At 42.0% G+C, this 288,358-nt stretch overlaps 1 protein-coding gene and 2 long non-coding RNA genes across 5 annotated transcripts; 1 reads left to right on the top strand and 2 right to left on the bottom strand.

Annotated features, from left to right (window-relative positions):
- Positions 1-91,013: 91,013 nt before the first annotated feature.
- On the bottom strand, positions 91,014-92,890 carry LOC132376912 (uncharacterized). The gene is made up of 3 exons (XR_009506463.1): positions 92,820-92,890; positions 91,849-92,063; positions 91,014-91,195 (listed from the first exon to the last, which is right to left on the bottom strand). It is a non-coding gene; the product is annotated as an uncharacterized LOC132376912 (long non-coding RNA).
- SLC5A7 (solute carrier family 5 member 7) lies at positions 91,132-109,405 on the top strand. The gene is made up of 8 exons (XM_059942831.1): positions 91,132-91,300; positions 95,544-95,657; positions 96,415-96,570; positions 100,369-100,517; positions 101,432-101,575; positions 104,707-104,860; positions 107,557-107,774; positions 108,776-109,405. The coding sequence occupies exons 1-8, from the start codon at positions 91,294-91,296 to the stop codon at positions 109,403-109,405; spliced, it is 1,572 nt and encodes a 523-aa protein (XP_059798814.1). The 5' UTR covers positions 91,132-91,293.
- Positions 95,360-287,550, bottom strand: LOC132376911 (uncharacterized). Of its 3 annotated transcripts, XR_009506462.1 has the most exons (8): positions 287,038-287,550; positions 286,777-286,935; positions 286,283-286,346; positions 277,443-277,671; positions 276,911-277,138; positions 275,365-275,626; positions 255,459-255,585; positions 95,360-95,547 (listed from the first exon to the last, which is right to left on the bottom strand). It is a non-coding gene; the product is annotated as an uncharacterized LOC132376911 (long non-coding RNA). The 3 variants fall into 3 exon arrangements; XR_009506460.1 differs by lacking the exons at positions 95,360-95,547; positions 255,459-255,585; positions 275,365-275,626 and adding an exon at positions 276,335-276,629 and having other exon boundaries at positions 287,038-287,547; XR_009506461.1 differs by lacking the exons at positions 95,360-95,547; positions 255,459-255,585; positions 275,365-275,626; positions 286,283-286,346 and adding an exon at positions 276,335-276,629 and having other exon boundaries at positions 287,038-287,547.
- Between the last annotated feature and the right edge of the window lie 808 nt (positions 287,551-288,358).

Below are 288,358 nucleotides of genomic sequence, written 5' to 3'. Positions count from 1 at the left end.
CAGGTCGCTTGTATCCATAAAGCCAAGAAATGCTGCGCTTAGAATTTCTTTGTATATGACCTTGAGCTTAGCTGGAAAACGGAGTGAGGACCCTTACAGCCGCCTCGCTTCAGCTGTCGAGGTCTGGGGGGCACTTCTAGTTATTGGTGGTCCCTGCACTGCCCTCATAGTGCATGACTCCGCAGAAACGGCCTTTGCTAAAATGGAACATGAAAACTTACTTCTCCACTTGCTCAACTTCAGCACACCCATCAGCAGCGATTATAGTCACTTATGTGTGATGACACAGACGTTGCATAGCTGTTCTTTGTAAATGAAAGCACATGACCAGGAAAGAGGGCCATTACACAAGAATTATACTCTGAGCTGCATGTTAAATCCAAAATCAAATTACAGTTTAATCAACAATTTCATAGTAATTGCAGCATTTTTAAAAAGGAGTGACACAATTATTTAGGCAGAGTGATGGAGAGGATTAATAAATCCAGTATGTAATTTGGGGGAAGAAAGAAAAGAAGAAAAATTGCCTCTCTTTCCTTCTAACTCAGAAGTGGTCAAAGCAGCAGTAATATTTGAGTATGACCCTCCCATCCCCCTGGTTGCCTCTCATGGTAGGAGAAACAATTAGTCATTTGACATGGAATTTTAAAACAAGTTTACACCTTATTATACACAAATGAAAATGGTGTAGTGCTTAGTGCAAAGTGAAGGACAATGGGATTTGCCTTTGGGGAAGCCCAGACCTCTTCCGTCCAGTGGTCTTTCCCCCAACGTGGCAGCTGAGCACGTGAAGGGTGGCCAGTCCAAAAGGAGATCTACTGTGAATACAAAATGCACACTAGATTTTGAAGACGTGGTATGAAAAAAACCCAGTAAAATAACTCATTAATTCTTTTTTGTATTATTACCCTTGGAATTATAATATTTGGGATGTATTGGGTTACATAAAACATATTTTTTAAATTAATTTTACCTATTTCTTCTTGCTGTCTTAATGTAGCTCACGTTATATTTCTGCTGGCCTGGACCACATGCTGTTCGTTGAAACTATCCTCAACAGGCAATTCTTGGTCTTACGGAATTATGAATTCATGAAGTGCCTCAAAAACCCACTGGAATGGCCAAAAATGAACATCATGAAATGAGAAGTAGAAATCAGATTCGTGAGCTGTTTGTGTATTTTGGAAATTAAGCCCTTGTCGGTTGCATCATTTGCAAATATTTTCTCCCATTCTGTAAGTTGTCTTTTCATTTTGTTTATGGTTTCCTTTGCTGTGCAACCAAACCATGATAGAAAAGAATATATATATATATATATACACACACACACACATATATATGTATATATACATATATATTTATGTATATATACATATATTTATGTATATATGCATATATTTATGTATATATACACATATATTTATGTATATATATATAGAATATATATATATACACACATATATATGTATATATACATATATATATATTCTCTTCCATCATGGTTTGGTTGCACAGCAAAGGAAACCATAAACAAAATGAAAAGACAACTTACGGAATGGGAGAAAATATATATACATATACATATATATAATATATATATTATATATATATATATATATATATATATATAACTGAGTCACTTTGCTATACAGAAGAATTTAACACAACAATGTAAATCAACTGTACTTCAATACAATTTTTTAAAAAAGAAGTCAGATTACAGTCAAGTAAAACCGACCATGTCTCCGAGCTTGATTACATCCTTGAAGAACGTTTCCCAGATTCTGTAGCACATCCTCCCACTTGACCCTCACAGACTCACTAGCTGGTGATCTCACCCCAAAACACAGGTGAGATCGCTGAGGCTTACCAAGGAGGACTGGCTGAGGGCCACATCGTCAGGGGCAAAGCTGGTCTCCAAACCCAAACCTCTGTCTCTGAGTTCTTTGTAACTGGGACTAAAATTTCATCACATGCTCTTTTCATCAAGATTCTCCATTAAAACAGAACCAATGGGATCAGAGAAGAGCAAGCACAGAGGTCTTTAAGGATGCGGCGGCTCCCCAAACAGAATGCATTTCTCACAAAATGCATATATATGTATGTGTGTGTGTATATATGTGCATTGCTGCTGGCCTGGACCATGTGCTCTTCGTTTAAACCATCCCCAACATACAATTCCTGGTCTCGCTGAATTATGAATATATACACATATACATACATACACATATACATATACAGTGTGTGTGTATGTAATGGTAAACTGTTAAGATGTTGGTTACGGTGATATATATATTAAATCTCTGGAGTGGAAAAACAAAATCTTAAACGATAACAGGGAATTCCCTGGCGGTCCAGCGGTTAGGACTCGGCCCTTTCACTGCCATGGGCCCAGGTTCAATCCCTGGTCCAGGAACTAAGATCCCCGCAAGCTGCACAGCATGGCCAAAAAAAACAAAAAAAATTCTTTTAAAGATAACAACAAAAGCAAAACAAAACAAAAGCCCCAGTGCAACAAGAGCTAGAAGGTGTAATTTTTTCTTTGACAAGAAGAGATGCTTTCAAAAAGTAAAACTCACTAATATCCATTCTTGAATTTTCTTTTAGTGGTTAGAGAGCAAAAAGTGAAAAGAAGAAAGCGCTAGCGAAGACAATTGGTTTCTGTAAGTCTTAATGAGTTGCTTTCTACTGCAACCCTAACCAGGTCATCATTCCAACAGAGTTTAGAAACTATCACTCAACTGGATTGAGTTATTTGGCTGGTGGCAAATACGTTAAACCATCTAAGACAGAGCCTTTAATGTCATTCTGATTCCAGAATTCTGTTCTACCATTTGTCATTCACTGTTGCCAGTCTAGAGGCGTAAACTAGGAGTCTTCTTCTCCATCTAGCAGTGAGTTCACTCAGCCGAGAGGTGACATTTTTTCAGCATCCCAACAGAGGCAGACATATCTGGCAACTGCTGAGAGGGGATATTCAGATATGCCAAAACAGAGCTGTGCTAGTGCCTCAGGTTTTTTTTGCAAGTCTGCCTAGGGATCAGGTGTGTTTGTAATAACTTGTTATATAGGAGACTCTGCAATCTCTTCACAAATTATCAAGAGACAACTTTCAGCCTCTGCTATAAGCAGGGCAGGTTACTCTACTGAGAGCCATAGGATTTCAAAGTCTTCCCATTTCTCTGCCTGGAAAATGTAGTCACCAGCCTGGATCCTACTCAAATGTGCCAGAAAAGAACTGCTTTCTTCCCAGCCTTTTCCACGCACAGTCCTTTGCACATACCTTACACAGAGCACCACCATTCTGCAGCGTGATATCACTTACAGGGAAAGTCTTATCTTAGTTATGTCGGTATTCCCAGATCTTGGAGTTTCTGGTTTTCTCAATATTTAGATACAGTAGAATTCTATGAGTTTTTTTTTTTTTTAATTAATTGGAGAATAAAAAAAAGTAAAAATGGGTAGGGAGATCAGAATATGTAAAGGAAATTTTCACATCATATAGCATCTAGAAAAACTGTTATTTCTTTTCTTTAGGAATATTAATGTCTAGCAGAGAAATAGGAGAACCTGCTCTCCTTCCTTCAGAAATTATAGTCACTAACAAAACAATGATAAATTAGCAGCTAAAACTTATAGAATAGTTGCTACAAGTTTACAATGTGGCTTATTTTAGGGCAATTCCTTGTAACCACCTTATGAAGCAGGTGTAATTATCCCTATTTAACAGATAATAAGCAAAGGCTCAAAACTCTAATGGCAAGTGTGGAGTCACTGGGCTTTGAACACAAGCCACCACATGGCTTAAGCCCTACATGTGGGAAAGGCTCAATCCACGTTTTGGATGAATTGCGGAATGAGAGCGTGGGAAATCTTGAGCTGCGTGGGGAACTAAATGTTTGTGATTCATTCTCTCCTGTTGACGTGGAAGCAACACCAGCAGGAAGGAAAGAAGGTAACCTCATCAAATTTCCTGGGACAAGGCTAATGACGGATCTTCCAACAAATGAATTAGCTGTTTGCTAGCTGGAGAGTCCTTGTCTATTGGGTGCTTTCATCAGGCTGTGTAGGATCACTCATGGTAAGGAACTCTGAGTTTAGGAAACATAGCTCCCTTTAAAATGTAACTCTCTGAATATCCCTGAATATAACTAGCTATGCAGCTGTCTGAAAAGACTTCAGCATAACATAAACATGTATTATGTGTGAGTGACGTGAATTCACACATCCCTTGGAGACCTCATATGTCAGTCTGAGTCAGAGCAGGATATAACTCTGCAAAAACAAAACAGTAATAGAAGGTGCTCTGAAAGTCCCAGACTCTCCATACTTCATCTGTGCTTTGCATTAACTTGAGTTCTTAATATTATTAGTGCAGCTTGACACTGGGTAAGAGCTCTGATTCGTGTGCGTCTGATTGACATGAGCTATGAGCTTCACGTCATCTAAGTTACTCAGCATTTACAAAGTATTCACTCGCTATGCAGCATCGGGTATGCTACTAACATTGCCATATGGGTGTGTCACCTTGGTCCCTTCATGCACTGTGCCTCATCTAAGCAATCTTTTCTTAGGCTGACCAGTACCTGGACATAGACGTCTAGCCTTGATCATGCAGGTGATTAAAGAAGCTTCCGTCCGAAACAGTAACTCCTAGCCACATGCGGCTATCTAAATGTAAATGAACTAAATTAAAATTAAAGATTAAATCAAATTAACCATTTGGCTCTTCTGTCACACTAGCCATAGTTCAAGCACTAAGGTGAGTGGCCACCATAATTGGAGAACATGAATACAGAATCTTTCCACCTCTGTAGAAAGTTCTCTGAGCAGCATTGCTCGAGGAGGTGGATTAGCCGCGTGATAAAGAGCCTGGATCCATGGATCTCCATGTGCAGTGACCCCCCACCCAGGCTGATCTAGACCTTTGAGCTGCCATATGAATGAAATAAACTTTATTAAGCCACAAAATTGGGGGCCTATTGGTTACAGCACTTTCGCCCACCTTAATGTTTAAACCTGTATAATCTAATTTTCTAGGGACAATGTCTATATTTCAATATCAAAAAGATACAAGCAGGATGAATCTAATGTACAGTTGAGATTGAGCACTGCAGATGTATTCTTTATCTTTTCCTGCTCTTTATCACCAGCACCTAACACAGGGCTCTACAAGAGAGGTGGTGCATATTTAGGGGTGTGATGATGATGGTAGTTACCGCGAGTAATGCAGGACTTACCTGCCTGTGTCATAGGGCTACCTGCATCCCTTCAGGAGACACTGCACATCTGGAGATCAGTTTCCTCTGCATCTTTCTCTGTTATTCCCACCGGTGTCAGCAGAGCCCTCTCTCTTAGGCTGCATCACGCTGCAGTTTATTTTGATTTACCTGACATTTCCTCACACATAAAAACTCCTTTGAAGTTTTTATAACCACAAAATGCAATTTTAATAAATTCTCTTTTTATGGCAAACTTGCCCTGCAAACATCAATGGCTTTCTTCACTGTATGTGAGAGAAGTGATTCAGCAAATTAGCAAAGTGGCTGCTCCAAGCTCTTATCCCCAGGAAGCATCAAAAGACAAAAAGAAATTGTCAGAAACAACTTTTCAGAACTCCAGGAAACAGCACCGTTTGCAGCAACCAAGAAAAATACAAAAATGGTAGGAAAGCTTAGTGCCATTTTTACCTACCTTCGCCCCAGTCCCTACAGTGGGTCCCTATTACTCCCCAGTGCAAGGATCTACATGTGCGTCCTGGGGGGAGGTGCCTAATACAGCTCCTAACATATAACATGTTCTCAGTAAGTAACTGTTGGATCAAATAACACATAAATGCAAAAGTATTGACTAAGCTACAGATACACCCATTTTGAGTCTCTAAGGAGCAGCGAATACAAGTCAAGTCAGCTCATGCTGTCATCTGGTTCCCTCCCTCCTCCTTCCCTCCCTTTCCTCTCTCTGTCTCTCTCTCTCTCCTCTCTCTCTCTTTGTCTCTCTCTGACTCTCTGTCTCTCTGTTTCTCTCTCTCTGTCTCTCTCTCTCTCTCTCTCACACACACACACACACACATTTTGTTCCTTGCCTAATTCTTCCAATTCCATTCCAAGTACGACAGCAGTAGAATCATAGGAAAAATTAGAAAAGCATAGTTGGACATGGAATAAAATTCTGAAAGAGTAGCCTTGTCAAAAAAGGAGCGTTTTAGAAACTCAAGACAGAAGATGATTAATGTCCAAAGACCAAAAGTCATATTCCAGTGGAGATGAGAGCACCTGAAACCTCACCTGTGGCCAGAAAACACAAGAGAAAACGGGAACGGTATAAGAGCAGTGACTGCAAACGTAGAAAGGAAAACCAGGAAGATTTAGAAGCTATGAAACTTAAGGTTGAGGGGAAAGTCTATTCCACTGCATTTAGTACTTGACCCGTGAAATGTAGGCACTTATAATATCAGACAAAAATAACAAGTAGCACCCAGAGATATAAAATGAATAGAAGGGGTAAGATGAAATACTATTATATCCTTATAAAATTCCAGCAAGGTGCTGAGCTCATAATAAAATTCAATGAATATTTGATGATTGATTGATATTTCAGTTCACAAATCCTGAAAAAGTGATGAAGGCATTTATTCAGGCCTCAAGGAAAGGACAATAAAAGCTCTTGGGCAGAAACCATGATTTATGCTGTCACTGGGTGCAATAATACACTGAGTGTGGAAATTGAGAAAGGAAAATTGTGGAGGGGAAGGAAGAGGACAGAAAGCCACCCCGGGAGTCCCGGGACGGGACAGGGAAAGTGTTAGCATCCTGGAGAATGGGGCGAGAACTTGATGATTCTGTCAAAGGAAAAATACTGAATAGAGTTAAGGCTGGTGTTGTTGAAACAATGAAACATAGCCACAATTATAACACATGTAAGCATAATTGCCAGTGAACTACATTTCAGGAAGTTTAGGAAGGAGACTGATGGACTACGGCAAAGGATGTTATCATATATCCTGCTTTATTTCTGAAGACTTTGAAACATATGAGTTCATATTCTAAAAAGCAAAGAATAAGCAGATTGAGAGCAAAATAGGCTTATCTTTCAGCTTTTTAAAATAATAACTAATTCATCTTTGCAATAAAAATATCTTTCCTTCCACAGATTCAGAAACACTGCTGAATATAGATTATAATGAATTGGGAGAAAATACAAATGTATCAGCATAATTAATAGCAGTAACAAAAATATTAAATTAGAGCCTTTTCTAAAGAACGTAGAAGACAGATTAATATTGGAATTCTAAGGATTCCTATTTCTTCCTTCCTTTTTTTTTTTTTTTTGCAGAGTTTGGGTTCTTTGTTTAAGAAGTATTACTGCTTATGGCAAAAAGAAAGAATGTTAAACCCTTGGGGATAACATGCTTCTGTAACATGATGCATGCCTGATGCGAAGCAGAATCAGGATATCCTGAAATTGTATCCAAACAATAATCTTTCTTATAAAAATATATTTTGTATATTTTTTTTGAAAAACTATCAATATAAGTACAAAGTCATCCTGCAGTTATTAATATATCACTACCATAGTTTTGCTTTTGTTCTTGTTCTTTAGGAAGCTGTGTTGTCAAAATCGGTTAAGAAGTCACGTGCTCCAGTTTCACTTACAAATGCAGGAAACCTGAGCTGACCTGAGGTCTGGGGTTAACAATGAGATTAATTTACTTGCATCAGAGCCTCGTAGAAGGTCTTAATCATCCAGCAAGCTCTGAAAGATGTCAGTTTAGTAAGCCAGACCAAAATGCTAGGGATGTTGCATGTGTGTGCTTTAATAATTTAGGGGACAGACAGGAAAATCACAAATGAAGCAAAATCCAAGGAATCCAAAATCCATCTCTGTGGCTGTCAGACAGTTGTTCTGGGGATGTTAAGTAAAAATTATTTTGGAGAAGCACAAAGAGTAAATATCAATAAAGTGCCTGATAGTAAAACTGAGGGTGTCAGGGAACCTTATTACAGGTAACTTCTTCATCCGTACTCCACTTTTACACACTCAACTCTTTCTTTTTTTTTTTTTGAAGTATACTTGATTTACAATGTTGTGCTAGTTTCAGGTATACAGCCCAGTGATTCGGTTATTATTTTTTTTCATATTCTTTTCCATTATAGGTTATTACAAGATATTGAATATAGTTCCCTGTGCTATACAGTAAATCCTTGTTGTCTATCTGTTTTATATATAATAGTGTGTATCTCTTAATCCCATACTCCTAATTTATCCCTCCCTTCCTCTTTCCCCCTTGGTAACCATAAGTTTGTTTTCTATGTCTGTGAGTCTGTTTCTGTTTCGTAAATAAATTCATTTGTATTATTTTTTTAGATTCCACATATAAGTGATATCACATAATAGTCGTCTTTCTCCATCTGACTTACTTCACTTAGTATGATATTCTCTAGGTCCATCCATGTTGCTGCAAATGGCAATATTTCATTCTTTTTTTAAATTTTTTTACTTTATTTATTTATTTTTTAATAGATCTTTGTTGGAGTATAATTGCTTCATAATACCCTGTTAGTTTCTGTTGCACAACAAAGTGAATCAGCCATATGCATACACATGTCCCCATATCCCCTCCCTCTTGCGTCTCCCTCACACCCTCCCTATCACATCCCCTCTAGGTGGTCACAAAGCACCAAGCTGATCTCCCTGTGCTATGCAGCTGCTTCCCACTAGCTATTTAGTTTACATTTGATAGTGTATATATGTCGATGCTACTCTCACTTACCCTTCCCCCACCCCGTGTCCTCAAGTCCATTCTCTACGTCTACCTCTTTATTCCTGTCCTGCAACTAGGTTCATCAGCACCATTTTTTTTTTTTTTAGATTCCATATATATGCATTGGCAAACGGTATTTGTTTTTCTCTTTCTGACTTACTTCACTCTGTATGACAGACTCTAGGTTCATCCACCTCACTGCAAATAACTCAATTTCGTTTCTTTTTATGGCTGAGCAACATTCCATTGTATATATGTGCCACATCTTCTTTATCCATTCATCTGTCAATGGACATTTAGGTTGGTTCCATGTCCTGGCTATTGTAAATAGTGCTGCAATGAACACTGGGGTACGTGTCTTTTTGAATTATGGTTTTCTCAACTCTTTCTTAAATAAACCCGTCAAAAAGGCTGTGAGGCATCTAGGGGAATGGAAACAATCTCACTGAACCAGACTGCTCTTTTATGAAACATTTTGTATCTTGTTTCATGATTTATCCTCTTTGCCTCGTGTCTCTATGTCTCTTCCAAACCCCTGTTTATAGCTTTTTGTCTTAAACCACTTAAAATTACATCTCTACTTTGTCAAAAAGCAGTATCAAACGTTGGTGAGGGTTTAAGACTGTATTTTCTGGAGAGATAAGATAGTAGCCATTCAAGGTCAGGCCTCAAAATTCCTGGTACTTCTACCCATGACCTAGGGGACATCTCTCCTGAAGGTTCTGGATTCATTAAGAAACAGTTTCCATTTTCCAAGTTATGAACAAAGAGCTAAAATCGCCTCTTTTCTAACAAATCCCAAGTAAATTTTCATTTTTCATGCTTTAGCTGTTGCATTTACTCATAAAATTGCAGGATATGTCAAAGAACCGACTCTGCACATTTCATACCATAATAAAACAAACCTGTTCACTATTATAGGCCATTTTTATGAATCCAGGATGTAGCCAAAAGAACAGAAAAGTGCAGCAAAACAAAGAAGGTCACTGGAGGTTCAATGATATCTCCAGGACATGGGAACAATCTTGCCTACCATCTCTGTAAAAAGACGTGCTGATCGCAGACACATCGCTACAAAGAGTCTAAAAAATTGTCAAAAATGATTTGGAAAATATCTTCTTTGAAAAAGCCTTTGCTATATGGGTTGAAACCCATTTTTTCACAGTGGTTAAGACTTTCAGGTTCTTAGACCTGGTGCCACGCCCCACGTGGTGCCTTCCTAGTTTAGCTCCCAAGACTCTGACTGACCACACGTGGAACCTGTCTATTCGGAGGGATACAGGACAGGAAGCCCAGCCCACCAGGTACCCTCCTCTGTGGGGCAGTCGTCACAGCAGTCCACTTAACCCTCTGGAATCGGCTCTCCCCAGCTCTCCAGGTGATGGCTCACCTGTCAGAAAGCGGGACTGACCTCACATTGACCGAGCACAGGGCATTCCAGCCTAGAAGACTCAAGCTGCACAGGAGCCAACATTTTTGTAACAATTCCATAGGCATAACCTCCAGGGTCTCTGCAAGAAATGTGCCCAGTTACGAGCGTACAGTGAGGGAAGCCCAACACTGATTTCCCATAAGGTATTTATAGTCCAAGTGCAATTTGCCAGTCGGGGGTCATTTGGACCACAAGAAATGTTGCTTGTAATGCATGATCCAATTGCATCTGGTTGCTGGGAGAACAAGATAGGGAGTTAACTGGTGGTCAAATTCTCATCCAAAAGAGCAAAAGATTTGCCTAAACTTTTATGCAAGTTGGCATTTCCCAAAAGAAAGTTCTGTGAAGCGGTTGCTTCCCTTGTGAGGTATGCATCATGGAAGGAAGGAAGGAAAGAAGGGGAGAAAGAGAGAGAGAAAGACAAAGATTTGTTGGCAAACACCGTCTAAGATTCATATATTAACGTGAGTTTTGCACTTAGAGGAATTTCCCTGCATGTGTGATTTCCCCTACATATTATATGCACATCGCATGCCGCTAATCTCCAGGATGCCTCACATTGTTTATTTAGCAAAAAAAAAAAGTAAGCGTCCTCCCCTGCCCAGTGCCATTTTACTAAAACTAATGAGTGATGCTATTGCAAATGAACTTAGGGGATCATAGAGGATTTTTAAATAAGAAAGACTTTCTTGATTCTTCTGCGTTAGCACAGGTTATATCACTGATCCTCACTCGCTCTTGAAATTTTCTTGGATTCAAGGCTCTATCTTGATTTGAATTCTGCACAGAAAAGTGGAGAATCCAAATGAACCAATCGGGGAGAGGCAACAGAACAGAAAGAAACTGAAATAAACCATTTTGGTTTGTGTTTTGGCTTTACCACATGAGATTGCACTGAAATAGAACTTAATATGCATTAGAGTGACTGGCTGGGACCCAGAGCAGTTTCAGACTCTATAAGACAGAAAATCTAAAGTAGACGAAATGAACAAATATGCACGTTCAGAATATAAAATGGTGACAATAAATGCAACTCTTTTAGGCACAAGTTCCAAAGCCAACATCTCTACAAAAGTGTATATAGTATTTTCTCAGTGATTGTATACATACTGCTCTCAGTATAGATTTTTTAACTGTTGGTTATTTGGTTGTTAAACCAGATAAGCCCATAAAAATATATGTATGAGGACATGAATTTGTGAAGAAAATGAATTTCTGTGCATAAATGACGCCAAGGCATTAAAGATGTCTTCAACTTCTTCACAAATGCCCCTTTTATTTTTTCAATAGGAATTCAATGAACAAATAAGCTAAACAGAGACGATGTCTCCTTGTAGTATATTAAATTGAATGACTGATTCCAGGAAGGTTAGTGTTGATACTTTTTAGATGTGATCACCAGCAGCCAGCTGTGAATAAGAACTCCATAAAGAGCAGAGCTGGGGACAACAGGACACATATCTTCCATCTGATGGACCAATACAAAAGTAGAGTTTACGACTGCATATTTCAAACCTTGATCAGTGAGAAATCCTGAGTCTTGGCACAAATATAAACATGGGCCATAAATTAGCCATAAAAAGGGCACTACACTTTCAGGATCTGGGGCCCTGTCTAAATTTACAAGCTGTTTGCAGAGCCTCTCAGACTAATGGATGAATAAAATATTCCAGCCAACTAGTAAAGTAAGTATTATGCATGATTGAAAAGTACTGTAGCTGACTGCTCTGATTAATCAAGGGTGAATTACTGTTAATGTACGTAATAAATGTCACGGGCTGTTTTTCACTGAGAGGAAGCCAGGCACTCTATGGGCTCCACTGTTTTGAGAGCTGTGGATGAAACAATGATTAATTAACCATCGGGAAGTTTTATAATTCCGTAATACTTTCTGGCTAAAACAGAACAGCCTTTTAACCCACTGCCTAGGAAGGGAGCCGCTCTGCCCCACCCAAATCCTCATGGGCCAGGGGAAGAGTTTTCATCAACTTCTCAGCTCTGGTTCTGTTCTGAGGTCACTTATAATATGATCATGATTAAAGAAGGAGAAAACCGAGTAGCAGGTTGTCCTATTCACAGCAAGTTCAGAAGTCATCGTGACACCCACTGCCTGGGGAAGCAGAACAACTCTGCGTGATGAAGCCTGAGTCATGTACCTCCTGGGTGTGGCCGGGCCTCTGAGCAGGTGAGCTCAGCGTAAGCGAAGGACGCGTATGCGGAACGCCAGGTAGTCAGGGCCCAGGAGCCAGACGGAGGCATGGCCAGGTGTGGGGAGAGCCCAGGAGAGCCAGGCTGGCTTAGGAGAGGTCAGAGACGGGCGGGGTCAGTGCAGACGGCTGGCCGGGCAGAGACCTGCCCAACAAGCAAACATCAGGGCCAGGTCGCGGGTCAGTCCAGACACAGGTGCATTTATAGGAGAGTCTTAATATACAGTTTTCGGAGACTCTTAACCCTAAATTAGGGTCCAGGTGTATTCAAGTCTGCCCTCTGAAGTGTGATGGAAGGCAACACAGGGGCTACAGTCACTGGGTTGCCAAGGGTCCCTCTGAGGACAAGACCTGTGAGCTGAGACCTGAAAGATGAGATGGATCTACGGGTAAGCGGGAGCAGCAAGGACGAGGTGGATTGGAGTTCCAAGGAAGAGCGACTGCAAAAGTATCTACAGAACAATAGGGTCAGTGAGTTCAAGGTAAGTTTGGTACCGAACAAACCTTGGGTCCGCTCACCCGACAGGCAGCAAAGCCAGTCTACTGATGCCAGTTGTGGTGGAGGAAAGGACAGCATATATTTGCAGGGCACCAAGTAAGGAGAATGGGCAACTAATGCTCAAAAGACCCGAACCCACAGTGGCTATCATCAGGCAAAGGATTTTTAAAGGCAACTTTAGGGATGAGGGTCGCAGGGTGTGTGATCAGCTCATGAACGTTCTTATGATTGGTTGGTGGTGACATAACTGGGAGATATTATGGGAATCTCAACGCTCAACCTTCTCGTTCCAAGCAATCTGGGGTCTTCGTGCTTGCGGTCAGCAGTTTCTATCTGGTGGAGTCCTGGTTTCTATAAAACCGAAGGATATGCATCAGATTGTTATCTGTATCCCTTCAGGAGGATCTAGGAGTCTTGTGACTGTTTTATCGACGAACTATTGCGCAAGCGGTTATTAATTTTCTTTCTTGGCTGCTTTTCTTTTGTTTCTGCATCTTCTCACTTCTTTAATTATTCACTGTTTGAGTCTGCTCTTTGGAACTCGGGCAAGGTCTAGGAGACGAAGCTTTTTCTACAAACAAGAAGGAGGGGACCCAGAGGGGCTTGTATCTGGGAAGACCCTGCCCGTTCCTGCTCGGTTTCGAGGATGAATAGGAATTGGAAAGAAAACAGATTCAGTGAGGATCAGTAAGACCTAGAGCAGAGGACAAGAAGGCAGGAGAGAATTTATTTCCTTTCTTCTCATCCTTCCTGAGACCTCCCACATGGGAGATGTGATGGATGGGGGAGTGGTATTCAGCACCTTTTGACTTCAGTCACAAATCTGTGGCAAATTAAGAAATGCCATGTTCGTTTTTATATCATTTCTCTTATAAATAATTAACAGTAATTTGATATAATTTGAGATCACATCATGCCACCAAGCTAAACACCACCAAGCCCCAGAGAGAGAATATAATGACACTGGCTTCTGGAATGTCATCACTCCTTTTCCCCCTGTCTCCCTTCCTCTGATCTCTTTAGAGGAACGTGACATGCACATTTTTCAAACACCTGCACTGGCGTCTTTTGCCAAATATTCCAACTAGCATTTTCCAGAGTCCCTAGAAAAATACTTTGGTTCACTGATCAAGTGAATTCCTTTTCCTTCAAATTTGTCCTGGATACATTTTAAGCTGTCTATCTGAAATTACTCTATATGCCAAAGTGGAAATAAAAATGGTGTTGCTAGAAAACATGTTTTCAGACTTTGCCTTCCAGAGAGGGTATTCTTTCCTGTATCTATATTGTTAGTTTCCATTCTGTTTGTAAATCTGCTAAATGCCCACTAAGTCAGTTCTCTGTCCTTATGTTTAGTAAGCTCAGTTTTTCCCTTTGCCTACATGAGAGTCCCAGCTGTTTGCTCGTGTTTGCAGAAGTGTCTAAGGCTACAGTGTCATTAGCCAGAGAGAGGAAATCACAGAAAGTTCGGCATGTAAGAGGTTCTTATATGTTCATCCCAACCCATCCTCTAATTTTACTAAAGAGAAAAGTAGACTCTGAAGAAGCAAGTGGTTCCCTCAAGGCTTTACTCTGAGGTGGTGGCAGAACAAGGTCTGAGCCGTCGCAGACTCCAGATCCAACCCTCTCTCCTCTTCACCCCGAGAGAATGACAGGTGGTTACACAGCAGACGGTCTGCAGGCTGGGAGTGTTGGGGGAGGCAGAGGGACGAGATGGAAGGGGTCTGTGCACACTCTGAAGACAGGTCTTCACTTCTGAGCACCCTTGGCAAAGCCATCAGATACAGGGGGAGGTCGAGAGGTCAGCTTCGTAGAAACGCAGAGTCATCTCCTGGACTTTACAAACGAGCTCGGTCCTTACATTGGTCTGCTCTCCATGCTCTTTTCTGCTTATTACTCTGGGGTAAGCATCTGCCCATAGGGTACCACAGGAGAAACCTGACATTTTTAAGATCCCAATTTTATTTGATGACAAGTAATTTAAAACATTACTACTAAAACAGACACGGGGTATTTTAGGGAAAAGAATACTACATTCAACTGAATTTTTAAGATGAAAAATGAGACTGCCAAATAATCTCTGACTTGAAGAGGGTCTCTTTGAGCTACTTCTCTTATCCCCCCAGAGGGTATGCATTCATCCTCCTGTGTAAGAGTTTGAAGACTGAGGGGAAATATTCTGACCGAACAAATAGTATTCTAAATCACATTTTATGATGAACCATTTTGGATCTCAAAATTATAAAACCGTATGAATGCAAGAGTCCACACGTTTTTTAAGCCCTACTGAAAAACAGGTTTTTTTGCATTTGCTTCAGATTTTCCTCTGGAGATGTGTCAATTCTGACATTTTATAACAGCCGAGAGGGAGACCTTCCAGCCTCCAGTCTGGCAGCAGATCTGTCACCCCACCATCAGCCTTGACCACAGAAATGTCACACATGTGAGGAGTCAGGGAACAAGAAACAGGACTCTTGTTACTGAGGGGTCTTTTTTTTTTTTCCAATTTTTTAAGACGCATTTATTCCTACAGAAAATAAACAACAAAATTTTGAGAGAGCTGTTTTGATTCAAGTTAAGTGATTGTGTCTTTAATTTATCCATATGATTCTAAAATAATATTAAATTCCTACTAGGTACCAGGCAGTGGCTAGAAACTGCATTACTGTTCGCGCAAGTTCACGTGCCAGACGCACAGTGAAGCCAAACAAACCAAAACTTTGGAGTGTGGAGCAGAGAAGGGTTTATTGCAGGGCCACGCAAGGAGACGAGGTGGCTCTTGCCCTGAAAAAGCCTCGAGCTCCCCGAAGGTTTTCAGCAAGGCCTTTTTAAAGGCCAGGAGTTGGGGGGGTGGGGGGCGGTGTCGCAGGGTACGTGAACCGCTTGTGCACGATCCTCTGATTGGCTGATGGTGAGGCAGCAGGGTGATGTCACAGGGGTCACAGTATCAGCCCTGAGGCTCCAGGAGGCCTGGGGCTGCGCGCTCATGATCATCAAGTAGTTCCTCCATTTGTCTGGGGCGGGGGCAGTTCCCATCTGCAAAACAACTCAGGAGCGTGCATCGACTACTGTTATCCAGGTACTTCAGAGAGGAGCTAACGCAGAGGATATGGGGAGGGCCTGTCCCGGGAAGGCCCCAGAGGGTCCTGCTCAGTTACAAGTCCACATTTTTTCCCTGAGGCTTTGAATTCTTGTAGCCAGGCAGAGGTTTTCTTATGAATGACTTTGAACCCAGGTAGCAATCCAACTTATTGGAATGAGCTCCATTTTACTATCCTGCTGTCTCTTGAGAAGAAGACTCAAATAATTTGACCAAGGAAGGGAAGAAGGAGAAAGCCCATCCTCACAAGACACTGTCATTAAGAAAATATGACAAAAGTCTTCTATTCTGGGGTCCTCTTGGAAAAACAATAGGTGACCTATATATATAGTAAAAAAAAAAAAAAAAAAAAAAAATGCATGGACAACATACCACTGAGGGAAAAGACATAGAGTGGAACTTTTTCTGCTAGGTCAACATGCTTTTGGCTTGGTTTCAATGGACATGTGTCCAGAGCTTAGCTCAGCTGCTCCATGGTGTTGCTGCCTCAGCATCCGTTCTGCATGGCCAAGCAGGGGCCTGGGGGGGGGGGGCCTTAGACGGACACCAGCCCCTGGTGCCAGCACGTGCCCTAGATGACAGCCCACAGGGTCACGAGCAGGTGTATGTTCCTGACATGACTCCCAGCCGCCCTTTGATGAGTGGTCTCCCTGCCTCTCAGGGTCTTCCCCTTACGTGCCCCTTAGATGAGACCCCTATGGGTCTTACCAAAATCCTGCCCTTTTGGCTTGAATTGACCCATCTGGCCTTAGCCCAGGAACCACAAAACTCTCCGCCACTGTCCCTAATAAAGGCAGCTACCCTGGTCCTGCTCCTCTCTCCCTCTCTCTCCCTCTCTCTCTCTCTCTCTCTGCTCCCTCTGGACCTTCCTTTGGGCCCCCTGAGATGTTCCCTGTGCTTCACCCAGGACCTGTGAGTCATAAGCTTCTCTGTTTCAACTTCTCTTGTGCTGTTGAACCAGGCTCCCCGTCCAGCACCCTGTACTCCTCTTCACAAATGCTAACAAAGTCAAAATAACATGGATTTCAGGTAGTTCCCTGAATGTAAAGCTGTTAAAGGGAAATGCCAAAAACAGGAAAAATACAGGTATGAAATGTATTTTTCACTCCATCAAAGGGGTGGTTCAGAGCAGGTGGACGCCATCAGAACAAGGAGTGAGGTGTATGCATGAGCAAATCTAAGGATTGGGTGACACTAAATGAAAGATCTTCTACGGACCATGGACACACCAAGAGTGAAGCTTATATAATTTTTTTAAACTCTGACCACTAGCAGTGAGACAAAAGCAGAAGAATATCCAATCCTGTCACCTCCCCCCATTCCCTGCATTTAATAAATTGTCTCATTATCATCAGAGATAATGAGGAAAATATTATTAACAAAGGGATATTGGAGAAGATGTGAATTACTTTTTTGGTACATGGACTAAGTCAAACAATCTCATCTTTATAAACACACCCATGTGACTTACCTAATAATGCAATGATCTATCCAAGGCACAATGCAGTCAGTTTTCTTTATGAATGAGGACTTGACTTGCTAGCTACAGTAAATCCAGCTTCAGTCAGCCAAAGGATCGAATTCGTTACCTGAAATTCCTTTTTTAACATCGTTATTGGCGTATAATTGCTTTACAATGCTGTGTTAGTTGCTGCTGTATAACAAAGTGAATCAGCTATACGTACACATACATCCCCATATCCCCTCCCTCTTGAGTCTCCCTCCTACCTTCCCTATCCCACCCCTCTAGGTGGACACAAAGCACCGAGCTGATCTCCCTGTGCGATGCCACTGCTTCCCACTAGCTCTCTGTTTCACATTTGGCATTACCTGAAATTTTTACAGAAAAAAAAAAAAATATACGGACATTTGTTCCTCTTTGATAATTTTTCAACAAACATTTATTGAGCACCCACTATGTTCCTGGCTGCTGTACTAGGTGCTGGAGCTACAAAAATAATCAGATCCAGTCTCTACCCACAAGGAGAAAACATATGAAGAATAAATTCTACCATAATATGATGTGTTATGATTAATGAACAGAGGGCATGAAGGGACACCTAACTCTAAATGAGGAAAGGAATGGTCACAGGAACATCACTGAAGGACAGCCCTTGACCTGAGACTTATGGTATAACTTGAACTTTCCAGAAAAAGAAAAAAGTATGTGCAAAGATATATAGATGTGAAAGCACATGCTTTATTCCCAGGACCAGCAAATAAGATAGTCCAACCAAAATATAGTGGACTTATAGAGGAAAGTGCCAAAGGATGATGATGAAGATTAGGATAATAATAATAAGTTGGATAAGCAGTCGGTAATGAAAACCTTTGGGTGCGATGCATAAGCACGTTTCTGTGGCTGATGGGAAGCTGATGAATTATATGGTCAAATTTTCATTTTTATAATGGTCACCACGGCAACTGCATGGATGATGAAGAGGAAGGGAAGAAACTGGAGGAGGGTAGACTTTAAAAGACCCGTGAGATCCTCCAGAGAAAGAGACAGTGCCGGCGGGAAGGAAAGCAGCGACCGGAAGGTGGAGTGACGATGCAGACGCGAGATGCCTGGAGGAGACGGAGCCAGCCAGGCTGGCTTCTCAGCTGACTTGTGCAAGAAAAGAGGAGAAAGAATGAGGGCGACGTGAGGAAACGATACAGATAGTACAGACTTTTTAGACCTAAAAAACAATATGACCACAATGCGTTAACACTGGCTACATGGCAAAGAGGTAACTCTGAGGAAAATATCGAGCCTTATATTGATTTATTAGGAAATAAGTGAGGTTGAATTAGAATTGAACAAAAGTTTAAACTTAAAAATTTAGGAGAAAACAACTCTAAATCAAGTAGAAAAAATAATTTTAAAAAATAAGAGTAGGTACTTATAGAAATAGCAATTTTCTTAAAAGCAGATATAGGTATTCAAAGCAAAAGTTGATCCTTTGAAATAAATAACAATTGTTACCATTTATACAGGGCTTTCCCAGGCACTATTCTCAGCATTATACTTATTAACAGAATTAATCTTTTAACAGCCCTACAAAATAAATGCCATTTTTATAACTTTCTTAAAAATGAGGAGACCAAGGCATATGGAGTTAAAATGAGTTGCCCAAGATCACAGAGCTAGTAAAAAAATTAATAAAGTAGAAACTTTGGCAAGTGTGATCAGGAAAATAAAAAATAAAAAGATATAAATAAAGAAAATATCAGGAAGTGGGGCACAACTTCAAATATAATAGGGGTTTAAGAATTAACAAGAGAAGTCTACGTACAACTTAACCATAAATTTTAAATATTAAGTTAATTTGAAAAACTTTAGGCAATAAGGACCCAAATAGATTAATAAAAGTAGAGGAAATTAAAGTGTTAATCAAAGATTTACCATTACCATCCAAAAGGCACTGTTCTAGGGACTTCCCTGGCTGTCCAGTGGTTAAGGCTCCTCACTTCCACTGCAGGGGGCGTGCAGCCCTCCTTCTGCAGGGCAGTGTCGGCCAGACCCAGAGAAAGCCAAACACACACGCCCACTGCACCTGAGCAGGGGGGGCGCCAGCTGAAAAAGAGTATCACAGAGGATCAGGATTCTCTTAATGTAACATCCAGTGTGTTCAAATTACTTGTGTGACAAGGACTAGTATCTAGAATACATAAAGAACTCTCAAAAGCCAACAATCAAAGAATGCGAACACATTGAAAATCCGCTCATCTTACCAAAAACCAGGAAAATTACATGAATGAGAAAAGATGATCAACTGATGTGATGATGAATCAGAGGATGAGAAGGATTTTAAAGCAACCATAACAAAAACGCTTCAACAAGAAGCCATGTTGCGTATGCTTCCAAAGTTAAGTGGGTATGGATTCAGGCTACATTATTAGAAATTTAGAATGTGTGTTATAATCTCCAGGATAGGTACCAAGAAAATAAATTTTAAATATACAGGGAAGGAAATGAGAAGGGGATCAAAATGGCACACTAGAAAAAAAAAATCGATTTAACACAAAAGAGGACAGTGATGAAGAAATTGAGGAACAAAAAGATGTAAGACAAATAGGAAACAAATAACAAGATGGCAGAAGTCAGTCTTGTGTTAGTCAGGCTTCTCCAGAGAAACAGAACCAGCAAGATACATATATATCTAAAGAGATTCATTATAAGGAATTGGCTCACGCGATTATACAATTACACCCAGGAGAGCCCTTGGTGTAAGTTCCAGTCTGAAGGGCCTTAGGATCAAGACTCAAGAAGAACTGATGTTTCAGCTGGAGTCCCAAGGCAGGAAAGGGCTGATGTCTTTATTGCAAGGATTATTTTTTCGAGACTTACTTTCTTGTCTGGGTCATTGTAAGACAGGCTGAAGGCTACATAAAATCCAAAATTGAGGGACAGATAACTGGGATTTTTTTTTTTAAGTCATGCAGCTTCTTTTAATTTTCTTTATATTGGAGTAGAGTTGATTAACTATGTTGTGTTAGTGTCAGGTGTACAGCAAAGTGATTCAGGTCTACATATACATGTGTCTATTCTTTTTCAAATTCTTTTCCCATATAGGTCATTACAGGGCATTGAGCAGAGTTCCCTGTGCTGTACAGTAGGTCCTTGTTGGTTATCTATTTTAAATATAGCAGTGTGTACATGTCAACCCCAGACTCCCCATCTATCCCTCTCCCTCCCCACCCTTCCCCCCCTGGTAACCATAAATTCGTTCTCTAAATCTGTGAGCCTGTTTCTGTTTTGTAATTAAGTTCATTTGTATCATTTTTTTTAGATTCCACATATAGATGCAGCATCTTAAAAAAAATAGCGACACTCTTCCAAAGGGCGTCCACTGACATCCATACGAAGGAAGAAGATGACATTTTCCCCGCCTTATCCACTATGTCCTCTCATCACACACTTTTATTTGGAACTCAGCTAATGCAAATCAGCAATTCACTGTTGAAAAGCCCAAAACAAACACACTTCATAAAATACTGCATTGATTTCATCTGAACCCTCTACGCTCCATCTTCTTCCATCACGGCGGAGCCTGTTCAAAGTTGCTCAGGCTGACCTCTTACAGACAGCAATTACTCGGGAAGTAACTCCCTGTGACAATTCATGTCTTTACACATTTCTGAGAAGTGTCATTTTCTCAGGCGAGAAAAAGGTATCCTGTCATCCAACACGAACTTCCTATCTGAGATGTGATTTCACAGCCTTTCTTTTGAAATCTGCTAATAGTGGCTGGTCCCCAAGCACGGGACTAAGTGGTTTAATTACAGACAGGTGGTGAAAGGACATGATTTTCTTGTTTCCTTTTCCCAGAATGATTGGTACAATAAGATGTCCTGAAAGAAGTGTACGTCTGCAGGGTCACTGCTGGTTAATTTCCACCCATATGGAAGTTACTTGGATTTGCTTTGATTTCCAATAACTTCCTTCAGGTAAACGCCCGTAGGGAAGAACCTGCAGACACAGGCATCATCCATAGGGCTGTAGGTGTAGTCAGTGATCAGTCTGCCAGCAGACTCTGCCTGCCACCACTACTGGCCCCCACTCTGACCCTAATCTGCACCGAAATCATGCTTTATGATAAACAGATTTCAATCCCATAATTGTGCAAATTTTTAATCCTATATTTAGCAAAGAACTTTGATCTGTACAAATGAAATGCACATGCTGAAAGTGGAAATATCTGTACAAAAGAGGATAATAAACTAGGAAGCTGATGTGGGTCCTTTTGTTGTTGGGATGCACATGAGAATGCCCGGTGGCCCATTAGTCTACAGGCTGATGATGATCAAAGACAAGGATGTAGCCAGTTGGCTCCAAATTCCCCCAGCTGTCACAGCTGCCTTCTTGGTCAGTTATCTATCCAAGAGAGGTGGGTACCAAGAGCCAAAGCATCATTGATCTCTCAAACTAATAAGAAGGGAGCCTAGTCTCTATCTAGCCGGGAAAATCAAGAAGACGTCTTACAGATCAGTCGGTTTAGACCAAAAATAGATTAATTGACTTAGTCAAAGACACCAAGGTACGGTGGAAGAATTTCAGAATCAATTTGCCGGCCTCAACATTCTTTTCTTCTCAACTGTGTCTCATCTTGGATGATAGTAACTTGTTATTTATTTCTCATGTTGTTATTTATTTTATATTTGTTATTTTTAAACATATGTATTTTGTAGTTTCTGTCTATATGACTTTTGAAACTCTGGGGGCACTGTCTTTTTTTTTTAAAAGATTTTTTTTTTTTGATGTGGACCATTTTTTTAAAGGCTTTATTAAATTTGTTGCAATATTGATTCTGTTTTATGTTTTGGTTTTTTGGCCCCGAGGCATGTGGGATCTTAGCTCCCCGACCAGGGATCAAATCCATGTCACCTGCATTGGAAGGCAGAGCCTTAACAACTAGACCACCAGGGAAGTCCCAGTGTCTCGATATTTGTTGTTTGTGTTGATTCTTGCCCATTCTCTCTGTGTCCTCCTATGCTTTGTAATTTTAGATTGTGAATACATTTTCAGTAGGATTACATGTGCGGAAATAGTATGCCACCTGCATTAAGAAGGTATTACTCCAAATAAATTATACATTTGACTTTGTAGGCACCTCAGCGATGTTTCCGGTCTCTGTTATTTTTCATTTGGGAGATTTGGGATTATAAATTAATAGAAATTCAAACTTTAAACCCACCTCTATGGGGCACTAGTGATTACAAACTCTCAGGGAGATTATGGATTTTTTCACACCAAACTCTAATCATGATAAACAAGCTTCCACACTTCCTCCCTCATCAATGAGCAATTCATCTGTATTTACGGCTCCCACTAGAGGCTTTCCCTTTCAAGGCCTGGACCAAATGCAGGATCTTTATCATCTTTATCATCTTTATCAGGTACATGATTTACTTTTTGTGGCCATAAAATGCATGCTTCCTGGTTATTGAGATTGGTGAAATCCCCAAGGCAACTTGGTTCAGTACCCACCGACCACTGTTAGTTGTAGTTTTCTCCTTGCTTTCAGCCTGGGGCAATTTCTCTTACTTTCTTACAAATTCACCTCTGCACTTAAAAGTATACTTGCTAAACTTTATCCAGCATTTCTAGGTGTCTTGGTAGCAGGAACGTTTCAGATAACCTAATGGGCCAACTTGCTATATACAGTAGTCCTACCATTCAGACAGACAAACACACACAACTGGCCCATACTGTTGCATTTTGACTCTGTGTTTTCTGATGGCAAGCTATCCCAGAAATAATCTCCATTTATCCAGGGACCAATCATCCATCTCATGCTTTGTTTGGACAGTTCCCTCTTCTGTGTATATTCCTACTTTATAGCTCGCTGACGTCTCCTCCAGAGGAACAGCGGGGAAGGGAATTAGACAAGCATTGGCAAGTCCCATTTTAACAGCATCAGTAAAAAGATTTCATGTTAGCAGAACTCTAACAGGAGTTTTGTGAACAATCTGAGGATCGAGTCATCTGGTTTCCCTATTTTTAGCTATGACTTACTTAGAAATCACTAAGTCCCTTTCACGTAGATAAGTCTCTCATTGTGTGTGTCTCTCTAAGGATGTTTTGTTCACTGCACCTGTCCAAGAAGAAAAAGTGTCTCATCATTGGATCCATTGGAATAGCAAGCAGATTATCTTTGCTTTGGGGGCATAAAGGGAAGGAAGAGCAGCTGTTGGCCCCGGATTGCAGAGACATGCCTGGCATTTAGGAGATGTGCAGAAACAAGAAGATTCCTTTGTATGCTCTTTCTAAAGTGACCGAAGGAAAAAAAAAAGTGGCAGGCAGGGCACACGGCAGGTGGTTGCTCTTAGAACACACCATTAAAAGATTAATATTTCCCTCAGGAGTGGAGAGCTCTGGCCCTACGGGGCCCTGCTCTACCCAGAGAGAATTAGAGGGATTGGGGTTTGTGCTGCAGGAGAGACAACACTCACCACGGCTCAATCAAGAGCTGAACGGACGTGGTTCCGTCACCCAGTCAACAAAAGGCCACCTGTGCCACCCCCGCAGGGACGGGTCCAGGTGTCTGAGATGCTCTGATGTGCTTCCATCCTGACTCCCCCTGGTCCTCACGTCCCTTCCTGTCTCTCTCCTGATCTGAGGTCTTCTTCATCGTGACCCCTCTAAGTCTCTTAAACTCCTCTTGACGCTTTAGAGGTTTTTTATTTTGATTCATTTCCTACTATCCTGTTATTTCTGAAAACAGTGGTTCTCAAAATTCAATGTCCAGGACTGAGGTTTTAATTCGGGTTTTGTTGTGTAATTATTTTCACCGTAAGCTCCCCAGGCAATTTTGATGCACGTACATCTCTGGAATAGTCTTTAAGAAACATTGCATTTCTACGTGCAGAAAATTAAACTGAAATATCTTTTTATTAAAAAAAATCAATAAATTAAGCAGAGCACATCTTGCCCTAAAATAATCATGAGATGCCACAAAGAAAATCATTAAGTGGTGATGAAACCATCGAACAACCATCAGTAGTTTGATGGTCTCCATCTAGAACAACCAGTTGAACTTTGAGGAGGAACAAATTGCTGTTTTCTCCTCAGTGTTAGCTTGAGGTCAGCCCCCGGCAGGGAGGGGGGCGTTTCTAATACAATCACCAATTTCTAATAGATTGTGGACACGCCCTTGGCTTGGTGAAGAGTCAGGAATGGGACAGTCTGTCCTTCTGAGGAAATTCCAAGCAGCTCAATTATAATTTCCACTTGCTCTTCAGGAAAATAATTGTGGTATTTGCTCCATGCCTAAATGAGTTGAAGTTGTAGGTAATAAAAACAACGATCATCAAGGATCATTGTCATTTGCGTCAAGAATTATGTGATGTACTTTACCTGCTCTCGGCGCCACCCCGGGACAAGCAGCAGTGTTCTTGTTTTATCCATGATGATGACAAACGTTTGGAAAAGCCCTCAAAGTTTCACGTCCAGTGCAAAATGCTTTATGTGTGGTAACTCATTTATCCCTCTCGACATCCCTGTGGGGGAATTCTATCACCATCTCCACCTTTATAGATGAGAAACCAAGGCCCAGAGAGGTTAAGCAACCTCCCCAGGGTTACAGAGATAATCTACGGTGTGATGGGATTTCAAACCAGGCGACCCAACCCGAGCTCTACCTCTAACTGCTGGAGCGTTGTCCTCATGATTACGAGTGGATCAGAGACACCAGCAGGGCTTCTCAAAGCAGAACGCTGGGCCCCTCCAGAGCCTCTGACCAGCAGGCCTGGATGGCGCCCAAGATTCTGGTTTCTACCAGCTTCCCGAGGATCCCGACATGCTTCTCAGGAACCACACTTTGAGAACCACTGTGCGACTAGACGACACTGATGATGGGATTCCCGCCGTGTGTCTTGGATTCTAGAGTGAGGAAGCTCCCAGCTGAAATGTCTTCTGACACTAAGCACTGCACAGGGTTGGGTCACAGTCGCCACAAGATGCCCCTACTTCAGGCTCCAGCCTCAACTCAGGGTTCCCAAGGCCAACCTGGGATACAAATCCGGGGGTCTCATTACCCCTTTATGTTCAGTAAGGCTCTAGGCTGGCCCATGGATCTCAGGAAAGTGCAGTCCTCATGATCACGGTTTTATTAGAGGGAGAAGGATATAAACCAGGACCATCCACAAAAGGAGGTGCTTAGAGTGTGGTCTGGAGGGTCCTCATCCCGTGGAATCAGGACACGCCATCTCCCAGCACAACCATGTGTCACAACGTGCAGAGGGCTGTTACCCAGGAAGCTCACCAAGCTTCAAGTCCCAGGGGTTTCCGGGGCTCATTGCATCGGCGTGATTGACTGAACCCCTTCCCTTCCCCTGAGGCTGGGCTGCTATCAGCCCCACCCTCTGCTCACCTGTCCTCCCAGCACACGTGGCCTGTCCTGAGTCTGCTCCTCATCTCGTAAACCTTCAGGCCCATTATGAATAACAAAGATGCTCCTGTCACTCAAGAAATGTCAAGGACTTAGGGGCCCAGGAACAGAGGACAAAGGCCAGCCAGAGCCTTTAGTACACAGGACAAACCGAAGTCAAACGTTCACAATAAGCTGGTAAGTGTCAGACCAAGTTGCCCAAAGTTAAGATGTGGTAAGTGGTACGTTCGTGACTGAAACCTACCTCTTTCTATGCAATGGTTTTGACTCATAATTGTTACATTTTCTAATTCTTGTTATCTTTTTACAGTGGTGAAAAATTCTTCATAAGTTATTAGCAAAGTAGGTGATGTTGGAGAGCTGGGTGGGAGGGATGATACAGAGCAGGACCCTGTGGGCTCCTGGGCACGAAAGCCTTTCCGTGTCCCCCACTTCTTGATTACAGGAAATGGGCTTCATTCAGCCTCCAGGACCTTCCCTGAGTTCCAATGCGCAGGTTCAAACAGTTACTAATCAGGGAAAGGAGGGAATGCAGGGACCAGGGAGGAGCAGTCAGGAAACAATAGCGCAGCCTTGGGACAGGGTCCTGGTCCCCCTCAAGGGATGCACACAACAATATCTTTGAGCTGTTTGCAGACACTGAAACCACCTCCAGGTGGGAGAAGTTAACTGTCTGCTGCTCACAAGCACGGAGACCCCAGACCTTTTGGAACCAGAAGGTTGTTGATGCCGACTCCCGATTACCTCACCACCAGCCAATCAGAAGAGCGTCCACGAGCCGACCACGCCCTCTTTGAACCATTACTATAAAACTCCTCACGACCCCCTCCCGGTGGGGACACACAGTTTTGAGAGCATCAGCCTGCTGTGGCCCCCTTTGCCTGGCAAAGCAATAAGGCTGTTCTTTTCTACTTCACCCAAAACTCTGTCTCCGAGATTTAATTCGGTGTCAGGGTACACAGGCCGGATTCAGCTTCGGGGGAAAGGGCAAGCCTTGGGAATTTGCCCTTGACAAGTCTCCACTGCCAAGACTTAAACTGAATTTTCTTTTTTTCAGTATTTCTTCTCTGTTTACTGCAAAGCATCCGTCTTCCTCCCTGTCTTTTTTCTCTGTCTGGGCAGCTCTAACAAATACTGCACTGGTTAGTACATCACTGCAATTTTAATTGCCATCATTATCACCAGCAAATATTCTTCCTGCTCTATTTCACGCACTGTTATATATAAGTGCAGGCCATCTGTGATCTGTGCTAAGTGGGCCTCCAAATGTTGGTGCCATATTCAAGAGCTAATTACAAGTGGCCATATCTCACCATGGCAGCACGCTTTCTCCAGCACAATTATTTTCCCATTCAGGCCATGATAAAACACAGATTAAAATATAAGGAGGTAATAAAGGCTTATGTTTATTGAGCACTTACTATGTTCCAAGCACTGTGCTTTATATATCTTACCTCTGCCAAAGATCACAACCACCTTAGAGGGAAGTACTATTACCGTCCTCACTTTCCAAATAAGGAAACAAGAGCACAGAGAGGTAAGAAAATCATCAGTTTCACATCTTATAAATAGCAGAACCAGGACTTGAATCCACGTGGCTCTGAAACCCTCCCCCTTAACCATTGGCCCACTGTCTCAGTTAATAATATCAAGACCCTTAAGGAAACCCTCAGGCTTCCTTTGCCACCTACAAGCTAATTCTCTTCATATTTAAGTTGCTTTATTTCACTGATTATATTCTCTGTGATGGGCAGGCGTCCATAATGAAAAAAAAAAACAGTGGAAGGTGAACCCACACAGGGAATCTGTCCATTGATATTCTAGCAGCCAGGACAGGGACAGATGGGGATTCAAGGTCAACTCCCTGAAGTCAGTCCACGAGGACAAAGGCTGAGCTCTGTCCATCTGGCTAGTGCTACTTCCAAAGGGCCACACGCTGCCTGTGAAGACAGACTTGGTTTTCATTACAAACAACATCACAGACCATGATATTCTGCACAAAGCATGGCTGTCAGTCTGCTCGGGCTGCTGTCAGAAAACTCCACAGACCTGGGGGCTCAAACAACAGACACTTATTTCTCACAGTTCTGGAGGCTGGAGTCCAAGATCCAGGTGCCTGTTGACTTGGTCCCTGGTGAGACCCTTTTCACGGCTTGGAGATGGTTGTCTTCTTTCTGTGGCCACATGTAGTGAAAGGAGAGAGACAGAGGGGGAGAGAGAGAGAGACAGAGGAAGAGAGAGAGACAGAATGAACTCCCTGGTGTCTGTTCTTACAAGGGCACTAATCCCATCATGGGCACCACCCCCAGGACCTCATCTCACCCTCATCACCTCCCAAAGCCCCTCACCTCTCCAAACACCATCACACTGGAGGTTAGGGTTTCAACATATGGATTTGTTGGGGGACACATTTTGTCCGTAACAAGGTACTTTTATGTAACACTTGTTCAGAGATTTCACTTTCCCGATGAGCTGTGTACACCAGGGATACAGCATGTCTGTCACTAAAGATATTAAATTTGGGGTGTTCTCAGCAGCTGCCCTGACAGACCCTGCAACCGAAAGCTGCAGACACCATCTCCACCAGGAGCCAGATGTCAGCAGATCCCCTCCGTTGCACAAGGACGGCCAGACATTCATTTAAAAGTTTAGTGCATCTTCATCGAGGAGTTCGATTTGAGGTTTGCTCTGGGAAGTTACTGGAACATATTCTTCTGTTTTCGTGAATATTCTGAAACCTCTGAGAAGTCTGATAAGGATGAACATAAATCATAACTCCCTGACACTCTCTGGAGAAAACCCTAATGAGTTTACGTCTCATAAAGAAGCTGGACACGACCATGGAGGAATTTCATCAGCAGTCGTGCCTGCCGGGTAATTTTTTTTAACAATCCATCTAAATTTGTGTTTATATCATCAAGTCATGATTTCTCTTCTAGCAGCAGTGCTTTATTAACTGTTTGCTTTCGTCCTCACCACTAAGAATTCACTCTGGCCTGACCGCCCATGCCAGTCCTGAGTTTGCCTTATCAAAACGGAAGGAGATCAAAAACATGAAATACTGGTCCCATGATAATTAATGTAAAGCTCACATGGAAAGCATTTGCTAATGTGGAAATTCGGCAAATACAGCATGTGTTTTCTTTAAATACAGAAATCTATAGTCAAGGGCTCTATTCACTTGGTATTAACAGCCTCCAAGTGAGTTTAAGATAATAGAGAGGATTCCATTACACACCAACTTGGCCATAGAACGGAATCGGATCCATTCATTCGCTGCAGCTCAGCAGAAAATCTGCATAGGCTTCAGGACTGGGACCACGGATCCATCGCGTGGTCCCACCCAATGCAGCCACAGCCCGTCAGACCCCGCTGCTGGGTCACAGACCAGCCACACAGCTGAAGATGGATGTGGTATTCAAACCTAGCTGTGTGCTGACTTATGGACACTCCTTTCTAGTGTGTTAATTACAGGTCACTTGTTTCAGCCGCTGTCATAGGCAGCATGTCATTCACTTTAGTCAGCAGGAGCCTGCCTTACGTTCCAATGCGTAGTTCCAAGTTCACTACTGAGACGGGTCCTTGTGAAGAAAGTGGGTCACAGGCTGGCTGAGTTAGTCATTCAGAGCCATTTCCCTTCTTAATGTTGTATCATTGTATCAAATGATACAAATGTCAGTCGTATCATTTCCCAGATACAGACGACACAGTCCTCGCCCACATTCTTGATAAAGCCAGGCAAGTCTGGGATGGGGATCATTCATCCTGACGGCCATTAACCCCTTCCAAGAGGCACATGTGAGGATGTAGTTTGTTAGTATGTGCTACTTAAAAAAAAATTTTCCAGCTTGCAGCTTCCTATAATAATAAGCCTTTGGTTTACACATAACACATAAATAATTGTGTGTTCACCAGGGTTCCTGGCACTTAGACTCCAATATGAAACATCAGTACTTGACACAGAGACATGCAGAGTGAGCTGGGCATTTTGCTGGCTTCTAGGAGAAGCCTCCAAAGCCTTAGCTCAGGGACAGACTCCTTGGGCTCACAGCAAAGCCCCTGCACAGAGACAGCTGTCCTGTGGAAATGATGTTGATGGTGTGAGCACAGCTGAGGGCAACAGCAGGAGGGAGGTCTGCGTGAGGGAAGGCGCACCAGCAGCCATCTGGGATGCTGCGGCTGTTGCCCGTGCTCTGGGATCAGGGCTGCTTCTGGGTCTGAGCCGTCACCGGGGCCATGCAACTGGCATCTGGAGGCTTCCCATGCAAACTGGAAGGCCAAGCAGAGTGGTTGGGCCATGTCGTCACCATGGCAGCTACATCCCCTCCCCCAGGAATGCTGCCTTCACATGCAGCCCGATCACAGGAAACGTTTTCTTCCTCTGTGAAGTTTAGGTCAGAAAGGAGGAGCCCCCAAAGCTCTGAGTAGCTCGCACACATCGGGACTCCTAGTGTCCCAGGACACCAGTAGAACGCTGGTGTCTCTCACTATGGTTCTTGTCTGTCTGTAAGGATGCCGAGCGGCTTCCTTCTTGAAGCAGACTGTGAGCGTGGGAAGAAGGGAGAAGGAAGAAGGAAGGCTTGTGGTCCGATGCTGTTCTGAGATGGAAAGGTGGAAGGAAGAGATGATTCCTGCTGGAAGTTTTGTCTCCTATGGAGGAGACTAATCCTTACGGAGCCTCACTGGGGGAAGCTTTAAAGATAAGGATTTGTTTAATCAGCTACAGGTAAAACCATACCTTACACAGCCAGCTTTAGATACAGATCCAGAAGGAGAGCAAACGAACAAAAAAATCATGTCCCCTGGATGTCCATTCTAAATAATGGGGAAGTCTTGTATTCTGCTTGCAGGAGTGGGGTTAGAACAGTTTGGTGCTGGCTGTGTGTAAGAATGAAAAAATTGTAACTTCAAAACCTCCATTTTTTTATATTGCTACAAGTAGACAACTCCTTATTTAGCAGAAGACTTATATTTTTAAAGTGCAAAGTAAGCCCAGAACCTGCCTGGGGCTGGAGGGGAGAGAGTTAAGCCTCTTTGCATGAGAAGGTAACAGGTACGTGCATGTGATGCAGAGACAGGAGTGGCAAGGAGATGGTTCGGTAACTCGGGGAACCAAGGACCGAGGGGAGAGTGGAAACCTTTCCAGGACAGGAGTCACGGCTTTCCATGACCATGTCAGACTCTATTTCGCATTTTCCAATGATCTTGAAAGAATCCATTAGCGTGACAGCCTTGGGGTAGAGGTGCTGAGGGAGAAGGAGGAGGGGGCGCGTCAGCCCCCAGGGAGCAGGGCAGAATCCGCCACTCCCGTAACTTCGTCTCTGTCCCCCACTCCTCACCAGGGGCCTCGGCTGGTCCTGGCCTTTATCAGGTTTTCTCCCTACATCTCCTGTCCCAGCTTCCCTGAGCCACCATGTGACCCAGTAATCCTGCTGGTGGACATATATCCAGAGAAAAACATGGTTCAAAAGGATACATGCACCCCAATGTTCATTGCAGCACTATTTACAATAGCCAGGGCATGGAAGCAACCTAAATGTCCATCAACAGAGGAATGGTTAAAGAGATGTGGTGCATATATACAATGGAATATTACTCAGCCATTAAAAAAGAATGAAATAATGCCATTTGCAGCAACATGGATGGACCTAGAGATTATCATACCAAGTGAAGTAAGTCAGACAGAGAAAAACAAATATTATATAATATCACTTATATGCAGAATCTAAAAAAATGATACAAATGGACTCATTTACAAAACAGAAACCGACTCACAGACTGGTAACTTACGGTTACCAGGAGGGAAAGGGTGGCGGAGGATAGATTGGGAGTTTGGGATTGACATGTACACACTGCTATATCTAAAATGGATAACCAACAAGGACCTACTGTATAGCACAGGGAACTCTGCTCAATATTCTATAATAACCTAACTGGGAAAAGAATTTGAAAAAGAATAGATACATGTATATGTAGAACTGAATCACTTTGCTGTACACCTGAAACTAACACAACATTGTTAATCAACTGTGCTCCAATATAAAATAAATATTTTAAAAATAAATAAATTAAATAAAATAATAATAATAATAAAAGAAAGAAACAGGTTAGCGAAAAGCCAAAACTAGAATAAGAGCACAGGGAGGTTGCCGGCTAGACAATACAAGTGATAATTCAACATAGCTTAAACGCCCTGAATCTGTACCTGTTGTGTATGGGTAAAAACACAGTGGAATCCAGCTGAACATTGAAGGAAAGGTTTATCTCGGCAGTTCAGGCGATTAGGGACCTGTGAGATGCGTGTCTTTTTCTTTCTGTCCTAGACCGAGAGCTTTATCTATCCAAGTCTCATACAATCTCATCTAATTCTTAACAAGAATGGCTATTTGCTTTTTCATGTTTTACATATGTATGGTTTTCTATAGTCACGTTTATTTACTAACACTGACACAGCACTTCTTACATGCCAGGCACTGCTTTGAGCACTTAATAGACGCTACTGTGTGCATTCTTTCCCATAACCCTCAGGTAATTACTGCTATCGTCCCTGCTTTACAGATGAGAGGACAGATATGAATAACATCTTGGCCAAGAACCCGGGGTAGTAAGTGGCAGAACAGTGTCCCCTCAGGAAGGGAGGCTCCAGACTGCATGCCCTTAAGCGTGACACAAGGACGCCTCTCCTGTCCAATCACCCGAACGGCTTCCAACGTCAAAATGTGCCCGGCTTTGAATGCACCCTGCCTTCCAGGGTGTCCTCGGAAGACCAGGGCCTCACACGGCGGCACTGCTTGTGCACGAGGCGCACAGCCCTGACCAGACTTGGGGTTTCGGGTGAGTTGAAGATCCTAACGATAAAGTGCGGACTGAGTGTGGTCTCAGGTCTGCGTTTGTCAGCCAGAAGCCATGGACTGCTTCTTGACTTAATATGTGATGGAAAGTATGGAGTAAGTGTGATGTCAGTGGATCTGAGAAGGGAACGCCCCTGCCCGCCCGAGCTCTCGCTAGCACGATGTCTGGAGGGCTAACACCAAGGAAACCCCTACAGGACACCCTGAAAAGTAGCATCTTTACCGTCAGTAAAGGGAGCACATCTATTAAGTTAATGGCAGAGCTTAATTTAATGCTCCCTAACTCTGAAAAGACTATCAAGTCTCTTAACAAACTGTGTTTTCTCCTGCCGTCAAGTTGTTATAATTACTCAGTATTTGACCAGATGGCAAATAATTTCTGAAGTCAGACCAGGTGTTCAAGAAGCAGATCTAATCTCAAAGCTGATGATGGTGGTGAAACTAATTTAAAAGCAGTAACAGTGGCACAGTGCTGCTTCAATGAAGACTGACCACAAAAGAAAAGGAAAGAAAAAATGGATATTTCCTGGAGAGGAGGCCAAATGAAGGCCGGTATGAGAAGGGAGGGTTCCGATGCTGAGTTTTAGGTCCATCAACACTTGCTTTCACAGGTGTACTGTCTACTTGAGGCTTGAAAGGAGAAGCAGCAATGAACACTCAGAAAGTCTCAAAATTAGCACCGGTGGCAGACAGTGTCAACTCAAATAAATATCAAACTCGGACGCAACCTGATTTTTCTCACATTCCTGTTTCAGGCACAGAAGCCCGGATTTCATGGCCGCAGCTGGAAGTCACAGAGTTTTAATTCATTTTCAAATGAAGAGTTCCCATTAGGCAATCTTCCCAGTTTCCTATCCCAAGTCCCCGAAGGGGGGAACCTAACCCATATGTGTATTCCAGAAGAGGCTGGTGTTTTGGAGGCTTTTCTGGAGTGACAGAGGGTCTCAGGAAATATCTCTTCATATTGGCAAACTATGAAGCACTTCACATCTTTGGTAAAGGATCAGTTTAACAAGGCCCATCTCCGTCGCTGGTTCTGTCTCATCTCTGCAGCCTCCAAATATTGTCGGACTTCAAGCCTCATCCTGGCACATTTTCTATCTTCTATCTAAACCCATCCTGCATGGTCTCGTCCAGTCTCGTGTTTAAACACCACATATGCTAATGTCACGGGCTGAACTGTGTCCTCCCAGACTTCATGTGTTGAAGTTCTCACCCTTAGTACCTCAGAATGCAGACAGGAGGTCTTTAAAGAGGTCATTTAGCTAAAATGAGGTCCCAAGTGTACAGGCATAGAGGAGGACCATGTGAAGACACAGGGACAAGACAGCCATCTGCACGACAAGAAGAGAGACCCTAGAAGAACCCACCTCTGCCGACATCTTGATATTAGGCTTCTAGCCTCCAGAATTACGAGAACCTCGATCCCCGTTGTTTAAACTGCATGCACTGAATCACTTTGCTGTACACCTGAAACTAACACAACACTGTAAATCAGCTATACTCCAATTAAAATAATATCCTCATGGCCCTCCGTTCCTTCCTTTTAGGTATTTACATGAAAATCAGCTTCAAGGGAGGCCCTCTTGAACGCGAGCACCAACCTAGGCTTCGGCCACTCTCTCTCAAAGATACGTCCGACCTGCCATCTCTAGTTTATATTTTCTCCTCTGCACTCACTGCTTTCCTACATACCCTTATTTCACTTGTTTCATGCATCGTCTTTCTCCCCCACCACAAGTCTAAGTTCCTTTCAGAAGGCACTTCTGTTTGCTTGGTTTACTGCCTTTCCCACAGCATCTAGTACAGCATATTGCACATAGTAGGTTGTCAACAGATACTTGCTGAAGTGCATGAAAACTGGAAAAGGCACCTCCTTTCTTCTTCGTTTACACTTACACCAAATTGGAAGTATAGTCAGATGTGGGTACTGACACTATGCCTACCTGGTACCACTGGCAACACACCATCTGTCTTCTGGGCGTGGCCATTTTATTTTTGATGAAATTCTGTTGGCTTTTAAAATCTAGGCTCTCTTCTCCAAAGAAAACTATGAATACTGCGTGTGATGGGAATTACTCTGACCTTGGAATTTCTGTACCTTTTATTAACCATGCACATAGACTTGGCATGTTCCGTAGAAGCATGTACCAAAGTATTGTACAATTTAAATTTCTATCATCTAATCGCACCAGGAGAGAGTTTGTTCTGCACCAGCATAACGTGGGTCCCCTTTTTTCTAGTCTTCAAAAACAATTAAATTGCCTGGATCTTCCCCTGAGGCTCCTCCACAGCCAGCTCAGTCCTGTCTCGTGGCATCTACCTTCCGTGAAGACGACGAGAAGGACAGGACCTCTGGAGGCTTCAGCTTAGAAGTCTCACAGACCCTCCTCTGCTCATTCTGTGGGTCCCAGCAAGACACAGGCTCAGCTCAGATCCAAGGAGGTGGAGAAACAGACTCTCTCTTGAATGGGACGTGGTGCGCAGAGATCAGAGGAAGTTCTGGTCACACTTGGCAATCTATGACTGTCTGCCATCTGTCCTGAAGTATTTCTGTTACTTCTGTCTGCACAATATTCACATCAGCCCAGAGACCCAGTAAGTCCCGTCCCAACTGCAGCATTCAGCTAAGGTGGGGATGTCTGTCCTGCCTCAGGTTCACACGTGGATGAAGCTCCCCAGGGCAGCTCCTTGGATACATCCCATAGTGATCCAGAGACCGTGAACCGAAAGGACACGTCGTCGGCTCTCCACACATGTACAAGGGGGAGTCGGGGAGAGGGAAACTCGAGCACACACTCCCACTCAAAGTGGGGAGGAAAGCGGCCCAGAGCTGTCGCTAGCCTGTGGAAGTCCTGAAATGCAGCCCAGACAGGTGCCCAGGGCCCACTTTTCTGGGGCAGGGAGTGCTCCTTGAACGTACCTGGTTCTGCTCCCTGGGAGGGATTCCCTAATCCACTGTTCTCCTGTGTTCTTGGGCTTCAGCCTCTGAGATGTCCTCCTTGCCTAAAAAATAATAATAATAATAATAATCTATGTTTGCATCTGCAGTGTTTTCTCAGTCACTTCCTGCCCACAGAAATTCCAGTCTCTGGAGACCTCTTTTCATTTGTAAGTGCTCTGTCCATTTAGTTCAAGCAATTAGAACTTTCACCAATACATTTCTCTTTATTTTTTCTGAGTTTCTTTTGAATCTTATTGGGGTTGACTCTATGCCCCAAAGACCACATCCATAATTCTTTTCAAGACTAATATCTCCTATTTGGGGCAGGCCAAATAGCCCTATTTGGGGCTATTGCAGGATGGCACCTTTAAGATTCTTAGAAGCCGTTTGTCTAGCTTAGCAGGCCTGACTGTCACAGACTTAAATCTGTGTAGGACAATGCTTCACAAAGTAGGGTCTCCTGACCAGCCGCATCACTTAGAACTTGCTGGAAATGCAATGTTTGGACCCCACCTTTAAACGACTAATTCAGAATCCTCAAGAGAGAGGAGGGACCCTGTATTTTCACAAGCCCTCCAGACAATTTTGATGCATGGTAAAGTTCAAGACCCACTGTTGTACATAAGGGTCTTACAGCCATTCCTTTGCCTTGATCCTTATCCAGAGACCACTTCTTACAATGAGAATCATTTGCAGACTAGAGAAACTGGGGATGAAAAACAGTTTTCATCATTTTCCAATTCAGCAAGTAATAGAGACACTGTATTTCCTCTAAATCTTCTTTGCAAGCTGAAAAATTTCCTCTTAGTGTGTCTCTTTCATGCAGTTAACATATCACATGCAACTAGAAGAACTTAACCGATCTTTCCAACATTCTGCCTGGAGACCTCTGTAGCCAGATCCACCCGTTTTATTAGGGACATTTTCTACCATCCAAGTTCTCTCAGGACACAACTGTGCTACAATTAAATGACATGCACTGGAGCTGGGATCCCGATGGCAGAGCAGGAAGACCCTGAGCTCACTCCCTCCCACGGGCATGCCAAAATTGTAACTACGTACAGAGCAACTATCTCTGAGAACGACCTGAACACTAGCAGAAAACATTTTCCACGACTAAAGATACAAAGAAGGAGTCACAACGAGGTGGGTAGGAGGAGTGGAAATGCAGTGGAGTCAGGACCCACACCCCCAGCACGGCAACTCACAAGCAGGAGGTATATCACAACCACAGAGATTTTCCCCAAGGAACGAGGGGTCTAAACCCCACATCAGGCTCCCCTGCACCAGGAAGGTGAACCCCCAGAATGTCAGGATTTGAAAATAGCAGAATTTATGTGCAGGAGATCTGTGGGGCTGTAGGAAATGAAGACTCCACTCTTAAAGGCGGTGCACAAAATCTCACACACTCTGCGTGCCAGCCCAGAGGCAGCAGTTTGAAAGGTGCCTGTGTCAGACCCACTTACTGATCTTGGGGAACCACCTGGAGAGGCAAGAGGGGGCTGGGACTCCCCCTCAAGGTCATAGGCACCCACTGTAGCCATTTTCAGGATCTCAATCTACAGTGTTGACACAGGGGCTGGCCCCGCCCACCAGCATTCCCATAGCAACCAGACGAGGGAGGGCTTCTGAGACAGCCAAGCCAGGATCCACCCCCACCAGTGTGCCTGCAGCAGTGACCCCACCACAACAGAAGGGAGGATGCAGCCCCGGTAGGAACACCCTGGAGCATCCAGCTCTGGTGGCCAAAGGGAGGCATGCTGCTGGACCCCAGAGAACATCTCCTACGTAAGGTAACTTCTCCAAGATCAGGAGACATACAGACCTACCAAATAAACAGAAATAAACACAGAGAATTAGGCAAGATGAGAACACATGGGAATATGTTCCAAATGGAAGAACAACCAAACATCAGAAAAAGAACTAGATGAAAAGGAGATTAGCAATCTACCCAATAAATAGTTTAAGATAATAATCATAAAGGTGCTTACTTGCTTCAGGAAAAGAATGGATGAACACATGAAACATTCTCCAGGATAGAGTACATGCTAGGTAACAAAACAAGTCTCAGTAAATGTAAGAAAATTGAAATCATATCAACCATCTTTTCTTTTTTTTTTTTTTAATTTATTTATTTATTTATTTTTTGGCTGTGTTGGGTCTTTGTTTCTGTGCGAGGGCTTTCTCTAATTGTAGCAAGCGGGGGCCACTCTTCATCGCGGTGCACGGGCCTTTCACTATCGCAGCCTCTCTTGTTGAGGAGCACAGGCTCCAGACACGCAGGCTCAGTAGTTGTGGCTCATGGGCCCAGTTGCTCCGCGGCATGTGGGATCTTCCCAGACCAGGGCTCAAACCCGTGTCCCCTGCATTGGCAGGCAGATTCTCAACCACTGCGCCACCAGGGAAGCCCAACCATCTTTTCTAACCACAACTGTATGAAACTAGAAGTCATACAAGAAGAAAATTTAAGATAATACAAACACAGGATGTCTAAACAATATGCTACTAAATAACCAGTTGATCACTGAAGAAATCAAAAGGAAAATCAAAAAATACCTTGAGACAAGTGAAAATGGAAACACAACATTCCAAAATCTACAGACTTCAGCAAAAGCAGTTCTAAGAAGGAAGTTTATATTGATACAAGCTTACCTCAGGAAACAAGAAAAATTTCAAATAAGCTATCTAACCTTACACCTAAAGGAACTAGAAAAAAAGCCCAAACTTAGTAGAAGGTAGGAAATTATGAAGATAAGAGCAAAAATAAATGAAATACAGATCTAAAAAGCAATAGAAAAAATCAATGAAACTAAGAGCTGGTTCTTTAAAAAGATAAATAAAATTCATAAGTCTTTAGCCAGATTCATTAAGAAAAAAGGAGACAGCGCTCAAATAAATATAATCAGAAATGAAAGAGGAGAAGTTACAAGCAACACCACAGAAATACAAAGGATCATAAGAGATCACTGATAACAATTATACACCCATAAATTGGACAACCTAGAAGAAATGGATAAATTTCTAGAAGTGTACAATCTCCCAAGTCTGAATCAGGAAGAAACAAAATCAGAACAGACCAATTACTAGTATTGAAATTGAATCAGGAATCAAAAAACCCCCAGCAAAAAAAAAAGTCCAGGACCAGACAGCTTCACAGGTGAATCTATCAAATCTTCAAAGAAGAGCTAATACCTGGTCTCCTCAAATTATTTCAAAAAATCGAAGAGGAATGATCATTCAGATTTGGTCTATGAGGCCAGTATTATCTTGATACCAAAACCAGATAAAGACACTACGAAAAAGAAAATTAGAGATCAATATCCTCAGTAAACATAAATTCAAAAATTAAAAAAAAAAAACTGAAATCAACAATACATTAAAAGAATCATATACCATGATCAAGTGAGATTTATCCCAGGTTCAAGAATGGTTCAGTATCTGCAAAGCAATCAATATATGTCACCACATTAACAAAATGAAAGATAAAAATTATATGCTCATCTCAAAAAGCATTTGAAAAAACCCAACATCCACTTATGATAAAAACTCTCAACAAAGGAGGTACAATATATAGAGGGAACATACTTCAACACTATAAAGGCCACATATGACAAACCTACAGCCGACGTTACACTCAAAGGTGAAAAATTAATATACAGAAATCTTGCATTTCTCTACACTAACAACAAACTACGGTAAAAGAGAAATGAAGGAAACAATCCCATTTACAATTGCATCCAAAAGAATAAAATACCTAGGAATAAATTTAACTAAGGAAGTAAAAGTTTTAGAGGTTTTCAATTAAAAAGATATAACAAATAATATATAAAATATAATATAATATGACAAAATTATATATTTCAGTAATATGTAAAAAATCTCTATCTGATTTGGACATTTGATAATATGAAACATTAAAGGAAAAGAATATTAACATAAAATGAATGTTAATAAAAATCATTTAAAATTAAAAGATAATACCACAAATATTCACTATTTTAAAGTTATTCTTAAAACAGACAAAAAAAAAAAACTAATTGTTCTGTAGCTTTGACCTTGTTGCATGACAAATATTCCAGAAGAAAAAAAAGCTTTTCTTTTGTTTTATTTATTTCTTTTTAAAGATGAAGATATTTTTGTCTACTTGCCCTCATTTGGGTTTGCCATTGGAATTGACATTGCGCTGCTAATTCAGATCTTAGATCAGTTTCTGTTGTCACATTGCGGTATTCCTCATCAGTCCCACCTTCTCTTTGCATTTCTTCTGTTAAAGAACAAAAGCCTTTCCAGATAGTCTAGCGCTGGAAAATACCAGCAAACTTGGGTTGCATTTGAATAATACAACATCTGGTCCCCTGGCAAAGTTAGCAGTACAGATTCAGGAGCTGAAAATGCCAATTTAAGGACTCATTTTGCTTTCGATACTCAATTTTTGGAATATCACTCATAGTATAAAACATACTCTGCATATAAACTTATTACTACTTGTTTTGTTTGTAAGAACGAGTTGCCACTAGCGGCAGACCGGGCTTTGCACGTGTCAACACCCACAAGCAATCCGCACAGATCAGAGTGTGTTTGCCCCTGTTCCTGAAATATGGACCTTAACCTTCAACCCCACCTCAGCTGCTGACTTTGTGTCAGTGGATTCTTTAGACCAACTAATTAATTAGCCCCTGTATTGATGGTTAACTTTTAATTCTCATAGAAGAGTTATACTACTCTTTCCCACTTCCCCAATTTCTTGATTTTTTTTTTCCTAGAACTTGGGATTCTGAAAAAAACATGAATTTCCTGAGAAATACTAGGAGGAAATTTCCTCTTAGAAACACTACATTCACTTTACCATATGTCGTTCTATAAAAAACTTGACTTTGTGCTTTAAAACAATTATCTGGATGAGAGGTTTCTTTTTCTTTGTAATGAATATCCATAGGAGACTATTCGGGAGTAATGTGAAAACCTATGTTCTTTTGGATGAGATTAAATACCTGTTATGTCTGGTATTCTATTTTCTCTCCAAGCTGTACCTTGCTTTGCTGCGATGAAGTCAATTTTAGGCCTCAATCTTAAATTACTCAGATATCTGCAAAGGTTCAGTCCAATATTTTATGTTCACATTTTGTTAGCTCTCATGTTCTGAAAATAGATATTTGCCAGCTGGGAAATCTAGCTTCAGTGTCACAAATGGGTAAATGCTAGAGCTGAATATATCTAATCTCTTTTATCAACACTTAAACAAAGAGTCTCAAACACTCCATTTAAGTCATCATGGAAACATGATTTTTGTACCTGTCCAAGGAGAGAATCTTGCAGTGTTTGTTTGTTTGTTTTGACTTAAAATAATCCTTTGATATTTATTCCTTTTCTTTCCTTTTTGTGCTCTTTCACTCCATGTTGTTAGTGACTATCTTACCAAGATATCTTCAGGGATTCTTAGAGTTTGTGTCACTGGGAATTCTCCCAAATCTGATCAGTGTGGGCTATATTTCCCTACATTATACAATGTGACACTTTGAGTTATGTAGACACCTACTTGCCCGGGAGCTTGTTCTGACAACCTTCCGGTTTTTAGATCCCAGGAAATTTAGATGCTTCTCCTGATTCTCGTTGCCAAGAGCAGCCAAAGGCCAGGAGCAGTGTCTCTTTTCTGAGTTGTTCTTGGAGAAAGCACAAAGGAGCAACCCTCTGGATACAAGAAAGGTCAAAACTCAAAGCATCCTTAGATCTCTGCTTGTTCAAAAGAGCCTTTGAATAGCTTGGTGCAAATGATTATTAAGTCTCTTTGTTCGTGGTGATGTTGGCAATGTTGGAGGGTGGGAGTGGGGTCCCTACAGCTCCAGAATGGATGCAGAATAGCTGGCACTACCAAGGACCACAAATTCTACAATACTTTAAGTCTCTCTAAATATCCACACAGCCCCAATCCACAAAGCTACCCACACCCTCACTGACCACAAGTGTCTGCACTTACTCTGCAGTTGTCTGTATCCGGAATCTGGGCCAGTGGTTACCTCTGCATGTGGGGATAAGTATGCGGACTTGCCCTGTAGTGTCTGCAGGAAGAGTCAAGCTCTGTCCCTGACACTCCAGCCTACTCGGATACCCTAACATTACATCCTGCCCTGCCCAATGCGAGCAGCCTCTGAAGAGGTCATTGGGTTGCTACATTAGTTTTATCATCTTCCTGGTTATTGATTTCCACTTCTCCCTGGAGTGCTATCGGTTGGAGCATTCTCAGCTTCAGTCTCAGAAGTCCTGTCACCGTCTGATCTCAGGCAGCAGGAGCTACTCAGTGACGGGGCCACAGGCTCCGTCACTCCCTGTGGGCAAGCCCTACCCTGCGTCTCTAGCCTCAATTCAACAGGTCCAATTTCCATTTAAAACAAACATGGCAACCTAGGGGCAGGACAGAAATAAAGATGCAGATGTAGAGAATGGACTTGAGGACACGGGGAGGGGGAAGGGTAAGCTGGGACGAAGTGAGAGAGTGGCATGGACATATATACACTACCAAATGTGAAATAGCTAGCTAGTGGGAAGCAGCCGCATAGCACAGGGAGATCAGTTAGGTGCTTTGTGACCACCTAGAGGGGTGGGATAGGGAGGGTGGGAGGGAGGGAGATGCAAGAGGGAGGAGATATGGGGATATATGTATACATATAGCTGATTCACTGTGTTATACAGCAGAAACTAACACAGCATTGTAAAGCAATTATACCTCAATAAAGATGTTATAAAGTAAATAAAAATAAATAAAATAAAATAAAACAAACATGGTAAATTCCAATTAAAGGTCCTAATTTGAACTGTGGGTAGAATACATATGCTATTAGCATAATGAAAAAAACAAATGTAGCATAAGCAAAGTATAACCCCATATGATGCAACTAATCAGTGATTCTATGATATTCCTATGATTCTATAACTCATATGATCATATGATATTCCTATTATTCTATGATAACAAACTCTGTGAATAGGATTCAGGGCAGAAGTCTCACTAAAATAATTACAAGATGTATTTTATAAAAATAACATAGAATAAGTGCTGTTACATATAGAGAAGATATATAATTTTTAAAATCAAATTCCTAAATGCATTTTCATTTGCATTTTCTTCTCCAAACCGTTCTCAAAGATTAAAAGTTTAATATCAACACCACCATTTTCTGAAAGTTGGAAAGGTAATAGCCACTACTAATACCAATCTGTACTCTTCTTTAAATTTATTTAAATTTGGAATTAAGCCTGAATTACACACTCCAAGTCCTCAGGTATCATAGCTGCTTCCAGGCCAGCGGGAAGTCTCTACAGCCTGAAGTCTGCCACTGTGCCATCTCACGACCCACTTTTTGACTAGAAAATGTAGGTGACCAGATGCCAATGGGTACATTCCCCAATGACTATTGGGAAGGAACATAATATCTTCATCTTATATGCTGTTCACATCCAACGTAACATCTACTTCACTATCCATGCTCGGTTTTAGATAAGAGACCTTAAAAATAATCATAATAGGGCTTCCCTGGTGGCGCAGTGGTTAAGAATCCACCTGCCAATGAAGGGGACACAGGCTCGATCCCTGGACACAGGTTTGATCCCTGGTCCGGGAAGATCCCACAGGCCGCAGAGCAACTAAGCCGGTGCACCACAACTACTGAGCCCGCACTCTAGAGCCTGTGAGCCACAACTACTGAGCCCACGTGCCACAACTACTGAGCCCACACACCTAGAGCCCGTGCTCCACCACAAGAGAAGCCACCGCAGTGAGAAGCCCGTGCACCACAACAAAGAGTAGCCCCTGCTCGCCACAACTAGAGAAAACCCGCACACAGCAACAAAGACCCAACACAGCCAAAAATAAATAAATAAAAATAATCATAATAAAAACCTTAACCTACCCTAAGGACTGATAAATGTAAGAACTTTTAGGACAAAGTAGCACAAGGCATACAACTTGAAAATCAGCTTATTTTATTTCTTGCCTTGTTGATAAAATGAAGTGGCTCTCTTATTATGCATTTTTTTTTATCATTCATCTTGTTTTGGTGTTCTGTGGAGTCAATATTCAAAGAACCAGGATTCTCTTTTCTCTCCTGTGGGGGAAGCATAAAAATCGGGGTGATGTGCTTTAAATAAACGGGAGCTTGGGAATAACCATGACACTGGCCCACACTTGCAAAAGTAAGTTGTCTGCCTAAGTCAGGAAATGGGATGAGTATTTTTAAATGTGTCATTAAAAGCCAATATGTAAATAATTTCAGCAATTATATGGCACCTGTGCCTGGGCTGATTGAAGAAAATAGCAGACACTTTTCACTCAGTCATGCACCAGAATAATAAGTAACCTTCACCACCCCCCGTAGAAAACACACACAAACACACACACGTGCACACACAGGCACGCACGAATGGCCGGTTAGTCAAGACGGGACATTCACGCCTCCCGCCTCCCTGTTAGCAGTTTTGTTCCTCTGTGTCTGCCTTATTTGCACTTGACTCAGAGCAGCAGGGGTCTGCAAACAGCATGTCCAGCCTCTTTGCCCCGATGGACCGCACTGAAGTACAGAGAGGTTCCTTGTTGCACGGCTAGGATAAAACTAGGTTCTTTTTAAAAAGCTAACCTATACAGATGTAGAAAACAAACCTAGGTTACCAGGGGGTTAGGGGGTGGGAGGGATAAATTGGGAGATTGGGAGTGACATATACACACTACTGTATATAAAATCGGTAACTAATAAGGACCTACCGCATAGCACAGGGAACTCTACTCAGTACTCTCTAATGACCTATAGGGGAAAAGAATCTAAAAAAGAGGGGATATATGTACATGTATAACTCATTCACTTTGCTGAACACCTGAAACTAACACAACATTGTAAGTCAACTATGCTCCAATAAAATTTTTAAAATAAATAAATTTAATTTAATTTATTTTTAAAAAATAAAATAAAAAAATAAAAATCTAACCTAATCGTGTTTAACGCTAACCTTGCTTAAAATCCTTCAGTGGTTACCTGTTAATCTGCTAAAATTCCAAATCCATGGCCAACCTCTCCAACCTCATTTTACTCAACACCTTCCTGAATTCTCTATGTCTGGCCATAAGGAGTATTTATTTTCTATGCCTCAAATGCACTCTCATTCCAAAACGCCTTTCATGTGTTGTTTTCTCGGCCTGGATTACTCTCCTTACATCTTTGACCACATAATATTTACTCACCTGTAGGTCTCTACCTAAATGTTATTCCCTTAATAGAGCCTTCCCTGTGCCCTTGGTGAGAGTTACGTTCCCCTGCTATAAGCTCTTTTACCCACACTCTCCCCCTATTTTGTTAAGACTCATCACACTTGTAATTATTTGTCCCACGTGTGTCCTTCCTGCTGGACCGCTAACAATTGGAAGGCAGGGATGACTTCTGTCTCAAGAAAACTGTATCTTCAGTTTCGTGGGGCAGTACATAGACATACTACATTTTCAATTAAAATTGGATTATTTATTCTTTATTGGTTAATCAAGGTGTCTTGCTTGCAATGATTATTTCTGAATTATATCGTACTGCTTCTTCAATATAAAATACATTTTACAAGTAGCCAACTCTGTAAATGTTTACTGCTTGTTGCAACTAAAGATGCTTTGAGATGTTTCCTTCAGTAACGACAGTTACCGTACCTAGTGGGAGAAGCCAGGGATCTGAAAGGCAAGCATTAACGCAGGGTCTCACTGTGTCAGCGTAAGCGTTTTCCCTTTGCACTCTCCCATTCATGGTAGGGATCAAGGCAAATTTTGATGATGTCTTACTGGCCTCTGTCTCCTCATTTCTAAGTCAAATCCTACAAAAAGGCAAAATCTGCCCAGTTACATTGTTTAATTACTATTTAGAAAAGGTTTTCTAGTCTCCTGAGCTCATTAGCTCTCAATTAAAGTAAATTTCTCATTTGTTTCTATTATTTTTCGTAGTATTTTCCTTGCAGATTAGTAGCCTACATTATTCCCAACAAAGCGTCTACCTGCCCTTTACTCTGCTGCTTAAGTCGTGAAGCAGAAGGCAGCTCCCAATCAGCTCCCTCGTACCTCTGAGCCACCTCACACACTGGTTCAAACACCATTAGCCGTGGCTGCTAAGTTATCAGCAATTCTGAATGCCCAGCTGAAGCGTAAAAGGTGCTCAGCGTCCAGAAAAAGATTTAGATCATATCTACTCTCATCGGCATTTCTCTGGCTTTTAAACGCTTAAGTATTCATGTTCAAATGACCTGATGCTCTGATACATCTAAGTTTTTTACTCTCATAACCAGCTGGGGAAAAATACACTCCCAAGTAACTTATATTTGCAAAAAGCCTTAAAAAGGTTGACATTATCCGAAAAGTTTGGCTGATTCATTTAGGGTCGCTGGACAGGGAAGCAGTCCACTGAAGCACACAGGACGGCTCGTGGTAGGAACAAAAGTGATGAAGGGATGACTTGGGATGTGACGAGTGAAGAGAAAATTCAACAGGAACGATCGTCACTACTGTCATCACCACTACTGTTATCCCCACGTCAGGACATCCAAGGCTGAAAGCTGCCACAGCCAGACCCACACTAGGGACTGTCTACACACCCTGCCCCTGACATTGTCATAAAGGCCCAAGACTCCATATGGCCAAGGGACATTTTAATTGTTTTTAATTACACAATATTCCACATATTAATTGAACTGTTTTATATTTTAATTAATTTATATTTTTCTGAATTCATATATTATATTTTTCTTAATTTATAGTATGTGTGTGTATATATATATATATATATATATATATATATATATATATATACTCAGTTGTTTACAAGTGATTGTACCTGATTTTTCTGGGCACTGAGTTCCATTTGGCTTAATTTTTTTTTACATAAAGATGTGCATTTTATTTTATTTATTTTTTTGGCCATGCTGCGTGGCTTGCGGGATCTTACTTTCCCGACCAGGGATCGAGCCCAGGCCCTCGTCAGTGAAAGCGCAGAGCCCTAACCACTGACCTGCCAGGGAATTCCCCCTTTGGCTTAATTTTTATTGATTCACAAATATCATGTCCCAGATTGTTTTGAAATGGGTGCTTGTTAATTAGCGTTATCATATGCAGTGTAGTTAAAACTGAACAGAGAGACAGAGAGAAATAGAGTTCCGTCAGCAACAGGAATGATGCGGCATGAAGTAAGAATCAGGTAGAACCACGCTGGGAATCAGGACAAGCCTGTCCTTACTTTCCCGTCACACCAGGGAGACAACCCTCAAGCTGCATTATTCAGACATGAAAAGGAAGATCATTAGGTTCTTAAAGGACTAACTTCATTTTAAAATCAGATTCGGATTGTAGCTCAGCCCAATCAAGAAAAACCCAGTAGGCCTAATTCTTACACATCCCTGGGCACCCCCATTTACACTTCTGTGCCTGAAACGCTCGGTGATTTCAAAAGCCCTGAGCCTCCCTGGGCACGTGCACAGGGAAGATGGAATCTGGGCCACATGACTTTTTCTAGGAAATATTAGAAAATTCTGGTGGTTTTCAGCCAGAAGACAAAGTTTCCAGGGGACCAAAATCTCTTTGATTAAAAGTGTGAAAAGTGGGCTTCCTTGGTGGCGCAGTGGTTGAGAATCTGCCTGCCAGTGCAGGGGACACGGGTTCGAGCCCTGGTCTGGGAGGATCCCACATGCCGCGGAGCAACTAGGCCCGTGAGCCACAATTGCTGAGCCTGCGCGTCTGGAGCCTGTGCTCCGCAACGAGAGGCCGCGATAGTGAGAGGCCCGCGCACCGTGATGAAGAGTGGCCCCCACTTGCTGCAACTAGAGAAAGCCCTCACGCAGAACCGAAGACCCAACACAGCCATAAATTAAAAAAAAAAAAAAAAGTGTGAAAAGTAAAACTCACACCAACAGACATCAGGACATTATCCTCTGAGATTGTCAAAACTAGATAAATACCAGAGTTGATAGCTCTGTAATATTTTGAACTGGTCCATTCATATCTTTTCTCATTGGTTAACCCCACACGCTTATACCTGACAGAGGGCTCAGAATTCAGGCTAAGATGGCTCATTTATTGGTGCACAATGTCAATGCTGACCCCGACTGGACGAAGTGAACACGGTTGCCAGGCTTGTGTTGACTCAGCCAGCGTCTGTTCTGCACCCAAGCAAGTGCCGAATAAAGGGAAGAGCTCTGAAGTGGAGGGGATCCTCACTGTTTCCTGAAAATAATGCTGGAAGCCAATTTTTGACATGGTATTTCTAGAGGTTTCCCTAGCTTATTTCATCTTTCTTGTCATAGAGTATCAAGGGGAGAGACACTTCTGATCAAAGGTGCCTTTACCCATTTTTCTGCCTGAGTTGATTGAAAATTGCATCACTCTCTTACTGCTGTGCGAGAGAGAAGACCTGGATTAACTGAGAGAGAAAATTTGCTTACATTACCTTTGTTTTCTCAGTTAAGGTATATTTGGGGGATATTACAGAGATATAATGACTCACCACAAACTGAAGTATTGCATTTAATGAGAATGAATGAGCACCTTGATTTCTATACAATTGAAGGAGAAAAACAGCTCCAATACAATAAAACATTCTCCAAAATGAATTTTTATGATTCTTTTCAGAGATTTATGACCACAGGGACACAACTTCTAAGATAAACTCCATATCAAAGATATGAATAAAAACAAATAAAAAATCCTATAAAAATTTACCAGGGTCATTTTGGTTGCAAATGACTGAAGACCACAGCCCAGTTTTCTCAGGCATAAAGGCAGGATCAGCTCGTGCACGTAACCGCAAAGTCCGGAGGGGACGTCAGGGCAAAGTCCAACTCTCCCCTCTTCTCTGGGGTCGGCTCAGTTTCTCCTCTGGTTGCTGCAGATTCTGAGATAGAAGCTCTAGACCCTACATCCTCCCAAGTTCACGTCCAAGGCAGGAAAGAGTCCTTTTCAGAAATCTCTAGGTCTTACTTACGTCTGGCTCACGTACCTCTCCCCACACGAGTCCCTGTGGTCAGGGGACTGCAGCGTCCAGGGTCCTGCGCTCCACCCTTAGATCTTGGCTAAGACACTTCGCTAAAGCCACACGGTCTGTGAGTGGAGGACCAGGTACCTTTCCATGGGAAAAGGAAGGCTCGGTTAACAGAAAGAGCAAATGCCTTCTTGTGGGAAATAAAACAGATGCTCACAAAAAAAAACATTTTTTTCCCTTCTTTGGAGAATTTGGAACACAAATTAAGAGGAAATCTAACAGTAGCCACTGCTCCAGTACCCAGAAGCATATTCCATTAATATTTTGAAGTATTTTTTTACAGATACGTATTTTTTTCCTCCACATAACCTCATCTGTTCTATTTTTAACCAACGGACTTTTTTTTTTTTTTTTACAAACTTATGATCAAAGTCCATACGTTCTTGGAAAATGTACATTTTCTTTTTTTTAAATTTATTATTATTATTTTATTTATTTTATTTTTTTTGCCTGTGTTGGGTCTTCGTTTCTGTGCGTAGGGCTTTCTCTAGTTGCGGCAAGCAGGAGCCACTCTTCATCGCGGTGCGCGGGCCTTTCACTGTCGCGGCCTCTCTTGTTGCAGAGCACAGGCTCCAGACGCGCAGGCTCAGTAGTTGTGGCGCACGGGCCCAGCTGCTCCCCGGCATGTGGGATCTTCCCAGACCAGGGCTCGAACCCGTGTCCCCTGCATTGGCAGGCAGATTCTCAACCACTGCGCCACCAGGGAAGCCCCTGTACGTTTTCTTTATTTAACATTATTCTGTGAAGGCCTTTGGGAGAATCAACATAGTGTTTATGTTAATTCTTCCTGAGCAAAATTTATATCAGATAATCTGATCGTTAAGCCCATTCTGCCCTTAGGACAAAAGGACAAAGTAAGTTGGGTGTGAAAAGGTGCAGAGGTGCCCCTTTGATAATAGTATATATTTAACAAAATTGGGAGCACACTCTTGAAATACGCGCCCCCCCCCCCGGACATGTATCATTATATTATGTTCATTTTTGTATGTGTCTCTGGATAATATTTAACAGCATCAATTTTACTCGAACCTTGTATTCCTTTGTCTGGATGTTCCATATTTCATTTGGCAGATTTCTACTCTGGTACTTCAAATATTACAATTTTAACAATTCTGTATAAAAAATAACTTCAATTAATATTCTTGCATATAAATCTATCTTTGCATCTCTAATTATTTCCTTAGGGTAAATACTTCAAAGCAGAATTACTGGGTAGGACGATCTGAAATGTTGTACGGCTTTTGATACATATTTGCCAAAATGCCCTCCAGAAAGATGGTTCCTTTTATATTCACAATCCCACTCTTGCTAACGCTTGGTTTTAAAATTGTGTTATTTTAAATTTAGAAACAGTGTGTTCACATCGTTAAGAAATTCAAACAGTCCCAGTATTTCAATAAATTCTGCGTTCAGCACATCTGCTGATGAACACTATACAGCCGTGGAACACGTTTCTGTTTCCTGATACATCAAATTTGAATTAACACCTGTGCTATAGATTAAGTAGCTCAGCTCACCTCGACCACCTCCCTCCCCACACCTTCTCACGATTTTTATAGTATTTATATATTATTCCATTACTGTAAAAATATTATATTATTTTATATTCTATTTTTCTGATCTCCATATAATTTGATCTTCTAAAACTACGAGTTTTAGTTTTAGCCATTGGAGTTTTCTTAAATTGGGGCAGAATCCTTCACTTCTCCACACAGTAAGATAGAAATGTGTTCACAGTACTTCTGCCCCCCTCCCCCCCCCCCCCATCCAGTCCTTTCACCTCCGGCCCATCGGTCAGTACAGGGCACCAAGCCAGTGTGACATTGATGACTGATATTTAAGGTCTCGCTTCGTCCACAGCAGGGCTTCTCCACCTCAGCCCGACTGACACGCGGACCACAGCATCCTTGTTGTAGGGTCTGTGTGGTCCCTGGAGGGCACCCCTGGCCTCTGTCCACCAGACGCTGCCACTCACCCTCTCCGTGTGACGATCCAGCGTGTCTCCCGACTTGGCTCAGTGTCTCCCGTGGGGGGCTTCACCCCGGGGTGGGGGGAGAACTGGGGTCTCCCAGGCAACACCCAGTAGGGCTGTCCACGCTGCTGTTTTGATTTCCTGGGAGGAGCAGAGTGATTCCAAGCAGGGCTGCAGCAGTTGGGTGCGGGGGCAGGTACAGGTGACAGAGGTGCAGCCAGGGCTGAGCGGGGGCCCCTCTGCTCGGCCCTTTTCCTTCCTGAGAACAACTGACCACTTTTTCCCCCAGGCCTGTGTGGATACTTACCGTCTCCCTTCTCTCAAGGGACACCCCACCCTCAGAGCCAGAAAGGGGGTCCTCACATATTTAAGTTCCCTTCTGAATCTAGCTGCAACATTTCTTTCCTAATGTTTCGTAGTTTCTTTGCGGATTCAAGTCCTACCTTGTGCATTTTGAATAATTGAAGCACACTTCTTGTAAATTGTTTTCAGATTACTCTGAACTTATAGCTCATCGTCTGTGAATTCTCTGTGTCTAATTTTTGCTCTTACTTTGGACTCCGAACTTATGCCCAAGGCGCCTCATTTTCCACAGGAGTTTTGCTAGGGGCTGGTGATGGAGCCATCAGTGTGGGGCAGTTTTGCCTCTCGCCAGGCACTGTGAGTGGCACCAGTTTCACAAATCAAGTACTTATGGTTGAATTCTTAGCTCATGATTTTCTCACCATGTAAAAAATTCAAGATTGGATCCCAAACTTAGGCAGAGCACACATTTGGGTAGCTTGCGTTCTTGCTGCTGGAGACTCTTTCCACACCCGTGGTCCAAGGCAGATGGCGTGCTGTACGGGACATCTCTGGGGTGGAGAACACAATCTTATTTTCGTTTCCATTCATTTATAAATACCTCTTTTCAGCTCCCTTATTCAAGGACCCTGGTTCTACTTCACACGGAGCACAGCGAATGCAGCCCTAATGCCTCTGTAGAACGGACATGAAAACCCTTCCTGGAGATGTAGACCAAATTCCAGTCCTTTGGGGTTAATGGACGGCCCACTCCTTCTCAGGCACCTAGAGGTTTCCCTTTCTTACCTTTAAGCTCAGCTATGCATTTTCTTTTATTTTGTATTATTTTTGCTATGGCTGTGACTTAGTTGCTGTCTGTGTTTAGAACGAAGGTAAGAGGCAGCGTCGCACATCGGTCTCATCTGCCATCTGGACCCAGTGCTCTGCTTGCATGTGGGGAAGAGCACACCCCCGGCACATAGAGACCAGCTGCGCAAGGCAGGGCTGCACAGGCCTGAAGCAGGGAGGCAGACAAGGAACAGGTAGGTGCCAAGGGCGTCACGTGGCACAAAAATAAACCCACGCCTTTTCTTCCCTCATAGGGCCAGAGGTCCGTGGAAATTTTTAAGCGTTGGCAGTGCATGACCAGACACTTTTTTAGAAGCAAACTCTGACAGCGTGTAAGCTAATTGATGGCACGGAGTATAAACGTCTAGTGAGGTGAGCCATTTAGAAGGTGGAGGTTGGGGTGAGAAGCTGAGATAACGTGATAAGGAAGAGCATCGATGCAGTGCTAGTCACGATGGGTAGGAGACCGAATTTAGGGAAACTTCCTGAGGTTGCTTACCATGTTTGGTGATCATAACGGATGAGAAGGGATGGGGCTGGGAGGACACATGGGGCTGCGTCATGGGAGGGAGCTTGTGGACACATGAAGGACCAGCAGGGGTGGGTGTGCACCACACCCAGAAATCCATGTCTTGTGCTCCCGGGAGCACAGAAGAGTCACGGCTGGAAACATAGATCTGGGGACACAAGGCAGAACCAAGATGCAAGACGTGGGAATTCCAACAAGTACGGGGCAGGTAGAGAAGGAAGAGTGGGGAGCACCGACGAAAGTTAACAGACGCAGTGTTAGGGAGAGTATCCAGACAGGACCAGTACCGGCAGGAAGACATTAGAAAGAAAGGATTGTCCACAGGGTCAATTCTGCAGAAAAGTGGACAGAGAAGTACTGAAAAGATGAGGTGAGTATTTAAATGTACTGAACTATTTTATTTCTTAAAGGGGGACTATTGAAGAACATATGAGAAAGTATTAACATAAGACAAAATCTACGTAGTACTTTGGCGGAGGTGTTATATTATTTTTGTGTACTTCCTATACTTTCTATGTGTATAGAAATATGTAAAATGTCATTATTAAAATTTAATAGAAATGTAAGGTAAAAAATCAAACTGCTGATTAGATTGGGTGATTCAAAGACATTAGCTACCTTATTAAAATTCTTTCCACATGAGCGGGAGGCAAGCACGTCAGGATGAAGGGATTTGGCTGTGGAGTAAGTAACCAAGAAGAATAGTTATTCCTACAGAAAGTTTAGAGTGTAGAAATGGTGGAATCAGAACAGTTGCTTGAGGTGGCAATAGGACTGAGAGAAGAGTTTTTAGAACGGGCCACAGATTTGTGGACTCGTAGCAGAAAAACAGAGATTAGAGATTTAGGAGACAGAAGAAATAGTTGATGAAAACTACTGGAGAAGACAGCCGTTTTTCAGGTTAATAATTATAGAAAACATTTTACATGAAGTGTTCAAATCATCAATTACTGCTATGTAACAATTCAAACCTAGATACCAGTTTTCTTGGACACAGAATACATTTTAAATTGAGATCTCCTATCCAAGCTTTGCAAAGGTAACCTCCAGAGAGTTCACTCTCAGAAAATGCCTTGAGGTGCGCTGAGCGTGGGCTCTGATGTCATCAGCAGGTGTGTTGGTTAGTAAGCATTGCTTAGCAGAACCTCAGGGAAACACAGACATCCCAAATTCTAATGATCCCAGGGGAAAAGATAAGCAAAACAGATCTTCAAAACTGTCTTCAGCTGTAATTTCATCAGCATATAAATTGTATAATAAATGTGAGATACAGTAAAAGGAATCTATGTTCCATGATATAGTTTCATTAATTTCAAATTTCTTGTATATTTGCTATAAAATTTTAGACGCACTGAGATAGAATTTAGCATCCAGGGAAGATGATCTTTACCTTCGCCCTTTAAGCATTATCATTGAGCAACATTTTTTGAACGTCAACTATATACGAAGCCCCTAGGCTAAGCCTGGGAAAGGTTGTGACAGCAAAGAGTGTCTCCAAAGGAGTTTATCTTCTAGTGAAGGAGCCCAGTGAGCACACAGCGACATCAGTGAGCGCTAAAAGCCACCGGAGCTGAGTGTGGGCCAGGCATGGACGTAGCTGGTTAAGATTTCAAAATGGAAATATTGTACTAATTCTATATTTCACCTCAATAGCAAGTAGGTAATTTTATCTAGATGTAGAAGTAGGAAAAAAGTAAGAATGCATGGGCTTCCTGTAAATTTGCCAATAGTCCTTGAGCCAAAGGGCAGACGCCAAGGTCACCACGTGGTGCTCCTGACAGGAAGGGTCTAAATGTCAGCTGACACTTGGGGCGGTTAAGACTTGAAACCAGGGACTTGAATTTGCGATTCGTGTCCCACGTTGCCCCTTACTCCACGCGAGTTTGGGGAAGAGATGTAATCTCTCCAAGTTACTGCGCCCCCATCTGTAAAACAGGGTTATGACTCCTACTTCTAACGTTATTATGAAGATTAAATAGATCATGTATTTTGAAACTGTCTTGTAAATGCAAAGCTTTATGTTAATGTTAATTACACATAAACATTAAAGGAAGTTATAAAGAGAAGAATGTCTCTAAATATGAATGAGCTAAATACATCTGTAGAGAATATGTACCCTACATGAAAGCGAACTCCCTCTGTATGCTATTCAGGAATAAAAAATTCATTTGTTTAATAAAAGCCATAAAAATTATGCCCTAGGATCCCTTTCAGTCGGTGCCCCAAGAAATGATGCACGACTTTTGATTTGGTACAATTCCATATAGCAGATGGTGTTTTTAATCTTCAGCAGCATTTTACATTTTACTTTTAGTGTATCAAGAGGTGGGGAAAGTGGGCTCTTTCCAATATGTTTTACATTTTGATAAACCTAGACATAGCCAGTAAAACTAGAAACCTTCTAGCAAAGGAAACACATTTTCTCCTATGAGAGCAAAAAAATAACATACTGATTACATTGACTAGTTTTTAAAATTAACTCACAGTGCTAGATTTAACAACAGTTTATGACGATATGAATTATCATTTATTATCTCTTTGCATGCCTTTTTTTCCTCACTGAAAGCCATACGTTTTCAAGTTTCCAGGTATCATTTCTGCACAGAACCAATTAGTTTACTTGTATTTTAAACACACCCCAGCTCATTTGTTTAGGAAAGGTAACAATATATCAAGCCATCCAACCTTCAACAAGCCACAGTGCCTGAGAGAACAGGATTCAAACCAGGAGGAGAAGACAACATTGAATAAATGATGGGCAGTTGTGCGATTGGGCCACAGGCTCTTACCTGAATTAACGGCTAACTCATTTCTGCAGTGTAACGGGCTTGCTTTTTTTTCAGCGATGACATGTAAGGATTTGTTCCATATTACAATGGAATAATTTAAAGCATCTTAGCAAGAGTCTTTGGAATGCATACATTTGCTTTCCAGGTCATAAAACCAACACGAATAATTTAGGTCAGATTGGAAAGTCTGCAACTCACTGATCACCAGCAAAGCCCAGGCTAATCCATATTTTATGGAACATACATATTTAATGAAATAGGAACAGTATTCCATTCAGAATGAAGTGCAGTTGCTCTGTAATTAACAGGAGGAGGGTGGTGACACCACCGCTGCAATTTGTGTTTAATACTCAGCTTCCTGGCAGGGACCCTCACCCCAGGGAGAGGCCACAATTCTTTCCTTCTCCTTTTAAAGCTGCGGGTCAGGGGGCAGGCACTTTCCCACAATTGTCTTTAAACCTACCTGTCGGAGGCTATTTAAAGTTCACCCCCAGGTATGTTTGCCTCACACCCCAGGGAGCGCATACAAGAAGCCCACGTAACTTCTCTCTCCAAGGGCCAATTTTGGTTTCTTCTGTAGACAGTTTTGGCCAAGCTAGTAAGGGTTTGCCAGTGCCTGGGGGTGGGAAGAAAAGAAGAGATCATTTCACCAAGAACGACTCACGTCTGTGATCCCACAGTGAGACACGCTAAAATAATGAACCTCACCTGAGTTTGGATACAGAGCGAATAGACACACAGGAGCAGTCTCAGAAAATTGACTCAGAGAACCTTCCTCCGTGGTTTTGCCCCAGCACCCAAAATGTCATCAGCAAAGTTTTAGCCCTCTGGGTAAAAACACATGTGTTATCCAGAAAGATCCCACCACATGCAAAACCTCTAAAACAATCGAGTCCCCAGAAGGGATAACAGGAGACGTGTAACCGGCAGGTTGCCATATCATTAGACATAGTGAGTGCCCCGAAACTGTATTTATGTTTTGATTCCTAACAATCTTCATGGCCGAGTACCAACATCAAAACTTTTAAAATGCCATCATCTACAAGCAAGAGAAATTTGGAGGACTAGTAGGGAAATGATTTCATTAGGCTGTTTCCAGTGAAAATCAAGGGAAGAGAGAGCAGAAGAAAAATATATGTTATTTGTGAATGCTTTTAATTGACATAGAAACAGAAGACATCAAATCCAATCAGTAATCAACTCCTAGCCAAAGAATGCACTGACTGAATTATCCATCATAAGTTTATCCTCAAGGTGAGGGCACGATGCCTTAATTTGCTTCCCCATTGGATCTGACATTTGGACCCGAGTTGTTTTTAGAGAGCTGCAGAACGCTAACCTAAATGGGTACTGGGTTTTCTGTGGGATTTCTGGCCCAGCTTCTTTGAAACCTTTTCCTCTACTCCCCTCTAGTGAATCAACAGCAACAAAACAGAAGGAACACAAGCAACTCCTTCTGTTAAAACTTTAAATTGGGGGAAAAAGTGAAAACAATGAGCCCCCAGGGTTTGTATGCCAAAGGTCAAAGTATCTTGCAATTTAAGCTCATATCTGTTTCAGTTTGGGCATTAATTCTATTTTGGTGGAGACTGTTTCCAAATACAAATAATCAGATCTCTAAAAGTAATGTAGAAGAAATTAGAAATTTTACCAAGTCCGTCTGTGCTGGTAGAACATATCTGATCCAGGATATCGGGACTCGGGAAGCTTTATGAGGCAAGAACTAGGCAGTACACACACAGATAACACGTGTTTCAAGAACCCAGGTGGATGTGTCAGAACAGAGGTGGGCTGTTGTCTACACCATCTAGATGACCAGCTACATAATCACGTCCCCTCCTTTCTACCAAGCTCCTCGGAACCCAAGGGAACCTATGAAAACAAAGCCACGGGAGGAGAGGAAGCTGAACTACGTGCCAATTAAACTCAACGAGTGGCAGTGAATTTTTGGATCTGACAGGCAAAGCAAAGGCAAAAATAAACATGTGGAACTACATCAAAAGAAAAATCTTCTGCACAGCAAAAGAAGCAATCAACAAATGAAAAAGTAATCTGTGGAATGGAGAAAATATTTGCAAACCACATATCTGATAAGGGGTTAATATCCAAAAAATAAGGAACCCCTACTACCCAATAGCAAAAAATCAAACAATCCAATTAAAAAATGGGCAAAGGACCTGAACAGAGATTTTTCCAAAGAGGACATACAAATGGTCAACAGGTACATGAAAAAGTGCTCAACATCACTAATCATCACGGAAATGCAAGTCAAAACCACAGTGAGACGTCACCTCATACCTGTTAGAATGTCTTTTATCAAAGAGGTAAGAGATAAATGCTGTTGAGAACGTGGAGAAAGAGAACCCTTGGGCACTATTGGTGGGAACGTAAACTGCACAGCCTCTATGGAAAGCAGTATGGTGGTTCCTCAAGAAATTAAAAATAGAGCTACCATATGATCCAGCAACCCCACTTCTGGATTTATATGCAAAGGAAATGAAATCATTATCTCAAAGAGATATCTGTATTACCATGTTCATTTCAGCATTATTCACAATATCCAAGGTACGTAAACAACCTAAGTATCCACTGACAGATGAATGGATAAGGAAAATGTGATATATACATACAATGGAACACTATTCAGCCTTAAAAAGGAAAAAAAAAATCCTGTCAACCTTTGTGATAACGGGGATGCAACTGGAGGACATTATGCTAAGTGAAATAAGCCAGGCAGAAAATGTTTGATACTGTACAGTATCACTTCCATGTGGAATCTTAAAAAAAAAAAAAAAAAAGTTGAACTCATAGAAACAGAGTAAAATGGTGGTTGCCAGGGACTTGGGGGTGAGGGAAATAGGAAGAGGCTAGTGAAAGGGCACAAACTTTCAGTTATAAGATGAATAAGGTCTGAGGATCTAACGTATAACACGGTGACTATAGTTGATAACACCATATTGTATAACTGAAACTTGCTGAGAGTAGAACTTAAATGTTCTCACCAATACATTAAAAAGGTAAGTATATGAGGTGATGGAGATATGGTAATAACTTGCTGGTGGAAATCCATTCACAGTGTATAAGTATATTAAATAATCACGTTGTATACTTTAAACCCATTACAATATTGTCTATTATACCTCAATAAAGCTGAAAAACAACCCAGATATCAACCTCACTGTATTTAACAGCTGCGTTCTCCCACCCAGTTCTGTGTTCTACCCTTCAGACCCAAAGTGCAGGCCCTCATGTCTCTGAGTCCCGATCCTGTAATGCTTTAACAGGACTGGGTGGGGAGGGTGGAGAGCCCCCCAAGTATGTCATTTTATTCTTCCAAAATCTTGACTCGTTTTTATTTCTTATGTGAGCTCACCAGCAGAGGGCGCCCTGATACCATTTTTCTTCTCCCCCTGCAAACAAAACAATTTGAACAAGTGGCCAGAAAAATCAGAATCCACTCGATTACATAATATAGCTCATTTATCATCTTTAAAAGCAATCAGATGTGCTTGTAAGGTCACAGAACATATGCGTGTATCCTTCTAGATTCGAAGACAGGCTGTGTGTCACGCAGGACATGCTAAGGGATGGAAGGTAGTTTGTAGCTATTCCAAGGAACACCTAGCCTGACTTGACAAACATTATTTAATATGAAATTCTTGCAAATGATGTTTCAAGATTAACATCAAAATGCTTGCTTTTGTAAAGGGTCTGATTTCTTCGCAGTCTAAGTTAGCTGAGAATTTAGTCTTCAGTCAAGTTGGAGAACCCAAGGCTATTACTTTGCTTGATTTCTAGTCTAGGTTAATCAGTTAAATCATGTTATTTGCTTCCAGACTACTTTTAATTAGTCAGTTTGAACTTTATAAATGCAGAGTGTTTTCACCATGTCTCTTTTGGGGGTAAACTATTCTAAATCCATAAACTACCTTATTTCCTATACTGGTTTTTGTTTCTCAAGGCATTTAATGATGAATAAGGACTTTACTTACCTAACTCATTTTCCCTAGGAAAACCCTGTGGTCTGTAAATGTTAATTTACTTAAAATTAAGTTTTGTGTTCTGTCTGATACTGTGTAGAAGGATACATGACAAAACCCACAGAACCGTACAACAGAAAGAGTGAGCCCCCGTGTGAATTTTGGACTTCAGTTAATAATAGCACATAAATGTTGGTTTATTGGTTCTAACAAATATACCACAATAAAGGAAGATAATAATAGGGAAAACTGAGTGATGGGAAGAGGGGTAGTTTTTCTACAGAGCTATTCTGCTCTAAAAAATAAAGTCTATTGACAGTCTTAAAGAAGAGAGAGAGGAGGGAGTAGAATAAGGCTCTAATCTCCCTTCCCGCTCCAGGGGGAGGAGAAACTCTTTGGTAACGCCCGGCCCTGCTCCATCCTGGACAGAGCCTTGGAGAGTGGAAGTCCGGAGAATTTGCAGTCTGCTGACTCTTTTAGTCAGAGTTTCTGACTTCGGAGGTTACTCGGGGACAGGGGGATGCAGCTAGAATTTGCGTTTCTAACAAGTTCTAAGGTGATGTTTCAAATGTGTCCAGGCAGAAGGGCCGCCTCACAGAGATTCCTGCCACACTGAAGCAAGGAAGCTACAGGCATCCTGACCCTCAAGCCAGGCAGTCACCATGATTAGAGGGGCCAGGCCTGTCAGCTCCAAAACCAAAAGACTGAAAACCAAACCCCAGAGTGGCCAAACAGCATCTCAGAATCCGTGTGGGGACCAGGGATGCGAGGACCTCACCTCTCCCGCTTCTCCTCATCCCCGGCACTTCACAAATTCCCTAACCAGACACAGTCCTGAGAAGGGGGCCGGCCTCCGCTGATAAGATTATTGTCACTGTAGCTGAGTGGGGGCTTAAAGTAGAAATAAAGCTCAGTTACAGGAAAAATTCCATTTGTTACACATACACACAAGATATTGAAGTTTTGGTAAACTCTTTGTTTACCAAAATTAAGATAAAAGGAAAAAATATCCTGAAAGATCAAGAGAGAAATTCATTCTTCATCATTTGTGGTATAACATGTATTAAAATAAATACTTTCAATGATTTCATACTTCTCATGTTTAAAGAAACATTCTTGTTCAAGCATAAAGACTGATACAAGTTGATAATTATTTATAAATTTCAGTATGCTTATCAATCTGGAACAATATCATAAAATTCAGGATATAAACCAAAAGACCTTGGAAATTTTTTGATGTTCTCACCATTTATAAATTTTTTGATGGTCTCACCATTTATAGGAATAACCATTGATTACATCTTTACAATTAATTGTAAACAATTAATTGTTATTCCTCAAGCAAGAATTCTAGTCTCTTCCATTCTGATAATGATGGATAACATAATTCATTAGCCAGGATTGTTCAATTTTATCACTACAGCAGAGCGGGAAAAATGGCTACAATATGAAGCCAATATTGAAAGAAAAATTTTATTCAAAATTGCTGAGGAAGTTTCTGGCACCTTTCACCAGCCAAACTCATAATCCTGGCAAAACTGTAAAGGTGGGATATAGGAAAAAACTAGAGCTTTAAGGTTTATTTCAATATTTGCAGATGGATTTTATACAGTTGCTTCATTCGAATGGATATTCTTCATTCAGTATCTTCTTACTACTGTCTATTTTCTGAATGGCTAGATGCTTTTCTCTGTCAAAAGTCAACTGTCTTGTCTAGACTTTGTATTTCTCACATGGGGATTATCCTCCTGTTTGTATATTGGCATATTCGACAGAGGAAGTAATGAGAGGGCTTTGAAAGACCCTGCCCATCACCCAGGAACTCCACTGCTCTCATCCTCGGTCGTCAGAGGAAATTGAATGAACAAATGGCACCACAAATAAACTGCAAAGCTATCCTGAGACTTGCCATACTGTTTTCTGCAGGACACCCACGTTTATAACCAGCAGGTACAGGCAGCTTCTCCCGTAGATAAATGACAGGAACCCTTGCATGAACTTCAGCTCAGAGACCCGGGAACAACACCACTGCAGACTGCTCTTGAACCCACGGAAAGAGATCCGACCAGGTACTGTTCAAGGGGGAAACAAATCTGCAGGAAAACTCCAAGGAATCAACCTTTGAGTTCATATTTCTCAGTTAAAAAGACATGACACAGCCATTTTCTGGACTCCATGCCTGTGGGGTACGTAAACTGTGGATCTCTTGGGATTCTCCAGGAGCTTGTTTCAACAAGGAGAAAAACCTTTCCCAAGACTTCCCCAGACTGTTCAATGGGAAAGTCTTCTCCTGAAATGAAACTGCTAGGTGGTGTTTCGGGGGCTCCAAGGAGCTCCGGTTCTTTACGTCTCAGCGCAGAAAGAATTCAGTGAGAGGCGGTGATAGATAAGAAGTGATTTATCAGAATAGGACGCTTGTGAGGCTTACAAGGGGCAGGTGAGAAGGTGTCGCACCCCAAGAACTTAGCCGGCTACAGTTTTATAATCAAAGGAAAAGCAGGGAAGGGGTGAAGATGACTTTCTTCCTCATTCTTGAGTAGACGTCATGCTTCCATCATCAGCTCCTCCTCCAGGTTGGGTGGGAGAATTTTCTTGTCCCTCCGTGGTCAAGCCGTGAATGTCATGGCCCAATGGAAATAGCAAAAAGGTGGTAACATATACTAAAAATGGTAAATCATCTCAGGTTCAGTATAATGTCATCCTTGCCTTATACTTTTGTTTTTAATGTGCCCAGAGGAGCATGTCCTAGGGGTCATTAACTTACTGAGCTCACTGGGCAGGGCGTGGGTCTCCTGCCACCATTGTTTTATTGTTTGGGGGGCATGTTTCATGCTTCTGTTGCATGGTTTTGTTGCCAAGCCAGCCTGCTTGGTTTTGTGGTTAAGCAAACCTGCTTTCTTGAGTGATCATTAACTTACAGGGGTCTCCCATGCATTTTTCTTTACTTACAATCCCCTAGTGGGATTAACTATCTAATCACCTCCTTTGTCCCTTTACTCTGTCCCTATCAAAAACATTTGGGTCAGGACCTGTGGGTACCAGGAGCCCGTGACTGCATGCCCTGCTTTTTCTCGCTCTCCTCCTTCTTTTCCCCTCCCTGTCAGTTTAATATTCTAGATTGTTAATTATCAAGAGTGGAAACTTTAACATCCCTTCCTCTGATTCTAACACTGTGGTCTCCAGGGCTAATCCCTGCCGTTCTAACAACACCTGACTGATGGGCAGGAAGTACGTAAGCTCGGAGACCTGGAAACTGAGCTGCTTTCTGGGCGGATCCAGAACTCAGATGGAGGATGGGTTTGCTTTCCCAGGAGGGGGAGTGTTTCATGGTGACTGAATTCCATCATTTCTCATCTTTCTCAGCATCACAGTTAACACACATACTCCCATTCTTCTCCATTTTTATTGAGTCTGGAAAATTGAAAACCAAAACACTATATCGATTTCCTCTGATAATATTTCCAGACTTCACTGAAATCAGACCTCTTCTCAGGAAAGATGATTTCTGCCTTGTGCTCAGGTTAATTTTGAAAAAAAAAATCCAATAATCATTATCTGTTTGTGCTTTTATTGTGTTATTGTGTTATTGTGTGTACATAGCTGTGTTCCAGCTGTTTACTCAGTTGAGGTTTTAGGAGATGTAGATTTTGTTGACTTCCAACTGTAAGCTTTTCTTCCCAAAAAATGGGTTGTAAGAAAACAGCTTTAAAGAGATACATAGGGAGGTCTCTAAAGCTCTGTGGTTTCTATAATAATAAACTTTATTTACTGAGCTCCCATTATGTACCAAGCTCTATACTAAGGGCTATACATTTATTACCTCATTGAATCCTGAAAACATTATTTGACGCAAGGTGAAGGAAATGGGGTTCAAGGAAGTCACATAATTTATCAAGGAATTAGTATGGACCTGTGAATGAGCTCTTATGTATGTAAGGACCTATGTATGAGGTTCTAGGTATGAATAGGGTCTTTGCATGAGATATTAAATATCATTGTTGCTGAAAAACATACTTAAGATCTGTCTTTTTACTAGAACGATGCTCATCTGCAATCCAGGCATTATTTTGTCTATTACACTATTAGACTGTGAATACGGAAATGTTTTGCTGCAGCTCAGGAGACAACCAAAGCCTCAGGAACAGGTGCAAACACACAGCTTTCATGAAGTTTCCCACTTAATGCAAAACTGGGTAGACCACAGACCGCGAGATATTGCTGTAGTCTGACAGGTACCTTAGCTGCTCTCCCTGAGCAGTCTTTGAGGGCTGCTGCTAATTATGCCTGTTTTGGGTACAGTTACACCCTTGCTATGTTGTAAATGAATCTCCTTCCTTAAGCGAATATCCTCCGTGACCTCTCCCCTTCTCTCTAGCCTATGTGTCCCCTCTCAAGTTACGCTAGGGGCTGGCAAACGTTTAAAATAAAAGGCCCAATAGCAAATATCTGAGGCCTCGGGGACTACGCGATCTCTCTAGCAGGTTCTCACTATTCCCATCTGCATACGAAAGCAGCTATAGATGGTACATAAATAGATGAGCACGAGTGTTTGTGATTAAACTGTGTTTACCAACGTGGATACTGAGTTGGATGTGGCTTGCAGGTTGTTAATTTGCCAACCCTAATTCTAATCATCATTAAAGGACCTTAAATGAATTAAAACGTATAAAACTCTTAGAACAGGGCCTGGCATACACTAAGTTCTATATGAATTAATAAAATAAAATCAAAACTTGAATACGTGCAATTTCCTAAATATATCATGCCCTGCGTGCCCCATGCGTTTGCTCCTGCATCTTCTTCCTGAAATTTTCTGTCCCCTTCCGTCGCCGGATTCCTCTGTGACCTTCAGGACTCGATCCTCCAGCTCCAGGACACTGTCTTTGCTGCACATTCCCAGTAGGCATAGACGTGCCTGCCCCTTTACCTTGTGCCTCGCGCCTGCCCCATCACGGGGGCACACAGCAGCCCCTGCCCGGCCCGCGCTCCCGCAGACTGCAAGCTCGCTCACGCAGGGACTCCGTCCTCCACTTGAGTGCCTCAGTTTCTAACAGGAGAGGCTCGCAACATTTTTAATCACGGAACAATGAAAATCTACAAATGAATAAGCTACAAGTTGTCCATAGGGCCCCAGTAACCAAATTCACAATCTAAACAAAAGATTATAAATCTCTTCTCCCAATTTTTTCTCATTCATCACAGACATCAGGAAAAGGAGGAGGAGACGCGTCCGCTAGGGAAGGACTCAGCTCCTCCTTTAACCTCGAGTAAGTTCTACAGAAGGAAATGTTTTGAGAACAGACAGTAAAGTACCCAGGAACTACAAAGTATGAATATAATAAAGGTAAAGATTTTAAAAAGAAGAAGGAAGTACCCTAAGAAGGGAGTAATATGAATGTACATGAAGGTGAGGAACTCATTTAACACTTACTATGTACGTTGTTTAAGACACTCTTTTAGTTTTTGTCTCAAAATAAGAAGTCTTATCTATGTATGTTTATATTTATTGAACAAATATAAGTGTGTGTGTGTGTGTGTGTGTGTGTGTGTGTGTGAGTGATATGTGGTGGGTGTGAAGAGGATCCAAAAATTAATAAAATGCTGAAGGTAAGACTTACCAAGATATCTATAATAAGAGGTCAAAAGTAATCGAGTACAAAAGTGTAGTGACTATCTTCTGTTTCCTACAATCCAGCATTCCTTCCCCTTTGTTTTGTTAACCACACACCCTGCTTTCCTCATTCCCATTGCTTTGGTGGGACCCCTACTCACGCTGAGCCACCCACCACGAGACCCGCCCTTGACACCCAAGGTGAGGGGTTGGCTCTCAGCCAGTTCAATCACACACTCTCTCCAGAGGTTTTAAATTTTAATGAATGGACACAAGTTCAGAAAACGATTGGCCCTGAGTATCCCCAAGGAGCGCCCTGCAGACGCTCACATTTTATTCTTATTCGCTAGCTATCCAGTCCGGCTCTTCCTTTCCACTGATTCTATGACCTACCTTAAATCTTTTTTTTTTTTGACCTAAGTTAGAAGCAGAGTCTGTTGCCCATAACCAAAACATCCTAACTGACACAATCAGAGAAGTGAGATAAGTTTAAGAGAGGGCTTCCCTGGTGGCGCAGTGGTTGAGAGTCTGCCTGCCAATACAGGGGACACGGGTTCGAGCCCTGGTCCGGAAGATCCCACATGCCGCGGAGCAACTAGGCCCGTGCGCCACAACTACTGAGCCTGCGCGTCTGGAGCCTGTGCTCCGCAACAAGAGAGGCCACGACAGTGAGAGGCCCGCGCACCACAATGAAGAGTGGCCCCCGCTTGCCACAACTAGAGAAAGCCCTCGCACAGAAGCGAAGACCCAACACAGCCAAAAACAAATAAAAAGAAAGTCTTTCTTCTTGTTTAAAAAAATATATATATCGAGTACAGTTCCCTGTGCTATACAGTAGGTCCCTGTTGGTTATCTATTTTATGTATAGTAGGTGTATATGTTAATCGCAAACTCCTAATCACTAATGAACTTATATACAAAACAGAAATAGACCCACAGACATAGGAAACAAATGTAATGGTTACCAAAGCGGAAGGGGGGAGGGATAAATTACAAACAGGAATAGTTTTAAGAGAAGAAAGGAAACAAGAATACAGCTGTGTTGTAGGGAAGGCAAATTTCTGATGGCTTCCCTGAGAATTTGCCTAACTTCCACCATCGTTACCTAGCAGCTAGTCTCAGAACCAAGCTGTGGGATTTCTCTTGATCCCCACTATGTTTCTTCATCTTGGAGCATCTCTAGCCTCACCTTCAACCCCCTCAACCTCAGTGTCGAGATGACCGTGCTCTCAACAGAGCAATCACTTAGGGCTTTAATTGTAAGAGCATCGGCTGAATCCACTGCCACTGTGTCTTACGAACTGATTTCTCTCCTGTGAGCTCTTCCAGGTGGAAGGATTAAGAAATAGAAACCCATCATTCTGTGAATCCCCAGGGTGTATAATGAAAGTGTTGAAAGTTAGTGACGGTAAAACCTGCCTGGAATTATAGATGTTTACAGTTTTTTCACTTTCTTTCCCAAACAATATGATAAATCCATTCATGGATTTGACTGATGTTCAAGTAATGACAGATGAATTGATCAATTTTTTCTCTGATGGAGCTTTTCCTTTTCTCTGGGTATTATCTTATAATTCTTGCCAGGAATTACTTTTTACTCAATAGTAATAATCTTAACCTCCTCAATAAATCAGTTACCGGTTTTTTTTCACATACACTATCAATAAGTTTTGGAAAATTTATTTGCAGACTTAAATGAAGAGTACCTTTGAATAAGTGAGTTTAGATTTTAGCCATCATCTAAAGATTAGTATATATTTGGACTAACAATTAATGACACGGGGAATTCAGCACTAGTTCAGGGGATTATCATGCAACACACAACAAAAAGAGGTACATTTTAAAGGATGAAAAATGAATGAGGAAACAATTATTAAGGATTTCCACTGTCGTTGCCTGGACCACGAACTCCTTTATAAAAATATCACGTCTCATTCATTTCTGTGTCCTCCGGTCTTAACGGAGTGCATGAGCTCTCATTAATTCAATGTCCACTGCACTGAATTTAGCTAATGAAACCCACAGCACACATACATACACAAGTGCATATTTATTCAAAATAATGTTCAGGTACAGTGGAGGTCACCACTGAAATATGCAGACAGTACAATTAGTGAGAGGGAAAGAGCGAAACAATTGACCCTCTCTGTCCATCTTTTATTTTCCTACTTTTGGTAGATATTAATTCAATAAACAGTGCGTTTTTCTCCAAACCCTCACTCTTACTCTAAAATGCAAAGTAAAGATGTAGAATTAAATGCAAAGTGACACTTGCCCTTGGTCTCAGGAAAGCAAGAGCAGTCAGTGAGTCCCGTAGCTCCACACTAAAAGGGAGCAACAACCATTCTACCTGGCCCATCATGTCATTCCCTGCGGAAACCCACAGAGCCAGGCCAGCTTGTCAGCTCTCAGGAGAAATCTGAATTTTGGGGGAAATCTGGTTTTAAGGCGTTCATATATGTCAGAATTCTGTGACTAAAACACAGCAGACCTGCAGACTGAACCCAGCTCATGCAACATCTCCCTGCTCCTGGGAGAGCCAGAGAGCTAAGTAAGAGCTGAAAGCTCAGTGAAAACACATCACCAATCCCAGTAACGATCGTAACAATAAACCATTATGTTTCTACTAGTAATACAGGTTTAGGTGCACATGACTAGTATAAATTATTGGGATGGAAAGAGAAAAAGATCCCATCCACCTGCCCAAGATTTTATTCCCCAGATATAATGACCTACTTTGGCGAGGTGGAGAAAAGAAAAGAACAGACAAATGGGCCGAAATTCAGGCTCTCACCTCCTTAGCCACAGCCCAACAGCATTTAATAAGCAAAAGAATCAAGTTAATGATCGAGGGAGAAGATGGCGGAAGAGTAAGACGCGGAGATCACCTTCCTTCCCACAGGTACAGTAGAAATACATCTACACGTGGAACTGCTCCTACAGAACACCCACTGAACGCTGGCAGAAGACGTCAGACCTCCCAAAAGGCAAGAAACTCCCCACGTACTTGGGTGGGGCAAAAGAAAATAACAGAGACAAAAGAATAGGGACGGGACCTGCACCAGTGGGAGGGAGCCGTGAAGGAGGAAAGGTTTCCACACACTAGGAGCCCCTTCGCGGGCGGAGACTGCGGGTGGCGGAGGGGGGAGCTTCGGAGCCGCGGAGGAGAGCGCAGCCACAGGGGTGCGGAGGGCAAAGCGGAGAGATTCCCGCACAGAGGATCGGCGCCGAGCAGCGCTCACCAGCCCGAGAGGCTTGTCTGCTCCCCCGCCGGGGCGGGCGGGGCTGGGAGCTGAGGCTCGGGCTGCGCTCGGATCGCAGGGAGAGGACTGGGGTTGGCGGCATGAACACGGCCTGAAGGGGCTAGTGCGCCACAGCTGGCCGGGAGGGAGTCGGGAAAAAGCCTGCAGCTGCCGAAGAGGCAAGAGACTATTTCTTACCTCTTTGTTTCGCGGCGCACAAGGAGAGGGGATTCAGAGCGCCGCTTAAACGAGCTCCAGAGACGGGTGCGAGCCGCGGCCATCAGCGCGGACCCCAGAGACGGGCGTGAGACGCTAAGGCTGCTGCTGCCGCCACCAAGAAGCCTGTGTGCGAGCACAGGTCACTCTCCACACCGCCCTCCCGGGAGCCGGTGCAGCCCGCCACCGCCAGGGTCCCGTGATCCGGGGACAACTTCCCCGGGAGAACGCAGGGTGCACCTCAGGCTGGTGCAACGTCACGACGCCTCTGACGCCGCAGGCTCGCCCCGCCTCCTCCGTACCCCTCCCTCCCCCCGGCCTGAGTGAGCCAGAGCCCCCGAAGCAGCTGCGCCTTTAACCCCGTCCTGTCTGGGCGGGGAACAGACGCCCTCAGGCGACCTACACGCAGAGGCGGGTCCAAATCCAAAGCTGAACCCTGGGAGCTGTGCGAACATAGAAGAGAAGGGGAAATCCCTCCCAGCAGCCTCAGAAGCAGCGGATTAAAGCTCCACAAACAACTTGATGTGCCTGCATCTGTTGAATACCTGAATAGACAACGAATCATCCCAAATTGAGGAGGTGGACTTTGGGAGCAGGATATATTAATTTTCCCCCTTTTCCTTTTTTTGTGAGTGTATATGTATATGCTTCTGGGTGAGATTTTGTCTGTATAACTTTGCTTTATAATAGCTTTATTTTACTTCACTATATTATAGCCTCTTTCTTTCTTTCCTTCTTTCTATTTTTTCTCCCTTTTACTCTGAGCCGTGTGGATGAAAGGCTCCTGGTGCTCCAGCCAGGCATCAGGGCTGTGCCTCTGAGGTGGGAGAGCCAACTTCAGGACACTGGTCCACAAGAGACCTCCCAGCTCCACGTAATACCAAACGGAGAAAATCTCTCAGAGATCTCCATCTCAACATCAAGACCCAGCTTCACTCAACGACCAGCAAGCTACAGTGCTGGACACCCTATGCCAAACAACTAGCAAGACAGGAACACAGCCCCATCCATTAGCAGAGAGGCTGCCTAAAATCATAATAAGGCCACAGACACCCCAAAATACACCACCAGACGTGGATGTGCCCACCAGAAAGACAAGATCCAGCCTCATCCACCAGAACTCAGGCACTAGTTCCCTTCACCAGGAAGCCTACACAACCCAGTGAACCAACCTTAGCCACTGAGGACAGATACCAAAAACAATGGGAACTACGAACCTGCAGCCTGTGAAAAGGAGACCCCAAACACAGTAAGATAAGCAAAATGAGATGACAGAAAAACACACAGCAGATGAAGGAGCAGGGTCAAAACACACCAGACCTAACAAATGAAGAGGAAATAGGTAGTCTACCCGAAAAAGAATTCAGAATAATGATAGTAAAGATGATCCAAAATCTTGGAAACAGAATAGACAAAAATGCAGGAAACATTTAACAAGGACGTAGAGGAACCAAGCAACGATGAAAAACACAATAAATGAAATTAAAAATACTCTAGATGGGATCAATAGCAGAATAACTGAGGCAGAAGAATGGATAAGTGACCTGGAAGATAAAATGGTGGAAATAACTAATGCAGAGCAGGATAAAGAAAAAAGAATGAAAAGAACTGAGAACAGTCTCAGAGACCTCTGGGACAACATTAAACGCACCAACATTGGAATTATAGGGGTCCCAGAAGAAGAGAAAAAGAAAGGGACTGAGAAAATATTTGAAGAGATTATAGTTGAAAACTTCCCTAATATGGGAAAGGAAATAGTTAATCAAGTCCTGGAAGCACAGAGAGTCCCATACAGGATAAACCCAAGGAGAAACACGCCAAGACACATATTAATCAAAGTGTCAAAAATTAAATATAAAGAAAACATATTAAAAGCAGCAAGGGAAAAACAACAAATAACACACAAGGGAATCCCCATAAGGTTAACATCTGATCTTTCAGCAGAAACTCTGCAAGCCAGAAGGGAGTGGCAGGATATACTTAAAGTGATGAAGGAGAAAAACCTACAGCCAAGATTACTCTACCCAGCAAGGATCTCATTCAGATTTGATGGAGAAATTAAAATCTTTACAGACAAGCAAAAGCTGAGAGAGTTCAGCACCACCAAACCAGCTTTACAACAAATGCTAAAGGAACTTCTCTAGGCAAGAAACACAAGAGAAGGAAAACACCTACAATAACAAACCCAAAACATTTAAGAAAATGGGAATAGGAACATACATATCGATAATTACCTTGAATGTAAATGGATTAAATGCTCCCACCAAAAGACACAGACTGGCTGAATGGATACAAAAACAAGACCCATATATATGCTGTCTACAAGAGACCCACTTCAGACCTAGGGACACATACAGACTGAAAGTGAGGGGATGGAAAAAGATATTCCATGCAAATGGAAATCAAAAGAAAGCTGGAGTAGCAATTCTCATATCAGACAAAATAGACTTTAAAATAAAGACTATTACAAGAGACAAAGAAGGACACTATATAATGATCAAGGGATCGATCCAAGAGGAAGGTATAACAATTGTAAATATTTATGCACCCAACATAGGAGCACCTCAATACATAAGGCAAATACTAACAGCCATAAAAGGGGAAATCGACAGCAACACAATCATAGTAGGGGACTTTAACACCCCACTTTCACCAATGGACAGATCATCCAAAATGAAAATAAATAAGGAAACACAAGCTTTAAATGGTACATTAAACAAGATGGACTTAATGGATATTTATAGGACATTCCACCCCAAAACAACAGAATACACATTTTTCTCAAGTGCTCATGGAACATTCTCCAGGATAGATCATATCTTGGGTCACAAATCAAGCCTTGGTAAATTTAAGAAAATTGAAATCGTATCAAGTATCTTTTCCGACCACAACGCTATGAGACTAGATATCAATTACAGGAAAAGATCTGTAAAAAATACAAACACATGGAGGCTACACAATACACTACTTAATAACGAAGTGATCACTGAAGAAATCAAAGGGGAAATCAAAAAATACCTAGAAACAAATGACAATGGAGATACGACGACCCAAAACCTATGGGACGCAGCAAAAGCAGTGCTAAGAGGGAAGTTTCTAGCAATACAAGCCTACCTCAAGAAACAGGAAACATCTCGAATAAACAACCTAACCTTACACCTGAAGCAATTAGAGAAAGAAGCACAAAAAAACCCCAAAGCTAGCAGAAGGAAAGAAATCATAAAGATCAGGTCAGAAATAAATGAAAAAGAAAGGAAGGAAACAATAGCAAAAATCAATGAAACTAAAAGCTGGTTCTTTGAGAAGATAAAAAAATTGATAAACCATTAGCCAGACTCATCAAGAGAAAAAGGGAGAAGACTCAAATCAATAGAATTAGAAATGAAAAAGGAGAAGTAACCACTGACACTGCAGAAATACAAAAGATCATGAGAGATTACTACAAGCAACTCTATGCCAATAAAATGGACAACCTGGAAGAAATGGACAGATTCTTAGAAATGCACAAACTGCCGAGACTGAACCAGGAAGAAATAGAAAATATGAACAGACCAATCACAAGCACTGAAATTGAAACTGTGATTAAAAACCTTCCAACAAACAAAAGCCCAGGACCAGATGGCTTCACAGGTGAATTCTATCAAACATTTAGAGAAGAGCTAACACCTATCCTTCTCAAACTCTTCCAAAATATTGCAGAGGGAGGAACACTCCCAAACTCATTCTACGAGGCCACCATCACCCTGATACCAAAACCAGACAAAGATGTCACAAAGAAAGAAAACTACAGGCCAATATCACTGATGAACATAGATGCAAAAATCCTCAACAAAATACTAGCAAACAGAATCCAACAGCACATTAAAAGGATCGTACACCATGATCAAGTGGGGTTTATCCCAGGAATGCAAGGATTCTTCAATATACGCAAATCAATCAATGTGATACACCATATTAACAAATTGAAGGAGAAAAACCTTATGATCATCTCAATAGATGCAGAGAAAGCTTTTGACAAAATTCAACACCCATTTATGATAAAAGCCCTGCAGAAATTAGGCATAGAGGGAACTTTCCTCAACATAATAAAGGCCATATATGACAAACCCACAGCCAACATTGTCCTCAATGGTGAAAAACTGAAACCATTTCCACTAAGATCAGGAACAAGACAAGGTTGCCCACTCTCACCACTATTATTCAACATAGTTTTGGAAGTGTTAGCCACAGCAATCAGAGAAGACAAAGAAATAAAAGGAATCCAAATCGGAAAAGAAGAAGTAAAGCTGTCACTGTTTGCAGATGACATGATACTATACATAGAGAATCCTAAAGATGCTACCAGAAAACTCCTAGAGCTAATCAATGAATTTGGTAAAGTAGCAGGATACAAAATTAATGCACAGAAATCTCTTGCATTTCTATACACTAATGATGAAAAATCTGAAAGTGAAATTAAGAAAACACTCCCGTTTACCATTGCAACAAAAAGAATAAAATATCTAGGAATAAACCTACCTAAGGAGACAAAAGACCTGTATGCAGAAAATTATAAGACACTGATGAAAGAAATTAAAGATGATACAAATAGATGGAGAGATATACCATGTTCCTGGATTGGAAGAATCAACATTGTGAAAATGACTCTACTACCCAAAGCAATCTACAGATTCAATGCAATCCCTATCAAACTACCACTGTCATTTTTCACAGAACTAGAACAAAAAATTTCACAATTTGTATGGAAACACAAAAGACCCCGAATAGCCAAAGCAATCTTGAGAACGAAAAATGGAGCTGGGGGAATCAGGCTCCCTGACTTCAGACCATATTACAAAGCTACCGTAATCAAGACAGTTTGGTACTGGCACAAAAACAGAAATATAGATCAATGGAACAGGATAGAAAGCCCAGAGATAAACCCACGCACATATGGTCACCTTATCTTTGATAAAGGAGGCAAGCATATACAGTGGAGAAAAGACAGCCTCTTCAATAAGTGGTGCTGGGAAAATTGGACAGATACATGTAAAAGTATGAAATTAGAACACTCCCTGACACCATGCACAAAAATAAACTCAAAATGGATTAAAGACCTAAGTGTAAGGCCAGACACTATCAAACTCTTAGAGGAAAACATAGGCAGAACACTCTATGACATACATCACAGCAAGATTCTTTTTGACCCAGCTCGCAGAGAAGTGGAAATAAGAACACAAATAAACAAATGGGACCTAATGAAACTTAAAAGCTTTTGCACAGCAAAGGAAACCATAAACAAGACCAAAAGACAACCATCAGAATGGGAGAAAATATTTGTAAATGAAGCAACTGACAAAGGATTAATCTCCAAGATTTACAAGCAGCTCATGCAGCTCAATAACAAAAAAACGAACAACCCAATCCAAAAATGGGCAGAAGACCTAAATAGACATTTCTCCAAAGAAGATATACAGATTGCCAACAGACACATGAAAGAATGCTCAACATCATTAATCATTAGAGAAATGCAAATCAAAACTACAATGAGATATCATCTCACACCGGTCAGAATGGCCATCATCAAAAAGTCTAGAAACAATAAATGCTGGAGAGGGTGTGGAGGAAAGGGAACACTCTTGCACTGTTGGTGGGAATGTAAATTGATACAGCCACTATGGAGAACAGTATGGAGGTTCCTTAAAAAACTACAAATAGAACTACCATACGACCCAGCAATCCCACTACTGGGCATATACCCTGAGAAAACCATAGTTCAAAAAGAGTCATGTACCAAAATGTTCATTGCAGCTCTATTTACAATAGCCAGGACATGGAAGCAACCTAAATGTCCATCGACAGATGAATGGATAAAGAAGATGTGGCACATATATACAATGGAATATTACTCAGCCATAAAAAGAAATGAAATGGAGGTATTTGTAATGAGGTGGATGGAGTTAGAGTCTGTCATACAGAGTGAAGTAAGTCAGAAAGAGAAAAACAAATACAGTATGCTAACACATATATACCGAATCTAAGGAAAAAAAAAAAAAAAAAGGCCATGAAGAACCTAGTGGCAAGATGGGAATAAAGACACAGACCTACTAGAGAATGGACTTGAGGATATGGGGAGGGGGTGGGGTGAGATGTGACAGGGTGAGAGAGTGTCATGGACATATATACACTACCAAATATAAAATAGATAGCTAGTGGGAAGCAGCCGCATAGCACAGGGAGATCAGCACGGTGCTTTGTGACCACCTAGAGGGGTGGGATGGGGAGGGTGGGAGGGAGGGAGATGCAAGAGGGAAGAGATATGGGAACATATTGTACATGTTTAACTGATTCACTTTGTTATAAAGCAGAAGCTAACACACCATTGTAAGGCAATTATACTTCAATAAAGATGTTTAAAAAAAAAAGAATCAAGTTACTGAATTGTTTACTTTTTTAAATAAAATACTATTCTTTCTATAATAATGCCACATTTATTTTTATTTGAAATACTTAAGTAGAAAAATAAAAGGAAGAGTGCAATTACAAGGATTAGGCCAAGGATTAGGAAAGCATGGTTAACAGGACTTTCTGTAGTCTATGCGTTACAGTACCTAAAAGAGTACGTAGGGAGCTCTGGGTCAGCAAGGAAAGAGAGAGATGAACAATAATACATATCTTGTCTTGCTTACTCACAATACCAGCACAGTGTGAACCAGTGCTTATTCCGAGAGGATCACAAGTGCATAATTACATGTATCTTTAAATAAAATTTGACTTTTATGACTCAACTTTCATGGCATGCAAAAAAAAAAAAAAAAAAAGATTAAAAGCTATTATGGGGACTGCCCTGGTGGCACAGTGGTTAAGACTCTGTGCTCCCAATGCAGGGGGCCCATGTTCGATCCCTGGTCAAGGAACTAGATCCCACATGCATACTACAACTAAGAGCTCACAAGCCACAGCTAATGAGCCAGCAAGCCGCAACTAATGTCCAGCACAACCAAATGAATAAATAAACAAATATTTAAAAAATAAAAATATAAAAATAAAATATTCTTAAAAAAATGTTACTCTTTAAAAAAAGTTATTATGCACATAAGCCTGGCATATAGTTGGTGATCAATATATATTTGTTGAAAGAATGGATTGTTTTCTTACCATGTTCAGCACAAGAGCATATATGGGTCTTAGACATTTATAACTAAAATTAACAGGAACATACCACTGGGTCTGCTTATGTAACAATCTAAAAGCCATTAATTATAGACTTATTGCAGTTAATAAAATTCAATCTGAATATAAACATAAAAATATATACAATAAAGAAATACATAGAAATTATAGGTTAAATTGCTTTACTATTATTTGGACCAAAGGTGAACTCTTTGCATACGGAATAAATCTTCTTTTAATAATCCAGGGTGTCTCTAAAACTATTTTACATTACGAGTATAGGTAAAATGTTTATCCTTAATAAAATTTGGAAATCTATTTGTTTATTTATTTTAAGGAGTTAATCAGTAATATAAATAATTACTGTGTTAATTTCTGTTCATTTTTATATCAAATACTTTCTGAACATCCACATCTATTAAGTTGTTGAATCATGGGTTGGATAGTGGTAAAGATAACGTTCATTTCTGTTTTCTTCCTTACTGAGCAGTAATGTCAGAAGCGCTTACTTACAGAATGTGTTTACATTCAACATGAACAGAGTAAATGATCAAAATCATCAGTTACAATGTGCAGAACATGACACCCAATCCAGACGATTCTCACTGTGACTAAGGAATGATTAATGTCTCACTGCTATGAATCAGAGAAGATGCACCAAATGGCCCATTACACTCACATTCACAGACTCACTGTAAAATTGAATTAAATGCTTACAGAGTTATTCATCTCTAAAATAGCAAGATAATTATTAGAAAAAAACTAGCAAACAGACCTATCTTTAGTTTCTAGTTTTTATGATATTTATCCCCTAAAAATCTAGGATTCCACAATTTTAAACATAATAGTCTCCAAAAGATAGCATATGTATCTTAGATGACATCAGGCCTGCTTGGTGATACTGGGAATAAAAGAAATTGTCTTATACAACATTGTAAATCAACAGTATTTCAATAAAATTTTTTTTAAAAAAGAAACTGTCTTCCATGGTTAAGGAGTAGGTCTTCATGTCTGCTGGATTAAAACTGGGCTCTTCACTGCAATATCAAATTTCTCCTAACAGGAGAGCATGATTTCTCTCTGGCAACAAGAGTGATGGCTGAAGAATTGGCTTATCTATTTTCCTCTTCACTTCTAAGTAATACTAATAATACTAATAATATTAGTACTAATAATAATTCAGGTGAATAGCAGGTGGAAAACTAAAGTCCATTCTCAATTATTCATCTTAACTGGGTTTTAATTTCCTTAAATGCATAAAATATTTCTTGTGAGTACTTAATACAGAATCCTTTATGTTACGAAAGAAAAATATACAGAGTTCAAGAATCTCCTGGGCTAACACAATTTTGTTTTGTCATTAAAATATGATGTTGAAATTCTGAAACCTTTATACACATGTACTGGAAGTGAACAACTAAGCAAGTGATGGAAGATGATGGAAATCAGGTATCTCACTGTTGGAGTTGGAGGCTGCAGAAAAGTGAGGGGAAGAGGCTCAAATGACCCCTCAGGAGCTGGACTAGATTGGGGGACATCAGTATGAACTGGTGCTTCAAAACACATACAGATGGATGTACCGATACAGATGGACCTATGTAGACTATTTATAGATATGTTCATACACAGTGGTTAGTATTCATACATATTTCCAAACTCTTTTATCTGAAAGGAGCTAGAAGAAATGATATTCCAGAAACAATGAGCTCACCCACGACCATTGTCCATAAAACAAACTAGAGTTCTTTGGCAAAAGGGCTCATTCTACAGCAGGGGTGGGAGATAGACAAAATGAGCTTGGAACATCTTGTCGTTGTAGAAGGTAAAGAAATGCTAACAGACACACACACACAATGGGGGACATCAAAGGGGCACAGTAGACAACTGTAAAACTCCTAATTCTAAAGCTGGAACAATTTAAGCAACAAAATAAATAATTCAGTTGAGATAATACTAATATATTTATATATAGGGTAAAATAGACAAATCTTCCATGCAGAAGAATTCCAAGTAATGTATGCAGCTATTCCCCCCCAAAAGAGGTAGAGTATAACTCCTCACCCCTTAAACGTAGGTTCCTATAGCAAATTTTCCAAAGAATATAGTGTGGAAAGGGGGAGAGGAGGGGAGGGGAGAGAAACTTTTCAGTGGAGATAACGTGACAACACGACCTCAGCCGCGTAATTAAGGTCAACATCAGCAGTGGGTTGACAGCATGTATTCTTGATACGATACGAGAAGAATGGTATTTTACCTCTGTGATCTTCCTCCCCCAAACCTGTAATCACAATCTGATCATGAGAAAAACCTCAAACAAACGCAACTGAAGCACATCGTATAAGCTACCTGATCAGTACCCTTTCAGATGGTTGAGGTCATCAAAAACAGGAAAAAGCCTGAGACACTGTCACAGCCTAGAGGAATCTAAGGAAATGTGGGGGACTCGATGTCATACGGTATCCTGGACAGAAAGGGTAAAGACTAAGGGTATCTGAATAAAGTATGGGTTTTAGTTAGCAAGAATGTATTTTAGTTCAGAGTGACAACCGTACCACACTAATGTAAAATATCAACAATAGGGGAAACAATGTGGGATATACGGGAACTCTTTTATCTATTCACAAGTTTCCTGTCATTTAAAAATATTCTAAAATAAAAATTCATCGAAAAAATATATGACGTTGATTTTTCCCGTATTGGAATAATGGTAACTGTAGATTTTTTTGTTTGGTGTTCTCCTACATGAGAACGTGCTTCCTCTCCATGTTGTTGACATCTACAACCTCTTACTGACTGCAGTGCTGAAAACTGGCCCATGCTGCCAGCCATTTCCCAAATCCTTACTGACGATACCTAGGATATAGACAGTGAATCTCTATTACGCTTTTAATTATATTTACAACAATAAGAAATGTGTTAGTTATCAATGTCAAAATCCAGTACCAGCACATCTCAGAGATACTGCAGGTTTGGGTCCAGACCACCTCAATAAAGCGAATATTGCAGTAAAGCCAGTCACACAATTTTTGGGGTTTCCCAGGGCATATAAAAGTTATGTTTACTCCATACTGTAATCTATTAGGTGTGCAAAAAACCAACTAAGCATCTAAAAAACAATATAGATACCTTATGAAAAGTACTTTATTGCTAAAACATGCTAACCATCATCTGAGGCTTCAGCAAGTTGAGGTAGTAACATCAAAGGTCACTGATCACAGACCTCCATAGCACATGTAATAATAATTTTAAAGTTTGAAATACTGTAAGAATTACCAAAATGTGACTCAGAGACATGAAGTGAGCAAATGCTAAAATTGGCCCAATAGACTTGTTTGATACAGACTTGCCACAAACATGTAATTTGTTTTTTTAAAAAAATTGGAATATCTGCAAAGCCCAATAAAACAAGGTGTGCCTGTGTTACTACTGCTATCACAAACCTGTCCAGGCTGGATGTTCTCAGGGAGCCCATCCATTATGTATCATATTCCTATGTTCTCTGCAAGAAGCTTTTGCAATCAGTACAAATGCACATGTAAAACTATTTTCTCAAAAGAGCATAATTTAAAGTTAATGGAGAAAGTTCTCAAAAGGATGCAAGAAAAATGTTACTCTAGTTTTGAAAAATAAAGTCTTTCTACCTTTAAAGTAACATATAGTACAGTCATATAGTTTCACTTGTACCCAGAGAAAAAGAAATCAATATTATTTTTAAGTATAACAGAAGTCTTTATTTTCTAACTGTTTAATAGTTTAACTGACAAAGAAAAAAGCACACTCATATATCAAAAGATCAAGCAAATATAAAGGGGAGAAATGGAATGTAATTATAACTTGCTAACAGTAAGCAGCATTGAAACTTATTAAAATTAAATTTCTGGAAAGAAGACTAGAAAAGGTCTATGAAAGAAAGCATCAGGTGTTTACACATTATGAAATGCAAGCATACAATTTTGGCTAACTCACTTGTTTTTCTTTATATTACAGCCAATTACCTTAATAAATCTTTTTGTACTGGGCTATGATTTTTAAAGAAAATTAAGGCATTAAATAATTGTCCCAAAAATGTTTATTCCAGATATCCCATTTGTCTTCAATTCAGTTCTATAAACCAGGGTCCCTGAAGCAGAAAACTAGGATCAGTGAGAAGATTTTGAAATTTTACCTGGTAGACCTCCGGCCGTTTGCTGGTACCACAGCCATCTTTGTTTCCATGGTTTATCTGAAACCCCAGCTAGAAATAGAGATGTGGAGTAGCAATACTAACTCTGCTTCTGAAGACTGAAACAAGAGCACTGTGCAGAACTCAGGGTGCTATCAAGGACTGCGTAGAAATTAAAAGTGGCTCTTTCTCAATAAAAAGGGGAAGATTCCTACGTTGACCAAATATATCAAGGAATAAGTTGGTCTCAAATATAATTGGCTTAAAAACTTTACCAAATAGTATTATTGGAAGCGATACCTGTTGGGTTCTTTTCCCCCAACATTTTATTATAAGAATGTTCAAATTTACTGATAAATTGAAAAAACTGTATAGAGTTTTTTGTCTTTGTTTCTGTTGTCTATAGCTGGCCAGTGGTTTCAGCAACGTCCATTGAAAAGGCTATTCTTCCTCCATTGAATTGCTTCTGCAACTTTATTAAAAATCAGTTGAGCTTTTTTGTGTGGGTCTATTTCTGGGTTCTCTATTCTGAGCCATTGATCTGTGTCTATCCAGCTGCAATACCACATACTCTTGATCACAGTAGCTATACAGTTAAGTCTTAATATCAAGTAAAGTAATTTAGCCCACCTTATTTTTATAAAGATTGTTTTAAATATTCTAAGGCTTGTGTTTTCCATATAAATTTTAGAATAAGCTTGTATACGTTTATTTTTAAAAAGTTTTTCTGTGATTTTGAAAAGAATTGCACTAGAACTTTGGGGAGAATTTACATATTTAGTCTGTTGAGTCTTCTAGTCTATAAACATGGCACATCTCTCCATCAGGTCTTTGATTTTTTCCATTGGTATTTTGTGATTTTCAGCATGTAAATTCTGCACATGTTTTGTTAAGTTATACTTCAGTACTGATGTTATCTGGGATAATAGTAAATGATACTGCTTGTTAAATTTTAGTTTCCCCACATTTATTGTACATATGTAGAAATATAATTGATTTCTGAGTATTTATCTTGTATTCTGTGACCTTGCTGAACTCATTTATTGGTTCTTAGAGTGTTTTGGTAGAATCCTCGGAATTTTCTACTTAGAAAATTATGTCATCTGAAAATAGGGACAGTTTTATTCTTTCCAATATGTATGCTTTTATTTTATTTTATTTTGTTTTATTTTTTGCTTTATTGCAGTGGCTAGAACTTTTAGAACTATGTTCAAAAATAAATGATGAATCAGACATTTTTGTCCGATTTTTGTGTTTGTCTTGTTCTTTATCTTAGCAGGAGATTATAGTTTTTCTCTATTAAGTTTCATGTCAGCTGCAGTTTTTTTGGTAGAAGTTCTTTATCAAGTTGCTATTCTTTTTATTGTTTCCGAAAATAGAAAGTTAGATTATTGATTTGAGCCACTAAAATTAATTCTCTACATTTGTTGTATCCCATAAGTTTTGGTAGGTTGCGTTTTTGTTTTCATGCTCTCAAAGTATTTGCTAATTTATCTTGTGATTTCCTCTTTGACTGATTGTGTTTAATTTCCACATATTTGTTAATCTCCAAAATTTCCTTTTGTCGTTAATTTCTAATTTCATCTATTGCATTTACAGAACATACTTCATATGATTTCAATTTTCTTTGAATTTATTGAGACTTCTTTTATGTCCAGCATGTTGTGTATTATGAAAATTGTTCCATGTATACTAGAGAAGAATGTTTATTCTGCTGCTACTAGGAGTGTTCTATAAACATCTGTTAACTCTAGTTGGTTTATAGTGTTTTTCCAGTTTTCTATTTCCTTTCTGATTTTCTGTCTAGTTGTTCCTCCCATTATTGAAAAACAAATATTGAAGTCTGCAATTACTATAGTTGAACTGTCAGTCAATTTCTCTCTTAAATTGTGTCAGTTTTTGCTTCATGTACTTTGGGGCTCTGTTACTAGGTATGCAACAATTATATGTTTATAATTGTTATATATCCTTGATGGATTGACACTTTTATAGTCACAAAATTTCTATCTCATATCTAGTAAAATTCTTGATTTTAAAATCTTTTTTGCCTGAAATTACTATATTCATTCAAGCTCTCTTTTGGTTACTATTTACTTGATATATCCTTTACCTTCAACCTACTGGTTGCTTTGGGTTTAATGTGTGTTTCTTGTAGATCCAGAATATAGCTGGATCATGGTTTTTATAATCCATTCTGCCAATCTCTGCATTTGTTTGAAGTGTTAACCCTTTACAACTCCAGTCATCATTGATAACATAAAATTTACAGCTTTCATTTAGCTATTTGTTTTCTATAGGCTACACCCTTATGATCTCATTTAACGTTAATTATCTCTGTAAACACTCCATCTCCAAATACAGACGTTAAGGCTTCAATATGTGAACTTTAGAGAGACACAATTTAATGAATAACAGGAGGGAATCAAACATGTCACTACAAAAATGCACTAAACAAAAAAAAAAGGCAATAATGGAGGAAATAAGGGACAAAAGCTATAAGACATACACAAAGCAAATAGCAAAATAGACAGTTCTAAAATAGTAGTTGGAGACTTTAGTACTACACTCTCAATAACTGATAGAATAACCAGACAGAAGATCAATAAGGAAACAGAGGACTTGAACAACACTAAAAACCAGTTGAACCTAACAGACATATGCTGAGCACTTCCCTCAACAACAACAGAATATACATTTTTCTCAAGTGCACATGGAATATTCTCCAGGATAGGACATATTTTAGGCCACAAAACATGTCTTAATAAGGTTAAAAAGACTTAAATCATACAAAGTATTTTTTTGCAATCACCAAAGAATGAAATTAAAAATGCATATCAGAAGAAGAATAGAAATATGTGGAAATTGAGCAATGCCCTAATAAAAATACTACAGGTTCCAGAATTTAAAAAAAAAAGAAAGAAAGGAATTAGAAATAATTTGAGATGAGTGAAAATGAAAGAAAACATACCAAAATTTGTGAGATACAGTAAAAGTAGTGCTCAGAGGGAAATATAGCTACAAATGTTTACATTAAAAAGGAAGAAATATTTCACATCAATATCCTGAAGGAAAACTAAGAAAAAAAGGCTGAAAATATAAATAGAACCTTAATAATCTGTGGAACAAATTCAAAAGGCTATATATATATATATATATATATATATATATATATATATATATATTTGGAGACACAGAGGAGGAGAAAAGAGAGAATGGGGCAGAAAAAAATTTTTAAAGGATGATGTAAAATCTCCTTATACATTACACAAAAATGAATTTGAGGTAGCTCACAAAACTAAATGTAAAAGGTAAAATTATAAAGCTTTTCAAAGGAAACGTTAGAGAATATCTTTTGACTTGGGATAAGAAAAGCCAGAGTGGACTCTGAAACTAAAACTAAAAAAAAAAAAAATTAGATTTGGTCAAAATTGAAAACTTCTGATCCTCATTTTAAAAATTAGATATAGAAAGAATGTCTACAACTCAATAATATAAAGTAACCCATCACAAATGGGAAGAAACATTGGATACACACTTCACAAAAGAAGCCATGATATTAATCATTAAGCACATGAGAAAGTGCGCAACACAATTAGCCATTAGGAAAATGCGAATTAAACCTGCAATGACATATCTCTACATAACAACCAGAACAGTCAAAATTAAAGTGAAAATACACTAGAATTATTTTAAAACAGGACTGATAACACCGAATGCTGGCAAGGATATGAAGCAAAATCTTACACATTGTTGGCAGGAGTATAAAAATGGTACCACCACTCTGGGAAAAGATTGGCATTTTAAAAAATCTAAACATATACTTTTTCTGTGACCCGGAAATATCACTTTTAGGTATTTACCCAAGAGAAATAAAAACCTGTGTCCGCAAAAGTACTTGTTCATAGCATCTGTATCCATAATAGTCAAAATTGGCCACAGTCTAGGTGCCTATCAATAAAAGCAGAGATAACTGTAGGATTTTCACACAATGGAAAATGATAGTGAAAAAGGGACACATCCCTTATCCATGCAGCAACATGGATGAATCTCAAAAATATGCTGAGTATTGATACATACTGTATGATTCCATTTATTTGAAGTTCTAAAGTAGGCAAAATTAATCTACGGTAGAAGAAAAATCAGAACATCACTTACCTTTTAGGACAATGACAAGCATTGACTCAGAAGGGGGTATAAGGGACTTTCTGAGGGCAAAAGGAATATTTTACATCTTGATCAGCGTTTGGGTTACAGTGGTACTTACATTTATCAAAACTCAGCTAATACACTCTCAAGATTCATGCGTTTCATTGCGTGTAAATTTTAACGCAAGAGAAAAAAAATACCTGCAAACAATTACTGAACTCTAGTTAATGGTATGCTTACTCAGGGGGAGTTGTACTTATGCCATTTTCTTTGAAATACATTAAATAAATAAGGTGAATTGATGAATAGATAGAAGATGGACAAACATATATACGAGATTTAAACAATGTAACTCCATCTAAATGGTGGCTATACAAGTGTTAACTTTGATACATGTTTCAACTTTGATACATGCTTCAACTTTGATATTTACTTGAATATTTTCATAATAAAATGTTAGAAAAATAACCAGAAGGAAAAATGTCTTCTGCTGCTCCCAAGAACTCTAGCAGTGGTTACACAGAATGATTCTGATACCACCCACAGAGCAAAATCTTTGACCCTAAAATACATTATTCATCACTGTTATACTTTTTTTAACCAGGATTAGGGAATACAGTTGCAGAACCCCCATATATCTTCTTATCTGAAAAGTATGAAGATTTAGTCATCATGTGCCATTTATCAAAAGGACAGAAGAAAAGAACTTGGCATTTGCTGGGCAATTGCCTTTGAGTCTAATTGATCTGTATCCAAGTGATTAATTCCAGTATTATTGTTACTGTCAGGACATGGAGGTCTATTCCAATGTGCTCAGCCCTTCATTCATTTTGAGTCTTAATTCTTTCCTTATGTAAAATAATAAGGCAGTTCAGTTCAGCTAAGTTTTTGACGAGAAGTACTCCAGGCATAGTGCTGGGTGCTGAGAATATAAAGAATGGGGTGTGACCTTCCCCTTCCCAGAGTCCACAGGCTGATAAAGAAATCGACGTGTGACCTGTAGACGGTTGACATGCAGTAGCAGGGACCTTTATCCACCACACTAGTCGTGTAATTACCTGTCACTGGAGGCTGCAACATCCCCGTATGTAAGCATATGAAAGGATGCTATACATCATGTCATCAAGGAAATGCAAATGAAAATTAAAGTGTGATGCCACTGCACACCTATTAGAATGGCCAAATTTCAGAGCACTGCCAACACCAAGTGCTGGTAAGGATGTGGAGCAATGGGAATTCTCATTTACAGCTGGTGGGAATGAAAAGTAGTGCAGACACCACTGGAAGATAGTTTGAAAGATAGTTTGACAGTTTCCTAACAAACTAAACATACTCTTACCATACCATCCTGCAATCATGCTCCTTGGCATTTACCCCAAAGAGTTGAAAACTTACATCCACACAGAAATATCTACATGGATTTTATAGCAATTTTATTCGTGATCCCCCAAACTTGAAAGCAACCAAGAAACCAGGATGTCCTTCCATAGGTGAATAGATAAATGAACTGATACATCTGCACAACGGAATATCATTCAGCACTGAAAAGAAATGAGCTATCAAGCCATGAACAGTCATGAAAGAGCCTTAAATGCATATGAATAAAGGAACAAAGCCAATCTGAAAAGTCTGCATACTTGTTGATTCCAATTACAGTGGCTCCCCGTTACCTGAAGGGGATAAGTTCAAGACCCCTAGTGGATGCCTGAAACTGAGGATAGTACAGAATCCTAAGTATACTATGTTCTATCCTATACATACATACATATGATAAAGTTTAATTTATAAATTAGGGCACAGTAGGAGATTAACAATAACATAATAAAATAGAACAATTATAACAATATACTGTAATTGAAGTTATATGAATGTAGTTCCTCTCTCTATCTCTCAATATCTTATTGTACAAATTCAATGCCTTTTCCATCTTAACTAAGCACTTGTCATGCACTGTGGCTGTAACTCTTGCAGTTTGAGATGCAACAGCAAAACCAGAACAAATATCTTCTCCTTTCTTCACAGTTTCATAGATAGAAAATTAATTCTTACCATAGATCTTAGCAACCTCAGCAAACTATTTTTTTCTTTCCTTAGTAAGTCGAGAACTTTCACCTCACTTAAAGGAAGCACTTTACAGCTTCTCTCTGGGGTATCCGAATTGCCATCATCGCTACTCTTATGCTTTGAGGCCATTATTAAGGAAAATAAGGGTCACTTGAGCCCAAGCCCCTCAATACCTTGACAGTCAATCTGATAACACAGATGGCTACTAAGTGGTTAATGGGCGGATCTGCTGGACACAGGGATGATTCACATCCAGAGTGGGATGAAGCAAGCTCTCATCACGCTAATCAGAACAGCACACAATCCGAAACTTATAAATTGTTTATTTCTGGCATTTTCCATCTCATATTTTCAGATTGGGGTTACTGAAACCATGGGAAATGAAACCGTGGATAAGGGGAGACTACTGTACATTCTGGAAAAGGCAATATGGAGACAGTAAAAAGATCATCGGCGGCCACAGGTTAGTGGGGAAGCAGGGGTGAATCAGTGCAGCACAGAGGATTTTTAGGACAGTGAAACCACTCTGTACGACACAATAATAGTGGACACATGTCCTTATACCTGTGTCCAAACCCACAGATTGTACAACACCAAGAGTGAACCCTGAGGTGAACAATGGGCTCTGGCTGACGCTGTGCCCATATAGGTTCATCCTCTGCAACAAGTGTACCATCTGCTGGGGTGTTGATGATGGCGGGGGCTGTGCCTGCGTCGGGGCAGAGGGAGTATTTCAGAAATACTTTCTTCTTCAATTTTGCTGTGAAACGAAAACTACTTCTAAAAAAAGAGAAGAAAAGAAAAAGAGAGAGAAAGCCTATTAAAAAAAGATTTCAACTCTTACCCAAGATTTCCTGAACCAGAATTCTTGTGGTGGGGTCCTAGGGTCTGAAATTTTTAAAGCTCTGTGATTCTGATCATCACCCTGGTTTGGAAATGACAGGCCAAAATTGCAATTGAAGCTGAATGAAATCAACTAAAAACTGTGAAAGGTTCAAGTAGAAATTGTATGAGGAAAGTAAGACATGATGAAGGACAATGACTTAAGGAAAATGGATGCCCAAAAATCTCACTGTGCATTTTCATTCCTATCTGAGTCAGGTTCAGTATGTATAAGCCAAGTGATGTCTTTCTCAAATTACCAATGTTATTAAAAAAGAAAAGGTGATGCTGGTGACATTGCTTTGAGGACCACACTTTGAGTAGCAAGGCCGCAGACTGTAAGCCCGTTGAGGACAGGGCTCTCTTCCTTCAAGTCACTTGACTATATACCTACCAGGGATCAGAATCCCTGGTGCATAGTGGGTGCTCACCATGTGTTTGTGGAATGAATGCTCCCCTCCTCCAGGGAGAATACCCTATTCTGTTTAAGGCCTTTTGTTTGTGTTTTCCCTGAAATCCGTGTGTATAGATGATACGTCTTTCCCAGTGTTTATGAGAATATACTGGAGGACAGCTTTTGCTTGTTTCCTTCTTTCCTTTCACTAATGATAAATTGCCTAAGAGCAGAGGCTATATAACAGTCTGCATGTTTCTCTGTACTCAGGACAGGGCTTGGAACATAAAAGACACTTAGGAAATGTCTATGAAGTAAATGAATGATTTGGAAAGGCAATCCCTGCTTTTCTATCCACCAGAGCTGCAACTGATCTTCCACTGACATGAATTTCTCTAACCGCATGCGTGATCACGCATTCTCTGGAGCATGGACAGAGAGATGCATATTGAAGACAAAAGAGGAATGGGTGTCAGGGAGAGCACGTCCTGCAGCAGAAATTCACAAGCAGCGTCATCCTGAGATCCGGCGGAGGAGCCCAAAGGACACAGCAAATGAGCAAATGTCTCCCCAGAAGTAGACTCAGTACGTCAGCTGTAGTTATTTTCAACGGGTGCTCTTTGTCATAAAGGACAGCCCCTCTGCCAGGTCAGAATTTGTTTGGCCGCCTTCAAGGTCACTGTACCTCCCAGATCTGGCACTGAATCTGGACTCTGGCCAGTCCAGCTTCTTAAAGTGGATTAGGTGGGCCCCACGGACAGCCCACATCCTGGCTGCATTCCGACGCTTATACCTTAAAGCCCTGGTGCTATTTCTCTGAGGACAGCCTCTTATTTCGTCCCTCCCTGGATTTGAGTCTACCTCCTGACCTTAGCAGTGGACACTACTTCACACACCGCCATTGCCCATGCCAGGCCTGCTACAGTCACACGCTTTCTGCCGTCATCACCTGAAGTATATTCTAGTAGGAAAGACCGAAGTTAACCTGTGGCCAATGTCCAGAAGCAGAAACTGAGTTATAACTGTCAAAAACAAAATGAATGAATGAGTGAATGAATGAATCGCTGCTAAAAGCACTTGAGTAATTATATGAAATTCCACCTCTGTCTTCCCTCTATCCGTTTCTTAAAATTGCTTAAATTAATGTAAATGTAAAAATGTAAAAATGGAGTTATATTGACAGGCTATGCAACTGTTTTCCAGAAAAGCTGTGAACTAATCATACAAACCAGACAAAATAATCACACACAGGCCCTTTTCCTCTGTCTGAATTGTTTGGCCTCCGTAGGCTTTATCTCAGCCAAGGTGGTTGGATGCTGTCATTGTATATACAGAGAACAAAGAAAATGAGATAAGTGTGAAGGTTCATTTCCAAATCCAGTGTAAGAAAATGGGGGATGATCTGAAATCTTCCACAGAGAGAGGTGGACAGTAGTTAAGGAACACTCTTATTTATTCGATCTTTTACTAGATTTTCATATATCACTGTTTAATTCACTGACACAGCTGGTGGAATATGGGACCGAGTGAGAGAGCGGCCAGAGGGGCTGTGGCTCTATGGCATGCTCACGCTCTCGCTCGCTCGCTCTCTCTCTCTCTCTCTCTCTCTCCATCCCCTACACTCACACACTTACAGAAATACACACAGATACCTGTATCTATCTATATAGATACACAAATATAGCTAGATGTAAATATAGCTACAGATATGCAACTGTACCCATGGATATATAAGGTAGGTGTCAGATATAGATGTCTAGGTGTAGATAGATATTTAAAACGTATATAGCAAAATTTTGCAGCACTGGTATAGCGTACTTTGGTGGGCAAGCAACCTTGTTGGCTCAACCTTGTCTGGCTTACCTGCTACCTTCATTGCTGTTTTGGACGACTCCTACAGTCTTTCATTTTGATCCCATTTTTAAGAGGAAAGGGTATGAATTTAAAAATGACTCTCGAAACCTTCCCAAAATATCTCCTCCAGAGAACACCTTGCAGGGAAGCCAGAATCAGCCTCCACCAGAGGCCCGGGAGGGAGGCAGCCCCTGAGCACCAGTGAGAGGCCCCTCAAGAAACCATTCCCGCAAAAGTCTGGGGAAACAAAACCCCTCGGCCCCTCCTCTCTGCTGCACCTCCAGCGGCTGCACCTGAAAACAACTTCCTGAGACCCTCCCCGTCTCCCCATTCCCTGCTTCCAACCAGAGTCGTGGGAAGTAGGCATTGGAAGTGACCCCGGGGAATCACGCCCTGCTTCCAGGAGGAGGGGAGCGGGAGTGGCAGCGCCGCGCCCGTGGCGTCAGGCCGGGACCCCGCCGGGCCGCTGGCCGGGAGCCCAGAGCCCAGCCCGGCCTGGTGGCTCCGGCGCGTCCCCTGCGCCCCACGCCCGCCGGCTCGCGGGGCACTTTCCTCTGACGTCCGCCTCCCCGGCTCTGACGATCGCCCGCCTGCCGCCCTTATAAAGGGGTCTGTGGCCAATACTGGATCGATCGCCACTTCGCCGCGCCCACACCTGTCAGCTCCGCGCGCGCCGCGTTCCGGGAGACCCGGGGTGCGGAGTCCCCGGGGCCTGACCCTCCTGGCCCTGCCGCCCTGCGCCCCTGACCACCCCTCCCGTGTCCCGCGCAGCCTCGGCCTCCACGGTTCCCGAGAGGAGCCCGGACCCGCGGAGCGCTTCCCTGCGCGGCGACCTCTCCAGGTAGGAGCGCGTCGGGCGAGCCCTCCGACGCGGCGCTGGGCCTCCCGCGGGCACGCCCGGCGGGGCGGGTCCCGCAGTCGGGGTCCTCGGGTGCGGGTGCGAGCGGCTGTGAAGTCGGGGCGCAGTAGGGGCGCCGGAGACGCGGGGACACCGGGGGCGCAGGAGGGACACTGGGGCGCAGGAGGGGCAGCGGGGCGCAGGAGGGACACCGGGGGCGCAGGAGGGACACCGGGGGCGCAGGAGGGGCAGCGGGACGCAGGAGGGACACCGGGGGCGCAGGAGGGGCAGCGGGGGCGCGGGAGGGACACCGGGGGCGCAGAAGGGGCAGCGGGGCGCAGGAGGGACACCGGGGGCGCGGGAGGGGCAGCGGGGCACAGGAGGGACATCGGGGGCGCAGGAGGGGCAGCGGGGCGCAGGAGGGACACCGGGGGCGCAGGAGGGACACCGGGGGCGCGGGAGGGGCAGCGGCCCTTCCCTGCTCTGGCTACAAAGGCAAAACCCACCCCACCTCCCCACCCGCCGCCGGGGCTCCCTTCGCCTCCCCAGAACCCCAGGGGGGCTGGTTCTTTCGCCCAAGGTCTGTCACTCACCTGCATGCACAGATATCTGAGTTTTCCCCCAGAAACTTGTTTGTGTAAATTGGGGAGCATGAATAGACGCGGTCACGCGGGGGAAATAAGAGAGAACAAGAGAATTCCAGAAAGTAAAGGCGTTAGAACTTGGCATGTCTCTTCCAAGCGTCTTGGTTTTAGTGCCTCTGACGCTCCATTATGTTTTAGGCATTTCTGTACTTTAAATCGTTTTCTTGTATGTGCCATTAAGGGGGTGGAGGACAGATCGAAGGAACAGAAGACAGTGGATGGGGACAGTTGATCGGGAGGAGACCCTTTAAACAACGCAACTCTTCAGTGGCTGCAGTAACTTAAACCTCAGGCACTTCACTTGTTGAAATTTGGAGGCCGTGTGGTTTTGAAATGGATTTCCCTAAAGTTGTTTTTTTCCCCCAGATATTTGCATGTCACATTACTTCTGGAACAACTCCCTGAAGTTGTTTGAAAGGAGGGGTAGGATAATGAATGAATGAATATGGGTCAATTCTCAGAGTAATCTTTTATGATACACTTACACTACTGAGAAATTCTAGATTGAATAAGTACATAGTTCCAAAAAGCAAATACAGACACACTGTTTGTAAGTGATTTCTTGACTGTTACTGAGTTAAAACACAAGACAAGGTTAATTTTACATTGCAAGAATTTATTTAACACAAAATGATTATTCCTTAAACAGCATCTCCAATTTCTTCTGTTTCTTGAAAACCCAAAACAAGGTTCAGTTGTTGAATAGAAATAGAGTGATGGAAAGGACGCTTGTTGGCAACCACAGGTGAACTCGCGATTTCAATGTACTTCTTCTTTAAGTGGCGCAGGATGTCAGGAGCCAGCACTTTCCAGGTGGAAGGGCTGATAGCCATCGTGGCGTTCTACCTCCTCATATTGCTGGTTGGAATATGGGCTGCGTGGAGAACCAAGCACAGCGGCAGATCAGGGGAGCGCAGCGAGGCCATCATTGTGGGTGGCCGCGACATCGGGCTGCTGGTGGGCGGATTCACCATGACAGGTGGGTTCCGACGCGCCCACTCCTGCAGCCATCCCACCCTAGCTGCTCCAGGGACAAAGCAAATCTTGTTCTTTGTCCTTGGGGGATTCTCTGTGTTCACTACTTATATATTTAAAAAAATAATTTTTTACATTTATTTAGAACAAAATTAAAATGGTTTCAACTCAGTAGCGCTGGAACTAATGATTTTATAATCAATTACTGGACAGAATATCAGTGAAACAAACCTGGGCTATCTGGGCTGTTGAGCGGGTGGAAGCGGTAAAAACAAAGAGGTGGAGGAATGTGCAGAAGTGCCTTAGCCTTACAAGTTGTGTTTCTGTTCATTCATGTGATACAAGCAGCATCCCCTCCTGTTCACGAACACAGGCATGAAGTTGTGACTTCGAGTTGTCTTAATGAATACTAACTAGTCAATGGACACTGACTAGTGATTTTAACTAACTAGTTAAAACTGAATAAATCAACATGGGGGCAACCCAATTCCAAATTGATGGATGTCCTGTTTTGAAACCTTATTCTCCCATGTAATGAAATAATTTACTCACAGGAAGACGATCACATGTTATGAATCCACGGCTCTGAGAAAAACATTCCCAGGAACATTGATATGAAACGAAAAAAGCCAGGGTGTGTCCTCGTAGGAATCCCTCGGTTACCAGCTGCAGCTCTTGCCCATTCAAGCCTCTCTGCTAGGAGCAGGCTTTCCTCCTTTGCCCAGAGGTGGTTCTGATTAAGTGGTGGCTTGTTTTTCTTTTGTGTTCTTCTCGGTTGTTGAAAATAATATTGAAAAACAACAATTTAAAATTATATCTGTAATATCACCTGATACGTATCCACTAACAACACACATTTCATTTTAGACTCTTAGTAAGTTCTTCAATGTTAGCGACATAATCCATACTAACAGGAATTCTCAGTGGATTAATATGAGTGGAGTACTCAGTGGAAAAATATCCCATTGCAAATCATATCGAAATGATGTCAAATTTCATTCCCGAAGTGCTAGTTAAAATTGATTCACCCTGTTTATCACAAAGTTTTCCAAATCAGTCTGGGAAGACTGCATCCCTGTTTGGCCATCTGAAACCTATAATGTTGTAGAATAACTGATGCACAGTCGATTCTACCTTTCAGATATTCACATTTTGTTTGTTTAACTCTTCGCCAGCTGTACATGGTTTCATTCAATCTTCATGATATCACTATGGAAGGGCTCTGGTTACGTCAGGACCCAGACTCCCGTGGTTAGTAAGGACCAGAGCCAGGTCCACACCCAGGTCTGGCAGCCATGCCAGGGCCCCTGCAGTGACCACACCCAGCCCTCCACAGGTCTCTCCCCACTTCTTCGTGAAGGTACCCAGGGTGAAAAGAGCTCTTTTTTACCCTCTGTTTCTGATTTTTTCTACATACACACATATGCAGGAAAAAAATGTGTTTTGCAAAATAGTTGCTGTGATGCACAACATACAAAGTTAGAAAAATACAGAAACATGAAGAATAAAAATCACCCGCTTACCTACCACCTGCAGATGTTTACTGAAACGTTCATGTAGATTTTCCTGTTTTTTCTCTTAGTATCCAACTGCTGATCAATACACACATTCATACCTTCATTTTCAGTTTTCATTAGAGCACAAACATTTCTTCTTTCCTCTAAAGATCCACATATGATACCGTATCTGAACTGCATTAAAGCATTGTAATTATATTTCCTTCAGATTTCTCCTATGACAAAGAAAATAAGAAGAAAAGCAAAATAGAAGGACAGAAGTTTTTGATTTCACTCAAACTGTTGAAAAGAATAAATGAGCTGTTGTATACCAAAGTATTTTGTTCATTGTAAATTATGATAATGTTCTATTACTATAATTTAGTAGTACATTTATTATGTCCATAAAGATAATATTTCAGAATTTATCTTTTATCATTTAGAGTGATTTTTAATCTAATAGGCTATTAAAATGTATAGAAAAAATTTGAATTATGATATTTCTTATAAAGTGTCATGCTCGAGCTCAGCTTTTAAAGACTTTTTTTTATCTCTCAGAACTGAAAAGAGCCTTGTTCAATATCATAATTCAATTAAAATCTGAACCATATTATCTAAACCTTGTCAGATTCATTGATTGTATTATTCGATAAAGAATAAAGATTGAAAATAAAAATGTATATAATTTAAAAGAATTCTTGTTCTCACTCATGAATCTGACATGAAATATACAAACATGCAAAGGACCAGATGGATAAAAATGGAGGGGCTTTAGTCATAATAAGTAACCAAGTCTGCCCTTCTATATTATAATATTTGCAATCATTCAGGCGCCAGTTTTCTTTCTGGAAATGGAGAGGAGACCTACACAATGAAAAATGATCACTAATAAGTGTTGTGCTTGTAAGACCATCAGATATTTACTTAATGCAGCAAAACATTGCTGGTGTGGAGTCAAGGGTCCCAGGTGCCAGGCGGAAGGTGAGGTCTCAGGGGCTGTGCCTGTAAGAATCCGTTGCTCCAGGTCCTGGTTACTCGCCCAGTGAGAGGCGGGGTGGGGGAGTCTTTAAAATTTCAGCAGGGTTTAGGATGAGAAAAGCACATCATAGCATTTGTTATTTATCAACACCATGGAAAAGCTACCGTGAAGATGGGACGGCTGCTAAACACGCATTTGTCCACTTGAGGATTTTGTATATAAACTCTCCATTTAAATATACTTAAAATTCCTTTGCAGGAAGGTCTTTTCACGTTGACTTTTAAAAATAGGATTAACCCTTGAACGTTCTCTCTTCTTTGCTTTGGATTTGGATTAAACGCCAGATAAATTTTGGCAAGAAACACAATAGAAACACTTGTCTTTGGCAGTTTCATATACATATTATTTATTCTACTTACATTCTAACCGTGAAATTTCAGGGAATTTTTCAGAGTCAAATTTTATTCCCCATTGCATGATACAGCCCAGAATTCAGTCTCATATTTGATAAGCTTCATGCCAGCCTATGTTCCTCATAATTTTACACAAATTCTACCTAGGGATTATTTTAAATATTTTGACTATACTCTTAAAAGGATATAAACTGCAAAGATCTGAGTGTTCCATTAACTTTGGCTTTTCAGCAAGAATCAACTAGTCTAGTGTCTTCTCAGAGAAAATGATAGTTTATAGAGCATTCTTGGCCCAAACTTGTTTAATCAAAATGTCTTTTCTTTGGTTCCATAGCCCTTCTTCACCTATTATGCTACAGAAATGTTATTAAGTAACATCTGAAGAAGACATATTTCTTATTATTCTTTATGAAATATCAAGCATCTCACTGAAAGGCCCGGAGCAGAACAAAGAATTGCAAATGGGCATGCAGCCAACGTTGTAAATTCTCCTGAAGGCTGATCTAGCCCTAAGTGTAGGTCGGGTGCTTGGGAAGACAGAGAAGGAAAAGGTAATTTAAGCTCACTTTAGGGCACCTGGCACCCACCTCCCTCCATTCCCTAAACAGTGTAAGGGAGTGAGTACAACTTCCTTATAATTCAGAATAGACTTGCCAAAATCCTATGCACCCAGCATGCTTACAGAGTGACTCTATTGGTGAAAAGCACACACACAACCACAAATGCACACGCACACACACACACACCCCTCCCACTCCTTGAAGAAAACAGTCATGATCAATGAGAAAAGATCAATACAATTAAAACAAAAGGCCTTTGAAATGAAGACCCTTGACCCCATGTTATGGAGGCTGGGGGAAAAGTCGTAGTATTATTGAGAAGTAGTCATATAGTATTACATATTGTATATGATCTCAGACTTTATGATATAATAATATCATTTTAAAATGTTGATGACAATGGATTTAGAAAATACCTGGGGCAACACTGTTCAATGGCAATATGATGTAAGCCACAAATATAATCTGAAATCTTCTACATATCACTTTAAAAAAACATTAAAAAGTAGGTGAATTAATGTAAATAATAGAATTGCTTAACGCAGTACATTGAAAATGTTTTACTTTTGCCATGTAAACATTACAAAAAAAAAAAAATGAGAACGCTTACGTTTATTTTTCCATGCTACGTCTTTGAAATCCGATGTGCCTTTTGCACTCTTCCAACACTTCAGACAAGCCACGTCTCCGGTGGCTGCTTCACCAGCCACTTGATGCTCAGGGTCGCCGTGTGGGGCGGAGCAGGTCTCAGGGATGACAGGTATGACACGTCTTCCCCTCGCTTCTCATTCTGTTTCAGCCACCTGGGTCGGAGGAGGTTACATCAATGGGACAGCCGAAGCCGTGTATGTTCCAGATTACGGTCTAGCGTGGGCTCAGGCACCAATTGGATATTCCCTTAGTCTGGTTTTAGGTAAGCAAAAGTTTACACCTGAGTGACTCAGTCAGTAAAACATAAAGATCAGGAATATAAATAACAAGTGAAATAAGTCAAACGATGTGAATAACTATTGCGGGAAATGCTACCAGAAATCCCTAAGTAGCTGTTATCAGAAAGTGGTAACACTAATGTCTAGGTGATTGGATCTCTTGATTATGGAATATGTTTTTAAAAATTCCCTTGATTGTTTTGCTATGAAAACAGTGAATTTCTTAACATAATGATGTTTTTTCCTTTCCAAAATAGTGCGGAGATATCCTTAAAAATGAATCAACTTGAATTGTACCTGCATTTCATTTTGTAAATCAAACTAATAAAAGGTCAAGAATATTATATAATAGAGAGTTCCTAAATTTCTTTTGCACTTAGAATACTTTTGTTGGATCTTGTGCTTAATCAAATATCTGAATGCCCTGCTGGGTGACACAAATACATGAAGACATTTTACGGAGTGCATCACTCATCCATGTTTTTCAATCCACACGCCTCTTCCACGCCATGTATGGCCTTGGATGCAAGCAACGACAATTGTATTAAGAAATTTCCACTTTGTTGCTAAATATTTCTTGGTCCTGTACTCACTGGATTTTGCAGACAGGTTCCTCAACACATATAAGTGTTCTAAAAAATTCATTTCCCTTCAGAAATTATATACAGTAAAGGGTTGGCAAAGACTATTGTATTAGGGATTTTCCATTTTCTCATTAACGCTTGCTTTAATGTCTTTTAGGTGGTCTGTTCTTTGCCAAACCCATGCGTTCCAAGGGATACGTGACCATGTTAGACCCCTTTCAGCAGATCTATGGAAAGCGCATGGGAGGACTCCTGTTCATTCCCGCACTGATGGGGGAAATGTTCTGGGCTGCAGCCATTTTCTCTGCCTTAGGTAAGGACCAAAGAACGTCGTTCTGTGCGCATCTCTGGTTGAATGAGCATCAGGTACACGGCTTTACTTTCTTCAGCCACAGGCCAGGCCACCCCCAACCTCCAGCACCTGGATTAATGCCACCACCCCCCTGCTTTTCTCCCATAAGATCGAATCTGATCACGTCCCTTTCCTGCTTAAAACCGGACCTTTGAACCAGGCTAGGAAGGCTTCTTATGACTTGGGCTCTTCCTTCTCCCTTCCTCCAGAATGGCAGTTCTGACACTTTGCAAGCACACTGCCCTCTGCTTAGGACTCACGCCCCTCTTTCCTTTCTAGCCAACCAGGTAGTGTCTTCAGATCTGCTAGAGATGTCACTTCCTCAGGGCCGTCATCTTGAACCTGCTGGATGCCTTTCCTATGGGCTTCCTGAGGCGCCAGGAATTCTGCTTCCATTGGATTTATCACTTTGTATGATTATGTGCCTATTTATCTATTTCCCAATTTCCAGCCTCACAAAAGGAACTATCAATTTCTTGAAGGCAGGACCTGTGTCTTATTAACACTTACAGTCCTATCACAAGTAAATGAATGAATGAATCACCTATAGCTACACGTTCTTCAAAAGAGAAAAAGGAAAACAACACTCCTTCCTTTCTCAGTGTAATCCCATTGCATCCTAGACTGTTGGGTTGTAGACATATTCAGGGATTTGGAAAATGGACTTAGACTCTTTGGGGTCTAACTTACTATCAAGATCCATCAGTGCTGAGGACAGCCTGTCTTTGGTGCTTGGATTCTCAGCCCACTGATATGACCTAGAAATTGAGAGATTTCAGTGGGAGACCTTCAGGCTCAGTACCCTCCCTGCTCATCAAGGAGAAATCTACACCATCCTACTGAGTGTTGAGTTCTTTCCTGAAGACCAGCAGAGCTGGACGTTCCTTGTCCTTCCTCAGTGAGCCGTGTGCATGTGTGACACCCAGGACACGCTGTGTTACTCTCCATCTCCTCTTACAAACGGAAACAATGGGCTTATGTCTACAGTCAGGCTTTAAGTGGACAAAACAAAAGTCAGATAAGATGAATTTCCTTCTCTGTTGCATATTAGACTACAAGCTAGTCTTCTGGTCTCAGTATTATCATCAGATCTGTAATATCAGATATTAGTTTACACCACTCTTCATTCCTGTCTCTCTAGACTCTTGTATAATCCTATCTTATTTTCCTGGTCTCCAACTGTAAAATGAAGGAATGACTTGGTGTAGAAAAGAAGAGAACTTGATAGTTTTAAAAAAGCTGTAATAACTCAGTGAAAATGTTGCACTTTCCTGGCACTAAGTAATCATACTGCACAACCACCACTGCCATATCCTAATGAAATTTTATATAAAAGCACAGCTCCCTTCCCACCTTGCTCTCATTAGCTAAGAAGCAACGGTAGTTTATTTGTCACTGGTTTCAACGCCAGAAAATGTTGGCTTTGAGAACAAACTGCCTGCTGAGATATCAAAAAAGGAGTGGGCTGAATATCTAACAGAATACAAAATGTTCACTCTCACTGAACAAAGATCAATTTATATAACAGACCCCTGAAGGGAGAACAGAATGAATAATCTTTTATTTCTAAAGTATTTTGGAAATTTAATAGCTAAACTCAACTTGGCTGCAATTAGTTATTTTTGTAAATATATGTGTCTACATCTGTGGGTGCATGTCAACATATATGTAAAATATATTAATGTCTCTCTACACACACACATATCAAACAACATTTATGAAGATATTACTGCTGTTCTTGAAATATATGCTCTGGTAAAAAGAATGTGTGTGAATTTTAAATTAACACCTCTATTTTCTTCAAAAATAATAGTTGGACATAATTCAAAGTTAGTGTTTATTAGAAATAACTTGGGACAAGATCTTTTACCACCTTACAATGAATATGTATGAATGAGCAGAGCTCACCACTAAAGCTTAGGAGTATCTTAAACTATCTTCTTGGTATAAACAGACAACACCCTTACAGCTTCTTAAAGAAATGTATATTTACACTTCTAACGGCTCAATTCAGATAACTTTTATAACTTTATTTGCAGTATATTTAGTTTTACGGCTGCATGAGTAAATTAATATTTCACAACAGATCTGGAAGTATAACTTTGATTTTACTCACTACAAATGATGGGGTGATTTAGAAAATATTTAGAGAAAAAATTTATCCCAACCTTAATAGTGGTACAAAAGTAGGTGACTTCTTTAAAACCACTGAGTTACATCCAAATGGCAGCATTTACTAGGACCCTAAATCTTTAGGTTCCCCGTCTAGTGATCTTTCTTCTATAACATACAGCCTCCCTACCTTTTGGATGTGTAGGGTTAATAGAAATTTCACAAAAGGGTGGGAAATTAAACAGTATTCAAAAGAGGTTGGGTAATAATTGGACTTTTCATAATTCATGGGGTATGACTCTAAAATGTTGTTCTTAAAGTAGAGAACTAGACCAAAGATGAATGACAAAGAATTGCGACTAAAGTTTCAGCATGAAGTAAATAATCTCAGGAGAAAAAAAATAAGAACTTGTTAAATATCCATACAACAATAATTCAGTCAGTTATCCAAAGTCACTTGTAAATAATTGACCTCCTTCCCTTCTCCTAATTCCTTACTAGGCATTTCCTTTTCTCAACTGGTTTTTACGCAAGAAAGTAATTCAATTTTGATACCAAAGCCATAGCACTAAGGAAAAATTTCTTGAAAAATATTTTGCATTGTTATCTTAGATCAAAATATACTGCTCTTTAGATAATGGATTTTTCATCTCGAGTGGGTGGCCTATGCTATTAGCACGCCATTGAGAAGCGATAGTAGAATGTAAGACTGCAAGTAATGATTCAAAGAAATCACAGATTTGTTGCATGTATGTTAACGTGGCAGGAATATCATTGCTGCGTTTAACAATACGAAATATAAACTATACCACTTTTGAGAAGAACAGGGAAAGGGTGTGTAGAGCAGCAAGTGAATTCTGAACTGGTAGTCCAAGAACTGTAGTGGTCCGGCTGTCCATACCATAACATTCTATTGGAAATACAGACACCAACACAGTAAACGAAGTCAGAAAGTCAGAAAAGCATAGATCGACTTCTAAGGCAGGTTTACAATTTTGATGATGAAAATTACTGTAAAACATGATGCTAAAATCTACGGCTCTTCTGTGCACTTGTGTCCTAGGGTCAAGACTGCAATGCTCCAGCAAACAAATAAAATAAAAGTAATCTTTCACAAAGCTGAAAAAGTTGGAAGGAACAAGTTATCAATTTTATTCTTTTCTCCTACGAATTTGTTTCAAACCTTGGTACCTTATACCATGTGTCATCTAATAAAAGCTGGCTGAGGTCAGAGTTAATGCAAAAGAGCAAATGAATGCTGATTGTAAAATGTGGAGATGGGTGGTTATGCTTATCATAAAGGCTTAGTTTTCTCATGGATGTGAGTAAATATACTGCATATGTTCAACAAAGTCAGAGTTTCAGGTAGCTGGTGGCATTACTGCAAGATCTTATAGTAGTATTCAGTGTAGTATATGCCATGGATCTGTAAACAAATCGTGAATTTCAGGTGTCCCCACATAAATAAGTGAGCAAAGCACTAATTTCAGAAAGAAAGATTTTAAAACATATGTGTGTATATATATATACATATATATATATATGTATATATATGTATATAAATGCAGATATGCATGTGCATATTCAGTTTACTGAGATGGAAGAATGTGAGACTTCACCTGGGCTGTTCTCATCCAATCCTTCCAGGAGCCACTATCAGCGTGATCATTAGCACCGATGTGCGCGTGTCCGTCATCGTCTCCGCCCTTATCGCCACGCTGTACACCCTGGTGGGCGGGCTCTACTCCGTGGCCTACACAGATGTCGTTCAGCTCTTCTGCATTTTCGTGGGACTGGTAAGTGGGGCCATTCACAGACTTTCTTCCTTCCTTCCTTCCCTTCTCTCTTCCATCCTTCCTTCTTTTCTTCCTTCCTTCTTTCCTTGCTTCCTTCCTTCCTCCCTCCCTCCCTTCCTTCCCTTCTTCCTTTCCTTCTCTCTCCCTTCTTTTCTTCCTTCTTTCCTTCCTTTCTCCTTTTGTGAAAGATAATGTGGTATTTTATACTAACTCAGCAAAAATTAACAGAAATGCTATTTTCCCATCATGAGTAATACACAGTAAGTCGTATACTATTGGAAATTTTTCATCTCTCTGTGGATTAATTGAATGAAAAACCTCTAGTCACGTTGTGAGATTCTGACAGAAAAGTGCCCTCAGTTAAGTCTTAGTAAGGTCTAGGGCTTCCTCTCCTTCATGCCTCCATTTGATGGAAACACATGTGGGATCGTCCTTGAATAACTTCCCTCCGAGTTAAAATTGAAATCTTGACACTTATCTGTGTCTCTTAACCCTTCCTTCTATTAGTTTTGGTTAATCCATGAAACTGCTCATGGGACATAGAAATTATTTGCAATCAAATCTTCTCGGTCACTTTAAGGAATGGATATCTTCTTCTAATTCTAAGAAAACACAAAAAGTTTACATATAAACATATGTAAAGTTCTCAAATTCAACGTTTTCTTCCCCAAGGTCTTTGCTGGCTGCTGTGTAGTTAATGTGAAATGGCATCATTCGCACAAAAGCTGACTATGTGCTGCTCTAACTCTCCTAAGTCAGTGTTTCACGGTGTCCCACAGAGAATATGCTTCCAGGCCCTTCCCTGAACAAGAGGAACACTGAGCTGTGCCGTCTATGAGAAAAAAATAATAAACTAAATCCTGCATGTCCCAGACAGTCGCACGGCCTAACGCTCTCCCGCGCTCTGGTTGCAGTGGGTCAGCGTCCCCTTCGCGCTGTCACATTCTGCGGTTGCTGACATTGGGTTCACGGCCGTGCACACCAAGTACCAGAAGCCCTGGCTGGGGACCATTGAGCCGTTTGAAGTCTACACGTGGCTCGATAGCTTTCTGTTGTTGGTAAGTGATGCTCTTACCCGAGGAAGGCACTCTCACTTGTCCTAAAATCAGACGCACTTCCAAGATTTTAGTGTTTATATGTAACACTAAAATGCACACTCCTGTCCATTTCTGGGTTGACTGCTTCCTACTGGAAGAAGGATGGGGCCACTGACAAGTGTCAAAGCGATCACTTCCCTGGGGTTACGTGTGGTGTGTCCACACTTGTGCTGAACACCATGCCCTACTGCCGGATACCTCCTCCAATCTGAGAGCCACACCATCTAAAAATTCTATTTTGTATCTTGGATTAAGGCATTAAAATCCAACTTCTTCTGAAATAAGTAACTCATTCAGTCTCTAATTAAATTTGTGGTGTCATAAGGCCTTAAGTGCATGAGATACGTAGGGAAGGGAGGTGTCACCCAGGACAGATGCCAAGAAAGAAGGCTGGGAGATCAGGCAGCTGGGAATGTGCAGAACCTGTGGGTGAAGGTGGTGGCCTTGAGGGGTGGGCGTGGAAGAAATCAAGGCAGATCACAGACTGAGCGAGAGGGAGTACCAGAGAACCTCTCCCTCAGAGATTCTGTGATTTTGTGATTTTGCTAGAGGGGTTATGTATTTTAAAAAAACAATGTATTTGATTTCAAAGTAAGCAATAGATTAATTGTTATCAAAATTAAGGGGAAATTGTTTATGTTTGTTCCCTTTTTAGAAGATTCACAATATTTTGTGATTTCATTATGTGTCTGTGGCACTTTGTTAAATTTTAACACAAAGTAGATGTGTCTGTCCCCGCGAAGAACTTACTGGTAAGAAGACAGGAAAACATGTAAACTAATGTTTCCAGTGGTGGGGAGGAGGGCTTTTTCCCCAACGAATGTTAAGAAATGCATTGGCTGAAATTTTTCTGGCATGGTTTACAATTATGAATTGAATGGAGAAGGCGATTAAATATTATATGTATGTGTAATTTTACCTTCATGGCTGGTGTATTTATGGTTATATGGGAGAGATGATGAGACTTAGAAAAACTAGGCAATTTTTTGATTATCAGTCACACCATTGTCTGAGTGACAGATTGAAACAGAGAACCAAGACCCCAAAGTCCTTTCTCCTACACCACACTTTAGTCCTCGGATTTACTCATCTTCAAGATAAGGCATTATATCCAATGATTGCTACAATTTCTCCCATCTCAAAAAATTGTATGACTAAGTCATGTTCATCCTTCAAATTGTAAGATAAGTTGAAATGAAATAATAGATGCAGAATGACTGACTGAATAAATAAACTGTAGATGCGAGCCTTGAAACATTTCACCAATGGTCTCTGATCTTCCAGTTGCCATGGAAATGACTTGTCAAGTCCTGCTCATGGTACCCTAGAGGCATCTCCCCGTCCCACCCTAAACGTCCCCCGTCCCTATATTAGCACTAGATCAAGCTCCTGGATCACCTGGCCCTATTGTGACAGCCCCTCACTGGTCTCCCCGCTGGCAGCCCACCCACGTCCCACTCCTCCAAGCCCATTTCTACCTTCCCATCAGAGCTCCTGTTTGTCAGTGGAGGCCAGATTTTACCTGACTTACAAACCTGGATGACCTAAATGTCCATAGACACAGGTATGTAAATTATGATATATCAATTCACATAGTCATTGAAATTATTGACAAAATATTCATTGACATGGAAGATGTCAATGATATACTGATTTACAGGTTGCAAAACAAAAGGAAAAGTTTTGGAAGCATACAGATTTGAGGCATGGGATTATGAATTTTAGAATTTCTTCTTTTGCCTTTGTTTTGTTTTGTTTGTTTGTTTTGCTTTTGAGCTTGTATGGCTTTTATAAGAAGGAAATTGTTCTGCAGCCAATATGTGATTGGCACAGATGTGACAATAATAAACAAGACAGATGTCCCAGAACTCGGAGCCAGTGAGAGAGACAGACAATCAAAGAAGCAACTTCAGTACTTTGTGATGTGGGAAGTTCCCTCCTCAATTCACTCACTCACATGATAAATCACTCACATGATTTACTGAACACTGACTCTATGCCAGTGAGAGGATTCTCCAGCCTCCTCTCTCACCACCCACACACACCCTGACCTCTACCCATACCAAACACACGGTGGTCTAATGGCTGCCTCTTTGTTTTTTTCTTCTTCTTTTTCATACTGGGTTCTTTCCCAAGAACTCTCCTCCCTCTCCATCTCCACCTAGTGACACCCTCTTGATGCTTAAGGGGACTCAAATGCTGTTTCTGTAGGTTACCATGCCTCTGTCTTCCTCCCACCTTTCCCCTCCCTCTGTTACCCCCAGATGACTGATTGGTTCTCATTATTGTTCCTATACGTACCTCTTTATAGCATCAACAAATTACATGCTAGTTCAGTGTCTCCAAACTTTTTTATTGTATATCCTCCATAAGAATGTTAAGCACACCCCCAAGGTAGGGATAGGAATTATAAACTGCTTATATGTACTGTACTAGCACGTTGCGTAAATCGTTTAATAAAACAACAATATAACATTTAGGTACGAGGTAGAAATGAATATAAAGAGAAATTCTAGCATCTTCTTGATGCCCTATATTGTCTAGAGCCTCTGCACAGCCCAGTCTAGAAAACACCATAATGCACTGACTCTCCCAGCGGACAGTGACCTCAAGAGCAGAAACCACTTTTCACTCATCTTTGGGCTCTGACAACCGTTACGTTGCCTGGCACATGATTGGAATCCAGAAATATCCATTGGGTGTTTTGAATCAAATTAAACTTCATGGTTTCAGAATCTTAATTTTTTGAGATAATTTTGTGGTTGTTAGAACTTCCAGATAAGAACAAACTGAAGGTTTCTGGGTAGTTGTATATAATGCAGCTTAAAGTAGGTAAATTAAGCAAAAGAAAATATTGTGCTATATAATTATGAGAGAAAAGAACTTGAGAAATTCTGCACAACTGAACCTATGACAATGACTTAGTGACAGCAGTGGAGACAAGCGGCATGTAGGACCATTTTCTACCCTTCAGAGCCATACATGTGACTATTCTGAATGTGATTGTTAAAAAAAAAAAATCTCATTTTAAAAATACCTAATAGATGCTATTTGCCTCCAATTCATTTTGAGTCCCCGTGGTTCCCACGCAGATGCTGGGTGGAATCCCGTGGCAAGCCTACTTCCAGAGGGTCCTGTCTTCATCCTCAGCCACCTACGCTCAAGTGCTGTCCTTCCTGGCAGCTTTCGGGTGCATGGTGATGGCTCTGCCAGCCATACTCATTGGAGCCATTGGCGCATCAACAGGTAAATCTCTTACAGCTTCACTAATTGACTCACTCAGGCTTCATCCAAGTCACCAGTTACCACTCAGCTGCCCTCCCTCCCCCACTTTCCCTCTTCCCCGCACACAATTGGTTTCTCATCATGTTCATATATCTACCTTTGTAATATGTCAACAAATCGTCTTATAGTTCAGACATTGTTTGATTGCACAGCTCACCAATAAGACATTTTTGAGCACCGCCCCCCCGTAGTGTTGGTATATTTCTCAACTGTGTATTTGTGATCCTGTCAGCAGTGGTTCTCAGCCAAGGTGCACACTGTCGTCATCTGGGGAGGCGGAGGGACTCATTTCTATCCTACCCCACGGGGATTTTATTTTAATAAGCTAAGATAGAGCCAGAGACTGGTGTTTTTAAAAGTCCTCTTGGCAGGGACTTCCTGGTGGTCCAGTGGTTAAGAATCCACCTTCCAATGTAGGGGACGCGGGTTCGATCCCTGGTTGGGGAACTAAGAGTCCCACATGCCGCGGGGCAACTAAGCCCACGCACCACAACTATGGAGCCCATGTGCCACAGCTAGAGAGAAGCCCACGCACCACAACGAAAGATCCCATGTGCTGCAACTAAGACCTGACGCAGCCAAAAATAATTAATTAAATTAATAAATAATAAATAAATAAATAATAAACGTCCCCTTGGTGAGTCAAATTTGAGAACCACTGACTCAGAAGTTGACCTGCCATCACCATGACCACCTAAGGACCACTTTGAACTTGAGGCTTCTGTTTACGTTTTCAATAGTTTGTTAATTAAAGGTTTCCTTTCTTGGAGAAACCAATCAGTAAGTTTGTAGGTAAAGATAAACTAAGGCACTAAGGCGCTTAGAGAATATCTTGCTCAAAATTGGTAAAAAAAAAAAGACCTTTATGAGATAACTTATCTCCCAGTTAGCCTCTATCCAGAACATTTTCTTTCTGTTTTTGTTTTTTTGGTTTTTTTCTTTGTTTTTGTTGTTTTTTTAAACAGGTGAATCAGCTATATGTATACATATATCCCCATATCCCCTCCCTCTTGCGTCTCCCTCCACCCTCCCTATTCCACCCCTCTAGGTGGTCACAAAGCACCAAGCTGATCTCGCCATGCGATGCAGCTGCTTCCCACTAGCTATCTATCTTACATTTTATCCAGAACACTTTTTAAATCACATCCTTAATTTGATTCCACTTATTAATTACTCCTGACCCTTATGTTCCCGTGATATACAACTTTCAAGAGCATTTCATGAAAGTATATCACATTAACCGAAAATCAAAGGCACCCTCTAGGTAGAGGTAATTAAAAGAGATTAAGGAAGTTTACCTTTCGCTCTGTTGTGTTTTGTAAAGATGACCCAGGATGAAGCTCAGTGGCTACTTTGACTTTCAATTAATAGAGATGTTGATTGCACTATTTAATTTTGAAGAGAACCACACCGCGGTTCATAGTGTACATGCTCTATTCCAGTTGTTCATCAATGATGTGATGAACACTCAAAAAGGTGGCTGACAAAGGTGACTGTGTGCCTTAGAATAAAAGATGGCATTTACGTCACAATCAGAAAACAGGTCTGGCCATTTAGTGTGTGTGTGTTGTTGGAAAACAGACTAAAAAAAAAAATTATAAAGCCTATTTTTTTCTTGGATGAGATACAAATTCTTGGTTGTTATTTCTGGTACCATAACATCTCAGTTAATGCTATAAAATTGGCCACATCAAAGCACGGCTTTGAACAATTGTAATAGAAAATGGAGGAAGGAAAAATGGTAGGATCCAAGGGAAACCACTCCTATTTGGTCCTGAAATCATGACATTAAAGTTCAAGGAATAAAAAAGGAACTATATACTAAAGGACATTTAAAGCTTCTGTTGTATTCTTCAGCACATGCTAGTAAAACTAAACAGTAAAGAAGATATATATGCAAAGATAAAGTTATGTTTCAAGTCCTTTTACTACAGAGTCTAAAAACTGCCTGAAAATTTCAGCCCCATACTTGCACTTTTTATTCAATAAAAGGGGACTGTCCTTGGTCCATCATGCCTATTTCTAGTAAGTGGAATTCGATGCAAGAAAGAATTGAGAGAAGAATAATGCTGAGGAAGCTCCAATAACAAGACTATCCAGGAAGAGGATGGGTGAGAATAGCCCCACTGTCGTCTTTATCCACTTAATGTGTGTACCTGAGGAATGAAACAGTATGAGTTCTCTCACATCTCTGCATGGCTGGAGGAACGCTCTATGCTTCAGCTTAAGAACACTTATTTTCTATGAGTGTGCACAATGTAACACCATTGTAACACTGAAGATGAGAAATATATATTAAATATATATTTAATTTTATATATATATATATATATATATATATATATATATATATATATATATATATATATATATATTTCACACCACCATATTCTGTTCAGGTCTTGTGCATAAGACTAACTGTAACCCATTAGAAGCTGGAATATATGAGACAATTTCACTGGACCAGTACATGGACTTCCCACCTAATTAAACTAACATGCCCTGTTAGACTAATTAGATTTCCCACTGATTAGACTAGTTTATAGGTTCCAACTTTATTTCGAAAGCTACCTAGTAAATAGGATGACCCCAGATGGATGGATGGATGGATGGATGGATGGCTCTTTGGTTGTTGTGTTTGTTGTTTCTATCCACAGACTGGAGCCAGACTGGATACGGGCCTCTCGATCCCAAGGACAACCAACAGGCAGACATGATCTTGCCGATTGTCCTGAAGTATCTCTGCCCTGTGTACGTTTCTTACTTTGGTCTTGGAGCTGTTTCTGCTGCTGTCATGTCATCAGCAGATTCTTCCATCTTGTCAGCAAGTTCGATGTTTGCTCGCAACATCTACCAGCTTTCCTTCAGACAAAATGTAAGAACAGTTTTTTCAACATAACGTTATTGCTCTTTTTCTCCTCCTTGCACTTACTGTGTAGGTGTTTCTCTATGCTTATTAATAGTCTGCATGAAAACCTGACCCTACTTTGATTCAGCACTTTATTTATGCTGTATATGAGGTTTTTAATGCATGTTGTCATTCACGCTAATACTGAAGGGCACTAATCAATATAACTATTTACCAAGAGGTACAGTCATATTGCAATAATTTAAACGTCTTCTCTTTCTAATGAAAAAGCAATGAAACCTCAAATAACTTCGAAAAACTTTGAGTTTAACTAAATACGATAAGAAATTCAGGAACCCTGGCAGAGGCAGAAGATAATGAGTAATTATTTCATGGGTTTTGGTCTCCCACCTGTCCTGCTCTTCACTTGAACCCCAAGTCCTTCTTTGTCAGAAAACAGCCTCTCAATTTGATTTTCCTCATTGAATGCAAGGGCGCAGAGCAGCACGATCGTGCTCACTGAGGGGCCCAGAGCCCCCCTCCACCTTCTTCCTTGACTCAGGCTTGCCTTTCTCTAGGTTTTCTAGGTCATAGTTAACAAAATGGTCCCACTTGTTTTCTAAGGCGGTTACCCTCCAGGAAGAGAGGAAGACAGGCCACAACCTCTCACTGCCACATGAAAAACTATTCCTTAACGTGGAAAGTAAAGCAATCCTCCCTTGCATTATCATTCCCCTACAAGGACCCAGCGCGCATCTCACGTCTTCCTCTAACATTCAGCGAAGAGCGCGAGTGGGCTCTGCTTCCTGCATACGGGTCACTGAAGCCTCTCCCAAGGTCGCCCAGGGAGGCTGCCTAGATTGCTCCCTTCACATGCTGTGGTTTCGGCTGGTTTTACCCATAGACTGAGCTTTTTGAACCAGGGGGATTCTTTAGAGCAGCTTTAAAACACAGGAAGGCATCTCATTCTCCTCCTAGAGGAGCCAGCACGTCCTGAGAAAAACTGACTCGATGGCGATTTCTTGCAGGCTTCCGACAAGGAGCTCGTCTGGGTCATGCGCATCACCGTGTTCGTGTTCGGAGCTTCTGCAATGACCATGGCCTTGCTGACGAAGACGGTGTACGGGCTCTGGTACCTCAGCTCCGACCTCGTATACATCATCATTTTCCCGCAGCTGCTCTGCGTGCTCTTCATCAAGGGGACCAACACGTATGGGGCCGTGGCAGGTTACATTTCTGGCCTTTTCCTGAGAGTGACCGGCGGGGAGCCGTACCTGAACCTGCAGCCCTTGATCTTTTACCCTGGTTATTACATTGATAAAAGTGGCATATATAATCAGAGATTCCCATTTAAAACCCTTGCCATGGTGACCTCATTCTTATCCAACATTTGCATCTCTTACTTAGCCAAATACCTATTTGAAAGTGGAACCTTGCCACCAAAATTAGATGTATTTGATGCTGTCGTTGCAAGGCACAGTGAAGAAAACATGGATAGGACAATTCTGGTCAGAAATGAAAATATTAAGCTAGATGAACTTGCACCTGTGAAGCCTCGGCAGAGCATAACTCTCAGCTCGACTTTCACCAATCAGGAGGCCCTCCTCAACGTGGATTCCAGTCCAGAGGGGTCTGGGACTGAAGATAATTTACAATAAACACATCCTCACTGCTTTCCTAGACGGAGCGCTATAGCAGGCTAGTCCCGGAAGGGTGGTTTGCGTCATATAAAATATATTTTAAAAATAACGTTCAGGAGGACAAAAATCCATATAATAGTGCAATTGCACACATCCAAGACAAGCCAGAAGGAAGCGCCCCTGAAGCAGCATCCCTCTCTCCCTCGTGGACGCATCTCATCCTCATTTGACTTCGACTCTCAGTAGTTGTGTTAAGTATTCAAACATGAATAAAACCCCACTCAAAGAATGGAGAGCCAAAAAGAGTGTTCACCTTTATTATGGAAAAAGGAAGTAGATGTGAGAAAGCCAAGGAGACTGGGTAGCCTTGATCCCGACCTTGTTTGCGAATGCCCTGTGAGTCTAGTTTAACTCTCACACTGAAGTTGTGAGAATAAATCCCCATCACTCCAGGGAATGGTGCAGTGAATTAATCAGCTGATTTCCCTGATGTGATGAATAATTCCTTCTTTCATGTTCTTAATTATAACATTCGCTGAATATGCAATTTGTTTTTCTTTTAGTAGTGGTATGTATTATTCTGAGTGCAGGCAAAGCAGACACACACAAAAATATTGTGTAGTGGCATTTCTTGACAGGCGAGATGATAGGAAAGTAGATTCTGTCCTGATAGAGGATCCCTGGTTCCTTTGGGTGTGTCTAAAACTACCATACAACTACCATATGCGTTGGGGAAAGTACCTACGGCGAGAAAGGCGTGATTATTAGGCAAACTTATAGCAATAAATCAAGAAGGCCACTAAGTAGAAAGTGACAGGAACAACAGTGAACTTTTACCTTCATCTGAAGTTTAGAAAATTTTGCTTCATGAGAAAAGAAGTAATCTGTTGACTTGCTATGTATTAGTATTGGAAGTGAAATTGAGCCATTTGTAAGGTGAGCTAGTTACACACCAATTAAGCTTAGTGAGAGGCAAACCATACCTCCTGATAGTAGTAAAATTAGAAAAACGAAACCACTCGATTTTGAATGTTAGTTAAAGAGGATGATTTAGTGTCAGGAGAGCTACTCTGTGGCCCTTTTTTGCAAAAACCAGTCTTAGGTACTGGACAGATTACCACTACAAATCGTATATAGTGAATTTTAAAATGCAGAAGAAAGGAGAAAGTAAAATTAATCCTAAAGGGAAGAAGGACTTAATTTTAACATTTGGTGTCTACATAACTTTCATGAGGTTGGTCATTAAATATTATTTTGCTCCTTTTCTGGAGTTAAAAAAAATATGTGTATATTTATATGTAATGGTTTGTATCCATTTTTGAATTTTAAATGCTTTCCCATCAGTCACATCATAGAAATAACTGGAGCTGCGTCTACAAAAGCAGAGTGAGCTGATCAGCGGAAAAATTATCTAAGCATTTGATCCAGTTAAAGAAAGGCAGCCTGAATTATTCAAACTAAAGCACTTTTTCCAAAAAATATTTCTTTTTTTGTGATTCATAGACAAAGTGAGAATTCAGTGTTCAACATTAAGTATAAAAGTTGTGTTTGGGAAGCTAGAATTCCTTTTTTTACTGCAATTGTCCAAAAGCATCAAATAATACTCTCCTTTGTTATTAAACATGAATTAAATTTACAGGGTAATTTTTAAAACGTGAAATTAAATAATTTTATATGTTGTCATTCCCATATTTTTAATGCTTTATCCAAGCTTGGTGGTGAATGTGACATTGCATTCAGAATCTTTACAAAACATCGTCTGTAACCTAAATGAAAAGGGAATTTTTTTGTACCCATCTCTTTGCTCAGAATGGAGTGCTTGGAAAGGAGCACAGTTTTGGAACGAGCAAGTGTGGGAGTCCCAAGTTTCTCGGACATGGGTTGAGAGAAGAAACAGGGGCAGGAAACACATTTTTTAAAAACTACAAAGGTGGAAATTTTTGACAGGTAAAGGTAATTAATTGATGGGGACTGCAGCTCCTGGCAAATGTGATACTTCATATGTGCCTCTTTCCAGCACTCTACTTGAATAATTATTTTCACCCACTCCATCATCATACATTTTTGTTTCAACCCCTTTAGGCACATGCTTCCATAGAAACACATCACCCATGTTATAGTAGAGTGAAACAGGGAAGTATGGTCTCTACCGATACTATATTTTACAATTCTGTTGGGCAACAGTTGTCCAAATGACCGTATTTAAATCCAGTGAAAAAGAATTAATACTAATAGTGAAAATTTCTTCCATTCCATTCATTTTGTAATAGTAGAAAGATAAAGGGGAAAAAGCATTTACCTTGTCCAAGATATTAAAAACTAGAAAACGTAAATAATTTAAGCTAATAAATAATGTTCTGTGTTTATTTAACCTATTCTTTCTTTCCTACTCTCAAACTAGATATACAAAAAAAAACTAGGTTAGGGTAAAATGCACCAGTAAATGGCTAAATATTAGCAAGATGATTCTTTTAAAAGGACAAAAAAAAAGTTGAGGATCAAAAGGAATGAAACAACAGTCATAGGGTGTTTATTCAGGATCATTTACACACAAATCCCCCAGTTTCTAAGGAAGGAACAAAATTGTGAAACATGGTAGACAATGCTTTATGCCCATCATTTGCTCTGTCTCGACATCATGGGTAATGAGCACGGCTTTGTAGGCTTCTGTCTTTCCTCCGTGGGCCTAATTTTCAAAAACCCGTTCTCAATGAAAATAAAAGAGTAACATCTCAGACACTGGGTGTATTAACCTTTGGAGGCAATACCTGTGGATAAAGCGTTAGAATAAAATACATATTTTATTTTCATACTTTTACAATAAGTGTAACATGTTCCTTGTGTCATTTTAGTGTTTCTTTTTACACATGCTTTTCAAAACTATCAAGCTTGTAGCCGGACTGAAGTGTTAGGAACAAACTTTCAAACACTCCATGTTAACATCCAACTTCATTGCTACATTTGTAAGTAATGAATTTGATGTGACTATCAAATGACTGTAAGCTTGAAATAAGTGAATCTAATGTAATGGCTGTTAGCTTTTTTTATTTGGAAATAATGAACTAGCACTGTATTTTAAACATAAATGTCACTTTTTCTTTTTAGTCTTTAAGAAAATTTACTCTGGTATAATGTATAATTTATTGTAAGTTTGCTACTGAACAGACAGATACATATAATAGTTCTAAACATATATTTTTGTCTGTCAAAGTATTATATAAATTGTGCTTAAAATAAGTAGATTTGCAACTGTCTGTGTAAATGCTTTAAATGTAATGGTACTGTATTAAATTGTGCTGGTGCAATTCAGGATATTATTGTCTAGGTTTGGCTTTTTGTGGCCCTCTCTTATAAGGAATATAAATAGTGCTGCAAGACAGTAATGCACCGGAATTGAAGTAAACCATCTCATTACCGGAACATATGAAAATGCTAAATTGAAATGCTGCACCTCACATAAATCTTGGGGCAATATATGATATCATAGCTCCAAAAAATGTGAATTATTTTGCTTGGAAAAGAAGTTCTATCACTGTACCCAGGCCTCTCTTTAAATCAAAGAAATCAACAGACATTATATCTATACCGTTAATATCAAGAAGATCTGCTTTTTAAAAACCATAGTAACTGATAATTGTTGATTTAGGATATGCAACCAATCGTTAGGCGATGAACTGGTTCTTTTTGTGCTCCAAGTATATACTTCATATCTCTTATCTAACTCCCTCAGGGGTCTTTAAAAGTATAATTATATAAACTCACAGAAGAATCTTTGCCCCTTACAACTTAGTCATAAGCATTTGTGCCTACAGATGTATACAGGGAGTAGGGGCCTCGAGTAACCTAAAAGATGAATGAAGAAAGAATAAATAGTTTTGGCAGGAAACTGTTAACCAACTGAGATAACATCAGTTTGGTCTGCCATATGGACACATTTCTGGAGAGCATGTATATTTGCTTTATCACAAATCTATACTATAGGGGAAATTATTAAGAGCTAGAAAAGAGAATTTAGAATATGATATTGGAGGCTGTAACTGCCTTCTTCATTTTGACCATTGTATTAAGAGAGTTTAATTTGACCATCAGCATTCTCCTAAGACAGACATTGTGAGAGAAATCCAGGGAGCTACAGGGTAATGAAAAATGATTATTTCTTCCTTTTTTATACAATCATCTAAAGAAAAACTCCAAAATAGTGATAACAGTCATGTCATATTACTCATATTCCCTAAAGTCAAAGAGCGTATGGAAATTTTATGTTGATTTTTAGTTGGAAAACTATGGTTACCTATTTAAAAGAAGTACTGCATTATGTATTTTGAAGCCAAAATACTCTGTTGGTTTAGTAATTTTTCATCTAGAAGTAGTTAAAAACTAGTTAGGACTAAAGGCCTAGTGACAGAGTAGTGGGTTTTAATGAAAGGAGTAATTGGAAATATCCCCCTAAAAGTGCTGTGAATGCAGCTGAAGTGAGCCAGAGCACAAGAAGGGCTCCAGGAATCAGACTCCTGGCTTCTGGCCTGAACATGGATGCAGCTGGGAGAAGTACTGAACTCTCTCGGGCTCTGTTTTGTCCTTTTAAGGCTTCTGATTCAGATCATCTTTAAGGTCTCTTAAATCTCTAAATTTTGACGACACCCTAATTTGGAAACCCGGGTAGGGACCACAGCATAACTTGGGGTCAGCAGACAGGAGGGAGACCACAGAGTAGGACACATGTGGCTTTGACAGCAGCTCTGCCTCAGACTGAAGGTCTCAACAGCTGTGCAATCAGGCCGAATCTCTGAACCTCTGGGGCCTCAGTTTCCCAAATGAGGGTCACAGTTACCTGTCATTAGGCTGAAATTATAGGATACATAAGAGACTACATGGTAGAACACACCTTAAAAATGCAAAGATATAGAACTATAAACAGAGGTCTCCAACTGAGAAAATTGTGACAAAGCATATCTAGCTACTTGGGAAACCATTCTGACTTTGAATCTTGTCATAGTCAACTAGTTTTAAGCATGGATTCTAAGTTAGGGATGAAGAAAGGAGAGTCATGTTTTAAAGTATATTGAGCTAGAGATCATATTTGCTCTATTGGGCTTTTCAAGGACCTAGTTTAACAGAATTTTAGTGCTGCTCTGAATGCACCAAATTGTGGATCGCGTATGAATATGGCTGAACTAGGAGCACTGAAGTCTATGGAAAGCTGACCTCTATTCATACTGGGATTTTCAGGCAATACCACCTCCCAAGAGTACTTTGTACTGAGAATAAGGAATAGAAAGTCTACGGGAGGTGTGCAGGTTTGGAAAAGTCCTTTTAAAATTCTTTAATTTAGTTGCTCTGTATATTTCTGATCATTCCATTAAAAAGCATCATGATTCAAACAATTCTTTACAAGGTAATAAAAATTATAGATTGAAAAAGCAAATTTTGTTCTTCAAATACCACCCAAAGCTGAACTTTAAAGTCCATAAATGTATATGCCTGGGTGTGAGTGGGAAAGGATGCTGATGGAAACCAATAAAAATTAACATGAAATTTAAAGACATCAAGGTCAAGAAAGTATTGCAAACCATATTACTCTATGTAGGTTAAAATGTCCCAGGCCTAGATGGCCAAGGGCATAAAATATAAGCTCTAACTTAAGTGCAGGGAACAATCTGGGTTGAATTTCATGCAAGGCAATCACAGTTGCACCACATTTGCTTGTGTTCTCGGAGCTTGAAGAGATACAATGGACGCTGCAGCCTCTATTTTCTGCTAATCGACAGTAAGTTGAAATTTAGCCTTCGGAAAAAATCTGACCTACATAGGCTTCCATTTTACAACAACTTTGTTTTCATATACTTCAGTTTTTAGAGTAAAATTTCTATTAAGTGATGCTATGTTTGGTATTTCCCACATTTCATTTTTCAGAAAGAACTAGAGATTTTAAAACATAGTATAAAATAAAAACATCTATGTGTGTGTCTGCTTCACGCACATTTGATTCAGTCTTCTATTCCTTTTACACCTAGTATCTACAAAACAATTCTGAGATCACAGTTACTTAGAAAGATGGCTAAAAAAAACTTTAAAATTCACTTTAGTTTACTCTATCTTCTAATTTACGAAAAAAATTAGAGACTTTTAAACAATGATGTCTGAAGTAAAAGCAAGTTTTCAACATTCGTTGAAAACGAATTAGGGCTTGTACTTTCTAGCCTTTACCACCTCCTGAACCAAGGAGTTAGGAGACACAGCCCTTCACTCCTGGTTTTGCTCCTGTTTGATCTTCAATGAGTTAATTGACCTGTCTTGGCCCCAAGTCACTTTCTATAAATGATGATCTTCAGGGCATCTCTCTGGCATGGAATTTAACAACTACATGAGTCTACAGCTCCCCTGCATATCAGTCCAGACATACTTCATTACTCATCCTAGAACTACTCAAATTTGCTTTCCAATATCTCAAATTCAGTGTTTTCTGGGAACTGAAGAATTATGGAAATGGAAGAGTACTTGTGGTGATGGATCTGTTCTGTATCTTGATTTGGGTGAAGGGGATTTAGAACGGCTGGCAGAGAAGGGGGACCATGAGCATTAGCTGTGACCCTGAAACCACGTGCGGTGGTGCGGCTGTAGTTGATACCATTTGCTTTCCTCTCTCAAGTTTCCCCCAGGAAAAGAGATCCACTGGAATCCTGAAAGACTCACTTAAAACTTCTGGACCCCTTAGAAATGCTTGCCTACTCCCTCCTTCCAAGTGGTCCTTCAGAGTGCATTGAAAGATACCAGTGAAGGATCCTCACCAACACCTGAGTCTGCCTACTCAAATATTAGAAATTCCCTACTATTCAACAAACATTCATCTTGTTGGGCAAAATCTGCATTTCCCTTAAACTTGATCTCTGTAACAAACTGCAAAGTTAAGCTTCCTTTCCCCCAGTTTTGATTGAAAACAAAACCGTAATTAGAAAAGATACATGCACCCCAACATTTATAGCAGCACTATTTACAACAGCCAAGACATGGAAGCAACCTAAGTGTCCATTGACAGAGGAATGGATAAAGAAGAGGTGGTACATTATCCAATGGAATATTACTCAGCCATAAAAAGAATGAAATAATGCCATTTGCAGCAACATGGATGGACCTAGAGATTATTATACTTAGTGAAGTAAGTCAGACAGAGAAAGACAAATATCACATGATATCACTTATATGTGGAATCTAAAAAAAAATGATACAAATGAACTTATTTACAAAACAGAAATAGACTCACAGACTTAGAAAACAAACTTAGGGTTACCAAAGGAAAAAGGCAGGGAAGCATAGTTAGGATTTTAGGATTAGCAGATACACACTACTAAATATAAAATAGATAAATAACAAGGACCCAATGTCTAGCACAGGGAACTATATTCAATACCTTGTAATAACCTATAATGGAAAATGATCTGAAAAATTATATATAGATATAGATATAGGTAAAGATATATAACTGAATCACTTTGTTGTATACCTGAAACTAACACAACATTGTAAATCAACCATATTTCAATTAAAAAAATAAATAAAAGAAAAAAATAAAATAATTATGAGAAAAAAAATTACATAGTCAATTACCATTTGACAAATAGAAGTTGCAAGTTTCTTTTAATTCCGTCAGCCACTTTGGTTGTGACTAGTCTTAATTTTTAGTCCTCTATTAATTTTCTACTATATTAAAATCCCACTCTTTTGTTAAATGTAATTTGCTGTAAGAATCATACACAAAAGCCTTTACTACTGTAATCTCAGCTAGAAACCATAGAAATATATAATTTATAACTATAAATATATGAATACTTCAATATGTACAATGAACCTGTTGTATTTTCTTATTTTCTAAGTAATGCAAAAAGATCAAGTTATAAGAATAAAACTATAAAGATAAAGCCTATAGTTATTTGTAAGTCTTAGACTATCATCTTATTGACAGTAAACGAAAACGTGGATGGCGACACTATGTTTTCTTCCACAAGGGTAATTTACTGAAAAATTGAAACATTAATCTAAAAGGAGAGAATATTAGGGATTTAGCTGCTTCTGTGGCCAGTTTTGCCATTATGATGAGACTGGATGTATTTTTTGACACTTGACTCATTTCAAAAAATGTGAAGCAATATTTCTGCTGGAACTCATATGCTTATGGCTTCGTGAGGTTCTCACAACAATATACCCACTGTGACTGCTAGAAATCTACCACAGCACTAAGCAGTGACACTGGAGGAGACGGGATATTAACCAAAAATCCCCAACGAGCCCCAAACTCTAACTCGAGTTGGTAAGGTCAATGTCTCTACTTCTAAGCATTTCACCGAACTGCATTGCTTTACAGTTTCTTGAAGTTGATTTTCTTCTGCTCACCCTGAAGTCAGCCAGTCCCGGGAAGAAGGACCTGCCTGAATAGATGCAGCAGTAGAATAGAACAGAATAGGCGCAGCAGCCTCCATCCCTAAGACTTCACCCAGCAGACCTGGTGTGTAGGCAGAAACAAAGGACACGCTGAGCACAACCAGAAACTTGGCCCATCAGGGGCTGCTTGACTGTTACATTCTGAGCACAGAAGCCAGAGAGACAGAGAGCTGTCCCTGGGGGGGCCTCTGAAAGAGCCAACCCTTAATAAGTTCATCACCTGCCTGGGGACAGACACTTAAATGGCAGCGCCGTCACATGGACTTCTTTGTCCTCCTCTGGAACTTCCCAGGACGGAGGCCAAAACCCCTGGGTGAGAGCTGCCCACAGGAGGGCAGTGGAGCAGGACGGAGAGAAACTAGGGCTGCATTAGCCCAGAGCAGCATCTTAGCTCCAGCATCTTCGCTCCAGGGAGCCCAGAGCAGAGAAGCCAAGCTGCTCGGGGAAGGAGCCCCCTGCTTCACTGGGATACATTTTGAACTCTGCTCTTCCAGAGCAGCAAAAAAAAGGACTCTCTTCAAAAGGGGGTTTCTTCTGCAGGGTGTGTTTTTTAAAGACAGTCTACAGACACACTCTCCAGAGGAAAGCTTTTGGTGAGCATGAATACCTATGCTGTGCAAACTGCTTCAAGTCGCTTTCAAAATTTGCAGGTGCAGACGATCACCTTTCAGCCTGTATTAATTATCTTTGATACCTGCCGATCCCAAATGTAATAGGCAGACTGAGAGGAAAGGTATTTGGTTGTGTTGCTGTTCTTGTTTTCATTTTCTACTCTACAGATGATAAAACTAGTAGAAAAAACAGGAAGCGATACTATGACACCTAAGTGTTAGCACCAGGCTGTAGGGATGGGTTTCTCTGGGAGCTACCTGTAAAAATAAGCCTATTTTGCTTATGAGAAAAGATTATGTACATCTCCAGATATAATACGGAAGTTTATTTTGGAGATGTGATTTTAGTTCATTTAAGTTTGCACAGTGTTTGCAGTCTCCAAGTAGAAGAATGGTGTCCAGACAGACGGCAGGAAAGGCTGACGTTTGGAAAAACAACTGGGCCGTGCACTGTTTCAATGTAAATGCCAAGGCTAAAAAGTCATGCCAAAGTTCTGGGCTGTTAAACATCTGGAACATGGCTCTGGAAGCGGGAGGCCTGAGGTGGGGCAGCAGAGGAAGGCTGGGAGTCCCTGGGCTATGTCCTCAGGGAGTGAGGGCGCTGCAGAAAGTTCTGTCCACTATTGATTATCCAACAAGAAGAGGGATTATGACAGGAAGGTTTTGGCTTCAAATAAAAAGTCTGCAAGAGGGAGAACAAGGTTTTCAAAGAAGCCGGGCTCTGCGGGTTCATAGCGAAGTTCCAATCCAGAAAACCACAAAGAAAGTCTTAAAGGAGAACCAGGGACCAACAGAGGAAGCATTTTCAGAAGATGTAAAGGTTTCAGTGGATTACGATAGAAAATAAAAGGACTTTAAGATGCCTAGAAACTAATCGAAGGATCCTGGCGGAGGAAGCATGAAGTCCTAGGGGAAGGAGAATTTCCCTTAAGGGGGAATTCTCTTAATTTCCCCTCTGTTACTCTTCTGGTGAAAAGGTTTTCATAGGTTATACCGTCTCTGCTAAAGGAATCGGGAACTTCTGCATCCACTCCTGGCGCAAGTGTTAAAGGTACAAGCGATATCCCTTAATCTGCTCCTGCCGGGGGGCCAAGTGGTGCTGGAGGTGAGCTCAGGGGACACGAAAAGTGGGCTTCACTTAACTGTCCCTTCCTCCAGGGAGTCTCCTTCCTCCGGCAAGCTCGGAGGTTTACGGTTTTACTTCATGAAGCAAGATAATAATCCACTGACCACAATAGCCAATAGTAGCTAGTATTTATTCCTTGTAAAAAATAACAAAAACACCAATTTAAAAAGTAACTACTATTTATTAAGCCATCACCCTATGCCAGATTCTGGGCTACACCCTTCACATATTTTTAATTTATTAAATACTCCCCAGACGTTCCTGTTAGAGATCATGAGAATCTGAGGGCCAGAGAGGTTAAAGAAAGGCCCCAGGACCACACCGCCAAACCTAAGGAAGATGTTTCAGAAAGAGCAACGTGACGCTGTCCCGCAGGCTGGACTGGGGGGGCGAGGTTGCTGAGTACCTGCTCAGCTGGGGGGTCAGGGGGAGGTGGAGTCCAGCTCCCTCCTCGCCTCCGCCTCCGCTCTGAAGCCCCAAAGGCTCGCACAGCCCTGGCTCTGCTTCTCTAACTCTCCGCCCTGGATCTGTTAGAATCTCATTTTTGCCCCAACACGCCATGCGAACGCCTCTCGCTGGGGTCACCAGCAGCCTCCTTTCAACCAAATCTAATCATACTTTTCAGGCTTTGCCTTCCTGGGGACTTCGCCTCCTCAGGGACTGCATTTTGTTGCCCACCCGCGCCCGCCCCAGTTCCCGCGGCCCCTTGCCCCTTCGCGCTCCCTGACAGCACCGTTTCCTGGCTCTCTTGCTAGTTTTGTGTCCATCCTACACCCCGTGCTGTGGGGCCTCCTTTGAAAGCCCCTTCCCCGCCCAGAGCTTCCTAAATACCGGATTCTGCCTTTGCCCTTTTTCCTTGTAAATATCCTCACTAGGTCACTGCATCCATCTTTTGGGTTTTAACAACCACCTACACCACAATATTCCTCAAATCCTGATTTTTAATCCAGATTTCTCAGTTCTATTCCTACTGAAAACTTCCGCAGACATCTCAGATACTTCCTGTTCAAAGCAGAGCTCACTGAGTTACTTCTCCCTGGACAGTCTTTCCTAATGTATGGCAGCCACACCCACCCAAGCCCCCAGTCAGAGCCTTGGGTCACCACTCAACGTGCAGTCACCAAGCCCCTTCGGTCTTTCTGCCCTGGGTTCCTCCCCTGTCCCTGCTTCTCCATCCCCGCCACTGACTTACTTCCACTTCACATCATCACGCACCTGGGACATTCTCGCCAGCCTCAGCTTTCTCAGATCTATACCCTGGGCTCTTACCAGAGACAGCTTTCAGAAATTCGGATCTGATTATGTCACTCACTCATCAGATCAAACCGTCCAAAAGCTCCAAATCTTGAGAATAAGTACCCTTCAGGACCTGTGAGTAATAAAATTTAATCCTCAACATTCCCTAATGATTTTTGCTGAATTGTGTTGTGCATTCATAATAAGAACACCAAGGGCTGGTCCAGGCACAAAATTGGCCCTGATGGGGAGAATGCCTGTAGAGGCTCGCTTGGAGAATTACTGCCCTGGTGAGTATACCACGCATTGTTAGCCAAAAGTATCCCTATCAGTAGACTAGGACAAACACAAAGGTCAACCCAGAACTCTATACCCTATGAAAATATTCGTCATGAATGTATGCAAAATAAAGGTATTCTCAATAAAATAAAACTAAAAGGAACTGTTGTCAGTCACATGCAGCAAAACAACTGGTAAAAGAAGCTCTTTAGGCAAAATGGAAATGATATCAGAGGAATCTAATACTTTAGGAACAAAGGAAGAGCAAAAGAAGTGGCATATATCTGGGTAAATACAACAAAAGGAGATGATTTTTCACCTAAGTTCTGTAAAATATGTATGTCAGTTGAAACCAGAAGTTATACGATTGTCTGATAGAATTTTCGATGCGTGTGGATACAATAAATGTGTAAATTATAACATAAGGGAGGAGGAGGAATGGACGCATATGGGTGCAAGTTTTCTGCTTGCACTTGAAGCAGTAAATAGTAGTTCTAAGTAGACTGTTGAAAGTTAAGTTGCATATTGTAATCCCTCGCTCAACCACTAAACATATTGTTCAAAAAGATACAAATGGCCAATAGATAAATGCAAATGGAATACTAAGTAATATTCAAATAATAGAAAAGATACCATGACAAAGAAGATAAAGAAAAACAAAGGGTTCAAACAAGATAAATAATGAAATTGTAGAACTATATTCAACCATGCTCATAATTACACTAAGTGTAAATGTTCTAAAAATATCAATCATACTGAATTTAAAAAACCAAGGGCTTCCCTGGTGGCGCAGTGGTTGAGAATCTGCCTGCTAATGCAGGGGACACGGGTTCGAGCCCTGGTCTGGGAGGATCCCACATGCTGCGGAGCGACTAGGCCCGTGAGCCACAACTACTGAGCCTGCGCGTCTGGAGCCTGTGCTCTGCAACAAGAGAGGCCGCGATAGTGAGAGGCCCGCGCACCGCGATGAAGAGTGGCCCCCGCTTGCCGCAACTAGAGAAAGCCCTCGCACAGAAACGAAGACCCAACACAGCCAAAAATAAAAATAAATAAATAAATTTTAAAAACCAAGAAAACATGCAACCATATGCCAGAAACACTATTAGAAATCCACTTGGAATGTCATTGATATAGATATGTTGAAATAAAAGAAAAACTAAAAAAAAAAAAAAAAAAGCAATGAAAATACTAATTAAAAAAAAACTAGAATAGCAATATTAAAATAAAAAAACATAGACTTCAGAACTAGGAAAAGTGCTAGGGAAAACAAGTGACATAATGTTAAAAGGGTCAATTCACTAAGAAAATAAATCTATGTTACCTGCCATAATAACAGACTGAAAAGAAAAAGCACATGATCATCTCAATTGTCGCAGAAAAAATTTTTTGAGAAAATTAAATATTCTTTCACAATAAAAATTCCCCAGCAGACCAGGAATAGAAGGAAACTGCTTTAATCTGATAAAGAAAATCTACAAAGATCCTACAGTTTAAAACATACTTATGCTTTTCCCCTAAGTTCAGGAAAGAGGCAAGACTGTGCACTTTTGTTGCTTCTATTCAACATAGTTATTTCTGGCGAAGGAAGGAAGGAAGGAAGGGAGGGAGGGAGGGTGGGAGGGAGAGAGAAAAAAGAGAGAGGAAAGAAAGAAAGAATGAATGAAAGAAAGAAAGAAAGGAAGGAAGGAAGGAAGAAAAAGGAAAGAAAAGAAGAAAGGACATACAGAATGAAAAAAAAGAAATACAACTGTTCATATTCACAGAAACATAACTGTTTATGTAGAAATTCTCAAGGAATCTACAAAAATCTCCAAGAACTAATAAATGAATTTAGCATGGCTGCAGGATACAAAGCCAACATACAATACTTAACCATATTTCTATACACTTGAACAATTATAAATTGAGCAACAGTAAACTAAAATTAGTAAAACAGTACCATTTACAATAACGCCAAAAGGAAATACTTAGGAATAAATAAAACAACATATGTACAAGATTTACATGCTAAAAACTATGAAATACTGATAACAGAAATCAAAGAAGACCTAAATAATTGGGGAGATATGCTGTGTTAATGGGTTAGAAAAATTATGATAATATAGATGATATATCGATTCTCCCCAAAGTTATACATAGGTTAGCTCAGATACAATCAAAATCCAAGCAGCGTTTTTTAAATATACATAAGCTGACTCTAAAATGATATGGAAAAGAAAAGGAAATAGAATAGCCAAAAAAATTTTTCAAAGAAGAATAAAGTTGGAGGGCTTACAGCACCAGCAATCAGCACGTGATATGGGTGGGGCCGCATCTGGGCGTGGGATGCGCCTGGACTGGATGTGTCCTCCAGGCAGGCAGCTGGAGCTCTGTACTCGCTCGCTCGCTCGCTCGCTCATATTCAGTCGCGCTCTCTCCCCGTTTCTTCCACCCCTGTGCTCCCGCCCTCCCACCTGGCTCACGTACCACGCGCTTCTGTCACACGCCCCGCCCAATTCCCTCACAACCCTCCCCCTCCTCCCACCCCTTTCCCATTCTAGTACCAGAGTGTGGTATTAGCAAAAATATAGACACAGAACAGAGTCCAAAGATAGATTCATGGTAAGATGATCAATTGTTTTCTGACAAATTTGAAAAGGCAATTTAATGGAGAAAGATAATTTTTTTAAGAAATGAACAATGGTGGACAGATTGACGACGAAGAAATATAAGAGAATTTGGGGAAATGATGGAAATTTTCTTATCCTTATTGCGGTGGAAGTCACATGGTTCTATGCATGTATTAAAACTCATGTAACTGTACACCAAGAGGAAGTAAATTTTACTGTACATAAGTTTTTAAAAAGCATTTGCACTGTTGTCTGTGAAACCGTAATTGCATAATGGAAAGGATCCAGAAGAAAAATATTCAACCCCAGCTCTGCTTCTTCAAGTTTGTGAGTGTGGCTATTTTGATAGTTCTACCCTCCTTTTTTTAATCTAAGAAGTAGTAACATTAATACCTTTCTCAAAATGTTGGTGTGAGTGTTACACATGAGGTAATATGCATAAAATATTTTGTGTAGTAAAAAAGCACTATATAAGTACTGAATATAATTATGATAAAACATGCATCAGAAAAACATTTTTAAAGAATCTTGAATTATTTATTTAAAGGGTATATTAATTAAAATCCAAGCAGGAAAGATGCAACACACTCCAACTGGGTAATTTTAGGAGAGCACAGGTAAGCGAATATTTAGAGGATGTGGGTGGGGTGCAGGGAAACCCTGGGGAACAGCGAAGTCCCTGGGGGTAGCTAGCAACGCTGACAGGGGTTCTCGAGGTAGTGTTGATTCTGTCATACTTACATTTGAAATCTAGAAGTCACTACTAGTAGCAGGGGGACAGAGGGGGGAAATTAATTGACAGGAAACAAAGCTCTGGGAGCCCCAATTCTACAGCTGCTCATGAAGCATAAGTTGGTGCATAGCTCCATATTCTCACACCCAGTCTTTGCTCCCTGTCTTTTCCTGCACTGTAGCTGTGTGGGACTGTTTGCCCAGCAGGATGCATCAAACCTTTATTCTTTTGTTATTTGAATCCTTGCAGGTCTGATTTTTGGGTTGGCTGCAGGTTTTCACAGACCAGCACTTTTCGACGAGACAGTAATAAGAGGCTCCCCAGTAAAGCTCTGACCCAGGCGTGGTCCTCCTCGTGTAAACTGTGTAACAGAAACCTAAATGTCCTTCAGTAACTGAGATCGACCCCTCAGTCATCACAGCCACATCCCCTTCTCTCTCTGTTGGTTCAATAGCCGAAGAAGCCAAAACAGCCAGGAGATGGTCTCAGCTTCCAGCTCAAGGAAAGGATGGTCATATCCCTGGGTGGATGGATTCCTCCCTAGGGATCAGATCCTACATACACACACACACACACTCACACACACACACACAAGTCCAAGGTGTGGGAAGGAATTGAACATTCTTCCAGTGGGGTAACAGCTAGGATAGTGAGAGGGACCATTCCCACCTCTGGGTCCATGGTGGAAATAACACCATGTGTTTTCCACTCGTACAGAGCATTTACCACACGGGTAAGTGTGCAAACTCACCCCCAACTCTCCCATAACTGAACCCGCTGTGGGCCATGCAGGATTCTACCAGGCCAGGTGCTTCTGGGGTGTGGGAGCCCATAGTCGGCTAGGGCTGCTACAACAAATGCTGTAGGACAGATCCGGAGGCTGCAAGTTCAAGATCCAGGTGCTAGTCGACTGGGTTCCAGGGGAGAACTCTCTCCCCGGCTTGCACACAGCCCTCTTCTCTCTGTGCCCTCACATGGCAGAGACCAGAGAGGCAGAAAACCAGCTCTCTCCTCCTTGCAAGGGCACTGATCCCAACAGGAGAGCTCCTCCCTCGTGACCTAGTCGCCTCTCAAAGGCCACAGCTCCCAGCACCACCACACTGGCCATTATAGTCTCAACATATGAGTCTGGGGACCTTGGTAAGAACCAGAGAACCACGGTTGAGACCCACCGTCACACGTCCGTTGCTGCCCACTGCGTCCCCTGTAGTATGTCGATGAATAGAGATGCTTACAGGTCAGGGAGTCAAATCCACAACTGAAGTGTGAGTCCATCCACAAAGGGCAGTGGGTTGGGGTCTAACACGCCCAGGAGCCCTGAGCCCAGCGGCTCACCCCACCCCTTTTCTGTTCCACGCCCTCCAGAGCTCCAGCATCAGACTACTTTTTTTCACTCTTTACATCTTTTTTTGATAAACACAACCAGGAGTCATTATTATTTTCATAATATGATGGATGAGAATAAAAGGTTATCTTTGATTTATGACATTTGATTTTATCTTGATTTTATCTTTTTAATTTAATTTTATCTTGACCTTGATTATTGAGATATTCTCTTTCGATGGCCATATACTTGATGTGTATTTCTACCTGTCATATCCCGCCTGTCTGCCTCTCACTGTGATGACCCTTGGGAAGATATGAAGTTATCAGTCGCCAGTTCTGTGAAGTTTAGTGATGGCTGAAAACCTAAACCCCTGTAAAAATCAACATAGAAACACCAGCCAGTAAATAAAACGTATTTTCTCATTATCTGTGTCTAGTCCTCTCACTTTATTTTCGAGAACAAAGCTGCCCGTTAAATCACAGGGAGCTGGAATTCGACTGGCATTCCATTACACAGGGCCTCCCCCCGGAAATCAGGCCGCAGGCACAATAATAAAACAGAGCCAACTCTACAGGAACGAGAGAGCAGGGTGTATGAAGCCATCACCGCTGCTGCCTGGTGGTATTTTCTGTTTTATTTGTACGGAAACTATTCACACAATAGAAAACATTCGTGAGAAAGCAACTTCCCTTCTGTTGCTTCAACAGAAGACAAGATAAAATTCAAACTCACAAATTAGGTCATTACCTTCCTGATGGAGCTTCATCACTGAGGAAATGAATATCAAGGTTATTAATGATTTGTAAGAAATGCAAAAAAAAAAAAAAAAAAGTAGACATCAGTGTTTTGATTGCAATAAACCTGTGATTAACCTTTCAAGACAGGGAACCAACAGCTTGTGCTAAAGAAAGGGGCTCCAGATAGAAACCATACTTCTCACCCAGCAGGATGCTTTCCATTAAAATAAAATGTTCAATATTTCTGCACACTTTAGCTTTACTAATTGAGACTAATCTAATGGAGAAACACAGATATTTGCAGGCTTTCACTGGCTGATTAGCAGCGTGTTTCTGTAAACAGGTGGCACGGTGGTTGGCCCACCTGGAGACAAACCATCAGACCTTGATGAACAGTGTTCAGTCTCATTTGCGTTAATGGCCTCTGACATCAGTGTTTCACACTCTACTGCCGGCCTTCTCCGTGGGTACGGATACCAGCCGCCCTTGGGATGGCTTGCCATTTGCATTAAGTATTCATCACAGAGACAAATAGTCAGGGCCTGGCACAACAACACACTGTGGATTTGGAGAAATCCCAGCAAGTCCCTGGGGGTAGAGTGGAAAGGAATGTAAGGCTTTTGCTTTCAGGAGATGCAGCCGGTCTTTGCAAAGCCGCCGGCGCCCTCATTTCAGTTGGCGCGAGTGCAGACAGGCCGCATCTGTTTACATCAAGTTGTGAAACGTACCCTGTCTACCTACACAGACGTCCGGTGTCTATTCATTTACTCCACAAATCCTCTTCAGTTTCTACACGTATTAGGCGCAGCTCAAGAAAGTGCTCCCGCGTAGCTTCTAATGCCAGTGGGAAGAACCGACGATAAACAAATAGCTCCATCTCGGCCTAACGTCAGGGAGGACATCCCTGCCCCTTCACGGGAAGTGGGTGTCTCACACAGGCTCAAACCAAAGCACAGCGGAGAGTCCCCCTCACGGCTGAGCTCTGTGCGGGTTTACAGAAGAGGGGGGCAAACAGGGAATTCCAGACCAGACCTGAAAGGAAAAAGAAAGGGAAACAGAATAGAAAAAAGGAGAAAGAACAATTAAAGTGAAAGGAAGAGAGGGAACATGAAAATGAGAAGCAAAGAGAGAAAAATAAGTGAAAGGAGAGGGGAAGTGACCCTTGTAAATGGGGCAGGAACACAGTACCCGTGACTGGGGCCCAAGATGACGCTGTTCACCAAGACCTTTGTGGGGTGGACGACCGGCACATGTACGCACACACATGCACGCACACGTACACACACACACGCACGCACACTCAATGATGAATACGAAGTGGACCTTTCATGTCACACAATGAATGTGCTTTTTCCTCCGCCTTCAGGTACTGTTGTGCAAACACCCCTTGTAGGGAAAAGTGTGTGTGTGTGACATCGGACTTGATGCCTGCTAGCAGCCTGGGAACTGTGTCAATGGATCTGCTTACGTATACAGGGCAGAGAGACTCCCATTGTGTTTAGAATCTTTAGAATCATTTAGAATCTCTCCAGAGATCCTGATCTTCAGCTTTGTAATTTTCTTGTGTTTAACACGAATGAATAACCTTACTTGTGCCGCGAACCGAAGGAGTCAAGTCAGGGTGAATGAAAGCCATTTAGGCAAAACTCAAGTAAATAAATCTGTGGTCAGAGGTCTCCGTCAGCCTTTAGGAGAAAGAGGGCATTCATTCAAAATTGCAACAAATATTAACTCTGGGCCGCCCTTATGTCAGGATCAGGGTTCAGCTCTTGGGATAGGAGAGCTGAACAAGACTGGCCAGGTCTCTGCCCCACGAGCCCCGACCCTCGAGCTGTCACCCTCCCCGACCTCTTAGCAAGAATCCAGCCACAGGAAGAGGAAGCGTGGCCTGCGAGGGTCAGTTGTGAATCGGGCTTAACCTTGAAAACGTTAAGTGGTGAGGCCTCTTCTTCTTCTCCTTCTCTTTCTCCCCCTTATACTTTTATTCCGGCAGGATGGACGGGGCGGCTGAAGCTCCTCCCTGGGGGCCCCTCCGAGCACTGGTGGGAAAGGTCCGTCCCGCTCTCGGCCGCTCTCCCTTCCTCTTCTCGGATGCGGACTCTCCTCCATGGTAGGCGTTACGGCTGGGATGGTCATCGGGGAGGTGCGGTGATGGCATCTCGATGGGGAGACCCAGGGATGCCTGGATCCTGCTGCGACCTGACCGCCCCTCCCTCCCTGCCCTGCACGCACCTGTGCAGGTGCAGAGAAGAAGCCAGGGCATGCACATCTCAGCTTCCAATCCCAGACACTCAGGGGCCCTTCGTAATCTCCACATTTTTCACAGACTCACACGTGATCGCAGCAGTGGCATTTTCATCGTCTGCTGATTGAAAGAAAACCTTAATGGTGAAAGTTTTTGAGATGCATTCAATAATTCTTTTTAAAATGTTTAAATTATTAAGCATAACAATCTCTGCACATTTAGAGATCGCTCCGCATACGGGAAGAAAAGCTGTGCGTTCAGTCTCCAGGTTGTGCAAGGTGCACACTTCGGGGGCAGACGCCCAGCTTCACGTCGTCCACGGCCCCAGGGTTCCCGCCCCCAGGTCTCCAGCTCCCCGGGTCTATGTGGTTAGACTGGACTAATTTCCCACTGGTACAGGAGACTCCTGCTTTATCCCCAGATGCTCGGCATCACGAAGACACCTCAGTGCTCTCCCCTCCTTTGCAGACAAAGGAAGACTGTGGCTTTGCAAGAGGCTCGTGGGGCCAGCTGAGGGTCCATGTCCCTGGTGAGGCCATCCCGGAGGGAACAGGACAGCCACTTCCACCCCCAGAGCAGAGTCGAGACAGTGCACTCTGGGCGGGGCGCATGGGTGCTTCTTTAATGTTGATTTGGTCACAATTGCTGTGGAATAACTGACCCCCCCCCCAAAGGGGAGAAAAACAATTGGATCATCTTTCAAGTGAACTGTGTTTTCTTTCCTTTGATTATCCAAACAATGACCTGTTCTGTTAAGTGGGGGGGTGGGGGTGGGGGGGGTGAGCCTTTCTTCTCCCCAAGGAATTGCAAAACCTCCATTTATAAAATAGAAACCATATTATCACATTTCCCCTTTATCCTTAAGGGAAAGAAGGAAGGAAGGGAAAATCTTATCTACTCCTTTGGTGAGGCATTTCCTTAACCCTTAGGGGAAACTGTTGCACACATCAATTTATACTCTGAGCAAGTCTGTGAGTCAAAAGAATCATGATTTGTCAAAGACAAATCTTCTAACGCAATACATTTTAAAGATAGGAAAAGCTTCCAAAGATATATACATCCACTTCTAAGAAAGGGAGACAGATTAAACCTTCAATCTCTCTTCTGAAGCTCGTGAATAAAATCCACTCGATGAGTAAGTTCTATGAATATGACTTGCCCAGAGTCTAAATATACTGCTGTTTATTCGTTTTGTTTTCTTGCCAAGGAAGCATTCTTCTCAACAGAGAAATAAGTCTAGTTAATGCCAGGAATGATCCTACCCCAAGTTCAGGTAATAATGGCATTGAACAATATGCACCTTAATTCTCTCCTGACTTGAAAGAGATGCATCCACACGATATTTATTAAGCATCAGCTGTGCACCAGGTTTCAACAGCCGTGGAAATAGGAAGGTAAATAAAACATAATCCCTGTAGGTTTAGGAAAAGCACAGCCTGCCAGGGAAGCACACAGGAGAGGAACAAGGCCAGTCTTGGGGACACTGAGGAAGGCTTCTGGGGCAGGGACATCTCAACTGAGACCTAAAGGAAGAGAAGAAGCTGCGGAGAAGTTAAGCCAGTGCCCCTCAAGACAAGGACCACCCCCCATGCCAATCGCTGTAGTTATCATGGTGAGAAAAGTACAGAGAGTAGGCATTCAGAAGCTTTTCTAGCAATTCGAACTACCCTGACATCCAAGCATGAGATCAGTAGGCTTATATTTTATGGCTTTTTGTTTGTTCTTTTCTAATAGTTCTTTTTATTGTATTTTACAAAAAGTATTAGTCTGCAATGCCTTGGAAATTTGGTCCCTCCCCAGCTTTCATTTGAGAACTGTTTCTCCCTCAAACAATTTCGTTGGCTCAACACGACTTAGAAAAATGTCTACAACCCTGCAGTTGTTTCCTTTCCCTGCACATGAACAAAGCTTTCAACTTGTTTCCCGTGGCGATCTGCGCGAAAGATGACCGTGGCTTGTACTACCCAAAAGCACGCCTGTCATTTTGATTTCTGACCCCTTCGCCCCCAATACCGCCTGCTAGGATAATTCTCAGTCCCCAGATTTTGGAAAACTTTCATGAGGATTCTTTTCTTTCCCCTTTCTGCTCATTTCAAACTAAATCAGGGAAGACGATGACTGCAATAAAACTCCGCCGTGGTGACTGGAGCTCCCTGCAAGCCGGCTGCCCTGGGAGTTCATGCCGCAGCCGGTTTCCTTCCTACTTCATCCCCCACCTGGAGCTCCAGGTGGCCGGGAGGCTACCAGCTGACGCAGCAAACACACAGCCGTGTACTCTGACTGTAAAACTTTCTAAAATGCGAACATCTCCTGCAAGTGCCCAGATGGGAAGCTTTTTTGGTTTTGTTTTTTCAAATGTATTCCAGTCATCCGAGAAGCAAACTCCCCATGAGTTTGCCTGTGGTGATAAAAGGGTTTGAGTCTGTTGCATGAGGGGAAGACCATAGGGACAGCTTCTCTGAAAGAGGCAACAAATAGTTACATTTCAGGGAATTTCAAAGAATGTTCCTGCAGGAAAAGGTACTAGGGATTGTCTAAGATAATCTGAGTTATTTTATAAACTAATTTGAAAATAAATCTTCCGCTCTGCTCCCTTCCTAAACATACTATGAAATCAGCATATTCCGCCTGGAATCCATAGTTTTATCGCCAATTCTTTATTGTCGGGATTACATTGCCAGTACGAGAGGGGTGCCAGGAGAAAAATTAGCACTGGGAGATGGAAACCTTTTGACCTACTGCCGAAGTAGATGGGTGCCACCAACTCCATTTAATAAGATGACTTTCTTCCAGGTCAGTTTTGACCTTAACTTGCTTCGTCTCACCCTTGATGTCATACGTCATACTCACTGCTTCAGCCAGTTTATGGGATTTCTTTCTGCTTCTGAATATCTCATTTCAAAGATATTTAAATCTAGGACTGCTGCCTTCATATCTGAGATAAAAAGTTAGCTAATTCAAATAAATTAGCATTAATTTTGCCTGATTTTCCAGATTTTTGCTTTTAACATTTTCCTTTTTTCTTTGGCTTCAAAAATCTCGTATACTTGGGTTTCTTAGTTGTATTGACTAAAAAATTAAATGCACAACCTAAAAGTTGAGAGTTATGCTTTATGCGGCGGGAGTTTTTAGGACTTCAAGCCCGGGGAAGCAACATCTCAAGTAACCCTTAGAGAACTGCTCCGAGGAAGAGAGGGGGGGAGCCAGGTTATATAGAAGTTTTGCAACAAAGGGCAGGTAGTCAGAACATCAAAAGATTATTGTTAATTAAAGAAAACCAGGTATCTCAAGTTAAGGAATGTAGCGCTTTTCTTTGTGTGGGAAGATGCAAGAGTCTGGGCTCACTGAAATCATTCCTTTGATGTGCACCTCAGCCATCTGGGTGGGGCCAGTATCCTGTGCTTTCACATCCTGAGTTCCCTCAGGGTTTTCACATCCTGAGTTTCCCCAGGGCTCACCTTAGGGAGTGGCTGCAGTGTGACGGCTGCTAGGTGGCAGGTATTCTTTTCCTTCCTGAGTCCCCTCAGGGCGCACCAGCTCACCATCGGAGGTGGCTGCAACCTCCAGTGACTGTGACATCCTTTGTTTACTGATATGGCAGGAAATATTCCATTCCTCAGTTGATTTGATCATTAGCTGATTAGAATAATTATCTTTCATGTCTGAAATATAACAAATTTTTAAGGGTAAAAGATGCATTTTTCAGGTCATTCATTGCAATATCTTCATTCTAAGTTGAAGCTGGAAGGTTTAGAGGACGCAGCGAAAGCTGACTGACCCGGCTTCCCCGGAACCAGATCTCCCTCCTCCTTGTTTCCCCCCTCCAAGATTCAAACATGCTGCTCCCCAAGCACTGCGTTCCTTTCCTAAAAAACAATAGTTAATGTCGACTGAAAAACAATGCACAAGGTGAGAGTCGTGAGTTAAGTTTTATTGGGGGCAAAATGAGGACTGTAGCCCGGGAGACAGCATTGCAGATAGCTCTGAGAAACTGCTCCAAAGAGGTCGGGGGAAGGTCAGGATACATGTGATTTTGTGAAGGGGGGATACACGCACATATTTTTTTGCAGAAGGCTGCTGCTAGTCTCTTGAAAGTTGCTGCTAGTCACAAGGAACAGACGTCACCATGAAGGATCTTAGCGCTTTTCTAGATATGAGGAGATACAAGAACTGGGCTCATAAAATTGTCTCCTGAAAATATTTAACTATCTGAGGACCTGTTCTGCCAGTTTTTCCCAGAGCACAGAGGGCCTCATTCCTGATCTCCACCCTGAACTCCTTTCAGGGCGTGTTGAAGGTCAGCCGCTGCAGCGGCTCATGATTTAATCCTTGTAGAGGTAGATGGCAAGTGCCAATTTGCAGGTGACATTAATAACAGGATTGAGACAAATCAGTGAATGTCGTGGAAAAATGAACTTACTTTCATTAATATTTTGTGATTTATGAAATTAACAATTATTGTAGAGTGTCCTGTAGTTCACAACGTCCCTTCGTGCCTGTTATTTCATTTATCTTCAGAATAACTGCATGAACCTGTTTTATAATCCATGTGTATGCTCCAGTTTTGTCCAGAAACCAAACACAGAATTTCCCCTTCATGATGCAGATTCTGAGCATGTGTCTTCCACGTGACGTGCTTCCGCGGAGGCTTAAAGCCAGAGTGGCTCCACCTTTGCTCTCTGTCACCTGCGACACAGCAGGTGAGTTCTGGGGTTACCTGGGGGCTCCAGTTACATATCTGATGGTCTGGACACAAGGACAGAAGTGTTCCGATAGTTTGCCGCCAGCCCATTTTCAAATTGCTAAACATCGTTTCCTTTTGAAAATTTCACCCGCTTATGGTGTTAAATGATACTATTCGTTCCGAAGCAGCAGTGGGAGAGGGCGGTGGACCTGCACCAGATGCACAGCAGAACCACTTGGATGGGAGGCGTTTTGTTAAAATGACAGTGTCCTGGCCCCACTCCAAGCCAAATAAATCAAAATTGCTGAGGGTGGAGCCTGGCGCTGGTCACCTTTCTAGAGGCTCCTCCCACCCTGGTATTTCCAACGTGAAGCCAGGTTGAGAACCACTGTGCAGTGGAAAGCTCTCCCAGTTTGGGTTCAAAACACCTGGGTTTCAAATCTGTGTCTGCTCTTACCTGTGCTATGATTTGGGGTAATTTAATCATTTCTCCAAACCTCAATTTTCTTGTCTCTAAAAACTGGAAGAGTAGTTTGTGAAGGAGCCCAGCACGATAATGGGCAGATAGCAAGTTTTCAATAAATAATAGATTCCCTCTCCTGTCCTGTCAGAGTCACAATACTAGAAACATGATTCCTTCTGTCACGTCATCAAAAACATACATATCTGCTTATGTTTTCCAAATAACAAGCTGTGGAGTTTCCTAGAAGAGAAGGTGGGTACTTTTTGCACATATTACATTCATATACGATGGGCTACTAGAAACGTGCCCTCAAACAACCAAGTTAGAGTATGATTTGCCCAATGAACGACAGCTGACCTAGTGCTTAAGCACTAATGCTTAAGAGCTTTTGAAGCTGCCTTTATCAATGGCATACTTAAATTCAAGGCTAAGTAGCATTTTGGACAAGTTCCAAAAATGTACAGTAAGTCCTCACTTGGTGAGAACGCATCACAAAGCACGTAAGCCTTAGTAACCAGACTGAAACTAAAAAGAGCTTCTGGGCCAAAGTCAAATTTTGAATTATACTCTGACCAACTACCAAGAAGCCCTTATGTGTCTAACTGGAGAGACCACAGAATGTTTGTCATCCACTAACTCATTCTTATTTTGTTATTTGATATTTATAATCTATAGCATGAGGGCAAGTTAAATGTCACAGAAGAGGGAATACACTCAGAAAGTAGAAATACAGGATAGTGATGAAATATACTTATTCTGATTCCATGGTTAGGAAGTAGGTGATGGTTGTATCCAGGAATGACTACAGTGACTGAACAGATCGATAACATAGTTGAGATGCATGAAAAACGTCTCACCTGTTTAATAAGACAGGGTGACTCCAAGGCCATGGAATACACAGAGACCTGCCTCACTCCAGCTGGTGTTTCCTGATGGGCGTAACGCTGGCTATTGCATGTTAAACTGCATTCCTTAAAGTTTCTAGAACTTGGACTTTACGCTGACTCAGGCTGGCTGTTTTCCCCACCTCGTCCAAGTGCATGAGCCTTTGATGCTGTGATAATTCAGATCACTCAGCTAGTGCCGTGGACTGAATGTTTCTGCCCCCAGAATCCATATGCTGAAGCCCTCGCCCACAATGTGATGGTCTTTGGGTAAGGGTGATTAGGCCATGATGATGAGACCCTCACGATGGGATTAGTGCCTTTATAAGAAAAGACTCCCAAGAGCTTGCTCTCTCTCTGTCTCTCCCGTGTGGGCACCCAGGGAAGGGTGGCCACTTACACGCCAAGGAGAGTGGCCACAGAATGAAACCTGCCTTGCCACATCGTGATCCTGGACCTCCCAGCCTCCAGAACTGTGATAACTTTCTGTTGTTTAAGCCACCCAGTCTGTGGTACTTTGTTGTGGTCGTCAGAGCAGACCGGTACAGAAGGGTGAATAGTGACAGGGAAGCAAACAGACTGGAGGGGACCCAGGGGGCTATTTGTGACCAGTTCCCCTACCCTAGCTGATGCCACTCAGTGGAATTAATAGAGGTAATTACTTGTGCTTGGATGCACTGCTGCCCGTCCTAAATTACAAACATAACTTTAATTAACATTGGTCATATATTACTTGTGATTACTCCTATCTAGAAGAGACTGTCATAAATGCAGGCAGCCAGGAGTGGGGAAGGCTTTTGCTAATAGCACTGCGTGTTTCAGAGAGTTGACAATTAATCATCCACCCCTGTTGTTTACGAAAGGGCCAGCCATCTATCTAAGGTGGGACAACAATTACATACCTTAATCATCAGAACTTAATAATAAAATGCATAACTTTATAACAGAGGAAGTCCAAGAAGCTACCTCTTTCTTTCTTTCTTCCTTCCCTCCTTCCTTTCTTTCTTTCTATATTGAAGTATAGTTGATTTATAATGTTATGTTAGTTTCAGGTGGATAACATAGTGATTCAATATTTTTATATTTATACTCCATTTAAAGTTATTATAAAATAATGGCTGTATTTCCCTGTGCCGTACAATATATCCTTGTTGTTTATATATTTTATACCTAGTAGTTTGTACCTCTTAATTCTCCACCCCTATCTTGTGTCTCCCCCCTTCTCTCTCCCCGCCTGGTAACCACTAGTCTATTCTCTATGTCTGTGAGTCTGTTTCAGTTTTGTTTTATTCATTTGTTTGTTTTATTTTTTAGATTCCACATATAAGTGGTAACACAGTATTGTCTTTCTCTGTCTGACTTATTTCACTAAGCATAATACCCTCCAGATCCATCCATGTTATTGCAAATGGCAATTTTTCATTCTTTTTTATGACTAATATTCCATTGTATGTATACATATTGTTCTCTATATATATACACACAATATATATTGTTTTATTTATATATATATATATATAATTTCTTCTTTGTTCAGTCATCTGTTGACGGACACTTACGTTGCTGCCGTAGCTTGGATATTGTAAATAATGCTGCTATGAACACCAGGGTGTGTGTATCTTTTCAAATTAGTGTTTTCATATTTTCTTGATATATACTCAGGAGTGGAATTGCTGGATCATATGGTAGTTCTATTTTTAGTTTTTTTGAGGACCATCCATACTGTTTTACACAGTGACTTCACCAATTTATATTCCCACCAACAGTGTACTAGGGTTCACTTTTCTCTACATCCTCACCAACATTTGATATTTGTGGTCTTTTTGACAATAACCATTCTGACAGGTGTGAGGTGTTGGTCATCCGTATTTCTTCTTTGGAAAAATGTCTCTTCAGGTCTTCTGCCCATTTTCAATCAGATTTTTTTGATATCGTTGTCTGAGATGTATTTTGGATATTAAGCCCTAATCAGTTGTATCATTTGCAAATATCTTCTCCCATTCCATGGTTGTCTTTTTGTTTTGTCAATTGTTTCCTCTGCAATGGAAAGCTTTTAAGTTTAATTAGGTCTCATTTGTTTATTTTTACTTTTATTTCTTTTACTTAGGATACATACCCAAAAAATATTGCTATGATTTATGTCAGAGTGTTCTGCCTATGTTCTTTTCTAGGAGTTTTATGGTTTCCAGTCTTACATTTAGGTCTTTAATCCACTTTGAGTTTATGTTTGTATATGGTGTGAGAAAATGTGCTAATTTTATTCTGTTATATGTAGCCGTCCAGTTTTCCTGCCACAACTTATCAAACAGACTGTCTTTTCTCCATTGTACATTCTTGCCTGCTTTGTCATAGATTAATTGACCATATGTGTGTGGCTATATTTCTGGGCTCTCTCTTCTGTTTCATTGATCTAAGTGTCTGTTTTTGTGCCAGTACCATGCTGCTTTGATTACTGTAGCTTTCTAGTAGTATAGTCTGAAGTCAGGGAGCATGATACCTGTAGCTTTGTCCTTTTTCCTCCATTGCTTTGGCAATTTGGGGTATTTTGTGGTTTCATATAAACTTAGCATAATTTGTTCTAGTTCTGTGAAAAATATCACACATATTTTGATAGGGACTGCATTAAATCTGTAGATTCCTATGGATGGTATGTGTATTTTAACAATATTAATTCTTCCAATCCATGAACATGGAATATCTTTCCATTTCTTTGTATCATCTTCAATTTCCTTCATGGTTTTCCTTTATGGTTTTCAGAGAATAGGTCTTTCACCTATTTAGTTAAGTTTATTCCTAGGTATTTTATTCCTCTGATGTAATTTTAAATGGGATTGTTTTCTTGCTTTCTCTTTTTGATAGTTTATTATTAAAGAAAAGCAATAGATTTCTGTGTATTAATCTTGTATCCTGCAACTTTACTGAATTCATTTATTAGTTCTAATAGTTTTTGGGTGGAGACTTTAGGGTTTTCTATATATAGTATCATGTAATCTGCAAATAATGACAGTATTGCTTCTTCCCTTCCAATCTGGATGCATTTTATTTCTTTTTCTTGTGTGATTGCTGTGACTAAGACTTCCAATACTGTGTTAAATAGAAGTGGCAAGAGTTGGCATACTTGATTTGTTCCTGATTTTAAAGGAAAAGCTTTTAGCTTTTCACCATCGTGCATAAAGTTAGCCGTTGGTTTGTCCTAAATAGACTTTATTATGTTGAGATATGTTCCCTCTATACAAACTTTTATGAGAGTTAAATTTTGTAAAATAATTTTTCTGCATATACTGAAATGATCATGTCATTTTTATCCTTCCTTTTGTTAATGTAGTGTATCACATTAATTGACTTGTTGATGTTGAAACATTCTTGCATCCCTAGAATAAATCCCATTTGATCATGGTGTATGCTAAATTTTTTTAGCATATTGCTAAATTCGGTTTGCTAATATTTTGTTGAGGAATTTTGCATTGATATTCATCAGAGATGTTGGCCTATAAATGTCTTCTTTGTAGTGTCTTTGTCTAGTTCTGGTATCAGGGTAATGATATCCTTATAGAATGAATTTGGGAGTGCTCACTCCCCTGCAATTTTTTTGAAATAGTTTGAGAAGAATAGGTATTAGCTCTTCTTTATATGTTGGGTAGAATTCCTATGTGAAGCCATCCAGTCCTGGACTTTTGTTTGCTGAGAATTTTTTGATTACTAATTCAGTTTCACTACTAATGAGTAATCTGTTTAGATTACCTGTTTCTTCCAGATTCAGTCTTGGAAGATTGTTAGTTTCTAGAAATTTATCCATTTGTTCCAGGTTGTTTAATTTGTTGACATATAACTGTTCATAGTATTCTCTTATGATTTTTTATATCTCTGTGATATCAGTTGTAATTTCTCCTCTTTAATTTCATATTTGATTCATTTGAGTCTCTCTTTTTTTCTTAATGAGCATGACTAAAGCCTTATCAATTTTACCTTTTAAAAAAAAACAGCTCTTAGGTTCACTGACCTTTTCTAATTTTTTTTTTTTTTTTGGTCTCTATTTTATTTCCTCTGTAATCCTTATTATTTCCTTCCTTCTGCTGACTTTGGGCTTTGTTTGTTCTTCTTTTTATAATTCCTTTAGATGGTATGGTAGGTTGTTTATTTGAGATTTTTCTTGTTTCTAGAGGAAGGCCTGTATTGCTATAAACTTTCATCTTAGAACTGCTTTTGCTGCATTCCATAGGTTTTGGGAAGTTGTATTTCCATTTTGATTTGTCTCGAGGTATTTTCTGATTCCCTCTTTGATTTCTTCATTGACTCATTGGTTTTTTAAAAGCATGTTGTTTAGTCTCCACATGTTTGTATTTTCCCACTTTTCTTCCTGTAATTGATTTCAAGTTTCATACAACTGTGGTCAGAAAAAAAAAATGCTGGATATAATTTCTAGCCTCTTAAATTTGTTGAGACTTGTTTTGTGGCCTGGCATGTGATCTATCCAGGAGAACACTCCATGTGGTCTTGAAAAGAATGTGTATTCTGCTGTTTTGGGGGTGCAATGTCCTGTAGATATCTATTAATTCCAACTGATCTAATGCACCATTTAAGGCCACTGTTTCTTTACTGATTTTCTGTCTGGATGATCTATCCATTGATGGAAGTGGGGTGTTAAAGTCCCCTACTATTATTGTATCATTGTTCATTTCTCCCTATATATCTGCTTTATATATTTAGGTGTTCCTATATTAGGTACATATATGTTAATTAATGTTATATCCTCTTCTCGTATTGATCCCTTTATCATTATACCATGTCCCCTTTGTCTTTTGTTATAGACTTTGTTTTAAAGCCTACTTTGTCTGTTTTGAATATTGCTACCCCAATTTTTTTTCACTTCAGTTTGCATAAAATATCTTTTTCTATCCCCTCATTTTCAGTATGTGTGTGTCTTTAGCTCTGAAGTGAGTCTTTTGTAGGCATCATATAGATGGGTCTTGTTTTGTTTTGGTTTTTTAATCTAATCAACCACCTTATGTCTTCTGATTGAAGCATTTAGTCCATTGATATTTAAAGTGATTATTGGTAGGTATGTACTTATTGCCATTTTATTATGTGTTTTCCAGTTGTTTTTGTCATTATTCCCTGTTCCTTTTTCTTCTTTTAGTTTCTTCCCCTGTGATTTGATGATTTTTTTAGTGGTATGTTTGTGCTCCTTTCTTTCTTGTTTTTGTGTTTCTATTGTAGGTTTTTGATTTATGTTACCGTGAGGTTCATATATGTTGACCTGTAACTATATCTATTTGTTTCAAGTAGCTAGTCCTTTAAGGTCAAACATATTCTAGAAGATCTACTTTTTTTTACTCCCTTCCCCTACACTTTGTGTTTTTGATGTCATATTATACATCTTCATGTATATCCCTTACTGCAGTTATACTTGATTTTACAATTTTTTGTCTTTAAATCTTTGTACCACCTTATTTAAGTTGATCCTCAGCCTTTACTATATATTTGCCTTTACTAGTGGGATTTTTCCTTTCCTATAGGTACTTATTTCTTGCTATAGCCTTTTCTTTTCCACTTAGAGAAGACCCTTTAACACTTGTGGGGTCGGTGTAATATTGATGAATTCTTTTAGTTTTTGCTTGTCTGAGAAGTTCTTTACCTCTCCTTCAATTCTGAATGATAAACTTGCTGGTAGTGTATCCTAGGTTGCAGGTTTTTTCCTTTCAGCACTTTAAATATATCCTGCCACTCCCTTTTGCCTGCAGAGCTTCTGCAGAAAATCAGGTGACAACCTTATGGGGCTTCCCTTGTATACAACTCTTTTTTTCTCTTCTGTCTTTAAAATTCTCTAATTTTTGCCATTTTATTTATGAAATGTCTTGGTGTGAGTCTCTTTGGGCTCATCTTGTTTGGGAGTCTCTTTGCTTCATGTACCTGGAAATCTGTTTCTTTCTTCAGCTTCAGGAAGTTTCCATTCATAATTTCATCAAATGTATTTTCAGTCCTGTACTCTCTCTTTTCTCCTTCTAGGATTCCTATGATGCAAATATTGGTATACTTGATGTATACTAATACATCTAATACATGTCTAAGAGATCCCTTAAACTATTCTCATTTTTTAGAATTTGTCTTTCTTTTTGCTGTTTTGATTCATGATTTCCATTATTCTATCTTCCAGATTGCTTAAGCATTCTTCTATATCACCCAGTCTGATGTTAATTCCTTCTAGTGTGTTTTTCATTTCAGTCGTATTTTTCAGCTCTGACTGGGTTTTTTTTTTATTTTTATTTTTTTAGTCCCTTGTGAAAACTCTGAGCTTATCTATTCTTTTCCCAAGTTCAATTAGCATTTTTATTACTAATACTTTAAACTCTTTATCTGGTGATTTATTTATCTCCATTTCATTAGTTGTTTTTTCAGGTTTTTTTTTCTTGTTTTTCATTTGAAACATATTCCTCTGTTCTCATTTTAATTTTCTCTGTCTCTATGAAATTAGGTGAAACACTTACCTATCCCTGTCTTGAAGGGGTGCCCATTTGTGGGAACATCTCTATAGAGTTGGCATGTGCCCAGGGGCTTTGGTGGGAGAGCTAGATTTGACGTGAACTCCCCAAGGCCTGTCCTGTTCAGACTTGATTTGCTCTCCTCCTCAGCCTGCCCCTAATGCTGGCATTTCAAAGCATCTTGTGCCCAAGCCTATCTTTGTCCAAATATATCTCCCTTGCAAGTCACACCTGGCCGTCTGAGATTTTCACATTGCTAACTACTTTGTTTGGAGATAATGAATCTCCCTGTTAACCTGAAAATGTTATCAAGGAATATAACCTATTAAGCCATTTTCAGCCTATAAAATTTTTTGCCTGTTTGTGTTTTTGCTTTGTTTAATTTTATCGAGACTAAATAGAGGCACCATTCTTTACCTGAAATACCATCCCACTCATTTCTACCATTTCTGAATCAACAGATATTTCTAGAACAAACCATTTAAAATTAGCTCCAAATAAAATTAAAACCAGCATTATTAGAAACTCAATTTCAAAAAACTGTATTTCTCTAAGAATATAATTATTAAATTATATGTCTTCCTCTCATGATTTATGTGTATTCCTATATTTTTCTGTATCCAACTTAATTACCTCTCAATCTCTGTGAATTCACTGAGCAATTTCTCTGCTGTTGTGGGTCACTGTGTGTGGGAAAGGCAGCCACTAAAATCTTAACTCAAGTGAAATTATTGTGTAACAGGCCAGGTATTACCTAGAGAGAATGGAACTTTAGACAATATTTTCTCTGGAAGCCGTCCCAGAACTAGAATTTGAAAATGCAGGGTGACACAAAGTCTAAAAGGGGGCTGGGGAGAATCTTCAGATTAGCCGTCCCCCAGGGCCACTAAGAAATCAAAAGTTCCCAAGAGTCATATGTGTGATTTTAAAAGTCATAAGGGGAAACACAGGGCTCAGCATCAGATAAACCTTGCAGCATGACTGTGGGCAGTTTGATTTCTTTGAGCCTTGGTTTCCTCATCTGTAAAAGTGTGTATCATAATATCAGTTGTTCAGGGTGTATGTCCAGAGCAAAGGAAAGGAAATATAAGAAAATGTTGAACTGTGCCTGGAAGAATAAAAGAAAAAGAAAACTGCTTCTTTCAACCAGCACCTCTGCTGCCCGTCACCTTTCCATCTTCTGCAGGCTGTACCTGCGGGCACCTAAGGCCTTGTGATAGAACAGGTTCATTAGACAATGAATCAGGAAAGTAAGGGAAGGACAAAGAGCCCGGCCACTGAGATTTTGCACAAGCAAATCAGCACCTTGAAAATAACTTGCAAAGTCATTTTAGGCATCACAGAGCCTCCCATGGAACAGGACCTAAGGAGTCATCTGGCTAGAATTAGAAACTCCGGTGAGATCTCCCTCCCCACATTCTCTGGCTCTGACTAGCAGTGTCAAAGAAGGGCCACACCAGGACTGCCCATGGCTTTCCTGCTGAAATAGATGCTTCAGCAGAGTTAACTCCAAAATAATGAAAGTTAAGGAAGAAACGCACATTGCAATGCCTGAGATGGGTTCAATCTACATTCATAACGTCTCCCTCCTATGCCTTAGCTTTATGACTTGGCAGTGGAAGTCATTTTGACACAGGTCCCTAATAACATCGGTATTCATCCCAGACTACTCGATACACCCAATTAATATGTTCTGCAGATGATCTGTCACCCTGCAAAGCTGCTAAATGAATCAAACTCACTAAGTGCTCTTCTTTTATTAATAGCACAAGTCGCGTCTCTGCAGAAAAGCTGTTAGCAGAGCTGGTTTCTGGCTCTTGTTGGAGCACGTCATACAGAAAGGATATGAATCAAGATAAGTGCAGCCTGTCCATAAGCCTGGAACAAACGACTCCGCCTGGCCTGGGGGCAGCCGATGCACTGCCTCACCGGCTCCCGGGAAACAGGTGTCCAAGGCGAGTTCCCGTGGAGCAGAGCCCACCCACACATAAGTCAGCCAAAAAACCATTATTTAAGAACTTCTCTCTAACAAAAGAAAGCAAAGAGTCATAGATTATTAGATTAGGAAGGCCCCCAAAGATCATCTAGCCCAGTGGTCCTCAACTGTTACCGTAAATAAGAATCATCTGGGGCTTCCCTGGTGGCGCAGTGGTTGAGAATCTGCCTGCCAATGCAGGGGACACGGGTTCGAGCCCTGGTCTGGGAAGATCCCACATGCCGCGGAGCAACTAGGCCCGTGAGCCACAACTACTGAGCCTGTGCGTCTGGAGCTTGTGCTCCGCAACAAGAGAGGCTGCGACAGTGAGAGGCCCGCGCACCGCGATGAAGAGTGGCCCCCGCTCGCGCAACTAGAGAAAGCCCTCGCACAGGAACTAAGACCCAACACAGCCAAAAATAAATACATAAATAAAATTAAAAAAAAAAAAGAATCATCTGGAATCTTTTAAAAAGTATCAATAGTTACTAAACTGGTACCAGTAAATCCGAAAAGATTAAAATAGTATAGAGTCCGTTCTCTGACCACGGCTGAATTAAAATAAAAAGAGGTATCAGAAAAGTCCCCTTTAGAAATTGTGCAACAGATTTTCAAGTAATCCATGGGTCAAAGAACAAATTATAAGTAAATTAGAAACTGTTTTTAACTGAATGATAATGGATATACAACATATTAACATTTGTGGGATGCAACAAAAAATAGTGTTTAAATATAACTTAATGGCTTTAAATGGATATAATAAAAAAGAAAAATTTAAATCAGTAATCTGTGATTCTACCTTAATAAATTAGGGAAAGAAGAGAAATTAAGCCCAAAACAAGCAAAAGACAGGGAATACTAAAAATGAGTGGAAATAAAGAGAATAGAGACAAACAATACAGAAAATAAATGAAATCTAAAGTTGGTTGTTTCAGTTCTTCAAAAAATCAACAAAGTTAATAAACCTCTAGAAAAACTGACCAAGAAAAAGAGACGCAAATTATTACCATCATAATAAAAAAGGAGACATCACAAAAATTCTATATATATTAAACGGAAAACAAGAAAATATTATGAAAACTTTATGCAAATAAATGTTAAAAGTTAGATGAGATTTATAAATTCTTTGAAAGACACAATTAACAAAAATTGACAGAAAAAGAAATAGAAAACCTTAACAGCACTATCTGTTACAGAAATCTAATGAGTAAACAACATTCCGGCAAAGAAACGTCAGGCCGAAGAGTGTTTCACTGGTAGGTTTTAACAAATATTTCAGGGAAAAATACTACCAATGTGATACGAAAACCAGACAAGGTCATTATAAAAAGAGAAATGTATTGTTAATATCCCTCACAAAAATACAGACATAAGAATATTCAACAAAACATTGGGAAATCAAATCCATCAAAACATAATCATGATAATGTACACATGGCCAAGTGTACCATGTCAACATGATCTCGGAGAGGCAGCAGTGAGTGGTGGCGTGAAGCGAGATCTTGATTCCCTGCCCAGGAATTGAACCTGGGGAGCCTGGATGAAAACCAGGAATCCCAGCCACCACACCCCCTGGCTCTTGCCCGCCGTGAAAAATGCATTTCTCACAGAGGCAAAACTCTAAAAACAGGTACAAAGTTTATTATTAGAGACATAGCACAACAACAAGTGGGCGAGCACACAGAGAAACAGTCTGTTTATTAAGACAGAAGCAAGGCAGAGATGCACAGCCGGAGGGGAAGGGAGTGGGCGTCCCCCCAATGAGGAGGAGCGCAGTAAAGGGGCGGTTACGTCATTCATATAGGGCAGCTCTTCCAGGTCTCTGTTTACCTCTGGCCAATTCTCTGGTTTCTTTCTCCGCACCTGCCCTGCCCTAGCACCCTCCCCAACATGCGTGTGCAACTTTTTTCCAAGGTGGATTACAGCCCAGAGGCCTATGGGACGGCCTTAGCATCACCTATTATGGGGTGGTGCCCCCTCCTTTTTGACCCCCAAGGAGCCTTTCTGTGCATGTGCAATGTCTCCCTTGCCCCAAGGATGGGAAATATGTGACCTCTTGATCTTTTAACAGGGTTTAGCCCCTCTCTGTCCCTGCCATGACTGTCATCTTAGGTGTCCTCAAGAGACAAAGCCTGGCTACTTGCCCCGTTTCTGTTGTCACTTCCATTTCGGAGAACAAACAGGAGGCTGATTGTAAATGTCTAACCTGGAGCCCATCTATCTCCTAGTGCAAACAGGAGTGCGTTTTGTAAGTGCTAGTTGTAAGTGTCTGGCCTGAAGCCCACTTTTTCCTGCCCCATGAAATGTAAACGGGAGGCCAGTTGTAAATGCCTAGCTTGGGGCCCATCTATGTCTTGCCTCAAACAGAATAGAGTTGAAAAAAAACTCTTATGACCTCAGATCATATAGACACAGAAAAAGTATCTGACAACATTCAATACCTTTCATGATAAAACTTCTCAGCAGGGCTTCCCTGGTGGCGCAGTGGTTGAGAATCTGCCTGCCAATGCAGGGGACACGGGTTCGAGCCCTGGTCTGGGAAGATCCCACATGCCACGGAGCAACTGGGCCCGTGAGCCACAATTACTGAGCCTGCGCATCTGGAGCCTGTGCTCCGCAACAAGAGAGGCCGCGATGGTGAGAGGCCCGCGCATGCGATGAAGAGTGGTCCCCACTCGCCGCAACTAGAGAAAGCCCTCGCACAGAAACGAAGACTCAACACAGTCATAAATAAATAAATAAAAGAACGTGAATTTCTTAAAAAAAAAAAAAAACTTCTCAGCAAACTAGGAATAGAAGAAAAGTTCCTCAATTTGACAAAAGTAAGTTTCAAAAAAAAAACCTTACATCAGACTTAATGATGAAAATTAAATGTTTTCTCAATAAATTTGGGAATCCAAATAGAATTTAATCAGATAAGTGGGAAATGACTTCTCCAAAGCCTGAGACACTATTTAAATAGACTCTCAGGCCCACACAGGGTAGACCAGCCTCCTGTGATAAACGGTCATTGGAGCTGAGAGGGGAGGCGGGACCCGTCCAGACACAGTCTGTGCACCCGCAGCCATGGCAACACGCTAAGTGTTCCCATCACTCCTCACACAGGCCAAGCGTCAGGAGGGGCCACCAAAGTGCCCCCATACCTCACACACGCGGGAAAAGCCGAAGTCGGGCCAGCGGTCCCCAGCTGGTGGGAGGGAACCAGGGTGATCCCAAGAGGAAAACTCCATAAATAAAACCAAAAGTCAGGCCTCAGTCCAGCCAGAGATTAGTCCAAAGTGGGCGAGTGGCACCAGGAGGGGACATCAGGTTTCTAGATGAGCCAGGGTGGGTCCCACCATGAAACATCCTATAAAGGCAGATAAGCAGGGGAGGCTTGTGTCCGGTCCCAGGGAGACTGAGTCCCACTCTCGGTCGCTTCTCCACCTTTGACGGCCCTGAAACTGAAGAGAAGGGATGTCCCAGGAGGTGGCTGGGCCAGGTGATGGGGGTTGTCCCTCCCTGTGTTTTCCTGCCCCTTGGACATAGCAGGTGGCAGGTACTGCAGAAAGAAGCTGCCCAGTGGCCCCTGGGATGCTCTAGAAGCCTGGGGGTGGGGTGGGGAAGGAGAGGCTGAGGGGTCGGCTGGTCCCCCTCTGGACAGAAGGTCGAGGGCAGGCAGTGGGAGGAAAGGGGAAGCTCTGGATTCGTGCTGGCTGGAATTTTCTACGGCCTTTTAAGCCATCAAAATATCCTTCCTGGAGCGCCAAGTGAGGAAACACCCAGGAAGTCTCCACTAATCATACTGTGGGTCGGCCCTAAGCAGAACTGTGGTTCAGCTGAGTCTACACCTAGTCTCACCCCACAACTTTGTGAAAAGGCCTCCAAATGTCTGAGGCTCCTGATGCCTGGAAACACCCGCAGACTTGAGGCAGATCCTCCGCTAAACTTTCAGACTTAAATCCTCACATCTTAAATCCTCGGGGCAACGTGTATGGCTTCCAGCAAGGTTAATAGAAGAGTATCAGAAAGGAAGCATCCTTCCGGCCTTGCCAGAGTGAAGGTGCTCTGAAGCACCCCTCCTCCCCCACCACCTCTGCTGGAGACTCTGTGCTCACCCAGCGTTCCAGGGTGGTTTTGATACCGAGCAGGGCCCTGTGGGGCTCCTGGGCACAAAGTCTTTCTGTGTCCCCCATTTCTTTGATTACAAGAAATAGCCTTCATTCAGACTCCAGGACCTTCCCTGAGTTCCAATGGGCAGATTCAAGCAGTTGGTAAATAGGGAAGGGAGGGGATGCAAGACCAGGGAGAAACAAACAGTCAAGAGAAACAATAGTGCAGCCTTGGGCCAGGGTCCTGGTTCCCCCTCAAGGAATACACACAACAATATCCTTGAGCTGTTTTGCAGATACTGAAACCCCCTCCAGGTGGGAGAAGTTAACTGTCTGCTGCCCACAAGCACGGAGACCCCAGACCGGTTGGAACCAGAAGGTTGATGATGCCAACTCCCGATTACCTCACCACCAACCAATCAGAAGAGTGTCCATGAGCTGACCACGCCCTCTCTGAACCGTTCCTATAAGACTCCTCACGACCCCCTCCAAATTGGGACACACAGTTTTGAGGGGCACTAGCCTGCTGTGGCCCCCTTTGCCTGGCAAAGTAATAAAGCTATTCTTTTCTACTTTACCCAAAACTCTGTCTGTGAGATTCAATTTGGCACCGGTGCACAGAGCAGCTGAGCTTTTGGCATCAATTTGGGCAGAATATTTGGGGTAGGATCACGGGGGGGGGGGGGGGGCATGAGGTAAGATCTCCAACAAGGAGATCCGGGTACTTCTACTTTTGTCCTGACCCTTCTCTGCGCGCCAGGACAGGGCTGCTCTGTCCAAACCCTTACAGAGGAACCTAAGCCAGGTGAGATGCCAGCAGAAGAGGGAGAAGGAGAGAAGAAGGAGAGGAGGAGGTGTGATGAGAGACGTGAGAGCCCGGGAGGAGCATCGGAGAAAGAAGCCGCCGTCCACCACAGCAGATGTGTTCCAAGGTCAAAGGACATTTACGAACGCATATTTGGGGGGGCAGGCGGAGCCGTGCTGTGCAAGCCTGACTTGAGGGGAGCTGCAGGCTCACATCAGAAGCGAGAAGGTCCTGGGGGCCGTGACTGCAGGGCGAGGGCTCGGCCGAGTCACACCAAACTGTCTGTGCTTCGTGGTGGCTCTTTCTGTCTTAATGCATTTTTGTGATATTAAAAAATCCTTTCAAAAATCAAATTGAACACAACTTAGCAGTTCACAGATTTTCCCCCAAATGTCATGTGCTTTTCATGGTTCTGTCTTGTCTTCTCCGGCTCCTTCGTAACCACTGGGACGTGAGAACAGGTGCCGTCCTAGCCCCCAACCCCCCTACCCCAGGCTGACTTAGCGATGCCAATGCCTGTATCTTCTCCCGGACCTGGACGAGCCCACCCAGCTGTGGTCAGTGCCTGGAGGAGTTGTTTCTTGCTGACTCTGAGCGCAGCCAACCAGAGAAGAGGCTGCGAAGGGTACTTGCTATTTCAGTCCTTTTACACCCGGTGCCCGTGTAAATCCTTAGAGTCTGGTCTCAACTACATCAGGACCTAGGCTCCCAGCCTCCCGCTGTTCCCCTTTCTCTCTCTGTTTGTTGTCTAACTCTAGAGCCTCAGGGGCAGCCGCATCCCAGGCAACAACGAGGAGGGAGAAGGACCAGGGCTGTGCTGGATTCAGGACAGGGGGGCACAGGGGAGCTTGGGAGGGTGGAGGCGGGGTTCCACTGCTGCAGACTCGGAGGCCATTCCGAGTGTGGTGTTAGCAAGGGCTGCACAGGCCAAGGTCGGGGAGGGGGAGGGCCATGCATCACTGGTCCAGGACTAGCACGGGCCCAGAAAATGCGGGGATCTGCCCCACGAGACCTGTGAGCCTGAATCTGTAAGGAACAGGACGGGCAACGGGCAGCGTTCCAGAGAAAACATCTGCATTAGGTGGTCCGCCATCAGCGAATCCAGTAAGCCAGGCTCGGGGGGATGGGGGGTGAGGGGTGAGGGGGGTGTAGATTCAGCTGCTTCACCCAGAAGCTGTCTCCAGATGCTGCATTCCCGGCTCAAAACCCACAGCGCTCTCAGACACGCCGATCACATTTGCTCCCAATTAAGGTGGCCTCAGAATTTAGAGCATGTGATTATAATGGGTAAATGTAATTCCAGAGCTGCATAAGTAGTTTTTCCAGAAACTTGGCAAAGCCTCTCCATCGGCAGCGAGGCTGGTCTGAGGCTGAGGACCATCTATTGCCCAGCCGTCCCCTCCGCAGCTCAGCAATCCCGAAAGAAAGGAGGTCGAGTTTGCAGGACTGATCTGTTTCCCAACAGGGTTCTCAGCATAACATCTTTGGGAATTTTTTATTGTTTTGTTCTAATTTCTTGTGTGATCTAACATTTTTCGAGGCAAATTGGATTAAGAGGGTAGTTCAGTTGGTTTATGAAAGCACAGGGATTGTCAGAGCCCATTAAGTAGGTAAAATTATGATCTAAACAGATGAAGCTCTTCTTGTTTACGCTGATTTCCCTGGGGCTTCCTACAGAGGCCGCCCGCAGCTTCATTAACATCAGTCTGCAGAAGAGGCCCCCGGGGCTGTGCCTGCAGCTTTGGGGTCAGGTTGGAGACCTTTCTGGAATCACGCAGTTTAGGGATGGAAAGCTTCCCTAACACACTGAAGGTCTGAGGTACCTCAGGATACCATGCGTGTGGTCTTTCTTCACAGCAGTATGCTTTGTGAATTCAGCTAGAGGGTAACTCTGGGATTTGACTGCTTAATATTAATTGGAATTACTTGAAGTCTGGCTTTATTCATTGGTCAGTTTGTTTAGATTACACCAGATCTCAGAGTTCTAGTAAAATCCCACCAGTAATTGTTCTATATTTAGATCTCCACAAAAAGAGGAACTGTTAAATTTTGGGGCCCTGATCCAGCATCTATTTCACAACAGTTTGTTTTGACTGTATAATAGTATACATAAAATAATGCATGAATCGGAAATGAGAACAGAATAAATTCTTGTTTTTGTTAGAACAGAGAGCAGGCTTGTGAGATGCAGCTTAAACCAGACCCCAGTACAAGAGCCAGGCTGGGGGGCTCGCCCGTGCCCACCTGGGAGGCTGCACATCACCCGCTCTCTCCACTAACAAAGACTAGTCTAGCCACAGGAGCTCCCAGAAAGGAGACTGAGGCCGCAGTGCTGTGACTCACGGGGTGAACAACAGTCCCAGCTGGCCTGCTGCTGAAGGGTTTCCTGGGACGTGGGGCTTTCCGTGCTGAAGTCTTGTTCTGCGGCAGGACAAGAGCCCTCACGCCGCTCCTGCCTGAGCCCCCTCACGTCAGGTGCCATGCATGCTCCTTTCCAGTTGCCCACTCCAGACTACTGTCGCTCTTGTTCTCTCCACTGACAGACTACTTGGGGGAAAATACAACAGTTTCACTGCACTGTGTTTTCTTCTTGATTATACAGAGACAAATATATTCTTATCTTAAGTAAGTGTTCCTGACACTTTGTTGAGACGTCTCCTTGCAAATAAAGCGAAGAACTCGGCGGCAGCATCGGATGTTCCGGCCCCTCGCAGGTTTACCAGGGGCCTGATTAGACCTGGGCCAGGCTTCAGGGTCCTGCAGGCTCAGGAGTGTTAGGAAAAACAGTCACAGCTGAGATGCCGCGACCACTTGCTGGGGCAGCATTAAGTGCTCCACGTGCTAAGGCATCGGACCTGCTACTATTCACGTTTTCCACGTGAAGAAACTGAATCTGAGAAAAGGTAAGTAACTTGCCAAGGGCCACACGATTACCACGTGATGGACGTTGCCCCATACCCAGGATGCCCTGTTCACGCAAGTCCGTGCCCCGGGCGCACAGAGAGGCCAAACGCACTGAAAAGTCGGAGTGTGGAGCAGAGAAGGGTTTATTGCAGGGCCACGCAAGGAGATGGGTGGCTCTTGCCCTGAAAAGCCTCGAGCTCCCCAAAGGGTTTCAGCAAAGCCTTTTTAAAGGTCAGGAGTTGGGGAGGGGGGGCGGTGTCGCAGGGTACGTGATCCGCTCGCGCACGATCCTCTGATTGGCTGATGGTGAGGCAGCAGGGTGATGTCACAGGGGTCACAGTATCAGCCCTGAGGCTCCAGGAGGCCTGGGGCTGCGCGCTCATGATCATCAAGTAGTTCTTCCATTTGGGGGGGGGGGGGCAGTTCATATCTGCAAAACAACTCAGGAGTGTGCATCGACTACTGTTATCCAGGTACTTCAGAGAGGAGCTAACGCAGAGGATATGGGGAGGGCCTGTCCCGGGAGGGCCCCAGAGGGTCCTGCTCGGTTACAGCCTGGCCCTAGAACCTGCGCTCTTAGGGGCTGTGTTCTCCTGTCTCCTCTCGAAGACCCCCTTGGATGGGGCCCCTGAGGAGCTGCAATGAGACCCTCTTGGCAACCCCATGGAGGACAAGCTCTTGTCACCAGGTAGAGTCAGATGACGGTCATGTCACAGGAAGACTGAGGGGGGAGCTGCCTGGGGGCTCACCAGCAATACCAGGAATTCTAGAAATTCTCCAGTTGACCAGAGGAAACGTAATGACATTTCAAATAATAAATTCACTAACAATTATTTCATATGTCTGCTGGGAAAAGCCAAAATTTTGATGAGTGGCATTTTATTATTTTTCTCAGCTTTCGCTCTCCCGTGGGATACCAACCCCTCCAGATGGAGACGTGGCCCTCGCTTCTTTCTGAACCGCTCATTTCTCAGCAGAGCTCAGGGTACAACGTTCGGCATGTTCTCAGTGTTTAGGAGTGGATTATACATCCCGACCTCGTCTTTTCTACTTTCCTTTGCAGGCACGTGAAGGGGAGACAGAAGTTCACAAGTACTGACAGTGAATGAATGATTTCTCCAAAAGCAGCTTGCAAACCCAGCTACCCCAAGCCTGTTGAACCAAGTGGAAGCTTTATTATTCAGATTCACACTCCAAACTCTTAAAGTGTGAGTGGGCATAAAAAATAAACCACTTCTTTTTTTTTTTTTTAAGATTTTTTTGATGTGGACCATTTTTTTTTAAAGTCTTTATTGAATTTGGTACAATACTGCCTCTCTGTTTTATGTTTTAGTTTTTTGGCCGCAAGGCATGTGGGATCCCAGCTCCCTGACCAGGGATCGAACCCACACTCCCTGCACTGGACGGCGAACTCTCAACCACTGGACCACCAAAGAAGTCCCTAAACCACTTCTTAATCCATAGAAAACAGACACCCAGGGCAGTCTCTTCAGATTTCAGCCAACAGTGACTACGGGGACAAAAGGGGCTTCGCTGACAGATGCCGGGGCATCACGCGGCAGGTCAGAAGGGCAGCTGCCTGCACAGGCTCACGTTTTTCCAGACAGTGGCTTTCGATATATGTATGGGCTCTCGGAGCAGAGTAGTCTGTAATGCAATTTCAGCTCATCTAATTGAGAAAGAAAAATGGGCAGTGTTTCCCAGACATGTCTGCCTAAGCCTTCGCTGGATCCACGGCATTTGTATCAATACAGGAAGTCAAGGAGGTAATTGAATTCATAGACTTGTGAAGAATAAATCAATTTCCCGTGGAAAAACCCTAAGACCAGAGCTTATCCATAAGCTTCTTCCTTGGCTATTTTTACTTGTACTTGCTTAGACCGTTGTACAAAACAAAGATTTGTGACAAGTCTAAAATGAGTCATTTTTGGAATGAAACCTTTGAGAGATTTTTCTCTAATAGTGGAACTTTCCTCTTTCCACATTTGTCTTGATTACCCGGCAAAGCTATGGAATTCAAAAACACTGAGGTTTTTAAAAAATCACTCTTAGGATATTAAAACAGAAGGGAAGAAAGGAGAGTATATTCAATCATTTGTCTAACAGCCATTCAAATTCTTTCTTATATTCTCCTCTTTAGAGCGTAAGTTTGAACATACTGAGAAAATGTGACGTTTTAGAGACGCCCATACAGATCTAAATGCCTAAAACGAGCACCATTTAGATCTTAAACAAATTACATATCTTTCCATGTTGCACCAGGCAGGGTTGCAGCAGGAAGCAGATGGTCCCCTCAAGGGGCTGACGGAAGAAAGGTCAATGTCAGGACAGCTCACAAAAGTGTGGGCTCGGTCAGGCCTAAGGAGCGGGAGGTGAAGCCCCCTCGCAGGGGTGAGGGAGAGGGGCTGCCCGGGAACAGGCTTTGCTGCAGGATGCTGCAGGATGCTGCAAGATGGGGCTGCAGGGAAGGGGCGTGGCCTGGCCGCAGTCAGGATGGGGGGCGGCGGTGGAAGCGGCGCCCCCTCCCCTCTACCTGTCCTCTCTCCAGTCTCTTGCTGGTGCCCCTCATTGCCCAAACGCAACCAGAAGTTGACAGGGAAGAGGTAGATTGATCCCTGCAGGCTGATCTTCAAGAAAAAGAGCCGACCTCCTCCAAAGCTCCATGGAAACCAGCTACAGCCCTGTTCTTAAGGCCACGGACCCTGAATGACCTCCAGGCTTGGCCCCCAAAGCTGGCCCTCCCCACACACCCTCGCTCAGCCCTAATCGCAGCTGGAGGGATCCTCGCTTCCCTAATCACACAGCTCTGAGGCCACAGCTGCGGCCTTCCTAACCGCAGCCACACCCACTAGACCTCCGTGCGCTGCTCTAGAATGAAAGCGGAACAAGGAACCCACACTGGTCCTAATGATCCCACCCCTGAGTTTTCCCAGCGAGTGCCCCGTACGCGTGCTCCCTGGTCACCACTTTTGTTTGCGCTGAGCAAGGAAGCCAGGTTGACGTAATGCACTGAGGTCAGCCTCCACGCAGGGCGGGATGCAAACGTCTGTGGACTTGATCTGGAGGGTCAGGCTGTGCCAGACCCCGTGCTGGGCTCTCTCTCTCTTTCTCTCTCTCTCTCTCCCTCCCCCTCCCTCCCTCCCTCTCTCCAAGTAAGCCCTATGATCCTCTCCTGTCCTCATCTTCACATTAGGAAGCTCAGGTCACCTGCCCAGGAGATGCTCTCCTTCCCCAGTGGCCGACTCCTCCAGGCTCCCAGCAGAGGATGGTCCACCCAAACGGCCACCAGCCCAGCCCACATTCACTCCACCTCTGACTGACTTCATTTGCTGGTGACACTGATCAGGGCTGAGAGAGAAAGCTGATGATGAATTGATTTCTGTCCACCTCTGTTAGGGAGGATGAACTTGGCACTTTCCATCAGCTTTCTGTTTACTGTCCAGCGAGGTTTCGGGAATTTCAGCCATGGGCCCCCTCTTCTGCTGAGTATAAACCAGGAATAGCAGTACCAGCAATTGCATTAATAGCTACCACGGCCAACATTTATCATTTTTCTGTGTGTACACACCACTCTTCACATTTCTCATTTAATTCTCTCAACAACCTTATTTAGAATTTTAAGTATGAAAAAATGGAAACAGAGAAGATAAGTTACTTGCCTCTACTTACACAGCTGGTATGTGGCAGAGCTTGCTTCGAACCTAGATTCAATCTCAATTATTATTATTATCATTATTCTTCAATCTCAATTATTATTATTAGACTCCAGCACACGGACTGTAGGATTTTGAAACAGCACAGTCCCTGAAGCCGAAAGACCTGGTTCTTCTTCCTGGTGTCCAGCAGGTGAGCCAGGTGTCTGAGGCCAGGAGCCAAAGGAAAAAGAGTATCAAGGGGTCACAAGATGGAAGCTGAAGAAATCTTTAGAGATATAAAGGCCAGTCGCTTGTTTGGAAAATCAGTCTTAAGTTTCCTGACATCACACTGGAGAACCTAGAACCCTGACCCCAGGTTCCCAAGCTGAGCTGGGACAGATGCCGGGACAGAGTCACTGGTGAGGCTGCCGTCCCCAGAGACACTCATGTCTCTGAGAAAAAAAGAAAATATGAACCAGCATAGATGGTCTTTCTCAGTTTCTGCCAATAACCAAACAATTTTACCTGCTAACTCCTACGCCGTAAATACAAAGGAAGACCCCAACTGCTTCCCTTTTTGACTGGTTCATGATGGTAACGCAGATCACCATCCCTGTACGAAGCCCTAGGCCTTGGCTCAGACACTTAAACCCTCGGCATTTACACGTGTGAGGACACAGCAGCGTCGTTACCAAGATGGAATGAGGGAATCCATGTAAACCCTGAAGCACGCTGAGGTGTAGCCTGGGATCCAGTAGTCCACGGCCAGCAGAATGTTACAGGCCGTTGAGATCCTTGAAGGAAGAAACGGTCCTGCTCTGCGAGAACATTCGCTTCGCATAAACCACCCTCCCACCCTGAATGGGGCAGACCCATCGCCCGGCCCCTCGCCTGCTCCTGCACAGCCGCCGGGGTGTGGACCGATTTCAACAGAGTGGGAGAGATCAGAGGCCTGTGATGTGGGATGTCCTGGGATCAACCTGCTCCCTCACACTTTCAAAGGGATGCCCCAGACTTCAAATTGGACTTTACAAAGCTGAACTATGATCACAAGCATGGATGTCAACAGGGATGTAGGTAGAGGATGCTCTCAGAATACAAGGACCAGAGACCCAGGCTGGCTGTGCGGCTACGAGACCCAAGGAGAGTCACTGCTGTGTGCTCAGGAGGGAGATCGCCCCTCTCACTCCTCTGATGAAAACCCGCTGGTGATTAAAGAGATAAATGATTAAAAATCACTTTGCGGTTCCAAGCCATTAACGGCAGAATGATAAACACACGTATTTCCACTAAGTGTATTTTTAATCAACCTTCCATTTTAAAAGTCACTTAGCCCTGATTTTTGTTCTTAAAAATGGACACCATCGACCATGTTGCTTTTCCAGACTACAAATTCACATACATTAGGGGAGATTCCTGAATGAGTGCATTCAAGATTGGGTCCCAGTCAAGTAGAAACCAGGGGTTTTCATTATCTGCAAATAACCCACAGACCGTCAGCGAGTCGCATAAGCCCCTGGAGGCCTGAGTTCCATCATGGGGGCGGGGGGGAAGGGGAGCAGACGATTCTCAGCTCCCTGGCAGCTCGCACGCCATCAGGTCCTAGGATTCTCCCAACATGGGCTGCTGTCTGTCAGTCACAGCGCCGGAAAGGGCAGGCTGTGCTCCGTCCACCGCGCACCGCGCACCGCGCTCCCGGGAGACGCTCCGCGGAGCTGCGCTCTGTGCGTGCGCGCAGCTTCCTTGCATCTTCAGCAGCTCCTCTCCCTCTTTGCCCCGTTAGCTCAGCTGGGCCTTGGGACCCGACCCCCACCCCCCAGGCAGCCCACCCTCTCCAGCTGAAGCCCCTGAAGCACAACTGCCAACAGAGAAGAGGACAGAAAGGGAGGCTGACCCGCTGGCACCGCCCCTCTGCGCAGGGATGCGAGGTTCCGCCCAGCGGCAGGTGGTAAATCACCGTGTCTCTCATTCAGCGGAGAAATTGCTACTGGTGTCTTAGTGCCAAAACTCCAGCACAATTTCCCTAGAATGTTTTTTTTCCTTTGGCATTAAAAAAATTTTTTTTTAATTGCAGTATAGTTGATTTACAATTTTGTGTTAGCTTCAGGTGAACAGCAAAGTGAATCAGTTATGTATATACATATATCCACTCTTTTCTAGATTCTCTTCCCATGTAGGTCATTACAGAATATTGAGCAGAGTTCCCTGTGCTACACACACAGTAGGTCCTTATTAGTTATCTATTTTATATATATAGTATTATGTATATGTTAATTCCAATCTCCTAATTTATCCCTCCCCCCCTTTCGCCTTTGGTAACCATAAGTTTGTTTTCTATATCCGTGACTCTATTTCTGTTTTGTAAATAAAATCTGGAGAAAACCGTAATTCAAAAAGATACATACACCCCAATGTTCATAGAAGCACTATTCACAATAGCCAGGACATGGAAGCAACCTGTATGTCCATGGACAGATGAATGGATAAAGAAGATGTGGTACACATATATGATGGAATACTACACAGCCACAAAAAAGAATGAAATAATGCCATTTACAGCAACATGCATGGACCTAGAGCTTATCATACTAAGTGAGTCAGGCAGAAAGAAAAATATCATATGCTATTGCTTATATGTGCAATCTAAAAAAAATGGTATAAATGATTTTTTTAAATTATGATGAAAATAACAACCCAAATTCTCTACCCTCTCTCCTTAGTAGATGCTTGTTGTCTTCCCTAATTGTGTAATTACTGCCTTAAGACTCCTTGTGGGCTTATGTATTGTCCATGGAAAAGGTGAGTTTCCAGAGATGCGGGACAGAAATGACAAGAACCCTTCCGAGGCTGTGGTTGGGGAACAGGAGCCTGACTCCTTGGCCCACGGTGGGGTTTTGCTTTGTAGTTGGAATTACACAGGCCAGGGGAGGATACTGAGTTGTCCTGGACAACAAAGGAGTATTTGAGAGGCCACCGCCAGCAGCAGGAGGGGTGCAAAGGGACACCTAGAGGAGCAGGGAGCCGTCTCTCGGAATCACCCACGGGGTCCCTGCTTCCTGGTTTGCAGGTGCCTCTGCTCCTCCGCCCATCTCCATGGCATCAGGGTAAAGATGGGGGCTGCCTGAGGGGCACCGGACCCTGAGGGTGCAGACAATTTGTGCCCCCAGTTTCCCTTGAACGTAACCCTCGGGAGATCGGACTGTATCATCCAGCCAGTTCCATCTGCTGAAAGATGATCTTACTGCCAACAAAGGGAAGGCACTTGCAACATGATTTGATTAAATACGTAAGTTACAGAAAATAGGGCCACCTGAATATTTTGCTGTGGAAATATTTTGACCATGGAAATAGATATTATAAAGAGGCTGATAAAAGAACAAGTGTTCACTCACACTGGCTCTGTGGCAGGCGCCGTCCTATGCTTTGGAAGGCCCTTGAGAACTCTCAGGGGGTCCTGCCCTCCTGGGCTCACATCCCAGGAAGAGAAAGACATTAAATAACATAACTACTGTTCCTGTAAGTGCTAAAAGGAGTGCGGAATAATAAGAAAGAATATTCAGGGAGACCTGCCCTGGTCTGGGGAGTTGGGGAATTTCTCTGAGGAAATGATATTTAGCTAAAATCTGATGGGTGGGAAGAGACAGTTTCAAAGAGAAAGCAGAGCAGCAGAAGGAGCACAAACAAAGGCCCTGGGGCAGGAAGTGGAAGGACATGCTTATGGAGCGGAAAGGACGCCATGTGGCTGGAGCTTGGAGAACGAAGGAAAGAGGAGCAGGGCATTCAGGGACTTCAGCAAATCTGTCCTAAAACTCGAGCGACCAACTCACCCCAGTTTGCCTTAGATTTTCCTGGTTTCAGCACTGAGAGTTCTGCATCCCAGAAAACACCTCTGTCCCAAGCAAACAGGGACAATTCCCCCAAGACTGTCCCAATTTTAAAACTGAAAGAGTCACCTGTAGGAATCCCCTTCTTCTTGGGCACACCAGGCCCGCTGGTTCCCCATACTTCGGAGTAATGGAAACGGCATGGTCAGATTTGTTTTAGGTGATTTTTTTTAATTGCGTAGCCGCTTGTGGAGGAAAGGATTAAAGAAGCTTAAGATGTGAGCCTGGGATGTAAGCTAGGAGGATAATATGGTCGTGGTGTAGACTCGGCTGAAAATAAAGTGAAGCTGAGAGCAGTTGATAGAAGGGGGCTGTAGGCCTGGGCCTTGACTCTCTGTGCGGGGTGGTCCCCAAGTCTGTGACCAATGGCGCGTCCCACTGAGTCAGAATCAGAAAGAGGACATGGGTTTGGAACACGAAGTCAGGAGTTAGGTTCAGAAGGGCCTGTGTGTCTTCCTGAGAGCAGCATCTACTAAGCAGTTGAAGCTTCAGAAAAGCTTCTAAGTATCTGGATGTGAGAGGGAAAAACCTAGAGAGGAGATATTTATCTGGCAGTTATCAAATAGAAGTTGAAGTCTCTGGAAGTTACTGAAATAAACTAAGGAGAATGTGTAGTGAGAAAGGGGTCTAATGACTGAGCCTTCAACATTTGGAAATTTAGTAAAAGCAGATAATCCAAGAAAGAAGGCTGAGAATGGATTGCCAGAGAAGTCGGAGAAATACAGGAGGACAGGTCATCATGGAATCCAAGGAACAAATGGCTTTCAGGAAAGACGAGAAATCGGTGTTAAGGGATCCCCAAAACCACCACCGAATTTCACAAGATGCAAGTCATTGGTGAAACTATTTTTACTTTCGTAGATGAAATTACTATTTTTTCTTTCAAGTATTAGTTAACATTGTCAACTCTTGGCACACATGAACCATTTGGATCCTCAAAAATAGTAGGTTACATCTATAAGGGGACAAAAATATACACACTCATTTCAGTAAATCCAGCATAGAATTCAGGAGTTTCTTTGAAAGTTTTATTTGTATGGAAGCAAAGCGCTTATTTCCCTGGAATTATAAGTGAGGTTGGTGCTACACGGGCCAGATCTTGGTGGAGGTAACATCCAAAGGTGAGGAAATAAGGTTTCTACTCAACGTATTTTGATTGTGCAAAAGATATTAACTGCAAATACTGCAAACAGTACAGTGATTTTTTTTCACAAATATACAGAAAATGCTTCATCTTAAAAGACGTATTACACTAGGGATTGGCAAACTGTTTCAATAAAGGGCTGGAAGTAAATGTTTTAGACTTTGAAAGCCAAAAGACAAAATTAAGGCTGTATGTAGAGTTTATTTTGTAACAAGAGAGAAAACAAATTTCCACAAATATATATAAATAGAGCAGTTTTTTTGTCTACCAATGAAAAGAATGTTTTGGGGGGTGGGGAGATAGCCAATTTAATTGGTGTTCAAAGTTAATTTTCTATATTATCATATTGATTGCAAATGTGCTTCTGTAAAATCCATTCTTATTTTGTGGATTGTACAAAAACAGGCAGCAGGCTGGATTTGACCCATAGTTCCTATTACACAACGTACACACACACACGCATAAATATGTATAATATTTATATAAATTTTTTGCTGAGATAACTGAATAGTTTTTATCTAGGACCGCAATATCTCCACCAAAATGAAGATTTTCTTTAAATTACTGAATTCACTGAAAAGGGATTCCAGTGTTCCATAACAGATAAGATATAGCTGAGACAATTGCAGAAAATTATCATTTATTTTGGGAACATTTATTTGGGAAAAATAACAGAATCTTTTGGTTTGATCTATCTTGTTTTAAAAGACCCTGACTTAAATATATATATATATATATACACACACACATATATACATATATATCTCCATATAATACATAATTTATAATTTGTCTTTTAGTCTCAAAATTTATATAAGTTAATAACATTTGTATCATTCTACGTTTTTTTAATTACAATATTTTATCTTTTACTTAAAAATCTAGGAGAACATGACAAAATAGAAATATTTGTTAATTTTGGTTGAGTACGAACAGCATTTAGCCTTTCTTTTCCACAGTGGAATTTGTTTGCTTCTTACCTATAGGGACATTCAAGCTTCACAATCTGAAAAGAAGGCGTAGCAAGACCTCAGAAAGGTCTCCATTCCAATCTCCAGTTAGTTTATGACTAAGACAGTGACCATCACTTAATTGCATTAAAAGATGGAAAATCAAGCAAAGGAATTTGAATGGAAGATATTTTATCCATTCAGATAACAAAAGAAAGAAACTGCTGGGCTTCCCTGGTGGCGCAGTGGTTGAGAATCTGCCTGCCAACGCAGGGGACACGGGTTCGAGCCGTGGTCTGGGAAGATCCCACATGCCGCGGAGCAACTGGGCCCGTGGGCCACAATTACTGAGCCTGCGCGTCTGGAGCCTCTGCTCCGCAACAAGAGAGGCCGTGATAGTGAGAGACCCGCGCACCGCGATGAAGAGTGGCCCCCACTCGCCGCAACTGGAGAAAGCCCTCACACAGAAACGAAGACCCAACACAGCCAAAAATAAAAATAATAAATAAATAATAAATAAAAAATTAAAAAAAAAAAAAAGAAACTACTAAATCAGCAAGTTCATGAACATGGGAATAAAGATGATACAGGAGAACTGAAGGGGGAAGGGCACTCTTTTCTGCAATTTGAAAATATTGTTTCTGGAACCTTTTCAGATCTTCCAGTGACCAATCATGCTGTTCGCCCCAATGGAGAAAACTGCAAAAGTAAATGTGGGTTAACTCCAAGCGCTGCCTCAGTCCTGTCTCCGCGTCTCACGAGCTGTTTCTATTTTCCATTTGAGGTGACCCTTCAGCACCCCACCCACCTCCCTGCATCACCAAGGCCTGCCCCACCCCAGGACCACCACAAAATGCCACTGTCTCAGTTGACTACGGGTTTCACTTTTTGTCATTATCCAGGCCAAAGTAAAAATAAAAATTCTAGATCGACAGCGAGAATACTTGGACAAATGTGCCTGGGTCACTGACAGTTTAGATTTTTAATAACACTGAGGTTTGTCTCAGCTGATTTCCCACACAGGCAGAGGCCAAGAGGAAGGCTTTTGTAAATGTAAGTTATTCAGGAAAGTGATTCACAGGGAGCAGGAATAAAGAACAGGGGATTGAAATATGAATGGGGCAAAGCTACTAATACTGGGACGCACAAAGGAGTTGGCTCCTGCTATGGGCTGCTCCGTCCCGCGGGACTGTTTGAAACATGCGTCGGGTTGCCTTCCTGGGGTAAGAAAGGGGAAACTTGTCCATCAGTATGTGCCACCCGTTAGTCAGGGAGTCCATGGTGACCCCACAGCTGCACACGCATAAAAGCCGAAGGGCACCCAGGGCCGCAGGGTCGGAGACGCTCCAGAGCACGCAAGCAACTGCCCTGAAGTTGCACAGCAGCTGTGCAAAGCTGGGAAGCCTGCCCAGCCCCAGGCGTCTAATGGTGGGTCTTCCCATAGGAGGGGACGAACCTGAGGTTCCTCCCAACGCAGCTCTGAGACCGGGTACAGTTAGGCTCCTGAGACACGGCCACATGTACTGGAATGTGACCTGAGACTTACACACATTGAACAATTCTCATCCCAGGCTGGAGAAACTCCCACAACGCCAAAACCGAAGTCAGAGTTTCAAGGTTTGCAAAATACCCTCCTCCCTCCTTCTGAATTTTTTTCAGGGGTAGAGAAAAAGACTACATCCTTTATGTTTGTTAGAAAGAAAATCTAAACACTGCCTGGATAGGAACATAATTGGAAATGTATTCCCTCACTTTTAAGGTGTTAAATCCAACTTATGAGTAAACAGAGGAAACTTCCCTGACATCCCAGGCCTCCCACCATCACCTAATGAGACTGTTTTGTCTGTTGTCAGATAGAGCCGAGCTTTAATTATTAATTTACAAGTCAAATGATCTCTTCCATTGAATCATTCCCGCACAGACTGAAGGAGTGCTTAAACATTGTCTAGACCAACGACTTGCTTTGCAGATGAAGGAAGTGAGGATGAAAAAGAGGAAGCAACCCGTCTCAAGTCAGCCAAGGAGTCAAGCTCAGGTCTTCAGACTCCGGGTCTAACGTTTTCTCTATGTGACTCCAGTGGGATTGCTTTGTCTTCTTGATATTTCATTTCATGCAGCTGTACTTTCTATTTCCATCTGAAGTGCTGCCACCGTCATTTTTCTGTAGGACCGCACCGCAGTTTACGGCTCATTTATAGTGTTCGGGTAGCCGGGCGCATCCTCTCCCAGATGGAATTTTCATGATGAATCGTGAGGGTCAGGGCCACCCCAAGAGGCACTGCTTATACTTCCCACTAAATGCCTCTGGGGTTGAACTCTTGCGCCCTTGTGATGAAGGGGCATGTAATCGAGGCCAAGCACGTGAGGACCCCGGGGCTCTGAGGTCCTGGTGGTGCACCCTCACCTCTGGCCCCCGCCACCCCGCACCCGCACGGAAGAGTAGAAATGCAAGGGTGTCAGCCTCGAATGTAAAGACCCCACGTTTAAACGAGCGGGGTCAGGACTGTTTCATGAGCAGATGAAAGGTCTACCAACAAACATGGCTGGAGAAGCCCGGACGCCTCTGCTCACAGGTATCTTCCTCCGGGACCTCTGCTCCAGAAGTTTCCCCATGTAATAGCACTGGCACTTAACTGAGTTTCATATTTTAAACATTCACTGGTCAAATACAAATTAGGTCCCTCACCTCTGGGTCTAGCAAGGATAACTCACCTCATAAATATCTCATCGCTGCCTCTCACGCAGCAGGGACTAGGGCACTAATGTTGCAAAACCAGTGGGGCAGAAAGAGACCACACAACCAGAATAATAATGTAATATCATGCAGAACTGGGAGCCGGGAGCCTGAAACTGGTCCAGCCCCCAGGGCATTTCCTCACCCGCAAACGTCTTGTTAGATTTCTCGTAGTGGAGGCTCCCAAAGACAAATGATCTCAGCTTTTGTTTATCTGAAATGTTCTTATTTTTGCCTTCATTTTTGAACGTTATTTTCACCACATAGTGAATTCTAGGTTCATAATTCCTTTTCTCTTTCAGCTTTTTAAAGGTATCTTTCTGCTTTCTTTTGGATTGCTTCATTTCTGATGAACGTTCAGCACTGAGTTTTTTATCATTGTTCTTCTTTTCCTCTGACTGCTTTTAAGATTTTCTCTTTCTCTTTGGTTTGCATCAATCAAAAATGATGCAGTTTGCTCTGTGTTTGTCCTGCTTTTTAAATCTGTAGGTTGATATTTTTCATGAAATCTGAACATTTTCAGCCATTATACATATTTCAGCCATCCTCAAATATGTAGTTCTAGCCCAATTTCCCTCTCTTCCTTTTCTGGCACTTCAATCACATGTGCATTAGACCACATGCCCAGAGGCTCTGTTATCTTTTTCAGTCATTTTTCTCTCTGCATTTCCGTTCCCATCACCCTATCTTAAAACCCACTAAACTTTCTTCTCTTAACCTGCTGTTGAGCCTATCAGATAAAATTTCCAATTCAGATACTGTGTTTGGCAGATGCAGAATGTTCATTTGGTTCTTTTTCTAAAGAATTAATTTCTGTATGGAGTCCCCATCTTGTCATCCTTTTTGTGCCCTTTCCCCTTAAGTCCTTGAACATAATTATCACTGCTGTATTCAAGCCCTTATCTTACAAGTCCAGCATCCCTTGGGGTTTTCATTTTTTATGGATTTCTGAAAATTGTAGATGTTGCAGAGTCTGATTTATGCTAACTTCCTTAGAAGAATATTGAGCTTTATTTTATTCATTTACTGGCCAATTAGCTTTATTCTGTTTGTGCTTATTTTTAGGCTTTGTTAGGCAGCTTTAAGCTCCCATACTCGAGGGCTAGCGCACCCCGTGCTCTGACCTTGCTGGGGTCTCAGTCGGATGCCTGCGGTACCCACGATGGCTTCTCAGATCACCAGCATCTCTCAACATTGTGTGACCCCGACAGCCCCTAGTAGCTGCTCTTTGCCGGCCTTCAGGGAGTTTCATCCTGTGTCTGTAGAACTTAGTATTTGGCCAAACACTCCGGGGAACTCCTATACAGGGCTCCTCCTCTGTGGGCCTTCTTCTCTTACACCCTATTCCTCACATTCCCGCAGCCTGAGTGGCCCTGAACTTTATTCTGTGTTTCTCCCACCCAGCGTTGCCACTGGACCTGGGCTCCATTACCCTATGGCACGGCTGGAATGTACCCCCAGCAAGAAAACCAGGGCGCGTGTGAAGCTCATCTCATGAGAGTCCCGTCCCCCAGGACCACAGCGTTATTATGCTCTATCTCATCCGATCCCTAAACACAGTGGTTTCAAAGCTGTCCGCAGTGGGAAGATACATCTGCTATCCATCACTGAAGCATGGTGCAAACCAGAAGCACCAGCATTACTTTTAACATCATGAAAATAAGCTTCTTATAAGTACACGTTGAATTCATTGAGAGATGCCATGGCAGCAACACGTTATAATTGAATAAGGTCTCTTATGGGTTTTAGAAATTTGGGCTTAAGTTCCCAGCTCCGTGACGTCAGTTAATCATGAATCAGTCTAAGCTTCAACCTTCTCAGTTGTAAATTAAAGAAGGAGTATTAGATTATCTGTAAAGTTCTTCCTAGTTCTAACATCTTTTTATTCCGTGGCACAAAGATAAAATTCATGAAATTTTCAGTTTCGAAGTAGTCCAAATAAGCAACCCCTTTATTTTAGCGCTGATAATAGTTCATAAGGGCTTTGATAAGAGAAGATGTGGAGAGAAAACGGAGCGCTTAATGTACTATCAAATTGTCTTCTATATGCTATGTCTAATGCTCAGCATATTATAGGCATTTAAATTTCCCATAAGAGTAACTGTAACATACCTAATAACTCAGTGAATAATACCAAGAACTCATTACTCCCTCTTCGCCCAAATGGAATGGATAATGTGTTTTATATTAATTCTAAGAATGACTTGAATAATACAGGCCAACTTACTTGTCTAGACTTCCTCTTTCATTGTAGACTGTTCTGGTTTACTGACCAGATTTAAACAAAATTGGAGTAGTTGGTGTAATCTGAGGACTGAAGGGTCACAACTGTTACCTTCATTTATTTATTTACTCTGCAAATATCTATTGAGAACTTACTACGTACCAAGCACTGTACCAGCTTCTAGAGACAAAATTATGAGCAAAATAAACTGGCTTTCTGCTGTCACAGAGTCTTGTAGAGGAGATAGGTACTAATAAAATAATAATTTATAAATCAATGTAAAGTTGCAACTCTGAAATGCCCTGTCAAAGAAGAGACTGTTATAAGAGGCTAGAGTGTGGATTTCAGCTTGGGAATACAACAGCTTCCCAGGAAGAAGAACAGGCTGTGGTGAGAGGGAGGTGGTGGGCTTCCTTGTCTTGATCCTTATTTTAGACGAAATGCTTTCAACTTTTCACTGTTGTGGATGATGTTAGATGTGTGCTTTTCATATATGGCCATTTTCATATACGGCTCTTATTATGTTGAGGTAGGATCCCTCTATACCCACTTTGTTGAGAGTTTTTATCATAAATAGATGTTGAGTTTTGTCAAAATCTTTTTTGCCATCTATTGATGATCATATGATTTTTATTCTTCAATTTATTAATGAGGAGTATGACACTGACTGTTCTGCAGGTATTGAACCATCCATGCATCCTTGGGATGAATCCCATTATTTTTTCTAGTTTTAGCAATATTAATCCTATCTTCCATAAAACATAATAAAATTACCTACATATTACCAACAATTCCTCGACACAGTGTTCATTCATCACTCTGCACATTTACACACACTACTCAAAGTATTGTTTAAAGTGACAAAAAATGCAGATGACCCTATGATCTGACAGAATGATGTACACAGCCATCAAACATTGTAGTATCAATCCTATTAGTTACTGACATAGAAAATATCCATACTAAATTATTAAGTTTAAAAAATAGGTTGACTTTCCCAAAGAGTATGTTAACTAATCACCTAATTTGGAAATATATGCATATGTTAGTGTATACATAGAAAAACATCTAAAAATGTATATACTACAGCTTTAGCAATGGACCTTTTTGTTATAAATTTTTATGCTTTTTAATTTTGTACATGTTTTTAATAGCTTGGGTTAATTTTACAATCCAAAATTTTTTTATTTTATTTTTTAACGGAAATATATTAACAGATTATTTTAAACATAAAAGTGAGGTGATAAGATTTTCATATTGAAAAATTCACTCTAGCATATGTGTATATGCAAAGTAGATGCACATACACAAGTTAAAAGACTTCCACAGAGGTCCAGGCGGATGATCATTTGAACTAGGGGTTTGGTGTTGTGACAATGGAGGAGATGAATTCTAGAAATAGTAGAAAAACTTGACACGAATTGATGATGTTTAGTTACCCTCTGCTCTCAAAATGCTACACATTTGGGATAAGGACATGAACACTGAATCTCACTGTCCATTTTCTTGTTGAAATTATAATCACCTGTGACTGTTTTTTTTCTTATTTAAGTCTTTTTAAGCATTTAAAAAATCAAATCCATGTAATTATTTTCCAGTTTCATAGCAATCCTTAACTGTCAGAATGGTATTCATGAATAAAATATGTATATTAAACCCAAATAATTTCTGTGATATCGCCAATGGTTGCTAAGAAAATTACTTTAATAAAATAATGGTCTAAGTTGAATAAAACAGTGATAACTGGCAATGGAGTTGTTTATTAAATAATTTCTTTGGCAAAAACTGACTGAATACCTACTATCCAACTTTGTGCAGGACTGCATGTTGTAGAAGATTATGATCAATTGAATAAGAAATGGTCCCTTGTGGGATGAATAGGAAGGTTTGAGGCACCACTAAGAATCGGAAAGAAATGGTCCCCTTCCCAAAGAATTCATAATCTGGGGAGGATACTGAAGAAACGCATCATTAACCATATTCCAACGTAATAATAACAACGACAGCCAGCACATACCAAATATATATACTGTGTCAAGAGCTGGAATAAGCAATCTGCATACGTTATCTCATTTAAGCCTCATGACAACCCTATAAAACATTAGATATAAAATCATTATCTCCATGTCACATCTGAGGAAACAAAGACTTAGAAAGGTTTTGCAATTGGACCAGTATCAAAGAGCTAGTGAGGGATAACACAGAGATTCATGGGCATGATTCCAGAGCACATGTGCTACACTGTTAGGCCAACAGGATGAACAGCTTCTGCACAGAACACAAGCAGCTCATTCCTTGGGGGGAAACTAAGGAAGGCCGTGCAGAGAAAGTGACTTTTGTTCCAGATTTGAAATTTTCCACGTGCTTGAAAATGCGTAGGAATTCAAGACAGAGACATCAGAAGAGGCATACAGAAATAAAAATGAATGATATATAGTCATGTATGGCTGGAAAACAGAATGTAGAAAGCTATTCACAGATGATGAGACTTCAAAGGAAGGAAAAGTACTTCCTGAATTTAAACGAAGGTCCTTAAATGTCAAAGAGCCAAGAATAACATGCCTTTTATCTAGTCAGAATCTCATTAAGTTTTAATGAATATCAGCAATTTCGATGTGTACATAAAGTTATAAAATGGCCACAGGGAATATACCATCAGATAGTTTGCATTCTTTAGTTAAATATTGTTAGGAATTTAAAGGTTTGAATTTACTGTCGCATAAATACATACATCTTTGTCAGCCGTGTTGGATGTGGTTGACCAATAGTTTGAGTTTAATAACATGCAAAAGAAACAGAGTATATATCCCCTGTGATTTGAAAGTCACCACAAAGCCCTGTGTGCCAAAAGTTCTTCAGGCTAGCCCATCACTGAGAGAGAAATTCTTATACTCAGTCACCCTTTAAGACAAACTTCTCTTAAGTGAAACAGAGAAAGACAAACACAGTATGAGCTCACTTATATGTGGAATATTTTTTAAAAAGCCAAATGCATAGAAACAGAGACTAGAATGGTGGTTTCCAGGGGCAGGAAAGTGAGGAAAATGGGAAGATGCTGGTCAAAGGGTACAAACTTCATTATAAGATGAGTAAGTTCTGGTATCTAATGTACAGTATGGTGACCATAATTAACAATACTGTATGTATCACATACTTGAAAGTTGCTAAGACAGTAGATCTTAAACGTTCTCACCACAAAATATTGTAATTTTGTGAGGTGATGGACGTGTTAACTAATACATGATTGATAATCATTTCACAATATATATGTATATTAAATCATCACACTGTGCACTTTGTTATATGTCAACTGCATCTCAGCAAAGCTGGAACGAAATAAAAATAAATAAGACAAAATTCTCCACAATAGCACAACTAGGGGCAGAAAAGAATGCCCACTACTAACATAAATTCCTTCTTGGTTTCATGATTAACCTTAAGATTTAATATGAATTGAAGCTGATGCTCTATACCATAGCCATAAATATACAATAAATCTATAAAAATGTAATGTCATTTTAAAAATTACTCATCACAAAGTAATCTTAGCACTTCATGAAGAAGGACTATATTTATCCCATGACTTACCCTGCATTAAGTGGCCAGATTCCAGTTTAAGAAGTACTGGATTAAGATGCTATCTTTAAACACTGTTTTTATTTTTATTATTTTTCACACACACACACACACACACACACACACACACACACACACTGTATTTTATTTTTACAAGACATAAATAAACTGACGACTGACGAGGATGATTATAATTTTTGTGACTTTGTGTTTGAATAATAAAAAAAAAAAATCCCACAAGGACTCCGAGGCAAAGAATATACAAATCAATTTTCACTGCAAAGTAAAGGAGCTGTTACAGTGGAGGATTACTGGACTGAATGCCAATATTAAACACTGTTTTTAGAGTCATAACTTTGTCCTCTGACAGATTGGCTTGGAAATTAGAATACAGGACCAGAAAGGAGCAGTACACAGAAGTTGTACATTTCAACAGGACTGGAATTAGACACTTGAGTAAGGTTCTATTGATCGGGCATTGCCGGGAGAGACAGCCAGTGCCGAAGGGGGGCTTGGAAGAATTTGTGTGAGGAGGGTGGAGAAGAGGCAGGAAAAGAGAAGAAATGAGGTTTTGAGTTAATATCAATATTGATTTTAGTATGAAACCCATAGACTATACATGCAAAGGAAGAAGACAATGGTTTCAATGGAGATATTAACATAGAGGTAAACATTGGAATGAAAATACAAACTACTTCAAATAGCAAAACAAAATAGTAAACATATTAATTAATTGCAATCTATAGACCTTATTTAGATCTTAAGATGAACTTTCAGTATTAATGGGACTTTCAATAGCGAGTAATGGGTATTTGATGATAAAAAGGAATTATTGTTTGTCTTTTGTGCTGTGAATGGTATTGCAGTCATTTTTTTATAAAAATTATTTAAAGAAACATACTGAAATTTTTACTAATAAAATGATATGATGTCTTGACTTTGCTCAAACTAAGCAGGGAAGTAACTGTGGTTGTAAATTAAACAAGACTGGCCATGAATAGTAACTGTTGACACTGGAAGATGCTTACATGGATTTCCTTGCAGTATTCTCTCTACTTTTGTATATACTGAATATTTTCCATTAGAAATAGGCAAGTGTAAGGGGCTTCCCTGGTGGCACAGTGGTTGAGAATCTGCCTGCCAATGCAGGGGACACGGGTTCAAGCCCTGGTCTGGGAAGATCCCACATGCCGCGGAGCAACTAGGCCCGTGAGCCACAACTACTGAGCCTGCGCGTCTGAAGCCTGTGCTCCGCAACAAGAGAGGCCGCGATAGTGAGAGGCCCGCGCACCGCGATGAAGAGTGGCCCCCGCCTGCCGCAACTAGAGAAAACCCTCGCACAGAAACGAAGACCCAACACAGCCATAAATTAATTAATTAAGTAATTAAAAAAACAAAAAACAAAAAACTGACACTAGCTGTTTTAAAGAAAAAAAAGAAATAGGCAAGTGTTGAGAGGCAAAAGTAACATTCAGAAGCTAGAAGACAGAGCTCTGAGTGGGAAAGATCGGAATGAGAAAGGTCGGAAAGCGGGGGGAATGGCAGGGAGTCGGGAGGGAAAGCACATCAGGGGAGGGATGTTCTGTTTAATAAGCAACTGATGATATTTACACCCCCCAATTTCACCTGTAAAATCTTCAGATTGTTTTATTACATTCTATACTTCTCATTAGGGCTGAGTACACTCTTTCTAGAAAATGCAAATGGCTCTGAATCCCTGCAGCAAGGTGGCTGGCAGGCAGGCAGGCGGGCAGCGGTGGAGACAGAACAGTGCTCCAGGCAAGGGCACAACGAGAGGCACAGAGGGCAGAGACGCTCCTGTTGGGAGGAGACACTAAGAAAGAGGATCCGAGTTGGTAGAAACCTCATCCCGTGGAAGCCTGTCTCACTGGTCCTTCTGCAAGTAACAGCTCAGCCTCTAAGCAGAATACAGAAAAGCAACTACCTGAGGACTCTGGACTTCGATTTTTTAAAAAGGCAGATTTGGAGGCTGTCTAAATTTGGAGCAAGCCCCTGATTTTTTTGCAGCTGTGCCCTTAGGGCAACACGGTCACCGTGGTGGCAGCATAATGATGTCTGACAATACAGAAGCCACTGTCTTACATGGCAACCTCAGAACAGAGAGAAGCGGGGGAAAGTCAAGCCCAAATGTGTTTTAAACTCAGCCCAAACCTCCAAGATTGCTAACTGTGCATGTGTAGGAAAACTGAAAGTGATGTGCAGCTAAGGCAGGAAGACTGAACTGAGAGCTGAGGGGCAGCCCAGAACAGCTGTGCAAGGTGCAGTTTGCATCTGAGTTAGGCCCCTTGCGTAACAAAACGGCAAAATTCTGCAGAGCAGTGAGAAAATACAGAATTTCCATAGCATAATATTTACACCATCAAGAATACAATCTGGAAGGACTTGGTATGTGAATATAGTTTTATAATGGAAAATTATAAACCAACTTTATAAGAAAAGCCAGCTAATTAATATCAACTCTAGATCAACCGGCTGTTTTAATTATGAGACAAAGACTTTATTTTTGAATTTTTAACCTTTTTAAATTAATTTTTATTGGAGTACTGTTGCTTTACAATGTTGTGTTAGTTTCTGCTGTACAGCAAAGTGAACCAGCTCTACGTATCCATGTATCCCCTCTTTTCTGGATTTCCTTCCCGTTTAGGTCACCACAGAGCAATGAGTAGGGTTCCCTGTACTATACAGTAGGTTCTCGTTAGTTGTTTGTTTTATACATAGTAGTGTATATATGTCAATCCCAATCTCCCAGTTTATCCCACCCCCCCTTCCCCCCCACCCCGGTATCCATACGTCCGTTCTCTACATCTGTGTATGAGACAAAGACTTTAAAGCAGCTATTATATCTATGCTTGATGAGGTAAAAACTACACATAGCTATGTACACACACATACACACACATACACATACACGTATATATGCGTGTATAGCACATATATATTTTATAGCATGTATATACTGTATATGTTTTCAAAAGGGAAATAAAACCATTTTTAAAAGAGCCAGAGGGAGTTTTAGAACATAAGACTACAATAGCTGAAAAAAGTTCACTGAATGTGTTTAGTAGAAGAACAGAGGGAAAATCAATAAACGTGAAGATAGATCAATAAAAACTATCCAATCTAAATAAGAGAGAGAGAAAAAAAATGATGTTAAAAAAACCTCAGAGCCTCAGGTACCTCTGGAAGAAAGTAATTAATAAGAGTAAGAGCTGAAATCAAGTAAAAAGAAAATCAAACAGCAAAGAAAATTAACAGAGCCAAAATCTGATTCTCTGAGAAGACTGACAAAATTGACAACCTATCTAGATTGATGAAGAAAATAAGACAGGGAGAAAACACCAATTGCCAATATTAGAAATGAAAGATCAGTGATCACTACAGTTACTAGAGACATTAAAAGAACAGGAAAAAAATGATCAACAATTTTAAGCAAACAAATGTTACAATTTAAAGGGACAAAACTAGAGATTAATACTCTTCATGAACATATCATAAAAATTCTTAACAAACATATCAAAATAAATCCATAAATATTTATAAAGGATAAAATATCATGATGAAGTAGGGTTTATACTTGGAATGCAAGATTGAGTATTCAAATGTTAATAAATTCAGCATATTAACAGGAATAAAGGAGAAAAATACACAATAATCTACATACAGAGAAAGTGTGACCAAATTCAATCATCCATTCACATGTAAATAAGAATTTTCCTCCCCTCAGAAAAACAGGAATAGAAGGGAACTTAATCTGCTAAAGAGCATATACAAAAAAAACAATGTCTTTAGTCTCATCATATGTAATGTTGAAATATTGAACATTTGCCCCTTATGACTGGGAACAAGTTAGGAATGGCCACTGTCCACATTTTTATTCAGCATTGCACTAAACTCCAAGCCAGTACAATAAGACAAGAAAAAAAATCATCAAGACTGCGAAATAAGATATAATGCTGTATCTCTCTGTAAATCACGTTTGTTTACATAGAAAATTTTCAGAAATCAATACAATACTTAAAGAAACTAGTAGTAAATTTAGCAGGACACAGAATACGAAGTTAATAAAGAGAAACTAATTATAATATATTCTATTAGCAACAACCAATTCTATTTTCAAATTCCATTGTAATGGTGTCTAGAAAAACACCGAATGAAAGGCTTAAAAACCTCCACTCTGAAAACTACAGACACTGCTGAGAATTCCTTTGTTCAGTTAATTAACTCCAGTTCACCACATTTGCTGGACTTATAAATACCTGATAATTCACTATGTCTAATTCAGTACCACTGATGAAATGACTTTTATAGTCTCTCATTACACAGCTCACAAACTGAGAAAAGGCAAATGAAACAAGTTTTAAGTATTTTCTCCATCACTTTGTTCCACTGTTACTTATAGCAGCTTTCTAGAGTAAAATGGTTCAAATTTAGAGAGAGAAAGCAGTCTCGGGAGTATTCAGAGAGCAGTGAGTTTAGTTACAGCCATTTCATCATGGTTAGAAAGACACCAACAGTGGTACCTTAAAGTTGTCATTACTCATTCTGAAAAAAATAATGAATAATAGTGTTTTGGAAAGACTCAAGTCAGAAGCATGAGAGAAAATGGACTTGCTTCAGTATGAAAATGTATATGGGGCTTCCCTGGTGGCGCAGTGGTTAAGAGTCTGCCTGCCAATGCAGGGGACACGGGTTCAAGCCCTGGTCTGGGAAGATCCCACATGCCGCAGAGCAACTGGACCCGTGAGCCACAATTACTGAGCCTGCGCGTCTGGAGCCTGTGCTCCGCAACAAGAGAGGCCGCAACAGTGAGAGGCCCGCGCACCACGATGAAGAGTGGTCCCCGCTCGCCACAACTGGAGAAAGCCCTCGCACATAAACGAAGACCCAACACAACCAAAAATAAATAAATAAATAAATTAATTAATTAATTATTTTAAAAAGTATACGGATGCAGGGGATCATATCTCAAACACAGTAACGAAGGTGGAGTCCAGGACACAGCAGCTTTCCAACAATCAGACGACTGTGACCACTCATCTCTGCCAGCTTTTCCCTGTGAAGGGCTGAGGATGCTTCCAGTCAAGGAGAGCTTCCTGGATGAGACATGGTGGCTCTGGGTGTGGTCAAGGTGTCCAGAGACAGATCACAGACCACCTGAGTAAAGTGCAGCACTGATATAGAGAACGATCAGATGGGCTGTTTTGATTATAACACCAAGGGAAATCCTCACAGATGTACATGATTTTGACAGATGTTTCTGGCACACACTCTATTTTCTTGAGCACACTCTACATTTAAGATATTGGGCTAGATGCTGGAAAGAATACAAATATAATTTAAACACAACTTCCACCTTGAAGTGACTGACAATTCATAAGGGTTAAATGATTTTCTACGAAGATGCCACTGAAATTCAATGTGGAAAGTCTTTTCAGCAAACTCTGGCGGGGAGCTACTGGATACCTTTGTGGGGTAAAAAATAACATTAATCCTTAACTCAAGACAAACATGAAAATTTGCTCAACACGGATCATGGGACTAAATGTAAATATTTATAGAAAATAAAAGAAATAAGATTCACACACAAATAACTACAAATTGAGGCATAAAGGAAAATCTTCACAGAAACAATGCAAGGCATAGTAAACAACTCAAAAGAGAGTGACATTGCCTCTAGATGAAAAGAAACTATAAGCCTTCATGAGGAGTGACTCTCTTGGGTTGCTCTTATGCTGCCCTTTAAAGCGATGGGAGAATTACCATTTATCTTTGTAAAACATGGGCAAGTAGTAGAGAGAATCTGGGCTGGTCACTAAATACTAGGATGGGAGAGAGACAGGAGATATGGCCAGTTGCAGGGCATCTGGGTAAGAGAAGGACAGTGTCCCTCTGTAGGGAACCTGCTGACCTTTGCAACGACTTCAGACAAAGTGAGCAAGCCCTGGACATCCAGGGCAGGGTAGAAGACAATGGCCAGGTGTTTGCGCAGGAGGGACAGGCACAGTCAGGTGAAAGAGTGAGTACCATCCTGAAAACACACCCCCAGGTGTCGGAGGAGTGAGTCTAGAATTCAGCAGAGAGAGGAAATCGGCGTTAGTAGCACAGGGCACCAGAGCCTCCCATGGACGGTGCTTCAGAGAAGCTGTTATGAACTGAATGTCTGTATCCCCCCAAGATTCTTATGTTGAAATCTAGTTGTCAGTGGGATGGTGTTTGGAGGTAGAGCCTTCGGGTAAAGTCGTGACAGTGGAGCCCTGGTGAATGGAATTAGTGCCCTTAGAAGAGGCCAGAGATCAGTATCTTTCTACCGCATGAGGAGACAGCGAGAGGTCAGCAGTCTGCAACTCAGAAGAGAGTCCTCACCAGAGCCCAACCACACTGGCACCCTGATCTCAGACTCTCAGCCTCCAGAACTGTGAGAAATAAACTTTTGTTGTCGATAAGCCACTCAGGTTATGTACTTTGTTATAGCAGCGCAAACAGACAGACAGAAGAACTCCAGTCTCAGAGAAGAGGGGACCGCTCGTCAGGGCAACTGTGTAGCTGAAGGAGGGCAGGAAGCAGTTCTAGAGCCTGGGATGAAGCCCGGTGAGGTAGGAGGGTTTGGAACTTGGGCTGAAGACGGGTGAGCTTGGCAACACAGAAATTCAGAGAATAAGGCAGAATTCGGTGACGTGCTGGACCATCACCAGCTCCTATTAACATGTACACTCCTCCATCAGCGCAGGGAGCACTGGACCTGACAGTCAAAAGCTGGGGCAGGAAGAGGCACAGTGATGGCCTCAGGCTGGGTTCCCTTAGTAACACACGTTGAGGCAAGAATTTGAGTGTAAGTCGTTGTTTGAAACATGATCCCCAAAAGCACTAATAGGGCAATATGAAAGGAAATGGGGAAAGAAATACAGGAATCATTACTGAGCAGGTTACTGTATCTAGAGGTAAGTCCCATGGAAAACTTCTGGAACACAGCATAGAACACTCCAAGAGATGGCCTTTTGAAAATGCAGACACCCAGAGCATTCTTACACCTACTCCTTTTTGTCATTGATTAAAGGATGCATCTGAGAATATTAACTCCTTTAATTCTGACCTGCCTTGTGTATAGGTCAAATACGTTCCCTTCACCAAAGAATATCTGTCAGGGAATTTGATGTGCTTGCAGGAAGAAAGCTTCCATGGGAATGGAAATGCTGAAGGGATTCTGGCGGGGCACCAAACCTATCCACACTGTATACCTCCATACTGCCCAGGTCCACCCATGTTCCATGTTAAGGTCATTCCGTCCTGTCCCTGACTCTTCAATATAGTGGGCAGTTACAGTTTCTGATAACAAAGAAAGTTTTGCATGACTTACCACGAAGGGGTAATTGCCCTGAATTCTCGTCCCTGCTACTACAATTGCTCCCTGGACGATAATTTATATTCCTTATTCCCCTGTTTCACCATCCATCTTGCCATGTCTTTGTCAGGCTAGGATTGGGGCAAGTGCCCATTTGTGGTTTTTCCTGGGAAGGGAAGCACCAAGAAGTGCCCCACAGAATCACCCACGTTCCTTCATATTCCGCCCACGTTAAGTAGCAGCAAGCTTGTATGATCATGATTATACAGGCTCATTTCCCCTGACAGTATGAGTTCTTTCCTTGCCTGCTGGTCCACTGGTGTAAGAAGCCCAGAATGATGACCCACAGCCTTGGGTTCAGTGGAACCCTTACTATCGTCCCTGGTAGAAGCAGCCCCACTCAAACCTGGAACAAGGGTTTCTAAATACCACACAGATTAAAGCAACAGCTACAGGAAACATAAATTCCCCATCGTCGACTTCGAGTGACGGTTAAGAGGAATACTCCTTCCATTCCTCTGTCCCTGAATACAGGTTCTCCACCCACCACGGACATGATGCTGTATAACGGTTATTGGTTCAAAGTGTAGACTATGTCTAAAGGACAGGGCCCAAAGCAAAACAGCACCATCTCCAAAGTGACACCTTAGCCCTAAGGAGGCAATCCTAATGCTCTATCAGGCCAGCAGCTCCAGGTAATGCAATACATGGTACAACCTGTACCAATAAATGGTCCTGTAACCATGCACCTGGGGTTCTGTGGGACCTCATGCTGATAAATCATAAAGCCTATGACCCCTCAAATAGTATAAGCTGAGGCACTGTGGGAGAGGAGGGAAACCCAGATCTAGTACATACATCAGTCCCAGCATGAACAAATAACCACTTTCTCCAAAACAGAAATCAACCTGCCGCCAAGTAGCTCGTTGATTTCCTTCAAGGATGGAGGGATGGTACCATCTTGAGGTCTCAGTTTTAATCTCTGCTGACAGCTCATAAATTCAACGGTGGGAACAGCTAGACTGACCTGGGGAAGGCGGAGCCCATGCGGCCGCCATGTCTGCCCTGGTGGCAGAGTTGCACGCACAGCTCCATTGGGCCAGTAGGGAGGTGCCCAATTCCAGAGGCTGGAGTTCATCCTTTGGACAAGGCATCCGTCTCCTCAGGTGCTTAGCGCCCCTCTGAGGTGGATGCTCTCCAGCAGGTACTGGTTGACAGGAAACCCAAACAGGCGCACACTTTGAACCACCCCCAGGGACTCCTTCACCGGCGTCTCCCCAGTTTCCCTGATCTGCACCCCTCCAGTACTGTCTCTTCCGGTCACCAGAGCAACAAGTCACGTCATTAGCTGCACCCGGAAGGCCTTGTTAAGTCCTTACGTCAGACGGATCTCTCTCCATGTCAAGTTTCTGACCGGGTTTATCGCTCCGAGTTCTGCCCATTGCGAGGAGGTACCCCATCCACGGTCTCTCAGAGCTGCTCTAGTATGTGGAATGGAATGTAGCAACAATCCAGTTTTGCTCGCATCAATTTATCAGACTAATTTATTCATGAACTAAACATGAAATTGTTAATCCTCTATCAGCTGGTCATAGGGAATCTTCCACGGGACCACAGGTGTGCGCTGACGGAGACACAGGTGGAGCGGGTCTATTCCTATAACGCACTGGCGCCCCTGGACCTGCTTACACGTGATCGATCACACGCCATTTCCAACACGTGACGGATTGCTGCTGTGCTCACCCAACCTCATGACAGGTGAGTAGCATCACCCGGTGACCTTGTCACTTGATGCCCAGTGTCAGGCACTTAGTCTCTACCGAGGTCTAGCTGCATCCCAGGACTACTTTCCTATGGTGAATTCCGAGTGAACACGAGCAGGGGATTAGAATCACGTCAGAGAGAGAATCCAAGGACAACACTGAGTCCGGCCAACACCTGAACGTCCATCGTTCCAGCTTCTTCATGGTGACCTTCCCTCGGGGTCCTCGTGACCACATTCCCAGCCTCAAACGTGCAGTCACATCCCCCAGCATGAACAGAAAATAAGCAAAAACCCCACAGTCAAGAAATCAGACAAACAGTAGGGAAAAGAGTCACTCTGAGTCCCCAAACCCGCCATTTTTGTGCATTTTACCGAATTGAAGCAGTAATTAAAATTGTCCAGATGCTGTCGGTTCAGGGGAGCACTAAAGTAGAAAACACAAAACTGCTTTAATTGCCTTGAGGTGATTACATTGGAAGCAACGGCTCTCCATCAATCTGGCCTCCTTTTTTAGCAGAGAAAACACTGAGCAGGTTGCATTTCAAGAATATTGATCTGTCTGCGCTGTGTGTGTATTTTTAAATAACTGTAGGCAGGTCATAAACCTGCTTTCCGATTCTTAGTGGTGCCTCAAACCTTCCTATTCATCCCACAAAGACGTGTCTACTTCCCAGTTCTGCCTCACTAGCTCAGAAACTTCTCACCTGGGTGCACACACAATAGGAAAACTATAAAGGTAAGCTCTCTGGGGTAGAAATTCTTATAGTGTCTCTAACATTAAAAATAGACTAGATTGATGAGGTCACTTAAAGTGCTGCCTCTAATGAGTTGAAGACTCCCATCTGTGCTATTTTCTCATGTGGAGGAAGCCAGGGAGAACGAAAATCAATGAGATGTGATGATCTCTTCATCAACATTCAAGTAACAGTGGGATACTCAGAGGGGGGGTCCTGAAGGCACTGAGGTTTTAGCCTAATAACTGAAGGCAAACAAACAAAATTAAAGTGTTAATTCAAATCCTGAGTGACAAATGTAGCTGTAAGAAATGCAGTCCTCTGAATCTACAGACATTAACCAAACAAACAAATCCTCCCTCCCCGAAGGAAAGTATAGATCAACTGGCAAGTTAACGTTTCCTTGGAAAATAAGACACACCATGGACCCTTGCCTGGCTGAGTGTCACAAGCGTTCCGTGATCCATCACTGTTCTCCAGATGCCAGGAGACTTGGCTTCCGAGTCTTCAGTTTGCTAATGCGGTGAAAGGCAAGGCTGAGAGAAAGCCAAGCAAAATTGGACTCAGAAAGTGCAGTAGAAAGTGAATGATCATAGTGAAATGTTTGTGTTTTCAGGTAAATCATGTTTATAAAATACACTGGAGTAATATTCATACACCTGTGGAAAGTTACCCGCAGAAGTTCGCAGGAAAATATCTTGTTGCACTTACCACTACTTTAATACTTTAAGGCAGATACCTCACTTTGCTGGCTAATATTCAGGATTTATTTATTCCACTCCAGTTGACAAGACTGAAAGAATGATGCTCAGAGACGGAAGGAAATGGCTTTCCTGAATTTTCTGCATTTTCTCCCTCGGACGTTCAACTAGCCTAGTCTGACTTCACTCTCCAACCCTATCTAATGAAATATTCCAGTGGGTGTTAACACCTGCTGCAAACTGGGGTCCTTCAAAGTGGAGTGCCCTGCATAACAGTTCATTCAAAGGAAATGCAACTGTCAGGGCAGAAACAAAATGTTCCTTTGTGAATCTGCCTCAGGACCTCGCAGCTTCAATAGCAACTGTCCTTGGGATGGAATAAAGGCGGAGCGGAGGGAAGAAAATTATTTAATAAGAATTCCATACTTATAGGAAGCATCACGCCTGCAGAGAAGGGCACACTTCAGCACCCTCTGAGATTAATGACATTTAAATTCAATATTAAGTTTCATGATAAAAATATGTTACTATTCATCACAATTAAACCTATACAAAAGTGAACTTTTATAATTGAACTACAACATATTAATGTTTATTTTAATTAGCAGGAAATCACAAGGTAGGAAAATATTTTGAGGCATCTGTTTTCCAATCATATGACACAGACTGCACTTTTTTCCCTGAGACTGTAATCATTAAAGGCCTTTGTCCCATCCTACTTGATAAATGGAAATATTTCCTTCTACTCAAGGTCACAGCAAGACAAAAAAACCTGTGGAAGGCAGTGAAGATGAAATTTGCCCAGTGTTAAAAACACTGTTTATAGTTTTCTGGTTTGGCTCAATCAAGTAAAGCGTCAGAGAAAAAGAACAGTGAATACCAGTAAACAAAGAGGGCAAAAGACCAAACTCAATGTCTGTCAAATGACCTACATTCATAAATATTTATTATGCTGTCTCCAAATATAAGGTTTTTAAAAAAGCATCTGTGCTGATGTATTTGGCAAACATCTTCTTGGGGGATTAAATCTAGTGACCTGAGACTAAGAGATAATGATAATTGTTTTAAAGGAAAGAATTCCAAAACCATCCTAGTCTGGTCTTTTGTTTCTTCAACTCCATTGTAACATTTAACTTGTTGAAGGGAAATACTTATGGAATAAATACTGCCCTTCTCCTTATACACCCCATCTGCCTTTCAGAGCAGCAGAATGTATGGTAATCATGGGTTTACACATAAAGAATTTCTTTAAATACCTTAAGGTGTTCAGTAGAAATCTGTTATAAGCTATAGGAGGAAATATGGAGTAGTTTTAAAAAGCCACAGTACCTGGAGTAAGATATATCTGCATCTGAAACATGGACTCTTGTAAGATCACAACTAAGAGGTCTCATCTGGAGGCTTGACTGGGGAAGGATCTGTCTCCAAGAGCATGTGGTTCTTAGCAGAATCCAGTTCTCCAAGAGCTGTTAGCTGAGGGTCTCCACCCCTAGCTGACTTCTGACCAGAGACCACCCTCACTTCCTCAACACATGGCCTTCTTCAGTGTGGCAGTTTGCTCACCAAAGATGCAAGCCATGAGGGCAATAGACAGAGTCAACTAGCAAAACAGAAGTCACAGTCTTTGTACCTTAATCACAGAAATGACATCCTGTTACTTTTGCCATATTCTTTTGGTTAGAAGCAAGTCAAGGGTCCCACCCAAACTCAAGGACAGGATTACACAAGGGTGTAAATACCAGTTGGTGGGAATGTCTTCCTCCTGTGTGGGATTACTGTGAACACTAAGTCATCTATCTCATGGTGAGCACGTGGTAAAGATCAGTTCCCACCCGCTGTCAGGAAGCCTTCTCTTCCTTAGTTGTTATTGTGCTCAGTTACTTCTGTTCATGTTCTGCACCTACACTGTCTCAACCATGTGGGTTTCCATGAATTATGTTTCAGAGATTGTTCCAATCAATTGTTGAGACTACTTCCTATTGATGACATTTGCCCTGATGTCTTCCTAGTGGATTAATGGGAAGGGAAGCTTTTCAATGGAATGGAGAGGAGGAAATGGGCAGATTATGAACGGAACTTACAGTATTTGGGGGGACAGCAGTCTTGCACTGGAGGAGAATGCCTCCAGAAGGTAGAAGTTGTAAGTAAGGCAGAATTCAAATAAATAAATAAATAAATACACTTTAAAGCCATATCTGGATGCATATATAAATCCACCACTTAATAACTGTATTCTTGAGCAAACTGTTATTTAATGTATCTAAGCCTCAACTGCCTCATCTGTAAAATAGATATAATAGAACTTCCCTAATTTATAGGTGTGTTGTGGAGCTCAGACGAGATAATCTTTGTATAGGGTTTCAATAGTCCCTGGAACATGGAAAATACTCAGTAGATTTTATTATCATCATCATTATTAGTGTAAAAAGACAAGTTGGGATTAGATTATAGGGAACCTAAAATGCTGGACCAGGGAAAATTTCTTACTCTGAAGATAACAGGAAGCCACTCGAGGTTTTCCTGGGCACCCGTTGTCACTGTGCCTCAAAACTCACTATCTAAAAAGAAGTGTATGGACTTCCCTGGCAGTCCAGTGGTTATGATTCTGTGCTTCCACTGAAGGGGGCACAGGTTCAACCCCTGGTTAGGGAACTAAGATCCCGTGTGCCGAGTGGTGCAGAAAAAAAAAAAGATTAAAATAATAATAACAATAAAAAGAAGTGCAACAATATTTTTAAATATGTATATAGCAAAAACTCAATTTGACGGAGAAACAAAATTTTTGTTAAAAGGCAGAGGAGGGGTGGCTGTAGGAGAATCCAGTTATAAGATCTGAATCAGTAAACAATTGCCATTGGCATTCTATTATCTGGTTTTTTAATCTATCCTTCTTGCCTTGCTTGTACATCTTTGTGGAAACTGCAGGCTTACCTAGATAATGCCATGAAGTAGATCAAACCATCCATTCAGTCGTACAGAAGAACAGATGAGTAAACGTTACCTTTGCTTAACCTGAGTCTAGAAAGAACCTTTGTACAAAAACAAAACAGAACACCATGCCCAGGTGTCTCCAGGTTGCCAAAGGTAGTAGAGGTGAGATGACAGAACCAGAAGAAGTGACAACCCAAGTGGTCTGTCTTACAGAGCTGCTCTAGAAAATAACTGTCTTCAAGCAGGTACGGACGGTCAGAGCTTGCGCACCTTCTCTCTAGTGCTTTGTCGCTGTGTTTCTTTAATACCTTGTAACACATCAGAAAATATTGAGAAAACTATTATCTACTCATGCACAGAAATGAGGGGTGGTTCTATTCCTTTTGGCTTTACATGCACATGGTCTGGACCAGCAAGACATCACAAAGGCTGCTTTTCATCCACGATGAGGGACGACAGAGCCATGTGTGGCACTCCCGAGAAGTAACGTCAGAGGACTTATCTCAATAAAACCTCTGAAGAGAACTTGAGGTAAGATTCTGCCATTTGCCCGAAATCCCTTTGCAAAATCACCAGCAAGTGGAAAGCCAGGTTCTACTTCAACACACCTAGAGGTAACGAATTCATTTGCTTCCTAGACAGCCAACTCCATTTCCAGGAGTTAAGCTGATCAGAAGAACGGCCAGGTACTGAACTGAAGTCGGCCGCCTGCAGCTTCCATCTTATTGGTTCTAGTTACATACTTCAGAGTCAAACAGGCTCTGTGTCATTTCTTTGTCACAATGCAGGTTCTCTGTGTTCATTTTTCACTGACATCCTTTCTAGTATATCATCTACATTCCCCTTAACTATTCCTTACATCATGCTTGTGAGACCACTTTCCTCTGAGAACAAGAAAGAAAGTAGAAAACCTCCCTGGAAGCTGATCGTTAGGAGCTAGGCTGTAGTCTTCCATGATGAACACAAACAATCCAATAATAAACAGACCAGGTCACTGTTACCATGACGAAGAAAGACAAAAACAAGACCTCTCTGTATTCATGTCTGAACATAAAACAAACACAAGGATGCTCTAGCACCACAAGTAATCAGACACTCCTCTCTCCCTGCTAACCTGAGTGGCTATTGCTTCTTTATCAGTGACTGCTCTAGCCTCACTTCATTCAACCTGGATCCTAAATAAAAATTAAGATACCCTGATCTTTGCAACAGCAGTATCCGTACAGCCAAGAGGTATAAACCACCCAAATGTCTATTTAAGGACAAATGGGTAAACAAAACGTGGTTTATCCACACAATGAAATCGTATTCAGCCACAAAAAGGAGTGAGGTACTGATACACGCTACCATGTGGATGAAACTTGAAAACATTATACGTGGAAGAAACCAGACACAAAAGACCACATACTATATGATTCCAATGGTAAGAAAGTCCAGAATTGGGAGACTTATAGATACAGAGAGTAGATTAGTGGTTGCTAAGGTCCTGGGAAGAGATTGGGGTCTGGGGGTGATAGCCAAGGGCACAGGGATTCTTTTGGGGATAATGATAATTCTAAAATCGACTGTGGTGATGGATGCTCACATCTGTTGGGGAAGTTAATGAAGACCAACTGAATGAAAACAGACCAAGTCTATTCACTCAGAGCTTGATGCAGCAAAGGGGTCAGCCACTGTCACTTCTGTTTGGCAGAGACTCAAAAGTAGTCAAAGGAGTGAGTAAGCTTTTCAACAGAAAAAAGGGAAGGGTTTAGGTGTGCCCTGATTGAAGGCTATTGGGGTGAGGAAGCTGTAGGTAAGCTAAGTAGAAGAAAGCGTCCTGTGTGATTGGTTAGGGATGCATTTTTGGCTTTGTCTGCTTGGTCCTAGGTTGGAAGCAAGGACAAAATTCAGGGAAGCTGTCAGTTATTAATCAAGTCCCTGGCCATTTGGGGTGGATTTTTTATAGGTTTTATAGGTTTCTGGCCATTGTCTATTTGCATATTCAGTCTCTCACTGTGAGTATACTAAAATCCATTTAATTGTGTACTTCCCATGGGTGAATTGTGCGTTATGTGAGTTATATCTCAGTACAACTTTTTAAAAAATTCAAGGGGGAGGGAGATACCCCAATTATTCAATTGCATCTGCTTCCTGCATCACCTAATCCAGAATCGACGCTTGTTTCTTTAAGCCCTCTCCATAACCACCCAGCACAAGCCCAGCCCCTGCAGTATACCCGTCCTTCCTTCCTCTGGCTGACGTGCCCCTGGTGTGTGAGCCGTCTTGCTGCAGCAGTTGGTAACTGAACTTGCTACCACACGCGTGTTCCCGGCAGTCCTGGAGACAGAGCACTGGGCTTTGTCTCCCGTCCGGTTACTCTCCTCTGACACGTCAAGTCTATCCACACCCTCTTTGCATCACTTACTACAGGAATCCTTGTGTGTGCTCAGATCAGCACAGAAACGAGCAACATTCTCACGTCGCCCATTCATGTCACTGAGTTTCCATCATAAGAATCTAGTGTGATTATTCTTCTGGCTCAAAAAAGTGCAAACATCTACCCTCATATATGACAAGCATCTCGACGCAGGGAAAGCCAGATGATTGTCCTCCCATAATCAGACCTTTCTTTGAGGAGACATTAGAGAAAAATAAATATAAATATATCTAACACACATGTTTTAGCATACATATACATACATATGCACATGCATACACACATACATGCATACACACATGTATGTGCCCACATGCGTGCACCTGTGTGTACGAAAAGCTATATTTCAGAATTGGCTATGGGCCCATATTAACTCTCCTGAAACAAGCATTCATATGGAAATGGTCAAACATCCGGAAACTGAGAATCAATACTGAATAATTTAAGTCAGTTATTAACTTTATTACTTAAGCAGTAACACGTTCATTTCAATTATTGATCTAGCCGACATAATTAGAGGGGGCAAAGCTTTCTGTATTGACAACAAGCCAAATGGGAATGGGGAGAGGCAGAGAAAGGAAGATATTCTTCACATCAACCTGGCCCCTTCGGGTTTCCAACAGGAGAATTTCATTCCTTGGAACCATCAGAAGCTCCATCATCTTTGCTCACTCAAGCTATCAGCAGCGTTTCCCCCACAGAGAAAGTAGTAACCCTTTGTCCCTGTGCTTCCTGTATTTAGAATATTCTTAAGAAGGACGTTATGGTACCCAGGCTATAAGTGCTGATACCAACGAATTAAAGGGAATCTTACAGGAAAGAAGCGGTGAGACACTGGCAGTGTGCGACCTGCTCACATTCTACACAAAGCATCTGAGGGGCCTGCACACCCCTGTTCCCTCCCCACCCCAGACCCAGCTGCTGTCCTCACAGGGCACCTTCTACAGCAGAGAACCATCCACGTTGCCCCATTGTTGGCCCTGGACTAGAGCAAAGCTGCTGAGGCAAAGGCGGACCTGAGTAGGAAGGAGACAACGGAACACAGCGCATGCACGCACGCACACACATATGCATACATACACGTGCACACACGCGTGCACACACATGCACCACACGCACCACACACATATGCATACATACACATGCACACACGTGCACACATATGCATACATACACCTGCACACACATGCACCACACACACATGCACACACACACATGCACAAATACACACGCACACACATGCATCAGACATATATACACATATGCACATACACACACATCAGGTGATACCTGACAAATCCTTAGACATGAATAGCGTTAAGTTATGTTGAATACTTTAATCTCGGGAGAAAAGAAATTCAAAACCAAGCTATAGAGTTCCGTGTCTTACTTGGAGAAGAAAGCACACAAACCAATCCTCCAACAAAAAACAGCAATAGACGCTGGGCAGAATATAAAACACAGCTACCTGAGAGCTCTGGAGATTGAACAAAAGCAGACAAATTGTGGAAGGGAGTCAAAACCTGGACTAAGTAACCGGCACGGAGGTTCCCTGAGGGCAGCCACTGCTGGAGCAGGGTCGGTGTGAAGCAGCTCAAGCCCAACAGGAAGTTCACCATGTTTCAGACCAGAAGGACCAGGACAAAGAGCCAGGACAACCAGGTCCACCGAAGAGCAAAAGGAAAACCTCAAAACAGAGGGGAAGGGGTACCCTTAATTCTGTGTGTGAGCTCAGACTAAGTCTCTAGCTGAGACACAGACGTGTGTGATAAACTGAAAGTAACTTGCAACTAAGGCTTAAAGAACTGGTCTAAGATAGGCAGCTCCCACCTCCTTCCAATCCCTGCATTTTTATAACTTCTCTACGTGAAGAACCAAAGAACATCTCAGAGATATTGAAGATCTAAACAAGTGGTGTGATAGACCACGTTCACTGGTCAGAATGCAGCGAGCCAGTTATCCCCTCAATGTGGTCCAGTTGTGCTGGTGTAAAAGCTGAACCTGTCTGAAAGTTTATTGTGTGGTCTGATGACAAAATGCAGGTTAAGTGCTTAGCATCGTATCTGATAAAATGTAGGCACACAGTAGGCACGTAACAAAACTTAACTATTATCATTATTTATCTGCAGCTTTCTCCATATGTTCTTTTACAGCTTTCTCCATCTGTTCTTTTTTATCCATCTGTTTCTTCCAGTATATTCTCTTATCAAGCTGATAGAAACTTCTAGATCACCAGATTAGTTGAGGCTCCTCTTGAGTCTGAATAGATAGACTCATCTTGCCTTTTCATGTACCAAGTTGGACACAGAACTTTAGAGCTAGTCATATACAGCACACTGATTAATTGGCATGGCTAAGTAGATGCATTGCTCTGACTTTCTTTATAGGTAGAAATGAATATCATAACAAAAATCAACTGTCATCCTCTGTCACATTTCTTGTCTATCTTCACCTTCCAAGAAAAACAAAATTGAACTCAAAATGTGGCTCTCGTAAACCAGAAGTACCATAAAGTCTTAAGAAACAAAAAATCTTAAAACCATTTTTGAGCTATGATAGTTCAACCTAAATACACTGTTATATGCACAAGTAAATTTAGACAATGAACAAAATGTATGTAGATAAAATACCTGCAGATACGAACGTACAGCCCACTAATTCATCTTTATACACAGCTTTCTCTGAAAAGAGACCCAGGTTAGACAATATATTGCCCCCACTTCTTTATAGAGCATATACTTTTGTGGAGTGTGGGCTTACAATAACTAATTTCACTCCCTTGGGACTTTCTACATGTGTGCTGAAGTAGTGTTATAAACCAAGGTTTAATATAGAAAAGTTTTAAAAATTGATAGTTTTAATGAAATAAGTTATAACCTGGAAGATGATCAAGAATTCAGTCTTGCTCAGCCATTATTGGGACCCTCTTTTGACCTTGCTCAAGGAAACAAAAAGAACAAGCCGTGATGGGTAACTTCTTTTGGAACCAAGGGATGGAGTCATCATGCAATGATAAATCAAGGGAAGAGTCTTTTCCAGTAATGTGATTAGTAATTCCAGGGTCAGAGGCAGAGTGCTGAGAAGAAAATCTGATGACGTAAGCTTATAACCTTCACAGCCTAACCGTGTCTGTTACTAGAGTAGCTCAAATGGCGTCATTTTTTATTATACTAGCAACCAACCAGCTGGGTCAAAAGGGGGGAAAAACAAACACGTTCAGCCTCAAAGCACCTTATTTGGTTTCCTAGCAATCGAATAACGACATCTCTGGTGAGCTGCTAATGAAATTCTCTCCTCTTAGCATCTAATCAAAATTCACAGCCAGAAGCAACATGGAGTGAGTAGCCCAGCTAAGACATTAATTATTCTGGTGATAAAACTGCCTCAACAGTGGGCTTCAAGCAGACATATTCTTTGTGACCAGAAATGCTCAAAGCATCTTGTTCACCCTTTGATGTTTGAACATTTCAGATTAGGTAGGAGGGAGGGCACAGAAGCTATCCACTCCCCCACAGGTCCTAGTGGGCAACTTGAGAATCAGAGGAGAAAACCTGTCAATTTGTAGTTCTTGTCCTTCAAATCCCGAGAAAAATGACGCTTCGTCTCTGAAAGCCACGAGCATAGGAGCCATGCTAAATTAAAGCGACTGACTGCTTCAGCCCCATTTAGTTAACAATAAGAAGACCACTGTTGTTCTAGTGCTACAGAATTCATCTGACAGGATACCACTATTTGTTAAAATTAGAACAACCTTGGACCTACTCATCCACTGTAAGGTTTTCTCTAAATGCAGAAGTGCCTTGGCAAGGCTATGCACATTAAGTATCACAGGCACCATTATCCTCAGAAAGAAAACAGCTCTCTACACTTAGTGCTTGCAGCACTCTGGGCATGTAGGTGATCTGGAGAGAAATCCAATATAACCTGCCAACCATATGGCCTAATAATTTCAACTTCTTTTCTTATGGCAAATATGCGTGGCCTTCAACTGTCATTCCAGAAGCAACCAGATGGTAAAATTTAAGGCTAAAAATCAATAAGAAGTGATCAGAGGCTGGGTGGGAAATAATTAGTGAGAAATGACTCTCTGACAGACACCTTTGTAAACACTTTACATGGAGCATATCATTTAATCCTCATATTAACTCTGTGATATAGACAGTATTATTATGCTTATTTTGTAGATGAAGAAACTTGATGCTTAGAGAAGTTGGTGAGTTACCCCAGATCACGCAGCCAGTTAAGCTGAGGAGCAGGGTTACTAGCCCATGGCCGTATGAGCCCAGACCATTCAACCTCTACCATCTTGGCAAAGAAACAGCGGCACAGACACATCTGACAGGCATTGACATAAATGACCAGACACTTTTCAGGGCTTGAAGTCACTGAGTCCTCACAACCCTATGAGGTAAGTATTGCTTTTATTACTGTTGTCGTTATTGTTATTATTTTTTTCCATTTTACTGAGCAGGAGAAACAGAGATACAGAGAAGCTGCTAGGACACCAAGGTCACATAACTATCTAGTGATGGTTCTGGAATTTGAAAGCTTAATGGCTCTGGAGTCCACACTCAACTACATAAATGCCCAAGGCCATTATTCTTTACTTCCTCTGGAAACTTCCCTTGGCTTTCTAGGCAATTGGAAAATGTAACAACCTTTTACTGTGATATGAATTGAATGGTCGTCTACAATTGGATTTTATGGGGAAAAAAAAAAAAAAACCCTGGAAATCAGAAAATAAAAACCCTGATTCTGATTTAGGTAAAATTAGTATATGTGACCTTGAAATAGTCTTTTAATACATCATGGGCTTGACTTCCTTGACGACTATCAGTCTTTGCCATTCTCCTGAGTGTGTATGAGCCCTTGACCTGCTGTGGATCTTCTATCATTGTGTCCAAAGCCAAGGCATGATTTCCCAACTTCTTCTTCAGCTCTTTTTACCCGTGCTTGGAGACTAACCTGACGGTGTGCTTCTGAACAGGTAAAGCTTTAATGCCTCCAAGGAAAGTCCTAGTAGAAAAACACAAATCACCTTTCCTGGGAATTGGTTTGAGCATCTTTGTAATAAAAGGGAAGTGAACAAACCATTCCCTCCACAAATTGTGGGTGCAACCATTCACATTCATTATCCTTGGGAAAAGGCCTTTGCAATATGAATTTTCCAAAAACACGTGAGTCCATAAAATGCAGTTTCTCAAGCATGAACCCACTGAGTAGACGTCTTTAAATCTTCTAAAAGCCAATTCTTACCAGGAGGCTCAGGAGGTATTTTCCCAGAATGGGTACAAAAAGCAAGACATAATTACCAAGTTTGGGGGGATTATGCAAAAAAATGAATCTCAGGAAAGAAAGAATGGGAATGTGTTAGGGACAATGAGGTTATAAGAAGAGCTGCCCTCTGAGAGGGAGTTTAAAACCCTTTAAGTAAAGTGTCACCATTGTTTAATGAAGAGAGCTACTAAAGTCATCCATGGCAACTAATTCTTTAAAAAGCGTGTTTTGATCATAAAATCATTCCTGGAATGAAATAAATGTTTGCATTTTCAAAAGCTGTCCAAGAAAATAACTGAACTATATAAAAATAGGGGATTGGTGGAGTAAATGTTCACATCCATAAAACAGAATGTTGCATAGTCATTAAAAATGATACCCTAGAAAGACTCAGACATAGAGAACAGACTTGCGGTTGCCAAGGGGGAGGGGGGTGGGGGAGGGAAGGATTGGGAGTTTGGGATTAGCAGATGCAAACTATTTATACATAGGCTGGATAAACAACAAGATCCTACTGTAGAGCACAGGGAACTATATTCAATATCCTGGGATAAACCATATTCTTTTCCATTCATAATGGAAAAGAATATAAAAAAGAATGTATATACGTGTATAACTGAGTCACTTCGCTGTACAGCCGAAATTAACACAATATTGTATATCAACTATGCTTCAATAAAAAATAAATTAAAAAAAAAGATACCCTGGAAACATTTATTGAGTGGAAAAGTGTCAATTATGTATTTTGGATTTAAAAAGAATGTTCCAAAACAATCCAGTTATGGTGCCAATTTGAAATGTCTAAGTGTAAGTGTGTGCATATCTATGCGTGTACACCAACGTGCTGCTGATTACTTCTGAATGGTAGAGCATCTTATTATCTTATTAGTTTATGTGTATTTTCTTGTTTTCCATAATGAACATGTATTAATTCTATAATGAAATCAAACAGAGTTTTAAAGTAACCTAAGCGAGCAGACCCTGTGTGCAATCAACAAGACACGATACACATCAAATGCAGAATTGCTTAAACTAAGGAGCTGTTGGTGTAGATTAGACCTTCCTGGGGAAGCTGTTCTGAGCAACAAACCACTACTGCTAAGCTGTCAATAAATAACCCTGGCCTGGCAGGCTTAGTATGATCTTCCTGTGGACCTCCGCACACAAGCTGAGAGGGACCAGGTATTCATCTACGCAGAGGGCCTTACACCAACTCCAGCTGACCCTGCAGCAGCTCTGGGAATGAAGAACTGTGAGGCATGAGCTTTTCAAAACGGTAAAATACAACTTGAACCCACCCATGAAATGTAACCCCATCACCGGCAAGATCAAATTTACAGCTGGGGTCAAAGAGCCTGCTGTTTCTCTCCTAGATTCACTCTTTAAAAGGAGAAAGGGCATTAAACAGATCAAGATGAGCAATTCTAGGAAATACATCTACTGAATATTTCATCCTGTGAGTGGCAGAAGTAGTAGAAACCATAAAAATAAAAGAAGCCAGGCTTCCCTGGTGGCGCAGTGGTTAAGAATCTGCCTGCCAATGCAGGGGACACGGGTTCGAGCCCTGGTCTGGGAAGATCCCACATGCCGCGGAGCAACTAAGCCCATGTGCCACAACTACTGAGCCCACGTGCCACAACTACTGAGCCCGTGTGCTGCAACTACTGAAGCCCGCGCACCTAGAGCCCGTACTCCACAAGAGAAGCCACCGCAATGAGAACCCTGCGCACCGCAACGAAGAGTAGCCCCCGCTCGCCGCAACTAGAGAAAGCCCGCGCGCAGCAACGAAGACCCAACGCAGCCAAAAATAAATAAATAAAATAAATAAATTTTTTTAAAATAATAAAAAATAAATAAAAGAAGCTGAGGCAGGAGCCACCAAACTATGTCCTAAAACAGCTTTGAATCCTTTAGGATAAGCTCCCAGGATGGAGGGGGGCAGGGAACGTTGGCCTGAAAAACTCTTCACGTTTGTCCTTTTAAAAAATTATTTTTCCGAAGTGCCCTCAAAGTTTCTAAATGAAAATAGAGTAAATAAGTTTTACTTATGACTAAATCTATAGCTACGCTCAAGTGAAGCCTCGTATACAACTTAACAGTGGTCACGCTGGCTGCGGTGCCCAAGAGCAGGTGTGCGTTAGCGGAAGCCTCAGGAGATGCCAACCCCCGGAACCGGACCACGTGGCAGGACTGGTGACATCTTGCGTTCAGACCGCACATCACAGAGCAACTTCCCCCACTACGCATCTCGTCTGACCTTTAAAACTACTCAGGGAAGTACATAGAGCAGGTATGATTGTTATTATCTCCATCTTTCAGGTAGGGATACTGAAGCTAATCAATTATGTACAACCAGAAACAGTACTTAGAAATGAGATTTCTCACCCCAAAGTGACAATGTTTAGCTCTCAAAAACAGAAACACTAGTTTAGTAAATCATTGCTCTATTTCCCACTCTGTAGGATGAAAAAATTCTTAGGATTTAAAAAAATTAAGTTCTAGAATATGTCTTCTTTTTCCAAATATCCATCTACCTCTTTCTGGATGGCAGTTTCTTTATTTTTTAAATTGAGGTGAAATGCACGTAACATAAAACTATACATTTTAACGGGAACAATTCAGTGGCGTTTCGTGCATTTATAGCATTGTGACACCACCACCTCTGTATTGTTCCAAATGTTTTCCTCACCCCAAGATAAAGCCCATCCCCTTGGAGCAGTTGCTCCCCTCCCCTTCCTTCCCTCCCCTGGCAACCGTCCATCTGTGTCATCTCTAGCTGACGACTTTGTACGTGTCACATAACCGATGCATATATGATGTGACCTTATTGTGGCTGGCTTCTTTCAAATGGCCTAGTGTTTTGGAAGTTCGTCATGTTGCAGTTTGTATCAGTACCTCATTCCTTTTTATGGTTGAACAATATTCAAGATTTTTCTCCTTTGTCTTTAGCCAGGGAGACTCCACCCTACAAGAAAACTAGGTCAAGGGGATCAGAGCCGTAGTATTCTTGGTTTGCCACACCTGAGGAAGGGTGACTGTTCTATAAGCAGGGGCTAGGTGGAAAACAGGTGCCCTGACCTCTGAGAGGCACTTGTCTAGAATTTAGGCTCTGCAACACACAGCTGGTGGGCGGAGTTCGTGCAATGAGACATTCAGGTGGCCTTCCCCTCCTAGGGGGATCGCATGGCCTCAGCTGGGAGCTGAGGAGCGAGAAACCCACGTGTGCTTGGCCGTACACACCTAGGGTGCAATTTCCATCACGTTGAGTGATGAGGACGGAGAGAGGAAGTGGGTCATGGGTCAAATGCCAGATTCTCATTGTTTTTACCAAGTTTTAATAGATTTTCTTAAAACAAAAGCTTCTTCATTTGCTGTATGCTCTTGGAACAATTTCCGGAGATTTAAATGATTGTTTTCTTAAACGTAATTTTTGGCAGTTATGCTTATTTTACTGGGCAGCCGGACCATGAAGCTCTTCACACTGCTGTAGCGGAAGTGGATCTCCACTCTGATATTTTAATGCTGGAGATAAACCTGGTTCCTAAGCAGATCCAGATGAGAAAAAATACACAAAATGTTTAGAATTGGTAAGAATCCCGATGGCCGGCTAATACGGTAAGTCAACCCCCTTACTTAGCATTTTACAGATTTTTTTCAAATGGAGACTTAGAAACAGAAGCATCCTGGCCGCACAGCTACCTAACATCAGATAGAGGGGTCAAGAGGGTGTCATATATGGGGATATTTGTAGGTTTCACCTTAGAATAGTGTTAAATTTGTCATGCAAGAAGTCTGTTTCTTGTCTGCCTGGACTGTCTAGTCTCATCTTTCCTAAGTGGCCTTGATTAGCTTCTCTGTGGTACCTAATGTTTCTCCATTTGTTTTTAGCTGCAATGCGTGAGACGCAGTGGAAATAAAACTCATCCAACATTTCACAAGAAAATGTGCTGCGATGCTTCAGAACTGTGTCTTTTTTCATCAGTACTCACACCAACCATTCATATAACTTGCTTATGCATTTTAAATCAATCATATTATAAGCATAGATAGGTATAGATATGTAAAAATAATAGGGTATTTTTCATTTCTTGTAGGTCCAGAAAAAAAATAAATAAATAACACATTTGAGAAACGCTTAAATTCAATAGAGAAAATTTACCTTAGAAAGCTGTTTTCTTACAGGACAAATTAAGAATTTAATATTAGATGATGAACCCTATCTTAATATTGTAATACTCTTTTTTAGTATAGTCCCTAAAATATTTGTTACACAATATCAAATATTTAGGTCAAAACAGAAGGTATCAGTGTATCAACCCTTTAAAAAGGAGCACTCAAGGCCACCATGATGTTTGTGAAATGGGATAGAAAAAAATGAAATTCTGAAAAATATGTAACAAAATGGACTCTGCCTAATAAAAATACAAGGGGGAAAAAAATCCCAGATCCCACAGATTGACATGCACTTTTGGTAAATGCTTCCAATCAGTGGGATTTAAAAGCCAAGGAAGATAATCAAAGGATTTGAGGTTTCTCTGCTGGCTACCTATCTAGTGAGCCTTGAGATTCCTCCTCTGCCATCTCTGTAGAACTATGGTAAAATTAGGACTTTTGCATCCTTCCGTTGAAGATTTATGTATTGGGCTTCTGACCACATCAGATACAATTCAATAAAACCAAAACATATTTGCACTGGCTTGCATTCACATTATCACATTATCAAGCTTTTAAAAATACCTATTGAGATTTCACTTGAAAAGGAAGAAATTTCTCAAATGTTACAGTAAAGATTCTTGTAACAAAAGAAGCACAACTTCAAATTTTTAGATACAGACTATTTCTTTTCTCTGTAGGCAGAAAAGAGAGAAAGAAAAAAAGGGCCCTGCAGATGAAAAGTTCTACTCACTCATCTGCTAATGTTTTGAGGTTATAAATATTCTTTTATCCCTTAATGTAGAACAAATGTGAGCAACCAGCCAATACCTTGAGAAAGCTATCTGGACTTTTCCTGAGAACTGTCATTCTCTGTGGTTTAGAGTCTGTGTTTTAGAGAAACGTGTGTTTTCTTTTTCTTGCCGGGGATTTCTTGTGTCTCAGGAAAGCCACAGAATATAGGGGAGCCTGTGGGCATCTATACCATTTATCACAGGGAAGCTTTGGATAGAGACACTCTGTGATGTGTCAGATGGGGCTTGACACACCAGAAGGGAAGAAATAAGTGAAGTTGTTATCAGTGTTTAGTTACGGAAAGAATCCAGGAATATCTAAAAGGTAAAGTCTGTACATTGATTCCAGGTTGTGAGTCAAATCTTACAGAAGTCATCCAGGCAATCAGATAGCTTGGTCGAGGCCATGGGAATTCACTGGAGTCCACAGGCAGGCCCAGGTGGTCTAAGACTTCCCTGATATCATATGCGATATTCTGTGTGTTTGTATACATGTTCATCTTTCATGACTTCTATAATATGCAACTTGGAAGGCTGCCTTGTTTATTCAATAGGGACTGTGCTATTTCTGTGTAAAAGAAAATTCCCCAAACCTATTGGCTTAAAACAGTAAGAATTAATTTTTGTGCATGAGTTTATGGTCATCTATTGATCTGCACCAGGCTTGATCAGAGAAGGGCTTGATCGTGCATTCGTGGACAGCTGGTGGGCTGTCTGGGAACTGGCAGGTCTGGGACAGCCTCACTCACAGGTCTGGCCATCGCCCACCTGGGGCATTAGTGGTGACAGAGCCATGGGTCTTTCATTGTGCAGCAGGTTGGTTCAGGACCACGGATACGGCAGTAGCAGGGTTCCAAGAGAGAGTAAAGCACTCAAAGCCCATGGAGGTCTAGGCTTGAAACCGGCACATTGCATTCTGACGTATTTCTTTTTGCCAATGCAAGTTACAAAGCCAGCCTAGGCTCAAAACCTAGATAAGCACACTCCACCCCTGGGTGAGAGAATATTCAAAATCACACTGCAGAGCTATGATACAGAGAGGAGTACACAATGGAGAGAGTTTATGCAATCTTCTCCGTCCTGTCACCCACACCCTTGCCATGGCCTCATCGTGGGCACACTGTACTTGCCACTCCTTGACTTGACATCTGTCCATGTGACTTGATTTGGCTAAGGGCGGAGGTCAAACCATCTGTTCTCAACGTAGGTCTTAAGAGGCCTGTGTCTTCTGCTTGCCCTGTCATACCTGCATTGCTCCAAATGGCTATAGCTTAAGCCACTGAGTCTGGGGATGATTTGCTACACAGTGTTATAGGCAATAGTGGTAAGAGCCAAATGATACTGGAAGGATACTGAAATGCCAAAGGTAGACAAGGGCTCTTCCCTCACGGAGCTTAAATTCCACTGGGAAGAGATACGCCATAAACAAATAAACAGAATTATGTCAAATATAATTAGTGCTATGAATAAAACAAAGTTAGTAAGAGTTTGGTAAGGGGTTTCCTTCCTTAAGGTGACTAAGAACTTATGACGCAAACTTCTGTTTTCATTTTTAAATACATATGGGTAGCAGCAATATAGCCTCAGTCACAGAAGTCTGTGTTACAGAAAATGGTTGTCACTTTACTACAATTTTTTTTCCACATCTTTATTGGAGTATAATTGCTTTACAATGGTGTGTTAGTTTCTGCTGTACAACAAAGTGAATCAGCTATTCGTATACACATATCCCCGTATCCCCTCCCTCTTGCATCTCCCTCCCTCCCACCCTCCCTATCCCACCCCTCTAGGTGGGCACAGAGCACCGAGCTGATCTCCCTGGGTTACGCAGCATCTTCCCACTAGCCATCCGTTTTTTTTAAGCTTCCCTAATTCCCAAACTTCAGCTACATCTCTGATGATTCTCAATAGAGTTTAATATTAGTGCAGGCATAAAGTGAATAGCATTTGGCAAGCAATCCAATAAATAAAGTTTTAGATTATATAATCTAAAGCACTATAGTAGACTGTAAGGAAATAGTGCTGCTAACTTTACTTTTTATAATGAGCAAGGCAGGATTTATGAATGCTCAGTGTTTTACTTTCTTGGTCTCTGATGTGCAAATTGAATTTTATGCACCACTGTGCCGAGCTCAAACACACCATTAGGTTTTTACTGAAACTGAGTAATTACCACTTCTTGGCTAGAGATACAATTCCCAAACAAAGGGAAGACATCTTAGAGCGATGTTAGCTTGGCGTCTAATAATAAGCATCAGAGAAGAGAACAAAGCTTCCTTACCGGGTTTCCCTGGTGGTGCAGTGGTTGAGAGTCCGCCTGCCGATGCAGGGGACACGGGTTCGAGCCCTGGTCTGGGAAGATCCCACATGCCGCGGAGCAACTGGGCCTGTGAGCCACAACTACTAAGCCTGCACATCTGGAGCCTGTGCTCCGCAACAAGAGAGGCCGTGATAGTGAGAGGCCCGCGCACCACGATGAAGAGTGGCCCCCGCTTGCCACAACTAGAGAAAGCCCTCTCACAGAAACGAAGACCCAACACAGCCATAAATGAAATAAATAAATAAATTAAAAAAAAAAAAAAAAGCTTCCTTACCTACAGTAACTCTGTTTCATCCCTTCACAGATCTGTGCTGGGAACAAGCCAGCACTTGATAAATGCAACCTGGAACTAATAGGATGCGGGACAGACTTGGGGTAAAGCAAGTTGTGTAAACATAGTCCTTGACCATCACTGTTATTCTATGCAGAGTGTGGCCAGTTCCACATGCAAATGACCCAAAGACCTGGTCATTTCTATGTCCTGCCTTCTGCCTGGGACAGGCAGACATTCAGTCCCATCTGTTTCCATCCTTTAGACCTTGAACTATTTCATTAAAACATTCCCATGAAAATAGTTCCCGATTCATCATTTTCATTCGTTTCTTTGCCCTCGGAGACCAACAGCTCTCAGAAGTAGTGGTATGTTAAAAATTAATTGCAGGCTGAACATTTTGGAAATTATTCTATTTGCAAACAAATCTCTAGTACTACCAACTAGAGTTTCTGTTTCCTAGCTCAAAATCTTCTGGATTAAGGACATCTGCAGGAAAATAAATCCACAACTTCTTAAGACATCATTTATTGCGACTGCCATCTCATGCCAATCTCGGAGTCACCACCTTTCCTTTGGATATAATCTTACAGCCATTATACATCCCACCGACAATTATTTTCATGGAAGAAAAAGCAGTAACTAGTTGCGTCAAATCATTCAGAAAAGCATCTGTTGCCAGGAGCTGAAGCAGCCACCTAATAGTCGCAGAGAGCCCAGGGGCAACAGGTGAGCAATCAAATTTTGTTATTCTCCACCAGGTTGAAAATCATATTTTATTTGAAATCTTTTCTGGGTTTGGACCGTTACGAAGATTCCCAAAAGGAGAATATGCCCCAACCAGACCCAAGCTGAGCTCATGCCTGCAGTTATGTTATCCTTTTCTGATGACATGGTCCCACCAAGCACACACTGAAGTAGCGTTTGTGTCTGGCATCTGCATCTGTCTGGCTCTGATGTAGGGTAGAGGCCACAAGGGCTTGTGCTGGCCCTGTTATTCTGAAGAAAATCCTAAGCACCAAAGGAAAAAGAGGAGATAACTTGGAAAGCTCTTTAAATTACACTCAAGTTGAGAGGCCTGAGGGGTGGTGGTGAGCAGGTGGGAGGGGGGGAAAGATGAGGAGAAGAGTGAGGAGGGAGAGAGGCACCCACACTGTAGGTCTGTTGCTCTAGTTGCAGAGCTGCGAGCTACTCAGGGATGCCACTGCTCCCATCACCCACCCAGAGGTTGCTCAAATGTTCCACAGAGAAGGTCACAGCTCTCGACCACACCGGCTGTTTCTCAGGACGGCGGGACTCCTCTCTCCGGCCCACGGGGCCTCTCAGGGCCCTTCCTACTGAAATGGGAGTAAATGCGACATGAAGACAGACGTACACATCCTACCTTCTTTCCTTTTCTACAGCCAACACTACCAGCCACTCCTGCTGCAAATAAGAGCTCAGAAAGGTGACCCCCCACGGCTTCCTAAATAGTTCCTGGATAAAAATCAAGCACCTGGTGATTTGGGGCCAGGAATTAATGTTATTACTTGTTCCCGCCTCAGCACCGGCGGCTCCTACCCCAGGTGCTGCTCTGGAGGGAAAGGGGGTGAAGGGAGTGGGCAGAGAGAAGACAATACGTCAATGTAGACGTCCTCAGCACCACCACGGACAGTTCTGCCCTGGGACCAGGCTCCTCAGTCCTCGTAGTACACGTGAGAAAGATATCTACAAAGACTGCCACCTACCCCTTCCCTTCAAATTCTTCTCAAGTATCATTTAACTCTTTCTACGCTCAGGGATCCTTACGACAGTGACCTGTTCAGGCAACACGTCAGCAGTGCAGGAACGCTGAGTACCTAGGTAACAAATCACTCTAACTTGCCTCTTCAACACTTTTCGAGTGCACTGTTATTTCTTTTCAATAGAACTGAATTATCTCTGTGACCTCATTAGCCATATAACTTGCTTTAGATAAAGAAATGTGTACGTACAGCCCACATACAAAGCTCAGTTTTCCTACTTGCTGGAACCCTAGGAACTCTGCACGCTCTGGCCACAGGTGCCCAATCTTAGCTTCACGTTAACTGTTTAAAAACAGAGGCTACAGGGAGCCTCCTTGACCAGTTTAGGCCAGAACTTTGAGACTGACTCCTGGGGGCCATGCATGTTTTTAGAACCACACCTGAAAATCACTCTACCCAGTTACTTGTTAATAGCTTCTAGTTGATTCTAATTCCAAACATGGCTACTGGTCACATACTGTTATCTCTTACGGTAAAAGGAAATGGATGTCAGACAAAGAACAACGGACAGGGAACAGAAGTCTTGGGTCTTCATCTTGGAACTGGTTCTAAACAGCAATGTGGCCTTGTCAACTCACTTAATTCCTTGGGCCTCTATCTCTTGAAATAGGGTGTTTTAGATTAAATATCTGAGTTCCCTTCTAGCTGAAAATTGGTGTTTGTGTGTGTATGTCTATTTTATAGTAACCAAATAAATCACCTAAAATTAATCACACTCCAGGTTTAAATGATTCCACCATCAACTGGAGTTCAGCAACATTTGTCCTGTACCTGGTTTAATGTTCCAATTTTAATGTGAATTTTCATCATGACAATTTTCAATACAGATATTTCTGTTTTCTACAGTGAAAACCTAGTCCCATTTAATAACTTCTGTAAACAGAAAGGGAGGAAAGGAAATTTTGTGTTCAACCTAAGGATTAAACTGCAAAACAAAAAGGACAGAGCAGACACAATAAGAAATAGAACTGGCCAAAACAAAAATATCAATCACGTTTTCCAAAAGTGTTCATCTTACACCTTGATGCTCGATGGCGCTCTTGCCCATCTTCTGACGTGCCCATCTTCTCCTCTCCCTCTCCCTTCCTCCCAAAATTTCCCTGTTGGCATCAGTTTAGGTCTCTGAGGCTATTGCCCAAAAGCCAATGAGGAAGGGCTTGTTGGTTTGGCATTCTAACTCTGTTCTTGTTTTCTCAAAAAAAAAAATCGTATGTAGCAACAGATAAGACATTTGAGGACAGATGTTATGGCACCTCTTCCTCATGAATGCCCTAGGAGAATTTTTGCCGAGCTTTGAGTCACTTTTTAACACAAGCTCCTTCTGTGGTTTCTACTTGCAGGTGACAAAGGTGTTCCCAGTGGAGAACAGGGGCAGTCAAAGCTGACTCTGTGGAACTCATGGGGAGGAGTCTGCAGGGGGAATGGCTGGGGAACTTGCACATAGTAAATCCTCAATAAATGGCTGGAGAATTACAAATTGAAACCGTAATTTGATGTGCAAAGATACTGGTTTACAAGTTCTACTAAGAATCTTGATGAGCATTGAAAAGCACCGTTAATGCCAGCTGAGAACTCTGGAATAGCATCATCATTTCCTAATGAAACCTGGAAGCTTGATTCATTTTGTTCATTTTCATCCCTGCTTGAGAGTTTTATAAAGGTACCCCATGTCCTGCCCTACCAAAACTAATCATGAGCCAACCTGCTGTCACATTATATTTCTTCAAGGGAATAAGTTAAAAAGGGGTAATATGACCCAAAAACAATAGGATAAGGCACCACACTGGAAACATTTTAAGTATTAAAGTAATACCATACATCTACACCAACTTTCTATTCTGAAAAGCTACCACTTTGATGGGTTAACTTTTACAACCTCTTAGAACACTATGGTGATAGCCGTTAAGATTTTAGTTTCAATGTTACTAAAATCACCATGAAAATGTCCCTACTTAGATTAATAGACTAAGTCCTGACATTAAGAACACCAAGCAGAACAATAGTACATCTATTCAAAGACCCCTGTGTTTATAGGATCTTTGTGCTACACATTCAGTCTCATTCTACTTAGTATAGTCATATTTCTTCATTAGCTTGTTTGTCCATAGGTTTCCAAATTAAATGCAATTACTTAAAAGGAATCAATAACACAGCTAAGACAGTTCAGACCATGGTTGGTTCCTAAAATAATTCTCAATCTGTTTTACCAGAATAATGTCTAGTCAAGTTTGAAGAATATTTTAAGAGGCCCTAAATCAGATTAAGTGCTGGCTTTCGGATCTTGCTATCTCGGAATGCTGCCAGATAGCAATCTCTGTGATTGAGTCATTCTGCATTAGGGGAGCTTGTTCCGATGATGTCCAAATGACTCATGGCTTCTAATTCTCTTAAAAAGAGCCATGAGACCTGCAATGTTAATTACATTATGGGACAGAGTGGAGGAGTATTTACTAGAGATGGATCCAAATTATGCATCGCAGGCTCCTGTCTGCAGAGTCATTTTGGGGTGTAGATTTATCCTCACAACGAAGGCATCTTGCTCTCATGGCACCAGGGTTGTTAGTTTTTCACTCTGCAAATATATTTTTAACAAATGAAATACTAGCTAACATGACCAGAGTAATCAGAAGATGTGCAATTTGTCCTCCTCTGGCCCTGGCTGCAGGAAAAACAACCATGCTGGGCAGTAGCTGCTGGGCGCTTAGATGGAATATGGGGTATAGATTTCATTCTGAAAGGAGCGTATTATAGGAAACGGTCGTTTCCTCTGAGTGTGAGTGATAAATCTAGTGGACAGCCTGCTCCAGACAACGTTTGTTTGATGGAAGAAGATTTTGCTATGCCTTACCCAGACACTACCCACATCAATCAAGGACGGTTTGATTTCTGTGTTCTTAAAGGAATGACACAAAGGAGTTTTGTTTAGTGAAATTTATCTGGGAATACTGAGCTTTAGCCACAAGAAAATCTTTTGCACTTCTCATTGCATACCCGGCTTTGCTGGACATGTGTCTTTGCTGACATAAAGGAATCAGATTACAACAATCCGAGACCTATATTCCCTGCTGCTGTGCAAGTTGTACGGACAATGGGCTCTCCTCTCCACTTACCCAGAGCCTGCTGGGTCGTGAGTGGTCAAATGTTTTGAGAAGGTCTTGGATTTTTCCAGGCTCACAGAACTCATTTAGTTTAATTCTGTTAAAGAAAAAAGACAACCCCTAGCCCCACCTGAGTTCTAGAAGCATCTCAGAGACAGGACACAATATGAATCAATACCAGCTAATTAATCTGCAGGCTTTTCTAGGTACACACCTGTGAAACCAGAGCCAGGATGCTGGACTTTGCTGAGTTGGCGATCCCACCACCTCAGACCTTCTGAGTAACAGCAAACAAAGGGAGGGGACCACGGAGAATGGCTTTCCTGAAGCAGGGAGGCCACTACCGTGGGAGAGAAAGCCCAGCATCTGAGACAGGGAGAGAAGGGAGAGGAGCAGCAGGAGAGTTTCTGGAGGGATGGAAACAGTGGTCACAGTAAAAACAGAGCCTGGGGATTACAAGCCACTTTTAAGCCTATTCTATAGGCTATAGATTCCCATAGCCCTTGGGAAAAATCACAATAGTTTTATTTCACTTTATCTAAACTACAGAAATAGTTCATAAAAATATAGAAGTAGTAGAATTAAAGCAAAAGTACTCCTTAACTGACCTCCCTCAAATTCCAGGAACCTCCCCAGGGGTCACCTTCGTGATCAGGTTAGTACCTCCCCAGGCCTCCTCAGATGCTTGGGGGCTGGGGGGAGTGAAATCAAAAGCCAGCTTGTGCCCACATGCTGAAATGGGTGCCCTAGCATGAGGCTGCCACTGCCCAGAGGAAGTCACCCCTCTTCTACTCCATCAAAGACAAGCGGTGGCTCGGGACTCTTCCAGGATCTTTGCTGTGCATTTATACGCATTTATATGATTCAGATACATCATTTAGCTTTTTATTAGGCATGTGGTTTTGTAACTTGCTTTTTTAGTTTATTTATTTTTTCTTGCAGTTTTATTGAGACATAACTGGCATACGGCACCGTGTACGTTTAAGGTGCACAGCGTGATGGCCTGACTTGCATACATCATGTAATAATTATCACGGTAAGTGCAGTGAACATCCACCATCTCATACAGATACAAAATTAAAGAAACAGAAAAACATTTTTTCATGCGATGGGAACTCTTAGGGTTTCCTCTCTCAACAACTTTAATGTGTAACACGCATCAATGAATTCAGTAAAGTTGCAGGATGTGAAATTAATATACAGAAATCTGTTGAGGGCTTCCCTGGTGGCGCAGTGGTTGAGAATCTGCCTGCCAATGCAGGAGACACGGGTTCGAGTCCTGGTCTGGGAAGATCCCACATGCCGCGGAGCAACTAGGCCCGTGAGCCACAATTACTGAGCCTGCGCGTCTGGAGCCTGTGCTCCGCAACAAGAGAGGCCGCGATAGTGAGAGGCCCGCGCACCGCGATGAAGAGTGGCCCCCGCTTGCCACAACTAGAGAAAGCCCTCACACAGAAACGAAGACCCAACACAGCCATAAATAAATAAAATAAATAAAGATACATGAAATTGCTAAAATTAAAAAAAAAAAAAAATGGGAGAAATCTGTTGAGTTTCTATACACTAACAACAATCAGAAAGAGAAATTAAGAAAACAATGCCATTTACAATTGCATCCAAAAAAATAAAATAAAATACCTAGGAATGGATCTAACTAATGAGGTAAAAGACCTGTACTCCAAAAACTATAAGACACTGATGAAAGAAATTGAAGACGACACAAACAAATGGAAAGATATACTGTGTTCATGGATTGGAAGAATTAGTATTGTTAAAATGTCCATACTACCCAAGGCAATCTTCAGATTCAATGCAATCCCTATCAAAATACCAATGGCATTTTTTCACAGAACTAGAACATGTAACTTGCTTTTTTAACACAAAAGTATATCTTGGAAGCTTGTCCAGGTCAATAAAATGTAGGATGACCTCATCCTTTTATGTGCATTTTTTATGTTGACCTATAACCAAGACTCCCCCCACCGCCAGAATCAATTTAGGCTGTTTCCAACATTTTGCTACTACAATCGATAAGGTGAACATCCTTGTCCATGAAACTGCTTCCATGAGGTGCGCTGGAGGAATGGGGAACGGGGTAGTTTTGTTTGCACAACATCCCACAGGCCGCCAGGGGGTCAGTGGTAGCATCACGGAGGACATGGTTCTGTCCAGGTAAGGGGGGCCTGGACCTCTTACCTCGTGTGCTCTGTGTCCAAAAGGCGCCCGTGCGCTAAGTCCCAGGGATGTGCCACCATCTGCAGAGGTGACACCACATCCGGCCCAGGAACGGTGTGAATGGCGGACACAGGAAGAGAGAAGATTAAACCCACCAAACCCCTCTTCTCCAGTCGCCTGAGGACCCACTGTCTTGCTTCTCTTCGCGTTCCTGGAAATACTCACAAATTACCACAGTGTCCACAGCCCCCATGATGGCTTGGAAACATTCTGCAACATTAAATAGCAAATATCATTCTTTAAGATTTCACTACACCCGGGCTTCCCTGGTGGCGCAGTGGTTGAGAATCTGCCTGCCAATGCAGGGGACGCGGGTTCGAGCCCTGGTCTGGGAAGATCCCACATGCCGCGGAGCAACTATGCTCGTGAGCCACAATTACTGAGCCTGCGCGTCTGGAGCCTGTGCTCCGCAACAAGAGAGGCCGCGATAGTGAGAGGCCCGCGCACCACGATGAAGAGTGGTCCCCGCTTGCCACAACTAGACAAAGTCCTCGCACAGAAACAAAGACCCAACACAGCCATAAATTAATTAATTAATTAATTTTAAAAAAAGCCCATGGCAAGCCTCTGACTCATTATTAAATAAAAAAAATTAAAAAAAAGATTTCACTACACCCTTCTGAGTGAGCAGGTACTTGGCTAGCTTTCTCCTCAGCCTGCATTCTTTGTACAAGTCACCTGATTTGGAAGTGACTATCAAAGAGAAGACTACAATAGTGACCGAGAAGCTCAAAATCCAGTCTCTTTTGAAAGGCCTTCAGCCAGTACATCAAAGACCTTCCTTACATCGGGCCATTGAGTGGGCACTGCTATAGTCACAGGGAAAACTGTTTCTAAACTTTCTTGGAAGATGAAGAAAAATGTGAAAAATGAAGAAAGGGACAAGAAGTGCAGTGTGTTTGTCCACAGAAAGTGGATGTCAAAGGGCTGTCTGGCCTGTGACACGAGGGTTCTACACCGTATCCTCAGGTCTCTGGAGGGAAAATGCTATTTCCTGAAAAGAGATATGGACTGGCTTCTCCACTGTCACCACAAAAACAGCCTGGAGGTTGCTGGTGTAATTTTACTTTTCTTGTGTATTTGACTCCTAACTGTTTCATGGCTGTGCAGAAAAGAAGCAACATAACAGGCCTGAACAGCCTCTTTTGACAAGCCTGCTTACAAGGCTGGCCCTTGGCTAGCAACTGGGAACTTAAGTCTGGGGAGACTTCCCATGGTTAACTGGTAAGAGGGGTTCGCTGAACCCAAACTATTTGTACAAATAGTATGGTTTATGCCCAACACCTGATTTTCTTCTGGGCATCTGAAATTTGGCTGTGCGCCAAACTGAGGGTGCCCATGTGATGAGCCTCCAATAAAACCTGGGAGTTTAGTCTCTAACGAGCTTTCTTGGTTGCGAACAGTTCACGCTGTCGTCACAGCTTGCTGCTGGGGGCATGAAGTGCATCCTGTGGGACTCCCTTGAGAGACGACTCCGAAGGCTTGTGCCTGGTTTCCCCCTTCCCTCACGTGCCTGTTTCCTTTGCTGATTTTGCTTTGCCTTCTTTCACTGTAATAAATCATGGCCATGAAAAAAAAAAAAATTTCACTACATACATATGTATATATGTAGCTCTAGACATATCAGGCGGAGAATAATACTGATTCTTTGTAAGGGCAACTAGATGGACATTGAACTAACTTACGGTTAGTTTACTCTTACAAATGTATATACTCTTACAAAAATCTTATAAACTAATAATATTTAATTTAAAAATTTTAAGTATATATAATCTTTCTAAAATAATTTTTATTTAAAATTTTGGTAGATGTTATTCTAATTTATATTTTACCTTTCAATTTTAATAACCATTTTGAGTACTTAAAATATACAAAAATTCTAACTTTTACTTTTACATTTTTATAAACATATATTCAAGTTTTACATATTTTCAATCCCATTACATTTAATTTTTAATCTAATACTTTCAATAGGTCAAATGAAATCCTGAATAACATAGTGATCTTGCTAAAATAAGGATTAAAAATAAATGTGTTGTACAAGAGAAGCCACCGCAATGAGAAGTCCGTGCACCACAACGAAGAGTACCCCCTGCTCGCCGCAACTAGAGAAAGCCCGCGCGCAGCAACAAAGACCCAATGCAGCCAAAAACAAATAAATAAATAAATAAATTTATTATTTTTTTTAAATGTAGTACTGTACTCTATTAAATAAATCAATGTGTTGTAAACACAGTAGTGTGTGCATTATATATAGCTTTATTTTATTATCCATCGAAGCATTGCTGACCCATGAACAGAACACCCAGGCCAAAAAGTTTTTGGGTTGGCCAAAAAGTTCGTTCGGGTTTTCCCATAAGATGTTATGGAAAATTTTTTGGCCAACCCAATACAATCATAACAGCTAAACTCAGTTCTCTTTGATATTTTGCAGACTTTTAGTTACATATACTTATATTTTTGCTTTGAAGCTGTGATTTGTAAAGGTAGAAGATTATACGAGTGTCTACATATGCACATGTATACATATACATCTATATATTCATCAGCTTGATTTATAACTTTAAATATTTAGGCACATGGTCCTCTGCTTGTGCTCTTATCCTGCCCCTTGCAGGTGTCTTGGCCTGCTTGACACTGCTCATTTCCAATATTTTGTTTTATTTTGTGTATTTATATATTTGCATTCCACTTATTTTCAAAAAGTTTCAGAGATAATTCACAATAAAAACATCCACATGCATATACAGTGTGGTCAAAACTAGTCATCAGAATCTACAGTGGGTTTGCCAAAAATATCCACTGTGGAAAAATATTATTAAACTGTATTAAAATATAAAAATTGCTAGAAAGTCAGGCTCAAAGAAGAGAAGAATTTGAGGAATTCAATGACTGCTCACTTTCCTGCTGTGCTTCCTGTTAGCCTGAGCCTGAATGGAAGCAATCAGTTATACATTTCTCCTTCACAGAAAGTGAGGAACACAGATTTCCCAAGAACACCAAACTTCTGAAAGAAGTTTCTGGTGTGGAAGTCCACAGCAACATTTTTATAGCAAATGTAATAATGGGTAATATGTATGGCTTTTAGTTTTGGTGAAGACTTACAACAAAAGTTGAATCAGTTAAAAATCCAGTTAATGAAAATGATTCTGCTGTCCACCGAGCCACCTTCTGGTGACCCAATGCAAGAAAGACCCAATTTTTTTTTTCAGAGAAAACCAGGAGTGTGCCATCGCCCACAAAATTGACGGTGGCTTTCTAAATGCCTGGTGAATTGCCCAGGTTAGCATCGTGTAAGCACTGCTTCTGGCTGCCACATGCAGACAAAGAATGAGAAATTGCTGGGTGCACCGTGAGTCCTCCACACACACCTGTAGAGCTGAGTAAGAGCCGTCCCTCCAGGACGTAAAGGGACCCTTGGTGGCGGCTATGACAGAATGCTCCTTGGTGCATCCTGCCGGAAGCCACGTCCCCTTGCTGGGAAGCTCTTTGCCCCAGCCTGGAATTCAGGGAATGCTGCAGCTGATCTGAAGCACAGCTTCTCACGAGTTTTAGCGTTATTTTGCTTTTTTCTTCAATTTCCCCAAAGCTCTTGGTCTGGGTCCTGGAGCAGAACACTTTTGTGATAAATTGACCTTAACTAAGCCAGTGTATGGGCTAAGTTAGATTAAAAGAGCCTTTGGCTGCCAACAAATCCATTTAGAGATTTAAAAATATTTACCTCTTGCTAAATATGACAAGCTCTGCACATTTAGTCTGAATGATAAATTTTTCTCAAGGAGTTGCAATCCGCTGGAATAGTTTCCATAGTATGAAATATAACCTAATATTCTAAAAGGAAAACATTGTGAGGCATTTATCGTTCCATCCCCTGCCCCCTCAAAAAAAAAAACCAACTATTTTCCAGCTTTGACTCATCACCTAGGTCCCAGGCTACTACTTACGCAAACGTCTTGACAACATACACCACCCATCTCAGCGGGTCCTAGCTATGCTGCACACTTTGGAAACTTTGATTGAAGTGCTGCCTTTTTATACATCTCATTTCTCACGGATAACAACTATGAGGGTTCATTTTGGGATCAAAATAGAACATTTCGATGCTAGACTCGACATTATCACTGTCTGTAACTGCCAAAACAAAAACTGATGGGATGACAGATTGTCTTGTTAAAAGGGCTTCGCTTCAGTGGTCTGGAACCTGCAAGCAATTTAGTCACACTGGCTGCCGGTCGCATCTACGTATCAGGGCATCATTCAAAACGATACAGACACATTAAATATGGCTTTTCTTTATGAAGTAAAGTCCATGAGCTCATTAACCATGGACAGGCATTGGGACTCACATAAGTAAGATCACTTTTAGTAGATTGTTTGAGGGCAAAACTATCTCATGATTAAAGGATCTTGTATAGGATACATTTTATTTTATTGGGTTGGCCAAAAAGTTCATTCAGCTTTTTCCGTAACATCTCCAACACTATTGGAAATAAATATTTGAAGGATAAAATGGTACTTTATTATATCATTATTGCCAATTTACAGTCATGTTCGTTTTAATTCAAACTTTTCATCTTATTTACAGCTATTATAATAAAATCAAGCAAAGATTTCACAATAAGACACTATATATACGTGGGCCACCTTCTCTTTTCACATACAAGTCAGCCAGGAGCACCATTTCAGGCCAGACTTCCTGTGACTTAGTAACAGTAGAAGCGGGTATTTGTATGTCCACTAAGCAGATCTGTGAGGATGTTCACTCATGCATCCCACAGACACTGACTGAGTGCCAGTTTCCCGTGGGGACTGTACACAAAGTTCCATTCGACTGGCCAGTGGCAACATCACGCATTAGGGAACAGGGTTTCAGAAGCCCTCACCCTGGTTTTCTATCCCTCTGCCTTCAGGAAGCATTGGAGAGGCCCCAGCACCCAGGTTTCTTCTACTATTCCATTTCCCCATGCCCCAGAGAGAGAATCTGATTACAGAAACTAATTCAAGTTCTACTGTTATGCATATAAACATGATTTTATATGAAGAGCGCAAGGTCCTAACACTCGATTTTCTCTCCCTGATCAGAAGACAATGACTCAAATAATAACTAGGAAGGGACACTCCAGAAGCCAGAACCCAAGGTCTCTGTGAATTGGGGACAACCCACTTCCCCGTCAAGGATATCCTTTCCCAGGAGAGCTTGGCTTTTGCTATGGGCTGAATTGTGTCTCCTCAAAATGCACATGTTGAAACCCTAACCCCCAGTATGACTCTTCCTTGGAGGCAGGATCTTCAGGAGTTAGTTCAGGTTAAATTAGGTCATAAGGGCGAAGCTCTAATCCACTAGCACTGTGGCCCGATAAAAAGAGGAAGAGAGAAATCTCTCTTCACCGTGAGAGAACACAGCAACAAGGCAGGAAGAGCACCCTCACCAGGAGACGAACCCTGTTGGAACCTCCACCCTGGACTCTTCAGCCTCCAGAAGAGCGAGAAGATAAATTTCTGTTCTTTGAGCCATCCAGACTATGGTATTTTGTTATCCAGCCCAAGCCGACTAAGACAGCTTTCATCAGGGGTTTTGTCAGCAAGAAAGATAAAAATTTACTGTGAAACTGAAGGAGCCCTGGAGGAAGCTGGAATACTGTACAAAGTGTCCCAACCTGATAAATAATATTAGCTGTTATTTATTGAATAATTAAAGCCAGGCACCGTGCTTCGCGGGCACACACACACACACACACGATCACATTAAGTCCTCAAAGCAACCCTATCAGATTGATAGTATCTCCCCCATTATATTAACTGATGAAATTGAGCCTCAGGAATGCTGATCCGTTTGCCAAAATATACACAACTAGCGGGTCCAAGATTTAAAGCCAAACCCCCAAGGTCTACCTTTTCGGCCATTAATTTACAGTGATTCTAGGCAGAGCACCTGTCTTCGGGGTTACTTAAGAATGCCTTTTGTGCTCTATGCCTTCAAACCAATCAGAACCAGCCTGACCCCAGGTCCCTGTCGAGCCCAGATGTGTCCATTTCAGTCAGTGTTGGGCGCTGGGAGGAGGAAAGCCCCTCAAATCAATCGGGGTACGTAGGAAGCTGCAAACCCGACCTGCATATATTCTGTCTTTTCAATATTCACCAGCAAGATAAACTCCTGAATGGACTGTGGGGAAACCTCTGGGGACCCAGCACGGAAGCATCTGAAAGGAGTCACCAAATCACACTGCTATGGGTTTTGCCTTTTTCCGGCCTCTGTAACCATCACACCTCCACTGCCTGGAGGAAAAGCCCCCGAGCAGAGTCCAGTGCAGAGAAGCAGGGAACTCGCCCGCTTCGCATCTCAGGAGCCACCCGCTCGCAGGCTCTGAGTGAGCCAAGCTGTCTTTCCGGGCAACGTCCTTTCTGTCCTGAAGCAACAGTGCGTGGCTGGAAACTTAACATCATCCAGTTAATGCAAAGTATTTCCTCTGCCCCTCGCTGAGCCTGCTCTGAATATGTGCCAAAATAGCTATTAGCGGTGATTAAAAGTGAGACGCCCGAGCTGAGATTCCGTCAGGAACAGAGAGAAGTGCCTTTCCACCCTGGGCTCATCAACACTGACGAAGGCTGGGTAAGGAGCCTGGTCAGGCGTGGAACAAAAGACCCGCAGAGAGAGGGCTCAAGAGCGCTTCTTCTGATTAACCCACCGGATGCACGTGGTATGGAAAAGTCAAGCAGAGTATTTTGTCGTCTCGCTCTTTTTGAGGAGGGGCCGGAGACGAAACAAAGCAAAATCCTCACTCTGTCTATTGTAAATGGACTTCATCTAATTTGGAAACAAAGCCAGTCCAAACTACTGTCACTGGCGTGTGAGCAAACCTAGACTCACCTGATGGTGGGTAGCAGCCCGTGCTCAGAACTATGGAATCAAGGAAAACTTGTCCCCAAATGGTGCTGCCTCGGCTCTTCCCGGGAGCATCCTAGACTCTCCACAGCCACAGGACCATATCTAGAAGACACAGAGGGCAGCGTGCATCCTGTATTCCAGCCTAACTTTGTTGGGTCCTGACAACCTTAACATTGAAACCTGGGCTCGTCTTCCTGGAATAACCAATCTAATTCTGGGGAAAGGTTAACATCAGGCCAGAGCTGATCTCCTCGTGGTAATACTTGAAAATGGAGTTAAGAAAAGTATGGAATGTCGTGTCCGTCTTGTTTGCTGTGTACATTTTTTTTTTCTGCAGGGAGGCACGTGAATTTGGGGAGCTGTGAGTTGTCACAGCTCTGTTCTAGAACAATGTAAAATGGTGGGAAACATAAGGTGGCTCCCACACTGTCATCGACGGCTGGTCCCCGCGTCCCACACCAGTGAGGGCACAAAAGATCCGGGGTAACACCAGCCGTGTGAGGCTGCAATGCCGTGTGGACTGCGTTGGACACCTCTCTAAGGCGAAGTGCATGCTGTATGAGATTAATCCCTATTGCTTCTTCTTGAGCTCGGCTGCCAGCTAGAGTGAACCTCGAATCACTGCAATGCCGCTGACCAGCTTTCCTTTCATCATGGCAACATCTGGGGACCCAATGAGCCACATTCATTCCATTTTGTGATTTAAGTTAGCCCAGAAATTGACTTAGAAATCCCAGGTAAGCTTGGTGTTCCTATTGACTTTCAACCTGCCTTATTTTCCCAGGAATCAAGGGGAGAGGCAGCCAGAAGGGCTGAGGATTTTCCAAATTTGATCCAATTCTCAGTCAGATGTCCAGAATTGAATGATAACGCAGGGACTTCCCCAGTGGTCCAGTGGGTAACACTGCGCTCCCAATGCAGGGGGCCCAGGTTCAATCCCCGGTCAAGAAACTGGGTCCCACACGCATGACACAACTAAGAAGTCCACAACCCCGTGTGCCTCAACTAAGACCCGGTGCAGCCTAAATAAATAAATAAATATTTTAACAAATAAATAAATAAATAAATGATGACACAGAGAAGGCCCACACAGGACCCTCTTTTTATTCATAGCAAATTATGAATCTGTCATCTTGGACATTTTTACATTGTCATCATACACAGTAATCCTGGGAGTTACCACACAGTTATCTCTGAAATAAAAATTAGCATAACTGATGTTCACAGAAGCTGTGCACACTAAAGGGACTAATCTCAAGGGACTGACCTCAAGCTTAGAAGAGTTGGTGGCTTCTCTGAAGAGAGAGCCCAGTCACAGCAAAGATAATACATTTAATATTACCTGACATCGCCATACGTATTCTCACATCATAGGCTTCGTGAAAGTGGGGAGAAAACTACATCAGCCCTCAAAATGAGGCTCAGTGTATCAGTCAGTGTTCAGTCAGGAAAATGGAAACCACTATTTTTGCTACTTGCCATGTCAGAGAAGCTGATTCACAGGAACCCATTGGAAGGTCACTACAAACCTCATGCCCCATCCACCTGTGGGTCCACCAGCAGCTGCCAAAGGACAGTAATGGTCTCCCTTTCTTTTCCAGCTTCCAAATAGCACTCAGGTGACTCTTACTGGTGAAACGTAGGCCAGAAATATCAAAGGAATGTGGAAAATATCGTTTTCAGGTTTCTAGCCATTGGGACACAAGTTAGAGTTTAGAAGATTTGAGATGGTTCTAAGTATCAATGGACAACATCTAGCAAACTCAGAAAGAAAGACAAACCACCCCAGGAGGTATTTGCCTAAATTATATCATTGAAAGGTAAAGGTCTAGAGAGAGCGGCCAACTATAAAATGAACAAGATGATAATACAAAGCCTGGCAAGTAGGTAAACAAGTGAAAGAAAGATAATGGAGGAAGGAAGGAAGGGTGAAATATAACAAAAGAAAAGTGAGGAACTAAGAACTCATTCTGGAAGAAATCATTACCCAGGGGAGGGGATAAAACCTACAAACGCTTTAAGCTATAGAAGAACTTAAGAATACTGACTCAATAACACTTGAAGAATTCCAAATCTAGATGATCAAACAAAAGAATAAGATGAAAAGAAAAAAAAAATCTTAGAGTGAAGAAAGAAGCTGAAATTAAAAGGCCAGTAGAGATTTAATTGTTGTATTAGAAAAAGCAAGGATATAAATAGACTTGCTACAAATCCAATTACTGAAATTCAGGAGAAGCCTAAGATAATAGCAGGGAAGGTAGAAGAAACATGAAAAGGAATCAGATAAAAGATGACAGACGTGGGGAATTTCAGATCTGGTATTTCAGGATAATGGCAAGCCTTATTTTTCATCTCCCTCTCAGTTACTTCCCCCAAAACACATGACATCTACAAGGAGGACAAGTTCAGCATTTCTACAAAACTGAGAAAATGCAATCATCAAATTACCTGTAATTAGAAAAAAACAAAGGAAAGGAAACCGGGTGTTCTTACCGTAGCAGTCCTCTAGGTGTGAAGCATGGAGAAGAGAAGCTTAAAAGACTTCGTATAAAACAGCAGAAGACCACCTTCAGAAGAGAAATTGCAAGAATAAATGCCCAAATAAGGAACCCAGACCAGGACTTCACAGTTTATAGCCTTATATGGAGAAAGGAACTAGAGGGGCAGCTTAGAGGAACTATTGCTTTTAGAAAGAATTAGATGCACACGGAGGGGATACACCTTGGAAAAGACCCAGTGAGAAAGGAGGAAATGAAAGGGAGAAATTGAGAATGTTTCAGAAATGAAAGACACGCCAACTCTTCTCTTCCTTACCCACCACCAACACCTCCATCCACAAAGCAGATGGCACAGAGGGGCACCGTCGGACTAGGAATCCTGTTCATGAAACGAGTAGAATAAAGAACAGCAGATCACCTTGATGTAAAATGACTGCAACGTCTGGGAAATAAATAAATACATACATTTAAAAAAACCTTTTCTGCTGATGAAAAGACTTGACCAAAAAACTCAACACAAGATTGAAGAAAACTGTACTAAACAACTTCAGACTATATTAAATATCCTCAGTCAAGAATCTGGGGATGTGGTAAAATGTCTTTAATCAGAAATACAAAAGCAAAGAACAGAAATATATAGAAAAGCAGGAAGAAATGAAATGGGAGTTGATTAGATTCAGGAAATGAATAAAAGATAAAACAAAAGCATATAAAATTAAGATTAAATTGCAAGGTGCCCAATAAAGACATACTCAAATAAAAACTTAATAGAGGCATTAAGAAATTTTTTTAAAAAAAGAGAAAAAGTGTGAGCTAAAAAGGAAATTAAAGTACCAGAAAGAAAGTGCATAGTAATGGAAGACAATCGAACAAGGCTGAATGTATATATAATAGTTGTCCTTGAGGAGAAAAACCAAAACAATTGAACAGAACTAATATTTAAAACTATAAATCAAAAAAATCCCAGAAATAAAAGAGAAGTAACCCAACATATATTCTAGTAAAGGTATTAAACTTTAAAGATAAAGACAAAAATATTTTGTGTCTCCAGACAAAAAAAAGAAAGAAAGATACAGTAAGAAAGATGGGGAAAGGGAGGGAGGACAGAAGAAGAAAGAGAAAAAAGAAAGAAAGAATTTATAAAGGCAGAGGAATCAGACAGATTTCTCAAAATAATATATAAAGAAAGGCAACAGGGGAGTATAATTTTCAAGAAACTTGAGGAATGAAAACCAAGGATATTTATCCAGCCAAACTTCCCTGAAGGTAGTAAAGTTATAGAAAAGCAGTTTTTCCTCTGCCAGAATTCAGGGAATACGTACTTCCAGACAAATCTACTAGAAGATGGCTTTTTATCCAGCCAAAGGATGGCTACTTGGGACTTTGCAAAAGGACTTACAATGAACATTTCATATTTTTAATTGAAGAGCTAAGAACAATAAAAGGGCAGGGTCATGAATTCAAGTATAATATGAAATTTTGTTCTAGTGAAGAAAGGAAGTGCAACTGCAAACAAGGCGGGACAGAAGAGAAAAGGGAGAAAGTAGGATAAGATCAGTGACTGTGGTCATTGGGAGTGAACGGGTACCACTGAGGCTGACAGATGGTGGAGAGTCAAGTTAAAGAGCCGGGTTGCGAGGGCGGCATTAAGGGCACTATAAAAAGCACTAATCCAGAGGTAACCACTAAAATAAAGATTTATACCTTCTTAAATATCAAAAGAAAAAATTTAAAGCAACCACACCAAATAGAGAAATAGACACAGTAAATATAAAATAATAGGGGGACTTCCCTGGTGATCCAGTGGTTAAGAATCCACCTTCCAATGCAGGGGACACAGGTTTGATCCCTGGTCAGGGAACTAAGATCCCGCATGTCGCGGGGCAACTAAGCCTGCATGCCACAACTACTGAGCCCGCACGCTCTAGAGCCAGCCCACCACAGCTAGAGAGAATATAAATGAATAAATAAGTAAATAAATAAAGTAGTAAGCAAATTAATTACTGCATAAAATAATAAGACAAAATTGGGACCAGTAGAGTAGTCATATCAATAATCGTGACTAGGACTAATGTGCCCATAAAAAGAAAAAGATTTTCAAATTGGCCCATAAAACAAAATACAGCTCTCTACTACATACAAAGCACACTTATAATGCAGTGATTCAAGAACGCTAAAAGTAAAGACTTGAATAAATACATCCTGGGCAAAGAAGCAATAAGAAGCCAGAGGCTGCAATCCTGATACAAAACATAGAATTCAAGGCAAATGAGTCAAAGAAGGGCATTTTGTAATATTTAAAGGCACCTTCCACATAAAGATCTGGTAGTGATGAATAAGTATGCACTAAATAACACAGCAACCACATACACAAAACCAAAATTACAGGTGATGTAAAAAGAAACAGAAACACAGTAACAATAGGAGATTTTAACATATCACTCTGAACAGAAGACAAAACAAGTAGACAAAAATTAATGTAGGATATAAAAGATTTAAACAATACAATCAATAAGATCAATCTTTTAGACATACACCAATCACCTTACGCTGATAAGAAAGCACAATATTTCTTTTCAAATGCGCATCAAACATTTATAAAAACTGGAAATATACTAGGGCACTAGTAGGAACTTTTAGGAAAGGCTCTCTAATGATGACTAAAATTCCAGATTCAGTAAAGAAAAACTGATTAAGTTTTACTACCTAACGGTGAAAAAATTGCATTGTAAAGCACGTCATAATCAAAAGACATGACAAACTGAGAGAAAATATTAGCAATGTACATTACAGATAAGAGACTAATTTCCCTAATTTACAGAGAAGTTTTCAAAATTAAGGGGAAAATATTTCTGCTCCCAAGCAAGACGGAGCAACAGGGGATGAACTTACATTCCCCTGAAATAACTTTTATATGGCAGGAAAAATATGTGAGAAAGAAAAAGGTTTTCAAGACACACTCCTCAAGCAGCAAAGGGCAGTGGTTCCTGATACATGAGAAACAAGCAAGGTAAGTTGTATTGTCGTCCTGGTTCACAGCCCTGAGTGGGTTTCCAGGAGCACCTGGTGGAGCTGGTGAGCTCCCAGAGCTGAGCAGGTAGAGCTGAGAACCAGGGGTTCGATAAAGGATAGCAATGTAAAATTGACTGAAGTTGATAACTGTATGATTTTTAAATAAGATAATACCCTTTTCTTAGGAAATATACCCTGAAATATTTAGGGATCAGAGCCATAGTTATGTAAATTATCCTCCAGTGGCTGAGAAATAAATTGATCTGTGTTATGTGAGGGGGGGGGAGGGAGGGTGCACACACGTACAGCAAAAGAAAGTTTTTCAATAATTATTTACACAATGAATAGAGGATTTTCAAAAGGAATAAAAACTGATGTCTTGGACAATAAAAAGAAATAAGAAAAACTGTGGAATTTACAAGTGTCAGATGATGATAGGAAAAAAATCATATTTTACTCAAAATTAATATGGATTTAAAGTTTTTAGAATTTTTCTAATCAGCACTTGCAAATTCTTTGTGCTATATTTGGCGATTCTTGCATCTTCCAAGAGTAATTATAACTAAAATTCTAGAATCCACTAGTTTTGACAACACGTAAATTGAATTTGTTATAATCCAATTATGTAGTGACAACTCTGGTATTATAAAGCATATCAAAATTTAATTTAAAGATATGCTTATGTATGCGTAGATTTGACCAATTCTTCGTGGGTCAAATCTCTATCAAAGACTTGAATATTCAGAAACCATAATTACCGAAGAATATTGTTTTGTTGTTTTTGAGGTATGAATTATTCATTTTATTTGTTTGAGTATTGCAGAATTCATACTGAAAACTTGCACTATAAATTCAATATATAGCATCCAAGTAATTAGCACAATGACAGATTCATGGGCAGACAAGCAACTTTCCCTTTGTGTGGTGGTTGAGTAATAGTAGTTTCAGAAAGAAATATAAAGCAGCTTGAGCTAAAATAACAAAACCTGAAGCAAAACAAAATGCAATACCATTTACCACTATATTTTTGATTCCCCACTACAGTTTGTTTTATTCATCATACATCATAACTCAAGCTAGTGCATTTCAACAGTACTGGATAAAGCCACACTCTCAACCCCAAACTCCCTTTTCCATAATGATACCGCATACATACATATTCTTTAGGTCCAACTCTTCTCAAATTCTGATTGCCTCTGCCTGTATAGAATTGGAAAAGACTTCAGACTACCCGTACCCTGGGGGGAGAGGTGATGAGAAAAAATACCTTCATTTATCAGCTACAAGGGTTCTAAGAAATCGGACAATACTCCTGGCATGCTTTTGAATGACCTTATATGATAGAACTTAATTTTCTTCTAGTGCTTAGATCCACAGTCCTAATTTTTTAATAAAAAGTACCTGGGGTGACCTCATCAAGAGAGCGATGTAGGTCATTCTCAACTCTCTCTAGTCCCCCTCACAAGAAGGCCAACTAGAAACTACCCATGGACAAGACACCATTAGGAACATCCCAGAACCCAAGGGTGAGGCTGAAGCACCCCCTGGACAGCAGAGATCAAGAAGGACACTTAGAAGGGGAAGAGGAGCAGCTTCCTTTTGACCGCATAGCCCATCCCCCAGGCCAGCACAGGACCACACTGAGAAAGCCCATCCCCTCCCCCGGACCTATGGTTTCTCCAGTGGAAAAGAGAGAACCCAAGGCAGACATCCAGTTTCCCCACTGTTTCAGGAAGCTTCCCGGGAGGTCCACTCAGGCCTCACCTTACAGAGCCTGACCACTGGGGGTCAGATAGAGAGAAGGGAGGCGGGGCTTACAGCCACCAGGGCTCAGATCTTAGCAGACTGCATTCTTGCTTGCAGTAGTGCATGCCAGAGTGGAGATTCCGGCCAGCAGAAGACACAGGGAATAAGCGTCTCGACAGGGACCTTGGCAGTGAAGTTTTGGATATAATATCAGAAGCACAATCAACAAAAGCAATAATCAACAAGTGAGACCATATCAAACATAAAAGCTTCTGCCCGGTGAAAGAAACAATCAACAAAATGAAAAGACATTCTACAGAATGGGAGAGAATATTTGCAATATAACAGATAAGAGAATAATATCCAAAATATACAAGGAACTCATAGAACTCAATAGCAAATAACAATAATAATAATCCAATTAGAAAACAGGCAAAGGATGTAAGGAGTCATTTTTCAAAAAAAAAAATATACAAATGGCTACTAGGTACATGAAAAGGTGCTCAACATCACTTATCATCAGGAAATGCAAATCAAAACCACAGTGAGATATCACCTCACACTTGTTAGAATGGCTATTATCAAAAAGACAATAGATACCAAGTGCTGGTGACGGTCTTGTGAAATAGGAACATTTGTATGGTGTTGGCGGGAATGTAAATTGGTGCAGCTACTACGGAAAAAAGCATGGAGGTTCCTCAAGAAATTAAAAATACAACTACCATATGATCCCAAAATCTCACTTGAGGTATATATCCAAAGGTGAATTATACTGCAATGAACATGGAGGTGGAGATATCTTTGAGAGTGTGATTCCACTTCCTTTGGATATATATATTATATATATATTATATTTTGGAATATTATTCAGACATAAAAAAAGAAGGAAATCCTTCAATTTTCAACAAGATAGATGAACCTTGAGGGCATTAGGCCTAGTAAAATAAGTCAGACAGAGAAAGACAAACACTGTATGATCTCATTTATGTATAGAAAAATTTTTTTAGAACTCATAGAAACAGTGAATAGATTGGTGGTTTCCAGGGGCAGTAGGGTGAGGCACTGCGGGAAATGAGTGAAGGTGGTCAAAGGGTACAAATTTCCAGTTATAAGATGAATAAGTTTTGGGATTTAATGTATAGCTTGGTGACTACAGTCATCAACATTGTATTGTATACTTGAAAGTTGCTAAGAGAGTTTATCTTAAAAGGTCTCACCACACACATACAGATGGTACCAAAAAGATGGTAACTATGTGAGGTGGTGGGTGTGTACACTAATCTTACTGTGGTCATCACTTCACAATATGTATGTATATCAAATCATTACCCTGTATACCATAAACTTAGACATTATAAGTCAGTTATATCTCAATAAAAGTGGAAAAAAATTAAACCTTCAAAAAATGTTTAATAAAGGCATTTCTTGACCTTAGATAAGAGAGAACCATAGGACAGACCCTAAAACACAACACTAGTCATCAGGGACCCTCACATTACTCATACTATACAGATGGATATCTAAAATGCTCTTGGTAAATAAGAATTTCAGGGCTTCCCTGGTGGTGCAGTGGTTAAGAATCTGCCTGCCAATGCAGGGGACACAGGTTCGAGCCCTGGTCCGGGAAGATCCCACAAGCCACAGAGCAACTAAGCCCGGGAGCCACAACTACTGAGCCTGCACTTTAGAGCCCACATGCCACAACTACTGAGCCCGCGCACCTAGAAGCCACTGCAATGAGAAGCCCACGCACCACAGCGAAGAGTAGCCCCCGCTCGCCACAACTAGAGAAAGCCCGCGCGCAGCAACAAAGACCCAAGGCAGCCAAAAATAAAAAATAATTAATTTTTAAAAAAAGAATTTCAACATCTTTCATTCAGTAAAATTCTAAATTTACATTGGGACTAATGTGTGTTTCTCCTGAGCTCTGAGAGTCAGATTTTCAAATGCAATTAAGGTACTTTGAAGTGTACAGCATAACCCTAACTATTGAAGCACAGTTCTTTCTCCTTGATGGCAGCAACTGCTCAGAAACAGGGTAAATCATCTTGTACGTAAGACCTGTGAATGGGCGGAGACTGCAATAAACAGACTTCATTGTAAAAGCATATAGTGCGTTACCACAGTGTCAAAATGCATGAGACAATGTCGTAAAAACAATCAAAATCTTAAGGAAGATCTTAATGAATAAGACAGACTTAAATACATGCTGGATACCTAGATTAGAAAAAGCAAATAAGGAGAACTGAAAAAATGCTTTTGATTAGATGTTTATTTATTTGATTAAAAATATTAGAATAATATGGGGATATATGTATACGTATAGCTGATTCACTTTGTGATACAGCAGAAACTAACACACCACTGTAAAGCAATTATACTCCAATAAAGATGTTAAAAAAAAAATTCCTACTAGGGAAGATTCAACTTCCCTCTCTTCCTCACATACAGTGTTTACGACATCATGATCCTGTAAACATGTAGAAGAACTATGTAGTGTACTATAATTTCATTTTCTTTCTTGTGCATTGTTTTCTTAGAGTGAATAAAGCCCTCTTTTTTTTTCAAAAAAAATATATTAGAATATAAAGTTTGAGGCAGGTGGTATTAACCAGCAGCATCTTCTGCAGTAGAACTAGGTTCCAAAAGTACTCTTATTTCTAGGCATTTACTTTTCGTTATGTCTTTTTTATCTGTTGATGCCTGGAAAAACTCAGAAGCACGTTTACACAACTGTGCAGTGGAAACTCAAATATATAATTGACTCAAAATGTAAAGAGGAAAAAGCATAGATCTTCTTATCTAGTTTAAAAATCTCTTTCACACATTTCAAAATACTAAATCCCAGCTTAGTGGAAGCCATAACCTCCCTACTAAATGTATTTTTAAAATTAAAAAAAAAGGAGGAAAGAAAATATCTGCATTTAGATACAGATCGTATGGAATCGTGCCCAAGACTTCCTCGGCAGCTCAAGGTCAATAACAATGGAGTCAGAGCCAGGAGCCTGGGGACCATTTCACCATCACGTGCACGTCATCGCACCACGCATGACGGAAAACACTAGCAACCTGAATGTGAGAATGTGTGCAGCTGTCCTTTTAGACTTCTTTTTTTTTTTTTGGTAAGAAACCTTACTTCACATGAGATCTACACTCGTAACAGACACATGTACAGTACATCATTGTTGTCTATAGGCACAGTGTTCTGTATCAGATCTCTAGAACGTGTTTACCTGGCATAACTAAATTTTACATACAGTGATTAGCAATTCCCCATTTCCCCCTTACCGTAGCCCCTGGGAATCATCATTCTATTCTTTGCTTCTATGAGGTTGACTATTTTAGATACTTCATAAAGTAGAATCAGAAATTGGAACGTTTACACAAGATTGGTAGGAGTGCAAAATGGTACAGCTGCTATGGAAAAGAGTATGGGTTTCTCAAAAAAAACAACAACAGAACTACGATATGACCCAGGAATCCCACTTCTAGGTATTTACACACAATACTTGAAATCAGGATTTCAAAGAGTTATTAGCATTCCCACGTTCACTGTGCGCTATTCACAACAGGCAAGATGTGGAAACAATGTAAATGTCCATCAACAGATGAATGGATAAAGAAAATGTGATATATTCATAAAATGTAATATTACTCGGCCTTAAAAAAGAAGGAAGCCCTGTTATATGCAGCAACACGGATGAACCTTGAGGACGTTACGCTTCGTGAGATAAGCCTTCCCTCCTTTTTCACAGAACCTTCCTGTCTCTTTCCCCTCCTCCTCCCACCTCCATGTCTTCCTTTTCTCTTTCTCTTTTCAGCCCCTGAGTCCTTCCCCCACAGGGCAATTAAGATTGTGCTTAGGATGCAGGTCCAAGAGACAGCCCAAGCGCTACCCCTACACCTGCCTGCCGGATTCTGGTAAGAGCCCGGAGGCCGCGCAGGCGAGCAGAGAGGCGCAGGGCCTGGGAGTCACAAGAACCTTTCATCCCATCCCTGTTCTTTGCCTCCTGAGTGACTTCAGTCATTTGAACACCAAAGAGATGCAGCAGGAGCATCTCAAAGGCATCTTCCAGTTCTAACATCTCAAGGTGCAATGCTTCTGAGACCAACGGGTCTTTAAAATGCAGAAGCATAGAGCTCGTGGTGGAGTTCCTAGGGCCAAAGTCTGGGGCTTCATCATTCTAGAGAGGCAGGAAGAGAAGAAATGCAGGCAGAGGAGGAGGAGGGGCCCTAAGACACAAGCTGCTGTAATCCTTCAGAGGAAAGCCGTGTGGTGGGGGTCTGGGGGAGGATGGAGCAAAGGACACAGACACAGGTAGGCAGCGAGAGGCAGTTTGGGTTCCCTCCAGCTTTGGGGAGCTCAGGAAGCATGGCTAAGGTTCGGAAAGAGTTCATCAGCAAAATAAGACACACGGAAGGTGTAAGAGATTGTCTATGTCATGAAAGACTACGAGACCCAGCGTGGAGGAAACGCTTGCAGTGCAACGGGGAGCGAGTGTGAGCCGTTTCCAGCTTCAATCAGACCACGGCATGGAATTCTCAGTGTCCTGGACTTGCTGATGCATTAAACGCCGTGCGGCATTCAGTGCTCACTCTGCGCCCAGCACTGTACAGCGAATGGTCCAGGAACACGATGGGAGTAGAGGCACGCGTGCTGCCCCTGGGATGCTCCCTGATGATGTCTCCCCACTCGTGCAAGCACCTCGACAAAATGCTGATGATCCCACAACACAGGGGGCCTTTACTGGCTGACACGTATGCAAACACATGTACATTATTGCCAACGAAGAGGAACACTGAGTAGAAAGGCGCTTCCTCCCTGCTCTGAGCTTGTGCTTCGTGGCACTTCAGGGGCAGAACAGTGAAAATTATTTTTGCCGTGTACTCAGTCCTAAATGGGCTGAACCGTTCGTGAGTGTGCCCAGCAGGCTTTCCCACAGAAAACAAGCCTCCCCCGTTCTGTAAGCTTAGCTTTCTGGCAATAGAATCTTCCAGTGTCACAACTACACTTAAAATACAATCACAGACACTTGTGGTTCTCTTATTATTTTCAGAAGCACATAGAGGCCACGTGAGTGAATGTTAAAGAGACACTTGTGGTTCTCTTATTATTTTCAGAAGCACATAGAGGCCACGTGAGTGAATGTTAAAGAGAAGGAAGGAATTATTAGTGGCTCTTTGGCATCTCTAAATTCAGCATAGGAAATTTTAATAATTTAGGCTCTTTACTTGTAGAACCATCAGGCTAAGCTACCTCAAATTTAGAAACTTTAACTCCCTTTCCAAAATAAAGGAAAAAATATTTTTCCTGTCATCTACCACAGCAAAAAAAAAAAAAAAATACTCCCAATTCCCCACACCCACTATCCATCATCCACTCCAGCTGCTGGAAAAGATGCAGATGTTCAATGACTTCTGTCAGCCATACACACCTCTTGAGAAGCTCATGTACATAATTCTCTTAACCCAATTTCTTTTCGATTGCAGAGGGTGTACTTCTTGGCCCTGCACAGTTGTACTGAAACCCTCCCTGTCAGCGTCCTCACTAATCCCTTTGGCCATCTTTATCAAAATAAACTCACTAAACCCAATTACAAAACACAGCCTCCAGTAAACCTGTACCTTAACATATGTGCTCGTTGGGTAACCACATTGATACATGGTCATGTTTACACTTCAGACAAACAGCGCAGCTGCACCTTCCACAATAAACATCCAGGGATACGGAGAGAATTTCATTTCAACCAACGTTGCCTTGAAAATCACCAAAGGAGATTGATAACATGTAACTTTGGATGTTAAATTATTAATAGTCGTCCAGGGTTAAAATAAAATGTGAAATCAGGATCAAAGCCCAGAGTGAAGTTGAGTTTACAGGAAGTATTACAAAATTAAGAAAAAAGAAATACCGCATCAATAATTCAACAACCCGGTAGATTAAATGTGCAACCCAACCAGCAAGAAAAATCATACCAGGTTTCTGGCTTTCAGGGGTTTAGGAAAACGATTTTTTTTTTTTTTTAATTGGAAAGGGCAGCAGGAATATGTCTCTCTTAATCGTTTTCTTTCTGCTCTGGAATTAAAGAGAATGAGAAGGGAAAGCAGGGACTTTAAGAGACACCAAGAAGGCCATTTTACGTCTCAAGAGGGCACCAGCTTTGTTAAAAGTCAGATAGAAAGAAAAAGATGTATAGAAAGTTCTGACTTTCTGCCCCCAAATAGAATCGTCATTTTATTAGAAATAATACAATTATTTTTAGATCTTTAAAGAAGAGTGAGCTTCAAAAGGAAAATGTGAGAGGTGGTCAGCAAAGACCCCTTAAGTGTAAACATTAAATATAAATACTGAGATATTTTTTTTAATTCCTTCTAGATATCCAAGGCCAATAAATACACGAGCCCCTCTGCCCTCTGCTTACAGCGGGCGGGGCCCACGCTGCGCAGCAGCAAAGCCGACGGGGCAGCTGTCTCTCTGCGCGGGTGGTGGGGAGCTTCACGGGGCTCTCCCCACATTGGATGGTCACTCTCGGCTTCCTTCCGTGGGCAGGGCCTTGGCAGCAAGGGGTTAGGGCCTCAGTGAAAGCAACTTTCCCCTCAACGGTGCAGGCTGTGTGAACACCTGTGCATCATTTTTGCATCCACGTTCACGTACCTGGGCGCTGGGTCAGAACCAACAGGCCCAGGAACGTTCACTCCTCCACCAGTTCTGTTCATGACGTGCGGGCAACGGCCTCGTGCCCCCCCCGCCCCCAGACTTAGGAGCGCTCCATCCTCGCCTTGCTTTGTATTTGCTCACACATGACCTAGACCATCTCAACATCTAAACTCACTAAAGACAGACTTAGAGCCGCTGGGGTTACACGCTCACTAAAATAAATGCTGCACCAATGACTATGTTCATTTCAGCACCCTTAGACCTGTGTCTGGAATATTTAGCTGCCACTGGAGGGACCAAGATGAGAGAGGTGATTGGCACCTGCTTACCCTCTAGGCTTTGGTTTCCTCATCCGTAACAAAAGGAGGCTGAGTGAGACACTTTGATGATCTGAGCGTTATTCGTCTCTTGTATCCCCTGCCCTCCACCCCCAGCCCAGGAAACCTTCCCTACTGTAGCTCTCCCACCAAACCCCCCTCTCGCCTCCGAGCAAATGCTCATGCCGCTCCCTCCTGCCCTCGCTCCACTGGGAGGATGCTGCCTTCCAACTCCTCCCTGCCACTCATCCTGGTATGTCTCAGCTCAGACAGCAAACCCTTCAAGAAACAGCCCACTTCCTCTCCTCCGCACAAGCACCCTCGTCGGGATGTGGGCTCATCTCCTGCACTCTTCTAACTCTCATAACCTCTTCTACACGCTCATGTTTTTAATCATAACATTTATGCCATCCTAGGTCTGCTCCCCTACTGGTCTGTGTGCACCCTCAGCACCTGGCAGACTTCCTGGAGGAGGTGAGGGACTCAGTAAATGTTCTCAGATGAACCGAATGGAAAAGAGTGGATGGAAAAATGTGCAAGTCACACTGTGTCTATACACACATTTCACTAATGCCAGTCTTCTTAGAAATACAGGGAGGAATCATCTGTTAGAACGGTGCCTGGTGCATAGTAGGGATTCAATCGATATTTGGTTAGTGGATGACAGAGTACTTTCTAGTAGTTATCCTGGATGCGGGCATTGTAGTCTTCCAGGGAGGAAGAAAAGTGGTATCAGTATAGATATACACATATACATATACACTTATATAGACATATATCTTTTAGTAAATAAATGTTATATGTATATGTGTATATATATATATATATATATATATATGTGTGTGTGTGTATATTTTTTTTTCCTTTCCTGTGGACAAAGGCTCTATTTTGGCAAGGATCAAATGCAACACCACAATTTAGACTAATCAAAGTGAAGAAACTTCTATTCAGGCCAGTTGTTCTGGAAAATCACCCCCTCTTGCTGGAAGAAAAGAAGGGAAAAAAACAGCCATTAATTACAAGTTATTGAGGAAGTGAAATATTGCCCATGTGAATGCAAAACATTTCACTAAATATTTTTATTACATGTTGGAATTTTAGTATATTTTTATATTGGGTTAAATAAAATATTTTATTAAAATTAATTTCACTTCATTTTGCTTTTTTCAATATGGCTTCTAGAAAATTTTAAAGTATATATGTGGCTTGCATTATATTTCTTTTTGTCTCAAATTATTTTTTTATTGAAGTATAGTTGATTTACAATATTATTTTAGTTTCAGGTGTACAACACAGTGATTCAATATTTTTACAGATTACACTCCAGTTAAAGTTGTTACAAAATAATGGCTATATTTCCATGTAATAAAATAATCCTTGTTGGTTATCTATTTTATACACAGTAATTTGCATCTCTTATCCCCTACCCCATCTCACCCCTTCCCCCAGCCCTCTCCCCGCTGGTAGTCACTAGTTTATTCTCTGTATCTAGGAGTCTGTTTCTGTTTTGTTATATACATTCATTTGTTTTATTTTTTAGATTCCACATATAAGTGATAGCATAGAGTATTTGTCTGTCTCTGTCTGACTTACTTCACTGAGTAAGTAAGGGGCTCGTCTTCCCTGTGTTGGACCCCAGGGCTGGGGGTCCCAATATGTGGCTCAAACCACTCACTCCCCAGGACAGAACTCCACTCCCCCCACCCCGCATGTCATCTCCCTTTTCCTGAGTCCCCTCCCACGAGCACAGGTCCCGACCTGATGGCTTCTCTTCCCTTCCTGTCTGATTCCATGTGTGTCTTTCTTACAGGCATGGTTGTACAGGAGTCTGTCAGTCTCCAGGGCGGATCTCCCACCCTCCACCCCGTCCTCCAACTCCCCCATCTAGATCCAAGTAGACTCGCATTATCTCTCTGTAGGATAGTGTTGTTATAAGACTTAGTTAAAATTCTTCTGCTACTATACAATTTCTATCTTTGATAACAAAGCTTTGGAATTTATGACAACGAAATCCTCTTTATTCAAAGAAAGTTTACTCTATTCCACTTTGTCAAGGTAACTCAACCAAAGCCTATTTATTCAAAACAGTGCCATCTACTGAGAGAAAATAATAAGAGCTCGGAAGTGACTTCACCCTTTGGGTCCTGGCACTGGAGTTTCTCTCCTGCTCTTATTTCCAGGTAGGCAGAACTGTAGTGAGCCCGGAGCAAGGTCATTGTAAGAACTGCCGCGTTCTGACCTGTGAGGCTGCAGGTACACACCCGGCTCCGTCCCGGCTCTCCATGTAGACAGCAAGGACCACCCAGGAGCACGGCCGGTCCACAGCGCAGCTTCTGGTCAGCCTGAGTGCCCGGCTGAGCGAAGAGGCAGACTGGGCAGCGAGAGCACTTCACGTAGGAGGTGCTGTTTATTGTGGAATGTTCTCAGTCCTCGCACAGCCTCATTTGGGGTGCCGTGGTGCTCAGAGCCTGCCCTTGTGCCTAAAGACATTTTCCATGCTTTCAAGTGACGTCTCCAAGCCAACTTTTTCACTTGAACACGTTTTAAACATCTTCCGCCCCAAACGCAAGTTTCCCAATGGCCTCACTGGAGCCTTATCCACAGCGACCCGTGGCACCTGCGGTCCAGCAGAGGCAGAGGAGAAGGAAAGGCAGAACTGACACCAGACCACCCTTTGACAGGGAATTCTGAGAACCTGCCCACCCACCCCCAAAACAATACTCAAAATGGAAGTGAGGCTGTGCCGCTCTATGGAAATATACTTTCAGAAATTGCATCAGCCCCTTTTGTAAATGACATGAGCACTTCCCATGCTATATCTTACAAGAGAATTATTAGTTAGGAATAACCTGCTTAATTGTTCTTAAGACACTAAAAGTTAAGGCTTCCCACTTTGATTAATTACACATTGCCTGTGTGTGCGCGTGCACGCGTGACTGTGCACACACACACTCACTCTGAATCGTTTTCACTCCAAACATTAAGCATTCTTCCCATGAAATGGGATTCTAGATGATTTTGATAATTTCTAACTTTATGGTTTTCTATATTTTCCAAATTTTCTATAGGATAAGAAAAAGAAAGGAAGGAATAAAGAGGGAGAGAAGAATGAGAGAGGGGGAGACAGAAAAAAGGAGAAGGAAGCGGAGGGATGAGGGGAGGAGGAGGAAGAAAGAGAAAGAGAGAGAGACAGACTGTCTCAAAGCTACTCCTTTTAGAGAAGGAAGTCAGTTGTGATAAAAGCCCTCCTCTCAGATGGCTTGGAGGAAGCATCTAAGAAAACTCGATAATGCACTTTCATGGTCAAGCATCCCCTCTCTTACGCCCCTTGGTAAAGAGTTTTCCCCAAGAAGGAATGGGTAGCATTGCACGCAGTAAACGTCGTTTTTCCTTTTCACTCATTCAAGACAATACAGCTAAGATCCAGCTGGAGATTCTTTTTTTGGCACTGATTTTAATGCTGATTCTCTGGATCAACCTTCAGATGCTCAAAGGTAATAAAAGGAGGAGGATGCCTGTGGTGCTTTAAGACCATTACAGGGATCAAGTAAACTTCAACTGTCAATTACCGTTAACAAGCAAATACCTCTTAACCACAGTTTAATTAAGGATCAAAACTGGGTACTTCTAAGAATATGATTTCCAGCAGGTATGGTTATTGAAGGGTAGAAAAAGGGGAAGGGGGAAGGACAAATCAGAGTATGGGATTAACAGATACAAACTACTAAATGTAAAATAGACAACAACAAGTATTTACTGTATAGCACAGGGAATTATACTCATTATATGGTAATAACCTGTAATGGGATATAATCTAAATAATAATCAAAAATACTGAATCATTATGCTGGACGCCTGAAACTAACACAATATTGTAAATTAACTAGACTTCAATTTTAAAATTTCCAAGTATTTAAAAGGCAGAAAAAGAAATAAAGCACGAGATGGAAACTCCCCAGGTGCGTCTCTCTTTACCCTCCATCGCAGCGAGCATACCAGAAGCAGGAATGGATGAAAATTCCCAAATCAACGTTTTCCCAATGTATCGGGAGTGTGGGTAAACTGCGACAGTTTACAGCTGTGGGAATAACTCATCCCGCCATCAGCTGCGACCATGCAGCAAGAAAGATTTTCCTTGCTCACAGAGCAACTTTACAAGACTTTGACAAATTCCCAAAAGTTTCATGTTTCAGTAATGAGAATGAACATTTATGAGCCCCTAAAATTTAAATTTGGGGTGTTTTATATTGACTTTGTGAGGTTTTATGGATTGCTAGTTATTCTCCATTTGCACACCCATTTTCTAGAACACTGTCCAACCTTTTCTGTCTCGCTCTGGGCCCTGGGAGGCAACCCATACAGAGGACATCACTGGGTGGGGCCCCCTTGCTGGCTTGTTTCCAGGTGGTTTCAGCCATTGAGTGACCACCCAGAGGCCAGAAGACAGAGGAGAGAGAGGTCAGGGTCTTTATTCCCTGCAACGTCCTGCTCTCTAGGTGCAGCCAGGTCCCTTCACAACTGGAGGTGCCTCGAAGTGGTCCTTGGTCAAGGCTTCAGCTCTCACAGCAATTCCCCTTGTCCCCTTGCTCTGGGATTGTTGATAGTTTTATTCTAGTGTTAGTCTTTGGGTGTCTAATCACTCCTCCAGGAAGAGAAAGGTCTTGCCAATGTGTATCAGTAGATATTATATGTAATTATATATATATTTTTTCTGTATAGTCTAATACACAATATATACTATACTGCATATTATTACTATTATGATATATTAAATTATCTTTTATTAACATCTTACCTAAGTATCATAATATATATTCTAATATAAATATAAAAGCATGATGGAATACACACTACTATATATAAAATAGATAACCAACAAGGACCTACTGTATAGCACAGGGAACTCTCCTCAATACTCTGTAATAACCTATATGGGAAAAGAATCTGAAAAAGAATGGATGTATGTGTATGTATAAGTGAATCACTTTGCTGTACTCCTGAAACTAACACAACACTGTAAGTCAACTCTACTCCAATATAAAATAAAAATTAAATTTAAAAAATAAATAAATAAAAGGCACAATGGAGCGTATCTTAAAGGTGTTAGATCAACGAGCACACTGTGGGAGATTTACTGTCTTCGCTCACTCAGCAGCAAGTGGTCTAGCCGTTTGTTGGTCTGATCAGTTGAAGCCTGGATCCAGTGGTGCTACGAGCAACGAACTGAGAAGTGGAAACCTCGCTGACCATATTGCAGCTGAGGAAACAGGAGGTCTACGGAGACGGAATGTGGGAGCGGACCTCTTACGTGCGAGACCTGTAGGCACTTCCTAACCTTACCCCGTGGCAAAGCAAAAAGAAACACATTGGTGAGGGTTCCAGCATCCCCAAACCATTCTGCATGGCTGTCCTACGGATCCCTGAAATGATGATGTGAGATCGTGCCATTGACTTGGAAGCTCGGATTTTACTGGGTTAGGGTTAGGGTTAGGGTTAGAATAATGAAATCTCAGGGTGGTGGGGACCCGGTCACGAGGCTTAACTATCAGAGACAAATTGACCCAGTTAGCATAATACACCACTGAGATGCAATGGTGGAGTTTACTGACACTTAGAAATCTGTAGAGGTTTATTACTGGCTCCCTATTAATAGACGGGTGACCTACTAAAGTATTCCTTGATTAAGATAATCCAGAAATCACTATGAATCCACAGCCAGACACTAGACGTTAGGGCAGTTCACACATCCTGAACCCCTGGAGTGAGAACCATTAGGAATGGACCTTAAAACATGGCCCAAGTACACACCTTAAAGCTTCCTCCGCTCTTTCCCAGAGAAACCTGCAGCCATTTAAAAGGATGAGTGTGTGAAGAAGAGATGACAGATCTTCAGAAGGTTACAGGTGTTGGCTCTAAATTGACACTAATCGAGGAGACACAGATGCCACTCTGGTTGAATGGTTAGCATGGGGCTTACAGAAGGACACTTGATAAATATCCTCGGTCTAAGTTTATCTCAAAGACCCATGCAGTGCTTATTTCCCTATTTTCTGCATGAATAATTGGAATAAATATACTCGGAACTGGCATAATTCCCACAATGACCCCCTGACTATGGTATGGTAGGTAAACCAAAAGTAATACTGAGAGCATTTGTGAGAGAAACAGCAGAGTTTAGTGTTACCATAAAAGACATCAAAGATGCAAAATGGTGAAGCCAAATGGTACTTCCAGATTGACTCTGAGTTACTATAAATTTGGTGGAGCTGTGATTACAGACGTCGTGCATCTCCACCTAGACGGGACGCAGAGACTGACTCGGCACATGCTTTTCCAGCCCTAACCAACCTGCACCTGGTGGACACGGCATCTACCCTACCGGCCACCAGGCCCCCAGCCATGACGACTCTCCTCTGTTGACCTAATCCAGGTTGTTGATTAAATCGTGTAAACAGCAACAGGAACTACCAAGTAGCCTAGACGCCTTGGGTGTCGGAATGAGAATGATAAAACCCACGAAATTCGGAGGCATGACTCCTTAGTGAAGCTGGTAGGGATGGGGTGATCTTGGTCTTACAGGTTATAGCCTCTGAAGTGCAAGAGAGTTGCTGCACTTAGGCTGACTATACAAACAATAAAAAAGAGACGCAATACTTTGCCTGAAGGAATAAAGGGATGTCAGCTATTCTTAGAAGACAAAATAGCTGATGCAACAACCTTGACGCAGAAAACAGCACGGCCTGTCCTAGGGATGGAGGGGACACCAGGGTGACCACAGCGCGGGAAGCAGAAAAAGCGTGATACGGTTGAAGGGATAGATCATAGGGCCTCAGTGAAGATTTTGGATTTGGTCTTAAGCGCAACTGAAGAGTTTTAAGCTGGGGTAAGTGTGAGAAGGACAATTGTGATTTGATTTATGTTTGAAAACAATGAAACTGGCTACAATGTGAAGGATTTGGGAAACAAGATTGGGAAAATTAGAGGCATTAATTTGACAGAGGAAGAAAGGGAAATAATTGTGGAGTTCGGGGTGTTGACTTATTCATTGACAAATTATATCTGTGTACTGTTATCATTAAAGTCTCAAGATCCCTTTGATTGGTTCCAAGCAAACTGCCGTAAGTCACTTTTTACCAAAAGCAAATGGAATGACAGCTTTTGACCAACTTTCCAACGTACAGGCTGTGAGAGAAAGTTCTGGTATTAAAGATTAATAATAGTTCTTTTTTTAGCTTAAAAAAAATAAGAAATTCCAATATAAAAGATCAATAGGATTATCTTACCTCCCCCTGGAATGTAAGTGTACACCCCACTTCGGAGAAAACTGGCTTAGAGGGATATTCAGTGGTATGGAGTTAATGAAAGTTTAGAAAAATTGAACAGAAGTGGGTTTCATTTCCAAACCTCCTGGGAAAAGTCCAGGAGCCCTGGGGAAACTGAGTAATAAACTCCCTTCTAGAAGCGTCCTAAATACTCCCCAGATCCTCAGAGTTTAGAGGACAAAACAAAAAGCTCTGCTTTCTGTCTCCATTTTTTTCCATGTCTATCTCTGTCTCTTCCCCAAATCTATACGAAACCAACCACATAGTAAAACACTCAGTTAACAAGCCTGTGGGCATCAGACCTGCACTTGAGGGTCAAACGCACACAACTGCCACTTTCGCAGTTATCCACATTATGGGCAAGAGTGGTGGATCGTCCGCTGGGCTTGAGAATTGATAAAGTAAGTACTTCACGGGAACAGTACCTAATCGTCATGTGAGTTACGATCATCTCCCTTTCTGCAGATTAGGAAATCAAGGCTCAGAGGATTGAAGTGAATGGTCAAAGGTCATTACGTCATCCAGTACCAATTTGGGAATGTCGGTTAATTGATAACACTTTGTCTTCTTATTTATTACTAAAAAAGTAATATCAAAAGTGCATCTGGTAGCAGCCAGTATAAATCCAAGCCAATATTGGTTGGATGACCAGCCTACCATCACACAGAAATAAACTTCAGGGATTCAGATTGGAACTGACCCTTTTATTTTTCTGGAGCACCATTCACATTCTACAAAATAGTTTTTGATAGAATCAGAAGTTTTGCATTGTTTTTGTTAGCAGAGTCTAGGCATTCAGCCACATTCTCCATTTTTTTCACTTAAAAAGGACAGAATATCAGAGTCCTGTCTGGTTCTCGGACAAATGTTGGGAACAGCATTGCATAGTAGCTCCAAAGGCAAAACGCAAAGACACCAGACACCAGAAAGTGTGGTGGGCAGCATGGGGAGGGGCAAACAGACCAATGCAGACACTGGTTGGCCCTGTGACCTCACCAGCTTCGTCCTCTCCCTGAGCCCCATTATCCTCAACCGTACAGAGGGAAAAATGAGACATGTAATTTAACATTGATGTCAGGATTACATGAAATGGAAAGGCAGCATCATATGGAGGTTGAGACAGTGGGCTTTGGAAAGAAGTTACCTGGATTTCTCTCTGAGTCTTTCTTACTAGCTGAGTGGTCCTGGGCTGATCACTTCACCTCTCATTTAAGTTCCTTCCTTTGTACAGTGGGCAATGGCAGTGCTTACCCTTAAGGATCTAGTGAGGATTATGTGAGTTGGCACATGAAGACTCATTGTAGAGCCTAACCTGTTGCTAATGTTCGGTGTCAGCTCTGATGACACTGACGATGGTCATGACCATGGAGAAGAGTAGGGGCTACCAAGGGCCCAGAACATGGAAGAAGCTCCGGACAGGAGCCACCCTTCCTGCGATTCAATGATCCACAACTGTGGTCCCCCTTTATGATGAAGACTCCAATTCAAGCTAAAACATCAGCCCACATACACAGAACTGTAGACATTCACATAGAAACCATAGCCCTCTCAAGTCTACTCAGTATCTAAGACAATAATCTGACTTGCTTACATTCTTCCAGGTCCATCAATGACTTTAACCATTTCATCTCAAACTTTTCCAAAAATAATCCAACTACTTTGTTCTTTTGTTGTGAGATAGTTAGATTCAATGCTTTTACCATAAAGTTCTGTCCTAAACAATCAAACACTCCAGGAGCTAAAACATCACCAGGCACTTTTATAGGTTTTGATGACGAGTGAGAAAGGTCTGTCCAGACAGACCCATGAAAAATCACTATTACGTTAAACACACTTGCTTTCATACATCACCCACTAATACCAAGGGAAGAAGGGATTGACAACTCCATGTAATGTGATTTAAGTATCCCAGAGCCTGTGGGCTTCGCCATGAAACATAAATTTCTTGCCACTTTTACGTTAGTTTTTCATGTTGTCATACTTTCCACGAAATAGTTATATCAAACAGTAATATTTCACACACACACATGCACCTTCTTCCCTTTCTAGTGTATTTATGTTCACATGCTTGGAAGAGCTAACAGTCCGTTACTGCACCCAACCAGTAACACTGGAACCAGGGCTGTACTTGCATCTGTAATAAATCACACAAAGAGAGCAGCGCTCTTAACAGTGGGACCTAAACACGACAGTATACATATATATGTGTTTTCTGAAAAAAAAAAATAGAAATAGATGTAGATAGATATTGGTCTGTCTTGGTTAATATCAAAAGATTCCTGGTTTTCTCTTCTTTCTGTATGGTTTCTTATATTTGTGTTTTTTTTACATACCTTCCTTGCTTTGCAGAAACATATGTAATCAGGTTAGGAACATGACAAATCAACATAATGAAGAGCAGTGCTTCTCAAATCCGATCACCTGGGTGGCACCTTGTTTTAACACCGATTCCTGTCCTGACTCCAAGAGATCCTGGGTCAGCGGGTCTGGGCTGAAACCCGAGAATCTGCATTTCCAACCAGTTGCCGAGCGATGCTGATGCCGCTGCCCAAGGGACCACATCTGAGAGCCTGTGATGCGGAAGAGCCACCACCAGAGTCCCCTGGGGCCTCAGAACCAGGGTTCTGTCCTTAGCTCTGCTATGTGAACGGAGGCACGGTGTCTACCTCTCTGGATCACAGCTCGCCACTGGTGGATGAGGAGTTTGCACTGGACGAACGCTGAGATCTCTTCCAACACCAATGACCCACGACCGCTATGCTCTCCCGGCCGCCTCTGCCCCAGGAGGGCTCCACACCCACCTGGGCGCCGCTCCCCCATCCCGCTCAGGAGTTTCTCTCTTTGACTCAGTCTCCAGCAGTGGTGTGCAAAGGTTTTCTAAGTAGCAAGGACAGCTAAATACATCTATTTCTCTTTCCTATTTCTAAAAGGTGAAATGCTTCGCCATTCTTTATCTCCTCTTCCCATGCTTAGTAGAAAGACAGGGTACACTGCAGGCTTGGTTTGGAGTGACCAGCCTTCACGGTGTCTGTCATCATAGAAAGACTGACATAATAATAACAATAGCAATTAACGTTCGTTGAACGCTTACTGCGATAGGGTCCTTACACGGGTCATCATTTAGTCCTCACAAGAGCCCCACGAGGTAAGCCATCACTGTCGTGCTCATTTTAGGCAGGAGGAAACATACTCAGAATAATCCGTCAACACACTCACAGTCTATCGTGGAACTAGGATCAGAGCTGGAATGAAAAATCAATTTTGTTTGATTCCAGATCTTGGGTTCTTGGTCGTGGTCACAGTTAAAATGTATCACCAGTTCTACCCCAGAGTCAGGGTGGAGGTGAGGTTTCAACAAAGGCTCAGGTTAAGGGGTGAGGTGGGAGGGGGTGAGGGCAGAAATCCACTGGGCGTAGCAAACCATCTAAGCTGGGACGACCAGGGTCAACACCAGCATCAACTCAAGAATGTGAGAAGAGCCTGTGAATGTGGCCAGGGCTTGTTATTCAAGAAAGAATCTAAAAAAGAGTGGGTATATGTAATGTATAACTGAATCACTTTGTTGTACAGCAGAAACTAACAAATGTTGTAAATCAACTATACTCCAATAAAAATTTTAAAAAAAGAGAGAGAGAGACACTGAAATCCTGGCGGAATCAGAACACAGAAGCCATGAAAGCAGCTCAAAATCAAACCCAGAGCAGCAAATGGGCAACTGAGAAGATGTCAGGACCGGGAATTAGGTGGAGCTCGCCCAGGGTGGTTCCTGGAATGAGACTTCTCAGTGGAGACCTGACCTGTCTGCAGAAGCCATTCTCCACCCTAGAGCTGGACCCCAGGGTGTCCCTCCTCCAGGTCATACGTGGGCAACAAAATAAATGCTGGGAGGAGAGAGCACAGGAATCCACAGATGTTAGGCTAATTCTCCAGGGATCGTGCCCATTTAAAATGCCAGAGAAAACTGCCTCAATTCTTAAATTACTTAATATGAAAATCATTTTAATTGCACTAACAAATAGAATAAAGTAGGACATTATTAACTTTAGACGACTCAGAATGACTCATTAGACATCCGCCCATCCCCAGAGCCCCTGACACGTTGCCAACCACATCCAAAGCACTAACCCTCTGCCTCAAGGCCTTCAATAGTGGCTCCAGAATTTCTGTCTAAGAAGGGTCATTCTGTCTGAACTACATTTACCTCCCCTTGTTGTAGGATGGTACATTCACTGGGGGTGCCTTGAAGTGAATTTCCATGGCAAATACAGCGTTTCTCATTTTTAATGTTGGGTCCATTATATTTGGGGGACGGAGGAGACCACAGGGCTATCCCTGGACCCTGTGCATCTCATACCCTTTACATTCTCAGCAGGCGTTCCATTCCAGGGGCTGTGAAGATGCAGTCAGAAAACGGGTCACCTCCCAGCCCTTCCAAGGGGCTCCAGACACATAATGCTGACAGGCACGTAAATAATTAGCTACATTAGAAAGAACTGCATGAGTAATTTCTCTCCCAAAAGACTCCCATGAAGTTGTCCCCATTTCACTAAACCATAACTGTAAACATTTTTGCAACGTTTACAATGTGTTCCCGATTACATATATTAGCTAATTAAATTATTACAACTACACTACAATATCACTAAGTCCATTTTACAGATGAGAAAACTGAGGCGTAGAGAAGTGACTCGCCCACAGCTGCACCAAGCAAATAGCAGAACCAAGAAGCAACCCCGGCAGCCTGGCTCGCGCCCAAGGTCCCAAGGCACACACTCCCACACACTCCTTTCTATTTCTTTGTATCATCTTCCATTTCCTTCCTCAGTGTATTATAGTTTGCAGAGTACAGGCCTTTCACCTCCATGGTTAAGTTTATTTCTATTTATTTTATTCTTTTTGATGTGATTTTAAATGGGATTTTTTTTATTGCTTTCTCTTTCTCATAGGACATTATTAGTGTCTACAACAGCAAAAGATTTTTGCATATAAATCTTGCATTCTACAACTTTGAATAAATTAATGCATTTATTCAAATAGTTTTCTGGTTTATTTTCTATACATACTATTATGTCATCTGCAAATAGTGAGTTTTACTACTTCCCTTGCAACTTGGGTGCCTTTTCGTTTTCTTCTCTGATTGCTGCAGCTAGGACTTCCAATAATATGTTAAATACAAGTGGCAAGAGTGGACATTCTTGAATTGTTCTGGATTTTAGAGGAACACTTTTTTTTTTCCATTTTACTGATTGTATATTTCAGTTTTTTTTTCATTTTACTGATTGTATATTTCAGTTCTGTTTCTTTTTCATATTTTCCAGTTTTTTTTTCATTTTACTGATTGTATATTTCAGTTCTGTTTCTTTTTCATATAGTCTATTTCCTTGTTAAATTTCATATAGCGTTCATCTATTTTTTCTAATTCGGTTAGCTTTCTTATTACTAATGTTTTTAAGTCTTTATCTGGTAAATTACTTATTTGTTCTATGTTGTACACTTGAGTCAAATATAATATTGTACATCAACTACACTTCATTTTTTAAAAAATGCGCTCTCAGGCAGAATCTGTGAAGGAGGTCACAGGTGATAGTAGTTATTAAAACTAGTCATGTCATTTTTATTGTGAGCCTAGAGTGATAAGTACTTATGTAAATCTTGCCTCTCAAATTTTAACATGCATACAAAGCTTTCCGGGATCCATGGAAGAAACTGTGATTCTGCAGCTTTGGAAGGGCCCCATGAACTGGCATCTTTAACAAGTTTCTGTTTTGTGCTGATGCTGCCCCCCCAGACCCATTTTTAGTGTCACTACACTAGAGAAAGCAGGCACAACACATCTCAGCCCCCTGTCCCAACCATCTTATCTCAAAACGACTACTGTTGGTTCTACTAAAGACCACCATCATGGTCTTGAAGGATCTCAAGTTTTGCTTACACTTTAAAGTTTATGGAAGGCTGGTAAAGTTGGTAACATCTGAGTGAGTCTTTATTTGGAAAACGACATGTATACAGTCATTAGTGCAAGGATAATTGAGCATCTACTATGTGTTTACAAGTAGGTTATGGTGCACTGTTTTGAGGACCTCACAGATATTACTGGAGTTAACCCTCATAATACCCTGGGATTTGGCCAGTGGGAGTCTCATAATAACCATGAAGATGCAGATACTGGGACTCACCTTTCTGTCTCTCCTTCTGTTTCCCTATCATTGATTTTTTTTAAATGTTTGCATACAATAGAAGCTAACTATAGATGACTGCAGGAATACAGAAAGGAAGGGTATCTTAGAAGTTCAGAGAATTTTCATTGTGTGCTGGTTACTGTTACTTTTTTTCTAACAGATTAGATAAAGTTTTACAAGTAAAAGCCAATCAGTTTTCCTGACTGGATGTATTTTTTATACTTCCATCAGAAATATATGGTAATTTAAATTCCTTCCCATCCTCACTAAAATTCAGTGTTACCAATTTGTGTGTGTGTGTGTGTGTGTATGTGTGTGTGTGTGTGTATATATATATATATATATATATATATATATATATCTTTTTTTTTTTTTAATTTAGGCATCTAGAAATTTGAGGTGGCATCTCGCCATTGTTTCCCTGGTGTCTAGCATAAATAGATAAAGAAATGTGATATACATGAATGAATATTATTCAGTCTTACAAAAAGGACATCCTTCCATTTGGGACAATATGAATGAACATGAAGGACATTATACTAAGTGGAATAAGGCAACACAGAAAAGAAATATTGTATTATTTCAATTATATGTGGAATCTACTAAAGTCCAACCCATTAAACAGAGCAGAATCTTGATTGTCAGAAGCTTGCAGGAGGGGAGACGGGGGATGTTGTTCAAATGGTATAAAAATTTGGTTATGCAGGGTGAATAAGTTCGGGAGGACAAAGTACAGCCTGGTCAAACAGTCAATTATGGGGTATATTATACTTTAAAAAAAAATAATTTATCAACAAATCAACAATAACATTCTGAAGCATATCATGCATTGCAACACAGATCATCATTGAAAGTATACTGTTGGAACTTTCCTGGCAGTCCAGTGGTTAGGACTTCGCGCTTCCACTGCAGGGAGCATGGGTTCGATCCCTGGTCGGGGAACTAAGATCCTGCAAGCCGTGGGGCACAGGCAAAAAAAAAAACAATAAAGAAAAAGGAAAGTATAATGTAAAAGAAAAACCTTCTGCTCTGAAAACTTACTCCTTTCCCACATTATCCTTGCACTCATATAACTGTTTCATGTAATTTACTTTTTTATTTTTTATATATTTTTTAATTGAAGTATAGCTGATTTACAATGTTGTGTTAGTTTCAGGTGTAGAAACTGAAACTAAAGTAGAAAATTCATGAACTCCATAGGGGTAATAATTAAACAGCTTAACACACACATCATTTTATTGGCAGTAGACATATTGGGAGATTCAAATTTGAATTAAACCACACATTTTCTTAAGTGCACTGTGTTGCAAATTGTCATTTACATTCATGAACTATAGGTAAAAACAAAAATGCAATCAAGCAATTTTTGGAAACCTATCATTAAAAAGGAAGCAAATTGTCACGGAATTACTACACAAGACTAGGAGAAAAAGTATCCCCCCAAATCTGAGTATAAAATGTATGCATTATTAAGAAAGAATCCTTCTAAATAAGAATAATTTTCACCTGTGACCACGCTTCCATAAAAAATAACCATTTTGAATCACTGGTATCTGTTGCAAGGCAGGAGAATTTCACAGAAAATGCATTACAATCATTCATAAAAAGCTCTAATAAAAAATTTGCATATATAAGCATTTAAAAGACACACACGCTATAATCCATATTTAGAAGAAAAAGAAAAAATTTTTTATAAAGAAAGGAACAAGATGAAAGTTGTAAAACATGCAGAGAATCACTGATGAATAAAATAAATATTTGTGTCTAAATTATAACATGATTGAGATGCACATTGTGAAATATGGATGAAAAATCAAATGATTACTTTTAAAATTTTAAGTATAGTTGATTTACAAAGTTGTGTCAAATGATTACTTTTTGATTGAAATAATCTTATATTTAATAACCAATTTACAAATATGCAATGCCTACTAATTAGCTAATTTAATTCTTACCAAACGTGTTCATTTGAGCATCTTATATTAGATCTTTCGAATCTAAAATCATAGATGATTTTGACATAGAACTAATCAGAAAGTGAAAACATATAGGACAGAGTCCCAGGAAGCTTCATCTTAAATAAGACAAACTTATAAAATGACAGTTATCAAGAAATTAAATAAGATTTGAGGCTTGAAAATAGAGTGGGTAAGGGTCTAAGCTCCCCTAGGGTATCCATCGTAAAGTTATATGAGTTAAAGATGAATTATTTTACCATTAATGAATTGGTGCAAAATACACTTAAAATGTCTAATGTTAGTTCGTCCAAAGGAAATGGAAGTTTTGAAGTGAAACTGAGGATTACATTTTTGCATTTTAGGAAGGTCCTTGATACTCTGAAGGAATTACCAAGAAAAACATTTGCAGGGTGATATTTGAAGTTCCCATAATATTGGGTACTTTAAAGCAGAAAACATATAATATCTGTCCCCAGTTTTCCTCTAATTTTGGCACCAAATCCCAGTATCTCCAGAACTCCTCTCACACACTTCTGAGTTGACATAGAAACAGAGCTTAAAAAGTAAATGGCCTACTTCCCTTCCCTGGTGGCACAGTGGTTAAGAATCCGCCTGCCAATGCAGGGAACACGGGTTCCAGCCCTGGTCCGGGAAGATCCCACATGCCGTGGAGCAACTAAGCCCGTGCACCACAACTACTGAGCCTGCGCTCTAGAGCCCGTGTGCCACAACTACTGAGCCCACGTGCCACAACTACTGAGCCTGCGCGCCTAGAGCCCATGCTGAGCAACAAGAGAAGCCACCGCAATGAGAAGCCCGCGCACCGCAACGGAAGAGTAGCCCCCGCTCGCCAGAACTAGAGAAAGCCCGCGGGCAGCAACAAAGACCCAACGCAGCCAAAAATAAAATAAATAAATAAAATTTTTTAAAAAAATAAATAATGAGACACAAGTTTGGGTGCCTTCTTCTGACATATTCCACTCGGATTTACAACTAGGGAACAGGAGCCTCTTCCCCTAAGGCTCTGGTTACCGAAGTAACAAGTGCTGGGCAGGAAGAAATCCTGCCGCCTTGTGGCCATTTCCCAAAACAGCAACCTTAAAACTATTGCTTAGGGGCACTTAATATTCACAAGGAGTGCTGGGCTGTAAATGATACCTGCCCTCAAAAAATCTCCAGGGGTAAGGATTCGAAAATAATTAAAAACAGGGCAGACTTTCAAGAAGACCATTTCAACCAGTAAATTCTACTCACACTGTTTAAAAAATTATCCATGAAAACAGGCTCAACATCGTGAATTTTTAGAGATCTGCAAGTCAAAACTGCAACGAGGGTTCACCTTGCACCAGTCCGAAAGGCCATCGTCAAAAGTCTACAAGGAATAAATTGTGGACAGGGCACCGAGAAAAGGAAACCCATTTATGGTGCTTGTGGGATGTAAATGGTAAGAGCCACTATGGAGCAGAGTATGGAAGTACCTTTCAAAGGTAAAAACACAGCTACGCTATGATCCGGCAGTCCCATTCTGAAGACTATATGCGGAGAAATCCAGATTTCCAAAAGACACATGCACCCCACCGAGCACTGTAGCATCATTCACAATAGCCAAGACATGGAAGCATAAAAAATGTCCATGGACAGATGAATGGATAAAGAAGAGGTGACACATGTACACAATGGAATAAGCCTCAGCCAGGAACAAGAATGAAAGAATGCCATTTGCAGGAACATAAATAAATCTAGGGAGACTCCTACGAAGTGAGGTAAGTCAGAATCAGAAACACAAATATCATATGATATCACTAATAGGTCGAATTTAAAAATACACACCACTGTATTAATTGAGAAAAGATAAAAGACTCAGAGACTTAAGAAACAAACCTATGGTTACCACAGGGGTAAGAAGGGGGCAATGGTTGAATTAGGAAGTTGGGATTAACTAATACAAACTAGTACGTATAAAATAGATAATCAGCAAGGACCTATGTATACCAAGAAGTTCTATCGCCAACCTGTAAAAACCTATGTGGGGAAAGATTCCGAAGATGAATAGATATATGTCCATGTATAACTGAAAACTTCTGGACGCTTACAGCACACGCAACGTTGTATATCACTGTTACTCCAATAAAAAATAAAAATTAATTGAATTAAAAAAAGATAAGGAGACACAAGCTGTTGGGTGTTGGTCCTGGCACATTCCGCTCTAATTGACAACCGCCAAAGAGGAGATGCCCTCAGGCTCTGGTTGCCTGGGTAACCAGAGATGGGCAGGAGGTAATCCTGCCGCCTTGTGGCCATTTCCCGCAATAGCAACCTGAAGACGATTGCTTACGAGCACTTCATATATTCACCAGGACTGCCGGGCTCTCAATGATACCTGCCATCCAAAAATGTCCAGGGTTAAGTAATCGAAAATAATTAAAAACAGGGCAGACTATCCAGAAGACACTGTCAACTAGTAAATACTACTCAGACTGTTTAAAAGAAAAAGAAAGCACATGAAAAGATGCTCAATATTTTGAATTGCTAGAGACATGCATATCAAAACTAGAATGAGGTTTCACTTCGCCCCAGTCTGAATGGCCATCATCAAAAGGTCTACAAAATATAAATGGTGGCGAAGGCATGGAAAAAGGGAACCTTCCTATGGTGCTGGTGGGATGGAAATGGTAAAAGCCACTATAGAGAATAGTATGGAGGTGTCTTTACAAGTTAAAAATAGAGATATCATATGATCCAGCAGTCTGGCGCCTAAGAGTACATACACCAGAATCCAGAATGGAAAAAAAACATGCACCCAAACGTGCACTGCAGCACCATGCACCATAGCCAAGACCTGGAAGCAACCAAAATGTCCATCGAGACATGAATGGATAAAGAAGTGGTACATGTAGGCAATGGAATACAAATCAACCATGTAAATGAATGAAATAATGCCAACTGCAGGAACCTAGATAAACTTAGAGAGAATCATACTAAGTGACATAAGTCAGAATTAGAAAGACAAGTATCATATGACATCACTTATAGGTGGAATCTAACAATTTACACCAAGGAACTAATTGACAAAACAAAACTATCTCACAGACTTCAAAAACAAACTTATGGTTACCAAAGGGGACAGATGTGTGGAAGCCATAATGTAGATAGTTGGGATTACATATTACATGTAAAACAGATGATCAACAAGGACTGAGGTGTACCAAGGGAGGTCCACCCAACACTCTGTAATAACCTATACGGGAAAGGACTCCAATGAAGAACAGACATATGCTTATGTAGAAACTAAAAACATTCTCTGCCCTTACAACACACACACCATTGTGTATCACTGTTACTTCAATAAAAAATAGAAACTGAATTGAAAAGAAAGCAAGAAGTGATGAGACACAAGCCTTTCAGTGTTTGTTCCGGCACATTCCACCCCAATTTGCAGCCCCAAAATGCCACATCCACTAAGGCTCTGCTTGCCAGTGACCGTAACTGGGCTCCGAAGAAATCCTGCCTCCTTGTGGCCGTTTCCTGAAACAGCAACTTTGAAATGATTGCTTATGCGGCCTTAATACTCACAAGGACTGCAGGGCTATAAAAGACACCAGCCCTCAAAAAAATTCCAGGGGTAAGTAATCAAAAAAAAATTGTTTTTAAAGAAGGGAAGACTTTCATGAAGACACTATCAAAAGGTAATTACTACTCACACTGTTTAAAAAAACAAAAAGCACATGAAATGATGCTCAATATCATGAATTATTACAGTCATGAAAATCAAAACTACAAGGAGGTATCACCTCGCAGCAGTCATAATGGCCATTTTCAAAATATCTACAAACAATAAATGCTGGAGTGGGTGAGGCGAAAAGTGGAGCATCCTGTGTTTCAGGTGGGATGTAAATGGTAACAGCCAATACAGGGAGCAAAAGGGAAGTGCCTTTAAAAGGTCAAAATACAGCTACCATATGATCTGGGAGTCCCATTCCTAAGAGCATATCCAGAGGAAAAAAGAATTCCAAATGAAACATGCACACAAATGTGCACTACAGCACCGCTTACAATAGCAAAGACCTGGAAGCAACCCAAATGTCCATCACCAGATGAATGGATTAAGGAGAATTGGTACATGCACACAATGGAATACTACTCCCGCATGACAAAGAATGAAATAATGCCATTTGCAGGAACACAGATGAAACTAGAGATATTCACAGTAAGTGAAGTAAGTCAGAATCAGAAAGACAAGTATCATATGACATCACTTATAGGTGGAATCTAACAATTCACAACCATGAACTAATTGACAAAACAGAAAAAGTCTCACAGACTTAAAAAATAAACTTATGCTTACCAAAGAGGAAAAAAGTGGGGAAATGTAAATTAAGTGGCTGGGATTAACAAATACAAACTATGACGTATGAATTCGATAATCAGCAGGGACCTAAGTATACCAAGGTAGGTCTGCTCAACACTCTGGAATAACCTATAAGGAAGGAGAATCTAAAGATGAGTAGATGTATGTCTATACATAAATGAAAAAGATTCTGGGCACCTACAAAACACAGAACATTGTATATCACTGTTACTGCCCAAAAAATAAAAGTTTAAAAAAAAGAAGTGATGAGACAGAAGCTTTGGTTGTTTGTTCTGCCACATTTCACTCTAATTTATAACCCCAAAACACGAACCAGAGTTGGTCTTGAAAGAAACGCTGCCGCCCTGTGGCCATTCCCTGCAACAGCAGCTTTAAAATTATCACTAATGGGGACTTCATATTCACACGCACCGCTGGGCTGTGAAAGATAACAGCGCTCAAAAAATTTCTGGGGTTAAGTATTCTAAAAAAAAAACCAAAATAGGTCAGAGTTTCATGAAGACAATATCAACAGGTAAATACTACTCACACTGTTTAAAAAAAAAAAGCCCATGAAATGATTCTCAATATCACAAATCATTAAAGACATGCAAATCAACACTACAACAAAGTATCACCTCACAGCAGTCAGAATGGCCATTATCAAAATGTCTACAAGCAATAAATGCTGGATTGGGTTGGAGAAAAAGGGACCCTCCTATATTGCAGGTGGGATGTAAATGGTAACAGCCACTGTAGAGAACAATATGGAAGTGCCTTTAAAAGGTAAATATACAGCTACCGTATGATCCGGCAGTCCCACTCCTAAGAGTATATCCAGAGAAAATCAGAATTTGACAGAAAACTTGCACCCAAATGTGAACTTCAGCACCACTTACAATAGCCAAGACCTTGAAGCAACCAAAATATCCATCGACAGATGAATGGATAAAGAAGTGGTACAAGTACACAACAGAATATTACTCGGACTGACAATGAATGAAATAATGCCATTTGCAGGAACATAGACAAACCTAGAGATAATCATACTAAGTGAAGTAAGTGAGAATCAAAAAGAAAAGTACCATGTAATATCACTTATAGGTGGAATCTGAAAATTCACACCAATGAACTAATTGACAAAACAGAAAAAGTCTCACAGACTTAGAAAACAAAAACTTATGCTTACCAAGGGGGAAAGATGTGGGAAAGGGATAAATTAGGAGGCTGGGACTAACAAATACAAACTATTACGTATAAATTCTATAATCAGCAGGGACCTAAGTATACCAAGGTAGGTCTGCTCAACACTCCGGAATAACTTATAAGGGAAAAGAATCCAAAAATGAATAGATATGTTTGTATGTATAAATGAAAAACTTTTGTACACCTACAAAACACAGAACATTGTATACTGCTGTTACTCAAAGAAAAAATAAAACTTAAATTAGAAAAAAAAAACAAGAAGTGATGAGATACGACCTTTTGGGTGTTTGTTCTGGCATATTCCACACTCATGTACAATCCAGGAACCCGACTTCCACAACGGCTCTGGTTGCCTGGGTAACCAGAGTTGGTCTTGGAGGAAATGCTGCCGCCTTGTGGCCCTTTCCCGCAACAGCAACTTTAAAACTATTGCTTGTGGGGACTTAATATTCACAAGCACTGTTGGGCTGTGAAAGATACCAGCCCTCAAAACATTTCTGGGGTAAGTATTCTTTAAAAAAAAAAAAAACAAAAAAAAAACAAAAAAAACCCCTAAAAATCGCAGACTTTCATGAAGATGGTATCAACAGGCAAATACTACTCAAAATGATTTTTTTAAAAAGCACATGAAATGATGCTCAATATCGCGAATTACTAGAGACATGCAAATCAAAGCCTTGCAGCAGTCAGAGTGACCATTATCACAATATCCTCAAACAATAAATGCTGGAGTGGGGGGTGGAGAAAAGGGGACCCTCCTATGCTGCTCTTGGGATGGAAATGGTAACAGCCACTATAGAGAACAGTATGAAAGTGCCTTTAAAAGGTAAAAATAGAGCTGCCATACGATCCTGCAGTCCCACTCCTAAGAGCGTATCTGGAGAAAACCAGTATTTGAAAATATACATGCACCCAAGCGTACACTGCAGCACTCTTTACAACAGCCATGACCTGGAAGCATCTAAAATGTCCACTGACAGATGAATGGATAAAAAAGAAGCGATACACGTACACCATGGCATATTACTCAGCCATGAAAAAGAATGTAATAGTGCTGTTTGCAGCAACATAAATGGACCTAAAGATAATCATGGTAAGTGCAGTAAGTCAGAAAGAGAAAGACAAATATATGCTATCACTTACAGGAGGAATGTAAAAATTGATACTAATGAACTAAATTATAGAAGTGAAACAGATGCACAGACTTGGAAAACAAACTTATAGTTACCAAAAGGGAAAGGTGGGTGGATGGGATAAATTGGGAGGTTGGGATGAACATACACACACTAATACATATAAAATAGATAATCAACATTGACCTACTGTATAGCAAGGGAGGTGTACTAAACACTCTATAATAACCTATATCTGAAAAGAAACTGAAGATGAATAGATATATGTATATGTATAACAAGAAGATTCTGTACACCTACAACAAACACAACATTGTAAATCAACTTTAGTCCAATAAGAAATAAGCATTAAATTTAAAATAAAACAAGAAGTAATGAGACACAAGCTTTTGGGTATTTGTTCTGGCACACTCCACTCTAATGTACAACGCTGAAACATGACTTCCATTAAGGCTCTCGTTACCAAGGTAACCAGAGTCGAGCACGAGAAATCCTGCCGCCTTGTGGATCTTTTCTGCAACAGCAACTTTAAAACCAGTGCTTATGGGCACTGAATATTCACAAAGACTGCAGGGTTGTAAATGACCCCTGACCTCAATAAATGATCTGGGGTAGGTAACAGCAAAAAAAAGCCAAAACAGGGCAGACTTTCCAGAAGCCAATCTCAACAGGTAAATTTTACTCACAGAGTTTTTAAAAAAAGAAAAAGCACATGAAATGATGCTCACCATCACGATATATTACAGACGTGTAAATCAAAACTACAACGAGGTATCACCTGCACCAGTCAGAATAGCCATCATCAAAAAGTTTACAAACCATAAATGCTGGAGGGGGCTTAGAGAAAAGGGAACCCTCCCGTGCTTCTGGTGGGATCTAAGGTGGTAACAGCCTCTGTAGAGAACAGTATGGAGGTGACTTGAAAAGATAAAAACAGAGCTACTATAGGATATGGCAGTCCCACTCCGGGCATATATCAAGAGAAAACCAGAATTGGAAAAGATACACGCAACTAAACATGCACTGCAGCGCCATTTACCACAGCCAAGACCTGGAAGCAACAACATGTCCATCGAGAGATGAATGGGTAAAGAAGAAAAGGTACACGTTCACAATGAAATATTACTCAGAAATGAAAAAGAATTAAAGAATGCCATTTGCAGCAATATAGATGGACCTAGAGATGATCATACTAAGTGAAGTAAGTCAGAAGGAGAAAGACAAATATCATGATACCACTTATAGGTGGAATTTAAAAATTGATACCAATGAACTAATTTACAAGAAAGAAACAGAAACTTTCCTGGTGGTCCAATAGTTAAGAATCCGAGCTTCCACTACAGGGGGCGCAGCTTTGATCCCTCGTGTTGGGAGAACTAATATCCTGCATGCCGCACAGTGAAGCCAAAAAAAAAGAGAGAGAGAGAAACAGACTTGCAGACTTAGAAAAGAAACTTATGGTTACCCAATGGGAGAGGTTGGGGGAAGGGACAAATTAGGATGTTGGGAAAAACCTATACACACTAATATATATAAAATAGATAATCAACAAGAACCTACTGTATAACACAGGGAAGTCTACTCAACACTCTCTAATAACCTATATGGAAAAAGAATCCGAAGGTGAATAGACATATGAATATATATAACTGAACAAGATTCTGTACGCCTACCACAAGCACAATGTTGTAAATCAGCTCTACTCTAATAAAAAATAAAAATTAACAAAAAACAAGAAGTAATGAGACACAAGACTTTGGGTGTTTGTTCTGGCACAGTGCACACTAATGTACAACCCAGGAACCCAACTTCCACAATGGCTCTGTTTACCCGAGTAATCAGAGTGGAGCACGAATAAATCCTACCACCTGTGGCCATTTCCACAACAGCAACTTTAAAACATGTGCTTATGGGCACTTAATATTCGCAAGGACTGCTAGGGTGTAAATGACACCTGCCCTCAAAAAATGTCCTGTGGTAGGTATTAAAAAAAAATTCAAAATGGTAAGACTTCCAAAAAGCCAATTTCAACTGTAACTTTTTCTCACACTTTAAAAAAAAAACATGAAAAGATGCTCAACATCTCAAATTATTTGAGACATGCAAATCAAAACTATGAGGTATCACCTATCTCCAGTCAGAATGGCCATCATCAAAAAGTCTACAAACAATAAATACTGGAGAGGGTGTGGAGAAAAGGGAACCCTCCTATGCTGTTGGTGGGATGTAAAATGGTAAGAGGCACACTATAGAGAACAATATGGAGATGCCTTTAAAAAGCAAAAATAGAATTCTGCCACTTGCAACAATGTGGATGGGCCTAGAATATTTATACCTAGTGAAATAAGTTAGAGAAAGACAAACACTCTATGTTTTCACTTCTATGTGGAATCTAAAAAATGCAAGAAAGGAATATATATAACAAAATAGAAATACTCACAGAGAACAAATTAGTGGTTACCAATGGCGAGAGTGAAGGGGGGAGGGAGAGATAGTAGTTTGTTTCTCTTAATCCAATACCCCTATGTATAAAATAAACAAACAAGGATATATCAGACAACACAGGGAAATATAGCCATTATTTTGTAATAACTTTAAGTGAGTGTGATCTATAAAAATATTAAATCCATATGTTGTTCCCGAGACTAACGTAACACTGTAAATCAACTATACTTCAATTTAAATAATCCATAGGGTGGCTGAGTGGATTTTAAAAAGTACAATTATATACTGTGTACAAAATATTTATGTTAACTTTAAATCCATATATAGGATAAAACTGAATGATTGGAAAAAAGATATTCCATGCAAATGATACTTGCCTGACTAGTCTATTATCAGGCAAAAAAGACTTTAGGTCAAACCTCTCAAAGAAAAGACGGTTATCCTAAGTGATAAAGGGATTAGTTCATCAATCAATTATGACAATTATAAATATGTAAGTATCCAGCGTTGGAGCCTCTAAACATATAAAGAAAATATTAACACATATGAAGCTGAAAATGTGCAGAAATTAAATAATGGTAAGAAACGTCAATACCCAACTTTCAACACTGTATAGCTCATCCGGACAGAATATTAATCAGGAAACACTGAACATGAACACACACTTGATATCAAGTGAAACTAACAGACATATGTAGTACATTCCACTCAACAGCAGCAAATTTCCATTCTTCTTAAGTACACATAGAACATTTCCTAGGATAGGTCAAATATTAAGCTGCAAAACTAGTCTTCAAAAATCCAAGAAGACTGAAATCATATCAAGTATCATTTCCAACCCCAATGGTATGAGACTGAAATGCAATATTAAGAAGAACTGAACATTCAAGAACCCTTAGAAACTGAACAAGCTCCTCAACAGCCAATGCATACAAGAATAAATCAAAAGGGAAGTTTTAAAAGTCTTAAAATTGGAAACACAAAGTACCTACATTTACGGAATACAGGAAAAACAATTAAATTCAAAGAGTTATGTTTACAGTAATAAATGCATATATTTTAAAACTTTTTCTTGAGAGGGGATCAAGATGATAGAGTAGGAAGATACTGAGCTCCCCTCCTGCCACGGACACACCCAAATTACAACAACTTACACGGCAATTATCGCTGAGAATGACCTGAAGACTAGCAGGGAAGGTTTTCCACAACTAAAGACATGAAGAAGGAGAAACCACAAGGCAGGCAGGAGGACTGGAAACACAGTCTAGCTGGAACCCACGCCTCGAGCACAGGGACCCACAGCTGGAAGATATCACAACTGCACAGGTCCTCCACACGGAGGGAAGGGTCTGAGCTCTGCATCAGGCTGCTCAGCCCAGGGTTCCTGCCCTGGGAAGAAAAGAACACAGCGGGTCTGGCTTTGAAAACCTGCAGGGCTTACTTTCAGGAAAGCTGGAGGCTAAAGAAAACTGAGACTTTGCTCTCACAGGGCACACACGCATCTCACACGTTCTCAGTCCCTGTGCAGAGCCAGCAGTGTGAAAGACACCTGGGCCAGACCCACTTGCGAATCTCGCAGAGCTTCTTGGAAAGGCAAGAGGCAGCTGGGACTCCCGCGAGGAACTGAGACACTGGCAAGCAACATTTTAGAGGCTTCCCTGGAACTGATTAGAATCAGGGGCCTGCCCCACCCACCACCATGCCCACAGCACTCCCGCACCACGAGGCCTCACGACCAGACACACTGGGGGCCTACCCTGTCCGCCTGTGCGCCCAGAGCACCACACAGCCGCCCACAACGGAGGGCTGCCTTGGCTACCAGCACAGCCACGGCAATCACACACCGCAGGGCCTCACAGCCGTTTAGGCCAGGGGCCAACACCGCCTACCAGCTTGTGCGCAGCAGGTGGCCCTGCCGTAAGAGACAGGTGTGTGCAGCCCACACAGGGGACACCCCTGGAGCATGCGGCTCTGCTGGCCGGCGGAGAACGTGCTGCTGGGCCCTATCACTCATCTCCTATACGAGGCCACTTCTCCGAGACCCGGCAATGCAACAACCTGAACCTAAGGAATAGAAATGCACAGAGAACTAGGAAACTAAGGAAAGAGAGGAATATGTTACAAATGAAGTAACAAGACACAAGGTCAGAAAAAGAACTAGAGGAAACAGAGATAAGGATTCTATCCGGAAAAAAAAAGTGTTCAAGGTAATTATAACAAAGAATCTCACCCAAGTCAGGAGAAGAATAGATGGACATAGTGAGAATTTCAACAAAAAGTAATAAAATATCAAAAAGAAGCAAACAGCTGAAAAATAAAATAACTGAGGTTAAAACACACACACACACACACACACACACACACACACACACACACTCTCACACAAACTAGAGGGAAGCAACATTAGATTATACCATACAGAAGAAAAGATCAGGACTTCCCTGGTGGTGCAGTGGTTAAGAATCTGCCTGCCAATGCAGGGGACACAGGTACGAGCCCTGGTCCAGGAAGATCCCACATGCCACGGAGCAACTAAGCCCATGTGCCATAACTACTGAGCCTTCGCTCTAGAGCCCACGAGCCACAACTACTGAGCCCACGTGCCACAACTACTGAGCCCGCGAGCCACAACTACTGAAGTCCGTGCACCTAGAGTCCATGCTCAACAAGAGAAGCCACTGCAATGAGAAGCCCATGTACCACAACGAAAAGTAGCCCCTGCTCGCCACAACTGGAGAAAGCCTGTGCACAGCAACGAAGACCCAACGCAGCCAAAAATAAATAAATAAATATTTATTTTTTAAAAAAGAAGAACAGATCAGTGAAATGGAAAACAGAGTAGTGAAAATCAACCAAGCTGAAGAGCAAGAAGATAAAAGAATTAAGACTATAGGCAAAGAGACCTCTGAGACAACATCAAGAATATTAACATGAGCATTATAAGGGTCCCAGAAATAGGAGAAGAGAGAAGGGGCCAGAGAACTTATTAGAAGATATAATAACTGATAACTTTCCTAACCTGGGGAAGGAAAAAGACATCCAGGTCCAGGAAACACAGAGTCCCAAACAAGATGAAGACAAACAGGTCCACACCAAGACAGACTATAGTTTGTGTCAAAAAAATTAAAGATAAAGAGGGATCACAGAAGCAGTGAGATAAAAGCATCTAGTTATGTGCAAAGTAGTCCCATAAGACTATCAGCTGACTTTTCAGCAGACTTTGCAGACCGGGAAGGAATGACAGAATATATTCAATGGGCTAAAAGGAAAAAACCTACAACAAGAATACTCTACCAGCAAGATTACAATTCAGAACTGAAGGAGAGATCAGGAGTTTCCCAGACTAGGAAAGCTAAACGAGTTCATCACTAATACAGCAGCCTTATAAGCAATGTTGAAGCAATTTACTTAAACTTAAAAGAAGTCTCACTAATTACTGATAGTAACAAGAAAACACACAAAAGTAAAAATCTCACTGGAAAAAGTATACATACAGTAAGGGTAGTAGATCAAATGCTTATTAAGCTTCTGTAAAGAATAAAAGACAAAAGTAGTATATGTTTTTTTAAAAAGAGAGGGTCCAAATAAATCAGAAATGAAAGAGGTGAAGTTACAACAGACACCACAGAAATATGAAGTGTCATAAGAGATTACTACAAACAATTATACAGCAACAAATTGGACAACCTAGAAGAAGTGGATAAATTCCTAAAAACATAAATCTTCCAAGACTGAGTTAGTGATAAATAAAAAAATCTAAACACATCAATTACTAGAAATGAAACCATTAGTAATCAAAAAACTCCCAATAAAGAAAAGTCCAGGACCAGGTGGCTTCACTAACAAATTCTACCAAACATTTAAAGGAAAGTTAACATCTATCCTTCTCAAACTATCCCAAAAAATTGAAGAAGAAATGCTTTCAAACTTACTCTCTGAGGCCAGCATCACCCATATATGAAAACCAGATAAACACGTACCAAAAAAGGTAAATTAAAGGCCAATATCCCTGATGAACATAGATGCAAAAATCCTCAACAAAATATTAGTAAACTGAATTCAACAATACATCAGAAGAACCATACCCCATGATCAAATGGGATTATCTCAGCAATGCAGGAAGGATTCAGTATATGCAAATCAATTAAGAGACACACCAGATTAGCAGAACAAAGGATAAAACATATGATCATATTCATACCTCCAGCAAAAGCATTTGGCAAAATTCAACAAAATTCAACATTTGAATTGTGATAAAAACTCTTGAGACTTCCCTGGTGGTGCAGTGGCTAAGAATCCATCTGCCAATGCAGGGGACACAGGTTCAATCCCCGGTCTGGGAAGATCCCACATGCCGCGGAGCAACTAAGCCTGTGCGCCACAACTACTGAGCCTGCGCTCTAGAGCCTGCGAGCCACAACTACTGAGCCCCTGTGCCACAACTACTGAAGCCCAAATGCCCTAGAGCCCATGCGCCACAACTACTGAAGCTTGCGTGCTCTAGGGCCTGCATGCTGCAATTACTGAGCCCGCACGCTGCAACTACTGAAGCCCGCACGCCTAGAGTCCATGCTCCACAACAAGAGAAGCCACCGCAATAAGAAGCCCATGCACCACAACGAAGAGTAGCCCCCACTCGCCGCAACTAGAGAAAGCTCACAGGCAGCAACAAAGACCCAATGCAGCCAAAAATAAATTTTAAAAATTAAAAACAAAAACCTCTCAACAAAGTGAATATAGAGGCAACATACCTTTTTATAATGAAGGACGGGGACTTCCCTGGCAGCCCAGTGGTTAGAAATTCGCAATTCCACTGCAGGGGGTGCTGGTTCAATCCGTGGTCAGGGAACTAGGATCCCGCATGCTGCGTGGTATGGCCTAAATAAATAAATATATAAATACATACATACGTACATACATACATACGTAAAATAAAGGGTATAAATGACAAAAGCAGACCTAACATCATACTTAACAGTGAAAAGCTGAAAGCATTTCCTCTAAGCACAGGAACAAGACAAGGATGCCCACTCGCACCACTTCTATTCAACACAGAATTAGTAGTTCCAGCCACAGCAAAAACCCAACAATAAAAATACATAACAGGATCTAATGTGTAAAGGAAGTAAACTGTCATTGTTTGCAGATAACATGATAATATGTGGAGAAAACCCTAAAGATCTCACCAACAAATTATTAGCATAAATAAACTCAGTAAATTTGAAGTATACATATTTTTTTTCTTTTTTTCATTAATTTTTATTGGAGTATAGTTGCTTTATAACGTTGTTAGTTCTTCTGTACAGCAAAGTGAATCAGCTATACATATACGTATATCCCCTCTTTTTTGGATTTCCTTCCCATTTAAGTCACCACAGAGCAATGAGTAGAGTTCCCTGTGCTATACAGTAGGTTCTCATTAGTTATGTATTTTATACATAGTATCATTAGTGTATATATGTCAATCCCAATCTCCCAATTCTTTCCACTCCCCCTTCCCTCCCTTGGTGTCCATATGTTTGTTCTCTATGTCTGTGTCTCTATTTGTTTTGCAAATAAGATTATAACATTTTTCTAGATTCCACATATATATGTCAATATATGATATTTGTTTTTCTCTTTCTGACTTAACTTCACTCTGTATGACATTCTCTAGGTCCATCCATGTCTCTACAAATGACCCAATTTCATTCCTTTTTTTATGGCTGAGGAATATTCCATTGTATATATGTACCACATCTTCTTTATCCATTCATCTGTCAATGGACACTTAGGTTGCTTCCATGTCCTGGCTATTGTAAATAGTGCTGCAATGAACACTGTGGTACATGACTCTTTTTGAATTACAGTTTTCTCTGCGTATATGCCCAGTAGTGGGATTGCTGGGTCATATGGTAGTTCTATTTTTAGTTTTTTAAGGAACCTCCATACTGCTCTCCATAGTGGCTGTATCAATTTACATTCCCACCAACAGTGCAGGAGGGTTCCCTTTTCTCCACACCCTCTCCAGCATTTATTGTTTCTAGATTTTTTAATGATGGCCATTCTGATGGGTGAGAGGTGATACCTCATTGTAGTTTTGATTTGCATTTCTCTAATAATTAGTGATGCTGAGCATCTTTTCATGTGTTTGTTGGCCATCTGTATGTCCTCTTTGGAGAAATGTCTATTTAGGTCTTCTGCCCACTTTTTTATTGGGTTGTTTTTTTGATATTGAGCTGCATGAGCTGTTTGTATATTTTGGGGATTAATCCTTTGCCAGTTGCTTCATTTGCAAATATTTTCTCCCATTCTGAGGATTATCCTTTCATCTTGTTTATGGTTTCCTCTGCTGTGCAAAAGCTTTTAAGTTTAATGAGGTCCCATTTGTTAATTTTATTTTCATTGAAGTATACAAAATTAATATACAGAAATGTGTTATTTTTCTCTGCACTAATAAACTAACAGAGAAGTTAAGAAAAAAATTTATGATTGTATCAAAAACAATAAAATACCTAGGAATAAATTTAACCACAGAGATGAAAGGCTTCTATCCTGAAAAGTATAAGACACTGATGAAAGAAATTGAAGATGACACAAATAAATGAAAAGATACCCCATGATCCTGGATCGGAAGAATTAATCTTTTTAAAATAACCATATTACTCAAAGCAATCCACAGATTTAAAGAAATCCCTATCAAAATACCCATGGCATTGTTCACAAACAGAAGAAATAATCCTAAAATAAATACAGAACCACAAAATACCCACATTGCAAATGCAATCCTGAGAAAAAAGACCAAAGCTGGAGAGAGCATGCTCCCTGACTACAAAGCTACAATAATCACAAAAACAGACACACAGATTAATGGAATAGAAGAGAGACCTCAGAAAAAAACCCACACACTTATGGTGAATAAATCTACTACAAAGGAGGCAAAAATATACAATGGAGAAAAGACAGTCTCTTCAATAAGTGGTGCTGGGAATACCGGACAGCTACATGTAAAATAATTAATTTAGAACATTTCCTCACACCAGAAAGAAATATAAATTCAAAATATATTAAGGAGGGGCTTCACTGGTGGTGTAGTGGTTAAGAATCTGCCTGCCAATGCAGGGGACATGCGTTCGAGTCCTGCTCCGGGAAGATCCCACATGCCGCAGAGCTACTAAGCCCGTGTGCCACAACTACTGAGCCTGCGCTCTAGAGCCCGCGAGCCACAACTACTGAGTCCGTGTGACACAACTACTGAAGCCTGCGTGCCTAGAGCCCGTGCTCTGCAACAAGAGAAGCCACCGCAATGAGAAGCCCGTGCAAAGCAACGAAGAGTAGCCCCCCCTTGCCACAACTAGAGAAAGCCCGTGTGCAGCAACGAAGACCCAACGCAGCCAAAAATAAATTAATTAATTAAATTAATTTATTAAAAAAAAAAAAGAATGGAGGCATCAGCTAAATCCTTTTACACCCACAGCTGACAGAGGGCAGGGGAGTTTGACTCACTAACCTTCTTTCCGTGCGCTTCTCCCTAATAAGACAGTCCATTTAGAACTTGTCAGGTGGGGGAGAACATCATGTAGTGCACTAATAATCTCTACTACAGACTCTGAAACAGCAAAAGTACAAAGATGATGAATCCTTCCAAAGGGTTCTGTCTATATTGTTACAGTGGTTTCCTTCCCACTGTGAACACTTTTCAAACCCTATCACTTGAATTATGTTTTTATTTTTTTCAGCACCAAGAATGTTAATCTATTGTAGTTACAGAGAAGGTAAAGAATGAATTCACACAACACTAAAAAAATACAAAGTAACTACAACAACAGCAGTAAAAAAACAGAAAACAATGAAAGGGTAATTTTTAGTCCTTATCAACGATTAAGTTAAACTTTAACGGACTAAATTCTCAAATTAAATAACACAAAACGGTTGAATTAATTTGTAAAAAGAACCTACAATATGCTGTCAACAAGAGGCTCACTTGAATTTTAGGGACATATATAGGTTAAAGTGAGAGGATGTAAAAAGATATTCCATGAAATGGCAGCCGAAAGAGAGCAGGAGTAACTATACTTGTATCTGATAATACATATTTTCAATCAAAATCAGTCACAAGAGACAAAGTATGTTAATATACACTGGTAAAGGGGTCAAATTATCAAGAGACAATTTTAAGTGTAAATATACATGGACCCAATACCAGAGTATGTAAATTATTAAAGCAAATATAAACTGGAGAAAAAGCAATAAAGTAATAGTAAAGCACTTCAATACCCCACTTGTAAACATTGAATAGATCATCCAGACAGTAAATTAATGAGAAAACACTGACCTGAATGACACTTCAGATAAGTAAACATAACAGATATATACAGAACACAGGACTTGTAAGACTGGTCAAATCAGTGTTTTACTGTCTCTGTTAATCAGTGAAATTGACCTTCCCGTGAAGAGGCAGGAATAATATAAGAAGAGAAGACCCAATGGAGCTTTAATTAATTAATTAATCAAAAAAAAAAGTAAACCACTGAACTCTAAGGGACAATGTAGCTTTCAATGAATTAACAATTTTGGTTGGGATGACCTTGGAGAATAAACCCACCTCAGTGATTAAAATTTAGACCAACTAATCAAAATGCTTTATCACCTATTGTTTTAAAACACTGATCAATGGAACAAGTTATACTAGGGATAACAGTGTAATTGTATTCTAGAGTTCATATCAACAATAGGGGTTATGACTTGATGCTAGATCAGGACATTTCAATGGTGTGACTGCTATTAATGGTCTGTTGCTCAACGATTAAAGTCCTACCTGATCTGAGCTCAGACTGGAGTCATCCCAGTTGGTTTCTGTCTATTATATGTAGATTTCTCCCAGTATGAAAAGACAAGAGAAATATGGCTTACTATACAAAATGTCTTCAAACTAATGATGATATAATCTGCATTCAATTAATTTATACATACCCTACTGTAGAACAGGGTTTGTTAGGGTGGCAGAGTCCAGTAATTATGTAAAACTGAAACATTTATCTGCAGTGGTTCAAGTCCTCTTCCTAAGAATATGTTTATAATCTACATTTTTTCACAAATTACACAATTTTACTCACCATAGCATTCCTCATATTAACTGAATGGAAAATCCTAGGCTATATACAAATCCAGAAAGGGCCAAACATCATCAGTCCCTATGGATTATTACAACCCATTGCTGATGCAGTCAATTATTTATTAAAGAACCACTATGACCATCAACATCATCAATTTATCTATTATTGCACCAGTGCTAACCTTAACCCTGGCTCTCACTACATGAATTCCTCTTCCCATATGTTATCCACTAATTAATATAAATGTAGGCATACTATTTATATTAGCCATATCAAGCATAGCCTTTTATTCTATCCTCTGATCTGGATGAGCTTCAGATTCAAAATACTCATTGGAGATCTATGGGTAGTAGCACAGACAATCGCATATGAAGTAACATTAGCAGTTATTCTCTTATCAGTCCTGCTGATAAATGGATCATTTACACTTTCAACAGTAATTACTGCACAAGAACACGTATGCCTAATTTTCTCCTGACCCCTACCCAAAATTTGATTATCTCTATACTAGCAGAAATCTAACAGAGCCCCAGTTGATTTAACAGAAGTAGAATTGTATTTGGCTTCTATGTAGAAAATGTAGCAGGCCCATTCGCCCTGTTCTTCCTAGAGAATATGTCAATATCATTATAATAAACATTTTCACAGCAATCTATTTTTAGGAGCATTTCACAACCCCTTTATGCCAGAATTATATACAGCCCATGTCATCATTAAAACACATCTAACAATCTCCTTTCTACGAATTCAAGCATCCTACGCACAATTTTGATATGATCAGCTTATACATCTCTTATTAAAAAATTTTCACTGCTCACATTAGCCCTGTGTGTATCAGAGGGCTAATCACATGGCCTGTCATCACATCAGGCAACCCACCACAAACTTAAGAAATATGTCTGACAAAAGAGTTCCTTTGACAGAGAAGATGATAGAGGTTTAAACGCTTGTATTCCTGGAACTGAACTTACTCCTGAGAATTGTACGTTCTCCATGCCACCACATTACACCACATGCTATAGTAAGGTTCTCTAAGTAAGCTATCAGGCCCATACCCCCAAAATATTGTTGTATATCCTTCCAATACTAATAAGCCCTATTGTTTTTACTATCATTCTATGGACCATTTTCTCAGGAAACATAATTTTAGTAACAAGCTCACACTGGTTAATGGTATCCCCATTCTAATAAAAACATGAACCCATAAGCTACAGAAGCATCCAACAAATATTTCCTAAAACAATCCACCACATCAATACTACTTATAATGGCTATTATCGTTAATCTAATATACTCTGGTCAAAGAGCACAATGAATAACAAGAATCTTTAATCCAGCAGCATCCACCCTCATGACAATCGCCCTTGTCACAAAAGTAGGACTTTCCCCATTTCACTTCTGAGTGCCTGAAGTCACACAGGGCATCCCATGAACAGCAGACCTGATGCTATCAACATGACAAAATTGCACCCCTATCAGTTTTATACCACATGTCACCATCCATCAACCTAAATATACTATTAATCATAGTGATATTATAAATCATAGCTGGAGGCTGAGGCAGACTTCGCCATACTCACCTGGAAAATATTACACCCTCCTCATCAATTGCCCATATAGGATGAATAACAGCTATTATAATGTATATTCAGATTATAACAATCCTAAACATACTAATTTATATCATAACAACACTATCTTCTTCCTATTTATGCCCAGATCATGTACTACAACAGTATCATTATCACACACGTGATAAAACACCTCCCATCACAATCATTTTCCTCACCATTATAGTATCATTAGGACATCGCCCACCACTATCAGGGTTTTTACCCAAATGAATAATTATCCAAGAGATAACACAAATAACATCACTCTACCAACACTAATAGCCATCGAAGCAGTACTCAGCATGTTTCTACTTGCAGCTAACATACTACACATCACTAACTATATTCCCTTCAATAAACAACAAAAACATAAAACCATTTGAACATACAAAACAACCTTCTTATCATTACTAATCATAATAGCCACACGATTACTACCCTTAACACCCATTCTATCAGTGCCAGACTAGGAATTTAGGGTAGCTTAGACCAAGAGCTTTCAAAGCCCTGAGACGTATAGTTTAATTAATGCATAGAATTAAGGATTACAAGACTATCCTACATCAATTGAATGCAAATCAAACATTCTAATTAAGACAAATCCTTACTAGATTGATGAGCTCCCACCCCAGGAAATTTCAGTTAACAGGCAAATCCTCTAGTCAACTGGCTTCAATCTACTTCTGCCATCAAGGAAAAAAAAGGCAGGAAAAGCACCGGCAGAGTTGAAGCTGCTTCTCTGAAGTTACAATTCAATTTGTTGATTCACCACAGGGTTTGGCAAAAAGAGGGCTCAATCTCTGTCTTTAGATCTACAGTCTAAAGCTAGCTCAATCATTTTACCTCTGTTCATAAACGGCGGATTATTTTCAACAAATCACAAAAGATAACGCGTTTTATATTTACTCTCTGGTGCTTGAGCTGGGGTAGCACGCACCACCTTCAGTCTGTTAATCTCGGCTGAGCTTTGCTAACCTGGAGCGCTACTCGGAGATGCCCAAACCCGTAACGCAGTCATACAGTCCCTGCAATGTGATAATTTTCTTTCTTTATTACAAGTGCAAGTTCTGTTGTGACTATGTTACAGATTTGGTTGTACCCATTATGATTGCGGGGTTTGAATACTGACTTGTGCCACTGATAAATGGGGCACCTGATAGAGCACGTCCCCGAATAAATCATACAAACTTTTGACTACCTCCCCCATCATTCTTACTCCTACTCGTATCACCAATCGTAGAAGCTGGTTCTGGTACAAGTGGAACTGTATATTCAGCTCTAGCCTGCAATCTGGCCCACGCAGGAGCCTCTGTCGACCTAACCATTTTCTCCTTACTTTTAGCAGGTGTCTCTTCTATTCTTGGTGTTATTACTTTTATTACTACAAGCTTTCATATAAAACCAGCAGTCATGTCCCAATACCAAACACCAGTATTTGTTTGATCTGCCCCAACTGTAGCCGTATTACTATAATTATCACTCTCAGTCCAAGCAGCCAGAATTGCCACACTGTTAACAAACAGAAATCTAAACACTACTTTCTTTGACCCTGCAGGAGGAGACCCAGTCCTATACTAACACCTATTTTGATTCTTTGGTCACCCTCAAGTCTGTATTTGTAGCCTACCAGGGTTTGGAATAATTTCACATATCACTGCATACTATTTAGGACAAAAAGAGCCTTTCAGCTCTATGGGAGCAGTATGAGTCATGTTCACTGGCTTTTTAGGATTTGTCGTGTGGGCCCATCATACTTTTACTGTAGGGATAGATGTCAACCCATGAACATACTTTGTATCAGCTACCAGCCCTCCCACCCAAATCCCACCGGTTTTACAGGCTCCATGTCCACTACCACCAGCTCCATTTTCCAGATTCCAACACTCACAAAGGCATGCAACTTGAGAACTGCAAGACCAAGATTTAAGCTAAGTACTTCTGGGTTCAGAGTCGTGTCTCTGGTGAAAGAATAGGCACTCAGGGTGCAGAGAGCCTGCCAGCTCCCACATCAGATCTAACACCAGAAGAATTATCACTAATAGAAGTCAGCAACTGAGTCGTACAGAGATAGTCATTGAATGTTAGTTTCACCTGAAAATGTTTTACACTCATGAGCTGTTCCTTCTTTAGGTCTAAAAAACAGCTGCTATGTCAGAACTCCTACACTAAAGGATCCTAACATTGACAGGACAAAGCCTACATCGCGGACAATACCCAGTAGAGGTCGTTTTCCTGCGTTCAGACAGGACCGAGGGAGATGGAGGAGACACGGGGTGAATCCAGAGGCCATGGGGGACATGCTCTCCGAGCTCCAGGGCAGGAACGGGGCCTCTGGGGTCCCAGGCCGCCCACCACGCCCTCCTGAGTGAGATCTTGGGAACATTCCCTGTCAGTGATGAGGTAGCCAGAGCACTTGTGAGGTCCCAGTGCTGTGTCCTATGTGGGCCCCATGCTCTTGGGACCACACCCCACACTCTGCGGGTCTGCCTTGCATGGTCCTTCGTGCCTCAGGAGCAGAGACCACCCAGCAAGCAGCTCCCTCCCCCACCAGCAGGAGGAGGGGAGGAGAGCAGGGCACCAGGGGAATCTCACTCAGACAACAACACCCCAGGGGTGCCAGCGGGGACAGTGAGGATGCAGATGAGGCACAGCCCAAGAGATGGGACCAGAGGACCCAAAAGGCAGCTGGTCAGGTCCTGGCTCACCTGCACCCCGGACACCTTTGTCCCGCATACACCCCCTTCCTCATACACCCTCTCCTTAAATGCAGATTCTTCAGATGCAAACAGGCAGAGCTTCAGACTGAAAGTCAGCTCTTCCAAAATGACCCGTCAGCAAACACTGCAGGATTCCACCCCCATGGGGGCCCTGGAGTCGACAACTCAGGGACTGAAGTGGATATCGGTGCCAGGGGCAGTGGGAGGGAATGGGGACTGAGACTTTCATGGTTGTGGAATTTTGGTTTTGCAAGATGAAAAGTTCTAGGGATGGTGGTGATGGCTCCACGAGAAAGTGAATATATCTGATGCCTCAGAAACGTGCACTTAAAATGGTGATGATGGTAAAGGGTATGTGACGTGTGTTTTATTTCACTTAAAATAAATTCTTAAAATAATGTCTTGTTAATTGAGATTCCGTTTCGACTCCCCTTCATCACAAATGTCGGAGGCCCAGACACAGTCCCCTACCTTAGGGGCCACCATAGTACCCTCACATGGCACATGGGGTCCATTTTTAGGAGGGGCTAGTCTGTGCTCACCTGACCTCTGTCCAGGGGGACCCAGGCAGTGGTGACCCCCATAGATTAGACATATGATATGCTATAATATTAATATGATACCACCAAGTGTTGTCACTCACCAGAACACAGAGCAGCAACCCACTCAACCATGTCTGACCTCATATGATTGTGACAAGATGAAGAGAAGAAAAGGAACCACAGGTTAATCAGGGCAACACCCTTAATGCAGTGGTTGGAAATCTCAAAGGGGACAGGACACACTGCAGGCAAAGAGCGCATATGCGGTCTCCCCGTACATGTGATCCTGACCCATGCAGGTGTGGTGAGACCCACACAGTCCCCGTACCCTATACCTGGGGTCACACATCCACACCCACCAGGGTGACCCACCTCCCCAGACCCTGCACCTAAAGTCACACGTTCTCTCTCACCAGGTGACCCCTCCTCCCCAGACCCCTCCACCTGGGTCACATGTCCACAGTCCCAGGGTGACCTCACCTCCCCAGACCCTGCACCTGGGGTCACACGTCCCCTTGGTCAGGACACCATGGCTCTGCAGGGGGCTCCCCCAATGTGGAAACAAGCTGGGTCCCTGGGACCTCCTGGGATGGGAAAAAGTGTCAGGTGGGTCTCCTCTCCCCACACTTGTCCCAGAGGAGTCCTCCTCTTCTCACTTTGGTTCTGTGTGATTTTAACTGTTTTTAAAGCTTTCATGCTAAAGTTGAACATGCTACCTTGGTTTTGGCAGGCTCGGTCCTTTCTCATCTCACTTACATGTTGAGAAAACTCACAGGACAGCAGGGCTGAAAGCCGAGGGGCAGCTCTGGACGCTGCTGAGTAGGTATGGGAGACTGGGAGGAGAGCTCAGCAGCAGCCTCAGCTGTTACCCATCAGTCTTAAGCCCAGATCCGCGCGCCCTGCAATCAGTTCACGAGCTAAACCTGCCTCCCTACTCACCATGCACGTGCTGGTAATTGGGATCATTGCCAGGAAGCCCACCTGAGGAGTCTCCACAAGCCCCAGGGAAGGGGAACCTCGCGGGGTAAAGACTAAGGCCCCGACCATAGCACTGACCGCTGGGAGGGTCAGGTAACCACCCTCGGGGGAGAGCGCTGCTACCCAGAGAAGCCCACCTCAGCTCCAGACCCCAGACATCTAAGCACTGACATTCAGATGCGGGCACGGAGTTTTCCAGTACTGAGGCCAGGCCGGTCTCTACCCAGGTGCCCATGTCCCCCCCCTGAAGCTCCCAGGACTGAGGCCAGGCCGGGTCTCTATCAAGGTCTCCACGTCCCCCTTGAAGCTCCAGGACTCAGGTCTGGCTGGGTCTCTACCCTGGTCCCCATAGTCCTAGGTACACAGAACACAAGTCCAATTGTTCTCATTATAGACAGCACATGGTCAGCTCTAAACATAATCAGTAGACAGGACACGCAGAGGTCTAAATCTACCGCGTAGACAGAACTTGGTCACGTTTAAACTAGCTTAGGGCTTATCTCCTAGGAGGCACAGGTCACACACATGGGGTCTCTCATCCTTGGACACCCACATCAGGAAACTGAACAAAATCCTTGTCATTAAACATTTCAACAGGCAAAACAAAAATGTTACCAATTTCTCTGGCCACGTGATGGTCCGAATCCAGGGGTGAGCCCGGAGCTTCCTGTAGAGCAGTCCAGTCTCCCACAAGGACAGACAGGAAGTGCCCTGATTCTAGCCTCCCAGGCTTCCAGCTGGAGGCGGCCGCACTGGAAGCGCAGGCAGGACAGTCCTGCACGGTCCGGGCAGAGAGAGCCTGTCGGTCCGTTCCGCTGGCTGATTCCGGGCGGGACGCTCAGGGCCGCTGAGAGCCCTGCACTCAGGTCCTACCCCGCAGCGTACGTGCGTGCTGCGTGCGTGCGTGCTGCGTGCGTGCGTGCTGCGTGCGTGCGCGTGTGCGCGTGCAGAGGGGGCGGTGGCTGACGGCTCCCATGGCTACTGTACCGGGCACCGCGCTGTCTTCGAGGGGAGGCACTGGGAGAGGTTGGGGCACAGAAGCCGTTGGAGAGGAGAACGCACCGCGGAACTCCTTGCACACGGACTCGCCCCACCCGGGGACCCGCCTGCCCATCGTGGGCCGCATGTCAACCCCCAGCCCCCCACCTCCCGAGGGCAGGGCGCCTGCTCTTTCAACAGCGCAGGGTCTCACATGAAGGAGACCCAGTGGGGGCTGTCACCCCCCCACTCCTGATGCTGAGTTTGGGGAGAATGAACCCTCTTGACTGGGCGATGGGACCCTGTGAGGAATGGCGACCCCATCCAAGTCGGCGCCTGGGTGAGAGATGGGAACACAGGAGCCAAGTGCAGGGACTGGAGGCCAGGCCAACAGGAGGGGCACCCCAGGCCCTGGCCGGGCTCTCCAACTGTGACATTGTAGCTTTAGGGGACCTGGGTCAGGTGACTGAATATTAGTAATGGGGGTCTAAACTGGACCCTGAATGGGGCTTAAAGAAGGTGTGAAGGATGTTACTGAGACAGTGACAGTCATTGGAAGACAGACTCTGTGTCAGGACATCCTGCTTCATCCATTTAAATCCCTGAGATCTGTGACCTTTACGTGGCTACGCAGGATTGTTAGAGCAGCTGCGTGCGGACATATCTGGGGCACAATTCAGTCTGCAGCCAACTTGCAAGTGGTTCCAGCAAACACACAGGTGTGCGCACAGGCAAGCACAGCACACAAACATACGCACGTGCACAGCACAAATATATTCACACACTAGCATATGAACACACATGCACGCATATGCCCATACACACACTAACGTGTGCCAGTGCAAATACCTATGCACTTGCGCAGCACATGTATGCAAACAGGCACCTGCCCACGCATAGCACACACACACAGGGAATAAAGTGAATACCATAAAGCTTTAATTCCTGAACACAAGTGAAGCTCACATGTGTTCTTACCGTTTTCTTAGCTTTGATGTTTTTCAAAATAAAAGGTTACTGGCAAATGACTTTTGATTCATAGGACTTTCTGAAGTTATTCCACAAATATCGTTAAGACATGAGAAATGAACGTAGATGTTACATGTGTCCATTGACAGATGAATGGAGAAGCAAAACACGGTCCATCCATACAAGGGAATGTTATTCGGCCTAAACAGAAGGCAGTTCTGACGCAGGCTGCAGCAGGGATGACCCTTGAGGGCATTATGCTCAGTGATGTAAGCCAGACGCGAAAGGGCAAACAGTGCTTGATTCACTCATACAAGGCCCCCAGAGCCGTCAGAACCATAGAGGCAGAAAGCAGGATGGTGGGTGCCGGGACTGAGGGAGGAAAAATGGGGGGGGGGGGGGGTGAGTGTTTAATGGGGACTGTTTCAGTTTTGCAAGATGAAAAAGTTCTGGAGGAGGATGGCGGTCAGGGTTGTACAACAGTGCGAATTACTTCATTACCCTGAAATGTGCATTTAAAAATGGTTAAGATGGTAAATTTTATGTTATGTGTATTTGACCGCAATTTTTAAAACTTTTTTAAAAACAACAAGAAATAGTCCATGAATACCACAAGATGCACAACTTCACTAACAACCGAGGGATTAAAGCCATAAGAAAAATACTGTGCATACACCTACCAGAATGGCAGACATGAAAGACATAGTATCAAATATCAGCAGGATGTGGAGCAATGGAAAGCCTGGTACGCAGCGGGGGGATGCAACCACTTCTGAAACAATCAGGCCTCAGATAGCGAAGTCCATGCACACAGACCCACAGTGCTCCTCCCAGTTGAACACAAACCCCCCAGCCCTGCACCAGGACACACGGACATGGACTCGCAGCCACAGGAGCCAAACCTGAAAGAACCTGAAGGCCATCACAGGCAGATGCAGAAATGAACCATGCACGTTCCTATGAAGGAATATTCCGCAGCAATGGAGTACATTTTGTTTAAAGGTAGTAAAACTATAAAAATTATTAATAAAAAATACTACATTCACAAGATGAAAGAATCTCATGGACACAAGGCTGAGCCATCAAGAGCAATAAAGCAGCATGCATGGTACACGCATTTACCGACTTTGGAACTAGGCAAAGCTGGGCTGCGTTATTTAGGGATGCGAGCCTGGGTGTAAACTATGAGGACAAGTCACTGACACAAAATCAGGAGAACAGCTACCTCACGGCGGGGAGGACGCTGTGACGAGGGAAGGGCACTCCTGGGTGTCCACTCGTCACGTTCTGTTTCCTGATCTTTATGATTATTCTTTACGTGTATATAAAGTAATTCTTTTTTTCAATTTATTTTATTTATTTTTGGCTGTGTTGGGTCTTTTGTTGCTGTGCACGGGATTTCTCTAGTTGCGGCAAGCAGGCGCTACTCTTCATTGCAGTGAGCAGGCTTCTCATTGCGGTGGCTTCTCTTGTTGCGGAGCACGGGCTCTAGGCGCGCGGGCTCAGTAATTGTGGCGCGTGGGCTTCAGTAGTTGTGGCACTCGGGCTCAGTAGTTGTGGCACACGGGCTCTAGAGCGCAGGCTCAGTAGTTCTGGCGCACGGGCTTAGTTGCTCCATGGCATGTGGGATCTTCCCAGACCAGGGCTCGAACCTGTGTCCCCTGCATTGGCAGGCAGATTCTTAAACACTGCGCCACCAGGGAAGTCCCTAAAGTAATTCTTAATATAAAATTACAGCTTATCATTTTTGTTTATTAAAAAGGGGGTCTCCACAACAAAGTAGAAGGAGGCCTGCTTCTCCCAGGGAAGCAAAGGAATAGTTTCTAGCAGTGAAATCTCGATACCATGGCTGCTTCAATCATCAAGCCTGACAACAACTCCCGTGAGAGGGGCAGTGGGGCCGCGACACTCAGAAGGAGGCTCTGGGACCTCAGTCCTGGGTCACTGCCTCTGAGGAGCCCACGGCACCTGGTCAAAGTTCTCAGTCGTTCTGTGCATGACCCTTTTGCCTTGGTTGCTGTGGCACAGCTCGGCCAGCACCATCGCTGAGAGAGAAAGAAGAAACGTGCAGAAGAGGGAACCGGGCTTCAAGCTGCCCCACCTCCTTCTACGGAGACGATGCCACAGTCCCTAAGAGAGGACAGCAAGGCTACGGAATCCAGCCTCTCTGCCTGAGGCCTGGCCACACTAGCGCCCCACGCTTCTGATGCCACAGGGAGAATTTCGCAAGGTGCCCTCAGACCACCTGGTTGGACACATGGGGCTTTCAGACGCGCAGGTCCTGTCCGACCCCGCACCTCTGGTGTCACATTCTGGAGGTGGGCCTGGAAGCCTCCAGATTTTCACATTTGATAACAGCGTTATTGACATTGAACTTCTATACCACGCAGTTAGTTAACCCACTTTAAGTATTAGGCTCAGCGGTGTTTTGCATATTCACAGGGTTGTGCAGCCACCAGCACAATGCATTTGACAACATTTCCATCATCTCCCCAGAACCCCACTCTTCAGAGGTCCCCCCTCATTTCCCACAGCCCCGGCATCCCCAGTCCACTTCCTGTCTCTGTGGGCTTGCCTGTTCTGGATGTCTCATGTAAGTGGGATCCACTAATTGTCCTTTCGTGTCTGGCTTCTTCTCTGAGCATCATGTTTTCAAGGTTCACCCATGTTGTAGCCTGTGTCAGTGCTTCACTCCTTTTCATGGCTAATATCCTCCCCCCGCTTTTAACTCTGTAATTAATTGTGACTCCCTGCCCGCACTGCATAGGGCGGATGAGAAATTCACCTTCCATCATTCTTGGGGCGAAACCTGCACTTTTAACCAATACCCAGGGGTCCTGTGCAGGGGCTGAAAGGCTGCACAGTCACCCTGTGTGACCAGAGCCCAGGAGGAAGGTTGAGACGGGCCTGCATGTCTAGAGGACCAGCCGTGCAGTCTCATGTGACACCACCTCACTGGTCAGTGTCCTGTGAGAGGCGTCCCCCACGTGCCATATGGGGGACACAGAGCGGTCGGGGGCCACAGCGCTGCCTTCAGTTCAGGCCCACCCATGGCAACTGTCTACTTGGAAAGTGCTGAGGCTCCAGGGGAGGGTCCTTCCTGCCTCTTCCATCTTCTGGGGGCTCCAGGAGTCCCTGGACTTGGGGCTGCATCCCTCCCTTCTCTGCCTTTGTATTCACGTGGCTTCCCCTCTGTGTCTGTGTCTCCCCTTGTCTTGTAAAGACAGTCACAGAGGATTAGAGCTGCCCTAATGCCCTTGTCTTAACTACTTACAGGACGAGAGCCTACTTCCAAATGGGGTCACCGTCCTGAGGCCCTGGGGTCAGGATGTGGATGTCACTTTCCATTGGGGGGTACACAATCCCCCTTCACTCTGAGACAACAAATCCCATAGGACAGATGTCCTTATAAGAAGAGGAGTCAGGACACAGAGACACCAGGCACACGCCCAGGACCACGAGAGGTGACCAAGACTCTCCTCAAACATATCTCACACAGACCTTGTCCTATGCCTCGATTTTGGCCTTGACCTTGGCCCCATCATTGCTGGGCCTGCACAGCCCAGTCTCAGCCAGAATCCTGCTGAATCAGTGCACAAATGAGGGCACCAGAACACACCAGCCCAGAATGTGCCTCTTTGGTGTGTGGATTACTTTGAGCTAAAGGCCACCACGAACCAGGAGATGCAGGGAAAGCCCTAGCACAGGGCACAGGTTTTCCTCCTGAAAAGGAAATTCACATTTACAGAGGAGATGCCCATTGAACAAACCCCACTAAACACCCTTGTTCACCATGGTTTCCTGGCTGCCTTCCCGTAATCTGCTCCCCTCAAAAGAAGCCCGAACCTCTTTCCTTTGTACAGTCCAAGAAGGGTGAGAATCCCGAGTTCTATTCCCTCTTGGAGTGATCAGCGCCGGGCACCCCCGTGCATATGTGCGACGTCATGAAGCCTTCTGTGAACTAACATTATCCTAAGGAACTTGTGTGTGTCTTTCTCTGGTGCATCTGTCCTTGGCCTCACCCTGGATACCTGGTCACCCTGGAAACCTGATTGGCTGTAAACCCCTTGCCCACGCTGAATTCAGGAAGGAGCCTGGCTCTAGACAGAGGCTTCTTTTCCCCCATTGCAATAGCTCCTGAATAGAATCTGGTTTTGGTGCTTTCCTCACCATCTGGCTCTGGTTCTCTTTGAGACAGGACCCAGCAGGAAGAGAAGACGGCTGTCTACACATCAAGGAGGGAGGCTGCAGGAGAAAGCAACCCTGCGGACACCTTGAACTCGGCGCTTCAGCCTCCAGAACCCAGGAGGCAATGAACGTCTGTGGTTTAACCACCCAGGCTGTGGTGTTTGTTACCGCGGCCCCAGGAAACACAGACACCATACTCGGTGAGAAGTGGCGAAGAGCTGGGTTTGCACCTCAGCTCCACCACCGACGAGCCACCCTGGGACCAACTACCCCACCGTCCATGCCTCGGTTTCTCACCTGTAAAATAGGATTGGTCATAGTGCCCATCTCATAGGGTCGTGAGCTAAAGCACTCAGCACTGGGGCCCACGATAACCATACAATGTGTTGGCCATCACCCCGACATTCTGGACCCTCTCCTCTGGTGGGGAAATGTTCCCTCGAGTCTGGAGAAGGCCCATCCACCGGTATGACCTCCAGCTGCTAGAAACTCTTTGTCTACAGTTGAGGGGGTTCAGAATTTGACACCCCAAATATGCCACTTTGGCATAAGGGTTACTTTGAGTTGAGGTGACTGAGATGCAGCGAAAAGAAAAAGTCTACCCTCCCCCATCTGCCTGATCCCTTTGTGAGGATGTCCCCTTCCCTCTCCTGTACCAGGAAGAGGAGAAAGAATCTTATCGTCTGAGAAGGTGCCGGCTTCAGTCTGCATAACAAACCTCACTAAATCAGCTCTGTCCTCCATTATTTTCCCCCATTTACTTACCTTCCCACAACTTCCGGTCCTTGGAAACTGAAACCTGTTTTCCTTTGTCTTGTGACTTCTCCAGAAACTTATCACCCTTTGTTAACACACACACAAGTCCTTAAGTCTGAGTGTCTCTTTGCATCTCCACTTCTTTTCTGTGAAGGGCTCTGTACATAGACATGATAAAACTTTTGCTCCTGTTAATCTGTTGGCCGTCAATTTAATTTGCAGAGCCCTGGTACAGCATATAAGAGGGTAGAGAGAAAGTTTTTCGTGCCCTACACAGCATCATAGACACCAACAGCCAACCCCCCTCTGCTCTTGTTCTGCCTCAGCAGCAACAGAGCCCAACCCTCTCCCCACCTATGACACACTCGACCGGAACCCCTGACTCCGTCTACTCTCACAGCCTGTCCTGAGGCTCTCTCAGCTCATGCCCTGTCTCATAAATGGCCCCACAGGCGTAAGCGAGGGACCCCAGGCCACCTGGGGCCATGTGACATTCAGGCAGCACGTGTCCAGGTGGCTGGAGCTGGCCTCTGCCAGGCAGCACACACGGGTGTGATCCCATCCCAGTGCCATCCACTTACGATGGCCCGCACATCCCTCGCGCAGGTTTCTGAGATGCTGGTGGACCAGGGTCAGGGCTCAGATCCCAAACCTCCACCCTCAGGACTCTGTGCTGTGGGATGTCTGCAGCCTGGGGACCCCAAGTGGGAGGGTGGTCAGCCCCGAAGTAGAGACACACACCTCTGCTGTCCTTCTTAGGAGAACAGGAGTGGCTCTGTGCCCCTCCTGACCACCCACCTCATTGGGCCCCCTTCACAGCCAACTGGAGTATTGACTGGAATCTGCACCCTCTTGGATCTGATTCGAGTTGGGCCAGGTCTCAATGATCCCAGACCGAGGGGCTCAGGTGACTCCTGGGATCTAATAGGGATTCCCCATTTTGCTTTTAAGGGAAAACCACTGAGTTTCAAATGCAGGGAACCAGAACTCACCAACCCAAAATGTGCCCCTTTGGTGTAAGGATTATTCTGAGCGGAAGGCCGCTGAGAACCGGCAGATTCAGGAAACGCTCAAAGAACAGGCACAAGCATTCCTTTTGCAAAGGAAGTTCACACTGATAAAGGACATGCCCACTTGTAGGCCCTCTCCTTCTCCCATACCTGGAAGAGGAGGCTGCTGAACGACTCTCATCAACAAAAAAGGCACCGACTTGAATCTGCACCACAAACCCCACTAAACACCCTTGTTCACACTGCTATCCTGACCGACTTCCCATAACTTACTCCCCCCAGACCCCTTTTCCTTTCCATGATGGCATTTAAGTGCCCCATTCTCACCACCTCCCTGAGTAACATTTCTTTATAAACTCCCTTTGTATATGTCATTTAAATTTTTCTTCTCTTGTTAGTCTGCCTTTTCTCAGTTTAACTTCTGGGTTCCAGGCACTGAAACTGGAAGGGGAGAGGGCACTGGAGCTGGCTGCCATCCATCGTGAAAGCCATCTTGGAATCTTCAGGACTGACATGAGCCATTGTTCACCACAGCTGGTGTTAGAAGTTAACTTACAAACTTACACTGGATAATCTATATCGAGAATAAAGGTAGCAGGGACTTCCCTGGTGACGCAGTGGTTAAGACTCCAAGCTCCCAACGCAGGGGGCCCGGGTTCGATCCCTGGTCAGGGAACTAGATCCCACATGCATGCCGCAACTAAGTGTTCACAGGCCACAACTAAGGAACCTGTGAGCCACAACTAAGGAGCCCGCTGGCCACAACTAAGGAGCCCATGTGCCGCAACTAAGACCCACTTCAACCAAATATATAATAATAAAATAAATTTAAAAAAATAATTAAGGCAGCAAGTTCTCAAAACTCACCACTGTTACTGTGGAGCTGACTGGTTATCGTACTGCCTCTCCCACTGTCTCTGCTCACCCTTACCCCCTCCCACCCATAGTGCGTGTGGTGGAAACACTCTCTGGGGTTCCTCCCGACTCCCTGCTCAGGGACATCACACTGGAAACTTGAAACTGGCCACCGTGGGAATGTCTACACCACAGAAACGGCAAATGCCACAGCCCAGCCTTGCTTGATTGTTTTGTTGATCGTCTGGACTTAGAGAGTGATGGGGAAAGTGGGACTCGTGCAGACCAGATGCACAGGTGCGTGTCTGTGGTGCTGCAGTATAAAGACCCAGAGAACACTCTTCCGCATCTGAAACCCAGGACGCGATTCAGCAGAGGCTGCTGATGTTACAGAGGGAGGAGTGAGCTTCCACACACTGGGAGTTCGCGGTCTTACTCCTTAATTACCAGCAAATATCAAACAACGTCAGAACCGCTCTCCTGTGTCGACTAGGGGACTATGGACGTCTGGGGAACAGGAGCCGGGCAAACATCCACAAAAGCATCCCGTGAGGCCCTGGGCTCTCTGGAATTTACACTAGAGTGCTGTCTGTTAGTATTTTTTATGAATTGTGTGCCACACATCCTGTGTATCAGTTTAGCTAATAAACGTTTATGCCCATCCAGGCACCTTTTGGGGGGAGCCCATTGATAATAGAGGATTGTGTGTTATCTGTTATCACATGATCTCAGCATATCTTTGTTGTCTGTGTACCACTGCCCTTCACATCAGCTTGTATCATAAACTGCGCACGCGTGCTGGTTCTTTCCCTGGAGAGCGGGGTCCTGACCACTGGCCAACATGTCCCTGCCCACGACCCCATCACCACCCCCGGCAGAACTCGGACTCTGAAACATCAGCTGGACTCACACCCAGACCCTCGGTGTCCAGGGGTGTGGACTTTCCAGACTTTCACCTCAACTCCACAACTTGCCAAATCGGATAAACACGGCCACTTTGCACACTCAGATGTCAGCGAGGGCAGTGGGCAGAGCTCCTAGGAGACGGAGGAGGAACACGGTGTGTCCGGGCAGCAGGTCCACGGTTAAGGCCATGGTGAAGCCGGGCAGCCTCACGTGAGAACCAGACAAGGATGCTGTGGGTCCAGGACGTCTGCGTCTGGGCACCGTCACCACAGGAGAAAGGGTCACCGCAACAGACCTCAGCCTCACTCATGCCTGAGTGAAAGAAGGAATGAAGGAAGAAGGAAAGGGTGGTAACCAAGCAGGGCGTCCACAGGGACCCCAGTCCCTCCCCCAGAGAAATTCCAGAGTTGTTCCCAACAGGGACACCTGCATTGTGGGCCCTGGACCCACACCCCTTGACCCCAAACACTATAGATTGTTGAGTGAATGAACAAACACCATCCCCAGGTACAGTCACCAGAGCCCCTCCCTTTTAAGATCAGCCCTGTAGCTTAGAAGCACACAGACATTTCTGTAGAGCTTCACAATTGAAGAGCCATGTTAGGCTGGGGAGGTCCTTTCAAGATAACACAGTCGCACCCTCCCCCCAGTGGAAATTACCAGCAGTCACAAGCAGTTGGCATTCTAAGAAGAGAGAGCTATGACACACCCAGCCCTAACCGCCACATGAGTAGAACATTAACCCAAGGGTGACCAGAAGGGACCATAAAAGAAGCCCCGAAAAAAAAAAAAAAAAGAAGCCCCGTTTCTCACTCCCAGGGCAGACCCCCTCGTTCATGGTATATAAATTACACCTCCACAAAACCATCCATAAAAATTAGTTTAAAAAGTGAATAGGTCTCACTTTGGGACTCAGCTTAGAGGCGGTAATTTCCAGATGGGAAGTGGCCTGTGTCCCATTAACCTGCCAAGATCGTGGCTCCCTGTCCACCGATGCCGAATAGAAATGCGGAGACAGAGTTTGGAGGAAACAGAAAGAGTAGCTTTATTCCTTTTGCCGGGCAACAGAGGACACAGTAGGCTAGCGCCTCAAGAACTGCCTCCCCCTCCCCGGGGAACAGGGAAAGGTGACATAGCCCGGGGCCGGGGCTCAGGGCTCATGGTCTGGGCTAGGTGGTAAGGCTCAGAGTAATTAAGGTGTTGCGTTTCTTTTCTTCTGCAAATTCATGGCCAAAGCTGGTGTCAGGCAGCTCAGCAACCGGGTCTGGTGTCCCTGAAGTTATGGGCCGTGCCCTTCTTTCGGAAATGACGAGTGCTACAAAGGAGCGTCGGGGGAGAAGAATGCCAGGAGCAAAGGGTAATTCACACGGAGTCAGAGCCATCAGCTTGGTGAAGGACACGTCTAGCTACACGTGTTTGCTAGTAGTAACAGCTAAAGAATAACCAAGATGGCTTAACTCTTTCAGGCCTGTTTCTGCTGTTTCCCAGCCTGTTCACTGTTTCCTTATTTTCCTTGTTTACCAGAAAAGTCTCATTTCTCTTTTTGCTGCAACAAATTCTCTGCAGCCTTCGCCTGGGTGCCCAAATTCAACTCACCTCTCAGGTCCAAAAGGAACCTCACAGTGGGTTCCAGACATGAATGTTCTGAAGTCCTGAACGCCAGGCAGCTGCAGGAGGTGATGTCTCATTTGACAGGCCAAGCAAGGGGCGGATTCTGGCTGGGTTTGTCACATTATTGACAGCGACAGGCTGGCTGATATACACGTTATGAATTGATGTCCCAGCCTCCAAACACTAGAGTATTTCCTTCTAACAACAGGTGAGCTAAAGAGAAGAAAATAGTCTTCAAAAGCGCTCAGAATGGACCAGAAATGTGTTAACTGTCAGCGACAGTGGCAGGGACCATTGGAGTTCTCAGTCCCAGTGAGAGAACTTTCCTGAATCAGCCCATTTTAGAGCTTCACCCCCCTCTCCAACCCTCACCACCACTGTGAACTCCACGTCTGGTGGAGTATTTCTCATTCCTTTAATGCGCTCCGCTCTTTCTCACCTCTGGGATGCAATTTAAACTCTCTGGAAAACTCCTCCGCTCCCCCAACCCTTGTTCACTGTGCTGAGTCCTACTCACCTCCAGATTGCTTGTCAGAAGTCACTTCGTCCAGAGCTCTTCCTGGACTCTTTACGACCAGCTCGAATCCCGCAAAATGTACTCTCGTGACCCCGCTGCTGGCTTCAAGGATCCCGCATCACATCTGACGGTACTTGCCTGTTTGCCTGCCTCTCTCTCTCCCTCCAGATTTCAGTTCTCTGGGGGCAGGACCTTGTCCTGTTTACCACTGTATCTCTGGTAACAGTGCCTGGAACACAGTAGAATATGCAGCAGATGTTTGTTGAATGAATTCATGTTCCTCCCATTCACATCGCACCAATAGCTGAAATGGAAAGCAAAGAGAGTGTAGTCGATGGTCCCTGCCGCTACCAATAACACAGGAGACTGGGGCAGGGAGACAGACACACAGAGAAAGACAAGACTGTATGGTTTGCTGTGAGAGTGAGTGACACAGAGTGTAAGTGCAACAGAAGTTTTGAGAGAAGGGAGATGGCGCTTGATGGATTGTTTGGAGGAGACCAGAAGAAGACCTTGAGTGTCTACATTTTCTATTCATGACTTCTATAGCTGAAAACAAATGGCATTTTGTGAGCCTTTGGGCAAGGCAGTGAACTATTTACCCTCCATCTTTTCCAAGACTGGGGGCTATCATAGGAAGAGAGGCTGGGCAGCCTGCCATACGACCTTAGTGCGGTGAATTCAAAGCTTGTCATTGCTATTGATTAATATTATTTTTGTATCAGTTCATATCTGGTCACAGGGAATGCAGACAGATACAGAATTTCAATTTCTGGATACTGCATGAAGTTTTATTGCAGCAAGGAGGTAACAAATGGTTCCTCCAAAAGGTAGTTTAGTAGATTGCTCTAGTTGAAAAAGACATAGTAATGGTGTTTTCCTTCAAAGAAGGAAAGACGTTTTCATTCAACTCAAGTCCTATATATTGATACTATACAGAGTGAAACTACTCAAAGATTCTAAGAATCATGCATTCTTACATCTACGATAAAGGCAGTTTTAAAAAGCTTTTTTAACAAACATTAAATTTCAACAAACAGTAAACATGTTAACAAACATTCTAAATGTTAACCTGGCATTTTTATTTAAAAAATCAAAATTCCTGAAAGTAGCGGTTATTAACATACTACACAGCAAAGATGTAAGTGTCTCATGTGTGACAAGCAGCTTTGCTTCTGCTCTCTTTGCTCCGTATGAACATCAGGCAATACAATTACTCCTGCCCATGTGTTTGCATAACCTACCTAAAAATAAATATTATGCATGTGTATGTAACATATACTGCTGCAGTCTCCCTGATTCTTCTGTAAAGAAAGGATCCAGAAAAAAATTAAGGCTCCAAATAAAATCGTTCAGGTAGAAAAGTGAATTGCTACAAATAGGCCAGGAAGAGGTGAGAATGTGACTTGCAGACACAAAAGTGGAGATGCTTGCAGAGGAGAAATGGACTATTTCCTGCCATATCAGCAAACAAAGGATGTCACAGTCACCAGCGATTGCAGCCACCTCAGACGGTGAGCTGGTGCGCCCTGAGGGGACTCAGGAAGGAAACAAAGAACACCTGCCATCTAGCAGCCGTCAGACTGCAGCCACTCCCCACGGTGAGCCCTGAGGAAACTCGGTATGTGAAAACACAGGATACTGGCCCCAGTTGGCTGAGGTGCATATCAAAGGAATGATTTCAGTGAGCCCAGACTCTTGCATCTTCCCATACAGAGAAAGGTACTAAATTCCTTCACTTGTGATATCTGGTTTTCCTTTAATTAACAATAATCTTCTGACGTTCTGCCCTTTTGTTGCAAAACGTCTATATAACCCGGGTCCCTGCTTCACCTCCTCGGAGCAGTTTCTCAGAGCTACCTGAAACGCTGTCTCCTGGGCTGCAATCCTCATTTTGCCCCAAATAAAACTTAACTCACAACTCTCACGTTGTGCTTTTTTTTTTTCAACACACAGTAGGAAGCGCTTCTGGAGAAAGGATCTGAGGGAGCACGGTAAGGAGGTTTACGAATGTTCACGGGAGGCCCTTCTGAACATAAAGGGCAATAAAAAAAACACAAGGGGTGGGTGTTGCGGAGTGGGCGAGGGAGAAAGCCTGCGGTCAGAGGATGGCTTGGGCAGAGCAGTGCATGAGCCGCGGGTAAGAGGCTGGAGGGCCAGAAACGGACACAGATGCCACGCGTGTCAGGTCTGCGTGAAGCTGGGAAGGCTGGCCGAGAAAAGGCAGCGGATGGGAATGTAGCAAACAAGGGCAGAACTGTCGGAGCGGGTGAGGTGTGGCTGGAGAGGAAGGGGCAGAGGCGAACGGTGAGGACGAGGGAGGGAACACGTCCCGAAACTGACGATGCGCAGTGATTTCGTAAGATCGATGCTGTATGTTCTTTAGAGAAAGTAGCTACAGGGGTTCCAGAAGGGCAATCATGCTGAAGAAAACCACAAAGTTCACAAATGAGAAACATAAGGATTAGTTTTTAACGCCACTGATAGGTTGGATGGGACTGAGGGAGTTACTAAAGGCCCACATCAAACCGTATCAAAGGGAAAGAGAATTTCATACTGATGAATAGGGAAAGTATGGTTCCATATACCACACAACAATTTTGGAGTATACAAAATGTATTAATTGGACTGACCCTGCTAAAATTATAATTGTTTTGCATATCCGTGCAGTACGCATCTAGGATTATAAAATACAGCATAAGAATATTAAATACACTTTGCTGAATGCATTCTTCTAATAAGGGATAGTGTCAATTAGCACTCTTCACAGCCTTGACTCAAGGATCATATACAAACATGAGTGAATAAGCAGAGAAGTAAATATTAGCTGCTTCCACCACTTTACTTCCTTCTGGAGGTGTAAAATACTGAATGTGTTTACATTTTTCTACTAAGGAAATTAGTTTCAGAGCCTAAGGGATTGAAAAAAAAATATTGACTTAAACAAAACTATTCTTTTCTGGAAAACATATGTTGTAATTTATAAAAGGAAGATCTTTTTTAAAAATTTTGGTGCTTCATAGTATGCTGATAATTTTGACAAAATTCATGAGAACTGTCCAAATGAGACAGACTTTAAAATTATAGACAGAGAGCATCGTGAGTTCTTGAAGCACTTTTTGGGAGGGAGCTAAATGTTTTAAAACCCTTTGGTTGGGGGCTTCCCTGGTGGCGCAGTGGTTAAGAATCTGCCTGCCAGTGCAGGGGACACGGGTTTGAGCCCTGGTCCGGGAAGATCCCACATGCCACGGAGCAACTAAGCGCGTGCACCACAATGACTGAGCCTGCGCTCTAGAGCCTACGAGCCACAGCTACTGAGCCTGCGAGCCACAACTACTGAAGCCGATGCACCTAGAGCCCACGCTCCGCAACAAGAGAAGCCACTGCAGTGAGAAGCCTGCGCACCGCAACGAAGAGTAGCCCCCGCTCGACACAACTAGAGAAAGCCTGTGTGCAGCAATGAAGACCCAACACAGCCAAAAATAAATAGGTAAATAAAGTTAATTAAAAATGGATTTCTATTTTTAAAAAACCCTTTGGTTAGCTCTTTTCACAGCAGACACTGAGGTGAACTCCTGGTTAATGACCTTGTTCAAGGTCACTGAATAAATCAGTTTCAGTCCTAAGACTAGACTTCTAACCCCAGAGTCCTTCTGTTTAACCTGTCTCCTGAGCTGAGTTGCCATGAAGAGACTCGTTAAATACTTTGGGTTTTTAAATATGGTTTAAAAAATTCAATGTGATTAAACCATGAAAACAGGTAACACATGTGCAATTTATGTACCTTACAGCGTTGTTTATTGCTAGGTAAAAATCTAGACACCCTCAGATCCGGACAAATCCAGCTTTAGAATTGCTTTTTTTGGCCAAGAAGCTGCTGAAAACTTTGGTTTTCAATTAGTTACCAACACTGAAATTATAAGTTTCATGTAGCTGGTTTTCTGGCTTCTTTTTTTAAATTTAAAAAATCTGATCTAAAGTATAGTATAGCAAATATAGACAACAATATTTTATTATAATCATCAAATTTGCTAAGAGACTAGAACTTACTTATTCCAACCACTAAAAAGAAATGATAGCTATGTAACATGATAGAGGTGCTAATTATTGCTACAATGACAGTCATACTACAATATAAAATGTATCAAATTGACATGTTGTACATGTTAAATTTACACAATGTTATATGTCAAGTATATTTCGATAAAAGTTTTCTTAAAGAGCTGAGGACATTGGCCTATAGTCTCAAATGATAAAAATTCCCTGGCGCTGGGGAGCACGGCCCCCTTGAGATGGCGTAGTTCATCCCCGCCTTCACACGGCTTCTTCATCCATTACCTGAAGAGCCTGGCCCTGCAGGCGTGTGGATTAGAGAACCTTGCTGTGGAGGGGTCCCTTCACGTCACCAGATTAGAAACCTCGTTTCAAGGCCATTTTCCTGAGCTGCCGGTCAGAGTCTTTTCAAGGGACTGTCCTTCCATCTCCTCTTTCTTATCATCTTGTCTTTCTCCAATTATCTTTCTCTGCTCCCATCATCCTCCTGTTTTCATTCCAAAATATTAGCCTTTCCCTGAATATAACGTACACTATTCTCTACCCAGCATACTCATTGTGCCCTAGATACAGTGTGTACATGTGGATATTCATGATTTTATAGATACTACTGACTTACCTTGCCCAGAGGGCCTTCTCCGTAGTATCCCTATTCTCCAGCGCAACTTTCTACGTACTTTCTTGTCAGTTCTAATATCACTTCTTTTTTTTTTTTAATTGAAGTATAGTTTATTTACAGTGTTTCAGGTATACAGCAAAGTGATTCAGTAATATATATAAGTATATATGTGTATATATATTCTTATTCAGATTCTTTACTGTTACAGATTACTACAAGATATTGAGTATAGTTCCCTGTGCTATACAGTAGGTCCTTGTTGTTTATTTTATATATTAGTGTGTATCTGTTAATCCCAAATTCCTAATATATCCTCCCCCTTTCCCCTTTGGTAACCATAAGTTTGTTTTCTATGTCTGTGAGTCTGTTTCCGTTTTGAAAATAAGTTCATTTGTATCATATTTTAGATTCCACATATGAGTGATATCATATGCTATTTGTCTTTCTCTGTCTGACTTACTTCACTTAGTCTGATAATCTCTAGGTCCATCCATGTTGCTGCAAAGGGCATTATTTCGTTCTTTTTTTTATGGCTGAGTAACATTCCAAAGTCACTTCTTAAGGGAAGAGTTCTCAAACCAACCCACTTCCATCCTCTCCAGTGTTCCTCACTTCCGCCACTGGGGTCTTCATAGCAACTTGCCTTATGGTAGTCTGGCTATTTATCTACCCAGCCCACCCCTCACCCCGCCCTCCTCACACACCCTTCTCTGCACTGTGCTATTTGCATCTGTGACCTCAGGATCTGGCTTTCTTCCCTACCTTCTTCCACTCCAGGTTTCCTCTGATAGGAAACCCCCTCCCCTGCAAGATCGAGGCAAGCACCACCGCTAGCCTAGCACTTTGGTCCAGCCAGCTTGACGTACTGAGAAAGTGGGACTGGACATTTCCCTCTAAATTACTGGTTCATCTTAGAGGATAACATAGGCAGAACACTATGTCATAAATCACAGCAAGATCCTTTTTGACCCACCTCCTACAGTAATGGATAAAAACAAAAATAGGAACTTCCCTGGTGGCACAGTGGTTAGGAGTCCGCCTGCCAGTGCAGGGGACACAGGTTCCATCCCTGGTCGGGGAAGATCCCACGTGTCACGGAGCAGCTGAGCCCGTGCACCACAACTACTGAGCCGGCGCTCTAGAGCCCGTGAGCCACAACTACTGAGCCTGCGCTCTAGAGCCTGTGTGCCACAACTGCTGAGCCCACATGCCACAACTACTGAAGCCCACGTGCCTAGAGCCCGTTCTCCACAACAAGAGAAGCCACTGCAATGAGAAGCCCATGCACTGCAACGAAGAGTAGCCTCCGCTCGCTGCAGCTAGAGAAAGCCTGTGCGCAGCAACGAAGACCCAATGCAGCCAAAAATTAATTAATTAATTAATTTTAAAAAAACATATTCTGAGGAAGAGTAACTGGTAAAAGGTTTGACGTGGGGCAGTGTGATTGTCACAAGCAGCCACGCACTGCCCTCTGGTGGTCACATGAGAAATGGCAGGAGTGCTCAGGGTTCCCTGGTTCTGGGGCAAAAGAAGCCACATCTAAACTCAAGACATCTTCAGAGGATTGCAGGTAGATCAAAACCAAACTTGTAAGATTCAATGTTAAGGGGGGATCTTCTAGTGGAAGGGATTATCTTGCTATCTCACACTACGGAAAAACAGGCTTCTTCCCAAGTGCAGTATATCAGGAAGCATTTATGGAGCCCCTGAGTCAGGCACTGGGCCCCAGGACAGAAAGTCAGTGCCTCCCAGGACCCACAGGGGGCGGGGTGGGAAACACCTGGTGTGCATCACACAGCTCTGTGCGTCTGGTTGAAAGAAAACAGAATATCAAACCACAGAATATTTATGCAACGCTTCCAATTATATTAACACTATCACTCAACATATCTATACTTCATCTAAATTAATGGGATCATCCTATATTCCTAGTTACCTTTTCACTTTATATTAGTACTTATCCTTGTCATTAAAAGTTTTTGAAAACAGTGTTCCTTAATATCTTATACACAAATTACATGTTTCAATTTCACCATAGAAATATAGTGCCAAAAAAAATTTTTAATTTTAACCTAACGCTTGGCTTCTAGATTTGCTTTAATGAGAATTTCTCTGAAAAGCTAAAATTACTATGAAAAGTAAGTTATCTGCTGTCCTTGTTCTTTTCACCTGTTACATCTTATTATCATTTTTTTCATTTAACTGCAATTTTTCACTGAGATAACATTTTAAATTTGGATTTTAAGAATGTCAAGAAGGACTCTGATGTACATAGATGCAAAAAATCCTCCACAAATATTAGCAAACCAAATTCAAGAATACATTAAAAGAATCATACACCATGATCAAGTGTAGTTTATTCCAGGGATGCAGGAAATTATCCTGCAAATTAAATTATAATATATGCAAATCAATCAGTGTGATACACTACATTAATAAAATGAAGGATAAAAATCATATGATCATCTCCATAGATGCAGAAAAATCTTTTGACAAAATGCAACATCTATTTATGACATCAACTCTCAATAAACTTGTTATACATGGAATATACTAAAGGCCATTTAGGACAAGCCCACAGCTAACATCATACTCAGTGGTGAAAAGCTGAAAGTTTTTTCTGAACAATCAGGAATAAGACAAGGATACCTACTCTCACCACTTTTATTCAACATAGTATTGGAAGTCCTACACAGAGGAATTAGGCAAGAAAAGGAAATAAAAGGCATCCAAATTGGAACAGAAGGAGTAAAACTGTCAACATTTGCATATGACATGATATTATATGAAACCATAAAAACTCCAGCAAAAAAAAAAAAAAAAAAACTATTAGAACTAATAAACAAATTTAGCAAAGTTGCAGGATATGAACTCAGTATACAAAAATCTGTTGCATTTCCCTACATTAATAATAAACCATCAGAAAGACAAAACAATCCCATTTATGACTGCATCAAAAGAATAAAATACTTTGAAATAAATTTAACCGAGGAGGTGAAAGACCTGTGCACTGAGACATGGACTCTGGGACCACAGAGCCTGGGCTCACATCCCAGCTCACTCACTCACCTGCTGAGTGACCCTGGGCAAATCACATAATGGCTCTGAGCCTCGTCTTTCTCAACTGGAAAATGGGCACAAAACCAGTGTCTCCTCACAGGGTTGTGAGGCTCCAAGGAAAGGCTTATCTAGACCAGGGGGTGGGAGGGCCTCCAGCAACTTCTCCTGGTGTGAAACTGTCCTGGAACTGGGCCCTCCTGACCCTGTGGGCAGGGGTCAAGGGTGGAGCCTGGGACCAATCGGGCCCGGCTCCTCACGTGGTCGCCCCTGTGTGTGTGTGTCTCTGCCCTAATCCCCTCTCCTTACAAGGACACCAGTCAGATGGGATTAGGACCCATCCTAATGACTTCATTTGAACTAACCAAAGGCCCCATCTCCAAACACAGTCACATTCTGAGGTGCTGAGGGTTAGGACTTCAACAAACAAATTTGCCAGGACACGATTCAGCCCATTCCAAGGTCTTAGCCAGAAACTAAGTTGGGGGGTGGTGCAGGCAGAGGAAACAGTGTCTGCTAAAGATGACCTTTAACAAATGTGTCTGAGTTTATTTCTGGAGTGTTTGGGGCTGACTCGGTTCCCGCCGAGCCTGCCCAGGGTGGGTGAGAGTGGGGGACCCGTACCCTGAGCACCCAGAAGAGACCCCTGTGCTCCTGGTCCTGCCTGAGGGGGAGGGAGCTCAGAGCTGGTCTGGAAGCCCCGACCGTAGAGCTTCTGGGAAAAGCTGCGTGTCACCATCACAGGTCAACCAGCCAAGGCTGGTCTAGTTCCAGATCAAGAGTCAGGTCCAGGTGCTTTGGCTCACCCCAGGCTCCCTAACTGGGCAGGAACACAAGCCCTTTGTAAAGTCCCAAGGTCGCTTTGGAACCCCTCCAGGACCTGCCCACTGAGCTCTCCTGTCCAAACTAGGACACATAACAGGCACTGGGACACACAGACAGGACATGGCCCCCATCCCAGGAACCTCAATAAAAATGAAAGAATCTACCAAGGAACTCAACCCTGGGGGAGCAAATTTCTGGGGGCTGGGACTCCATGTCTCAGAAAAGTTTACTTTTCTCCTTAGAAAGTTTTGGTTCTGTTTTGTTTGGTTTTCAAATACAGACTTACCTAAAATTATAGTCCTGTCCTTTCTGAGAGGTGAATTTCACCGAACTGCATTTTTCCTCCTCACCTGGTAAGGAAGGAAGAAGCTGGTGGGTGGTCCGGACAAGCCCACTCCGCTCGGCCAGCACACCTGCTCCCAGGCCCTCCGTGCACCTCACTCGCTCTGAGCAGTAAACAAGTCTCTAATCCTTTTGTGGCTGCACACAGTTGAGCTTATTCCCACCACGATGAACTCGTGTTAAGTCCCCGGGAAACTGAGCAGTGAGTCAGGCCTTGCCTGAGAACACTTCTGTTGTGGAGAGAAATGAATGCCCCCTGCAGGTTTCCAAAAGGTAAACCAAGACACCCCAACAGGTGTGCAGGGGGGTAGGCAGCTGGGCCCTGGGACTGGTTCTTTCTCTGAGGACAGCACAGGTCTGTAACAGTATCAGCACAGTGCACACTCCCACAACCACTGCCAAAACCTGCGACCCAGAACGTGTCTATGAGGCACTCACCTTTTTAGCGTTACTCCAAGGCTGAATAAATCCCAGTGAGCAGTGATTTGGGTGCAGAAGAGTTTCTGTGCCACTCTTGCTGTTGATATCCCTGTCCCCGGCGAACCATTTTCCAGCAGCAGCCAGCGTGCTCTCTGCCCACGTGAATCAGAGCCCTGACTGTGAACAGGGGATGCAAGCGCCCCAAAGGGGCCGTTTTGATTTAGAACAAAAGCCAAACTCGCTTCCAGGCCCAAAGCTGTACGACCTGACCCCACCTACCTTTCTGACCTTGCCTCACTGGGAGGCTCGGGCTCCTGTTGGTTCCAGCAGCTGGTCCAGCCCTGGGTCTTAGGACCTGTAGCCCTTTCTGCCCGGAATTCCGCTGCCGAGGCTTTAAGCCAGCCTGGCTCCTTCTGGTCTAATCCACTCCCTTGGGGAGCATGTCCATGACTGTCGGCATCCCATGGCGTCCATCACTAACTCTCCTTATCCTCATCATAGCATAGCACCTGCTCTAACCTCGCTGGCTAGTTTGTTATTATCTGTACTAGACGGGAAGATTCATCCCACAACACCAACCCTCTGGCAGAGCCTAGCACAGGGGAGGTGCTCAGTAACTCTTTTTTGGACAATGGACGGATGGATGTATGCATGCATGCATAGATGGATAATGCATGGATGGATAAATAAGGACCATCTATCTACCTATAGAGTTCAGACAAAAAACTCCACAGTGATCTAGTGCTCAACTATCTAAGTGCCTATACCCGGTATTTCACTCCACTGGACTCACAAACCCACCCACCATTTTCAACTGTGGTCCAGACGTGAAGAGCAGTCCAGCCTTCTTCGGTCACTTCCCCCTGGGGAATCCGCCATCCTTCCCATTGGCTAGTCCAGTTAGAAATCCTAAGGCATTTGAACATGGGTAGCAGAAACAATACAACTATTAAAAGTTTTATCTGTGATTTACAACTAAACACACATTCAGAGAACCATGATTTAAGTTCTGGGTGTGCACCTAAGAGCTGATGAATATTAAATGTCACTGAAAGTCCAAAACATGAAATTTCCAGAAATTGTCCTTCCTTGTAAAGAGAAATATACTATTTCTTCCACCTCACTCTTTTCCTCCAGAACAAACAGAAACAAACAGATCTCATAAATTGGGATCAAATATATAGTACTTTAAATTTAACATTTTACAGCTTAGAGCAAGTATCCTTAGAAGACAGTTGGTTTAACATTTTTTATTTTTTATTTTTATAGTTTTTTGGGTTTTTTTGGGGGGCTGTGTTGGGTCTTCGTTGCTGCGCGCGGGCTTTCTCTAGTTGTGGCGAGCGGGGTTACTCTTTGTTGCGGTGCACAGGCTTCTCATTGCAGTGGCTTCTCTTGTTGCAGAGCACAGGCTCTAGGCATGCAGGCTTCAGTAGTTGTGGCACACGGGCTCAGTAGTTGTGGCGCACGGGCTTAGTTGCTCCTCGGCGTGTGGGATCTTCCCGGACCAGGGCTCGAACCCGTGTCCCCTGCACTAGCAGGCGGATTCTTAACCACTGCACCACCAGGGAAGTCCTGGTTTAACGTTTTTTAAATGTAGTAA

This window comes from Balaenoptera ricei, chromosome 13, assembly GCF_028023285.1.
Source record: "Balaenoptera ricei isolate mBalRic1 chromosome 13, mBalRic1.hap2, whole genome shotgun sequence".
Lineage (NCBI taxonomy): Eukaryota > Metazoa > Chordata > Mammalia > Artiodactyla > Balaenopteridae > Balaenoptera > Balaenoptera ricei.
The sequence above is the reverse complement of the archived record's forward strand: the minus strand, read 5'-3'. Positions and strand labels throughout refer to the sequence as shown.

Coding starts and splice junctions, on each gene's coding strand:
- SLC5A7 (XM_059942831.1), top strand. Junction 104,861..107,556: donor AGCCATTGGCGCATCAACAG/GTAAATCTCTTA, acceptor TTCTATCCACAG/ACTGGAGCCAGACTGGATAC. Junction 107,775..108,775: donor AGCTTTCCTTCAGACAAAAT/GTAAGAACAGTT, acceptor GATTTCTTGCAG/GCTTCCGACAAGGAGCTCGT.